The following is a 244,764-nucleotide window of genomic DNA, read 5'->3' as shown; positions in this document are numbered from 1 at the left end:
TGTAAAACCAACAAAAAAATTCAATCCACTGATTTCTAAAAGAGGCTAAATGTACCTCTATATATTACATTCTAAAATTGTATTGCCTACTACGGTTTGTGTTCTGGATTCTACAGTTTTAAGGAAATGCATAAACAAAATTGTGTGCAATCTGCAAAGGGAAAAAATCATTTTCTCAACTTCAGCGCATGGAAAGACAATGAAAAAGCTAGTAAAATGTGTTGTAGCCACACACGAAACTGTCCCTGGAATGAATGCAATCCCTGTTACCTCTGAGATGTTAGTATTCTGCCCACTGCACTGCAAATTGTACACATCATACCTTGGTTCTAGACAAACACGAGCAAGCTTTTCCAAAAAAATATTTTTTCTCACTCCACACACTGAACATGTTTCTCTTGTCCAGTTTAATCTATGTAGAGTTTAACTTACAGGGCTTGGAGGAGGCAACGCCACATGGTACCAGGCTACCACATTTTTAAAGGGAAATTGCTCTTTTTCCTTAAAAGTACCTTTAATTTAAAATATGCAAAAATATGAATGGGAGTGCTAAACTATAATATGTAGTTTAGAATGAGAAGCATGTCTTTTCTTTGTATAAAGTGCCATATAGGGAATGATATAACCCAGAGCCAGTTGTTTAAAATCCAATGCAAAAGGACTGTCACGGAATGAAAAGTTTGCACAACTCCTCGGAGTAGTTAAAGTCCATTACATGCAACTTAGGCTACAAAGCACTCAAGACTGGGTAGCTTTTCTGAAATTTGAGTCCCCATCCCATATTTAATGGAAATTAACATTTACAGGGTGCATTTACATACACTATAATACAGGAATGATGTCCCTTTGCCAGAAGATCAAATTGTACATTTCCTTGCTATTTCTTGGTTCCAACTTGATAATTTCTTAAGATTGTAAATTATATAGTACTCAGCTAAAATACTTCTTCATAAATAGTTACAAAACCTGCCAAAACACAAGGAGGAAAGTATTTTCCGTTCAAAAAAAATTGACATTTGAATGTCACACAACACAAGAAACAATGCTTAGAGACATGTTATTGTTTCCAGAAGTAAAGTGGGTCAGTAACTACTAAGCTGAAGACAAAAGACTGCCCTTCCCCAGGATCACAGTGCACAAAAAAGCAAAATGTCAAACGACAGTACCTCAAAGCAAAATAAAAGGTCTGAGGATGAAGCCAGCTCACTTGTAATCCTGTTAAGAACGAGAGTCCCCCTTTAGGGCCAATGCACTGGACAACATGTGCCAGCTCAGAATGCGTGTGTGCAGAATCTGCTAAGAATTCAACCAAGGGTGCCGAAGGCATTCGCCCGCTGAGGCTCGTTTTTCTGGAACCATTTCTAACATTGGGATCAGGAAATCTGTAAACTGTGCAGCATCTTCATGGGGCCAACCATACTTTTCCACAAGTACATCAAAGAGGCTCCAGGGCTTCAGCTTGGTGATGTGCCGCAGCTCTCCTACAGGGAAAAACAGGCATGTCAAGAAAGCTCCAACTGTGCATTTCCCATTGTTGGTCCAGCTGGGTTCTTTACAACGAAGCAGATACCTACCTGCTCAACACTACATGACAACAGAGGCCAGCTTTCCCACAGACGAAAGTGTCACATTTCAAGTAAGCTTGGTGAATATAAACAAGGGTTCATTTAAAAAGGAAGAATTCATTTGTATCAGCTCCAAGTTTCTTTAAATAAGCAGAGCATGCTGAGGATGCCCAGAATATTTTCATTTGCAAAAGACTGACCGAGGCACTCTCCCCAACTTGGGATTCTTTGCAATTTGCTTAGAAAAAGCTTTAAGATACATGCTATTTAAACTCCTTGGACCATTTTTTCTGCAGCTTACCATGTTCCTCTGTAAGAGCGCTATTCAAGAGAACTTGACAGTAGTGACGGTAGAGGTGTACTTCATAGGTATAGGTGCTGTCCATGTGGTCGCTGCCAGCTCAACGTGGCAGCTAGCGCTCAGACGGGGTGAGCGCAACTAAGGAACAGAAGTTTAACTTTTAAGTTTAAATATAGCCACAAATAGCTAGTGGCGACTGTACTGGACAGCACAGCCCTAGAGCCAGCCCAAATCAAACAGCATTCATCTCCACACATTTGTTGTAAAATCTAAGCTATCAGGACATCAATTTATAAAGCCTGAAGTTATACTTTTCAAAATGTGCTAACTGCAGTATGAAAAGTGTGGGTTATGAGCAGCCCTGACAGAGTGGCTGACAAGCTCATAAACGGTCCACGAACTATCACAGCCTTGTTCGCAACAGGAAAAAAAGTTACTTTTAAAGTCAAACTGCCAAAAGGACAGGAGGACGGTCAGGGAGAATGACTCGTCTCCTCTGTCTGTTCACAGGAGCCGCGCACCGCGAGGCCTCCTCCGTCTGCCCTGCGGCTCCCCTTGTCCTGGGGCCCAAGCCGCCGACAACGGGCACCCTCACACAGAGGCCAGTTCCTCTCTCCGCTGGCACCTGCTGTAACCTCACCAACGAGGGGGTCTGTACACGCGGCGCACCGACAGAGGGTCAGTCCAGGGCTCACAAAGGTCTTCTCAGGAGGCCAGGTCTGCTCCACCCAGCTATTCAACCCAGTGTAGATACACACCCCTCCTGCTTCTTTAGTCATAAAGAAGATAAAAGGATATCACAGACAATTACAAAAACAAAGGAAAAAACGACTGGTAATCCACCCCACGATGACTTCTCCTTTGGGCCTACACTCTTTCAACCTGGGTCCTTATGAACTGGTCTGTCTACAGAGTAGTCATGACGATGTGCACACAATTCTGAATACAGAAGTCACTAGAAGGTATTTCTCGTGAAAGGGACCGGGTGTTAAGTAAGTTCCTGGCTCCCAGGTAAAGACGGGGGACAGAGTTAAGTGTGGAGGCTGCAGGCCAGGTCTATTGTCCCGAGGCAGGTGGACCCGCCACCTTAGAGGAGACAGTGTTCCCTCTGCCAGCAGGAAACACAGTCCCCGTGAGAACGAGTGGGAGCGACCACTGACCGCTCACCCCTGTAACCCAGAAATCCCCGCCGTAGGGACCCTCACCTAAGGAGATAAACCCTGGCACCCACCCACCCGCCGTGCCCCCAAACTATGCTCACTGCAAAATCACATACACTCACAAAATTACAAGTGCTCAGTCATCGGAGAACGGTGGTCAAAAACACAGCCAGCCACGGTACGCCCACTTGACGAGGAGTAGGTAACAGCACTCAGGAACGTGTGGGAAAGTGTATGGTAACGTGCTTAGTAGTAACGTTAGTCAAAACTGTGTTCCACATACAACCCCAGGAGTAATTTTCAAAGTGCCCATAAAGATGGAAAGCAGGTGCTTTGAGACACCAGCTTTGTTTAAAAGTTGTTTCTTTCTCGTTCTGCATTGTCTCTAGTGAAGCTCTATTGATTTTATAGTAACCGCTCGTCTCACCAGGGTGAGGTTAGAGCAAACAAAGAGAGCACACACGCAACATGGTGAAACCAGCTCCGTGGCTGGAGGATGTTATTCTGACCTGGAATAAACGCTCGCCAGGTTTGCAAATGAGAGCAACGGCTGAGCTCGGTCTGCTCAGACCCACTCAGAACGTGGGCATATGCTCCTGAGGATGCAGTGCTCAGATACACTGAACTCCGTACACAGGCAACAGAGTACAAACCTTCCGTGAGAAGACAGACGCTTTACCATGACAGGTGCCTTAAAAGAATACAAAGGCTGGAAAGCTATACCGAACTAGCCGCCCCGATAAACTGATACAAGCGATTCCAAAGGAAATCCTAAAACATGTGACGCACTTTTGACCAGGTAATCCCACACAAAAAAATGTACGTGAAAAGATACTGTCTGTAATAGGAAAATATGCAGTATGCAGAACAGTCCTGAATACCAAGATACTGAATACATAATAACACTGCAATATAACAGAATAGTGCATTGTCTTTAAAAAGAACCAATACGTGGATCATGGAGATAGGTGGGAAAACTCTGTAATGCCAAGAAAGACGAAATAAACTCGCCTCGGCCCTATGATCATATGCACAACTTCTTATGTTCAATTCCATGATAAGAAGAAACGCTGTCTTAGAAAAGTTGATAAAGGTTACTTAAAAACAAACCCTAAGCTCCCAAACTTGTGCGTCTATTGCCAGAAACGCCAAGAACAGGTTCCTCTGACGAGTAAGGGCTTCAAGTCCATTTACCAACTCCAGACTGGCCCATAACACAAGAAACACAGCCACCTCCACTCCCACCACGTATAAAACAAAAATAAAATAACCAGATAGCACAACATTTTAAAAACAATTTTTTCCTATTTGTCCTATTGTACAAGTAGCTTTTACCTTGACATTTTTTTCCCTTGGGAAAATATACCAAGATGTGTTTTGTTGAAACAAATTGTGCCAATAACGAACCACTTGGCTGTGACAGTCTTTACTTTTTAAACCATTTCCAGCCTTTCTTTCCTAAAGAATACTGAGTGATACTTAACCTTCCCTCGGCATCAGCTCTCACCCACACGCAGGCCACCCAGACACCAGCAAGGCCAGATGGACAGCTGCCTCTCAGGCTTCCTGACCCACTCTGGGGGCGGGGGGGGGGCAGAATCACCCTGACGGATCAGGAAAGGCTGACAGGGAGGGGGCCTGAGGGAGGGCCCCTCCCTCGGAGTAAAGGCTAAGGAAGGCCACTCTACAGGCCAGCCTCAGGTCATCAGGGTGCTCTGTAAGGAAAAAAGTTAAGTACTTCCATTATACTCCTCTTGAATAGTAAGTGATTGGTGAAGGAAAATGTATTATATTGACTATGAAATTACAGCATTCCAGAATTACACACACAAGCATATGAGGTTTTACACCACACATGGGGGACGATAAAGGGAAATCCTGGTACTGTAACTCCTGGTAACTAGAAAAGAAACCATGAAATGAAATAAATTAGGACATATTTCAATAGCATACACATAGAAAGGAAACCTATCAATAAATACAGGTACAAAGCAAGACAAAAAAACACAAGACATTTGAACAAATTCCTATAAAGTACATGTAGGTAAATATTTGAAGTGAAGATCTGTATTAAACCGTACCGCCCACACATGAAATAGATCCTAGACCTAAGAGCTAGAACTATAAATTTTTGGAAGAATAAACTTTCATGACCTTGAAGTAGGCAATGGTTTCTTAGATGCGATATCAAAAGCACAAGTAACAAAAACAAGAAACAGAAAATTGGACTTCATCAAAATTAAAAACCTTTGTAATTCAAGTATCACAACATGCGCATTCAAGAGAAATGAAAACATTCTGTCCACACAAAAACGTGTACACTGATGTTCACAGCAGCGTTATTCATGATAGGCAAAACCCGGGAACAACCCAAATGTCCATCAACTGATGGAGAAACCTGACGCGGTCTATCCATACATAAAAAGAATGGAGTACTGATTCATGCTACCACATGGACAAACTTGGAAAGCACTGGAGTAAATGAAACAGGCCATCACAAAAATCGACATACTGCACGATTCCATTTATATGAACAATCCAGAAGAGGCAAATTCACAGAGACAGAAAGTAGATCAGGGCTGCCAGGGGCTGAGGGTAGGGGGATGGAGAGTGAGTGCTAATGGGCCCAGAGTTTCTTTGTGAGGTAACAAAAATGTTCTAAAATCAGAGACTGGTAATGGTTGCACAGCTGTGTGAATATACTGAAGACTACTGAATGGCACGCTTTGAAAGGGTAAACTGTGTGCTGTGTAGGTCACACCTCAGGGAAACTGTTACTGAGAAACTGGCACAAAGCATACAACAAAATAACTTTAAAAGAATTCCAGGGCTTCCCTGGTGGTGCAGTGGTTGAGAGTCCGCCTGCCGATGCAGGGGACACAGGTTTGTGCCCCGGTCCGGGAAGATCCCACATGCCGTGGAGCGGCTGGGCCCGTGAGCCATGGCCACTGAGCCTGCGCGTCCGGAGCCTGTGCTCCGCAACGGGAGAGGCCACAACAGTGAGAGGTCCGCGTACCGCAAAAAAAAAAAAAAAAAAAAAAAAAAAAGAATTCCAATGCTGTGTTAAAGGATGCAGTAAAAACAAACACCTCACTACTGAGGAGCTCATACTAAATGCTAGGAGTAAATGGGATGGGCTGTAATGGGAGCTCCCTGAACCTGTTACAGCAATTTCACTGTTGGTTTTTCTGCACCACATGCTCAAATTTGAATGAGTAAAACAGTAAATTCAAAGCTACTCTCGGCTGCGGCTCGTGGTCTGTTATTCCCCACACACCTTTCCTGTGTGCTGTCACTACAGCCAGCCTCCGAGCTGCAGCACTGCCACTATCACACACTATCTCCACCACAACTCTCGCGGGGAGGCCGCTCACGCAGCCTCCAAGCAGGGACCCGGGGCAGAGTGAGCCTGCCGTCAGTGATGCCAGGACGACGGGCGTTACTAGCACTGTCCCAGCACCGAGGGTCAGCCACCGCCCCGCTTCTAGCGCACAAAGACTTCCATCTGAAACAAAGACTGGGGGCTTCCCCGGAGGCGCAGTGGTTAAGAATCTGCCCGCCAATGCAGGGGACACGGGTTCAAGCCCTGGTCCGGGAAGATCCCAAATGCCGCAGAGCAACTAAGCCCGTGCGCCACAACTACCGAGCCTGCACTCTAGAGCCCGAGAGCCACAACTACTGAGCCTGCACTCTAGTGCCCGAGAGCCACAACTACTGAGCCCACGTGGCACAACTACTTAAGTCCGTGCACCTAGAGCCCGTGCTCCACAACAAGAGAAGCCACCGCAATGAGAAGCCCATGCACCGCAACGAAGAGTAGTCCCCACTCACCGCAACTAGAGAAAAGCCCGTGCACAGCAATGAAGACCCAAGGCAGCCAAAATTAATAATAATAAATTATTAAAAAAATAAATAAAACACAAACTGGACTCAGGTGAAGGCTTTCAAATGTACTAAGTCGGCAAGGAGCCACCTTCACCAGGCACCACCCCCCAACCTGGGCTCCAGGCAGCAGGCAGGAAAGGAAGCAGACGGAGCCCCTGCTCGCACGGAGCTCAGCTTCTGAGAGAGAGTTTATCACAGAGAGGGAAAACCAGACCTCTTATAGCACGGAATTAGTGCTTCAGATAAAATGAGAGTTAAGGCAGTTTATGTTTTAAAAGTTTTGAGACTCACTAGTATGAAGAAACTTTACTAGTTCTCTCCAGAATCCAGCTCCCGTGGAGATCGGCCCAGCTCACACTTCCCCGCAGGCCCATCTCGGCGTACAGCTCCTACAGGACAGAGTGAGGCCTCGCTGAGGCCTGCGTCCTTCCTCCCCAGCATTTCCAGGCCAGACACCCCTCAAGTTCACACACTGCTCTAAGCCCACGTGTGCAATCTGCCTGTCTTCATTGCCTACGCTGCGTGGAAATGCTATGACCGAGAAGGTTTTAAACTTGAAGCCATGAAAATCAAGTGGGGCAGTGACCATCCTACCCTGTATGGGCCGAACGCCACAGAGGGGCTTTTCTCTTCACAGAAATAAGAGAATCGGTTGCTTTTCAGGTAATTCTGGAGCTAAGTTAAAATCATTCTAACAAGCTTCATCTCAACATTAAAAATGAAGAATAGTGCCTCTTTTAAAGCCCAGCCCCTAGGATTTCCCTGGCGGTCCAGCGGCTGGGACTCCACACTCTCACGGTTGAGGGCACAGGTTTGACCCCCGGTCAGGGGACTAAGATCCCACAAGCAGCGTGGCGTGGCCAAAACAAAACAAAACGAAACGAAACGAGAAATCCAGCTCCTGAGTTTCACCCTCCGTTCTCACCCCCTCCTACACTTTTCCTCATCTTCTACTGGACACCACTTATCCTGATGCCGTCCCCTGCAAATGTCCTCCTTTGGCTACACAGAAGTTTCTTGCATGCTCTGAAATTCTCCACTGTATTCAAGAGGTCTTTGGTCTGACACATACTACCGCTCACATATATTACAATACACGCAACGCCTTCATCTAGAATCAAGTAGTTTTTCCTTTGTAAAGTTAACTGTCTCCTCTCTTACTTCCATTCTCAATACAGCAGCTTCTACTAAAACGATGGCTACCGATGGCTCAACAGAGTACGTGCTCGGCGGCACAGTAAGGCGTGCTCCTGGCTGTACTGTTTTTCTCGCCATCAGCTGAGGGCTGGGACACTTTCCTGGGTTCGTGTCTTAGTCCGTTCAGGCTGCTATCACAAAATATGACTGACTAGGGAGCTTACAAGCAACAGATTCACTTCTCACAGTCCTGGAGGCAGGGCGCCAGCACAGGCAGGTGAGGGCCCTCTTCCACCTCAGAGATCTCCTGTGTCCTCAGGTGGCGGAGGGGCTAGCGAGCTCTCTGTGTCTCTCCGTAAGGCACTACCGCCACCCATGCGTGTCTCTCCGTAAGGCACTACCGCCACCCATGCCTTCACACGCCACCCATGCCTTTACACGCCTTCCAACAGCCCCGCTCCTAACACTGTCACCTTTACGGGGTCAGGAAAGGGTTTGGAGGGACCCACTCAGGCCACAGCAGGACAGCATAGGGACAAAATCCACAGAGGTGCCTACTGCTGTTGGGCCACATCTTGACACCCTGACCAAGATGGCTTTCCTTAAAGATCTTTGGTGGCTAATGCCCACACCCAAAAGAATGAGCAGCAGATTAAGCCCCAACAGGGTGAGAACAGTAATTATATCCCCAGCCGCAAAAATCCAGCTCAATTTTAATAAAACGCCTGGCCAAGAAATAATTTAAACTAGTAGCAGTCATTTCACCCTGAGCTGTAAGCAAGAAGACTCCACTCAGCTACACTTGATGTTTAGCTTTAATGCACAGACCCCGCTCCCCTTCCCTGGCCTCAGAGTGGGGATGAAGCCTGCTTCCCACCCAGGAGAGCGAGGAGCAGGAAAGCCTGCCGCTCAGCCCTCGGTTCCCGCCGCTCGCCAGCGTGGTGTAAGCAACATAAAAGCCGTTTTCAACGCCACCTTTCTCTATCGGTTCTGGCACAGAGGTATTTTAGGAAAAATTTTAAATGGATACACTTAAGAGCCCATTATTTCCAAAACGTGTATTCACCCCCTTTATGGGGGAGGCATGCCAAAACACATTTTTAATGCAACCATCACTCCCCTCATCCCAAGGGACATGGTGAAATCGACTTCAGGACAGGCCCTCATTCGTCTTCGTACTATTCCCGAGACTTCTGTGAAAACCCTAAATCCCTTTCGAGTCCCACAGCTACCATAAACAAACAATCATCAGCCCCAATTCCCAGTCATCTTAGGGGATTTCTTGCCTAATCATCCAAAGGAAGGAAAAAAGGACTCCAGTCACCACAGTAACGCAAGTCCACGTGTTGTCGGCCTTTCTCTACCAAGGATGCCAGATGCACTTCAGTTCCACAGGCCACCTTCCAACAAGCTCCTCAAAAAAGAGCCCACGCACACAACCCCTACAGCACACATACGTTAACAACATGGTGGTGGAACAGCAGGGGCCCGTGCAAGCACTTTATACTCCCATCTGGGCAAAGGCAGTGGTCCACTTGCCCGAGGAGCAGGGCGCTTATGGAAAGGCCAGTGTGAAAGCCGCCCTCCAGCATGAGGGACCCAGGACAGAGAGCTGTGAGCTGGAACCAACCACCCGCCGACATCAGTCCCCCCCCAGGCATCGCTCATCAAGTCCGCGGAAGGAGCCCCACAGGTGGGATGAGGAGAGGGCCCCAGGCGCACCGCCGGCTCTGGGCTGGGACTCGGCAGGCGTTGCCCCAGTCCCTGCAGCTCAGACCAGGGGCAAAGCCTGACAGGAGCCAGAGTCGCAGAGCAGCCATCTCCACGAGCAACGCTGACCACAGGCTGCCGGCAGGGGTACCTTCAAATCATTTGCCTGACTCCACCTTCTCACCACTCAGGGCCCGCCCCACCCTGGTTCCTCTTCAACTTCTTCGCCACCGTGCACAGTACTGGTTCCTCACCCACAGACAACGGACAGAGACAGCAGAGCCCAGCCACCCTACACGGCCTCCTCGCTACAGAGGAAAGGGCAGCAGCAGCACGAGTAAAGGAACAGTCCCCTTGTGTGCCTCTGCTGGCTGCTGGCCCTCACCACGCCTGATGCCTGGGGCGAGGAGTGAGGCCCCCACAGCCCACTGTGCTGGAGGATCAGGGGCTGTGGTCCAGAGCCCTCCTGGGCCCGCCCCCCTTCCCCTCCAGGGCACCCGCAGGCCAACACTGCTACTTGCCTGACAGATCAGGCTGCTAGCTCCTGGCCGCCCTCCCCACCTGACAATGGTGAAAGCTATGGCTGGGGGCAGGTCACCTACCAGCCAAGTCCTCCTGAGGCCCAGGCCATCTCCCATGGGCTCTGAAAACATTCTGAAATGTGGAAGAAGCAGTCTGCTTTGATTAAAATAAACACGACTCCCCAAGCCACACCATCCCAGGCCAAAATAATCCAGAGCTTTCCCTTGCTTCAACTACGTTCAAATAACATTTTCTGGAAATTTCCTAGGAAACAGCCCGCTCTCTCAGTCATACTGCTGACCAGTTCACAATGTGCACAGCGTTATCCTGTTTACAATTCTGCTTTACCAATAACGGAAACAGTTCCTAATGCACCGTGTGGTGCAGACATCCTCTCACGCCTCCTTGTATCAAGGATGCACTCACTGGAAGTCACCCCCGCTGACAGCCTCGGAGACGACGTGACACGCCGTGCCCAGCCCCAGCCCCCCAGCACGCTCCAGCCCCAGCCGTGCCACTGAACACACTGCCCTGAGCACGACTTGAGACTGCGTGAGAGTCTGGGTGTGGCGGGGGACCCCTGTACCTGCTTAAGTGACCCAGACTCGAAGACCAGAATCTCAGAACGAAAATTAATACATGTCTGAAGAACATTTTTCGTTGACAATTTTTTTTTTCCTCTGATGAGCTTTAAAAAGGAAATAACAAGATACTGCATCCAGTTATATATTTCAGAGGTTACCCACTGGGTACTCCCAAAAAACCTAAGAGTTGTGGTCAACACTCTCAAGAGTACGTGAGCAAGAAACCACTGTCTTGGCATGGTTCGCTCTCAGGCCTCATGCATTCACGGGGAGATGGACTTTAAGGGGTAAGACAGCACTGGTTAGCTGAACATCACCAAAGTATATCATAAAAGGTTATTACTCTACAAGAATTCCTTATCTCACAGGAAAGTAAAAAGTCAAATTGGTTTTCCAAATTTGGCTAAAGCAGGGGAGATAGAGTATCTAGTACTTGCAGAAATTTCTAGAAACTCCATGTCCCACTCACATCAACTTTAAACAGTTCTTTTTTAATGGGAATTGCAGCACCCACCCCCTCCAAATCAAAGCTGGAAAAACATGAGTTCAGAGGACTATCTATGCTCACATCAAAGGCTATGGCATTGGGGAAGGGCGCTGTGAAAATAAATTCCCCGGGGCTTTTTAAAAAATTGATCTCTCACTAGGGACTACACAGGGCAAAGAGAGTTGTTCTACGTCACGCCAAGGAAGATCAACGACAACTGCAATATTAAAATAAATCACCTACAGTACAGTGTGAGGTAATGCAGTGGGAGATAGCATATGATTGATAAGAATGTGAGGCACACAGGACTTCACAGGCCCACATCCCCTACAGAAACAGCTCCGACACATGCAACAGGATGCAGATGGACAGTCGTTAAGTCCAGTCTCTAGGCCACCTCTGCTCCACTGCAAAAACACTCTGGTTCCAGGAGCAATGTGGAAAATGGAAAGGTAAGCCTAGCTGCTTTCTAAAAATCATTTAAACTCTTTGAAAAATACTTGAATACATGAACTGGTGCTTAGCGTAAAGGAGAGGTGTGGAGGAGGTCAAAGGATTTTCGGAAGATTGTTCTCTTACAAAATTCTTATTCCACAGATATCAGATGATTCTTTATTTCTTGAGAGCCTTCTTCAGCAGACTCCCCCAGCGGTTAAGTCCAGATCTTTCTCCACTGCCCAAACGCGAACGCACAATTTCTCCTCTGGGAGAGGATTACGCTGAAAATTTAGTGTTGCATAAATACCGTTACCTTTTCTGGTGAAAAACTCCTTGGAATATTTCCCCAACATAGCGTATTTTCGAGGGACTTTCCCCAGCAGTTCAATGATCAATGCTATGTGATCTGCATTGGGAAACATTGCCAGCAAAACAGAAACACACGACAATTTAATCAGTACACTGCATGCAGACACTGCCATCGCCCGCGCAGACAGAAACAGAGCGCAGCGTCGACAGCCAGAGCACAGGCTCTGCCCGAGTGGCCAGATTCAAGGCACCGCAGAGGAGCTGATGCACAGGGTGACTGCAGGACGGGGCCAGGCAGGGGCTCTTTCTCAAGTCCGAAGTCAGCACAGGAATTCTGCTGGGTTGCTTTTGGAATTTAGGAGAAAGGCCTTTGTCACCATTAATGCTACAACCAGCAGCTGCTATTCCATTTCTGTCTGCATCGTGGCGCTTTTCAAAAAAAAGAGGTACTACCTCTGCGATTGAAGAATTCCCGAGAATATTTTCCAGACAGAGCAAAGTGCCTTGGGATACTGCCTAGCAGCTCTATGATGTGGGCTATGTGGTCTATGGAGGAGAGAAAAAAAAGGATACGGGAATGGGAGGGGCAAAGGGAAGGATGGGATAAAAGAAGAGGGGGAAAAAATTGAAATTAGTAAAAAATCAGAGATAGAATCAAATCAACAATGTATGCAGCACGTCCACGCAGAGGCTTCTGGGACTGGCAGGCCGCAGGCCCCATCTGGAGCATGAACAGTGACCGATGCCAGCTCACCCCAGGCCACCCCAGCATCGCAAGCAAATAAGCATGGAGATGGTCAGGTCTGCAGACGGGAATTCAAGCCAGAGTTCCCTGGTTTTAAATTCAGCCCCCAACAGGACAGAGAAGTGGGCAGCAGATCAGTGGACAAAACGTCCACGGAGAGGCTCCGGGTTCGTCCGGCCTGTCCTCTCCCGGCCAGCTGGGCTCAGGCCCACGGGGGCGGGCTCAGGCCCGAGGGCTCTCCAAAGCATCGCCGGTGCCAGGAGGCTCTGCCCAGTCACTGCAGCTGAGGGGGCTTCAAGCTCAAAGGGAGAGCATCTGAATTTGGTGCTTGAAAACCAAAACACAGCTCTATTTCGGTGCAAAAAGACAATATTCTCCAGAAGTTCAGGACTCTCAGGAAACCCGGACTGAGGTACTCAGCAGGCAGCAATACTCACCTTCGTCTCTGGAATAGTCTTCCCCAGAATGCGGTTCAAACAAATAATCTCCCGTTGCCAGCTCAAATGCCTAGGATACAACAGATGACACGCTAAGCGCTTCACGGAGACGGGCCCCAAGCCAGCAACTTTTTCTGATACAAGAGACCTACATTTTATGAGGATATGAATCAAACCAAAGAGCCTCCTGAAAGGGCTCAACACCAGGCTTTCTCTTCTTCCCAAAAGTTCAAAGAAGCTTCAGAAATATTCTTGCACCTCTGCTTCACTCTGCAGGCGTGGCCGTGTGCAGCACCGCACTCTAATCTGAACGGCAGAACGAGGGCTCAGTCTAAGGCCCAGGTCTGTGTGGCCCCAGAGCCCAGCTGCAACCCGCAGGCTAACCTGGCCCCGGACCACGGCTGCAGCTGCTCTCCTGAAGCAAAGACCTTCATGTCTTAGCAACAGGGGGCTACTTTCAGCAACTCATCATCGCTTCATTCACTTCTGATTCAACCAAAGGACATTCCAGAACCAAAGAAGCCCCTCTTGCTCTGTCCCCCGGGGCCAGGAGGAACCAGACCCTCGTGCAGCCCGCCCGAGGGCAGCCAGGAGAGCGGCTTCCTGGCTACAGGGCTGTCCCCACCAGGGTGCTGGCGTCGGGAGGGAACGGGAGGGGCACTGCTTTCCCATCGCTGCCACTGAGCCCACTTCCGTTGTTCATAAAATTATCTCAGGACTATGAGCTTTAACTTGCTAACAATACATAAAAATGACAACTGCTATCGCTCTGTTAATCAAATACCATGTTTTTTTGAAAACATGTTTTAAATGAGAATTTACAAGAAGTTTTAAAAAGAACAAGCTAAATCCCGTGTTTGGTTTTTCCCATACTTACTTCTCCCGTGCGTTAGATCTCGATCTCGCTGTTCTGGAGGCCCTCAGGGGCCGTCCTGTCAGGTCTGCAGATGCCTGTGGGTCGGTGGCCCGGGGCACCACCCGCTCCTCTCAAGGTACCGCCCTCCCCACGGGCGCCTCGATGAGCCCGCCCCACACCAGCCCACCCTCTCCACTTCTGTCCAGGATCACAGGGTGGGCGGGCACCCGCAGGGGAAGTCTCATCTGCCTGAGGCGGGGCCCCTCTCACAAACCCAGGTGGGCGTGCTTAGCCCAGGACCACATCTCTTCACCTTGTATTTTCCTTTTTTAAGAAAGGAGGGAGGTGGGATGCCAAGCCCGTTGCCAGCTACCCTGTGACGAACACTAGTTCACAACTCGGGATCCCTGCCCTGAGCCAGACCTGGGTCTGATGTGCCCAGTCTCAGCACAGAGTACGTCAGGCGGTCGTCTGGGTGCCGCAGGGCCTCCCCGCTCCACCCAACAAACAATAAAGATACTAGGGTCAATCCCAGATCAGGGTAAAACACCTCACATTTGGCCACAGGTCCATGGGGAACAAGTGGATGACACACTGAATGGCCAGGAGCATCTTTCTCATCCGGGACACAAGCCAAGAGAAAAGGGTGAAACCCTAATGGAGAAAGAAGACCCCAGAAGTCGCATGATCTAGCCAAAGGAGAGCACCAGCTGCTCTTCACCGTCCTTGGGGCCTCCCTCACTCTTCTAATCAATGTTCAAAAACATTTCAATCTGGTTGTATGTACTTCTGACAGCCTAGCACTAAGATATGTCCACTGAGTGTTCTTTGAAAGATGACCATTTTGATTAGCACCCATGTATTTCCAAGGAAACACAGGTTGAAGAAGCCTATCAATGAAATGGTTTAGAAGAAAAAAGGAAGAGGCAAGATGAAGGCTCCCCCTGTCATGTTCTCGGGTCCCGATTCTCTGAAGCATGATGAGATTTTTCTTAACAACTAGGACGCAGACAGCAGGCAGGGCGAACACACCACAATGAAAACATCAGTCTCTGTACTTTACAGCTTGCTTTTATGCTGGCAACTATGAAACCACGAAAAATTATTGCCTTCAACTCAATAAGTTACTCTCAATATAACCTCTATTATTATCGCTTATTTTTAATACTTGGGAACTCTGTACTCGGCCCAATCCCCTCAGAGGGCCCTCTTTCCCTTGGACCAGCCTCTGTCCTCAGGCTCTGGGGAGACCAGATACACCCCTTCCTGAAATGCCATCATCCCACGTCAAGTATCCCATTCTGAATAAAATAAGGTCACGTATGCCTTCTGTGATGTGACCACTGCCGAGAAGTTTGGTGAAATGGGTCAGACTGGCTTTTCTTGTCTCTACAGCGCTGACTGAGGCTCACCATGGAGCCCACGGGAAGACGCCTATTCAGGGACTCCGAAACACAAGGGCAGAGCGACCAATGCCGGGGTCCACACGTAATTTTTAATCACACACACTTACATCTGGAGGGCTCCAAAGCTCAAGAAAAGAGAAAAGAGATTCAACACCTGACAAAGCCCAGCTGCCCTGCCTCACGGCGCTGCCCCTGCCCAGCGTGAAAGCTCTCCTCCCTGCCCGCAGCACAGGCACTGACCAGTGAACACGGCTACCAGCCACCACTCTCAGCTCCACTAGCGTCTCTGTAAGATCTGATGCCCTTTACAACAAAGAACCCTGGGCTTTACCACCAAGAACAATCTGGAGCTTTACTACAGCTTGGTATTATGAATTTAATGTACTGTTACATACTTAAACTTCAACAGCAGGGTGGGCTGGGCAAAGACGGCTCCTCTGCACCAGGTTCTCTACGAAGAACAAGAGGCGACCTCTCAGCCGCGGCCTCCGGGGACGGGGGAGGGTGGGGATGCAGGCTTGCCCCGCTCCCAGAAAATCACCCTTAAACTGATTAACAAGAACTTCCTAAGCAGCCCTAGAAGTACTGAGGGACCTTAGGCTCCACTTCTTGGGAGGCAAAGGAGATGGAGTGAGTGCTTTCCCCAGGAGTCTGCTCTTGACGCTGACGCCACCGTTCACAGCAACTGCAGGGCTCAGCAGGACAGGAGACTGTGTGGAGGGACAGACCCTCACCTCACAGAAGGCCAGACAGAGAGCCCGGTATAAAACAGTACTGACAGCTCCGCCATTATCCGACTACATCTGTGATCTTGTCCTATTTTTCTGGTTATATCACCAAAATTCAACACCCCAAGTTAGAAGCACAGGATTTCAGAGCTGAAAGAGCCTGCAGAGTGTAAATGAGGGCAGCCCCGACACGGCCCCTTCTGTGCTGCTGGGGAGGAGGGCCTGACCTCACCACACCCTGAGATCCAACAGCCCCGCAGCTCCCACTGCTGACGGCGCCCCCTTCTGCTGACCTGGCCGCTGCCTCCCACTGCTTCTAGCCCCCAGCCCCCCTCCCCGCTGCCCCCCGACTTGCCCACAGGGAGCCTCACCCCTGTCCACACAGCAGGCCCTGCGTTCTAAGGAACCATGACACGCCCACCAATTCTCTCTCTCTCTCTCTTTTTTTTTAATTTAAAAAGAGTTATTAGGGCTTCCCTGGTGGCGCAGTGGTTGACAGTCTGCCTGCCGATGCAGGGGACACGGGTTCGTGCCCCAGTCCGGGAAGATCCCACATGCCGTGGAGCGGCTGGGCCCGTGAGCCATGGCCACTGAGCCTGCACGTCCGGAGCCTGTGCTCCGCAATGGGAGAGGCCACAGCAGCGAGAGGCCCGAGTACCGCAAAAAAAAAAAAAAAAGGAATTATTAAAAAGAAAAAAGACTAGAGTGGCTACCACCCCCCACACGCCCTGGCCTCTGGCCCATGATCTCCGACCCCTGCCCTCCTCCCACTCTGATAACCTCCCTCATTCAGAAGTCAGCCCCACCCACCAGGGCCAGCCCAGCCATCTGGTCCACCAATTCTTTTAACTCTCCTTGTCCATACCTAGCAAGGCAAGGGCTCAGTTTTTGATACTTACTGAGAAACTTAATTTTAAACTTATTCTCTGGCATTACCCGTCAGAGCAACATGGGAACAGAAGGGCACACTGTTCTAGATCTGTTGGGCCATACTGGCTGCAAACTTGAAAAACACAGAACATCCACTATTTTCATGTTGTTTTAGCACAACTTGCTAACAGTGCTATACTTTAGCATCAGAGGACACACCCAAAAGAAGTGCTACATTAATCCTTGAATAACAGACAATACACTTATTCTGCATTGTTTTTTTAGTGAGAAGACAAGTACCAAGCTTTACACACATGCCATGTCCTTTCATTTAAATATCATAGGAGAATTTGGAGAAAAAATGAGGAAAGCATGAAACACCACGTGAAGCAAGAGACACATGCATCCCCTCTTCCAACAAAGGACTACAAAGCTCAGCCCACTAAGAGGAAGGTGACAAACCGACCAGGAAACAGGACCAAGAGAGAAACTGAAACTGGCTTATGGACGAGGAACCATTCATGCTTATCGGCTCACAGGGAAGGAGTAGGTGAGAAGAGGCACTGGTGGGGCTGAGGACAGTTTAGACACAACCAGACTTTTGATGCACACAAGTGGCAGTGGAAATGGCTACATCGTACTGGAGAAACAAGAGGCATCCCGAGGCCCTGAGGAAAACCATCGCTGAGCCGCCTAAGGGAACAGACTCCGTCAAACGGTCCAGGCGGCTGCTGGTGCCTCAGACGTGGCTGGACACAGCCCAGAGCAGTAAGCCAGAACAGTCTCTAGACTCTGCTTAACAGCAGAGAGGTTGGACCCTGGTATGTGGGGAAATCCTCTCTCTCCAGCAAGGAGACAAGGTCTGTCAGAGCCGCTCAGACAACCTTCCCCTAAATCGCAGCTGTCTCATCTTCCTCCACGGCCTGAGTGAGGGGACCGCGCGCAATCTGCAAGCTTCCAGGAGCCACAGGAGCTCCCTGAAGTCACTGTCACCACAGCGGGGCTCTCATTCTCGGGGCCGCGGGCTGCAGAGGGCCTCGCGAGGTCGTCTCTCACAAGACCAAACCAAAACACACACCAGGACATGGCAGAGAAGGTCTCTTAAGATACCCAAGGTAGCCACCTTCCCCTCACCCACCCCTCAGTGGACAACCCTCACCATCAGAAAGCTTCGACCAAAGGCCCTGGTGGAGCTGCCCCATCATGGGAACTAAAAGGATGAGCCTTTACACAGAGGAAAATGGCAAAGGCCGTTCTTACCATACACGCCGTACTCCAAATGTCAGCAGGGGTACTGTAACCTGCTCCTATTAAAACCTCTATGGATCTATACTGACGCGTCTGGATGTCTTCTGTGAAGTGTTTATGCTGGAAGGGAACAGACTGCATTACCGTGGAGGAACACAGACATTAAACGAGAGAAAAAGCATCTTCTAATAAATACATCATCACAACCGAAATGTTTTAGAAAGAAAACTGTACTTACCACCCAACAAGCGTTTCCCAGGTCAGCAATTTTAACTCTAATTTTATCTGCATTCCGTGGGTCCAGGGGATTCACCAACAGGTCGGCTGCCCGGGTTTTTGCTGGCATGAGCAAACAGCAGGACAGTTAGTGCCTAGGATAAGTGGTTTGCACGTGTGCACACAATACTTGCTGGGCACAGTGTCCTTTTCTAGAAAAGCGGTGGGTGATCATTTAGGCCTGGAATCCTGTAAGTTGAACTCAACAGAATTTAAATTCTTGGTCTCCACCTCTGGAAAATACTTCACAAGAGAGCAAACTGCCCAGAGACCCCATGGACACTGCCTTGCCCCTCCTCCTTTCTCCCCATCCTTCACCGAGCAGGTCAGCCCTGCTTGGTTCCTGTATCTTTTAGCTGCTCCTCATTGGGCCACGCCAGTTCCCTAACGGACCCTGTCTAGCTCAGAGGTGCGTTATTACTTAACGTGAGGGTAGAGAGAACGCTCCCCAGGGGGGTGCCCATCCCTTCCTAAGTGGCCCACAGCCCTCACCTCTCCCTCTGCCTGGGCCGAGCACAGAGACCTCAAGAGTTAGATGATGGCCGATTAACAAATACAGATTAAGGGCAGGGACCAATCAATTCTGGTTTAGCTGTGGACAAGTAACACTGCAGAACAGAGGTCTCTTGAGACGGCCCGGGCCCTCTGAGGTCCCTCACAGACTTGTCAAATACTCAAGCCACTCTCAACCCCCAGGAACCCTGAGGAATTCTCAACAGTAGGCACGGGGCCGGGATTCTCAGGGCTGCGGGGCCAGAGAAACTTTTCAGATAAGCACAGACCAGGCCTGCAAGAAAGCACAGTTAACCAGGGGGCAGTGACAAAGAAGAATAATGTGGTGAGGCCCAGACAGAAAATGCTGAAGTGACTCAGCATCTCCATCAAACCTCAAACTGACCGGCAAGCTGGGATTTCTGGTAAAGATGAGATGTAACCATGGCTTTTCATTCATTTCAGAAGTAATTCTGAAATGGTACTCACAGACAAAACAGAAAAGCCCGCTCAATGCAGAATATTAAACACCCTTTAGCTCACTCGAAGGTGGGGACTGCTGGAATGACTGTCCCTCCTTCGGGTAGACCCGTGCTGTGGGGCTCGGCACCCCAGGTGGGCGGCAAGGCCAGGCTGCATGCACCGTGAGCAGGGCAGGGAGTAGGCGACGCACCCAGGACCTGGGGCACCCACAGAGCTCCCCAGGAGGGGCCAGAAAATGCAAGAGAACTCTGGCAACGTTTTAACCCTCAAGACCTGTTCCTCAGACTTACGGACCAACCCAAGCCAGCCAGGCCCACACGTTCCCTCCTTGCTATCTGCCCCACACCATGTCCCTCTTTTTTTTTTTTTTTTTCTTTTTTTTTTTTTTCATGTCCCTCTTTAAGAGGGCACTGACCAAAGTGAGGCCTCACCAAAGGCCAGGTACGAGCCGAGGAGAAGAAACACAGGAAATGAGAAATGATGAGAAGGACAGCAGCACAAAGACACACACGAAGAGGCAAGGTGTTCACACCAAACAGGGAATGGCTGCGAAACCGAGTTCTAGAAGAAACATAAAAATGCCGACCCAACAGACGGATGGCCAGCACTGGAAATGGCTTAGATGAATCCCTCATGTCATTTAATAAAGAAGACTCGGCGGGCAAGAAAATGGAATGTGAGGTTTGCAGAACTGGATTCAAATCTGTTTCTACGTCTGTAAGTTACAAGACTCTGGCAAATGACTTAAACTCTGAGGCTCAGTTCCCAGTAAAGGAGGAAGAGGAAGGGACCACCCCTCCTCCGCCAAAAAATACAAATGAAAAAAAGACCAAACACAGGAGAGCTACGACAGCGCCTGGCTGGCCAGATCCAGAGGCTCCCTCCTGCCTGCCACCAGCCAGACCACCCTCTGAGGCCAGGGCTTCTAAATGGCCAGTGAGGGACCAGCCAAAGTCCCCGCGGCACAGAGAGGATGGGAGGCCAAGCCGTGGCTTCCAGCACTGCAAACCACTGAGGTCAAAGGCCTGGCAGGAGAAGAGGATGAAGCGGCAGGTTCTGACTGAGTGAGCTGCCGTCAAGGGTGCTCGAGTGGAAAGAGGGGATCTGAAACCGCCACCGTCCTCCAGTCGTTGTTCTAAAGACATCACACACGAGTCACTTCAGCTAGAGAAAAAACACCTTCAAAACACAACATCACACACCTCCAGTACAGATCCTCCTCGACTTACGATGGGGTTATGTCCCAAAAAACCCATCTCAAGTTGAAAATACCGTAAATTCAAAATGCATTTAATTACACATCACCTACCACACGTCATAGCTGAGCCTAGTAACTTCAACAGCACTCAGGACACTTACGTTAGCCCACAGTTGGGCAAAAAAACAACTAACACAAAGCCTACTTCATAATAAACTGTGTTGAATATCTCATGTAATTCACTGCATCCTGTACTGAAAGTGAAAGACAGAAGGGCTGTCTGGGCACAGAGTGGTTGCACCTGTGCCAGCTGTCCACTCGTGTGATCGCGTGGCTGCCTGGGGGCTGCCCAGCATCACAAGGTGGGATGGTGCAGTGTATCGCTAGCCCGGGAGAAGATCACAATTCAAGATGTGAAGCACAGCTTCTACAGAGTGCGTTTCGCTTTCGCCATCGTACAATCGAACCATGGTTAATTCAGGGGCCACCTGTACAGTTTCTTTGTATTTAATATCCCTCACTTATGAGCACTAGACCAAGTCTCTTTGGTGACATGCTGTTATTCTCATCTCTGTGCGTGGTTACCAGGCGCACGAGGCATTCCAGATGATACTAGGGAATTTACCTCAAAATTTTAACTGTATTAAGAACGCAAAGGACGTAAAAGAGAATCCGCTTGCACTTCTTTTCCCAGCGTGCTAGTTTCCTGCTCTAGGTAATCTGTAAAAGGTTACCTGAGTACAACACTCAAAAAGGCCCGTTTAAACACAGGGACAGCCACACTTCTTGTGCAGTCGTACGAGTTTTGCTTTGCCCAGAAATCAGATCACCCCCCGTGATTCAGGCACTATCATGCAACTACCAGAGCTCTTCCCTGCTCTCTGCTTCTACCAAGGAGGGAATGAAGAGTGGGAAGAGAGAGGCAGGAAGACTTCTCTTCAGGAAGGGCTGGAGTCCTGAAGTCATTCTGATAACCTGGTCTCTGGGTGACACGGTATTCACTCCATCTGAGGTGACCCTAGGAACCAGGAAAACGGCAGCCGGTGGGGCCTCAGTGATGAAGCAGCCCCACACTGACACTTTTATGTTTAAAACATCCTTACAAGGAAGGCATGGGTACCCTCTTTATATGCAGGAGACTTAGTACCAGCCCAAAGAAAGAGCAGAACTAGGAGACTTAATGCCCAAACCTGACCTATTTGTTCACAAATAGGTACTGTGAGTATTTACTGAGTCCCCTCTATGTGCCAGACGTTGCCCTGGCACTGGGAAGAGAATCAACAAGACATACAAGGTTCCGCCACCACATCCCAAATTAGGAAACTCACGCACTTGCTGGGAATATGGGTGATAAATAAAATGAATGATTCACACATCATGTCAAGTAGCTCTACCTGCTAAGAAGAAAAGCACAGCGGAGAAAGGAGATGGCTACTGATGAGGGTGTTTGGCCACGGGCGGGTGTGCAGACGGCGTCTTTTCTGAGAAAGTGACCTTTGAGGAGAGGCCTGAACAAAGGGAGGCACAGAGGAGAGACGCTCTGGGCAGAGAGGACAGCAGGTGGAAAGTGCCAAGCTTGCAACCTTCAGAAAGCTCAGAAAGAAGACAGTGTGGGAGGGGCAGAATGAGCAGGGGACATAGAGGCAGGTGGAGAACGATACCAGAAAGAGCGCGGCCGGGACGGACAGTACAGGGCTGTAAGCTTTAGAGAATGACGCCTCTGCGGGTTATGCTACACGGTGCGGGGTGGAATGTGCTTTCAAAAGCTCTCTCGGGGGGCTTCCCTGGTGGCGCAGTGGCTGAGAGTCCGCCTGCCAATGCAGGGGACACGGGTTCGTGCCCCGGTCTGGGAGGATCCCACATGCCGCGGAGCGGCTGGGCCCATGAGCCATGGCCACTGAGCCTGCGCGTCCGGAGCCTGTGCTCCGCAACGGGAGAGGCCGCAACAGTGAGAGGCCTGCGTACCGCTTAAAAAAAAAAAAAAAAGGCTCTCTTGGGACTGTTCCTTGGGGAACAGACTAGGAGCAACAGTGGAGTGAGAAGAGTGTGGAGTCATGTTCCAGCAGCCTAGCCAAGCACTGCCACTGACATGGGTCACTACTAGGTGAGGGGGAAAGGATTCAACATACACCTTGCACGTACCACCCTGCTCCCAGGCCTTTGTACTTCAGATGTGCTGAGCCCAGATACGTGCTACGGCTCCAGCAGTAATAACCCAAGAGGAACCCTCCTCTTCTCAACCTTCAATGGCTACAAAACTACTCCAGGGAGAAGTTCACATCCTTAGCCTGGCATGTAAGTTCTTTCTCAATCTTCTCATTGTGGCCCCAGCTTTTCTTCTACTATTTCCTAATGTATCCATTCTGCTCTAACGACAAGGATCTACACAAACTCAGGGAAGGATGTTTCTCTCGCCTCATGTTCTCGTAGTACCTGGTGGCCAACTTCCAGTCTCTAGACCATACTCCTTCCATGTAGGAAACAAAACACCTCCCCTGCGGGAGGCTGTCCACGGTTATCCAAAGACCAGGCTGCAAACCCAAGCCGAGTGCCTCCAAATAAATGACTGGATCAATGAAAAGGTCAGCTTGGTAAGAGACTAGGCTCAATGAAAAAAAACAGACCTCCTATTTCTCCCGGATGCAATATTCACGCAACAGCCAGGGTGCTGGGGACAGAATGTGTTTTGGACAAAGTAAAATTCTGACTGTGAATGGGCAAAGGTGGGAGAACGGGAAGGATGGAAGAATATAGTCAGGTATCACTGATTGGTTGGTTCATTATTCAATAAATGCTTATCTTAGCACTGAGTTAGATGCTGAGGATACAAAGACGGAAATACACAGCACTCTCAAAGCGTTTCCATCCTAGTGAAGAGGAAGACAGTGGAAACGAACAACGAACACACAGTGAAGTAAAGTGTGACCAGCAGGAAAAGAGGGGAACAAGAACTGGGACCTGCCAGGGAACACAGTGAGGACCCAACAGAAGAAAAGAGGTGTGCCCAAACACACAGGAGGAAGCACTCCAGGCAGGAGGGAGGAGGGAGGCGTCAGCAAAGGCACAGAAGCATGAGCCATGAGCCACGTTCACACAGACACCTGTTATTATGTCTCAAGGATAAACGGGGAAGAGACCCCGCTACACTTGAGATTACTAAACCTTTGCACTGTTTACTCCATCAGTAAGAGATGTTTGAACACTCGTTTCAATATGTGCATGTTTATGAACTTTACATATTACTGTCCCTATACATTATGTACATTATAAAAAACATGTAAAAAATATCAATAGCAAAAATTACTTGGAGACATGGCCAACTCCAGCCTGGGGCAGGGCAAGTATGAACCTGGGCACATGGTTCTAGAAGAGCAAGGGGGCACCTGAGGAATAACGGGGTTCTGTCAAAAGGACTTAAGAGCCAACCTGAGGGGGCTCACACAGACCAAATGTGGGATAATCCTGGCATTCAAAAAAAAAGCTGTAAACGATAACACACAATTCGACATGTTAATTAAAGAGAAAAAAAAATTCATGAGTCCACGATATGAAGGAATGCGTGAGAGACTGCAGGAAGGGTGGTGTCTCTAGCAAGAGTGTGAAAGCCTCCCTCCTTTCCCATCCACCATGCCCTACACACCCCTTCCATCTGGATGTTCCTGACTTACATCCTTGTTTGATAAACTGATTGTCTAGCAAGTACACTGTTTTCCTGAGTTCCGTGCGCTGCTCTAACAAATTAATCCAGCCCCAGGGCAGCGTCACAGGAACCTCTGACTTACAGCCGATTGTTCAGAAGCACCGGTGACAACATGGACTTGGGATGGATGTGGGGGGAGTGCAGGGGGAGACCGACACAGTCTTGTGAGACTGAGCCCTTAACCCTGGGATCTGACACTCTCTCCAAGTAGTGTCAGACCTCACTTCAATTGCAAGACACCGAGCTGTTGCCGAAGAACTGTTTAGGTGGGGAGACACCCCTACACACATGTGCTTGGTAACCAAAAGTGTCAGCAGTAATATGGGAGCAGAATGAGAGTAAAGGAGACACAGAGGTGGCTTTTTCCTCAGATGAGGCTACATTCCTCGTGAAGGCATTTCATTACGCACCTTCAAACCCTCTGGTCAGGGTAAAGGTAAACAGGAGCAGAATGTGTCTGTCCAATTAAAAATTATATATATCTCCTTAGGATGACTAGCTGTGGCCATTGAGTAACAGAGAAGGCTTTGCAGGTCTCTCAGCTACTGGAATCAAAGGGGCTGCAGAACATCTTGAGCTATTTGCAGGGCCGGCTCATCAACTGACTCACCATGTGTTAACATTCTTGCCAGCAGAGGGAGCAGAGGAGGTTTCGGAGCTCTTCCACTGTGGGCCAGAATGGAGACCAACTGTGTGTGACACCAAGGGTTTGCCTACTGAAGTCCCCTAGCATGCCAAAGGCAGAGATCTGTCATGTGGCACTCACCCTCAAAATCAGGTTTTGATATATATGCATCACCATCACATTTAAACCCACACCGCTTCCTTTAAAATGTCAAAAGAAGAATCTTATAATCAAGAACAGCTATCAAAATAAAGTAAGACACTTCCTCCTCACCACAAATAAAGAGCAAGCACATTGTTCCTTGAATAGAAACGAAACAAAACAAAAAACCAAAAACTAAATATAACACTGTCAGGTGGAAGTACAAATTCTGAATTAAACTACACACGCTAAAAAGCTACAGGGATGAGATGCTAGGCTTGGAAGGTTTCTGCAAATGTATGCTCACTAGCGAAAGACAGGAAGAAGGAAAAAACTCAGAAATGGGACCTGATATGCAAAGAGAAAGAGAGAGCCTAGTGGCACAGAATATATTTAAAATTACATTAACTTATTCATGAGTACAGAAGTAATAAAATGAAAATGGTTAATGCATACATACCCGGCTTTACCATCTCCAGCCAATTCCCTTCACAGCATGTGTCAAGGGTATGACACTTGGACCACTGAAAGCAGACACCTGATGGGAAGGGACACTTACTTTTTGGCAAATCCCCAGTGCTGGAGGCTGAAACCGTCCTGCTTCTGTCATGGGATGGACTGCTTTCCTCATGCTCGGTAAGCGGGGATCCCTCAGAAAGTGCAGAGCCACAAGCCACAGGTTCTAAGGGCCCAGAGAACAACGATGTGGAAAACTCTGGAAACTGGGACTCAGGAATTTTATGTCGTCCATTTGGCAATTCACCATTGAATTGTTCGTAGGAGCTGCTATATGTGTAATCGCTTTCTGCATTTGGCTCATCGAGGTTATATTCCTCGGGATTTGGGCAATCTTCCTCATCATCGTCTTCCTCGTCCAGCTGCTGTTCCAGTAAGAATGGGCCATTCTCAATATGGCCATTGGTTTTGGGTGATTCCATCCAAGTAGGGTCTACATTCGCGAGTTCCTGCTCAACATCGTCTTCGTCTTTCTCGGTGTTTTCTTTCTCAGTGTCTTCTTTCTCCTCCTGGTCCTCAGCTTCGCCTTAAAAAGTTGAAGGGTAAGAATGAGAACTTGTCTCTCTCCGTAACAGAGTGCAGTAGGCACTTATCTCCTCCAACAAGAGACAAATTCGAATGTGCTAATTTCATGTGCTACAGAGCAGACACCTCTTGGCTCTCAGGGTAAAATCTTTAGGTACTCTAAATCTTATCTTTCATTTATTAAATAACTGGCCTACTCTTATTAGAAAAAGTTAGCTCTTTGGGAAAATGGGCATAAATGGAGCTGTACTTCCATTTCTACCCTCTCCTCTATAATCTTCAGAAAAAGTCTGAGTGTACACTACCGTTAAGTAAAAGCTTAATTACAAAATGAAGGACAATCATTAGCATGATAAAGACATGGTGTTTCTCAGACGTTTGACATTAAAAAAAAAAAAAAACTATTTTGAAATATTAACCTATTTCTGGCACACATTTTACAAAGCAAGTACCAAACAACTCCCCACGCTCTCCAATAAGGCCTCGGAGAGAACCACCCTCCTGTCTGAAGCATCAGCGCAGCACCAAGTCACCCTGCCTGGTGACCGGGCGGGTCCCTACTGTGGGAGCTCCTGGGCTCCTATGCAGCCCTGTCTCCAGATTCCACTGACCATTGTTATTCGCAGTCTCACCCTCGGCTGCCTCCTCTAATCCTGCTGTTTTTAGTTTCACCTCTGGGTGGTATTCATCATCTTGCTCATTGGAAGGTACAGCTGATGTGACGTTTTCTTCTATTATTTTCCTTTCAGCTTCTCGCTCCAATTCTTCTATTTCCTGCAGGCGCTTTTCCAATAACTCAGCCTGCCTTTTCTGCTTCTTTTTCAGTTTTTTCTTTTTGTTTTTAGATATTTTTCCTATCTACAACATGTTAAGAAAATACCACGGTCAGTTTGCTTCTTTTTAAAGCACCATGCAGCAGCGTAAATGCTGGCAGCATGGCAAATACCAACACAGGCTGTTTTTCTCAGGTCGCGTTCAATTAAAATCACATGCCCAGACACGAGATCCACATCACGGTTAGGGTTACAGCAAAACCAGAAAAAAAAGAAACCAGTGCTAATATCACGTAACGGGACTACTACCAGGTCTTGGCCTTAGAGGGATATAGCTTAAATGCAGCAAGTCTTTCCCCTTTAAACTCTAAGAAGAACTAAATATGCTGAGATAGATACTCTTGCCTTTAAACAAGAAGCACCTCTTGCAAGTTTTATTTGCTGCTGCCTGTCTATAAAGTAACAATGTCCCCTTCTCCTTAACTGTCTTACTCAACTGCCTGCCAAATCAGGTGTGTTTCATTCACTGTTGGTCAACAGCACTGTCTGCGTTTGGGTCTCACACCCTGAGCTGTTATCAACAGCCAAGACTGCAGGAACTGTAAAAAATGAGCACATGAAGTAAAAGGAAAAAAGAAAAAGCCATGGTTTCAGTCTGCCTCCAATCATGGCGAGCTGACTTGGAAAGTACTGGCAACGAGAGCCTCCAGTCTTTCACAGAGTCAATAATCAAAACAAGCTGCTCAAGCCACAGCAGAACTCAGCAGGCCAGGTGGAATAATTCTTACATCTCCCTCTCCTACTCAGACTTCCATTCCAAACTGAGGGCTGCTGGCAGCACTCTGAAGCTCTACACATTTCCTTCCAAAAGTTTCTGGTTCATAAAGATCTTTTAAAACTTGTAGATGACCCATCAACTCAAGACATACATATATATACATATATATATTCTATGCTCGACTGGAACCAAGCCAGGTTTAGCTCCGCTGGGGTAGGATTTAATTCCAAACAGCTTGTTTCATTTGCTCACACTCAGCATTCTGACAGGACCACAAAGATAATACTCTTTCATATTTAACTACTACCTGGAAGTAAAAAAATCACAACAGCAGCTTCAGAAAAACAGGTAACTTAGAGGCAGATCAGAAATAATATAAAGTGTTTTTGGAACAATCACTCTTAAAACCCTTATCTCTATAACCTCACATTTTACCAGACTCAGCCAAGAGCACTCCAGAAAGTGCATGAGGAAAACAAAGACAGAATTTGGGACAGCTCTAAATTATCCCCCAACTCCAAAAATCACTTCACCTTATCAAAACATTGTCTTACATAATCAAGGATACCCAGCATTTATAAACATGACTGTCTTTTATATTAAAATACATTACAACATCTGTGATTGAGAATGGAACAAAAAAATGCACAACCAATTCCCCCGAACAATCCTTAATGAAAAATTGTTGCAGAAAGAAACAAAAACTAATGTTACAATTCGAAAAGTTCAATAATGAATAGTCACTTTTGACATGGAGGTGAATATAAGTATATGTGTAGGTACTTACAGGTTTTTGCTGTGGAGCAGTACTCACTAGAACAAAACAAAATAAAATGAACATTTAGAGCGAAATAGATACTTATCTTTATGTAGGTAATCTGAACTGTAAAATGAAATAACTACTGTCTTTTAATGGCTATGCAACTTCAACAACTGTTAAATATTAAAACTTCTGAATCAGAGAGACCTAAAGTTTATCCAACTCAAACAAATGACTGGCTCTTAAAAGGCAAAGCCACAGTGGTTCATATGGAGTCATTTCTCTTACTTATCTAAAATTAAATACGCATTCATTTCAAAAACAGACAATCCCAAAGCACTGACTGATAAGAAAACGGAGAAGAGTCATCCAACCAAATTTGTTTAAAGACAATGAAATGAACAATTCACTTACACAACTATGTTTGAAAACTATTTCACAAGTTTATACAACTAAAGTTAAGTCCAATACTGCGGCAAATATTCTAGAAATCACACGAACAGACTTGGCCAGTGTCAGAAGCTTGATAGACTATGGTTCCGTGATCTAAAAAACACCCTGATGTTAGAAAACAAGATTCAGAAGTGGTGCATGTCCCAAGAGCCCCAGGCAGACAGAGGGCTTTTGCCCTGCAGTCCTCGTGCCTGCCTGACAACACACTAGGGCAGACAGCACGTGAAGAGAGGGTGAAAGCACCGTCCACACTTCACTGCCACCACGACACTGCGAAAACCAGAAATTAAACTACATACACCAATACTCAAGTCAGCTGGTCTTCTCCCACCCTGAAGTCTTTTGAAACTAATTCTAAATCCACCAGCTAGACTCAGATTGATGTAGCTGTGCTCACTGGAGTCAAGGAAGCACTCTGACGACTGAACGTCGGCTACAATGAGACCTCTTGCTATAAGAGACAGTCCTCTGCAGAGAAGTGGGCAACACAGGACAGTGTTCCAAGGAGATGAAGCAGCAGGTAAGAGGTCAATGACCTTTTAAGGGAGGACAAAGTAATTCAAACATTAAAGTATAACTTAACTGGGGCATCTTCCTGCTTAAGAAAAAGGTCTAGCTGCTTCTAGTCATCAGGCTCTTACAAAAGCCCCTAATACATACACATCTGACTCAACTGCCCCCAGTGTACAACCTGGCAGGCTCTCAATGCCCCGCACAGACTGAAACAAAGCTGGCTCAGCCCTCACCTGCAGACCCCGAAGGAGGAGGAGCGCCCGCTTTCTGCCACTCGGTGGCCTCGGCTGCCATCCTTCTCACATATGCATCGTCCACGCACATCAAGATGTTTTCCGGCTTTATGTCAGTATGAATGATCTTGCACTTACTGTGTAGATAATCTAACCCCTGAAGGACCTGATCACGTGAAATCAAGAGAGGAGATGACTTATTAATACCTTTATTATTTAACATTTGTTTGTAAAATAGTTAAAATCATTACAAGGCACAAAATACAATGGATACAAAGGGTTTTAGTAAAAATCTTCCTCCCACCCCGGCCCCCAGAGGAACCCAGCTCTTTCCCAGAAGCAAGCAATGTGTATCATCCTGGAGATAATTTATGCTCATGGAAGCAAATGCATCCATACATATACTCTTTTAAATAACAACTTCAGTGAGGTATAATTTACATGTCACACAATTCACCCTTTTAAAGGTACCATTCAATGGTTTCTAGATGTATAGCCCTCACCACTATCTAATTTAGAACATTTTCATCACACAAAGAAGAAAACACTGTACACCCATTAGCTGTCACTCCCCCTCTCCTCCCAACTCCTCCAGCCCTAGGCAACCGCTAATCTACTTTGCTGGGTCTGGACATTTTATGTAAGTGGAATGATACAGAGTGGTCTTTTGTAACTGGCACAGTACTTTCAAGGTCCATCCAAGGGTAGCATGTATCAATACCGCATTTCTTTAAATGCCAACTAATATTCCATTGAAAATACCACATTTCATTCACTTGATGAATATCTGAGTTGTTTCCATTTTATGGCTATTATCAATAATATTGCTATGAACATTCATGTACAAGTTTTTGTGTGGACATATGTTTTTTATTTTTCTTGGGTATATGCCTAGGAGTGCAGTCGTTGGGTCATACGGTAGCTCTATATTTAGCCTTTCAATGAGCTGCCAAACTGTTTTATACTATGGCTGCACCATTTTACACTCCAATCAGCAACGTGAGAGGATTCCAATTTTTTCATCATGGCCAATACTTGTCTTTTTATTTTAGTCACCCTACTGGGTGTGAAGTGTGTATCTCATTGATCTGCATTCCAATAATGACTAATGATGTGTGTACATTTTTAATACTGCAGGAAAGGAGGATTAAATAGCCCTGGTATCCAGGCAACACTATAGCACTGAACTAAAAGAAAATGCTAAGCCAAGATACTCATGTACTTATTATATATATCATTTACATATCATATATATCACAAAAATTACAGAGTATGGTGACCTAAATGCAAGGCCAAAGTTTTTCTGGAATTATTTCCATTAGAGGGGAATTGTTGCAATTCTTTCCATAAGGAAAAAAATATTTAAAAAGTACAGTTCATGTTCCCATACATCAGAAACTCTACAAGCTCAATAAACATTAACATTTGATAAACATCCTCATTCAAACATTTTAAGTCATTTAGGGGCCTTGACGACACTAGACAAGGAAGTGACAAAAAGACAAGCCGAAGATATATAATATCAATCAGCTCTGACAAGTTCTCAGCAAAAAACCCAATGCTCCTGTCTACCTTGAGTTCCTGGCTAAACAATCTTAACAGACGACAAAACATTAGTAACTCAAGGGAAAGAGGTTTCAGAAGAAAATGAAAGGGAAACCTATCTCTTAAACAAGATGAAAATCCCCACACATATCTAAAAAAACTTTTCCTTGGAAATACTTTTACATGACTTCACTGACTGAACAACAGTTGAGCTCCTGTAACAGACCATACACCCTTCTAGATGTCTGACACATAGCAGTAGAAGTTCCCTGTCTCCACTGGGCCTTGACTTTTTACCTTAGGATTAATATCGAATGTTTTAGATAATACTTCGATTAGAATATATTTAAATTATGTTTAAAATGTCAAAGAACCAATAGGAAGAAAGAGATCATTATATATTTCCATAGAGAATAAGGTTATAATCCTGAAGGGAACACGATCCAACGAGCCTGTATGTTATTCACTGGCATTCACGTATCTTCTCTCAACAAACTGAAATATCATGTAGAGTTTTTATATCTGAATAACAAGAGAAATTATGAGAAGTACAAGAAATTAATGGACAGGTACACTGATGACTTCCAGCCTGTGGGAGTAAAAGGAATTAAAGAGTTTTTAGAAACTTTAAACTGTTTTAAATTATTCCAACTGAAACTTCATTTCAATCATCAAATATTAACTCAAAGTTAAAATGTCAGCATCTTTCCAAAAATATCTTTTCACCACCACCCATGCACAAGTTGCTCCTAACTTTCCACCTTAGTTCTTTCATAGTTCTTAGGTTGTTTTACTGTGTGAGAAGCTACTCAGATAAGAGTTAACGTGATCCAGTATCCAAAGGTGTTAAATGAATTCCAATGACAATGAGGCACTTGAGAGGAGCAAAGTGTCTTCAGTAAGAATTTAAGGTTCCAGATTTTTAATACTGGCTGTTGCACTCAACTGGGTTAACCTTCCTCAAGAAGCACAGCTTGTTTCTGACAATGAACATAAGGAACAGACTATCACCGGGATAAATTAAGTCAATTAAGATAACACAAATCTTAAAGGAAACAGTTAAGAGACAGCATGGCGCATTGTGTAAATCACGACCTTGGGACTCAGACCACTCCTGTATTACTGCTCAATCACTCATTCCCTAGGCAAGGTACTTAAGCTGCCTGAGCTTCCATTTTCATATCTATAAAAGGGGGAACATATCCATTAGACAGAAATATGGTAAGAATTAGAAATAATGTATGGAAAACTCACAAATACATGGTCTAGCTCACAGGAAATTCAAACTAAATGGTAGAAATGAACTAAGTCAGAAGACTTGTATTGATACTGACTTAATAACCATAACTTATTAAATTTCTAAGTCACTTATTAAATTTCTCTGGGTCTCATTTCTCCCATCTATAATATGAATGGGCTCTACCTAATAAAACTCTGATCCTTTTAATTCTAGACTAATATATTTTAAAAAAAATCTTTAGCTATAAGAAGAATGGTTTATTTTCAAAAACAGTATTTCTGTTCACAGCCAGTGAACTTAAAGCAATTAAGCACCCCAGAATCCAGAATCCGACAATAATGATGGGCAACCTTACAACCATTTACACTGAATAATTATGATCGTGAAAAAAAAAACAATCAATGAATCAAGCAAGCTTCATGCCCCAGGACAGACCTCTGTTGCCTCACTTGTCTCATCACAGTGTGTCTCTCTTGCCTACAAACCATACTTAGCCTCACCAGCAGGAGGCAGCACAGGCTGCAGAGGCCCCGGGCTGCCATCCGCTTGACCAGGAGTCGGCGATCAGCATAGCCACAGAGGGGTCCCTGACGGGGCTGCATCCCACGTGGGGGACGGAGATCACACCCCAGGGCGGGGCCAGTTTTCTGCATGTGAGTCAGCAGCAGTGCAGACCTGGAGGCAGAGTCCGTGCTCTGGTTCAGGAACTGACTAGCTATGGCTCCCCTTCCCTGACCTCAAATTCAGCCAGAAAACAAGGGCTTGGTCAGCACAGTCTCTAACGTTTCTTCTAGGTACCTATGAACCGTGTCAGAGACTGTCTGATGTTATGGTGTTAACAACATAAACTGGCTCTTCTCCACCTCGGCGTGCTAGAAATAGGTCCTGTCGCAGACATAAAAGGAGGGAGTTGGGAATAATTAATGTGGAGGTTTCACGTGAAGGTGTCTCCCTGGCCTGCTGGCCACCCAGAGTGAGCTTCCTCCCAAATTCTAACATGCACAGAGGAACACAAGGACAGCAACTGTCCACAGTGTCTCCTGACTCTGGTCACAACATGGGCACCTTAACAAAGGACACAGGGCGAGCAGACGGGGCAAGGCCTTGTGACGCAGCGCCGGGGGGTGGGGGTGGGGAACCAGACAGGCAGCACTGCTCCGAGACACTGATGCTTGCAGGGGTGGAGCGAGACAGCAGAGGGCTCTCCTCAAGCCAGAAGCTTTGCTACTGGAAAGTGAAGGCACCCACCGGATCTCTCTTCCTCGCTAGGACAGACAGGAGGTAAATGCTACAAGCTGCTCAGACGAGCACATGCCAGACTGAATGGAGAAGTGTGGCGAATACCTGCCTCACTCACAGAGGACTAGAGCCAGGGGACACTGTCCTCATCCGCTCTGTCCCGAAATCGCCCTCTGCTCCTTCTTCTTTCTAACTCTGACTAGTGAGAACCAATGAGAAAATTCAGCAGCTGTACTTCACTCGTGAACATCGTCAGGATGAAAGATAAAACACTGCGCCCAGCGCTGAGGAAGCACAGAGGAATGAGTTGGGAAAGGGGCTCAACTCCCTTGAAGGAGCGACTTCCCCAAATTTCTGAGCTGCATACCCAACATTTTGAGGAGGAGAATTCCAAGTTAGTACAGAATCACATGTACTACCACACTGATCAAATCCAAGAACATAAAAATGTTTACCAACTTAAAATTAATACTCTATTCTAAAATTGAACAATACTGCCTTGATCATAATGCATTCATTGACAAAAGGACCTGTGAGATCATTTAAATGATAAATAAATACTAAACGCAGACAAACGTAGAAGTAAACCATTTCCACAAACAGAGACATGAATGCATCCTCTTCACAAGACATGCTGTCATTTAAAATGCTCCCCAGTCTTTCTATGCAGACATTTCACACTACCCGGCAGTCAAGAGCATGGATTCCGGATTGCACCACCTGTATTCCAGTCTTGATTCCCCACAGTAACTGGGGGCCTGTGGAAAACTTTTAACACCTTCCTCAGAGTGAAGGTAAGAACACCTCTGGCCTCACAAAGCTGTGGTGAGGAATAGACAGCATAATACAAAGCAAGCACTGAAAACTGTGAATGCCTGAAAGAGCATAATAAATGTTAGTGACAAGCATGATAACAGAAAGAGTTAATGATAACTCAAAAATCCAGAGCTACACGCTGTACCTACGTATCGTAGCAAAGTCACCAAATTCAGAGCCTTGCCCTTACCAAGCTTCATTTAACGGCAAGCAGTCACTTCTTCACAAGGTTTCTGGACAGGGCAATGAATTAAACCATAAGGTTTTAAAAAGTAAAATATCGGCTACCCTTTCGAGTACAGAAGAAAATAAAAGCCACGTTTAAAGAACAGCAACAGGGACTTCCCTGGTGGCGCAGTGGTTAAGAATCCGCCTGCCAATGCAGGGGACACGGGTTTGAGCCCTGGTCTGGGAAGATCCCACATGTTGCAGAGCAACTAAGCCCATGCGCCACAACTACTGAGCCCGCGCTCTAGAGCCCATGAGCCACAACTACTGAGCCCTCGCACCACAACTACTGAAGTCTGCATGCCTAGAGCCCGTGCTCCACAACAAGAGAAGCCACCGCAATGAGAAGCCCGTGCACTACAACGAAGAGTAGCCCCCGCTCGCCCAACTAGAGAAAGCCTGTGCGCAGCAACGAAGACCCAACGCAGCCAAAAATAAATAAGTTAATTAATTAAAAAAATATAAAGAACAGCAACAGCATTTTAAAACCCCATCACCTGTGGTACACCTTGAATGCACCACAAATAACAAACACTGACAACACAGCACCCTTTTTCCTCTTTCGGCTTTAGAAATAAAAGCTAAACATAAAATACACTTCAATAAAGCTGATTTTAAAAGAAAAAGAAATGAAAGCTAGGGGGCAAATACACCCCACGCCTGAGGCCACAGAAGCAGCCTGGAGGAGGCAAGGGGGTGTCCTCACCACGATCACCAGAAACCAGAGGATGGCCCTTCCTGACCCTGCACAAGGTCACCAGGGCGAAACAAGGAGAGTTAAGAACTGATCAAAAGATTGATAATAGCGTATAGGAAACCCTGGAAAAGCAAGTGATTCAACTGTGCTGCGACTTTTCAAAAATAAGTGGGAACCTTTATCTACAAACCCTTCAGATCACAGAAAGGTCAGCCACTTTCTACAGTAAGAATAAGAGGAACATACATTTCTTCTTTCATTTAGGGAAAGCTAACCTCTCAGAAACGTTTCTTTTTTTTTTTTTTTTTTTTTGCGGTAAGTGGGCCTCTCACTGTTGTGGCCTCTCCCGTTGTGGAGCACAGGCTCCGGACGCACAGGCTCAGTGGCCATGGCTCACGGGCCTAGCCGCTCCATGGCTCATGGGCCTAGCTGCTCCATGGCATGTGGGATCTTCCCGGACCGGGGCACGAACCTGTGTCCCCTGCATTTGCAGGCGGGCTCTTAACCACTGCGCCACCAGGGAAGCCCCAGAAACGTTTCTTGACTTCCTACGACGTGAAGGAAGCTACAAAGAGATGTGAAACCTACAATACGTGATCTGGGACTCCCGGTGCTCAGAGTATGCAGCTGGGGAGACAGGATGGCTACTCTGTGCTGGTCACCATGCTGAAAGCTTTATCAGCAGTCCCTCCAAACTCATCTGCACAATAAAGCCACAAATTATGCATTATCGTCCTGATGCGACAAATGCGGACACAGGCTTACAGAAGTTAAGTAATTTGATCAGGGTCACAAAGTAGTAAGTGCCAAAGTTAGAATGTGAAATTAAGTCTATTGCCAAGATTTAAGTGTACTCATTACACTTTCCTCTATTCCAGTGGTTCAACTAAGAGTTCGCATGCCACAACTAGAGAAGCCTGCTCACCGCAACAAAAGATCCTGCGTGCCGCAGATAAGACCCAATGCAGCCAAATAAATACATAAATATTAAAAAAAAAAAAAAAGGAATTATGGATCAAGGTCTGTATTTCAGGTCTAGAACCCCCAGGCAGGTCTACCTCAAGCTCTGGGCCTGGGGACAAGGAATGGGCTCCAAACCAACAAGTCCTCTTCTCAAGCAAACCAAGCAACCTCCCTGATATTACTTACTCTGCAGAAATATGCATGGTAATTATCCATTATATCAGAATAGGTAATCCAGAATAAAGCGTATCTGCAACTTCCCTAATTTAGGCTCTAAGGGCAATGAGTCAAAGACTGGTATGTTCCATGCAGAAAACTGAATCTGGTAAACATTTCTAATTAGAAGGAAATCTTCCATATGTGTATACTTCCATTCTATAAATATCTGCTGCAGCATCAACACCGAACCACACACTAACGGAAGGTTTTCTATTGTCAAGGCAATTGAACGAAGTACAAACACAGTACTCCATATATAACTTAAACATGCCTTAAATTACCTTCCATTTATCCTTCATCCAAATACTTAGAAATAGCAAATAAACACAATACATTATATGTTTTTTTCTGTATTATTTTCTAAGGAACTAAGTGGGACATTTCGTAGTAATGATACTGGATAAAACAATTTCTCATTTTACTGTATCACTTACCTGAAAAAAGATCCATATGCCAAAAGAAATATATGCTTGACAGTTACATATTACTCCCTTTACAAGACAGAATGGCTTATCATTAACTAAATACAAAATTGATTTAATAAGTTCAAAATGTTATGCACTGTGATATATGTATTTATTTCTAAAACTGGAGAGAGAGATATATATGTGTTTGCGCATGCTTTTTTTGTTTTGTTTTTTTTGCGGTACGCGGGCCTCTCACTGTTGTGGCCTCTCCCGTTGCGGAGCACAGGCTCCGCAGGTTGCGGAGCACAGACGCGCAGGTTCAGCAGCCATGGCTCACGGGCCAGTCGCTCCGCGGCATGTGGGATCTTCCCGGACCAGGGCACGAACCCGTGTCCCCTGCATCGGCAGGCGGACTCTCAACCACTGCGCCACCAGGGAAGCCCGTGCATGCTTTTTTTTGTTTGTTTTTTTTTTTAAGACAGGAATTCGTGTTGAAAGGCTAGTCAGTTAGGTATTGGGAGCTGCCGTCATAAGCCTCACCTGTCGAATAATGCTCTTCACACAACGTACTGGGAGGCCTTGGTAGTTGGATTTTATGATCCACTTGAGGAGATGGTGGCCAAGCACTTCAAAGACCATGCAGACATCTGGGACAGGGTTAAGGATCATTTCTGGATACATTTCCTGCAGTGACGGAATTACTAAAAGCAGCATCATTGTGGCACTTGGCAAAACAATTATTTCTTTATAAAATACAACTTCAGTACTATCAATAATACCAAAAGTGGTCATTTGCTGTTCCTCACCTAAATAGAAAGACCTAACACATACTAAGTACCTACCATGTGCCATACATGATTTAATGTGTACTCATAACAACATAAGGAATGAGGAGAGTAAACCTCGGGGAGTTTAAAGAACCCTCCTGCCTGACACCACCCAAAGGTGGCAGAGTCATGACTCAACCCCACACTTACCCACGCTCTCAAGCACACTTCTTCTGACAATCAGCCTTAACGAAAATGAGCAGGACTGAAACCTCACAGAAACTGATGAGGAGAAGAATAGAGAACTCTCCCGCCTTAAGTGTCCTGCCTGCCTACGTAAATTTCTATCCTATACGTCACATAAAACACTTTATAAAACAGAAGTTTACCAAACACAGTGAAGACATTTAATCTTTTCCTTCAACAGTATCTTTCACTGGGTCACTAGATCAATTTTTTAAGTTTTTAAGTTTTTAAGGATGTATGATCACAAGACATGACATGGCCATTAAGACCAACCTATAATAATGAAATCTCAGGAATCTGGGTTTTGTTTTGTTTTGTTTTTTAATAGAAATTCTAGTCAACCACTGACCCTCCAGAACTGTGAGCCACCAAATTCCCTCATATAAATATATTCATGTCATTCATACACAAAGATTTTAAATGGCTCTGAAACCCTTTGAGAATATTTTGTTCAGCCCTGGAGACCTATATGCGGCCTATAAGAAGGTCAGATGAGTTAATGTTTTTTACAATATCTGGATCTACCACATCATCATAGTAACTATTGCTTTAAATATCTTTAATAAAAATAAGAAAAATATTTCTATGACACTGGACAGCGTATGTGGTACAGACTTAGGCATAGATGATCTAAAGCTAGAAGTTCCTTACTATTTCCCAAGCTCATTAAAAAAATGGCAACTAAGGTCTAAAGTTAGTAGCAGGCATAGAGCCGAAGCCCAAGGCTTCTAAATTATGACCTGAGTGTTCTCAAAGCATTGACAAATCTGGACTACTTAACAGTAGAAAGAGCCACTGGAACGTATTCAATATATATCCAAAAAAAATCCCTCCATTTACCTACAAATCAGGTGTTTTCTCCAAAGAAACCCTCTATCAGCTGTCTTAAGAACTGCCTCCCAGATCTGATGCAAGAGGATGGGCTACCCTGCCTGCACATAAACAAACAGGCTCACTTGGAGACCAGGCGCAGAGAAGGACCAGCTCTATCTTTCTATCGATCAAGAGGGGAAAATGTACTTTGCAGCTAGCAGAAAGGATCTTGAGGCAAAGGGTGAGGTAACATCAGCAGTCACCAGAACTTGTTAGTATCCTCAAATCTGATCTCTAGAAGAAATATAAAAACCTCCTCAAATACATAGGGTGTGAAGAAAGTGCTTCCCTATGGGATTAAGTCTTAGTAGATGCAGAAACAAGCTGTCATTCTGGGGTGTAAGCTGGGAGAAGGCTTTGTCCTCAGGTTCTGGAGCTTGAACAGGTCAAATATCAAAATGTTGGATCTGTTCCAAACATGATAAAGGAAAGAATAAAAGATCAGGAAGGAGGAGAAGAGCCTGGCTCTTGACACACACCCGGCACTCACCAGTCACAAGATAATGAATACACGGCTCGGTATTCCTGAACCTTGGGGAATGAAGGTATTGCTTAGATCAGGCCCATACAGGGCTATCTCAGAGGATCGAATACCAAAATATGGAAACAGCATTCTGGAAACTAAAGGCATTCTCTCTTCTCTCCGCTTGTGCCAAAAGCTCTGAGCTACACGTTATTCTGCTGTCACTGCGAGCCCTGGGGCTGTCCTTAACCAATGCCCTGGGCAGAAGGAGGGTAAAGATAAGAGCTCCTTCCACACTACCCCCATTCACTTCCTCCTGAGCCCTCCCTCCCCCAAAACTACTAAGCATGCAAACAATATTAACAGCAGCCCAAGTAAAACTGACATCCTCAAAAGAGAAAGGGAGGTCATGAGATGCACTTGCTCCACTTGTAAGACACACTTCTTTTCCAGAATCAGAACTAAGGCCTCCCTATTCAAAAAGCAAAAGGAACAATTCACCTTATAACTAAGAAACTTTCATCTTTCAAGAATCATATAACACGAAGACGCTAGAGGCTGCACGTGGAGAGTGAAACAGCAAACACAAGTGTATAGGGCTTAAAATATTTCCACTTTTTAAAAGTAAAAAGAAAAACTAGAGCATAATTCAGCCATTAGGAAGCAACACAATCATCAGAAAGGATACGTATTCCATTCATGCCTGAAATTTTGAAGTCATCGATTAGCTGTACCACCATGTCTTTATTTGGGTCAGTGGGATCACTTTCTCGAACCTATAGAGAGAAAAATGAATTCAAGAACAGGAGTGTTTAAGACTGAAAGTCATTTCCATTGTACCAACCAAAACTGTTTAATAAATGTTGTAAAAAATAAAAGATTCAGTATTTGAACTTACAAATAATTTCAATTAATTTAGTAAAACCCAGAAAAATCCCTCCGTGAAATTTCATCATTAACCTTTCTGGTATCATTCACATTTTTGTAGTACTTACACATTTGAGCAATTTTATTTCATCCAAGGCTGTCTCTGTATAATGCTGGGCACTTTTTACAACTTTCATTGCAACAAATCTTTTTCCCCTTAAAAAAAAATGCATTTAAAAAAATTTTAACAGAAATGATCATTTATAGTAACTCTAATAAACTAGACTAATAAACTAGACATCATAATGAACTCTAATAAACTCCAAGAAATAGCGACTTTCAATAAGCTTTCCTTTAAAATAGTACTTTTCAAATTGTGGGGTTACAGTAAAGCAGTGGGTTCATGTATCAATCTCTTCTTTGCTTTGTGTTTCTGTTTTGTCCTCATAAAAATCAAGTAGACTAGATAGATGTCAGAGTTCATCACATATGGTTAAGATCAAGTATTATAACACGTTTGTTTCAATTCACACACACATTACACATGTGTACGTGTACTCTAAGGATGCAGTTTCATATTATGGGTCATGGCTTTCAAAAAGAGTCGAAAACCACTGACTGGAAAGGCCTAAACATTATTAATTTATATTTGAATGTTTTTCTGGTATGGATGAATTACTAGAAAAACAATATGACCCGAGTGTAGCGCAATTACAAGGAATAAGCCTCAGGTATAAAAGCAGAAGAAAATTAATATTTAAAGATGACAGGCAAATGAACTTCAAAGTGAGAGGGGCAAGTCTGGGGTGGGGCAGGCCTGTGCCACAGTGCGCTTTACATGCCACAACAGAAGCAGGTGTGCTCCTCAGCCTTAGCTTGTTGTAAAATAAAGATGTTGAACCAGACCAGGAATCAAAAGCACGAATGACAAGGAACACTTACTGCATATCCCAGCACAGCCAGACAGTAGAGAAGTGTCCCCATCCTAGCTTCCTAATAACATGATACCGGCCATTGAAGAGGTCTCCAATTTTCACTGGATGATAGCCACCTTTTATTATTTAAAAGAAAGAAAGAAGAAAATTAAATTTCAGAAAACTAGTAATGGAAACTCGTTCTTCCTTGTCAGTTCCTGATACCATTAAATAAAACCTAAATAATAAAATCAGATTTAAAAACATTTAATAATACAACATTTTTTCAAGACTACCTTTCATCAAGAGAAAAATGCCCCCTATGTCTTTCTTTTAGGCTTTTTTTTTTTTTTAATTTAACTTAGAAAAGCAATGAACCACCCAGCACGCTGTAACAATAACTGGAGGTTTTATCTGTAAGTCTAGCTGTACATAATATGTATATTCTAGCTCTTGACATTTCTAAACAATCTTTTTTCTTCTAAGCAACAAGTTAAATGCAAATCTTTCGGGGCCAGTATAACACAACTCACCGAAACAAAGGATGTGGACTCTGCAGAGCTGCGCATACACCAAGAGTTTATGCACAGCCAACAAGGAATTATATAATATATGACACTTTACCCACCAAAAGAACTTGCTGCTCTCACCACTCTTCCTCAGCCTAAAGCTCCTGCCAGGAAACAGGTTGGAGAGCAAGAGAGAGCACCCAGTGTTAAGGTTGACTCTTAGGGAGGTAAGGACGCTTCACAGGCATCTAAAAGACCTTCACTTGACATCATCAACAAAATAAGCAGGGTACAAAGTAGCATGCGTAATATGATACCATTTTTTGTGAAACACACAAGAAAAAGTCTGGGAAGATAAGATGTTAGCAGCAAACATCTCTGGATATAAAATTACTCTTTTATTCTTTTTATCTCTATTTTACTTTATTCATTCTATATCTCTTCCAATTATTTCCTTAAAAAATACTTTTCTACATTTCATTCTTTAACATCTACTGCTCTACTTATTGCAAAAATGTTCTCACTTTTTACATCTGCAGAATTCTTACAAATCACTCAAGAAAGACATGGATGTTTCGTGCCTAGTGTTGAGAGGCTCAAAGCAGGAAGCATCTAAATCACATCCTCCACTATATCTAACAGAGGGCCAGGAGTAGCAGTTCAAGAAGTATTATGAATGCTGATGAATATTTAAACTGCGTTCAATTAGTAAAGCAGGAATTTGACCAGATACTAACTTTCTATGATTCTTACTCTCATACCACACTTGCTTTTCCTGGATTTTAATATCAAAGTCTATAACAACAATTTGGGCAAAAGACATGAACTGAAATAGTAAATTAGGAATAAAATATAGCAAATTATTAAATGAATGAATGGGTGTTAACTAAACTTATTGTGGTAATCATTTCTCAATACATAGATGTCAAGTCGTTAGGCTGTACTGCTTAAACTCACACAGTGCTTAAGTCAATTCCATCTCAATAAAACTGGAAGAGAAAATGGCTTATTACTTACATACAAGGCTAAACCAAAACTAAAGTGGGCTCTGAGTTCACAACAGTGTTTAAATCATTCAAATTAACAATGAAAAGGACGAAAAGAAATCGATCATTATTCAAGTAAAATTCGGGATACTGCGCTAGGCACTTTCTTTTCAAAACCAGGATCCATGAAACAAAAGTAAACTGAAACATGCTGCAGGCTTCCCACAAGGGGAGGGAGCAGGGGCGGGGAAGGAAGAAGGGAGAAGTTCTGCCTGGGAAATGCTTAGCTGAACAAAGCAAGCAGATTTCTTGACCAAAGTGGTTCTCAGAGCCCAGTGTCTTAACACACAGTGGGAACCTCCAAGAAAACAGGATGCTACAAATTCCAGACAGGTCTGCTCACAAAACCATTTCTTCAAGGAACTAGCCATATTTCACAGCACAAAGTATTTAGGAAACACTCACGTCTACTGTTTCTTACAACATGTGTTATTATTTCTACACTGCTGAAGTGGGCAAAAGTCTCAGAGATAGTAAGTAGTCAGTTCAGGGCTGCAAACTGGGTCTGACTCCAAAGACCACCACACTCTGTGCACCAGTAAGAAACGCACTCCATTTTTAATACCCAGAAGACCATTTCCTGGTCTTACTAAACAGGAACACTTGAGAGTTTAATTGAAAGCTACTTACCACTTAATTGCATATTATTGCTAACATGAAGGTTTCTAAATTTAAAACTAATTTAATTATGCATAAAGAGAAGAAACCTGTACCGCTATTTTATGTTTCAGATTTGAATTCTTGAACAGCCAGAGTGTGTACATGTGACCTAAGATAGACAAGCACTATTTCCAGTGTAATCACAGCGTAAGAACAGCCGTTCCTTTTCTCAACGGGACTGAAAGTTGAACAAAAGAAATTACTTAGTCCAGTTATTTCAAGAGCCCTCACACTGAGAATATTGTGCCAGAAAATAGGCCAACTAACAAGAGGTGCATAAAAGTAAAACTTAAACACAAATATAAAAACAACTGAAAGCACTAAACATATCCTAAGTTGGTTTTTTTTTTTGGCCTTGCCACGCAGCATGCAGGATCTTATTTCCCAGACCAGGGATTGAACCCACGCCCCCTGCATTGGACGTGTGGAGTCTTAACCACTGGACTGCCAGGGAAGTCCCAAACATAATCCTAATTTTTATTTTGAAAATCTGACATACACAATTTCAAATCTGCAGTCCATATATTGTCACATCCTAACCCCCAGATTTCTACAGGAAATGACAATCTTTCCAAACATTTTTCAATCTCTTCTCAAAGAACAGTAACTAACACTCAGGCTGCCAGAGGGCGGAGCACATCTCCCCAGGGCAGACCACACCAACTGCTTCAACATCCAGGGAATTAAGAGAAAACGGATACTCTTCTCCAATTCCCTCAAATTAGCAAACAACACATGCCATGATGGCTATTAGCAGAGCATACCCTGTGGCCCACAACACTGTCCACACAAAAGGAATCCTAAGACCAGCCAAAGACTAGACAAGGCCCCCCTCCTTCCGCTTCTTCACCATCAGTCAGTACAGAAGCACAGGACAACAGCAGTGCCACAGAAGGACTCTGCTGATGGCATCAAGCAGAGAACGAGTTAGGGTCCAGCAGTTGAGGACTACCTTGACTTAGGACTTTGGTTGATACAACTGTACCTCACTACTTATACTATTTAATATAAAAATCATGCATTTATCACTTAAAAGTTTTCTTCTTTTTCTTTTTTTTAATTTGGCTGTGCCACAACTCTTACAAGATCTTAGCTCCCCGACCAGGGACTGAACCCACGCTCTCGGCAGTGAAAGTGCAGAATCCCAACCACTGGACTGCTAGGGAAGTCCCCAAAGTTTTCCTTTTATTCTTAAAAAGTAAATGCTAGACTGGATTACAAATACATGAGAGCAAGAATGGATTGTTAATCAGTTTTTAAGTTCACTCTGACTCGCATCTCCCAAGCACACCCAAAAAACCTATAACTAAAGCTCTACCTGTACCACTTATAAGGCTTCAAAGAAGACAATTCTGAAACTATCCTTCTTAGCTGTTTTGGGGGACTTGTTGGCCAAGATAAAGATGACTGCCTTTTCCTTGCTGAGCAAAAAACAGGTTCAATTTGAACAGTTCAGAACTCTCTCTCAGACAACAGTCTGGAAGAATTTTCAGCAAAGTCTCTATTTTCTAGCAAAAAATATTAGGTAACATTTTCTTTCACTGACCCTAGTTTCTTAGCCCTCTGATGGTGATGTTTCAAATTAAACAACATATAAAAAGGATAATACATCATGACCAAGTGGGGTCTATTCCAAGAATGAAAACTTGTTTAACATTAAAAAATCAACAGATGTAATTCACCATAATTAACACTAAAAAAAAGAAAAACTTTATAGCAGATGAACAAACATACAAAAAACATTTCACGATATCCAACATGCATTCCCAATGAAAATTCTCAACAAAGCAGGACTAGAAGAACACCTATGAAAAATCTACAGGTAACATCAGTCCTAATGGTGAAAGGCTGAATGCTTTCCCCACCTAAGATCAGGAACAAGGTAAGTATGCCTGCTCTCCCTACTTCTATTCAACACTGGCCTGGAAGCTCTAGTCAGCACAATCAGACAAAATAAATAAATAAAAAGGTATCCAGGCTGGAAAGTAAGAAGAACTATCCATAGCCGAGCAAGAGCCTATGGGGCCTTCCCAAGACAGACCCCTCCCCCATATCCTCTGCAGCAGCTCCTCTCTGAAGTACCAGATAATAGTATCTCATGCATACTTCCTGAGTTTTTCAGATGCTAAAACCACCAACAAATGTTAGAAATTAACCACCTGATGATCATGAGCAGGTAGCCTCCAGACCTTCTGCCGCCCAAGGAGTGATCATCATCAACCCATCAGAGAACTGTGCATGAGCTGACCACATACCCTGGGATGCCCCTTCCTTACCTTTCCTTAAAAAAATGCATTGCTGAAATTTCTCAGGGAGTTTGGGGGTTTTCTGAGCTTGAACCACCCGTTCTCCTTGCTCAGCCCTGCAATAAACCTTTCTCTACTTGAAAGGTTTATCAAACTCGACGTTTCTGCTTGACTGGCCTCACTGTGTGTCGGGGACATGAACCTGCACTCAGTAATATACCTCTATTCATAGACAACCTGATCGTCTACATGAAAAAGCTTAAGGAAGCTGCAAAAAAGCTACTAAAACTAACGAGTGAAGAGAGTAGCAGGATATAAGCTCAAGATATAATAATCAATTGTATTTCTACATACCAGCAATAAACAATGTGAAACTGAAATCTTAAAAACAGACTTAGGGATTTCCCTGGTGGCTCAGTGGTTAAGAATCTGCCTGCCAATGCAGGGAACACAGTTCGAGCCCTGGTCTGGGAAGATCCCACGTGCCACGGAGCAACTAAGCCCGTGGGCCACAACTACTGAGCCCGCGTGCCACAATTACTGAAGCCTGCGCACCTAGAGCCCATGCTCCACAACAGAAACCACGGCACTGAGCCCATGCACCACAATAAAGCGCAGCCCCTGCTCGCTGCAACTAGAGAAAGCCCGCACACAGCAACAAAGACCCAGCACAGCCAAAATATTATATATATATATATATATATATATATATATCATGTATATAAAATATATATATATATAAAATATATATACATAAAATACACACACACACCCTTAGGGAACTTCCCTGGTGGTCCAGTGGCTAAGACTCCACGCGCTCCCAATGCAGGAGGCCCGGGTTCGATCCTTGGTCAGGGAACTAGATCCCACATGCTGCAACTAAGAAATTGAATGCCACAACTAAAGATCCTGTGTGCCACAATTAAGACTTGGTGCAGCCAAAATAAATTAATTAAAGTTAAAAAAAAAATCTGTGTGTACACACACACACACACACACACACACAGAGGAATAAATCTAACCAAAGATGGGAATGGGACTTCCCTGGTGGTCCAATGGTTAGGACTCGGCGTTTTTCCCAGCAGTGGTCTGGGTTCAACCCCTGGTCAGGGAACTAAGATCCTGCAAGCTGTGTAGTGAGGCCAAAAAAAAAAAAAGTAAAAGGATTAAAGAAACATAATAATCAATGTAATGGGTAAATGCTAATTGTCCTAAATTTAAAAAGGAAAAAAACGTGTAAAAGTCATTTCTTAAGACAATTAGGGAAATTTAAATAAGAAAGGAATTTTAGATGACGGTACAGATTAATGCAGTTTCTTCAGTGTAACACAATGATATCGTGGTTACACAATAGGAGAATGCACTTTTTCTTAGATGTTTGCTGAGAATTTGGGAAGTAAAATGTCATGATGTTTTAACTTCTTTTTAGGTAATGCAGCAAAAGAAAAATGCATATACATCACACATGTATATAATAAAGCAAATTAAGAGAAAATGTAAGTCATTCCTCAACAATGCTAAAATAGATGAAATGCAGTAATTCCCTATATTATCCCTTCAAAACTACTTTACGTTTGAGAATTTCCACAATAAAGAAGAACGTTATTTTTAACCTGCCTCTTTCTTACTCGTTCCAAAGGTGTGGTGGTGAGAGCAGCTGTCTGAACGACACAATCACAGAGCAGGCGGAGACCAGCTCCAACCGCTGGGGGGCAGGAGAGAGAGGCCCTGCAGCCCGACTGGAAAATGCATGTGGGCGGGACCCCAAGCGCTCCGAAACAAACTCTGAAAAGGAGGTTGAAGGGGAAGCTGAAATGAGAAGCCTGCTCAGGGCCCACTCTAGGCTCGTGGCACTCAGGGTGTCATTTAAGGCAGCAACACGGGAAGCTGTGCTATCGCTTCTATCGAACGCAGGTCGGAGGCGGGGCGGGGCTGCTCACCGCCGGCCAGCGTCCTGGGGGACAGAAGCCTTAGCGCCGGGATTAGAACCGGGCTCTGCTGGATTCTCAACACTGCGCTCTTTCTACTCTACCACGACTGAGTATTCACCCCGACGCTAAAATGTGTGCGCCTTTTCTTTATGACTAGGATTAAAGTATGGATTAATTGTATGGCGTTGTGAATGAATAGAGAAAAACTCTGAAATAAAAATTAAAACCGCCATTAAGTAGTATCTATTTTCCCAGTACAAGATAAGCAGTTGGAAATGGTTTGTCTGTCAACGATACCTAAGAATCTATTGTAACTGACCTTCATGAACAAAATTTTACAACCGTTCTTTAGTAACCATAATTTAGGTTACAAAACATGTGAAAATAAATTACTGCTTTAAAATTTTATCACGCATAAACTTGCTAATGTTTGACAGCCACATCACACTTAACAGTTGTGAAAAATATGTTGGTAAAGGACATCAACTAAAAATGTTGAAATTAAGAAAACACTATTCTCCTGATTAGTAATTTAAAGTAAAATTTAGATCATGGGCGCCTCATTAGAAACATTAATAATAATGCTAAATATAAAAAGCCAGGGGCTTCCCTGGTGGGCCAGTGGTTAAGACTCCAGGCTTCCACTGCAGGGGACGCGGGTTCGATCCCTGGTCGGGGAGCTAAGACCACGCGGTCCTGCATGCCATGTGGTGGTATAGCACACACGCGCGCACACACACACACACACACACACACACACACACACACACAAAAGCAGCAGGAATAAGGTATAAAAAATAGCCCTAGTATCTACCAGAAAACTAAGCAATAATGAAGCCTATAACACAACTGTTAAACTCCTTTCAAACTGGGGGAGATTCAATCAGAAAAACTTAATTTAAAAACTCTTGAATGTAAATTAATCTCTGTTATTACATCAAGTATTTCCTATAACACTAAGGAATGGGAGAGAGCTGTAGAGGCAAAATCAGAGCAAAGACAGATGCTCCAAAGACAGAGGATCCCTATTTATCTATGACCTTAAAGAGGTAACAACAAAAATTACTTGAATGTAAGATAAATACGATGGATGGAGAAACAATTTTTGCAGTTGGGCTACAGAGATTGGAGTAAACAGACTGAGACACCTTGAACATTTGAAATGTTAATACAAAGGCCAACTAATAATTTCAAGCCCTTGCCTCCTGCCAATTACTTATACAGATTTGTGCTTAAATTCAGGGATGCTGACTTGAACCACAGCAGTGGCACTTACTAGTTATGTTACTAGTGACATTGAGCAAACTACTTTACTTCTCTCGGTACCTGCCCCTACATCTCACTCCCTCAGAATATCTGGGCACATATTAAGTGCCATGCTAAGTGTTTACTCTGTTTGGCCACTACCCAAATCCACTGTGACTAATAACACATAATGAATGGGTCAGCAGGCCAGGGTTATGGGTATTACCTACAGCTATTTAGGAGGGTACAACTAAGTGGCCCAAAGTGTAATCTAAATCATTATCACAGCCCAATCAGCAAAGGTGTTTGATACTCCAGATATGATGATGATCTATAGCTGTCAAACGTCAAAAAAAGAAAGTAAAAGAAACAAATTAATTAACTCATCTTTTTTCTTTTCTTTTTTTGTTAGTTTGTCGTATAACTAACCTACAACACTATGTTATGTTAGTTCCAGGTACACAACATAATGATTCGATATTTCTATTTACTACAAAATGACCACCGCAATTAATTCATCTTTTTATGATTTATTCAAACATTGAAATATTCTTATAAGAGAATTAAGACTTTCAGCATTCAAGTATAAGGTCACCTCACAAGAGATAAGGCTGTGGCTTACCACAATCTTACACAGACTGTGGCTTCTCTCCTGGGTGCTCTCTCTACCTCTCCTTCTGCCAAGCTGGCTACTTTGCTATGAGCAGCCCTGTGAAGAGGCCCATGTGGCAAGGAAGCCTGTGAAGAGGCCCATGTGGCAAGGAACTGGGGCCTCCCAACAACCTCCTGAGTGAGCAAAAGCAGGGAAATGAAGCAGATCCTTCAGGCTGGTCAAACCTTCTGCTGACAGCAGCCCCAGCTCACAGCTTGAGAGAACCAGATCCAGATCAACCATATTTCCGCACATGTTTTGAACACAGACGTCGATGGCCTTTGTGAAAAGCCTTAAGAGTTGTGCAAGATGTACAAGTTTAGACTTTCATCCTTATTTGTGAAAAGAAATTTAACAAGACAGTATATCCTGAGTAGATTTCCCTTTCTCTTATGACCAGATGGGGAAAAGTGAACTAATAATCTAAACATAACATCATATCACATAAAGACACTGCCAAGAGAATTGTATAGTTGAAAAATTATACTTTTATTACACTGCAAAACTAAAATGTGTAGCTTAAGGCAAGGTGGTAAGAAGGATATCGAGCTGTGAAAATATCTGTAAGATGCTGAACTCAGCAATCACGGGATCCACAAACATTTAAGAGGTTAAAGTACACTAACAGCTCCATACGTTTACAAAGTTGGAATCTGATTCTAGACGGTATCAAATAAAATTAAGGATTTCTTCTGCCTTTATGATCAGTAATCTAGATTTCTTCTCATTTTAGTGCTGCAATTTTAGAGCTATAAGTAAAATTTGTCTAAAATACATTGATACTGACAGAAAAGACCTTCAAGGATGATAGCCCACAGTGGAAATGCAACTCGCATTCTGGGGGGCAAGCCAGAATCTAAAAGCCTAATCTCTACATTCTACGGTCTAGAAGATTCCTGAATCATTTCTTAATCCAGTGAAAAGGCTTTAGAACACAGTGTTAAATGAGCTTTGGGGGTTGGTAGGAGTCCTTAAAATGCACAAGGAGTTACCATCAAATCATAAATGGCTAGTGGCTGTCTTCAAGAGGCCAAATCTACAGATGTAGTTGACGCTGTACTTTGGGTCACGAACTTTCTTCATCAAACATACACATATAACTAAGTGTTCAGTTTCACTGAAAGTATTTTGAGCATATAAATATTCTACAAGTCTTAGAATTCACAATGAAAGACAGTTAATGGACACACTTTGTATCCACTGACAACACTTTCTATCGTCTTAAGTACACAGTGCCAGTCACTGCCATTTGTCTCTTCAGTATATCCTTGACAGAAAACTCTTAACCACTGCTCCATTAAAGGTATTATAAAATTTACCTTTAAATTAAAAAATACAGTCTATGGAAACTAAGTACAGATTCTTTAAAGTCCAATTGGGTGTCTGGTTAATGCACTTCCTTAACAGCAGGCTGTAAGGTAAGTACTCCAGAGGACCGATACAGGCTTAATTTTTCAAGGGTAATCTTGTCTTTTTTTGAACTCTGTCTTTATGTCTATACCGCTCCATTGATTTTGGCTGTTTAAAGACTTTTTTTTAAAATAGATTCCTCAGAGGGCTCATGAGAAAAATATTCCCCCAGGGCTAACATATATACTGTGTATAACATTTTATATGGGACCTTTATAAATGAAGGGCAGTTTGACAGGTACAAAATCTTCGGCTCTTTCTTTCCTTGAGTGTATCGAATGTATTGCTCTATTGTCTTCTTGCCCAAAGTACTGCTGTACAAAAGCTTGGTAACAATCTGATTTTCCCCCGATAAGACATGTGGTCTGTTTGCCTAAAAATGTTTACCACCACATCAAGCAGGATAAGGCTGCTGGGATGTTTACTGGGATTTTACAATGATTTTCATAGTTTTAATGTCTTCCTTCTTGCTCTTAGCCTTCTCCTTACTTGCTTTGTAGGCAGAGGAAGAGTAAACAAATATTATTTGAGATCTTAAAAGGGGGCTAGTACATGAACTTGGATACTCGAAGATTTTGGGCTTGTTTCTTAGCTCTTAATTATGTTCTGGATAAGCAAAAATACAATATATCGAATTATGAACTGGGGAAACAACCGATCTTGCAATGAGAAAGTCTTGTTAGGTGAAAGTAGAGTTCAGAAATCAGAAGACACCTGAGAAACACTGAATTTCTTTCACAGCTAAACAAAAAGAATTCTTTTAGTACCGCAAAAAAACGTTTCAAATAAAAGAACTCTGACAACAATTCAGTCACTGGCCATTTAAAACCAAAGGCCATAATTATACACACTCAGACATCAAAATATAGCTGAAAGACTAAGTTCCCTCAGTAAGTCGAGACCTATTGTTATTTCACACTTCCATTGTTCATGAATGTGTAAGGGTGCATCACAGCACATAGCAATGTCTGACTCAACCACACAACTACAGGCATGTTCCCAGGTGTACATTACACCTCTTGTAAAAAATAATTCATTGTGAATAATCCAAATTCTCATTATTTCTAAAGGAATTCAAAAAATGGGAAAAGGACATAGGTCTTGGAGATCAATGACTACAAATGCAGTAAGTAAAAAGCTCTTTGACACATATATAGAAAACAGAACTGACTTTTGGGCCTCATTCTAGCCCCACCTGGTTTTACAACTCAAGAGTAATTAACGTTTTCTAGTTCAGTCATCATCAGAAAGTCTAACTCATGTACCAACTTGAGCATACCCCTATGGTACGCACCCAACATAGCAAGTTAGATAACAGTCAGGGGACTTTAGACTTAGGTCTTATAGCCTGTGCCAGACAAAAAGAAGATTAGATAAATTTATGTCTTTGGAAAAATGGTTAAATGATTATACCACAATATAACTATACATACTTCAAAGTTCACAACATCCTTTTATTAACTTCTTGTGGCATTCTTCTGGCAGACTATGTTCTCCAAAGGCCACAACAGCATCTCCCAAACCACTTGCTCTTCTAGAACCCTGAAGTTCTACTACAAGAAATGGACTCTAATTCTCCTCCTTGTAGATCTGGATGAGCTTCTGATGTGCATCTAACCAACGTAAGGTAGTGGAAGTGGCTGTGTGATTTTTTCGAGGCTAAGTCGTAAAGCAACACAGCCTCCACTCTGTAAGGTGCACGCTTGCTTTTGGAACTCCGGGTTCCAGGTAACGACTGGCCACCCCCGCCACCACCCCGGAAGCCGCAATGCTGTAAGGAAGCCAAGCCACACAGAAAGCATGCAGACAGGCACACCTGTCTGCAGTCCCAGTCTTCCAATACTTGTAGCCTAGGGGGCCAGACATGTGAAAAATGCGCTTTCAGATGATTCCTGTGTCTCCACCCTTTGAGATGTCTCAACAGACACCCTCAACAGACATCCCAGATATCATGAAGCAGAGGTGAACCCCCTCATCTTTTCCCTTTTTAAATTCCTGATCCATAAAACCATACGCAACATTAAAAGTTGGCTCAATGTGCTAAGTTTCGGAGTAATTCATTACACAACAATAACCAGAGCAGTCCTTATTCTACTCACTGTAACAGTTATACAAAACCTCCTCCCCACTGTTCTACAAGAAAGATGTGCCCTCAATCTTTCCAAGATTAACCCACTACCTCCAAAAATTACTCATCTAATTCCTTCCTTGTTGGCTCTCCAACCTTTCCTCAGATTTCTTCTCTTCTGCCTAGAAACAGGCTCAGGTATCCTGTCTTAATATCAACTTTCTCCTGTGCATATCTGACCTCAGCCCCTACAAGCTACAGTGTTCTCTTCACTTCATTGCTAAATTTCACCAAAGTATCTGTTATGCTCTCTCCAGTGCATCCTCACCTTGACATGTGCATGATCCATCACTGGCCCCAACCAACGGGGACCCTCCCCACAAGTAGCTCACTGACCTTTTCTCAGCCTTCATCTTCAAACTGTGGCTTAACCGAATACTGCTATTATTAAATCCTCCCTTCTTGAAAACACTCTTCCTTTTATGTCTCAGACTTAACAGTCTTGGAAAGAACACCACCATCTTATTGGTGTGTTACCAAAAAAGGAAAAATTACTATTGTCCTAGGGAAGAATTTTGGTAGCCTGATGAGATATTCAGTTTAAAGGTCACAGTGAATTTGGGTGGTATAGTAAATAAAGCCTAGTAGGCTGCTCACAGGATCAATAAAAGGAAAAGAGGTAAAATTATTTTAATTAGCATAAAAGTACAAAGAAGAGTAAAGTACAATCAAGACATGGAGAAATTATAATCAAAGATCTAAAACCTCTTTTAAAAAGCCAAATACAAGATCACATGACACAAAAAGAATAAAGGCAAGTTTTAAAAACCCAATGGTCAAAAATAATATGGACACAAGTTTTCAAAAATACTAAATACAAATGGCCAGTCTTACTAATAATCAAATGAGTAAAATAAAAACAAGAGATTATTGGTGATATCGTGTAAAGACAGTGGTGCTGCGTGGAGCCACAATGACGTACTTCTGGTAAGTGTGTAAATCAGTATAGTCTTTTTGGAGGGCAACTGGTGACATGTTTTAAAATGAAAATGCACTATGCTTCAAACTAGCTAATCTCACCTACAAATTTATGCTTAGGGCAAACCCATAACTGAATATACAAGGAGTTCCCAGTGGCATTATTTACAATAATGAAAGGTGAGAACACATAAATGTCTAATCACTACAAAGCTACTTAATCAAAGTAAACAAAAAGAACAGAGTATTATGCAGAAAACAATGATGCAGAACTATATGTAGGTTCATGAAAATACATCCACAAATATTACTGAAAGGAAATAGCATAGCATAGTACGGGAAAGCACACGCAGATCAATCTCTTTTATGGAAGTTATACATATATGGATATGCATATACACACATTAATTTCTGGGAGGATACCTCTGAAACTTGAAACCCCTTTAATTCACCTTGGAGATGCTGACTGTGGAACAGAGTGTCAAATACAAAAACTGAGAATTTTAATTTTTTGCTTCCTATTTTGTTTGAATTTTTTTTAACACTACCATATAACACTTTCATAATAATTTTTTGAACTAGCAAATAAGAGTTTAAATAAATAGCTATAGTAGTATATACTTAAGATCACTCAGAACTGAAGGTATAAACCTCAATTCACACAGTACTTCATAACACTGAAAGCCAACAAGGAAACAGGGGCAGCACAACAGTCATGGTATTAAAAACATCAACAACATATTGTGACACGGTAATGGTACAGCTTTTCCAGGTACTGAGAGTAAAGGAAAACGCTCATGCATCCTCATATATAGAACAACATGTGTACTCATGGGCCACAACCTTAAAAATAACACGTGCGTGAACGCTTGCACATGTGCATGCACACACACATACTTAACGCAGCAACTCCAAAGAAGATATATAAATGGCCAATAGGGACATGAAAAGATGCTCAACATCAACAGTCATTTGGTAAATCAACATCAAAATGACAGTGAGAGACCACCTAAAACCCACTAGGATGGACAAAATAAAAAAGAGTAACAAATGCTGGTGAGGATGTGGGGAAACTATAACCCTCGTATAACATGCTGGCAGGAATACACAGTGATGTAGCTGCTTTGGAAAAACAATCTGGCAGTTCCTCAAGAAGTTAAACATGGAGTTATAATATTACCGAACAATTCTACTCCTAGGTATATATCTGAGAGAAATGGAAAACATATGTCCACTCAAAAACTCATACATACAAATGTTCAAAGTAGCATATTCAAAATAGCTCCAAAGTGAAACAACCCAAATGCACATCAAATGATGAATGGATAAACAAAATGTGATATACCCAGACTACAGAATATATTATTCAGAATAAAAAGGTATAAAGTACTAATATATGCTACAACATGAATAAAACTTGAAAACATGCTTTAAAAAAAAAAAAAAGGCCGGCCACAAGAAGGCCACAGGCTATATGATTCTGTTTATATGAAATGTCCAGAATAAGAAAATCCACAGAGACAGGAAGTAGATGAGTAGCTGCCATGGACTCTGGGACGAGGGAGGAACGGGGACTGACTGCTCCTGAACCGTGTCTCTTTTTGGCGTGATAAAAATGTTGTGGAATTAGTGGTAGTAGTTGCACAGTTCTGTGAATATATTAAAAACCACTGAAGTGTACCCTTTAGAGGGGTGTACCTTATGTAATCAATAAAAAAAAATTGTATGTGGGAAAAAATAGCAAATTTTCAATTACTCCTTCCTAGTCAATATAAAATAGACCAAAAAACTCCAACAAAATCTGAAACTTCTTTATTTCATTATAATCTTTTAAATTCCAGGTTGAAACAAGATTCAATACAGAGAGATAGAAAAATCAGAGATAGAAAAATGATCATGAAAAACCTGGATAAGGTACCTAAGAATACAGTCCTTTTTTATACTAGCCTCAGATGAGAAACTAAGGAGAAAATATAGACAACAATGATGTATTATAAACTTCAATGCTGCTAAGAGACAAGATCTTAACTGTTCCCACCACAAAAAAGAAATAATAATTATGTGATATGACAGAGGTGTGTGTATGGGTGGCAGTCATCTTGCAATGTGTAACGTATCAAATAAAAACCTTGACCTGCACAATGTACACCTTAAAACTTAAATACATCAATTATATCTCAGTAAAAATAAATTTTAAGAAAGAGACCAAATAAATTACTCCAAAACTTGCCCCATTACCAGGTTCTGTTCGTAATACTTAGAATTGTACCTAAGATGCCAAATAAGGATCAAACGTGCCTGGGCCTGCCCAGGGAATTAGTGAACAGCCTCAAGGAGGCAAAGTGCAAGAATGTTTCTGTTTGGAGCTAGGAAAAGGAAGGGATTTTATGCTCCAGTGAGCCCACAAGGGGGTGAGGGACGACGGGACAGAGAAAGACGAGAAGCGAAGCCGTCACGTTGACTGTGCACTCTTTCTGAAACCAGACTCCAGGGACCAGCGGTGCAGGCCAGCGGAGAGAAGGGCCGTGGGACAGCTGGAGGACCCACAAAGGGCAGGGTGCAGGGGCACAGGCACGGGGGCATCTGGGCTGGGCCCTCTCACTACCTATGCCACACAATCCTGCTCTGGTTCTGAATACAGTGGGGAGAGCCCCCGTGGTACGGACGGGAGCACCTCACGGCGGGTGCCGGCAGCACCACAGGAACAAGGTGCGGGAAAGATCACGACAAACATCACATGGTGACTCTGGCCCAGATCCTGCGGCGCCTCTTCTGGGATGTCCAGATCCAAAGGGGCAGACTACGCAGGGGGCTGACAGGTGGGGACAAGAACCACTGACATTTAGAATGAGCGCAAGCAGGACTCCATCTACACTCAAAAAATGAAAACTTCAGTTTACCCAACGGAATGTGTCGAGGAATTTTTCATTGAGAGTAACGGAGCTGTACCTTTGCAGCTCCACCATCTGCGCCGTCAAGGTGAACACACCCCTTTGGTTGCTCTCCTGCCTGCCTGACTGCTCTGTTCTTCCACTTGTTCTTTCTCCTCTTGTGCCCCACGGAATTTCTCAAAGGCTTCTCACTGAACCGTCTCCCTGCATCTTTTTTATTCACTTAACACTCCTTACACAATTTGTTTTCCTATCAAATCTATATACTTGTGTAAGGTCTGGAACAGTCCACAAGACCACGCTCATTTCTGACAGAACTGTAGGGTCTAGGGGTCCCAAAGGCCACCCTCACTATTGACACCAGCTGCAGGTTTGGAGCGTCCAAACACCGTGCTCAGTTCCAGGAATTAATATGTGACAAGAACTCACGGAAGACACTGAAGGCAGTTAAGCTCATGGTTACAGTTTATTATAGCATAAGGGCTATCACTTAATGTCAGTCAAAGGAAGAGATGCCTGGGGCAGAATCAAGGAGGGCCCCAAATTCAGAGCTTCCAGGTGTCCCTCTCCCAAAGGACACTGTCGATTCCTCCAGTTAATGACACATGACAATGCACACATAGTACTGCCAACCAGAGCAGTTCACCCAAGCCTTGGGGCCCAGAGTGTTTATTAGGGCTCCGTTATGTAGACATGGTGGACTGGCAACATGGCAAACCTCAGGGCCCACAAGTGCCAAAAGCCCCCACCAGCACCAAGCACTATAATATTACTCTGTGTGGCCCAAGGCCCAGGTAAAGAAGACACTAACCAGGCAGACACTCCAAGGGCTTAGAGACTATCACCTAGGAGTTTAGGGCAAAAACCAGACTTCTCTTTCAGCAATGTTAAATTCTTTACTACACCGTCTGCTCGCCCTCTCTTCTGAGCCCCAGGTTCGTATCTCCAGCTGCCTTCTTGATTTCTCCACCAGTTTCGTTAAATTCAAATGAATAAAGTCAAACTCATCCATATCTCCCCAGCCCAACTGTGATTTCACTGTTCCTGTTAATAGTACCAAATCCACTTCTTTTCAATAAAGAATTGAGGCAGTTTATAAAACCACAATACAAGATATAAAATTAGAAGGAAACTGGGGTGAAGAAAAAATAGCCCAGAAAAAATAAAATAGAATAATGCTGCAGTGAAGTTAGGACACAGAACGCATGCTGTAAATCCCTGTTCAGCTGTTAAGAGATGGACTGCACATTTGGCTCTGGGCTTTTGAACAGCCAAATGATATCTGAAACTAAGAAGAAAAGACAAGCAGTTTCAAAATTCAGAGTCCTTTTTTTTTTTCCCCATGATGCCCAGGAAGTACTATTCTTCTTCCACTCACCCCAGAATTGAAGACTTGGAATTTTTCTCATTGTTGTCCTCTATGTGCCATAGTTTATCAAATGATAAAGATGCTATCTCTGTGATGTTGTTTGCTTTTGTCTTCTCCTTATATACAAATTCTCTCTCTCCAACTCCAGTCATTTAAGATTTCAAATTATTCTTCCTTAAGAACGGCACTTCCCTGTTCAAAACCTCAAATAGTTCCTCACTGCTAAGTTCTTCTTCAAACATTTTTTTTCTATCTACAAAGAAATATATGCTTAATGCAGAAAACAAATAAAAGACAAAGTTTAAAAAAAGAGAGATAGAGAAATCCAATCCTGCAGTCTAGATATACAATTCCCTAGTATTTGACAAATGTATATGCCCTAATTAATACAAAGAACATTTCTCCAAAATCTCAGTTTCCTGATGTAGTCTCCGATTCATGGTCTTTGTCAACTATATATATTACGATTATTTTCTCCTACTCTGAAGCTGGTCATTTCATTTTTCAAAATGTTTCTTAATCAGCAAAAGACTTTTTATTTGGATGAAATCCAATTTTTAATTTTTTTAACCTTAATACCTCTTGTATTCGCTCTACAAAATCTTCCCCTACTCCAAGGCCGTGAAGACTTCTACTTTTATTCTTTTTGTAAGCCTTATGCTTTTCATTTTACTTTTAAGTCTATGGGATCTATCACAACCTAAGAAACAGATCTTTTTGAAAATCTACATATTTGCTGTAAGATCAGAAACAAGACACGGATGTCCTCTCCTACCACTTTTATTCAATCTTGTGCATGGATGGAGCAATGAAGCAAGAAAGAAACATAAAGAATGCTAAGGAAAAGAAAACTATTTGCAGTGAAATGATAAATGCTTGCGCAGAAAATCCAAAAACTCTACACAGAACACACACAAATAAAATTAGCAAACAAATTTAGCATAGTTACAGGACACATGGTCAATGAATTAATTATATTTCTACATATCATCAAAAAACAAAAGAGAGGAAAAAATTTAAATATGCGCAAGACCTCCACACTAAAAAAACATAAAACATTGCTGAGAGAAATTAAAGACCTAAATAAATGTGTTACCAAGGCTGTGGCCCCAGAATCATACCCCAAGCCCCTCCCTCAAATAGAAACCAATTACTCTAAGTTTCAGGGGGATGCTGCCAACAGAAAAAAAAAAAAAAAAAAAAAGAACTGGTTAGAACCAACAAGGCCCAAGATGGCCCTGACAGTTATGACTGCCACGACAACAACCAGAAAAGCCCAAACAAGGACTAAAGAGGAGAGCTGCATCAGTTCCAGGTCCAAACTACAATCCTGAATCTGGATCTCAGTTCTCTGATAACTCATGAATATTCCTCTCACTCTATCCAAATCCCTCCATTTTACCTCGACCCTGACAGTTATGACTGCCACGACAACAACCAGAAAAGCCCAAACAAGGACTAAAGAGGAGAGCTGCATCAGTTCCAGGTCCAAACTACAATCCTGAATCTGGATCTCAGTTCTCTGATAACTCATGAATATTCCTCTCACTCTATCCAAATCCCTCCATTTTACCTCGACCCGCCTATAGATTTGGCGTCTCCATCCGGATTGGCTTGAGAAGTTAATTTGTGAACTAAGTTCCTGCTTCTCCTTTTCTTTGGCCATTGAATAAAGTGTGTGCTGTTCTAGTCTCAGCAAGGGTTTCATTACGGCTGCATGAATCTGATGGAAAAAGAACCTCTCTGGGCGAGACCAGGGGTCTCGGTCTGGGCTAGAACCCTGGTGTGAGTCCAGTTGATCAATTTGGTAATAAATGGACACAGAGATCTTAGTGGTGTCTGGGAGGAAGAAATTTCCTCTACCTTTCTAGGTTATTCTAGCTGGTCTAAGAATTAAGCTTGACAGGTTAAAAGGAGAAAATCAAACAACAGTTTAATGACCTGTATACACGGGAGAGGCCCAGGAAAACTGAGTAACTCTCCAAAAACCACCAAAGCCCTCACCTTAAATACCATCTTCAGGATGTTGGGGGTAGTGATTTGGGACTTCAAAGGGAACGAAGGCCATTCACATGGAGATGGAAAAGCAAATACTTGGTAAATGGCTGTGACACAGACAGAGTGGACTCCCCCATCACACCTGGCCCACATTCTTTGCAGACACCTCCGATGACAGCTCTATTCCTGTCAGGGAACATGCCCTCTATCTAAGTTCTTTTAGGCATTTGGGGGAAAGTCAAAAGTTTCTTCCTGAGTCTTTTGGGCCTTTTCAGCTGGAAATAATCCACATGCCAAAGAGACTTCAGGGATGGCAAAGTTTGCTCCTCTACAATGGATTAGAAGATCAATACTACTAACGACATGTCTAAAATATTTGTATTTATAAGCTGAGGCTGACATTATACATAAATACAAAGGAACTAGACAAGTCAAAACCCATTCTGGAAGAGAAGCACAAAGTCGGAGGGCATCCACTACCCAGTTCAAGACTTACTACATAAAGCTACACAAATCAAGGCGGAGTGGAATAAGCACACAGACAGACCAAAAGTGGAATGGAAGAGAGAAGAGTCCATAAATAGACCCTAATACATACGGTGAAGTTATTTACAAAGGCACCAGGCAATTCCATAGGGAAAGAAGTGTCTTTCCAACAACAACCAGACATAAAAGTATATAGAGAAGAAGAAACCTCCACACCAACTTCACACCTTTCTGCTGACATTTTGGTATAGCTCTTTCACTCTAAATACATTTTTAAAAAGAGAGCTGATCACACCAGAAAGGTTCTTTTGCCTTTTTTTTGGCCACACGGCTTGTGGGATCTCAGTTCCCTGACCAGGGATTGAACCCGCACCCTGGGCAGTGAAAGCGCCAAATCGTACCCACTAGCCAGGGGACTCCCAAGGGTTCTTTTTCCATTCTGCCTTCCTTCGGGTTTTTAAAAAAAGTCTTTCTAGATGATGTTTTAATTTACTTCATGTATAAATTTCTCATCCTCGTATTTATCCTCTACATGATGCCCCCACATTACTCTTCAACCTAATCTATATGTTGCCCATTTGGCAGGAAAACAAAAGGTTCTCAGAGACACCTCTCCCAGGCTCCAGGATTTGGCCAGAGAAACGCCCACCCCCATCAACAAAGTCCAATTCTTCTTACCTGGCAAGGCCCCCTTTACATTTTCTATAAAGTCTTTTCTTTTACCTCTAACCAAATACAAATTCATTCCTTTCGCATCCTCACAAATTTTCCTTTTTCTCCTCTTATAATTAGTCAACCACACAAAAAAGGTGAAGAAAGGCACTTAAGTAGCTTCTTAATCTAGTCCATTCATTCATTCATCCCACAGTCAACAGGCCACAGGTTGTTCCATTTTGGTTCTAAGCAGAGTCTCTTCTCAAGGCTTCAAGTAAGCCAATTTAAGCCTACTAATTTTTAAAAACGCATACAACCGTGGTGAATTAAGTATTCATGCAGCATTAGTGGTTTTAAGGAAAAGAACTGTGAATGAATAAAGATTATCTTTTACTTATCTCAAGAAGAACAGGGCTTCCCTGGTGGCGCAGTGGTTGAGAGTCCGCCTGCCGATGCAGGGGACACGGGTTCGTGCCCCGGTCCGGGAAGATCCCACATGCCACGGAGCGGCTGGGCCCGTGGGCCATGGCCGCTGGGCCTGCGTGTCCGGAGCCTATGCCCCGCAACGGGAGAGGCCACAACAGTGAGAGGCCCGCGTACCGCAAAAAAAAAAAAAGAGAAGAACAGAAACTAAAGACTACATTTGTGGATGGACCTGGAGATTATCATACTAAGTGATGTAAGTCAGACGGAGAAAGACAAATAAATGATGTCGCTTATATGTGGAATCTAACAAAAAAAGATGCAAATGAACTTATTTTCAAAACAGAAACAGACCCACAGACTTAGAAAATGAATTTATGGTTACCAGGGGAGAAAGGGGGCGGTAGGGATAGATTGGGAGTTTGGGATTGTCACGTACACACTGCTATATTTAAAATAGACAACCAAGGACTTCCCGGGCGGTCCAGTGGTTAACACTTCGCCTTCCAATGCAGGGGATGCAGGTTCAATTGCTGGTCAGGGAACTAAGATCCCACATGCCTCGGGGCCAAAAAACCAAAACATAAAGCAGAAGCAATACTGTAACAAATTCAATAAAGACTTTAAAAATGGTCCACATAAAATAAAATAAAAAAACCATAAATAAATAAATAAAACAGACAACCAACAGGGACCTACTGTAAAAAAAAAAAATTAAAAAGGCTACATTGTCATAAAATACTTGAGCTACATGACACCATTTCTAAGGCAACTTCGTGTAATGTATATTGCTTTTTTTTCTTAAAAAAACAAAAAACAAAAAACCTGAAGCTATAAAATAGTCATTAGGTCATAGATTCTGGGGAGAGAAACAAGACCAATAAGAAATTATAACCACCAACATTAAATTTTGAGACGTAGTGAAATTCAACCTGTGTAAACTTTTCACAAATGGAAAGTGAACACACATGGGCAAAGGCAATTTGCGTATAAGGAAGCCATCTGACATTTTTCTAGTGTGCAAGTATTCATATTGTTTATCCTATGTTTTGAAGGAGATATTCCCAAATTCCCACAGAAGAGCTCGGGGGCACTGTGGATGATTTTAAGAAAATTTAAAGCAGAAATGAAGCGTCTGTACTCTGATTTGTGTGTCCTTCATGGCCTGTCAACCTCCTCACCCTGACACGCCTTTTCAGATACGCAGGTAACAACAGTGCTGTCCTGCCCTTAGTTGAAGCTTAACACCAGAGACAATTTCTTCACCCAAACAGAAATACTTACTGCACAGTAGATGGTTCAAATGCAGTGGGATTAACAAAACATACAGCCCTTGACCACAAGAAATCTTTCAGACTGAGGAGAAGGAGCTCAGAAACAAACGCAAAAATAAATATATAATCACACATCATAATGAGTGCTACGGGGGTGGGGAGTGGAGACTACTGTGGGTGATAAAGGAAGAGGCCTAAATAAGATGTGACAGGGATTCAAAGAAGCCACAAGGAAATGACACGCTTCACTACCAAGTCAGAGCACAACTATGTCTCCAGAAACGATGCAAGTGATAAACTGTATACAAGGTGCCAACTTATCTAAAAGTGATTTAGCAGAGCCACAAGACAGGACCTCTGAGGAGTCAGTCAGTGCAGGCAAGCATGATACACCAAAGCGATGTTCCTACTTCCACCATTTACTCGTCCTTGGAGTAAATATGTGCTGAGAGTTCTGGGGAAATTTTACAACACAGGTAGTTCAAAGCAGTAATTCCCCTTACACAGCAAATCAGTCACACAGCGTGAAGTGACGGGAAGGGTCACTTCTCTTAGTCACAAATTTGGAGTTTTAGAGGAATGGTACATGCCTCAGGTGAGCCATCCTTACTTTCAATGTGCAGAAAAATCACTGGATGAACCTGTTAAATACTTGGGAGTCCGGGTTCTACTCCCAAGGATTCAAATTCAAGACTTAGAGTCTAGCCTAGAAACGTTCTGATGCAGGTGGTACAGGTCACACTCTGAAAACCCACATTAGACTAAAATCTCCCCAGAGGAGGAGGTTTTGCCCTGATGAAGAGGCTTTCAGCTTAAAAAAGCAAGCAAGTACAGTATTACACAAGGGCCTCCTAGAACTGTTTGCTTACAGGCTGACCCTGTGCCTGACCCTTGTTATACTCTGGGCTTGGAAGAAAATGTCGGAATAAACCACACAGCCTGCTGCTACAGTTCCTGTCCCAGACAACTGACCAGAGGTAACATAAAAAAACAAGGAGAGAGAGAAGCAGTGCTGACCACTCTGTCTGCAGAGGCCAGAGAAACAAGCATACTACAAGCGAGGCAGCTAAGACCGCTAAGGGGGTCAGCACAAAAGTACAGACGGGGACACACCCGAGAAGAGAATGATGGAACAAAAACAGAACTAAGGAAAATAACATTCGTATTTCTTAAGAATCTTCTATGTATCAGGTAGTATGCCCTACTTCACATATTTATCTCATTTTATTCCTCAAAAAGTCATCAGTGATAGGTGCTGTTACATATTCTATTACGTGGAGAGATGATACTACAGATGAAGAAACTAATAAAGCCTACAGCAAAGGTAACTTGTCCGAGGATACAGAAATGGAAAGCAACAGGGTCAGATTTTGAACCCAGCTCTTTCAGACTCCAAAGTCTATACTTCCCCCCTGGACTCGTGGGTAGGAACATGCTAGCTATGAAGAAAGGAAAAGAAGACTCCCAGGCCACAGAGACTGCCAGGTACAATAGAAAGGAGCAAAGAATAATGCATTAGCAATATCAGAACTTTAAATAGTGGCCTTTTTGTTAAAAAGGCGTTACGTTTCACAAGCTTTGAATAAGGAAAGACTTGAAAAGGTAAAGAGGTAAAAAGAAGGTAAAAAGTTAAGATACAGTTTGGTTCGTCATGAATGATTCAGAATTGCAGGAACCCAAATGGTTATTGCAGCTAAAGGTAGGTGATGGGATTCCAGGTGACACTCCGACCCCCAAAATATCTATAACTCCTATGATGAACAAAAATGTCTTTTGTAAAGAGAGAGAAAAGATGTGGTATATTTTGTGTCTGTTAATGTTTTATTTTATTTCAGGACTATTAAGAACTGTCTGGTGGCGCAGAGGTTCTCCAAGAATGAAGTCAGAGGAAACAAGAAGAGATGTGAAGTGACAGAAGAGAGACAAGCCACCTCCAGAGACTAAGCAAAACATACCCTTAGACTGCGAAAGGCATCCCTCCTCTTCCTTCTTCCTGAGCTCTCACTCCACAGCCCTTAGGTAGTGCCAAGCGACAAAGGACGTCTAAGGACAGGCTAGGTGTTGAGGAGAGGGGAGACATGTCCAAAACGGCAGTGACATACAAGGAAATTAATCTAGTCAGTAAACAAAATGAGGATAATGACAGCCTAGTCTCTTACTGCCAAAGAAAGAAACTATAGACATGGTAAGGATAAAACTGAGCTGAATCCTCCAGCATTACAATGGAAATGAGATATATTAAACTCATGGATTGTAATATATGCATAAATAAAAACAGAAATAAACATTTAGAAATATATACATAAAGGAAGTATGTACTTAGCTCTGTGCTAAGAGACCTAGAAGCAGTGACACCTCAATAGTAATGATCTCATCTAATGCCCAGATCTTGTTTTCTAAATACTGTTCTTCATTAAAAGAAACCAGGGGTCCTTGTGGAGAGAGCTGATTCCAGGGCTGGCGTACAGATAGTACAAGATGAACCAGGAACATCTTTCTTTTTTTTTCTTTTTTGATTAATTTTTATTGGAGTATAGTTGCTATGCAATGTTGTGTTAGTTTCTACTATACAGCAAAATGAATCAGCTATACATATATCCCCTCTTTTTTGGATTTCCTTTCCATTTAGGTCACCACAGTGCATTAAGTAGAGTTCCCTGTGCTATACAGCAGGGGTCCCCAACCCCTAAGCCTCCGACTGGTACCGGTCCACAGCCTGTTAGGAACCGGGCCACACAGCAGGAGGTGAATGGTGGGCGGGCGAGCTAAGCTTCACCTGCTGCTGACCTTCGCTCGCATTACTGACGAACCATCCCTCCACCCCACCCCCGGTCCGCGGAAAAATTATCTTCAATGAAACTGGTCCCTGGTGCCAAAAGGTTGGGGACCGCTGCTATATAGTACGTTCTCGTTAGTAATCTATTTTATACATAGTATCAATAGTGTATATGAGGAACATCTTATTTGAAAGTAAGAAAGGATTTAAAGAATGATAGGGACTTTTCCCATCAACAGAAGAATGGATAAAGAAGACAAGGTATAAACACACACACACACACACACACACACACACACACACACACACACAGTGGAATACTAGTCAGCCATTAAAAAGAATAAAATTTTGCCATTTGCAACAACATGGATGGACTTGTAGGGCACCGTGCTAAGTGAAATAAGTCAGAGAAAGAGAAATACTGTATGATATCACTTATATGAGGAATCTAAAAAATACAACAAACTAAACAAACTAGTGAATAAAACAAAAAAGAAGCAGACTCACAGATACAGAGAACAAACTAATGGTTACAACCAGTGGGGAGGGGGGTAAGGGCAATACAGGGGTGGAGGAGTGGGAGGTATAAACTACTGGGTGTAAGACAGGCTCGAGGATGTACTGTACACAACACGGGGGATAGAGCCAATATTTTGTAATAACTGTAAACGGAGAGTAACCTTTAAAATTGTAAAAAAAATTTTAATTAAGTTAAAAAATAAAGGTTTACATTTATGCTAAACTAAAAAAATAATAAATAAAACAAATGACACAGCTTTATACGTACTGATACAGAGTGACTTCTAATATACACTAAGTGAAAAAATAATGTGTAGAACAAAAAAGAATGATATGAACTTTTCAAAAGGACAGAGAATCAACCTGATGGGGCTCCTAATGGCCAGTTTGGGAAAATCTAAGCATTTATACATATAAGGAGACTAAATGATTACAACCCACTGAGTAAAAAGGAAATCTATGAATGAGTACATCTGAGATACACAGACAGATGGATGGGAGGGAGGGATAGGTAGAATACAGGGAGAGAAAGAAAGAAGAGGAAGAAGGAAGTAAATTTCTTGAAAAAAGAATATTTACAAAGGTTCAAAGTAACTCTCAACAAAATGTTTATTAATTACGAGGAGGTAAAGAGTAACTTTGCAGTAGAGCTATCTGGCAGACACCAACCTGAACAAGTGATTGACATCAACTGTATTGGTATAAATCAAAACCATGTAGTATCTGATAGGATTCAATGAGAAGAACACGTCTCACAGAACAACACTTTTTTGGTATTCCAAAATGAGAAAACATTATACAAAACAATTGGCCTACATCTTCAAAAGCCATGAAAGCCCAGAAAAGACTAAGGAACTGTTCCAGACTAAGGGAAGAAGAAAACAAAATGCAATGTGATTCTTCAATGGATCGGTTTCACAAAAGTAACAATACTGGGCAACTGGCAAAACCTGAATGGAGTCCGAGGACTGAATGGTAGAAGTATATCAACATTAACTTCCTGATCTTGATAGTCGTATTGTGGTTAACATAGGAGAATGTACTTGATTGTAGGCAAAACATACTAAAGTACTCAGGGATGATAAAGCATCGTGTTGGTAACTTAAATTCAACCGTTTCCAGAATAGATAGAAAGTTATCTATTCTATTGTGGGGTGGGGGCAGTTATTTTCCCGGACATTCCCAATCAACTCCATGGGCCCCTTGAAAGCATTTGTCAGTTATCTTAAACACCTGTTACGGTCTATACCACAAAAGAGCCACGTGTGAGGCAAATATTCTCATTCCAGCAGTGGGGAACCTATGACCTGAAGAGAACAGTTCCTTCACACCAACCTAATGTTTTGGCCTAAGCAGCAAAGTCAAGACAGTTGTCCGCATTTCCTCTTCAAATAACTTCATTTTCAAACGAAGAAATGCAGATTAAGAGGGAGGATGGAAAACATCTTCTTTTCCATATTAAAAGGCATAGATCTTTACCTTTGGGGTCATAATCACTACTCGTACAAATGCTAAAGATCAACATTCCATTTTCTAAGGAAAACATGATTTTATGTGTAGAAATCTACACCTATGGAAAAATCACGTTAGAGCGGAAGATTCCTTCTTAAACTTTTCAGAGCAGAATATTAACTTTTGCTTTCTCGTATCTAACGTTAACCAACACACAAAGGGCCTGCAATCACTAGATAAACTGACGCTAAGATACAATAGAGCCGAAGAGTCATTAATGCTTTATGGCCTGAACACGTGTGCATCTCCTGCCATCTATTCTTAAGCCATATAGAATCTGATTTACGTTTTCCTTAATTTGTAGCAGATAAATGGCTCATCAACTGTTCAGAAGCTAAGAATTCAGATTGTGATAATTTTCCATTAGAGGGAATTAAAGTCCAAGTGAGTAAGAAGAGGCAGCAAATGGACTGCCTTTCTTTTCGCCTTGATTCCTGGGATCCAGTCTACACAGAGTATGGGGTCTGGATCAAACTGTTTTCAATACTCATCACACAACATGCTTGCCTTCTAGGAGTTTAGCTATATGCTCTTGGGCTTCACGAAATGTCAATGCAAGAATACTCCACTTGAATAACTTCTATGTATCTGTGAAATTATAGCTGAAAACAGAATCCACTACGTCACAATGGCAGAACCCACAAACTGTCTTTCTCGTTGAGTACAACGCCAGGAAACAAATGGACCGACTTTCATTCCACACACAATGAATACTATGTAACTCAGTGCTGCGCAGAGAAAGGAACAGTTCCTTATTAGTCTTAGCAGCCCAGAAGCTCAAATCCAATGCAGAGAACAGCAGTTTAACTGGCTCCTCCTGTAGGGGCTTCGTACCCTCTACTTTCTATGCTCTTTTCTTTGCAGATGGTTTACTCTGTGTTTATCTTTAGTAGTCCTGCTTTATACCATCTTTTTAACCCTACCAGCGGATTTAAATCCTCTTGAACGTACTCAGCATATGTACGCACACATGTATTTATTTTCTTTCCCTCACAAATTTTCCTCCTGATATCTCTTATATTTTCAGGTAGCATTCTACTCTTAATGATCTACAAGTTTTCAACGATACGGACAGCAAGAGGCTAACTTTACAACGACCAGGGAGCTGGCATCACCAAGCCCCCGTGCTCTGCCGGCAGGCGCACGGGCTCGTCACCTTTGCAGTAGTCTGCGGGGTCCTCCTGCTCCTCATCGTCTGACCCCAGGATCTCCTCCTCTGGCTCCGGGGGCGCAGGGTCTGCCAGAGGCGGCGGTGGTGGAGGGGGCGGGGGTGGAGGAATCAAGGGAGCTTTCTGCTGAGGCTCCGGCCTGAAACAGAGGAAGGACAATTCTTGTTTACTCAGAAGTAAATCCTGCATTATGAATACACTTGAGAGTTTCTTATTATGGGAAAAAATAAAACTTGTCACACACTAAGAAGAGATGCTGATTAACGTCACTTCAGCCACTTTAGCTGAATTCAAGTACTGCTTCAAAACACAAGTGGGGGGCGGGGGGGTGACTACCCTTATTAAACCAAGGAATATTTCTGCAGGCCCGTTTTCACTCCAAGTGTCATTATGTCTTAAGTCTTGATAATATTATGAATTGTAAGTGAAAAAGAGTTATCCTCTCATGATACACAGCCTTAGTAGTCAGAACACATCCCCCAGAGATTAGAAAAAGACAGAGGAAAGCAACCCTAGACTTTAAAAAAAAGGGCTTATTTTCATCATTTTAAAATCAGAATTCCTTTCCCCATAGAAACAGTTGGAATGTGGTTAGGTTTCCTGGATAACTCATAAAAGCCAACTAATGTATACTGTAATGTACACCTTGCTTAGCAAGACAAGAACACTGTCCCAAACTGGAAATTAAACAAAGAAAACATCCACTGCAGTCAAATACAAATACAACCCATACATCAATGCAAGACTTCCAATGGTTATTTCTAATTGTTACGAAAAGGCTAAATGTTTAGTATACTCTTTTACAAAAGATAGGAAAGCCTATAATACTAAAAACAAATAAACAACTTGAGAGGTTACAGATGTAAACCTTTCAGATATCTAGAATAACTCAGGATATATTAAATACATTTGCTTAGAAGTAAAACATTCATAATGCAATTCTGTAAAATCAAGCTTTCACTTATAAAATGTAACTGCTCCTTCTAGCCATATCCCAATGGGGAATCTTGAACCAATAGTCTCAACTGGATGCAGAACCTCTCTTGAGCTGCAAGCTGCCCTAACAACAGGACCATCACTGCTCTCCCTGAGCTGGCCACAGCTCTACAGATAAAAAGTGGGGAGGGAAAAGATACTGAGTGGTAGGGGCAAGGGGGTTCGGCTGATGGACTGTTCCCCAGAGGCAGTTTCAGTGGGATGAACAGAGGGCCTCTAGTCTGGGGAGCAAGGGGAACCTCACAGACACTGATGTGGTAGATAACGGCCATTTTTTTGGCCTGCCCAGTACTGATGCTCCCTTTCTAAAAGCATGTTTTGGAACACTGCTACTCCCTGCACAATGAATGGCTGGCTCCAGTCCTCTCTTCTCATTGCGGTACAGCCTAGGGCACAGAGCCGTGGAACCTTGCTTGAGAAGGTCAGCCATCACAGGGTGCAAACTCATCCTAGCTGCTAGTAAAAGGCAGGGTCAGAGGACTTGCCCCTTTCTAAGCTGAACCTCTAAATTCTTGCCAAATCTAGGAGCCCCCAAATAGCCTTTAGCACACTTCCTTCAGCCTAAGGTAGTTACAGCTCATTTATGTGGGTTGCCACCAAAAACTCAAAGTGCCACAGCAAACGAAGGAAGGCAGCAGAAACACCAGCAGTCATGAGGATGGGGTGGGGATCACACCTCACAGGTAACCTTAAAGGTCAACCCTGGCAAGTATGATTACCTTTGGCAGGACAACTAAAGAATGTTTATAATCTGAAAATGACTTGTACTGATTTCTACTTGCTACAATTTATGGAGACTCAAAGTTACAGCTCCTTAGGTAACAGACATTAGGACAATGGTGGCGATAACATTCTCAATTAACCATGCCTCATGATGGAGCACTGAAAGGGAGTCATCACAACCAAACACCAACACCACTGCCAGGACCGCCAAAGAAATCCCAAGGGACCTTATGGAAGTGCAGTCATCTTTCTGGCAGCCTTGCAAATGCTCATTTTCTTTTTAACAGACATGGCTTTACTGAAAATAAAATGATCCTAGGGAAAAGAGGCCTGAGGAAGGGGAGGTAGGAGAGGAACTGCACCAGTTTTAATGCTTCCCCAAAGGGAAGAGGTTAGAGAAAAGATTTACATGACCCATTCTTGGGGGTGGAATCTATCTATTTGACAAATTTGCTCAACCAAAAATACTTTCAATGTTGACTATTTCTTCCTAAGAAATTTTATATGAAAAAATAAAGAGATTCTCTAAATTAAAAAAAAAAAAAACCCAAAAAACAACGACACATATTCCCTGTGGAGACTATGTAACAACTAATGAAAAGGGAAGGACTAGAAGATCTTGTTCCACTGCTGCAGGGCGCTGCTACGCTCGACACCACTGATACTTGAGCCAGGAAACTCACAGCTGTGGGTGCTGTTTTGTACATTGTAGAACGCTGTCAGCCTGGCCTCCAGCCACTACATGTCAGTTGTGATCATCACAGACATGTCCAGAGACAAAGCAACCTAAATGTCCATCAACAGAGGAATGGATAAAGAAGATGTGGTACATATATACAATGGAATATTACTCGGCCATAAAAAAGAATGAAGTAATGCCATTTGCAGCAACATGGGTGGACCTAGAGATTCTCATACTAAGTGAAGTAAGTCAGACAGAGAAAGACAAATACATGATATCGTTTATATGTGGAATCTAAAAAAAAAAGGGTACAAATGAACTTATTTATAAAATAGAAGTAGACTCACAAATGTAGAAAACAAACTTATGGTTACCAGGGGACTAGCGGGGTGGGGGATAAATCGGGAGATTGGGATTGACAATATACATACTACTATATATAAAATAGATAACTGATAAGGACCTGCTGTATAGCACAGGGAACTCTACTCAATACTCTGTAATGGCCTACATGGGACAAGAATCTTAAAAAAACCAACACTGGATATACGTATATGTATAACTGATTCACTCTGCTGTACACCTGAAACTAACACAACATTGTAAATCAACTATACTCCAATAAAAAATTTTTTAATCATCACCAAAAAAAACCTAAGTCCAGACACTGACAAATGGGTGGGGAGGAGGGGGTGGAGGGAGGGAGGGGAGGGGAGTGGTGGCAAAATGATGCCCATGTAAGCACCACTTCATCAGTGGCATTTGCTACATATACCTTTACCTCAATGGAATAGACTGTATCTATGATAAAGCAGAACAGATTCTAATTTTCACACGCCCATTTTCTCTAGTTTGACAGGCTTGGGTATCTTTATCATAATGTATGTCTCTTGGTGAGCTGCCACATCACTTGCTTAACAAAATTCTCAGACCCTCTGGGGTCAGGGAGGGCCATGCTGAACAGGCAGGCAGATAGTTCCCCCAAAGCCAGTTCTATCAAGTTAAAGCGATGAGTCAGCATACCTTGAAATACAGAGGAAGTTGAGTAATGTTGAAATACAGAGGAAGTTGAGTAATGTTGATGTAATATCTTGACTGGCTATCATATCAAAACACCTAGAACTCTGCTATCCTCTGGCCCCATGTGAGTGCTGAGCACTGAAAATGTACCTTGTCCTTATTGAGATGTGTTCTAAGTATAAAATACGTACTGAATTGCCAAGATTTGGTACAAAAAAATGTAAAATATTTTATTAATAATTTTATATTGGGGCTTCCCTGGTGGCACAGTGATTGGTAGTCCGCCTGCCGATGCAGGGGACACGGGTTCGTGCCTAGGTCTGGGAAGATCCCACATGCTGTGGAGCGGCTGGGCCCGTGAGCCATGGCCGCTAAGCCTGCGCGTCCGCAGCCTGTGCTCCGCGTCCGCAGCCTGTGCTCCGCAACGGGAGAGGCCACAACAGTGAGAGGCCCACGTACTGGAAAAACAACAACAACAACAACACACACACACACACACACACACACACACACACACACACACATATATATATATATATATAAAATAATTTTATATTTATTACATGTTAAAATAATGTTTTGGATATAATAAATTATTAAAATTAAATTCATCTTTTTTTTTAATGTGGCTACTAGAACACTTTAAATTACAAATGAGGCTCACATTACATTTCTATTAGATGGCACCACTCTAGACCCTCAGGTTCAACAATAGCAGAGGACTGTCTTGGCAGAGATTCCTGGTCACATCAGTGAATATTTTTTTCTGAGGCTTCTCCCAGTAACCTGCTTCACACCAATTATCACCAACTCTCAAATTACCCAGTTCATCATAGTAAGATAAGTACACTGTAACTACCAAATGTTACAGTCCAATCACTGACTCCTTTTCATCCCATCCAGCCTTGTTACTGCCTACTGCACAGGAAAAACACAGTAGATTTGTCTTAGGGCAGACGGACGTAAGAGAGAATGATGCCACACTGTCTTTAAAGGCTGGCTTCTTCAAACTGGTCTCTGGTGGCTTCTACAGCACCTCAAAGCCTGGTTAAATCCCAACTGTTTAAAAGATCAAGAGGTGATCTCACCAAGTGTATACTCATGAAATACATCAAGCGATTAAAAAAAATAAAAGACAACTTTCACTAATCCTATTGAAAACCATCAAGAAGTTATTTCAAAAGACAAACCAAGAAAGTTATTACATATAAGAATTAATAGGGAGTTCCCTGGTGGTCCAGTGGTTAGGACTTGGCGCTGTCACTGCTGTGGCCTGGGTTCAATCCCTGGTCAGGGAACTAAGATCCAGCAAGCCATGCGGCATGGCCAGAAAAAAAAAAAAAAAAAAAAAAGAATTACTACAAGCACATAAGCCGTGGGGGGGAAAACTCATAAATATTTTCAACAACAATGCCAACACTACTAAATGGTGAAAGAATAGTCTTTCAACAAATGTAACTGGGACAAATGGCTATCTGCATACAAAAAAATGTTGTAACCCTACCTCACATAAATATTAACTCAAAATTAATAACTTGGGACTTCCCTTGGTGGTCCAGTGGTTAAGACTTCACACTCCCAAGGCAGGGGCCCAGGTTCGATCCCTGGTCAGGGAACTAGATCCCACATGCATGTCGCAACTAAAAGATCCCGCATGCCGCAACTAAAAGATCCCGCATGCCACAACTAAAAGATCCCGCATGACGCAACTAAGACCCGGTGCAGCCAAATAAATACATAAAAATACTTTTTAAAACAATAATAGGGCTTCCTTGGTGGCGCAGTGGTTGAGAGTCCGCCTGCCGATGCAGGGGACGTGGGTTCGTGCCCCGGTCTGGGAGGATCCCGCGTGCCGCGGAGCGGCTGGGCCCGTGAGCCATGGACGCTGAGTCTGCGCGTCTGGAGCCTGTGCTCCGCAACGGGAAAGGCCACAACAGTGAGAGGCCCGCGTACCGCAAAAAAAAAAAAAAACAATAATAACTTGCAGGAGGGCTTCCCTGGTGGCACAGCGGTTGAGAATCCGCCTGCTGATGCAGGGGACACGGGTTCGTGCCCCAGTCCGGGAGGATCCCACATGCCGTGGAGCGGCTGGGCCCGTGAGCCATAGCCGCTGAGCCTGCGCGTCCAGAGCCTGTGCTCCGTAATGGAAGAGGCCACAACAGTGAGAGGCCCACACGCCACAAAAAAAAAAATTAATAACTTGCAGGAAAAACTATGAGTAAATCTTGATTACCTTAGGCTTGGCAATGTTTCTTAGATATGATACTAAAAGCATACGCAATAGAAGAAAAAAAGATAAAACTGGACTTGAACAAAATTAAGAACGTTTGCGTTTCAAAGGGCACCATTAAGAAAGTAAAGACAACCCAGAGAATGGAGGAATATATTTATAAATCATACAGCTTTAAACAAACTTGTATCTAGAATATAAAAAGAAATTTGTAACACGACGATAAAGAGACAAATTTTAAAAATTAAAAAAGTAGAAGAGACATTTCTCCAAAGGAGATATACAAATGACCAATAAGCACATGAAAAGATGTTCAGCATCATTAGTCAATTGGAAGAGGGAAGTCAAAACCACAATGAGATACTACTTCACGTCCAATAGGATGGTTATATTAAAAAAAACACCAGGCAACAACAAGTATTGTCAAGAATGAAGACACTGGAACCATCGTACTACTGTAGCAGGAGTATAATATAGCACAGCTGTTCTGGAATATCTGGTAGTTCCGAAAAAGGTTGAATTTAGAGTTACCATAAAACCCAGCAATTCCAATCCTAGGTATATACCCAAGAGAAATGAAAACATCTGACCCCACAAAATCTTGTGTAAAAATGTTCATAGCAGTGCTATTCAGAATAGATAAAACGCAGCAACAACCCAAACGTGCATCAACTGATAGACGGATAAGTAAAATGTGGTATATCCTTACAATGTAATATTATTCAGCAATAGAAATAAATGAAGTACTGATAATACATGTTACAGCAAGGATGACCCTTGAAAACATTACGCTAAATGAAAAACACGAGTCAGAAAAGAACACATGTTGAATGATGCCATTTTACATCAAAACGTCCAGAATAGGGAAATTTGTAGAGTGTATTAATGGTTGCTTGGAGTTGGGAGCAGGGGAAGAGAGAAGTGGAAACTGACTATTAATAGATACGGGGGATTCTTCAGGAGGCATGAAAACGTTCTCATGTGGTGATGGTTATACAACCATGTGAATATACTTAAAAAATACTGAACTGCATACTTTAAATGTCTAATTTGTATGGTATTTGAATTATACCTCAAAAAGCTGTTTTTTAAAAAGCAAAAGCCTATACGACTATATAATACCTTTTAATATCCACCTTATACCTTAATAAAGTATATGCTTCCAAGAAAAATCATAAATATCTACATTTAGATTTAAGCAATCTATATGCATGGTCTCTTTTACAAATGCCTAGTACATTCACAGTGAAAAATAACATGTAGTTCTGTAAAAAGTAGAGACAGTCTATCTAATCAGCTGAAGTTTCTATAAGGCACTAGTAATTTCAGAACGTGTATGTATACATAAGAAAATGTACCAACTCAGTGACTGGAATAAAAAATCCAGAAAGCAAAATTCCAACTAGTCATTCATATTTTTCACAAAGAACTACATTTATTTTGCCCTACATAAAACATAACTAAATATTCTAATCATTCCTCCAAATAGGGCTATCAGGCCCTTGTGACATATTAAAGGTAGTCTCGGGCTTCCCTGGTGGCGCAGTGGTTGAGAATCTGCCTGCTAATGCAGGGGACACGGGTTCGAGCCCTGGTCCGGGAGGATCCCACATGCCGTGGAGCAACTAGGCCCGTGAGCCACAACTACTGAGCCTGTGCGTCTGGAGCCTGTGCTCCGCAACAGGAGAGGCCATGACAGTGAGAGGCCCGCGCACCGCGATGAAGAGTGGCCCCCGCTTGCCACAACTAGAGAAAGCCCTCGCACAGAAACAAAGACCCAACACAGCAAAAATAAATAAAATAAAATAATAAACTCCTACCCCCAACATCTTCTTAAAAACAAAAAACAAAATACTTTTCTTCAAATATTACATTAGAATACTAAGATTATTTTATCATGCTTATCGACTTCATATTATATTTTTCATGTACATTTGCTCTATTAGTAAAGAGAAAAAACTGAACGACCCTTGCAAAATGCATACATCATCTGCTCTAAATTGCCACGGCAACCAGATGGGAGTTCTCTGATTTCCTTCCAGCTGCTATTTCTTTTCCATTCCAGCAGAGAAAAAGAAGTAAACCTCACATTTGGCAGAAAAAGAAGTACTTTCCTTTGTTATCAGCTTAAATGGCAACTGACACCATTTAAGAAATTAATTCAGTTAATCTTTAACCAAAACATAAAGAAAAGGAATCCCAAACCAATTTCTTCAGGTAGTATTCTAGGGACATTCACATAAAGTCAAATTTCTTTTTCTTTCCTTGTATGTCGACAGCCTAAATCTAAAACTCACTCTCTTCCTCCCACCCTTCTTCTCACTCTTCCTCTCTTGGTGGTAATTGTCAGCCTGAGAAACATGCAATCTGGCATTTCTACTTAAGGACAGAATCAATCAGTATACACTTTCTCTCAAAATAGCTTATCTAAAAAGGCTAGCTGCTGTAGCACTGGGTAACGTCACACAGCTAGGGAGGGAAAAGCCACAATGATTTCATGTATTCCTCTCCAATGAAAAGAGAATTTCTAAACTTTGTATAAATCAAACCTAAATGTGAAGTGTCTGCTGTGGTAGGCAGAATTCTAAAATGAGCCCCAATGACCCTTGCCCTGTGTAATTCCCTGTTCCTCTGAGTGTGGGTAGCCCTGTGAATATGATATCACTCTTGTAATTACGTTAAGTTATGTGGCAAAAGGGCAGATACACTGGGTGGGCCTAACCTAACCACATGAGCCTTTTTACAGGTGAGGGTTTTTCTCTGACTGGTCACAGAAAAAGTCAGGGGCGTGCTTGAGCTAGCCTGCAAAAAAGCAAACATTCATGTCAGGAACTGCCCATTAGGGCCACAGAGCAAGGAATTACGGGTGGCCTCTAGGAGTGAGAGTGGTCCCCAGCCAACAGCTAGAAGGATAACAACAACTTCAGTGCAAGGAAGAGTTCTGCCAATAACTAGTCATCTTAAAAGAGGACTCCAATCCCCAGATGAGAACTGCAGCCTTGGCCAGCAGTTTGGTTTCAGTCCAGTGAGAAATCAGCCACCTGTGCAGCCCTAACTTCTGACCTACAGAACTGTGAGCTAATAAACAGGTATTGTTTTCACCTGCTAAGTGTGGTAATTTGTGCAGCAATAGAAAATGAATAGAGCTGCCAAGTTCTCAATAAGTAATAGAGTAGTTCACTTTAAATTATCAGATTTTGGCCTCAACCAAATCTGGCATTTTTTAAATAATTGAAATGATCAGAGGAATTAAGAAGCTGGGTAATAAGAATGTGACAGCCAATTCTCTTTGGGGCACAGGCAAGTTAAAAAAAAAAAAAAAAGAAAGAAAGGAAAACAAAACCTTATTCCCCAAATTCTAACAGAAACAATCATAATTCCAAGCCAGACACTTTACATGGTCTTACTAAGACTGTGTTGTCTTCTAGAACACTGAACATAGTTAGTGAAGATGTAAGTAAATCACACCTGCTTCCCAACTAAACTACACCTTAGATAGCAAACGAGTTGACTACTTGACCACCTAACAACATATGTATGACGGAGCTATAGACTTCTCATCCACCTGTATTATTAATACTTCATAAAACAGTGTGGGGCCTGGCAGTACACGTTATTACTACTGAAGAAGAGAAAGGCAGACAGAAAAGTTTAATCCAGAGCCCAAAAGCGTGTAAAAATGGCGTCCATTGATTCCACAAATACTCAGAATAGCATATAACAGCAGTCCCCAGCCTTTCTGACACCAGGGACCAGTTTCGTGGAAGACAGTTTTTCCATGGGATGGGGTGGGGGATGGTTTCGGGATGATTCAAGCACATTACGTTTATTGTGCGCTTTCCTTCTTATTATTGTTACACTGTACTACATAATGAAATGATTATACAGCTCACCATAATGCAGAATCCGTGGGAGCCCTGAGCTTGTTTTCCTGCAACTAGATGGTCCCACCTGGGGGTGACAGGAGACAGTGACACCTGAAGTGTGTGCCTTAGGTCCAGTCTACTCCATAAGATGCAGCTTAATTGTCACTTTCCACTCACTGAGTTTTGATATGAGTCTGCAAGCAATTGATTTATCATGGTCTCTAGGCAGTCAAAGCTCTCTGCCAATGATAATCTGTGTTTGCAGCCGCTCCCCAGCGCTAGCAGCGCCTCAGCTCCACCTCAGATCATCAGGCACTAGATTCCCATAAGGAGCGCACAGCCTAGATCCCTCGCACGCACAGTTCACAGTAGGGTTTGCACTCCTATGAGAATCTGATGCTGCCACTGATCTGACAAGAGGTGGAGCTCGGGTGGCAATGCGAGTGACGGGGAGTGGCTGCAAATACAGATGAGGCTTCACTCGCCCGCCACTCACCTCCTGCTGTGCGGCCCGGTTCCTAACAAGTCACCAACCGATATTGGTCCGTGGCCCGGGGGTTGGGGATCCCTGGCGTATAGCATGCACCATGACGTGTACCGGGGTACAAAGGAGCCCAGCACTGAGGGATGCATGGTCTAGCAAGAGGGCTCTAGAGAAATGCCTGTAAACGCATGAATATAGGAACATAACTGCTCCAAGTGTTGTTATAGAGGAGGAGGTGGCAGAGGGCTGAGCCAGAAACATCTACATGCTGGGAGTGATCTTAGAGACAGAACAGAATGAGGCACAGGGGGTGGAGGAGGGTGGCCAAGGCCCAGGAACAGGGTGATGAGAGGCACAAAGGCCTAAACTAGTCCAGTGTGGCTGGAGACAGGGAAGAGGTTCAGCAGCAGCCAGCTGACAGAGGAACGACCCACAGTTCTAAGGGATTTGCGCTCTATCCTTAAGGCAAGTAGGAGCCACTGAAATACAATTTTAGGACCAGAGAGTTGCTCTCTGCAAAAAACATATGAAATTGGTATACAGAATGGGTAGAAAGGATAAAAGACAGAAGCAGGGAAACTAGTGAGGTGTCGCAGGAGGAAATGATGAAAACCTGAACTCAGAACTCAGTAATTCATTTGCTGGAGGTGAGTGTCTGTCTCCTAGGTTTCTGATAGTAAGATAGTGTTACCATTAATTTGGAGAGAGAACACAGCAGCAGGAGGAGGAATGGTTTGCAGTGAAAGCTTACTTCTGTTTCAGCTCATCAGAGTTTGAGGGGCATGTGGGATGTCCAGCATTGTAGAAATACAGTGGACTGCTTGGTATATAGGATCTATAGTTAAAAAATAAAGGTTTAGGCTGCCAATAGAAACAGAGGTCATGAGTGAACAGCTGGTAAACAATGCCTCTCCAAGCATGTGAGAGTGCCAAAGAGAACTGAGGGGTTCAAGAGCAAGGCCTAGTTAAGAGCTAACATACAAGGTTAGTCAAACCACCAACAGATTCTAGCCTTCCTGGTTCATGATCTGCAAGCAGTGACCCATAGCATAATCACCAAGATAAATTCATAAATTTCAAAGACAGATTTTGGAGAATATATAAGTTTTACCTCATATAAGCCTACCTTTTTACATTAGGACGAGATATACATATAAAATCTAGCAAACTAAGAACCCGTGTGTTTCTATCTAAAAGGCTCTGTTTGTAGGCAATCTGAAGCCAGCTGGGTACAGGGTAAACTGCCACTACAAAAACAAAAGGGCGGGGGGTGGGGGGAGAATTGTTTACTAAGACCTGTATGTTGATGAAACTTAACTAGAACAACTGCCTCCTGCTACTCAGGAAATAACGCAAAATGTACCACTTTGAACATGGCTTCTGCACACCTCCGCAAGATTTAAATCAAAAAGCAACTATAATTATATGACACAATAGCCACTAGCCAAATTAAACAGAATAAAATTTAAGATTCAGTTCTTCCGTCACTCTAGCCTCATTTTAAGGGCTCAAGCAGCCAGAACCACATACAGCTGGTGACTTATGGTACTGAACAGTGCAGATAATAGAACACTTCCATCATCACAGAAAGTTCTACTGGACAGTGCTGCTCTAGGCAACATTTTAGCAACGTGAACCTCCTCTAGCATATCATTACTTTTAATAAGTAAACAAAATTAACTGAAAAGAGTTTGGAACATTTTTTTATACAGCCCACCATTGGAAATTTTAGCTGTAAAATTATAAACAGGAAGAGTATATTCATTTTTAATTTGACAGATGATTCCAATATCTGAATATCCTTTAGCTCAGCACACCTCCTTACTGGAATTCACCCGATACTCACAGTGACAATATCTGTAAATAGCAATATATTGGGGCCTAAATGTCCATCAATGGGAGACTTGTTAATAACATGATGATAGATTATGGCACATGCATACAACAAAACTCTTCTATAAAAAATGAGGCAAATGAAATTAAGAAAATTCCATCCAGGGCTTCCCTGGTGGCTCAGTGGTTGAGAGTCCGCCTTCCGATGCAGGGGACGCGGGTTCGTGCCCTGGTCCGGGAGGATCCCACGTGCCGCGGAGCGGCTGGGCCCGTGAGCCATGGTCGCCGAGCCTGCGCGTCCGGAGCCTGTGCTCCGCAACGGGAGAGGCCACAACAGTGAGAGGCCCACGTACCGCAAAAAAAAAAAAAAGAAAGAAAGAAAATTCCATCCACAATAGCATCAAAAAGAATAAAACACAGAGCTCCGGTGGCAACCATGGCATATACCAGCCTCACGGTGCCTCTCATTATGATGAGCATGTTCTGTGGCTTCATCAGCTTCCTGGTGCCCTGGTTCATCTGAAAGGGTCCCAACCAGGGAGTTATCATCACCATATTGGTGACCTGTTCGGTTTGCCGCTATCTCTTTTGGCTGATCGCAATTCTGGCCCAACTCAACCCTCTCTTTGGACCACAGTTGAAAAATGAAACCATCTGGTACCTCAAGCATCACTGGCCTTGAGGAAGAAGACCTGCTCGCCAGTGCTCAGTCACTGAGGCCACAAAGAGAACTCCTCTGGATGCAAAATCACCTCCACACCCAGACCACCTTCCTTTCCTTAACTCAACCGTTTTAGCCATCAACTGCCTTAAATGTTCCCACCACATTTGAATGCCTTATTCTACAATGCAGTATTTTTTCTGGTCACCTTTCTTATTACACTTTGGTGAATGATGTACCTATTTAACCTAAAGTATGCTGCCTCCATAAAATGTTTATGTACTCTTCTGAGATAGAAAGTGCTGTTCTTCTGAGAAATAATGTTATTCTCTCCTTGGAACCTGTGGATTTGAAGATGGCTCCTTCCTGCTCTCAACAGGGGAATCAGCGAAATGTTTAAGAACTCTTACAAGGCAATAAGACTCCAGTGGGGCAGTCAGTAGGAGAACATGTTCAGAGGGAAAAATCTGTCTCACCAGAATTATACCAAAGTATATTTTCAGGATGAATTTCTTATTTCTGCTATCTTTTAGAATAAATTATTTTTCTGCTTTCCATGGAAAAAGAAGGAATAAGATACAGTTGAACATTGAACAATTAGAGGGTTGGGGCACGGCTGAAAATCGAAGTACAACTTAATAGTTGGCGTTCTGTGTATGTGGTTCCTCCATATACACAGAGTCAACTATCTGTGGACTGTGTAGTACTGTAGTACATACTATTAAAAAAAATCCACGTATAAGTGGACCCAAGTAGTTCAAACCCGTGTTAAGGGTCAACTGTACATAGGAATAAATTTAACAAAAGAAGTTCAAAATATATACTATCAAAGCTAGAAAAGATTACTGAAAGAAATTAAAGAAGATCTAAATAAAAAGAAACACATCCCACGTTAATGGACTGAAGACTTAATTCTGTTAAGATGACAGTATGCCCCAAATTCAACGCCTATCAAAATACCAGTTGGCTTCTTTGCAGAAACTGATAAGCCATTCCTAAAATTCATATGGAAATGCAATGACCCAGAATAGCCAAACCAATATTGAGAAAGAACAATACTGGAAGACTCATGCTTCTTGATTTCAAAACTTACTACAAAGGTACAGTAATCAACAGAGTGTGGCACTGAGAGTCCAGAAATAAACCATCACATTACCATCAAATGATTTTTCAACAAAGGTGCCAAGACCATTCAATAAGAACAGTGTCTTTAAACAAAAGGTGATGAGATAAATGAACACCCACATGCAAAAGAATAAAGTAGGACTCCTAACTCACACTACACGCAAAAATTAACTCACAGTAGATCAAAGACCCAGATGTTAAGACCTAAAACTATTTAAAACTCCTAGAAAAGATGTTCATCTTTAGCCATCAGAAAAACAAAAATCAAAACCACAATGAACCACGAATCCACACGTACTAGGATGGCAATAATCAAAAAGACAGATACTAACAAGTGATGGCAAAAATATGCAAATATTAGAACCCTCACAGACTGTTTATAAGAAAGGAAAATGATGTACGCATTTTGAAAAACATTTGAAAAACTAGAAGCAGTTTCTCAAAAGATTAAACAGTTACCATATGACCCAGCAGTTCCACTCCTAGGTATATACACAAGAGAAGCTAAAACATACATCAAAAATAAAAACTTGCGCATAAATGTTCTTAGCCTCATTATTCGTACTACCCCAAAGCAGAAACAATTTAATGTCCATTAATTGATGAATGGATAAATAAAACAAAATAGTAATAGAATAGAATAATACTCAACAATAAAAAGTAATGGAAGTACTGATAGATGCTACGACATGGATGATCCTTGAAAATGTTATGGTAACTCAAAGAAGCTAGCCACTAAAGATATTATATGATTCCATTTACATGTAATTCCCAGAATAGAGAGAAAGTAGGTTAGTGGCCGCTTATGGCTGAGGAGGTGGGAAGAAATGGAGGTAACTACTCAAGTGTACAGAATTTATTGTGGGGATGATGGAAATGTTCTAAAATTAGGTGGTTGGTGATGGTTACAAAATTCTGTGAGTAGACTGAAACATCTTTGAATTGCACATTTTAAATTTTATGGTACATGAATTATCTTTCAATAAAGTTGTTACACGAAAATAAAGAGGCTGTCCTCTATGTACTAATGGAAGATAGGTCGATGATAAATACAAAGGTGCAGCGCAATTGTGTGTGGCATGTACCATTTGTTTTACAGATATAATACAATGCATGCACCTCATGTTAACAGACTGTTTCTGGTGGGAGCAACAAGAAACTGACAATAATGGCTCTCCTCCAGGAAAAGGAGCTCAATGACTGATGGTCAGGGAGAGGAATTAACTTTTCAAAAATTCCTTATACTCCTTTCATACTTTTTCAGTTGGGCACCATGCGCACAGCTACTGAAATTAATTATTAATTTATAAAGACAAGGAAGAAAAATAAGGAAAGGCAAAGTGGATGCTGGGAAAGTGGTTCCTATCTCTGACCCCACCACCACTCCACCCCTCCCCCACCCTTGGCGCCTCGGGAGAATTTACTAAAGAACAACAAAATGCACTGTCTAGGGCTGGAAAGCTAGGATAAAAGTGCAGCTCCAAACAATATGCAGTTTTCTGGTAGAAAGCCTGTGGGTTAGGTGTGAATACCGGTTCCATCACTTAAAAATCCACAAGAATTCAAGTCAGTGACAACTTCCCTGAGCCTCTCAAGAAAGTCAGAGGTTTATGGTAATTTAAAAGGGATGATACATAAATTCCTTGGTATGGTAACTGCGCACATGGTAGGCAGTCAATAAAGGTTAATCCTCACATCCTATTCTCACCTTTCTGGTGTGTGGTTACCATGAACTTGTTGCTTCCTCAGGGCTCCAGCTGTGAATAATAAGGAGGTACACCCTGATATATTATGCATGACAGCGCTATCAGACCTCTGGCCCTTTCTGCTCATCTGTAACTGTGCTAATGCAAAGGTCAGCATCAATCTACCTCTTAACCTCTCTACTTCTAAACTCATGTATTTTATAACCATGATTGGTTATGAGATTTAAGAAAGTTTCAGAAGCATCTCTATTGTTAATTATCACATATTTCTACAAGGCAATATGACAAAATGGGTTGTACTGCTGCTATAACCATCTTTGGGGGAAAAAAAAAGATGTCCAACATAGATTTAAAAAATTTAACACGTAAGCAAACTGCTTAATAAACATTCTCCAGTAACACATGACTTGTTCTAACTAGGTCTTTTTTGACAAGTACAAAGTTAAGCCTAATCCTCAAAGACTTTCTTGTGAACTAGGGTTTCAATGGACTTTACACAACAGCAGTGTTCCCATCTTAAAAACTGTTTCCCCTAGATGGAAGACAAAATTTACAATTGCTGGCAGAGAGTTTTGGTCATCTGAAGAGTTATTAGTCCACTGCAATACGTTCTGCCTCTTTCAAACTTTATAAATTTCAGCCATACACATTCTTCAATATTAGATAAATGGCTTTATTTAAGACTTGCTTCAATTAGCACTAATACCAACCTTACTATAGGAATTGTGTTTATAGTTCTTCAAAAATGCTGAAACACATTAATATTATTCCTGTAGGAATGGCCGTTTTCAGAGATTGGTGGATACCTAAAGAAGCTATCAGAAAAACATTTTCCAGAGAAACAGGAGATTCTGCAAGCACCAAATCCAACCCCAATGGGAGAGGCTCAAGAATAAGGTTAGGATTCCAGCTACAATTGCTATCCAAAGACAGGTCCTAGGAAGAGATAGGACTAGAGAAACAAGAACTAGGATCAACCAGTGAGACGAATTTCGGATACCAAACTTCTCTCGACTAGAGGTAGGGGAAATCTCTCCTATTAATCTGCAATCTCAAGCTTCTCCTTGGGCAGAGTTAGCATTTGAATTTATTATTATACCTTGCTAGTTCTGAAACCCCCAAGCCAAGAATTAACTTGGAGTGCTTCCGGGTCACTGCCGTCCCTGGGTGCCTGGAAGAAGTTAAAAACAAATCCTCTTGGGAGAAATGCATCTTCAATCAGGGCTAACTGGGATTCCAAGCAGTTAAGATTGGGTTGGGCAGGTGTGATTTAATAATTTTTTTCAAATCACCAAATAAATAAGGAAACAATACCCAATGAGCAAGCCAAAAGAAATAATAAACAGCAAAAGTAGCTTCAGATACTAGTACTATGAAATACAGAATATACAATAAATATAATCCTGATAGAAATAAACGAAGGAAACGAAAGCACAAGCAGGAAATTAAAGCATGAGACTTAAAATTCATTGATTGATTAGACAACAAACAAGAGACTGGAATATGGATCTGGAGAAATCATCTAGGATGTACTGGGTTGGCCAGAAAGTTTGCTCGGGTTCTTCTGTAAAACAGGAAAAACCTGAGTGAACTTTTTGGCGAACCCAGTATCACAGAAAGACAAAGAGACTGAAAACATGACGAAAGGTTGAGAAGTGGAGTAGAGAATGAGAAGATCTAACCAATCTACTCTTTGGGCTTCTTGAAGAAGGGAGAAGAAGGAAGAGCTAAGAACTGTCCAGAATTGATAAGGAACATACATCTCAAATTCAGAAAGCACAAAGTGTTCCAGACAAGGAGAAATCTCCAGAACAATAAAACTGAAGAACTCCAAAGGCAAGAGAAAAAAACAGGGAGAAAAACAGCCAGATTTTCTACATAGAAATGACAATTACACTGTCACTAGAGGTCACAAAAGAAAGAAGTCAAACAACAGTGGTGTAAGGTCATCAAAGTGCTAAGAGTCATAATGACTGTCATTTTCAGTTATATAACTGGCTAAAGAAAACACGTAGGGACTTCCCTCGTGGCGCAGCGGTTAATAATCTGTCTGCCAATGCAGGGGACACGGGTTCGATCCCTGGTCTGGGAAGATCTCACATGCCTCAGAGCAATGAAGCCCGCGCGCCTACAGCCCGTGGTCCGCAACAAAGAGAAGCCACCGCAATGAGAAGCCCACCCACCGCAACTAGAGAAAGCCCCCGCGCAGCAACGAAGACCCAACACAGCCAAGGGAGGAAGGGAGGGAGGAAGGAAGGAAAACATGTATACATAAAACAAATAAAGGTATTTTCAAATCAACAAAAACTGAGTTTATCATTTACAGACTTCTTCTAAAGAAACTTCTAAAGAATAGATTTCAGGAAGACATGAAACGATGAGGAAGGAAGGTCTAAATTACAAGAAAAAATGGTGATTGATAAACTCGTAAACATGAGTTAAAACAAATAATGAATGTATATTTCCAGGGTGGCGATAAAAATACTACTCAAAATAACAATATTTTAAAAATCGAACTCTTAAATAATAGAACTATTCTGAGTACTTTACTCATATAATTAACTCAATGCTCAAACAACTCTGAAGTACTATTATTCACCCCATCTTCACAGATGAGGATCATAAGGCACAGGGGGTAAGTTCAAGGTCATACAACTAGTGACTGGAGAGCCAGGAAGGAAGCTTGCCCTACTAGGCAGCAGCTGGAAGCAGTGAAATATTTCCAGACCCAACTTTCTAGTAGAACTAGATCTGCTGCTGTGCCAGTGGACTGTAGAAGGAAGGGTAGGTGGTAAATAACTGACACCGGTGAGAGGCTTGAAAAGGAAACATTGAAGGACACTCACTGGGATGAGATGAATCCTCTGTAGTACGGATATCCACTTACAGCACTCAGACTTCTCCACTCACAGACTGACTCACTAAGACTGAGAGAAGGCCCAGGAATTGGCATGCTTGGTAAGCACCCCAGGAAACTGATGCAGGTGGTTTAAGGGCCACACTTGAAGAAACATTACCAGATTCATATGTCACCACTATAACCACTACATTCAAGTCCTTCAGTCTAAGATTCTATTTGACTTTAATGAGCTTCTAAACAAGAAAAATCATACTCATGTGTAGTTTGGATACCAGATGTCAACTAAACCCTTAAACAAATAATGTGCAGTTTCAAGCTCACCAAAAGATGACACTAGAAAGGATAAACTGTGGTTAAACAATGGAATAACTACTCAGCAATACAAGACAATGAACAAATACAAGAACATGAATGAACTCAAAAGAACTGTGCTAAGTGAAGGAAGTCAAACTACAGAGTATATGATTCCATTTTTAAAAGGCGAAACTTCAGTGATGGAAAGCAGATCAATGGTTGCCAGAGACTAAGGAGTGGGGGAAGGGTACTAACTGTAAAAGGGCTCAAGGGAACTTCTGGTGCTGACGAAATGTTACCTCACAACTGCGGTTGTGGTTATACCATGTATACGTACATGTATACCATGTATACGTACATGGAGTCACAACTCCATGAATTGTACACCTAAAACTGGTGACTCTTTATTTAATGTCAATCATATCTTAATAAAGCTGACTCAAAAAAACAACCGATCATCATAGCCACCAGTGAGTTCTCCCCTGTACACTGCTCTTAACACATGCTCTCATCACCCTCCAGTTGGTTCAGATCAAATACTCTTCACCACCAAATATGAAATTCTGCAAACCCCCCAGTCATGTATGTTAACACATGGGAAACTCACTGCCTAGTTTTAAAACACTCACTAACCTGCAAGGGCAGTACTGAACAGGTAAGAAAATAAAAGCTTTAGTGTTCAACATAAGAGCCTTACCTAAGGTGGAACAGAAATTCAAAACATAACGTGTTGCTGAGACTAGCACCCATGAAACCAAATGCTACAAATACTCCCCCTTGTATTCACACATGACACAGTACCGTCTCAGTTCAAATTTATCTCACAACTGAGGACTGTCTTGAAAAACATCAAACTGGTATCTCTGATGAGGCAGGAGCTATAAAGTACTCCACCAGTCTGATCATCCCACCGACTCAGATCAGAGAGAACTCACGGACTGTGATATTCTCTCCTACAGTTGTGCTCATAAATTTTGTGATTCTACCCTATAGTTCCAAATTCTGCTTGACTACCCACGTACAGAGAAGATACCTCACATTTGTTCAAGAAATATTTATCAAACTTTTTTATTGTTAAAAATGAGTAAAAGCTGTCTTCGTGCATGGAACCAGGTGTCTGACAGACTAGAGCAGACAAGTATACAAATAACAATATAAAACAAGGTGGACCATGGTTCAGAAAGATTATTACCTTAATCACCTCAATATAGTCAAGGTTCCAAGGTCCAGGGAATACAATGAGAACAAAACAAAATACCCAGAAAGGCAGAAATGTTTTCTCTGGCTCGTTTAGTCCCCACGGAATCCATAGAGAAAGTAGTGACAACTGAGGCTGAACTGTGAGGAAGAGCTTTTGAGGCAAGGGGAACCTCAGGAATAAGCACAGGCATGGCAACAGGAAAGTCCAGTTTTGCTGATATTCAAGGTACCCACAGGAGAATATTGGCAGAAATGCTAGAAAGAAAGACTGAAACCAGATTGTGACATCCTTGAATGAAGAATATGGAGTTTACTTCTGGTAAGATATAAAACGTCATGCAAAATTTAATCTATATTTATTTTAGGATCTGTAACACAACAGTTCTTATAAGACTATACACCATGATCATGTAGAAGCTTTTTCAAAAGACAAAAGCCTACAAGCAGGAGATTCTGACTCAGTAGGTCTGGAATGTGGCCTGGGCACATGTCACTAGGAGTCTGACACACACCCAGTTAAGAATCTCCGCTGTAAGGAGCCATTACCGTGTCTTACAGATGTCTTCCGGTAATACACTCAAGTGTGCTTATGACTGAAACACAAGCAAGGAAAGCAAATACTACTAGGCACAGGCAAAGAAAGGCAGATTTCAAATAAGAACTTCTGATGCTCCAGAAGATTTCAGGAATAGGACATTCCACTCTAATAAATGTATGTCTCTTAAAAAGTTACTACACTAATCAGTCTGTTTTAATCACCTACTTCATTCAAGTAAATCCAAATTTTAGTTAATTCCATCAAAATATACATAATTATACCATTAAGTATTCAGAGTTTAAACTCAGAAAAACCATAGCTAAAGGACTTCTCTAATTTAAACATGACTGATTAACACCATACATTTTTCTTCTCTCCTTCCCGTAGTAAAAAACAAAAAAAACCAAGAAAATCCAAAATAACAAAGACAATGGAATAGTAAAAATCAAGGAACAAGAAATTCAACAATGTTTTTAGAAAACAAAGTCAATGCAGGAGGTAACAAATAGGAAGAACGAAGCACTACAACCGACAGTGCCAGACACGGACCAGAGACTAGTCCAACCCAGAACCACAGAGCCTCGACATAAAAACCAAGGACTGGGGAGATGGCAGATTGTTGGGGGGATGCTACTGAATACACAGAGCTTAGCTGGACAGAGCCATGGCTCCTTCCCCACTCACCCCTACCCCCAGGTAGGCAGATTACAACCTTTCCTGAAGCAAGGACTGGTTATTTTGGAGAAAGTCTTTGCTTCAGGAAAGACTGTGATCTGGCTACAATCTTTTGGAGAAGGTATGGTAAGGTACTGTGATGAGAAACCATTTTGATAATTAATAGAATCTCAGATTCCTTGCTCCACTCTGCCCCGCTGAACAGGAGTAAAGAGAATTCCTTACTGGAGAAACGGAATAGCCACACCCAGGCCAGGCCCATATACAGTTACAACAGAATTCATTTTTAAAACATCCTTCTCTTAAAAACTAATAAGCAGGCTTCCCTGGTGGCGCAGTGGTTGACAGTCTGCCTGCCGATGAAGGGGACACGGGTTCGTGCCCCGGTCTGGGAGGATTCCACATGCTGCGGAGCGGCTGGGCCCGTGAGCCATGGCCGCTGAGCCTGCACATGTCTGGAGCCTGTGCTCCGCAACAGGAGAGGCCACAGCAGTGAGAGGCCCGCATACCGCAAAAAAACAAAACAAAACAAAACAAAACAAAAAAACTAATGAGCGTTTAACATATCACACACTGGGTTCTCTCTACACCTTGATAAGGGTCAACCAGCTCCTATAACCCAGGTTCGTTTCAGGCTTTCCAGTGCTGGCGGTTGATGACTCTTTACTAGGTATGATGCTGAGTAGCTGACTGAGGACAAGAGCTAAGCTTTAGTGCCTATGTTCTTATTAGCACGGGTGCTTACTCAGGCAGACATTAAACAATACAAGCTGAATAAAAAACCAAAATAGAAAAGGTGTATGCCTGCTACTTTCTAAATCATTAAGCCTATAATCTAAAACTTTGATTTCACTATCTTACATTGATTCTGAACTCCAGTGAAGTCACAAAAATTTTCTATATTAAAGAATACATTTCCTAGTGCTTTCTTCCTCCCAAATATGCAGTAAATAATAAGGTGTCATTTGAAAGTATAAGAAATTCTGTTGACTAGAGATGCTATTTCTACGTGTTAGGAATTCATGAATAAAGAATCTTACTAAGGACTTAGTTACAAACCGGTGGCAAGAACAGGCAAAAATTCCCAACTGGTGTACACGTGACCTAGAGGCATACAAGTTAGACAGTCTATTCATCACTACTTATTCGGGAGAATTTTAGGAACTCAAATAATATATGACTTAAATCCTGAAAAAGTGAAATAACGTTTCATTTAAATGGTTGTTTTAAAATCAGCAGACAGGGACTTCCCTGGTGGTGCAGTGGTTAAGAATCTGCCTGCCAATGTAGGGGACACAGGTTCAAGCCCTGGTCCGGGAAGATCCCACATGCCGCAGAGCAACTAAGCCCATGCACCGCAACTACTGAGCCTGTGCTCTAGAGCCCGTGAGCCACAACTACTGAGCCTGAGTGCCACAACTACTGAAGCCTGTGCGCCGAGAGCCCATGCTCTGCAACAAGAGAAGCCACCGCAATGAGAAGCCCATGCACCGCAAAAAAGAGTAGCCCCTGCTCGCCGCCAACTAGAGAAAACCCGCGCGCACCAACGAGGACCCAACGCAACCAAAAACAAACAAATAATAAAAATAAATAAATTAATTAAAAGATTTGTTTAAAAAAACAGCAGACAGGGCTTCCCTGGTGGTGCAGTGGTTGAGAGTCCGCCTGCCGTTGCAGGGGACACGGGTTCGTGCCCTGGTCCGGGAAGATCCCACATGCCGCGGAGCAGCTGGGCCCGTGAGCCATGGCCACTGAGCCTGCACGTCTTGAGCCTGTGCTCTGCAACGGGAGAGGCCACAACAGTGAGAGGCCTGCGTACCGCAAGAAAAAAAAAAACAGCCAACAAAAACTACATACAGCCCCCCCAAAAAAAGGTGGAGCTTAAATGTGGCAGTAAAATTAATGTTTTATATACTGAATGCTTTAAGGTCAACTTGTTTCTCCTCATTCTTGGATCCATTATAGTACAGTCTGACTTGTGATACCAAGCTAAAATAAAAACTCTTTCAATAGTTCGCTATTTTCTTGGAACACAGTCTCAGGAGTAACTTACCAGTTCAAAGACTTTCCACATTTAAAAATCAAACAGGGGCTTCCCTGGTGGCGCAGTGGTTGAGAGTCCACCTGCCGATGCAGGGGATGCGGGTTCGTGCCCCGGTCCGGGAAGATCCCGCATGCCGCGGAGCGGCTGGGCCCGTGGGCCATGGCCAATGAGCCTGCACGTCCGGAGCCTGTGCTCCGCGGTGGGAGAGGCCACGACAGTGAGAGGCCCGCGTACCGCAAAAAAAAAAAAAAAAAATCAAACATACTGAGAAACTGCTATACAAAAATCTGTACAAGTGACACCCTCATCATCAGAGAACATCTTTATTGGTAGTTTAACTGCTTAAGATGAGCTCCTGCACATATTCCACTATAGACATCCCAACAAAGAAAGAACTGTTTCCTTACAATGGCTCATTAACTTTTCTAATAAGTAATAATCCATGCTATAAAAACAAAAAATGCACTATACTCAATAAAGTTTGAAACTTAAAATCTGAAGTAAAATTTGATCAAACAGTAACTGAAAACAATATTCCTAACAATTCAATAAGCATTTTAAGCAGAAAATAGTTTTTAACAGCAAAATTACTGTTAAGTTTTAAGACTTCTATTTTCTCACCTACTTCAGTATCTATTCTGAGTACTGCTAACTCTTTAAACACTATTATTCCACAGTATTCCTTATGTGTTTTCCATCATAAATTACATTCTTGAGAAAGACCATTCTGGTGTAAATACAGCAGCTGAATGGATAATAACATGAATTTTAAAACACACTTCCAATAGACTTGCACTTACATGCAACTGTAACCTTACTGACCATTTACTACATCATTCTCTGTTTGCTTCATCATGAACAAGAGTGATATGGCTGCAGACCTCACAGAGTATTTTGTTGGAACTACACTGGAATCGGAAAAGGGAAGTTTATAATTTTTTTGATGGAAAAAGCCATCTAAACTCTAGTTCCTGCTATGAGCCAGGCATTATCCAAATGCTTTCACATTTATTCAAATAATCTTTAAAAAGACACAAAGGGCACAGAATAAAATTTCACTACTGATGCAATTACTCTTTGTGCAAAATGACTCAGGTATAAGAGAGGCCAGACCCACCTTGACCCCAGGGCCTCTCAGTCCAGAAAAAAGCATGTTGAGACCACATGATTTCAAAACCTTAGCTCTATCTGCCCAGAATGGGCCCAATGGCAATAATTCCACGAATGATCTCTTCAGCTTAAAAAAAAAAATCAACTGTAACAACTATTTTTTGCCTAATGTCAGCAAAAATGAAAAAGCCTCTTCTGAAGAGATTCCTAAAGTGCTGACCAGCCACAGGCTTTCTTTCCACATTTTAATAATCCAGGCAGAATGCAGAATTGAAGGCCACTCCTTCCCCATCTGTCCCTGCCATCCTGCTATACCTCCCTACCCAAGTTGATCTCCTATCTGGATCCAACCCTGTCTCTTCTGCCTTATAAAAGCCATGCTTCCCTACTCCATCTCAGCAGTTACACTCTTCCTTCAACAGTCAGGTCTGTGGACCATCGGTCCTCCACAGAACTCGGCCCTCTTGTAGTTTGGTGACCTGCACACGCATTTTCCTCTCCCAAGCCCAGGTTTCACCACCTTCTCCAAACCACCCAATTTCTGGTTTGGTGTCTTGCACATCACAAAATTTCAAAACTCTGTATTTTTTCTCTCACCTGTATTTTAGATAGTTGCGATGGAGAAGAAAAGAACCCTGGATAACTGAGTTCTTGCTATACAGATATTTAATCTGTTAGGTCAAGAAGACAGCTAATGTTCAAACATTTAACTTCTTTCTTTAATTTAAAAACATGAAACTACTTCCAAATCCTAAAATTATCTAATCCTTTTCTAAAATAAATTCAATGTCCAAACACAATAAAATTATTTACTTTATAATTCTGAATAATATATGTGTGAATTTAAACAAACAAAAAAGCCTTATCTGGAATTCCCACAGGTACTTTATAAAACAGCCTGACCAGGGAAGGGGTCAGCACAAACAAGGCTCGTGCTACCATGAATTACATTACAGGAACACCTCAAACCAATAATTTAATCCTGCTCACTGTGAACCACTGTCTGTGTTCTTATTCTAAGTAAAAATATGCTTCCAGAAGTGATGTTTTATCTTCACAAAGTAGTAACTGAACTTCAAAGGCACACTGTAAAAGACTCAAATATTCAATATGTTGGTCATGTACTTTTGTTCAACAAGTAATTTATTAAAGACCAACTACGTGCCATGCACTGTGCTAGGCAATACACTGATTTACAAACAAAGGGACACAATCTTTGATGAGGAAACACACAACAGACTATCATCTCTGAAGATTTTTAATAACAGCTCCAACATATAAAGATGGATGTAGGGCTTCCCTGGTGGCGCAGTGGTTGAGAGTCCGCCTGCCAATGCAGGGGACGCGGGTTCGTGCCCTGGTCCGGGAAGATCCCACATGCCACGGAGCGGCTGGGCCCGTGAGCCATGGCCGCTGAACCTGCACGTCCGGAGCCTGTGCTCTGCAATGGGAGAGGCCACAACAGTGAGAGGCCCACGTAACCACAAAAAAAAAAAAAAAAAAAAGATGGATGTAGAGAAGCAAAGTAAGTTTCCATTCCACCAGCACGTGCATTCCATCATGCTCCCAACAGAAAAACGGTTTCTATTTATGGGGTCAGTTGGAATTGCCAACTCTGGGTTTTATCAAATTTCTTTCACGTGAAAAGGAAGACAATAGAGTAATAAAAGAATAAGCACAAAGCTGGTTTCCTGAACCAGCTGCAACTGAAACAGAAGTTAAAATTATACACCTAGGAAACAGTGGTATTACTTTAAAAATTCTTCTAATGTTTAAGAATGCTAAAGCATAAAAAAAAGAACAGATTAACCCAATACCCACTGGTACGTGTGAAAGTTCTATAAACATATATAAATTGTATCATGATGCAAACCCAATTCTCTGTTATCATTTCAAGTATCTCCATTAGTATTCAAACAGCTACTTTGTCAAACAATCTTAGCACCTTTTTCTTCCAATTTTTTTTTGGCCTCTCTGCGTGGCTTGCGGGATCTTAGTTCCCCAACCAGGGATTGAACCCGGGCCACTGGACTGCCAGGAAACCCCCCTCTTCCAGCTTTAAAGAGAAAATTACCTGCTTGGGCTTCCTTGCTGGTGCAGTGGTTAAGAATCCACCTGTCAACACAGAGGACACGGGTTCGAGCCCTGGTCCGGGAAGATCCCACATGTTGCAGAGCAACTAAGCCCGTGCGCCACAACTACTGAACCTGCACTCTAGAGCCCGTGTGCCACAACCACTGAGCCTGCGTGCCACAACTACTGAAGCCTGCACGTCTAGAGCCCATGCTCTGCAACAAGAGAAGCCACCGCAATGAGAAGCCCCACACCACAACGAAGAGCAGCCCCCACTCGCCGCAACTCGAGAAAGCCCGTGCACAGCAATGAAGACCCAACGCAGCCAAATAAATAAATTAATTAATTAAATCTATTTAAAAAAAGAGAAAATTACCTTCTTAATCAAAACAAACAAAAAAACAAACAAAAAAAACCCTCAAAAAACTCTTAAGTGAACATAAAAACAGTAATTATAAAATTTAAGTTCTAGTTCTTTCAAAAATCAAGCTGAAAATGATTAGCATAATCATCTTCCTATGGATAACTTTGACTTACCATTTAGTTCTCTCTGTATGTGCACCTATAATCTAATCCAGCTCTTCTGTTTCTCCTTCCAGGAACCACCACCACCATTTATACACCTCAGTAGCGAACAGAGAGCCTGGGAGTTATCCTCAACTTCAGTCCCGGCCCCTAAATATGACCAGCCACCAATGAATTGGCCTCCTTGATGTCTACAGACCATCCCCGCTTCCCACCACCCTGTTGTGCTCAGACCACAAATGCCCCTCAACTGAATTATTACCACATGTTACCCTTAGCCTCCACCCACCCAATTTATGTCCCACACTGTAGTGAAAGTAACCATTCAAAAACACAAATCTGATCTCATTTCTTTCTTAAATCCTTTTGCCCTTGAGATAAAGCAAAATATTCTTAACATGATAAATACAACTCTGATGATCTGGGCCCTGCTTAAGGGTCCAGCCTCATCTAACCCCTTTGCTCTTTTTTTCTCTCCCTCTTGTTTATTATATTATATTCCATTATTTCAAACATACAAAACCGGCATGCCCACTTGCAATATTAACAAACCTTGATATTTCATCATAACTGCTTCGCATCTTTTAAAAGAAGGACTCAGTTATTACAGGCAGAGCTGAAGCCCCTGGATTCATTCCCCTCCTTCGACAGTTAAAAGCTATCCTGAAATTAAAGACTCATCATTCCTGTGCATGAGTCTATGCATGCATGTTTATACATGGTTTATACTTTAACCATACGGCTTGTACCAATAAACATGTACAGTCTGTGCATGGTTTATACTTTAACCATACAGCTTGTACCAATAAACAATATGTGGTATTATACTGTATGTCATTTTACAATTTTTTTTTCCACTCAGTTTGTTTTCTGAGATTTACCCATGTTGACAAAGGTAACTCCAGTTCTTGCTGTAACTGTCATATAGTATTACATCATCTGAATATTCACCAGTATATTGAGCCCTTTTCTCAATGAACGTCTGGGATGTATCACCTTATATTATCACAAACACGCTGACATTTTCACACACATCTCCTTGTGCAGGCATACAAGGGTTTCTCAAAGGCAGACTCTGTCAAGCTACACTCAGCAACTCATGAAACCAATACACTTGGTTACAGACCGTGTTTTATTAAAAATGAAAGTAGAAAATGTGTTTCATATATAAGAGTACTGCTTCTTTAAACATATTTCCGTTATACACAGACAGGTCAATGTACGCACTGGGTCACAAAAGAATAAAATATGGAACCCCCTTGCTTGAAAGTGTGTATCTAGAAGTAAAACTCTAATGAGCAGGCTATGCACACCTTCAACTCTGATGCAGTGATGATTCACAGAATTACCCACCTGGAGTTTTTCTTTAATGTGTGAGGTAGGGCTCTAGTACTGGCTTATTCCATATGGATGACCAATTGTCCCAGCAATTATTTATTTTAGATCAGATTACAAGTTACACATGTCCAGTGAATTTACAGACTACTTCAGAAGAAATGGCTTCTGCACAATATTAAATCATTCCATCCTATGTTCACCTTATGTTCAAGAGGGCTTTTACGCCCTCAGTAATATTTTGTCATTTTCTCCATAAGGGCCATGCATAGCTTTGTAAAGAGTTACTTCTAGGAATTCAGAATCTCTGTCCTTTGTTCAAAAAAGATCTTAACACATTGTAACTACCCAGTAAATACTGGGTTGGCCAAAAAGTTCGTTTGGGTTTTTCTGAACAAACTTATCATTTGGTTAATGTCGCCTCAAGTTTCAGTTTGCCACCATCTTACATTTGGGAACACTTAGAATTCCAAGTCAAACTGCAAACTGTCTGAAAATTTACCTTGCCATTATACCTGATTTTATTTCATGAATTTTGTATGTTGAGCTACTATTTAAAGTGAACTTAAACATCCTCCGTGGCCAAAAAAGTTTCAAATGTTTACCTGCTATATCAAAGTTAATTTTTTTCATGAGCAAAAAGCCCTAATCTCAAGACACACATGAGCTTAAATATAAATATAAAAAAGCTTAAATATAAAATATTTGATATGTTAAAATATCAAATCAACAGATCTCCTTTCCTAGAATGTTGCCACCATCCAAAAACTGTCAGTAAACTTTGGCTTTTGCTTTTTTGCCTATCAAGGCCGTGGACAATGGATTTTATTTAACACTAGCAACTGGCCTCTCCCCATTTGCACTGGAGAATGACTGCTGCTACTACCCCTGGAGCAGGCTACAGACAGCTGCCAACCAGCACTTAAGCTCATCTGCCCTGGTAACTTTCTCTTTAAGACTCACACTTGAAGCCGTGAGTTGTTGCTATCTGTGTTACGTCCTGGATGAAGTGCGGCAGGGCTTCCAAATCATCTACCGGCCCCCCTCTCACAGATGATGGCCACCTTACTCCCAAAGCCACTCAAAGTATGACCCCATAGCCTATATTTTCACTCAGAACATCTCAAATCTTCTAAATTTGGTGAAAAACTACCCAGCCATTTTTTACACTGTTAATTAGACACAAAAAAAGAAATCTTATGTATAAAGTTTAACAGGCTGCATCTAGAAAACAAGCACTCTTAAGACTGTGGAGGGTACTTCCCTGATGGTCCAGTGGCTAAGACTCCAAGCTCCCCATGCAGGAGGCCTGGGTTCGATCCCCGGTCAGGGAACTAGATCCCACATGCCGCAACTGAGAGTTTGAATGCTACAACTAAAGATCCTGCATGTGGCAACAAAGATCCTGCGTGCCGCAACTAAGACCCAGCACAGCCAAATAAATATTAAAAGAGAGAGAGAGAGAGATGTACAGTCCTTTTTTCTTATTTTTCCTCATCTGGGTTCCAAGTTCATACTGTGACTTTAGAGATTAAAAAGGTTTTCAGAAACACCTGTTTATGAATTTGGAAGAATGCAGAATCACTCTCAGATACCTCAATACCCCCACCAAAAATCCTATGGCTCCCTCCCAGTGTTTAAAAATGCTCATCTCTTTCAACGATGCAACTATTCCTATTCTTGCAACTACAAAAGCCAAATTAACTGTGCCTCAAAATCCAGATTTCTTTTCACGACTCAGTACCCATCACATCACACATCACAGATGTTCTTCACCTTTCATTCAGACTCACTTTACTGCAACCTCAGAGGTCCTCAAGAAATTTACCTATTTGCCTACCACTAAATTCATAAACATCGACAAGAAAAAAACCAGGCTCACCTATTTCTCCACTTCCTATTCCAGGCAGGTAAGAGAAAGAATATGAACCTCTGTGGCCAAACTACCAGTATAAAAAAATAGCAAAAGTTATTTTGTTATAGGATAAAATACAGTCTTGTTAAAGGATAGTCTCTTCAACAAATGGTCTTGAGAAAACTGGATATCCACATGCAAAAGAATGAAATTGAACCCTTATATTACACCATACACAAATATCAATTCAAAATGGTTTAAAGATTTAAATGTAAGGCATAAAACCATAAAACTCCTAGAAGAAAACACAGGGGAAAAGTTTCATAACACTGGTCCTGGCAATGACACTAGAAGCGCAGGCAATGAAAGCAAAAATAGGCAAGTGGGACTACATCAAACTAAAAGGCTTCCATAGGGCTTCCCTGGTGGCGCAGTGGTTGCGAGTCCGCCTGCCGATGCAGGGGACACGGGTTCGTGCCCTGGTCCGGGAAGATCCCACATGCCGCGGAGCGGCTAGGCCCGTGAGCCATGGCCACTGACCCGCGCGTCCGGAGCCTGTGCTCCGCAACGGGAGAGGCCACAGCAGTGAGAGGCCCGCATACCACCAAAAAAAAATAAATAAATAAAAGGCTTCCATATAGGAAACAATCAATTAAAAAAAGTATTAAATGTAATAATAACAAGGGAGATTTAAATGAGTGCTAGGCACTGTCTTAAGCACTTTACCTATGTTCACTTATTCAATCCTCCTTACAACTCTATGATGGATATTATTACTATCCTCCATTTTACGGAATAGAAAACTGAGGCCTATTTGATTTATCCCTGGTAACTCGGGAAGTCAGAATTATATCAAGGAAAAGAATGAAAAAAGAAAATCCAACAAGACCATTTAACAAGCTTAAATTATAGCTAATTCTCCCTACCCCACCCTCCTACTTCTGAATTCATTTTTATACCCTTACCTCATTTGCTGCCAAACAAACTAACACCATATGCCACAGACCACAGGAAATCCATTTACCAGTTAAAGGAAAATCTGTATCTAGAACAAATGCCATTTATTGAACCAGTAACTCTAAAGAGAACTTTTTAAAGTACAGAATGTATTGTTAAGGAAGAACATTTTAGATTTTAATGTATTTATTTTGTCGTATTTCTTCTGTCAATGAGGTAGATGTATTAAAGGCACTAAAAATATAGTAATTCAATTCCCTCTACCATGTTTTGTATTCAGTGGGAGAGATGATGTAAAAACTGAGTTGTGGGCTTCGCTGGTGACGCAGTGGTTAGGAATCCGCCCGCCAATGCTGGGGGCATGGGTTCAAGCCCTGGTCCGGGAAGATCCCACATGCCGCAGAGCAACTAAGCCCGTGCACCACAACTGCTGAGCCTGTGCTCTAGAGCTTGCGAGCCACAACTACTGAGCCCGTGCGCCACAACTACCAAAGCCCGCACACCTAGAGCCAGTGCTCCGCAACAAGAGAAGCCACCGCAGTGAGAAGCCTGTGCACCACAACAAAGAGTAGCCCTGGGTCACTGCAACTAGAGAAAGCCCGCACACAGCAACAAAGACCCAACACAGCCATAAATAAATAAATAAATAACTGAGTTACTATAGAATACTTTACTGTACTCAATTATACAGAAAATGTAATGTTCTACTAATACAAAGCAGTTCTGAGCAGCCAAAGAAATATTTTTTCCTTTCTCTTTCATTAATAACTATTATTAACAAAATAGGAGAAAAAGCACAGCAAACATCTCACAACCTACCCTGACCCTCAGAGAAATGAGGGAGGGGGAAATAAGTGACACGGGTAAACATCCATATCCACAAGCTATTTTTAATCTACTATTTTTTTTTTTAAATCTTTATTGGGGTATAATTGCTTTACAATGGTGTGTTAGTTTCTGCTTCATAACAAAGTGAATCAGCTATACATATACATATGTTCCCATATGTCTTCCCTCTTGCGTCTCCCTCCCTCTAATCTACTATTCTTAAAATAGGAAGATTTTAGTAACAAAAATATGAATGGTTGCCAAAACCAATATCCTAAGTTGATATGGGAGAAATAATAAAAAGAAATGGATAAAGTTCACTATTAAGTGTGAACTGACTAGATGTTACTAGAAAAGTACAGTGTCTGGATTTAGATCTTTTGAATAACATTTTTAAATTTTCCATCTGAAGCTGCAAAAGCAAATCAACTCTCTGACAATATCTCTCTTCAAAAACGTTTCAAACAAAAATTTTTGACAATATCTGGATACTAAAGGGAATTATGAAAGATGCAATAAAAGTTCTTTAGATGTATAATGGGCACAAAGTAAAAATGTAGAAATAACAACATCACTTTTATTCTTTTACTTTGGAGTGAAACTAATACGTGCTGTATGACAGCACTTTCTTATATATAACATTGTAGTTTACAAAGAAACACTTTAGTTTCTGCTATATTAACTTTAACTACTGCTCACAGAAATAACAGTCTCTTTGCTGCCATATCACTGTGGAAATGAAGCTGGAATGTCGCTAGCCCACCAACAGTTATTTAAAAAGCAGATACCCAAGAGAGCAAGAAAGCTGCCACAAGCTCAGCTCAACAAAGCAAGCATATATAAACACCTCAAAATTTTAAGAGACATTGTTGCTTTAAAGAGCCATTCTTTTTGTGCTAACATACAAAAATCCAGATATCTAAATATCTCATCATTATTATATCAAACATACAGCCTTAATCTCTGTGACAGAGATATTTCTCTCCCTCCCTCTCATTCAGGGATAAAATTCTAGAGTCAGGTTCCATGATCACAGAATAGGAATACGGCCTGGTAAGATGACTGAGGTTAAGTACCAAGGCCAAGAGCTGAGAAATATCAGGCAAGCACATACAGGGCAAAACACTGAATACACTGTCAAGTAAGAGTGGTAACAAAAAAGAAAAATCAAAGCAGAGTCAGTGTCCCAGGGACCTAGCCCAGGAGCCAAGACAAAAATTGCACAACAGCTTTTAATTTAAGAACAAAGTGGTTCCGATGAAAATGATGAGGACTTAGTGATCCAGGAAGGTTTCAAGGGGATGTAGGATTGAACTGGTCCTGACCTGAAGGTAGAATACAGGCACGCTTGGGGAGGACATTTTGCAACAAGAGACTCAGTCCCTCTACCAGCCTTAATAAATTAGAGCAGGGGGCTCCCCTGCTGGCGCAGTGGTTGAGAGTCAGCCTGCCGATGCAGGGGACACAGGTTGGTGCCCTGGTTTGGGAAGATCCCACATGCCGCGGAGCGGCTGGGCCCGTGAGCCAGGGCCACTGAGCCTGCGCGTCCGGAGCCTGTGCTCCACAACGGGAGAGGCCACAACAGCGAGAGGCCCGCGTACCGCAAAAAAAAAAAGGTCACCTATCCTGTGACTCTGCCTTAGGAATTTATTCATAGAAAACAATCCAACCGCTTTTCAGTTAAAAAGAGTGCATAACAATTATAAAGAATCACTGTTTATAGTAGCAAACAATATTACAGGACCTTATGAATCCAATATTCTTGAATTCATTAAGAAATAAGATTTATTTTTTACATGAAATTTACAGTCAGTAGTACATTAAAGCAAAAATGGCCATATTAAAAACTGTATTTAGTAAATTGTCATTAATCACAAACTTGCAATGAGTTTGCAAAAGAAAGTAAACACAAAAATATTCACAAATGAAGTGACCAGTCATAAAATTAAAGTATCTCTCCCTACTTAAACAAAAAAGAGACACAGATCTATTTAATGGAGGCACAGATTAGTCAGTTTTTCTCTGAAACTCAGCATTTGATAACAGAATGCAGATATCAATACAATTCAATGAAACTAAAAATCCTGAAAATATACAAGACTTCAAGGGGACAATAAAATAGATAAAATAGTAGCAAAGTTCCTGACAAATGAGAACCTAGCCAACCAACTAACAACTGCAGATGACAAGATCAACAAAGATAATGCGTTAAGAGGCTCTTCAAATGAGGACAATATATACATATAAGAATTAGGGGAGGGCTTCTCTGGTGGCACAGTGCTTGGGAGTCCACCTGCCAATGCAGGAGACACGGGTTCGAGCCCTGGTCTGGGAGGATCCCACATGCCGTGGAGCAGCTCAGCCTGCGAGCCACAACTATTGAGCCCGTATGCCCCAACTACGGAAGCTTGCGTGCCTAGAGCCCGTGCTCCGCAACAAGAGAAGCCACCGCAATGAGAAGCCCGCGCACCACAACGAAGAGTAGACCCGCTTGCCGCAACTAGAGAAAGCCCGGGCGCAGCAACAAAGACCCAACACAGCCCCAAATAAAAAAAATAAATAAATTTATTTTAAAAAAAAAAAGAATTAGGGGAGATCACTGTTAAAAGAGATGAAGCTCTCAACTATTTGACAAAATAAGACCCTCTTAGTAATTCCTGTAAAATTCAAACAGGAAGTGAAAAATATATTGGAGGGAGGGGAATGGGGATATTACAACAGAAGTAATATTTGAGTCATTGTTTATTCTATGAACCGGCCTACAGATGCAACAATGATATTATATTTTGTTAAGTATAAGGTAAAATTAATTTAATTTTAATAGTTTATAGTTATTCTTATACCAAGATAAGGCCCAGATAAACCCTTTTCACCATTTTTGTGAAATTTATGTCCCTAATTAAAATAGATTCACATTAAGAAGACTTTTCCTATTCCAGTTATAATCAGGTAAATGAGACTGTATTTTAGTAAATTCATTTATGTAAAAATAAACAAGAAACGGACTGCAAACATATATACCAATAGTTGCCACTGGAAGGTAAGGTTGTGGGTGACTTTTTTCCTAAGGGATAGAATTAAACAAATATTGTCTGAAACGATGCAAATAATATTAGTTAATAAATAAAATTTTGAAACATATGCTAATATTACATCTATGGATTACTACTGCTTTTGATCTATCCATAGAGAGTGAGGTCTAAATTAGAAAAAAATCCCTCTTTCTCATTTAAGAAATATATCCTGAGCCATGGGCATTCAATCCTTACTATAATTCAACAAACTAATTATTATCTTCAATATCTGGAGACTAAAATTAAATAAATTTCTCCAGGTTATAAAACTAAACAGCGGATAAGCCATCCTTCAAACCAAGACTGTCTACACAGCCCATGCTCATTACACTTAGTTATGCATTACTCTATGGAGACAGCCTTAAAATAACTTACAAATTAATAGAAGATATAATGAAGCTACAGAAAGCACCAAGCAATGAAGCTAGGTGCACTGATGCTACAGTATGTGCCACATGCTACAGGAAGCAGGAGAAGGGTACTCTTAACCTCGGGGTGGGAAAGAAAAAAGGCACAGCAGACATGGGCAGAGGAGGGCAAGAGAGCTTCAAAGAACACAAGAACCGCAAAATGAGGAGAAAGATGTGACAGACCATTCCAGGCAGTGAGAGCGATGTAGTTTTTGGAAACTACAATTACTAGTATCTGGCAATTGCTCCCTGAAATTTTTTTAGCTAGAGAGATGGAACAGTCAAATATTCACTTACAATATCTAATATTTAATTTAAATATATTTAACTATTTACTAGTTTTTAATTCACATGAATATTACTCAAAAAGATTGTTTTTCTCACTCTCATGAAGCAAGTTTATTCAAATGCTTCACATGCATCTTTGTCATGACTGTATTCCATTAATAAAGCCACTTCATAAACTCAGTTTTCCAAAAGATAGCATCTCCTTTTCTATTTTGCGGTACGTGGGCCTCTCACTGTTGTGGCCTCTCCCGTTGCGGAGCACAGGCTCTGGACGCGTACGCTTAGCGGCCGTGGCTCACGGGCCCAGCCGCTCCGCGGCATGTGGGATCTTCCTGGACCGGGGCACAAACCCGTGTCCCCTGCATTAGCAGGCGGACTCTCAACCACTGCGTCACCAGGGAAGCCCCAGCATCTCCATTTTTAAGATTCTTGAGATAAACTGTTGTTGCTTTTTTTAACTTAAGTATATAAGATATGGCCACTGAACTGTTATCCCCAGTCAGATATAACTATTTCATTCAGGTCAGTTAATTTCCCCATTTTATACACATACCATCTCCACATTACAGTCAATTATTATTTTATTTTTTATGTGATCTTTAAAAGGCCTTAGAAAGACAGTCAATATTGGCAACTGTGAGAAATAATTATAAAATTGGTGTTAAATGCCTTTGTCTTTTTTTTTTTAACTACTTCCACTACTGAAATCTAAAAATATCTGAAACGAAGCACTGATTAAAATAATTTTGATTCATAATGTCGTTACAAAGAATTCTATTCAACATAGTCGTTGAGATAGTTCCCCCTCATATAAGAGATGCGATGCAGTGCTCTTTTCTGGGAGATAACTTCTTGAGCAGAGTACTCACCTGATACTCTAGCAGTCACAGTACTTGTATATTAACTTCTACATGCACATTAGAGGAAGGAGAAAAATGAAATTTTAAATGTTTGACCTAGATCAGTGGTTCTCAAAGTGTGGCACATATTAGAAGCTCCTGAAGAGCTTGTTAAAGCACAGATTTCTGGGGTCTGTCTTGGAGTTTCTGATTCCGCAGGAATGGAGTACAGTCTAAGAGCTTGCATTTCTTAAAAGTTCCCGGGTGGTGCCAATGCTGCTGTTCTGGACACCACGCTTTGATCCAGATTTTGCCAGACCTTGTTCGTCATGTTAAGGGTCTGGATTTTATCCTGAGGCTATAGCTGTCACTGAGGAATTTCAAGCAGGGAAATGACAGCATAAGATCTGTGGTTTTAAGAATATCACTCTTGCAGCAATATGGAGAATGGAGCTTTCCCATAGAACATATTTCATTGATTCTAATGCACTTTATTGTTTACATTTATAATTTCTGCAAGTAGGATGCATTTTTGTAATCAATGGTGTATCATAGTTTAATAGGCAGTGAATTTTCTTTCTTAGTAACACATAAAATAATGGTGTATTATAATTTGTAAGTTCCTGATTCTCTGAAAAACAATGTCGTTTCTTCTCATACGGGGGTGCTATAAAAGAGAAAGCAGGTTTTATTCCCATTCTACAGATGAGGAAACAGATTTTAGGACACTGTAAGTGACCCATTCCAGAACACACAGCTAGTAAACAACAGGTGCAAGATTAGGAAATCCAAAATTTTTGACATATTAAACCAAGCACCTTTCCCCTAATATGATACTGCTTACAATAATGGCCTGTAGTTTGCCTGCCAGAGAGAGGGAAAGGAGGTAAGGGCAAACCAGTGCACCATAACATATCACCAGGAGCCAAGTAAGATTTTATGGGCACCAGGTGTGAAATACCAAATTAAAGCAACCAAGATAAATTGCTTCAAGACTTTTATTAAGAAACTATAAATAAATGAAAACAGCCAAATGAAGCACCTCCAAAAATATACAGATAGAATCAAACAGCAGTTTGGGAACACTGTTTCTTTCACACAGTGGTGCAAGATGCAGAATATGACATAACGTCTCTGAAGAGACAGACACTGGTTTGAGCATTCACTTTAAAATATAGTAGGTGATACCACGAAGTCAGGTTTCTGACAAAACGGGTCCTGCGCCTGAAGAGCCGCCAGAACACTGTGCATCATCAGCTTTCTAAGAGATGCCAGAAAGCTATTTCAGCAGCAAATAAAAATGACTCCCCAAAAAACCACAGACTGTATGTTTTTGATCAAATTTGGTTTGAAAAGATGTGACTTTCAGAAATACTGTTCTAGAGGCTGCCAAATGATTTTTCAATTCTAAGACTTAAAGAAAGGAGAAAATTAGAATAGAAAATCTAACAAATACTATTTGTCATAACATCCTATGTATTCCCACTCCCTACTGCAGGTCTACTAATAAAAAGATTCACTCAATTCTACAATCTCAGGACACTTGAATACCATGACTCTGATAAGTGATGAACTGTCACACAGATGGTGCCTACCACTTTGGTGCTCTATTAAAACTGTAAGCCAAATTTTAAGAACCCAAAGAAAGGACTTCCCTGGTGGTGCAGTGGTTAAGAATCTGCCTGCCAATGCAGGGGACACGGGTTCGAGCCCTGGTCTGGGAAGATCCCACATGCCACAGAGCAACTATGCCCCTGCGCCACAACTACTGAGCCTGTGCTGTAGAGCCCGCACGCCACAACTACTGAGCCTGTGAGCCACAACTACTGAAGCCTGTGCACCTAGAGCCCGTGCTCTGCAACGAGAAGCCACCTCAATGAGAAGCCTGTGCACTGCAACGAAGAATAGCCCCTGCTCACCGCAACTAGAGAGCCCGCGCTCAGCAACGAAGACCCAACGCAGCCAAAAATAAAAATAAATAAATAAATTTATTACCACCAAAAAAAAAAAAAAAGAACCCAAGGAAACAGGTCCAGAGCAATTAACAGAAGATAGTTCTATTTTTCATGCTTGGTTTTAGGTTCATTATAAACATTTAACTCTTGGACTGATTTACAGAAAATCATTTAAATGTTTATAAACAGCCAATAACAGGGGTGGTACATTCTGAAAATTAAAGCTCTAAAAAAGCTACAGTATTATTAGGCTTCACACAACTCATGAGCAAAATAACCCAGAGTTAAAGGCAAAGCATATATCTAAGTCAACCCCTCTGTCAAAATAACTTGTATTCCATACTCTGCCAGCCAGCCAAAGAAATGACAAGAGGTTCTAAGTAAGGGCTGAATCATGCAGGGTAAACAACAGCAAAGCAACATTACTTGAGACTCCAACTAGTGGCAATTAACAATCATTTTCAAGTCAAAGCAGATTTCCTTTAAAGGCACTGCGTGCCTCATTCAAATTCCTAATAAATGAATATCAAGATAACTAGATCATCATTATTATTTTTATCATCATCATCATCATCCCTTGGGTGTAAACTGATGGTAAAAAAAATGCTCAAATGGAAGTCACCAAAAAGCATTGCCTCCCCGTTCTGGAGTGGGAGATGTGGTCTGTTCCTGCTCTCTGGAGGCCCAGGCTCAGCTTGGAACACTCTCACTCTGAAAGAGTCACTCAAGGGCACAGGTAGCAAAATCAAAGTCGGACCGGTCCAGCTACAGTGGTGGTGTGTCCAGTAGCCATGCGATCCCAAGACTGAGCCAGTGGCATGAGGGTATCTGCTGCCTCTCTTAGCTGTCCCTTAGCTTTTCTGTTGTTCCATCACCTTCAACCATTCCCATATCTTCTATTTGTATTTAAAACAGCCAGTCAGTTTGTACTGCTTGGCATGCAGAAGCTTGACTGATAGGCTTTACCATTACACAGCCTCCCTTTTATTGTTGTCAAAATTAAACGATATTTGAAAACATGTTTAGTTGTTCTGCTTTGGTTTTAATAACAGAATCATTTCATGTTAGTAGAAAGTTAGAAATGAGAGATCAAGACAGTGAAGAAAGTAACATTATTTATAATTCCACCACCTAGACAGAAAAAACCACAACCATTCTGGAGCACACCTTTCCAAGCTTTCAGTGGAAGTGGACATCTTGACCCCAGAGAAGAAAGCGTAGACACTGTGACCACACTGGAGATCTATGAAGTCATTAAGCCAGGGCACGGCGACCACATAACTCATCACCCAATACACTCTGAGAGTGAAAGGGCTTCTTTCCCTCCTTCCCCTATTAATAAGTCAGCCAAGAAAACAAACATAAGTTGGGGTAATCCCTGGCAAATCCAATTGTACAATTCCCCTACATATCAGAATAGCTGAGCCTACTATTTAGGAACCCCTACTTAAGAAATAGTCCCATTTGTCCAAAGAGGATATGAATTACAAATTCTTCTTACTTATTTATTATTTAGCACAACTTATTTTTACCACTTGGCAAAAAGAGAAACCTTTAAAAAAGGAGGGGGGGGAAGGGGGAGGAGAAGAAGAAAAACCGAAGTCCTAGCAAATTGACAAAAATTGTTTTCGTATGCACTGGGGAACCAAAATATTCAAGTAACTCCGTTTATTTTGATATTTGCTTTACCGCAATGGTCTGGAACCAAACCCACAACATCTCCAAAGTATGCCTGTACAGGTAAAATTATTCCATGGTGTTTGAAGTCAGAATAAGGGTTTTGTTTGGTGCCTAGGGGCCCGGATTGGCTAGGAAAAGGCACTAAGGAACTTTCCTGGGTAAATCTGGACCCATATGTACATATTTAAATGTGCATATGTAAAGATTCATTGAGCTGTATACTGAAATTAATACATTTTACTCAGTTTATTACATGCTTGTTATATATCACAGAATGTTTTAAAAAGAAAACATCACAAGAACATCATGTTCATTAAATTACATTGTATGTGTTAAAAAAAAAAATTTTAACAAAAAGCTTCTTAAACAAAAACCTACAATATAATTAGCATCAGAAAGTACAAAATATAAATAACACACCTTCCTTAAGTTAGAAAAAAGGTTGATACAATTTATCTTTGCACAGGAAGTCACTCAATAAAAAATACATACAGAACAAAAGACTTTTTCCCTGAACTATCAGGGCACCACTGAAGCAATACATCCAATTTTTCACACCCAAAATAAAGAAACACATCTTTTTGGTTTTCCCGCCTGTAAGTGGGTCAGCGCCCTTAAGAAGGCTAGAGGGGGAAAATAGCCTGAACATCAAAACATACTGTTTCAAACATACTCCTAGAAGCTGATAAGATGTAATGGGATGAGAGCAGAAAATAAAACATAATTAACAAAATCTAGTTAGAACCAGATATAGGAATAGTGCTACTCTATAATATATAGCATGAGAAAAATATGAAAGTATGAAAACTTTGAAGACAGATTTAAATACAGTGATAAATGGTTGATAAGAATAAGAAAGCCAGAGCCCCTGAGCTTTTAATCCCTCCCACCCACCCCTTGTAAGCCCGGATCTTGCTTTGTAGCAGCTTCACTGCTTCTTCACTTTTGGCTTCCTGCCCTAGTCAGCAATAGCTCCTTACCTACAGGCTACTTCCTTACCTCTTTTCTCAAAGTATTCTCTTTTGAAGATGAACCCTGTTCACATTCCGTAACACCACTGATCATATTTTACCTACAGTAAATTCAACCTCTAGATCAAATACATTGGGCACAAACTAAAAGGTCAAAAGTAAATTTTCTATAAACTTATTTTTAGCCTTTTATGGAGCAATAGTGAAATAATCATTTTATCTGGAAGCAGTATGGAATGAACTACTTTAAAACATTTTTTCAAACCGAGTCCCAAGAATATAGAAGAGGTACAAAAAACACGCAAGGCAGCCTACATTATGCCTGGTTTACAGAGTTCCCTCCATATAAATCCTGGCCAGAAATTACAGTCAGGGACAAATGGAGGGAGAAGAAAAAAAAAAAAATTTAACTTTAAAAGCCTAAACATAGATTGTAGTTTCAGAAAGTACAGGGTGAGCTAACAGCTGACCTTTGAACCTCACTAGTCTCCAAAAATGGAAAGATTTCTGGGCGATGAGAAAGAATATTGCTTTGAAACAGCAATGTCTAAAATACATTGTCTCCATGTTTTATTTTAAATATGCTCTTGATTTTCTGTAGGACTTTACCTACTACAAATGAAAATATTTGCTTGATATTTACCAAAATGTTTATTTATCAAATATTTCTATCTGATATATTTATTTACTGAATATTTACCTAAGTGTTTAAGGTACTTAAATAAAAGTAACCTTTGGCAGCACTACTCCAGTTCACAGTCTGTAATCTTTATTTTTATTATCATTTTGTTTCAGTTTTTAAAAATGTTCAATAATCATTTTGTCAAATTGGAGTGAAGAGCTGAAGGGCAAGAAGATGGAAGAACTCTAAGTGAAAACAGAGAAATGATGTTAGAATACAAAATAAATTAACTTTTTTAAAGAAGATTGTGTTGTAAGAATGGGGTGTATATTTCTTTTTGTAATTTTGCTTCTGAAGAATTCTAATCCTGATACCAAAATTAGATGGTGGCAAACTGAGGTATATAACAGGGCTGATGGGCTAAATTTAGATGTTCCTTCTCTGCAGCATCTACCAGCTCCTAGACCATTTACTGAATTGTTACCTTGTCCTGAAAACTTCATATACATTACCTTCATGTACATTATCTCAGTTAAATTTCATGAGTACCCAACTGCTATGCATTCTTATATTTGCTTTATACAGATACAGAAACTGGGGCCCAAAGAAGGTTAACTACTTGCCCAAGGTAAACAAAGTCAGTCAGTGATCCGAGCTCAATCAAAAATCTGGCCTAATTCCAAAACATCACTATTTTTCTATGCCACATTCTCTCTCCTAAAACAATACCACCCACTGCCTCTTAAGCCTCTATTTCATATATATGATCTCCTTAAATCCTTACAATTCCATGTGAGGTGGGCATTATCATCTTTATTTTAAAAATCAGGAAAACTAAGACAAAGAAGTTAGGTAGCTAGCTAGGATTTAGTTTCTGGTTCATAGCTCCAAAGGCCATATAAGATACTCTTTCCAATGCATCATGATATTTCACAGTCACTTCCATCTTGTGCCATTATCAACCTGGTTAATGACAGACATTTCTAAGTATGCTACTTCATTTGTAAAATGAACAACATGATATCAAGTGACCCTTCCATTTTAGGGCTCTAAGTTATATGATATACATCCCCTCTTCCTTTGCCTGCCTGTGAAGAAGAGACTGGAAATTTGGGGGGGGGGGGGGGATGTAGATAAAACCCCACAGCAGTAAGTAAAGCAAAGTAACCATTATTAGGTTCTAATGTATACACAAAGATCTACTCATAGGCACACAAAGTCCCATCTGAAACAAGCAACAAAAAACAATCCAGAGCTTGTGCTTTGCCAACCCAAAATGAATCATCTATTTTTAGCTTAAACCCACTCAAGAGATGGCCTAGGCTGGTCTGCAGCAGCCAACTGAACAGCTGAACAGTCAACTGGGCTCACCAATGAATCTTTAAGGCAAGTCGGATCTCCAATCCTTAAGAGTAACCTTTGGCTTGACTGCAGCTATAAAGCAAATAAAAGAACAGAAAGCTAGAAAGATTTTCAGTTTGCCAAGAAAGTAGCATTTCAAATATACAAATCTATTGCATTATGTTATTTACTCTGCTAGAAGGTGTGGCAAAGATTCAAAAAGCCTGGACATTTTTACATTCCAATCAATCCTCCAAGTCTAGATGAGTCACTTTACAGTTGGGGGATGTGAGAAGGAGCAAAGGTGGCAAGATTAAAATTAAAACCCTAAAATCACTTGCAAAACACCTTTAAATAATAAATGGTGAATTTAGGGCTGTGAACAAAGGTGAGAATTTTAATAAACTCTGAACTTGAGAAACGGTATAAAACTTTGTATTTCAGTTATATAGATTATTTTATCTATAAATTAGAGCATATTATATTAATACATATATGCAGTTCAGCAGATCACCTAAATTTAAATGTGAGAACTGGCATAAATAAAATTTTCTCAATCCAATCTAGGGAGCTTTGCCTAGTATTCTGGATGCTGCCTTCAGTCTGACATTAATTGCCGAATATGCTGCCAAGGCTCATGGATCACAGGCAATTCTACAACAGGCAGGTGTTTCCAGAAGTAAAGGGTATACCCGAGAGAAGGCGCTGGAGACCCCACTGACAGCACGGCAGTCCTTTAAGGCCTCTGAGCCCAGGGAGGTGGGGTAAAACAGCTACAAAAAGAAACACTTAGCAAGGCTTTTCAGAAGAGAGTAAAACAAGAAGATACTGCCCAGCATTTTCTCATAAAAAAGACAAAAATAACTTTTTCTTAGCGAAAACTTGCTTACTAATTGGGAAAGAAATTTTAAAACCTTTATTCAAATAAACATTTATGTTGACTATATGGGCCAAAAGATGCTCTCGGTAACAGGAACATAAAGATAGGTAAATCTCCTTGTCTCTCGCATCTAGTACAGCAGTGTAAATGGCATACTAGGAGACAGAAACAGCAAGAAGCACCCTCAGGGTGTGAGAGGAGCAGCTCAAAGCAGTGGCACCTGAGCAGTCGAGAGGTCAAGACAAGTCTGTTAGGAAGATAAAAGGGTGAAAGCACCAACGATGGCAGATCAGTAAGAACTCCAGATGAGGGGCACCAGATTGTGAAAGACCTACTTAAGCTACACTGAAGAGTCTCTTAAGGAACGTGATCCTGGAGGTGGGGCAAAGGGCAAAGGGGAGAGGCCAGCAGCGGTCAGAAAGAGACAGAGCAGTATCTGAGGCCAGAGCCAAGGAATGGCTGAGTAAAAGCAGTAAGAAAAGTCACAGGGGAGCAGACGAATTTGGCAAGAACTTCTGCAAAGGAATCGACAGGACCTAGTGACCAACGAGATGTAAACTGTAAGGAAAATGAGATACATTAACGCTGAGGCTTTTGAGTCTATAGACAGTTATAAATATTCATTTTTTAATTAAAATAAGCAGAGTGACAAAATTTTAGAGTCAGAAGGGCCGTTCCCAGTCAGTGGGCCCCAAAGCTGTAGAGCCTGGCAGTTAAGAAGTAACATGAGCAAGAAGCCTGGCAGAGAGGTGACAGTGGCTCCAGCAGCTGCTACAAAGAACAGCTTGAAAATTACAGATACATCTCAGCAAACTGCTCACTATCTGCTGGGATAAGATTAGGGGGCTTCCTTTTATCCTCGTATAGACCTCACAAAGTTTCCTGTTGCCTTCTGCTTTCTTTCAAAGATACTTATGATGTACTTTTAAACGCGCAGAGGCGGGTTACGCACAGGGTAATTTCTGTCATTGACCCAAGAGCACATAAGGTCAGCCATAAACCAAAAGGATTATTTATTCTCTTTCCCTCCCCCTACAAATACATTTTACAAGGCAGAAAAGTGAAGCACAGACTGGCCATATAACCTATCTACCCGCACAGTGAGGAAGGATTAACAAGATAATGAGTTTGGTTTAGGGCGCGTTGAATTTTGACGTTCCAGCAGACATTTAGGTAATGGTGTAAAGTAGGCAGCTGGATATGTATGTCTGTAGCTCAGAACGGAGAGCTGGAGGTATAAATTCAGCAGTCAGCTCACAGATGGTACTCAACACCATGGCAACGTGAGAAATGAAACATGAAAGGTGAGACCATCTTCGGAGAGAATGCATGAGAAGAGAAACAGACCTCAGGCTGAAACCCTGAGGAAGGGCCAACGTATGCAATAAAGAAGAAATCAAAAGAGAAACTGAGAAGGATCACTTTTACCTCATCTTCTGTTCCAATTTCTACGCTAACAAAGAAACCTTCTGTATTTAGCATATCTATCTATTTTAGTGCCAGATATTTTGGATACTGAAGACAATCAACTATAAATTTTACCAATTTTGAAAGGTGGCCAGTTAGTGACAACAATCTTTCATTTGCCCAGAACTGTCAGGAGAAAAGGGATTGCCTAAGAGTGAAATCTTCTGATCAGTGGCATTTACAGAAAAGGGAAGCTTTCCCTTTATGTGAATGGTTCGCAGAATCAGGTAGCTGAGTGTGAAGCACTGAGATACACAACGGTTAACCAGGATGAGCAATAGGGTAGAAGACAGCAAAAGTGTGAATTCTGTCCATGTGTGCTAGTTATACCTGCTCTGTTTCACGGCAAAGGTTGGCACTCCTAATCTCTTTCCTTTTTGGTACTTACATGTTGAAGTTACTGGAGAAAGAAATGAAGAGTATGAACTCTTATTAAATGCATGCAACCTGACTCAAGACACCTGCTACATAAAAATACTCAAAATCTCTGTTTTCAGACAATGTGCCCTGAGCACAGGGGTTGGAGCTGCAAAACATGGCTCTGAGGGTACTTTTACCACTAACTGAGGTGTGACATTGTTAAGTCGTAAACATACTGGTTTTCTTACCTACAAAGTGGGAATAGAACCATCTACAGTATGCTTCTACAAGCATTTCTTAAAGAATGAAGAGTGAATAGGAAAATGTGCTGTAAAACGAAAGGCATTTAACATTATTTCTTCCATGCTCTGGTTAGAGCAGATATAAAAAAACAGTACTAGTATAATTTAAAATAATCATTCTTGGTTTTCTTAAAGAAGAGAAAGGGAACTGGGCAAACCAACTGCATTATGCAATGTTCCAGGACTCCAAATTTAAATACTGCAAGTTACTGGTTTACAAGAATCCTCTGGAATCTTAGATGCATCACTTCACTATTTCAGGCATCACTTTTTCTTATGCAAAAAACAAGGGTGGTGGATACAGTGGATCTCCAATTTCCCTTCTTGCTATGATAATTTTCATCATTACATTCATCTATATATGCCTGGCCAAAAGAACGAGTTAAATGCTTTTGATTAATGAAAATGAATCGTTATAACTGAGCCGCATCATTCATAAACGCACTTTTACCTGCACCATCTCAACTATATTAAAGTTAGAGGGAAAATAATAATGTTGATAATGTGGCGATTGCTCCAAACATTTCTTTCAATAAGCCTATGACTTGGAACGACACGAGACATGACGATAAATCTTCGATTCCTTCACATGAGTTCTTGTTGCCCATGTGCTTCTCAAAGCATGATTCTATCATGGAGCTGAATGTTATTCTAATGTTTAAATTTAAATACATTATTTTGCACCACATGCCCTCAAATGCAAACAGTGCAAGAAAAGAAAAACTTATGTGTTGTATCACTGGAGAAAAGGCTGCTGTCATGATGTCAGTCATTACATAATTTCACATTTGCAGACATACAGCTTTTAACTTACATACATGCAAGGAGTGATGCCACTGAACGCTTAATGGGAATTTTAAAGTTCAGAGTTACATAAAGTACCAAGTCACATCAGGTAACTAGAGAATGCCTCAACTTTAGAAAAATTAACGTCTGTGGATCCACTTTTAAAATATTAAATTTGAAGAAATTTCTTGGAAAATGCTTGATTTGCATTTATCTAAAAGTATTTCTACAAACAGATACTTCATAACATCTAGTCCTAAGAAACAGAAGGCCTTTAATGTTCTCCATAAAAATCTGTGATTCCATTAAACAATCAGATGGGTGATTAGCGGTAAGTTTTACTACTATGAAAATCAGTTCCATCTTTATCACAAACCATTAAATATTTTATAGTAACACTGAGAGAAGCGGGGGATAATAACTATTTTTCCTCAGGGGACCACAAAATAGGGCCTAAGCTGCTGCTGGGAACATGGCTGACTTCAGGGCAGCAACAGCAGCAGAAACTTCTAAGGGGGATGTGACCATGGAGGAACAAAGCGAGGGTGAACTGGACACTGCACAGCTCATAACACACAAGTTCTTGATTTGTTCACTGTGAAACAGATATTTGCATCTACAGTGAAAGAGAAGTATACAAAGATACCACAACAGCAATAAATCCATCAATACACTCGCCCTTCACCTACAAAAGCTCAGAAAAAAATGACAGTCCTAAACTGAAAAGAAAACCACATATAACAAACCAAGGTGTTTACGTATTGTATCACAGGCAGCCAAGCATTCCTCTAGAGAAGTCCTTCCTTTATTCAAACAGACTGTCAAATTAAAACTAATAAAATATGCAAAAAGCAAGCAAGCATTGAATCTCTGTTTCTTAAAAAGACTGAGCTGAGCAACAAAATAAAAATCTTTCTTCCACAATTCTATGTTTAATCCCATCACACTTGCTTTTCCATAAATGAATATAACTTTGTAGTCAACGTAACTGTAAACCTTCTTCAGCCCAGCATTAAACAGAGGCTACTCCTGCAAGCTAAGGATTATCCTGACCCTCAAAACAGGATGTCCCTTTTCATCCGGAGTCCAAAGAATACTATCATAAATCACTACTAAACTGTTAAGGGGGGTTGGGGGGAGGCTAGTGAGGGGAAAAGGCTAGTGAGGGAGACAAGAACTGATTTTCAAAATCAAATTTTGTTTTCTCTTTTTGGCCGTGCCGTGGGTCATGCAGGACCACCAGGGAAGTCCTTGGGTTTTTTTTTTAAGCTCTGGCTAAAACAATATCAGGAAGAACAAACTGAGAATAATCTGTGTATGTGTATATGTGTTGAATAGCTTAAACCACGAATTCATCAGATAACATAGACTTGGAAATTTGTCTATCTCATTTTATCTTTCTCTTTAAAACCGAACATTTAGGAAACTAACTTATTGCTTTTCCTATTAATAAGACACGGTTAAGTTAGTAGAACATTAAAAAGAAGACTTAAAATTTAGTTAAGTGGTGGCTTCCCTGGTGGCACAGTGGTTGAGAGTCCACCTGCTGATGCAGGGGACATGGGTTCACGCCCCGGTCCGGGAAGATCCCACATGCCGCGGAGCGGCTGGGCCCGTGAGCCATGGCCGCTGAGTCTGCGCGTCCAGAGCCTGTGCTCTGCAATGGGAGAGGCCACAACGGTGAGAGGCCCGCGTACCACAAAAAAAAAAAAAAAAAAGAGGAAGGGGGACTAAGCAAAAACTAAAAATATGTTTATCAAAGGACAAATAGTGAATGCAATTTCCTTTATATGACCAATCTGAGTTAAAATAAAGGAAATAAACTCTTTTACCCATACACTATAATACTGTCAGCATAAAAAGAGCAAAATAACAAGAAAATGGAATAGGATAGGGTGAAGATCAGGAAAGAAAAACAATAAGGAGGGCTTCCCTGGTGGTGCAGTGGTTAAGGATCCACCTACTAATTCAGGAGACACAGGTTCAATCCCTGGTCCTGGAATATCCCACATGCCACGAAGCAACTAAACCCATGCGCCACAACTACGGAGCCTGTGCTCTAGAGCCCACGAGCCACAACTACTGAAGTCCACGCACCTAGAGCCGGTGCTCCACAACTAGAGAAGCCACTGCAGTGAGAAGACCGCGAACCGCAACCAAGAGTCACCCGCGCTCCCCGCAACTAGAGAAAGCCCGTGTGCAATGAAGCAATGAAGCAATGAAGACCCAAAACAGCCAAAACTAAAACAAATAAATAAATTTATAAAAAATATATATAATTATTTTCTAAATGAAAAAAGAAAGATTAAAACAACAGAGGTCACGGGCATTCTTATCTGAAAATATTATTCAGTGCTTTAAATTTTAAATTAAAGTCAAATAAAATTTAAAATTTATTCTTTGGTCATGAGAGCCACTCATCTGATGCTCTGTAAGGCATGCCTATATTATAGAACCTTCCATCACTACAGAAAGTCTATTGTACAGCACTGGCCTGGAATGTTTTAAATAATTTACAGAAGTGATGCTTTATATATCCACCAGGAAAAGACTTCTGTCACAAATTGTTGATAGAACATTTTGAGACGAACATTTCGTATTTTTAATATTTCATATTCATGATTATCAGGAATCTTGCAATCATGATTAACCATATACAACATAGAAAAAATACTTAAGGTTCAGCAGGCCAACTATCTGTCTTTAGAGTATCTCTACCCATCCAAACAAATAAGGAACCACCCTCTTTTTAAAGCCTTGAAGAAAAACATATTTCATAGCCTCTCTTGGTAATCCTCCCAGAATCAAGGAATTCATCTGCCCTCTCTCACTCAAATGGTAAATACTGCTATAATTTTTCTACCCATTTCCAGAACAGAAGAACATTTGGCCACCAGCTCTACAGGATATACTGCAACCTTCAATCTTAGAAGAAAAAAAATGCATTTCTTTGAACTTCCTTAAAAGACCTTACTTTATACCCTAAGGAGCATGTACCTGTTCTCAACATAGGCAGAACACCTCCCTTACTGAAACCTTTCAATGATCCTTGTAAACGACAGCACAGAATTCAAAAACCTTACCACTGCATAGAAGAGTCCTCGCCACCAGAGTACATCATCTCTCTCTCACCTATCTTCCAATCTTTTCCTCCACCTCCTTCCCAGCCTTATGGAATTATTTAGAGCTCCCAGACGGTACCTCGACATTTCATTTCACTATGACTTCTGCCGTGCTGCTTCCTCCGCCTGCAATGCTAACCTGACGACTTGGACTTTAGATTCTGGTCCTCCTTCTCTACACTCCCTAGCCCTACTCTCCCCAAAAGATTCAAACTCCAGCATTTTGTCAAAAGGAAGATCTTGACGAAAAAGGTGATTAAATTTTGCAATAGTCAGTGAATACTTACTGAACATCCACAAGGCTCTGGTTTAACAAGGAAGGTTTGAGAATCTTAATTCCTGTATCTTAAAAAAAATAATAAAACCAAAAGGGAAAACCAACCATCTGTGTTGAATGTTATGTCATCTGTCTGGAGTGAGAAGCTTAGATCATTTAACTTCTTGAAATCTCTTAAAAATTAAGATTCATCAGCATGAACACTAACTACACCCAAGGCATTTATCAATAATAAATGCCTAAGTGAATACAACAGTTGAATGTGTCTTATATCTTGTTAAAGTGGATCGTACTGACCTCACTTTCACTTATGAACAACCCGATGGAAACACCAAAGGGACCACAACAACATTTGGCTTTACTAGAGGGAAGAGGCAAGGAGCAGAGGGACTGATAAGTCGACGCCGCCTGGCATATTGCTCAGAGTCATCTATACAACACTCAAAAAGAGACTAATGTAAGAATCCCAAATCAGCGTGTAAACAAAAAGGTTCATTATACACTGCCAGTGAGAGTGTAAAGCTGCACTTTCTGGAGGCAATTTAACACTCTCTATCGAGAACCTCACAAGTTGGTTTTGTAAGTGATTCCATTTCTAAGATCAAGACTCAATAAATAAAATTATGGTACATCCATCCATATCATGGAATCAGTCCTGTGCAGCCTTTTTAAATTACAGCATTTTAAAAAAATGATGCTATTGAAGATTACTTAATAACATCAGGAAAACTGCATAAGTGTAAAAAGCTAATTCCAAAATAATTTGTCAGTATGATACTGGGTTTCTTGTTGGTGATGGTGTTATTAATGTTTAAGTAAATCTGCTTAAATTTTATAGGTATACGTTACACTAAGACAAAAATTAAACTTAAATTAATAACCGTGACTTACCTTTAATGATAAAAGCATGGTGCTTTTTGTTTACTTTTTAATCTGAATTTTCTAAAATGAATAAATGTTATCTTCTGAGATATGTGGGAAAGATTATGTTAAATAATAATAATCGTAATTATGGAAAGTTTGCTTCACCTGAATAACTAAACTAGTATATTTTCTCCTTACAGATAATAAGAGCAATGTAACGTTTTTTTTCTTTTGTTTGGCTGTCGGAAAACATAAAGCCAGATTTGTCAGTCACCTTCAGGAGCTGCACAGGAAACACCACATATTGGGGTGTGCATCTGACTGTCCTCCCTCGAAACCTTCTACCCTGACCTGAATTTTCTCTGACCCTTTCTCTACTGCATTGTAGATATTATTCTAGCTAGCCTCAAAATCTTTTTTGTGGAGAGTGATGGAGGCAAAGAGGAAAAAGAAGGAAAGGGGGAAAGGAGAAAAAGGATGAGGTGGCAGTTGTACAAGCAGAACACTGTTCTACCTCTGTAATTTTCAGATTATTTACTAAAGTTTAAGTTCCACCATAATGGGTACGTAATAAATATTTGTAGAATGAAGATAACAACTCCCCAATTTGAGAAATGCATCTCTTTTGGGGGTTCTTCCTACTCTAAACAGTTGATATCTTACTGAATTTTTGGTATCTTAGTATGTGGTTATTAGAGGAGTAGTCACCAGTGCTTTTGCACGTTTGAAATGTCAGAGAAACCCGTAAACACATCGCTTAACAAGACAATTGTTTGACTTGTATTCTATAGATAATGCTTAGTACTCACAGGATTTGAAACTCAGCAAATCTGCGCAGGTCTGTGGTTCACAAATTGTAAATCAATGTGCTACAGTACAGTAGAAGAATGTTTATCATGAACAGAATTTAGATAAGATGCTTTTTTTTTAAATGACTGGTACAAGTTTGTTTTGTTTTTTAATCTGCACCATCATTTAAAATAAGAGATGTTACAAGAAAAGCAAATTTTCAACTTTTCCTAAAAATCACAAGAACTGGCACAACTTGGTCTGTATTTCAACATGGCAGTTATCAGCAGAAGCTGTCACCTCTTTAGATGCGGTTGTGGTCTCCAGGTTGCCAGAGTCCCCAAGAGGCCCTCATCGCTCATTTATACTGGCCGTCGGGAGACAACTGTGTTTGTAACTCTGCACACCACAGCACTAGTCTTAATATAAGTTCCCCCAAAATGCAATTACTGGTTATTTGTAATTCTTTCAAAGAGTGCCAACGGCCTCCCACCATAGAGTCCTCCATGATACAGTAACTCAGCACTGCACACCCAAGAAAACGACCAAGGTATGTCAGGGTTAAAGCCACCCACCAAAGCCTCTTCTGCTTTTGTGCTGCCGTTGCTGCTCCCTGATTTCCCAATAACTGAGTGGCTAGTACACAGCAGCTGCTGATAAACGTTGGATGGATGAATGGAGGATGGATAGATGACAAATGTAATCTATACTAAAATTAGTCTTAATTTCTTCCAACTACTGGCACATAAAGAATTCTGCCTCAAAGGGAATCTGCAATATGATTATTTAGAGCTATTTTTTATTGGTGCCATTGTTATTCTTTTTTTTTTTTTTCATTGTTATTCTTATGATAGCTGCTCACATTTGTTCAAAACTTCCCTGAACAACCATTTTGGGGGAAGGGGGTTCCCAAAGTGAAGAAGTGCCACTGCTGGTATATAAAATAATCTTAGGTGATACTCTGGATTAGGTATTGAATCACATACTGAGAAAACTACTCCTTTCCCAAGTTTCTTTAAATCTTTCTAAGTATATCAAAGAGCAAGTCTCACTTTGGAGCTAACACATAACTTAAGTGCTTTTATGACACTGGCCAATTTAATTTCCCTCGTAAACAGAGGGAGCATATGGCTCAGGCCTGAAGCCTTTATCAGACAACAGAATCTAGACAGGATTTAACCATAACTGTTTTTAAAGGCAAATGATACTGTTTCTCCCGTTCTGGTAGTGATAGAAAGATTCCCTTTTAAAGAAAATTAACATTTAAAGAGCATTATAAAATTTTATGTCGTATGTATTTTATCACAGTAAAAAATTAAACAAAAAAAGATATTAAGTAAATAACAGTAGAGGGTGGAGTGCAACCATGACAAAACACCAAGATGATATTCAAAATACTGACATTTGGGAAATAAAAGGCTATATGGCTTGATGTTACCAGTATGGCGCAAAGATGGAAAGTGTTCAGATTTACTTTAATTTCTATTTTATATTAAAACAAATGTAAAAAAAAAAAGAAACAATATATATATATAAAATAAACTGTGCATTTTTATGGTGATAGAAAAACCTAAGATTTGTAATCTTGACAGTTCGTAAGAGTTAAATTAGCTTATGACTATACTTGACCATATGATTATATACATATATAATTGACTATAACAATATATGGCTATAATTTATTAATCTATGCCAATACCATAGAAATAGATATCTCCCTATAACGTAAAAAGTCTTCCCACAAAGTTCATAATTTATAAGCTGCAAATGATGACATAAAATAAAAATATTTTGTGCTGAGAGCACTTCTATATTTAAGATCATAAGTTGGGGCGAATAGTAAGTAAACCAGTAAGAAGACCAAATGTCACCAATACTCCCCACTGTCAAACAGCAGCTGTGACAAATGCTGCAAAGGAGAGATGCATGATTCTGTAACGGTTATAACAGGCGTAATTTGACCTAAGCAGGGCTTCCTTGAAATGAGAGGGCTGGGAGCAGCAAAACAGCAAGGCAGGGGGAACATGACCAAAGTCAAGGAGTCTGAGTCTAGGCTGGAGAGTACAGGTGCTCAATGGCCCAGGTATGGAGTTTACCTTTATGCCAAGAACAATGGGAAGACAGCAAAAGAGTTTGTAAAGTGGAGTTACCTACCTGAGCAGATCTGCATTCTGAAAGGCTTGCTCTGGCTGTAACGTGGCAAGCCTCCCAAGAGGCATCAGGAAACAGAATCAAAGTTTAAACAGGTTACAAACTAACAAAATAATTTAGGAACTGCATCTAGACCAAAACATACCAAAATGTCATAATTTCTTCGTCAGATCTGTGTGGCCTACCTGCATCAAGAGTTTTAAAGGAGAGAGGACTGAAGCTCCAGGGAGGGGTTCTCAGGGTGGGGTGGCTGAGTACCAACAACTGCTGGGTTCTGGTCACTTCCCTGCTTCCCAGTCCAAGCTTGTCTTTTGTATGTTTTACCCGAGAGGTTTCTAATAAGGGTCAACTGAAGAAATGGTTTTGTTACTGAAACTAAATCTGAAAACTGATGTTAACACCCGTGGCCTCTAAGACCCAGGTAAAAGACTAGACTAGAAGCAGTCTGTGGGAGAGCAGTACCTCAGATGACTACACCCTATGGTTCCTGTTTGGTCTAAACTTCTCATTGTGATCTTCTTCATAAGAGATGGTACTCGGAAATAGTCCCCTATTTGCTTCTAATCCTCCTCCAAAAGGTTGAAACTCTGGGTCACCCTGGCACACCAACCAGAATGCTACAAGAGAAAGGAGGAAAGGAGGGAAGGGAAAAGGAAAGGGGAGGGAAGAGAGAAAGAATACACAGTACCAGGTGGCAAGGCCTTAGAGCACAGCTGGTGAGGGTGCAGACTGGCACGTTCACTTTGTAAAGCTGGCAATACCCACCGAAGCTCAGCAATGGCGCTCCCAGGAACGACATGCAACAGAAATGGTATGCAAAGGTTCATTCGCCAAAAGACATGTATACAAAGGCTCGCAGAAGCACTATTCCTAACAGCCACCACCTGCAAACATCCCACATGCTCATCAACAGAATGGATTATCTACTGTGAGGTATATTCCTATGGTGAATACTGTACAGCAATGAGACTGAGTCAATTACAGCGACACATGAAAACACGGATGAATCTCACATAGGTAACATCAGGAGAAGATGGACCAAAAGACTACACAGAGGGTTTCTGTTTATATATAAAATACTCAAAAACAGATAAAACAACTGACTAGGGGCTTCCCAGGTGGCGCAGTGGTTGAGAGTCTGCCTGCCGATGCAGGGGACGTGGGTTCGTGCCCCGGTCCGGGAGGATCCTTCATGCCGCGGAGCGGCTGGGCCCGTGAGCCGTGGTCGCTGGGCCTTCACGTCCAGAGCCTGTGCTCCACGGCGGGAGAGACCACAGCAGTGAGAGGCCCGCGTACCGGAAAAAAAAAAAAAAAAAAAAAAAAAATGACTAGTCATGTGCAGAAATAATCTCAATTTCTACCTTAATACTAAAGCCCAAAATTAATTACAGGCTTAAATATGAAGAGCTGAAAACTTCTAGAAGTAAGCATAGCAAAAACCTTAGTGACCTTGGGCTTGGCAACGATTTCTTAGATACAACACATAAACCACAAACTACACAAGAAAAAAATCAATAAACTGAATTTTATAATGATCTGTGATCTATGCACTTTCCCATCTACAATTTAAATACTACAAAATATTAAATAAAAGCAGAAGAAAGCATAAAGACTGAATAGATGGAAGACAACCCAGTCAGCCACTGTCAACTCAGCTCACCACTCAAGAAAAACTACATCTCAAATACTTCTATCCTGCAAATACAGAAACAAAGCCAAGAGTGGCAGAGTTGAGGGGTGGAAAAGGAAAAAATAGTTATCATTAGCTGCCCATCCTAGCCTTTGAGTTGGAATGGGAAGGGGACAGGTCCAATGAAGAAAGCATCTGTTATAAAATTTGGCTCTCCTCCCACGACTACTCTTAATTCACCACAGAGACATGGAGGAAAACATACTCAACATAAGAGCAAATAAAAGACACCTTGATCCTGGATCGTTTTCCACTGAACATCCTTTACTTTCTTCTCTCTTCATCTAGTCCCATCCTTATTTATTTATTCTCTCCCTTCTGTTCTCCTGATTCTTCCAGACTTCTCTTTTTGCTTTCTGCAACCATGCATTACTATCATATGTCCTTTTCTCTTCACTGAAGAGGCTCCAAATTAAGAAAAGGAATTAAAATATATACACAAAAATAGCACAGGTTCTTTATGTTATTTCAAATGCCCTTATACTGGGGGAGGGGCAACATACCAATCTCATCACTTCTCACCAATTCTGTTTATATAGCATTGGTAGAATATAAGCCACAGCATAATTATTTTTATGATACTTTCTCCCTCTCCCTTTTTCTCTTCTTTAAAAGGTAGCTAGCAACTTCTCAAGTCAACTATGTGCTAGCTATGTGGGATGCTAAAGATATAGGATACTACTTCATATCTATTCCAGTATAAGGACCCCTTTTAACACCAAAAAATGTCAAAACCACATACACAACAAGAGATGATCCTTTTAGTATCCGTTCCCTGAGAAAATGCAATCCTACAAAGGCACCAATATTTCATTAACTTTTGACTAATTGTGAACCTTATTAATCACAACATCCATTCACATTTTACAATAGCAGATGTGAGCAATGCTTAGTGTGAGTGCAGATTCTCAGCTTCTCAAGCCCCTTATCTCAGGACCTCCTCAACCCTCCATGGACTCAGCCTAGATGGACTGGGAAGCATAGCTCTCAGCACTCTGGGCTCAACTCTTCTGTATTAAGTATTGTCTGATTTTGTTCATGATTCACTGAAGAAGTAGTAATAGAGTTTGAAAAAAATTTGAGGCAGAGTGAAGTGTTTTCTGTTCACTCAGGACCTTTCTGGGAATGATTTAATCAGAGTCTCCCTACAGCACACCCTGCTTTCTCCTCTCTTAGAACTAGTATCTGAAAATGTTTAATAAATGATTACTACCTTTCTTCCAGCTCTTACCATTATTACTATATGCCTCTTCCCCACCTACTCTAACCCCATGAATTTCCACATCCCTGGAGTGTTCTAGCTAGGAAAAGGTAAGAAGAAACAAAAACTTGAAAAACCTAATTTTTGCATCAAATAAATTTTTACAGCTTTTTTTTTTTTACATTAAGTAGCAGCAGATGAAGAACTAAAATTATGCTCGACCCTTGTCTCTACCATGGTTAAGCTGAATATAATCCATCTATCCAACAGCAGCTCAATTAAAAGGAAAATATTCACTGTAGGGTTTATTCCTAAAATCTGCAGAAGGGCACTCTCTTGCAACAGATATGTCTTCCTCTTAACTGGCAATAACATACAAATCAGGCTCATTTGTTTTTTTATTCATTCAATAATGTTCTCTGTCCTTAATTTTAAAAATGGGTAAGCTGACATTTTTCTCTCTCTCCAAAATATAAAACCAAAAACTAAATTACAACTTTTGTCACCCCACTGTTTTTTGTCTTATGAGTCAGCCATTCGGAAAAGAAGTGCTCCACACCTCCCCTGCTAAATGATATTCAATGGACACCCCTCCATTCTGTTAAAGGTTAAAAAAAAAAAAAAAAAAGAATTTATATTTCAAGGTGGTATTGCGATTTGTTAAGATAACATATTTTCGGGGCTTCCCTGGTGGTGCAGTGGTTGGGAGTCCACCTGCCAATGCAGGGGACGCGGGTTCGTGTCCCGGTCCGGGAAGATCCCACATGCCGCGGAGCGGCTGGGCCCGTGAGCCGTGGCCTCTGAGCCTGCGCGTCCGGAGCCTGTGCTCCGCAACGGGAGAGGCCACAACAGTGAGAGGCCCGCGTACCGGGAGAAAAAAAAAAAAAAGATAACATATTTTCTAATTCAGGTCACAGAAAAACTTCAAATCTCCATTACAATATAACTTAAATCATATTTGTATGTATTCTCAATGAATGATCCTTAAGAGTCTACAAAAATAAAGTCTGTTTTGCTTTTCCCATTTTACAATATTGTCTGGAAAAAAAAATAATTCAACCACTACCAGCTGTCACAGGACTAGCAATTCTCATTAAGCGGGTGGAAAATATGAGATGGAAAGACTATTATGAACATCTGTTTATATATCTATCACATTTTGTACTTAAAAACATCGTTCCTCCACTCGGTTGTCTGAGATATCATATCAAACTATCACTCTAGGGGACTTCCCTGGTGGTGCAGCGGTTAAGAATTCGCCTGCCAATGCAGGGGGAGACGGGTTCGAGCCCTGGTCCGGGAAGATCCCACATGCCACGGAGCTGCTGCGCCCGTGCGCCACAACTGTTGAGCCTGCGCTCTAGAGCCTGCGAGCCACAACTACTGAAGCCGGTGCGCCTGGAGCCCGTGCTCTGCAACAAGAGAAGCCACCGCAATGAGAAGACCGCGCACCGCAATGAAGAGTAGCCCCCGCTCACCGCAACTAGAGAAAGCCCGCGCACAGCAATGAAGACCCGACACAGCCGTACATACATACAAACATAAGATCATGCTATACTGCAGACAGTGAACAAAAATCAATCGTGACAAATGATAACTTGGTTTCTCACAAGTAGCTTCTCCCCTCTTTAAAGAAAAACAGGGTCTCTTCATCCTTTTTACCAAAGAATACGTGGGAATACTGACTATGGGTAAATGCCAAATATCATTAAGACTCATGCCATGCTTCAAATAACTATTTAAAATAAAACAAAGACTTAAGAAATTTAGGTGATTAGAGAACAAGGAATTGCAGAATGTGGTGGTAATGCTACATGATACTATAAACTATTAAATTGCTGGGGCAAATATAGTCTTCCTAAGCCATGAATGTTTTTTTTAAAATTCAGATTCTTGTTTTTCAAGTTCTTCCAAATAAAATAAAAAGACAAATGATGACCATGATTGTATAATTTATTTAAAGGAGGGGGAGAAAAGAGTAATTTCTATTTTTAATATTTCTACATTAATAAAACAACTTCTATGTTGGCAAAGTGTTGGCTTAGCCATAAGCTACATTTATACCCATTAAGTCAGCATATCACAATTGCCAAATATATGTGTAAGCACCCCCCAAAAGAGTAACAAACAAAGCAAGCAAGCTCTGGTAAAATGTGTATAGAGTTGTCATAAGCACAGTGGCAGATTTCTAAACTTTAAAATCATGTCTGCATTCATCCTCCCTTTTCATCAAATTTAACCACAGGAGCTTAGGTGAAACAATAATAATAATTTTTAAATAAATATATGTAATCACCAATTATTTTAGAATCTTTCCTTATAAGAGTGTATTTTAACTACAAAAACCTCACCCATTCCTAACTTGTTTCTCAATAATATTCACCCATTCTGTTTAACCTTCAATTTCTCAATAGAGAACACATGCTACTCAAAAAGCCAACGTAATTATTGTTGTAATGCCATGAAGAATGCTCTTCCTAGTAACAAAACTCTAATATTACAGTTGGTACCCGGTACGTTCACTATTTACACCACCATCCTCTCCCCTTCCCATCACCACCATTTTACTGGCAGAATATTCACAAGGCTGAAGGTTGTTTTTCATCTCAGCAAAGAGAATGCTTAAAATTGGATGGCTAGCCACAAACCAGAAGTTAGAAGCTACATAAAAATAAACACAAATGTGTCTAAATTTTTCTATGTTCAACCTCTAAAGAAAGCAGTAACATCCTTCCTTATTCATAATTCCCTAAATTAAAGCCAGGAGCCTTTCACCCAAATATACTAATAAATTGATTTAATGTCATCATTTTGCCATCACATCATGTTCTCCATACACTAGTGTACTATAATTAAATTCATTTTACCATGCTGGGTTCTTCACCGCCTATTTTCTTTCCAGGGTTTTTCCTATATCATTCTTTAACTACCAAAGTATTTCTCCATAATATTTTCCTAAATATTAAATCTATGAACAAAAAGACAACCCTGAAGACTAACCAGGGAAAAGATAAATCAACACACCTTAATACAAAATACCAACATTACGTATAAACTATTAGGCAACCAACAGAAAGGTAAGCATCAGCTGTATGCCCAAGAACCTCAATTTAAAATATTATGTAGTAGAAACAATTTTGGTAAACAGAAGTGAACACACATTTACATATCAGAATAGGCAACTATAGACCCATTTCTGACTTGAGAGAAACATATCTTAATTCTGTTTATTAAGTAAAATAGGTATTTTATGAAAATATCTCCTTAGAGGTATAATCATTCGATTGACAGATAAAATAATTGCTTTAAAAATACTTCTGAGTCATTTTGTCCTTACCTGCAGGCATGAACCATTACTGCATGCAGTGACTGTTCCATTTCCTAGCACAGACTTGAAGAAGCATCATATCTCTCTTTCAGAATGTGACTAATATGTGGGTTTGCAATTCCTAAGCTATTTACAAATGGCACTCCCTTTCCACATAAGAAAATATTTAATACAACCGAAAGCTAAGTATTTTTAACCTAGATCTTACAAACAATATTGGTAATTTTGTGTAGCAACAACCTCAAAATACAGGAAACAAACCTAGTACTAGTATTTCCTTAAAGAATGCAAGATTTCTGTTTATTTTTTAGCTAAGGATATTATTTTTTAAAGCCTTCAACAGCTGTCACACACGAACCACCAGTCTGCTGTGTTATGGTGTGCATGCTGCAGCTGATTAGGCTTCACTATTTTTTTTTTAAATCAATTAGCCTTTGTAAAAGCAGAACAGCTTACCGAAATACACGTCTTCAAAACAGCACAATGACCAGCATGCAATACGATACGTTATATAGCAAACTTGACAAGAAAAAAATACACCCTGATTTGTTTCTTAGCAATGCTACACCATTAATTGTTCATGCAAGAGATGTAGCTGTACCTTTCTGAAGAGGACGACTTCTCAGAGTTAACTGACATCAGCAGCTCAATCTTCTGCTTGATTTCTGGAAAAATCAGAAAATATTCACAACCAAGATTGCCTGCCCTTGCTTTCAAGCCTTATATCAAGAGATTTTTCTTCCCTAATCCCTTTTGTTCAAAATGAGGCCACAAGATTCGCAGTACTTCTGTTAGGACTGGGATTCAATGGTGCTCTAAAGGGAAAAAGCTCCAGAGGCATCAGGCCTTGCTAAACTATGCACATGACTGTTTATGAAAGCAGGAAGTACCATTTCTTTCAAGCAGAGGGGTGTTTTCTTTTTTTAAGGTAGAACTAGCATGGCTCTACAGGAAGATTTTTAAATGCAGCGAATTAAAATACAAACCAAAAATGCTAACAACTAGATTGAACATACCAGATAATTTAAGAAGCCTTGGTAATAAAGTTACAGACTGTAATAAACAGATAGGCAACCCTTGGCTACTTCTATTTCATCAGCCCTGAAAAATATGGCTCAGTGAATCATTTTTATCACTTAAGAATGAAATATTAAACCAGAATCCCAATTTTTAGACTAAAAATATTTTAATCTGCTATAATTTACTGATGGTCTTTAAAGATACATTTATATCTACTCCCTAACTCCTTTAGAAAAACACTTCTGTTTTACACCTTAATTTTCCCCTCCTCCTTCACAGTACAGCACAAGTGAACAGCAACACCCAGTTACAAGCAGATAATATACTTGTCCTTTTAGGAGAGGACTGACAACGCTATCTACAACAGAAATGTAAGTGCCAATTCAATTTAATTAAAAGATCATTGCCGATACTGATTCGGAAAAAAAAGATTATAGACAAAAAGGGAAGGTGAGGTAAAAATAAAAGAGGAAAAAGAGAAGGAAAAAAAACCTAACACATTTCCTTTAAAATATTAACCATTAATATAAAGCACATAATTTTACATGAGTAAAGCTGATGTGGTCCTATTATCTAGACTATTTCACATATAAAGCTGTTTTCCTATTTGTAAATGTGTTTTCCTATTCAAAATCTTAAAAATGCACATACCAAATATAAAACACAATCCCACTAAATCTATAGGCAGTTTCAGGATTTCAAAGTAGACCTCAATAGTTTGGGGTTTTTTTTCAAAGGGTAAAACAAATTTTAAGTTTTAAGAATCTTGATTCTAGAAATCCAAGGAATATGAAATGTAAAGGAAAAAAGGAAAATAATTAGTTGCATAAAATACAATGGGCCTGTACAGAAATATCCTCTCAGCGTTGTTAAAATAAGAGTTTTTCCAAATTTTTTAAGCTAACAACTTCATCCAATGGGCATTATAAAGCTGGCATGAATATCTAATGAGAGCATGGACTCTACCACAGGCTACAGCCAAACTACCAATGGGGAGAGCATATAGCACAGTGGTGAAATTGAGATGATAATAATGAAACTTACCTTGAGGAGTCTTACGTGGATTACAGAGCCTGGCACCTGGTGCCATAGTGAATGCTCAGTAACGCCCCGTTTAAAAAGAGCATGGCATTTAAGAACTCAGGCTCCAGGATCTGCCACCAAGCAGCCTAGGATTTGAAAGCAGGCTTCTCCATCATTTTTAACAGCCATATGACCTTGGGGAAATAAACTATCTCCTCTCCTATAAAATGGGGATAATAATTCTACATGAAGGGCTGTTGTAAGGATTTAATGACATAACCCATGAAAGGCACGTAGTGTTGTACTTGGAACGTAGTAATAAGCCCTCACTGCCTAGCAAAGGATGGGATCCTAAATAAATATTTGTTGAATGACCTAATGAGGTACACTAGGTCTGTTCCATTTTAAAGAGCTTTTCTATAGTTTTAATCCACCTTCTCCTTCTTACTACCAACCTTAACATTCACCTTTTTATCACCGTAGTATTGATATTATTATATGTGGAAATTAAACTTTAACCTGTGTCTCAGCCTTCCTTTCTAGAGGAATTATTCTCGGTTTATCAACTAGCCACTTCAGGAATGAGGTGACACTTGAATTCTTCTTCACCGTGGCAATTTTTCATTCCAAAAAGACAGAAAGTTCACACTTCAGGGTATGTCTATAATATCTATGCACTTAAGCTGAAAGTCCCCAAGATTAAACTGCATAGCTCTAATGAAGTATATGCCCATCTTACATATATTAGAAAGAAAAGTTAAAGCTCTAAACCATTTTCTGGCTGGTGACTTTGGAAGCTACAAACCAAAAAGGTTTCAAATAATTCAAGGAAAGGTTTCCAACATGACTGTCACATTTTTTTTCAAACCTTCAGATCTGTTTATAGCTCCAGAAGGACTGAAAGTTTCAGGAATGTTCACAAATACCACATTAACATTGTATCCACTGAGGGCCATGCATTCCCTCTACACTCCTATCTAATCCTTATCAATACCAGCCAAGGGTCTGATTACTCCCCATGTTCATTCTACCACAATAAACGCCACAGTCCTGGGGGGCTTTGATGTTCATGTCAATATGATTCCAAACACCCTTGGTTAAGGGCCTTGGGCTCCTCAATAGTGTCCTGAACCTCTGATCACCTGAGTCATCTACTACCATGACCACACGTAGGATGCTCTCCTACACAAACTGCAAATACGTCCCCCAAATTAGTTGTTTTTCTATATCTATACTGGATATTTCACAGTATCCAGGGCCCTATACTTTATTTTTCTGCAATTAATCCCACCAGTCTTTTCCTTTACGAATTACGGTTTTCCTGTTAAACTCACATTTCCTTATTTCACAAATAAATAAGCAAGTAGTACCTGTATCTCTAATACTTCATTTTCTACTCAATAACCTGAGTTTGAAGACTCCTGGAACACTTAGGGTCCACAGCTGAACCAATCCCTAAGAACCCTGACAAGGAATAGCAGTGAACAATAACTACTACCAAAACATAGTCCAGTAAAGGAGGTGCTTCAAAGATTCAGACCCTAGAAGAGAAACTGGGCAGTCCTGAATCCACCTAGAATCCTAAGAGCAATAGCAAAATAAGCGTAACACAGGGCTCCCATGGAGAGGATCCACTACCGTGTCCTTTAAGATCACTAAACACCGAGCATGAGCTCACAAAGGACGCTTATTTTTATGACATGGAAATTAAATAAGACATCATAATTGGGCAAACAGTTCTACCTAAACTCGTAGACCTACATCCTTTTAACATCGGTGTTATTCTAACAGATTTACTAAATTTCCTCTCACTTGGCAAATTTGGAGCCATTTCAGGCTACAAGAAACAGGTATGTGCTCAGGTTACTTCAGGTGACAGGATAATACAGCAAGAATACATCTAGAAGTTAAGAGGAGAAAAAAAATGCCTCAGTAGGCCTCAGAACCAGAATCCTGTTCAGAAGACGGGGCAGCTCTTGAAACCCAGTTACAATACCAAGTGCTCTGAGGGACTGTTCTCCACCTTAACCTTTCCCCATCCTGGCGGTCAAAACCTCTGACCCTAATTCCATTTCTCCCTTCGCTACCAACTCGTAACCACTTCTCTTTACTTCACATGTTCACAGATTCTCCTGCCTTGGAATGCATACTTACGGCCTTCTCTCACCTTAAGCGAGTATCTTTAAGGGGCTCCTGTTTAAGCTTGCAAGAAGGCCTGCAGACACTTTTCCTGCTCAGGTGTCAATCCATGATACTACCATCTGGGACCAAGTATTGAGGTCCTGACTCAAAATTCAAGAGACTGACACAAAAGAGACTCTTCATAAAGGGACAGGAGTAAAGCAAGCTCTCTGAGACATCTAGGAAGATCAATGATTAAATGCTCCCAACATCCTGAAGATCAGTCTAGCCTAAAAAGGAGTCCCTGTTATCCCAGCATTCATTATTCAAGTTTTCTTTGTGATGAGAATGCACAGAAAAGCAAAAATTGTGCAAAAAATGACCACTGATAAACTGACCATTCAAACAACTGTCCCTGATATTCACCAGCCTCTACCCCCATCCATCAAATGCCTTCTCTGTTCAGTCTCTCACTGGTGGTCATACAGCCCAACAATTCAAACAAAATGCAAGTCCAGAGCAAAGTGAACACTGAAAATCTGAAACAAAGGATGGAACTTTAGACAAAGATGACGGACAATACTAAAGAAATGTTAGAATCCCAGGCAAACCCACTGACAAATGACAATATAGAAAGGAGTTAAGAAGGTTAGTAATTGTTAAGAGTAATCAGCAAGGACAATAATATGCTAAGTGTCTCAGGAATGATAATTATTTGATTATGAGAGACTACTGGGGGAAAATAATAATACTCTTAAATAGTCTGCAAAAATATCCAACATTACAATTGCATTACTACTTAAAAGATATCCAGTCACATTATTACAGTCACCCCCTGGTATTCATGGGGTGGGGGGGGGCTGATTGGTTCCAGGACTCCCACCCCCACCCCCTACCCACTGCTGATAACAAAATCCACGAATGCTCAAGTCCCTTATATAAATGAGGTAGTACAGGCAGCCCTCAGTATCCATGGATTCAGAACCCACAGGGATCAACTGTATATAAAACTTAATACGAATATGTATGTCAGAAACAATCAGCACTTGATACCACTCTTCCTTCTAAAACTCAGTAAACTCAGTACATATTTTTCAACTACAGCTTGAACTTTTGTTAAATAAAATAAGCTTACTTCTAAAATCTGATTTTATTTTTCAAAATAAAGTCTCAATTTCACCCGCCTTCCTTAAAAGCAGTCTTTTTCTGGTATCAAATTTCCTCCTGCTATAGTTCCAAAACAGTATTACTTTATGTTCCTGAATATAGTACAATGCCAACCAACAACAATATGTATGCTCCAAACTCTACAATGGGGCGGGCTGGGGTGGGCGGGGGGTAATTGGCGGGGGATTGGAGGAGGAGGAGAAGAAGGTTGTCTCAGGCTGGTTAGGTTTCCGGCTTAAAACTTTCAAGGTAGCTAATGCTGCCACTTACAAGAAACTTCACTTCCTAAAGAAAATGTTTTCCTCTGTCAGTTTTAAAATTATTATTCTGAGTGCAACTTATAACCCAAAAGAAATGCTAGTTTAAAAGGAAAGACTTGTTATTGATTTCCAAATCCTAGTAAGGAAAGTGGGTCAATCCCCTAAAATTGGGATTCTCCTTCTCACCCACCCCCCTGGAAGCCACCAAGCAAGAAGGCAGACAAAAGAGACCAATGCTAGGGTTGTGTCTGCACCAGGCCAAGACCCCAGATCATCCATCCTAACACTGTATGCAGCACCATAAAACTTTAAGTTCATCACACAGTACTTGTTACCGATGCTTGGTTATTTTCATGTTGAGGAATTTCAGAAACAAATACAAAACTGCATTAAAGTGTGAAAATATGAATGTTTAAATAAATTCCTATTTCTATTAGCCTCACCATCAATGACTTCTATTAGCAATGAAATGTAATGAAATTAATCCCTGAAAACTGTCTACAGGTTTCTCACCACAGCAGAGTATCATTAATAGTTAATCTAGCCACTAAACAGAACAAAGGCACTCTTAACCCTCGCTCTGTTGGGGAGACAGAAGAAGTAACACAAGTTCTTAGATAACTGAGCTGTTACACTCAGGGTGAGATCCAATGCTCTATTCACCATGAAAACAAGTTTTAAAACATTCTCTATTTTATACTTACAAAATAATTATCACTTGTACATTTTACTAGTATAATATATGAATTTTAGAAATTATATCAGAGAATAGTAATCAGAAAAAGGAAGTATTTTTATAATGCTAACCTAAAGATAGTTTTTCTTACTAGATATTAATATACAACTGAAACTACTCGGTTCTCCAAAATTATGACTTACAATGTCCTAAATTAAGACTGTTTAATTTCATTTACCATTTTGGCACATAAAGAACTCTGGGTTCACCAAAGAAGTCAAGGCCCACTCAACCATCTTAAAAAGAAAATTCACTATCTTAAGAGGTGACAAAATTATTGTGCAAGGTTTATTTATATGTGTAAGAAAACAAGCCATATCAAAATGTGTGCGTATAAGGAGGAATTAGTGTCCCCAACTCCTAACCAACATTAACTTTCAAACTTAGGAACTGAAATTTATGTGATATAGTCCAATTTTTCCACCTTTCTATACTCCTTCAGTAAGAACAGGTACTGAGCTAGGTGTTACCTGAGCAGGGGGAAGAAAAAATATGTCACAAAAATATGTAAGGCAAAATTCCTTCCCTTAGAGAGTTCACAGCCTAATATTTAACATTTAGCTTGAACCAAATAGCTTATTTAAGCCCCTTATATGAATTAACTCATTTAATCCCCACAACAACTGGAGAAGGTACGTACTCAATATTTCCATTTTACATGCATAGAAACTGAAGCTTTGAAAGTTTAAGAAATTTTCTCAAGATTCCAGGGCTAAACAACTCCACTTAGAATAGCATCAAAAATAAAACATTTAGGAATAAATTCAACCAAGGTGAGAGACTTGTACAATGAAAACTACAAAACACTGTTGAAAAAAGTTAAAGACCCAAATAATTGGAAAGACATCCTGTGTTCATGGATTGGAAGATTTACTATTGTTAAGATGGCAATATTCCTCAAATTGATCTACAGAGTCATACAATCCCTATCAAAATTCCAACTGCCTTTTTTTGCAGAAATCAACAAGCTGACCCTAAAATTCATATGGAAATGTCAAGGGACCCTGAATAGGCAAAACAATCCTTAAAAAAGTAGAACAAAGTTGCAAGGCTCACACATAAATTTCAAAACTTACTACAAAGCTACAGTAATCAAAACAGTGGGGAACTGGCATAAAGATAGACATATAGATCAATGCAATGGAATTAGAGTGCAGAAATAAACCCTCACATTACAGTCAACTGATTTTTGACAAGCGTGCCAAGGTCATTCAATGGGGAAAGACAGTCTCTTCAAAAGATGGTGCTCAAAACTGGATGTCCACATGCAAAAGAATAAAGCTGGACTCCTGTCGCACACCATATACAAAATATTAATTCAAACTGGACCAAAGACCTAAATATAAAGGCTGAAAGTATAAAATTTTTTAAAGGAAACATAGGTGTAAACCTTTATTTTCGATTAGGTTAAAGTTTCTTAAATATGACACCAAAAGCACAAAGAACAGAAGAATAAATAGATGCATTGAACGTAAGAATTAAAAACTTTTGTGCTCGCTTCAGCAGCACATATACTAAAATTGGAATGATACAGAGAAGATTAGCATGGCCCCTGCGCAAGGATGACACGCAAATTCGTGACGCATTCTATATTTTTTCACAGCAAAGGAAACCATAAACAAGACGAAAAGACAGCCCTCAGAATGGGAGAAAAGATTTGCAAACGGAGCAACTGACAAAGGATTAATCTCCAAAATATACAAACAGCTCATGCAGCTCAATATCAAAAAACCAAACAACCCAATCCCAAAATGGGCAGAAGACCTAAACAGACATTTCTCCAAAGAAGATATACAGATTGCCAACAAACACATGAAAGGATGCTCAACATCACTAATCATTAGAGAAATGCAAATCAAAACTACAATGAGGGGGCTTCCCTGGTGGCACAGCGGTTGAGAGTCCGCCTGCCGATGCGGGGAACACGGGTTCGTGCCCAGGTCTGGGAAGATCCTACCTGCGGTGCAGCGGCTGGGCCCGTGAGCCATGGCCGCTGAGCCTGCACGTCCCCGGACCCTGTGCTCCGCAACGGGAGAGGCCACAACAGTGAGACACCCGCGTACCGCAAAAAAAAAAAAAAAAAAAAAAAAAAAAAAAAAAGTACAGCAAGGTATCACCTCACGCTGGTCAGAATGGCCATCATCAAAAAATCTACAAACAACAAATGCTGGAGAGGGTGTGGAGAAAAGGGAACCCTCCTGCACTGTTGGTGGGAATGTAAATTGATACAGCTACTATGGAGAACAGTACGGAGGTTCCTTATAAAAACAGAATTACCATATGATCCAGCAATCCCACTACTGGGCATATACCCAGAGAAAACCATAATTCAAAAAGACACGTGCACCCCAGGGTTCATTGCAGTACTATTTACAATAGCCAGGTCATGGAAGCAACCTAAATGCCCATCGACAGATAAATGGATAAAGATGTGGTACATATATACAATGGAATTATTACTCAGCCATAAAAAGGAACGAAATTGGGTCATTTGTTGAGACGTGGATGGATCTAGAGACTGTCATATAGAGTGAAGTAAATCAGAAAGAGAAAAACAAATATAGTATATTAACGCATATATGTGGAAGCTAGAAAAATGGTACAGATGAACCGGTTTGCAGGGCACAAATTGAGACACAGATGTAGAGAACAAACGTATGGACAGCAAGGGGAGAAAGCGGCAGGGGGCGGGGGAATGAACTGGGCAATTGGGATTGAAATGTATACACTAATATGTATAACATGGATAAACTAATAAGAACCTGCTGTATAAAAAATAAAATAAAATTCAAATTTTTTAAAAAAAAATAAATTCTAAAAAAATGCTGGAGAGGGTGTAGAGAAAAGGAACCCTCTTGCACTGTTGGTGGGGATGTAAACTGATACAGCCACTATGGAGAACAGTATGGAGGTTCCTTAAAAAACTAAAAATAGAACTACCATACGACCCAGCAATCCCACTACTGGGCATATACCCTGAGAAAACCATATTTCAAAAAGAGTCATATACCACAATGTTCACTGCAGCTCTACTTACAATAGCCAGGATGTGGAAGCAACCTAAGTGTCCATCGATGGATGAATGGATAAAGAAGATGTGGCACATATATACAATGGAATATTACTCAGCCATAAAAAGAAACGAAATTGGGTTATTTGCAGTGAGGTGGATGGACCTAGAGTCTGTCATACAGAGTGAAGTAAGTCAGAAAGAGAAAAACTAATACCATATGCTAACACATATATATGGAATCTAAAAAAAAAAATGGTTCTGAAGAACCTAGGGGCAGGACAGGAATAAAGACACAGATGTAGAGAATGGACTTGAGGACACAGGGAGGGGGAAGGGTAAGCTGGGACGAAGTGAGAGAGTGGCATGGACATATATACACTACCAAATGTAAAATAGCTAGTGGGAAGCAGCTGCATAGCACAGGGAGATCGGCTCGGTGCTTTGTGACCACCTAGAGGGGTGGGATAGGGAGGGTGGAAGGGAGACGCAAGAGGGAGGAGATAGGAGGATATATGTATGCATACAGCTGATTCACTTTGTTATACAGCAGAAACTAACAAAACATTGTAAAGCAATTATTCTCCAATAAAGATGTTTAAAAAAAAGAAAAACATTTCATAAGACTATAGCTGCCATAGACGGTGATTCCTCCAATGGATCTCGACAAAGTAAACTGTAAACCTCTGGAAAGGACTCACCATTCTAAATGCCATTAAGAACATTCATGATTTTCCAGGGAAGAGGTCAAAATATTAACATTAACAGGAGTTTAGAAGAAATGGACTCCAACCCTTATGAATGACTTTGAGGGGTTCAAGATTTCAATGAAGAATCAACTGCAGGTGTGGTAGAAACAGCAGGAGAACGAGAGTTAGAAGTGGAGCCTGAAGATGTGACTGAATGGCTGCCATCTCATGAGAAGATTTCACGGATAAGGAGTTGCTTTTTATGAATGAGGAGAGAAAGTGGTTCCTTGAGATGGAATCTACTCCTGGTGAAGATGCTGTATAAGATTGTTGAAATGACAACAAAGGATTTAGAATATGGCATAAACTTAGTTGATAAAGGAGCACCAGGATTTGAAAGGATTGACTCCAATTTTGAAAACAGTTCCACTATGGGTAAAATGCATGCTACAGAGAAATCATTCGTGAATGGAAGAGTCAATCATTGTGGCAAACTTCACTGTTGTCTTATTTTAAGAAACTGCCGTAGCCTTCCCAAACTTCAGTAGCCACCACCCTGAACAGTCAGCAGCCATCAACCCTGATGCAGAGTCTTCTACTAGAAAAAAGATTGGGGCTTCCCTGGTGGCGCAGTGGTTAAGAATCCGCCTGCCAATGCAGGGGACACGGGTTCAAGCCCTAGTCCGGGAAGATCCCACATGTCACAGAGCAACTAAGCCCACGTGCCACAACTACTGAGCCTGCACTGTAGAGCCCATGTGCCACAACTACTGAGCCCACATGCCACACCTACTGAAGTCCGCACGCCTAGAGCCCGTGCTCCGCAACAAGAGAAGCCACCGCAATGAGAAGCCTGTGCACCACAGCAGAGAGTAGCCCCCGCTAGAGGCAACTAATGAAAGCCCGCGTGCAGCAACAAAGACCTAATGCAGCCAAAAATAAATAAATAAATAAATTTATTAAAAAGAAAAAAGATTATGACTTGCTGAAGGCTCAGATGATGGTTGGTAGTTTTAGCAATAAAGCATTTTTTAATTAAGGTATACACATTTGTTTAGACATAATGCTGTTGCATACTTAATAGACTACAGTATAGTATAAATATAACTTTTATATGCACTGGGAACCCCCCCCCAAAAAAAAGAATTAAAAACTTTTGTGCATCAAAGAATACTGTCAAGAAAACAAAAGGACAATCCACAGAATGGGAGTAAATATTTGCAAGTCATGTAACTGATAAGGGACTAGCATCCAGAATATATAAACAACTCTTACAACTTGGCAATTAAAAAAAAACAACAACCCAATTTAAAACTGGGCCAAGGATTTAAATAGACATTTTTTGAAAGAAGAAATACAAATGGCCAAATAAGCACATGAAAAGATGCTCACCATTATTTGTCATTAGGGAAATGCAAATAGAAACAACAATGAAATACCACTTTATAGCCACCAGGATGGCTATAATCAAAAGAACAAGCGTTAGCGAGGATACTGAGAATTTGGCACCTTCGTGCATGGCTGGTAAGAATGTAAAATGGTACCTTTGCTTTGGAAAACAATCTGGCAGTCCTTCAGAAAGTTAAACCAAGAGTTACCATATGACCCAACAATTCCACTCCTCGTTATAAACCCAAGAGAAAACATGTTAATACTGTTCACATAAAACCTGTACACAAATGTTGGTAATGGCGTTATTCATAATATCCAAGAAGTGGAAACAACCCATATGTCCATTAATTGATGAATGGATAAACAAAATGTGGTATATCCATACATAAAGAAAATGAAGTACTGATACATGCTACCTCATGGATGAATCTTTAAAACATTACAAAGGGGCTTCCCCGGTGGCACAGTGCTTAAGAATCTGCCTGCCAATGCAGGGGACACGCGTTCGAGCCCCGGTCCGGGAAGATCCCACATGCCGCGGAGCAACTAAGCCCATGTGCCACAACTACTGAGCCTTGCGCTCTAGAGCCCGCGAGCCACAACTACTGAAGCCTGTGCGCCTAGAGCCCGTGCTCCTCAACAAGAAAAACCAACTCAAGGAGAAGCCCGCACACCTCGACAAAGAGTAGCCCCCGCTCACCGCAACTAGAGAAAGCCCACGCGCAGCAATGAAGACCCAATGCAGCAAAAAAAAAAAGTTCTTCCTCACTTCTGGAGATGGGACGTGGAATGAGGAATGGCAGTCAGGGGGATTTTACCATTACCTGCACTTGGATTTTTTATAGGTATTACCTGCATAATTAAAAATAATTTTCTTAAATAATGTTAACTGTTACCAAAGGATATCCATTTAAAATAAATCCCTTTCGGTACTTTCCTGGTGGTCCACTGGGTAAGACCCCGCGCCCCCAATGCAGGGAGCCGGGTTCAATCCCTGGTTGGGGAAATAGATCCTGCATGCATGCCACAACTAAGAGTCTGCATGCCACAACTAAGACCCAGCGCAGCCAATAATTACTTAATTAATTAATATTTTAAAAATAATTTCAGGTGGATTTCAGATCTAAATTTAAAGGCAAAACAGTAAAACTTTAAAATAATACAAAGGAGAACATTTTAAAAATTAAATAAAATAAAATAGACCCCTTTTGTACTTACATGGCTTTCAAATGGAGAGTCTACAAAAAGCCTGCCATCACACCATTATAAATAGTCTCCAAAATGCCGATTTTCACTTTCAAATAAAATTCACAGTTTAATCAAGGTCAAAGCAATGTTCTGTTGGAATTGTGAGAGTGTTATACTGAAGGGGAAAAAACACAACAGCTGAATATTCTGACACTGTTCTATCATAAGAAAGGGAATCTCATGGAGGTTGTACAAAATTGGTCATTTAAAACTAGCTTTAAAAACTAAATTCAGTCTGCTCCTTCTAATTTTATCATGAACAGGCTCTTAAAACAAAATAAAAGTGCTGAAATAAACTGGTAAACTAAAAAAACAACCTATCTAGGGCTTCCCTGGTGGCACAGTGGTTGAGAGTCCGCCTGCTGATGCAGGGGACACGGGTTTGTGCCCCGGTCCGGGAAAATCCCACATGCCGTGGAGCAGCTGGGCCCGTGAGCCATGGCCACTGAGCCTGTGTGTCCAGAGCCTGTGCTCCGCAACGGGAGAGGCCACAACAGTGAGAGGCCCGCCTACCGCAAAAAACAAACAAACAAACAAACAAAAACAGCCTATCTAAAAATATAGGTAATTAATTTAGCAAGCCCCAAATGAGCAAGTCTCAACAAACGGAGAAGGCATGCTTATGAAAGATACACTACTGCTGTAGAAAAACAGAATCCCATACATGACAGTTTAAGATAAAAACAAAAAATTTTAAGTAGAGCCATCTGAATCATTAGGTGCTTTTGTTAGACCATGCAAAGGAGGAAGGCATGTGGTCAAAGTGCCAGTGCAATTACAAAGCAAGAAGCACTCTCCACAAAAGAACCACAGCAATACAGAGGTCAGTGTAAAATGGCTCAAGAACAGAGTTAAGAAATTCTACTCCTGCTTTTTTCTTTGAAAAATAACTTCCTTCCAGTCACGCAATTATCCATTTTAATAACAAAATAGTTCCTCAGTTTCCACTGAAATATACCTACCAAAGTTCTTTTTTTTTTTTACCCTACTGAAGTATTTTAACTTGTCTGTTTACCCACCTTTTTCTAAAGTCTAACTCAGTCTGAAATTTGGACTGAGACTACAAGGTGTGGCAGCAGGGGGTACTACTTGGACTGACAGTATTCTATTTCTTGAGTTAAGGTGTGGGTATACAGGTGCCTATTTTACTGTTCCCTAAACTTACATTCATAATTCATGTAACACATGCATGAAAGATATCACAACTTTAAAAAATGTTTTTAACCAGAATAATTAATGAAAGATGTGCCAGGGCAAAAGTGGAACACTGTGCATCTTAAAATTACTACCTAGTCACCTCTTAGTTTTTTCCATTGCTCTCATCACGTATTCTCTTATTTACTCCCCTGAAATACAGGTAAACCTCAGCTACCAGGGCTTCGAGGAATAAGTGATTTTTTAAAGATTTATTATTTTTTTTTTATTTATTTTTTTTGCTGTACGTGGGCCGCTCACTGTTGTGGCCTCTCCCGTTGCGGAGCATAGGCTCCGGATGTGCAGGCTCAGCGGCCATGGCTCACGGGCCCAGCCGCTCCGCGGCATGTGGGATCTTCCCGGACCGGGGCACGAACTCGTGTCCCCTGCACCGGCAGGTGGACTCTCAACCACTGCGCCACCAGGGAAGCCCTATTTATTTATTTTATTTATTTTTGGCTGTGCTGGGTCTTAGATGCGGCATGAGGGCTCTTCACTGTGGTGCGTGAGCTTCTCTCCAGTTGTGGCATGCGCGTTTTCTCTTCTCCGGTTGTGGCACACAGGCTCCAGGGCATGTGGGCTCTGTAATTGTGGTGCAGGGGTTCCAGAGCGCGTGGGCTCCGTAGTTTGCGGCACGCCTGCTCTACTTGAGGCACACAAGCTCAGCAGTTGTGGCACTCGGGCTTAGTCGCCCCCCCCGCATGTGGGACCTTAGTTCCCTGACCAGGGATCGAACCCACGTCCCCTGCATTGCAAGGTGGATTCTTTACCACTGAACCACCAGGGAAGTCCCGGAATGAGTGATTCTTGACAGCCATGTGTTCACAGTTGAAAGATTCCTTACCTCATTTAAACCATTCTGGACTGAAACATTCACATTGAGGATAATACAAAGTTTCTTGGCTACCTTAAAGCCTTTCATTTTAGGCACTACACCCATATTCTCAGGGCCTCTGAAAGGTAGCTGAAGGTCTGCTTCTGCACTGAGGGCTCCAGATTAAGACAGTGCTTTTTACTTATTGCTTTTCTGTGTTGTCCCATACAGTCCGCCATGTCACTATATATGCACCCTTATAACTGGCTCATTCTAAACTGCTGAGAAAACTATTGGTAGGTAGTTTCTCACAATGTACATAAAGTTTCCCCTGAACTATCTGTAACAACTGAATGTCTGAATCCTACATCAATGCTCATGAAGAGTGCCGGTCCTGCTCTCTTCCAAGGGTCCCACTGCCACAGTACATCTGCTTCTCTTTGAACATATGTTTTGTACTTTCCCAAGTGGTAAGTTCTATAACTGTGGCTTGCACACGGAATATAAAAGTATGACAGGTGGGCTTCCCTGGTGGTGCAGTAGTTGAGAGTCAGCCTGCCGATGCAGGGGACACGGGTTCGTGCCCCGGTCCGGGAAGATCCCACATGCCACGGAGCGGCTGGGCCCGTGAGCCATGGCCGCTGAGCCTGCGTGTCTGGAGCCCGTGCTCCGCAGTGGGAGAGGCCACAACAGTGAGAGGCCCGCGTACCGCAAAAAAAAAAAAAAAAAAAAAAGTATGCCAGGCTCCTCTGTATTACAATGGAAACATTAACCCTTGCTTTGTATTATGATGGCAATTTGACAGGGATTACGTATGTATCTTCATAAAAACACTATGAGGTAGATACAAACATCAGCTCGATTTTATAGATGAGTAAAGGAGGGTAAAAGCCTAAAATATAAGGTAACATGTTTAAAGTCACCCAGCTATTAAGTGGCTGACACAGAACTTGGCCCTAGGTCTATAAAACTCTGAACTGAATGCTATTATTATCTACAGTAATATACTGACACTCCCAAACTGACCTAATCTCTCAGTTTCAGAAATCCAAATTCCTGAGGTAGCGATTACACTCTTCCAATTCATCTTTTTCTAGCCAGGCTACCCCAACCACAAGATGCTAGACCACCTGCACTGGGGTCACGATGCACACCTAATCCAATCCCTTCAGGGGACATAGCACACAACAGAGCCACATCCAACAGGGCTGCCGGGGGGCACCTCCAGTCTTCACATGTGCTCCGACTTCCTGACAGCCCAAGAAGTTGGAAGAGTGTGTGACTGACATGCATCAGGCCCAAACCCCAGAGTTCAAAGAATGGGAATGCAAAGGAAAAATTCCAGTTTGGGTAAGAGTTTTCATCAAGCCCTACAGCACCCACTGCAAATTTCTGTTCCAGTTCACCTCATTATTCAAATTTTTCTACTCAAAATGTTAATTACCTAATGTTTACCAGCACTGTATTTAGGACGGTGCGAATCAAATAAAAAATCCTGTCAAGAGTTCCTTAGGTTTTCTCATCAGAGGTTCTGGTGAAAAAAAAATTCACAGTGAAATATTTCTTCCTCTAAAGGTTCCTATGTTGTGTGAGATCTGAAACAAAGGAAGAGCTATGCCTGGACCTCCATCATTTTTGTAAAACCCTTTTTTTCTACAGCTGATGACTAAAATCTCTAATACTGTGTTTCAGCAAATATTCTTCTTTAAGAAAAAGTTTGTGCTGCTTAACCATCTTAAGCAACCCTTCCCTTATCTAGACTTACGCTGCCCCGGGCAGCAGTCACTAGCGACCGTTAGCTACCAAGCACTTGAAATGTGGCAAACCTGAACAGATGCTCAGCACAAAACAGAATGAAAAGTATTTCATTAATACTTTTACACAGATGACATGTTGATATGATACTATTTTGGATATGCTGGGTTAAACATATTATTAAATTATATTATTGGATTCATGGAATACTATTCAGCTATAAAAAAGAATGAAATTTGGACACATGCTACACATGCATGAACCTTCAAAACATGCTAAATGAAGCAAGCCAGACACATTAGGACAAATACTGTATAATTCCACTTACATGAAATACCTAGAATAAGCAAATTAAGAGACACAGAAAATAGAGCAGAGATTACCAGGCGCTGGGAAGGGGAAATGGAGAGTTACGGTTCAGAGTCCACGGGGAAAGCGCCTCACTCAAGGTAGTTAAGAGGGACTGCAAGAGTTACCTCAAATTCTCAGTACAGAGGACATAAACGCTGCTAGCAAATCAGTTCAAGGTTTTTTAAAGTGCCTCTAATGAACCCTACTGAATTTAACCCCACAAATAGAAAAGTCTAGTAAACTGGTTTACTACCATCAAGCTTAAAAGACAAGTCTTATTTTTTCCTACTGAAGAATGAATTTGAAGAGCACGAGAACACTCTGAAACCTCATAGCCATTTCCACAAACCATTCCACAACTGCTTCCTAACAAACGTCTTCAAAATACTCTGACAAACAGAGCTTTGTGCGGAGAGCACTTCTCTATATAAAAGACACAATTTTACAGAGGTGACACTGTACACACAGAAGCAAACAAGTTGATGTTCTTCTGATTTACAGTATTCAGTCCTCTAAATTTAACAAGGTTTCCAAATCTCAATTTAAAACCACATTCCCTGGCTTCTAACTTCTTACTTTTGTCTCATACTTCTTAAGGCAATGAACTAGTGTTGTACCTCTAAACACAGAAGAGGGTATGTTGTAAGAAATTATTTCCAATTAGTTTATATAAGAGTACTTAGGAGGCAGATCCCAAATGTATAAAGCATGTTTCCTAAAAATCCAATATGCAGTGAAATATAAGATAGAGGAATTTCAGGGAAATAAAAACAAAAAGTAGGATTTAAGTCAGCTGACTTTACCAGAACTAAATCTACTCTCAGGAAGCCAAAGGAGAAACAGCATCATAGTCACCCTCGTATTTCAACATTTAAGGAATGCTTATGCAGCTACTCACTGACACAGAATAAAAATAATAACAACTACAACAATAATAACAGCAGCTAACACTGATATCAAGCTCCCTGCCTGCTACCTGTTGTGAGGACTTTCCCTTTATTAGCTCATTTCATCCACACAAACCTTCCATGGAGTCAGTATTGTAATTATCACCCTTGTTTACTGATGAGGAAACAGAGGCCTAAGAGAAGGTAGATAACTTTGCCCGAGGTCACACAGCTAGTAAACAAATGGCAGAGACAAACCCAGGCAACCTGGCTCCAGAAGCCACTACTACATACTGCTTCTCATAATAGTTACAGGGGGGTCACAATAACATTTATGGTGGGTTGGGGCTCAAGTGTCATAAACTAACTTAAAAAGTGTACAGACTAAGAATACTTATTGAGCCCCTCCCTCATCCACTGGGCAAACTCTAGGGAAACTTCAGGAACCATAACTCACTAGTGTGACAAAACTATCAAAATGAAATAAACCAATTTTATTTTAGAAATAAAAAAAACAAATGGACTGTTAGAAATAGCAAATCAACTGCCAATCACAGATCTTTAGTTTTACAGAGTTCAGTAACATACTGGCAGAAACCACACACCGTGGTAACAACTGCTGGAAACACAAGGTAGGGTGCAGAGCAACACATTTATGTCTTGCTGCACTTTCCTCAATAAACTTCACTAAATGTCGTCCTATTCAACATTTGTGGATTTTTCAAAAGACCCTGGCTTCCCTTGACAGAGGGACCATCTCATTCCACAAGCTGTGCCAACACCCTCTGGCCTGCGGCTCCAGCTGTAGAAGATTTGGTACACAGAGGACCTCGCCAGCAGTCACCTGAAGGGCCTTCAGAGATTGTCACATTCTGGCCAACTGTTGTTACCTCCAAGCCAGCAAAGTTTTATCAAGCTTCAATACAGTCAACAAAACCTTTACTAAATCATCTGTACAATTCCTTTTCGTTTTTAATTAAGTTAAAATTTACATACAGTAAAATCCACCCTTTAGTGTTCAGTGCTGCAGGCTGTGAGAAACAGACAGCTGTTGGAGCCAGCCCCACAACAAGATACAGCAGAGTTCCATGGCCCAGAGCAATTCCCCCAGGCCGCTCTAAGTCCAGCCTCCGCCCCCCCCCCAGCTCCCAGCATCTTGCCCTCTCCAATACACACACACAGACTGTACAGTCTTGGTGCTTCTGTATCTGGCTTCTTTCACTAAGCATAATACATGTTAGATCCATCCATTTGTTGCAACAGTTTTATTTATTTTTAGTAGCTCATTTATTTTTATTGCTCAGCAATATTCCACTGCATGGAATGTGTCACAGTTGGTTTATCCATTTACCAGTTGAGAGAAATCTGAACAGTTCCCGTCTTTGGCACTTGTAAACAAAACCAAAAACAAACTAACAAAAAAGCTGCTATAAAACTCGAGCGCATGTTTCTGTATGAACATGTAAGTTTTTACTTCGTTTGGGTAAAACGCAGGAGTGGGTCACACAGTCTGGCACGTGAGGGGTGGAACGTCTCCTCGTCCTCTCCAGCACTTGGCACAGTTTCTCTTTATGTTAAGAACCACTACGAACCTGGGGAGAAGTATCTCCTGGTAATTTACATTTCCCTAATGACTGATAAAATGGACCATCTTTTATGTGCTTGTCTAAATACCTTCTTTAGTAAAATGTCAGATCTTTCATCCACCTTTTCATTGGGGTCTTTTTCTTTTGCCCATTCTTTAACTGAGTTTGCAAAGTTCTATATATATTCTGGATAAAAGCCCTTTATCAGATATGTGATTTGCAAGTATTTTCTGTCAGTTTGTGACTTCTCTTTTTGTTATCTTAAGAGCATCTTTTAAAAAGCAGAAGACTTTGATGGAAGTCCAATTTTTTAAAAATAAATCTTGCTTTTCGTATCCTATATAAGAAATTTTTGCCTAATTCAAGTCACAAAGATTTTTTTCCTGTTTTCTTCTGGTAGTCTGTAGTTTTACATTTAAGCCTATAATCCATTTTGAGTTAATTTTGTGTATTGTGTACCAAAGTATCAATTACTTTTTTATTTTTTTTTTTTTTATTTTTTTTTTTTGCAGTACGTGGGCCTCTCACTGTTGTGGCCTCTCCCGTTACGGAGCACAGGCTCCGGACGCGCAGGCCCAGCGGCCATGGCTCACGGGCCCAGCCACTCCACGGCACGTGGGAATCCTCCCGGACCGGGGCACGAACCCGCGTCCCCTGCATCGGCAGGCGGACTCGCAACCACTGCGCCACCAGGGAAGCCCTACTTTTTTATTTTTATAGCTTAATCCAAAGTTCTGGCCCTTATCACAGTATTTATTTGACAAGTGTTTTCTAAGCACCTATATTTGGCCTAGGGATGTAAGAGTAAATAAGAGAACACAACATAATCAACTCACTAAAATACATAGTTAGCAGTATGAAAACAGAGTAAGTCCACGCACAATGGCAGGAGAAAGGACTCAGCACCTAACAGCTAGGAGGGGTGGTATTTATACTGAGCAGCAGTTCACCAGGCAGAGAACAACATTCTAGGAAGAAGAAATAACACAAGCAATATCCAAAGATGTTAAAGAATAAGGGCTGTTCAGGGGGACGGAATTCTTCTTGACCATTTTTTATTCATAGCAGACACTACCGCATGCTAGCGTTTTGGGCAGGATGTTTTAAGGGACTAAAAAGCTAAAAACCCCATTAAACACGAAAGCAACAAAACTCAACCCAATCACTACTACAGTATAATAATCTTTCTGCACCTATAAAAGCAAACAAAATTACCAAATAAATAGGCCTTCAGAATAAGCTGACAACCCCCAGCCTAGGAGTCGCCCTAGCCCCTTCCCCAGCTGACTCTCCACCAGCCCTGCTGAAGAGAGAGGAGACAAAGGCACCCAACAGAGCCTGCCTCCCTCAAGGGGTCTTCACTTGGCCCTCCATCACACCCTTCATCACCACCAAGGAACCAGCAACAGCACCTGTTCAGCTTAGAACTGCCACCTTCACAGACCCTGTTCAGCCCACTGAGATCGGGTTATTCACATCACCAGCACCACTAATCTGCCCTATTTTCCCAGCCCCTGGCCCAACCCTCGGGGACCCCTCCTCAATGCCCACTGGAACTTAAGAATCCTCAGCAATTCTCTACATCCTCTGCCAACTCTCTAAAAGAATTGTTTCTTGCCCTAACAGGACTGGCTGCCGCTGAGGACTTTTCCTGCAGGCCCCGGGAATGGAGGCCCTTGTTCCTCCAACGTCCCTCTTCTGCAGGGACAGGTGGAGGTCGGGCTACTATTCTCACTGTCCCCAGAGGTTGACTTTCCCATTCTTAAGAGTGACTACTCGGTTCAGATGGGAGAGCACCATACTACCAAGTAAAGTGCAAATTTCGCATAAGCCCCTTCAACTAAAGGCTTCCTCCCATCTCAACATTTTGAACAGCATTACCTAATTTTTTTGGTAACATCTTTATTGGAGTATAATTGCTTTACAATGGTGTGTTAGTTTCTGCTGTATAACAAAGTGAATCAGCTATACATATATCCCCATATCTCCTCCCTCTTGCATCTCCCTCCCACCTTCCCTATCCCACCCCTCTAGGTGGTCACAAAGCACCGAGCTGATCTCCCTGTGCTACGTGGCTGCTTCCTGCTAGCTATTTCACATTTGGTAGTGTATGTATGTCCATGCCACTCTCTCATAAATTTTTTACAAAAGCAAAAGAAATATGGGAACATATGTATATGTATAACTGATTCACTTTGTTATAAAGCAGAAACTAACACACCATTGTAAAGCAATTATACCCCAATAAAGATGTTTAAAAAAAAAGCAAAATAAATATATGTGTGTGATAAAAATACACTTAAAAATCAAGCAAACGTTAAACAAATTAAAGACACGTTTCCACTTCACCTACATAATTTTTTGAATGAAATCTTTTCCATATACCCCATAAGTAGGATGATGGATAAAACTCCTGTTTTAAGAATTTCACATTTTATTAACCATTTTGAAAAAGATATTGGGGGATTTCCCTGATGGCGCACTGGTTAAGAATCTGCCTGCCAATGCAGGAGACACGGGTTCGAGCCCTGATCCAGGAAGATCCCACATGCCGCGGAGCAATTAAGCCCGTGTGCCACAACTACTGAGTCCACACACCTCAACTACTGAAGCCTGCGCACCTAAGCCCGTGCTCTGCAACAAGAGAAGCCACCGCAATGAGAAGCCCGCGCACCGCAATGACGTGCAGGCTCTGCTTGCCACAGCTAGAGAAAACCCACGCGCAGCAACGAAGACCCAACGCAGCCCGCAAGAAACAAAAAAAAGATTTTGGTAAAATAACTTTTCAGAAATTAAGAATAAAGAAAAGTAATAAACCTTGTAAATATAAAGTCAACTGCTGACTGGATAAAACTGCATCTGTATTCATTACTGTGAAGCTTTACATTTATTATTTGCAGGACAAATAAAACTTTCTTTAACTGAAACCCTAGCACTTTCTTCTATCATACCTCACACTTTGAAGAAAACCTCACCTATCCCACATGCCAAAACACAGTCCCACAGTTTCTACCCTGAGAGAGTAGTCCAGAGACTGGCATCTTGCAAAACAATCACAGATTCTTAGGAAATTCCCTGGTGGTCCAGTGGTTATGACTCCACGTTTTCACTGCCAGGGCCCAGGTTCAATCCCTGGTTGGGGAACTAAGATCTCGCAAACTGCGTGGTGAGGCCAAAAAAAAAGAAAAGAAAAAAATAATAATAATCACAGATTCTTAGAGGTGAAGGAGACCTGAGAGGTCATTTGATCATGCCTATCACTTCTAATTTTTGCAAAGGTTGATCTTCCCTTCTCTCTCCCATTGGCCACAAGTCCTTGATGGCAAGGTCTTCCTCTCTCTACTCCTAAGAACTGAAACACAAGGCCCCTGACACAGGAGGCATGCAATAAAAGCTGCTGATAACAATACCAGATTAAGAGGTAGCTCTCAATCATCATTCTTCCCAACTCCTGTACCATCTGACAAAGGGTACACCCTTCTCTTCTAGCTTACTCCTCCTTAAACAACCTAAGTATCAAGCATCTTCTCTCCATAATTTCAGTAATAATCTCAGGACTGAACCTGGAGCCATAAAACCTGGGTTGAATCCCAAGCCCTTGTTAGTTTTGGGGAAAGATGCTGAAACTTGTTAGGTCTCAGTTTTCTGATCTTTAAAATATGAGATTCAGTGCTCTGATGTTCTATAATTTTTTCTATTTAACTAAATCTTAATGATTTCTTTGTGATATTACCCTTTACCCTGTCATTTTTTAAGGCCTACCAAAAAAATCAGAACCTAAAAGAACACTACAGCTAACCTATCTATTTCTAGTTAAGGAAAATCAGTACACTATAATTACCTTAAAGAGGAACTTTTAAAAATTAGAAATATTAACCTTTTCTTATGTTGTACCATGGACCAGGAGAGATGTAATGCCCCCTTCATCCCACAAGAAGCATAACCCATTTTGATACAATGCCTTTCAGGAATGCGGGTCACCAAAATGGCTTAGTTTAATACAATCATAAAATTTAGAATATGACAGAATGGATGGGCAGCCAACACACAACCCTTCATATAAATATTCCCACTGAGCTTTTGAGCATTTGTGTGTGGCAGAGAGTTTAATGGGACACTTGCTTATAAGAACTTGGAGCATAGCTATTAAACTCTTTCTTATCAGCAGGCAGTGACAGGTCACAGGAAACTCCTGGTAAAAACCAGCCCCCTTTCCCACAAGTATTCTAATTTTTATATGGGGACCTACTGCTCTCCAACACTCACTCTTTCCAATGAAACTGCCACCAACAGAGGCGTCGAGGTGACCGTCCATATCACATTCCCCTGGGAACAAATTCAGTGGCAGGTGACCTAAGCACCTCCAATCCAAACTTAGAATACAACACAAACATTTATACAGGTCTAAAACATTTCCAAAATAAAAATGATCACTTCTTCAACTCACAAGCACATGACGATACCATCATACATGAAATATAATATTTAACAAACTCTTTATGCTTCAACCTAATTTTAATGTACAAATTAATTTAAAAGACAAACTATTAGAACACTAAATACTTTTACGTAGTAAACTTTTTTTCTTAATTTATTTATTTTTGGCTGTGTTGGGTCTTTGTTGCTGAGCGCAGGCTTTCTCTAGTTGCAGTGAGCAGGGGCTACTCTTCATTGCGGTGCATGGACTTCTCACTGCGGTGGCTTCTCTTGTTGTGGAGCACAGGCTACAGGCACGCAGGCTGCAGTAGTTGTGGTGCACGGGCTTAGTTGCTCCGCGGCACGTGGGATCTTCCCAGACCAGGGTTCGAACCCGTGTTCCCTGCACTGGCAGGCAGATTCTTAACCACTGCGCCACCAGGAAAGCCCCTTACATAGTAAACTTTTAAGTGTGACTTTTACAGCTACATTATGATCATCATGACTAACATTGTTAACAAACTAATGTTTCAATACAAACACAAAATATGACTATAAAATGTAATTAATTTTCTGGCAAACAACAGAGGCACAGGCACAGGAGGAATGTATTGTTACTTTTTCATATGCAACAATTATTTTCAAGGCCAAAACACCAATCGGTTGAGATGAATATATGTATAAGCTCCATGTCAATATAAAATTTAAAACTACCTCATTGAGAAAAAAACTAACATTTAATTTTGTGTGGCATTAAATCCAAAAGTAAAATATATGGAAATAAAGGGGAGAAATAATTTTCACATTACTATAAGAAAATTAAAGAAAGTAGAACCGATTCCATCATGACAGCGTTATGTACTGAAGAAATCCTCAGTCAGAAAATTCAGATTTGAATTTTGACTCCTTAGTATCTGCGATTCCTCAAATTTAAGTAAGTCTCATCTTTCATTAAGTCTGTTTCCTCATCTATAAAATGCTGTCAAAGTAATAATCTGATTCATCCAACTGAATGATTACACAGGAAAATCAGAAGACAGGAAAAGCTGGCATGGGGGGAGGCGTGGTGGTGGTGAGCAGACAGTGGCAAATAAATAAATATAAAGTTGGTGAAGACTGTTCCAAACATTTTCACTAAGTGACAAAGCTACAAGCTGTTCTCTACTTTGGATCTTTCACGAATAGCTTTTAAAAATGACGTTTTAAGAAAATTACTAGAGCTAACAATAAAAGTTTTCATTATAACCTGAAAACATGAAATTTGCAATTGAAAACTTTGTTACAGTCCAAACCCAAGAAAACATTCATATCAAAATCACAAGTGAGGACAATGTTAACTTGTTTATTTGATCTCAATGGCACTGCTAACGTAGGAGCATCCCACAAAGACCAAGAGTCAATCGGACCCATTGTTCAAGGCTGCTGGATATAACCAGGAGTTAACTGTGGCTCAGAAGCCGTGCTGGCTCACAGTTCATGAGTCAAAAACAATAAACCAAAAGCTCTAACAACCCAGAATGCCTATCCAGGTTATTCACCAGGCTTGGCACTCAATGACTTTTAGCCAAGGCCAAAAATTGATTCTAACATCAAAGGATAAAGATTTATGACCAGTGAGCATATTCAAACCCTAAAGGTGTAACAAGACCTTGTGGTACAGTGGCAGGATTGCTGGAGTAAGTACATACCATTTGGAAGCCAGATTCATTTCAACTTGAGACTGCTAAGTGTATGTTTAAGTAAGTCTTACTCAGACCATAAAAAATACAGAAAATTTAATTCTTTTTGGAACAAGGCAGGCTATGCATGTATGCATACTAAAGTAAATAGAAATGTGTTACTCAAAGACTTGAAGCTGACTTTTGTCTTTACCCTTCATTTTCCATTAGGTAATATCCTAATATGACTAATGGTAAGAAAAACTGATAAACCGAAAAACCAAAATATTTGGTCTACCTTTTCTTTTTACTATTGTGACTCTAGGAATCTAGAGAAGAGTGATACATAGAGCAATCTATTCTGGGCACCTCAGGACTGCCCTAGCCTCAACTTGCTATTAGCAATTGCTATGTGAGTCCTACAGATGTCCGCAGACTAGGAACACAAACCTTGCTAAAAGAAAAACTAAAAGCCTTCCTAGAATGATTTTTTTTTTTTTTTTTTTGCGGTACGCGGGCCTCTCACTGTTGTGGCCTCTCCCGTTACGGAGCACAGGCTTCAGACGCGCAGGCTCAGCGGCCATGGCTCACGGGCCCAGCCGCTCCACGGCATATGGGATCTTCCCGGACCAGGGCACGTACCCGTGTCCCCTGCATCGGCAGGCGGACTCTCAACCACTGTGCCACCAGGGAAGTCCCCTAGAATGATTTTAAAACCAAACTACCACACAGCTAAAAAAGATCCCTGACCTAAATGAAAAATATAAACTATCACTCCAGTCTATTTCCCAGAAGCATCTACACTGTGGCAATAAATAACTATTGTTCAAAATGCTTTAGCTCAAGTACCTATTTTAATGAATTTCTATGTTCTCTGGGATTTTAAAGCCTTGGAGAGGATATGGACATTTACTTAACAAAAATCCTGTTGCCTGTTACTTCATCACAGTAGTATACAAAAGACCATGAAAAGGAATTAATATTTAGCTCATTTTAGAAAAGTAACATTTAAAAACAAAAACTTTCTTCCAGATAAAATATGCTCTCTTGCTCATTCTTGTGTTATTCTAGCTGTCTTTTGTACAATTTATGGGAGAGTGAGTGCTGAATTACCCAAAAGGAAGAAGATGAAGCACATGTTAAAGAGAAAAAAAAAAAAAAAAACCTTCCGCTACCCTCAGTGAATTCAGTGAATGGGATTCAGTGAATGGGATCTGCAACTCAAACTGATAAAAGACAGATTAATAGGAGAAAAAAGTTTATTTACCCACAGAATGAGAATACATGCTGAAAAACTCACTGATGAGTAACTCAGAAAGATGGATAGAATTTGGGGCTTATATATCATCTTAACAAAAGGTGATAAAGTGTGAAAAGGCTAAACAAAGGAAAGGGGGTTTGGGGCTTCTGGGTGGGGAGGAAGGAGTTGTGAGAGGGTGACTAGGAGATATAGTAAATAAGGATTGTTCAGTAAGGTTTGTTATGCAGATAAGAGTCATTCTCCTCTTCCAGGTAGGAGAAAAGGAAATGCTTTTACAAATGGAAATTTATGTACTACTGCTTTTAGACAGAAAGTAGGAACGCAGAGAGCTGACCGCCTTTAGCTCAAAACAATCTTTCTGCCAAAGTGGCATATTTTGGGGTGACTTATACTCTCCCCTATGCTCCCCTTCAACAATAAAAGAGGGGTACCAAAAAATAAGAATACTTCTCTCTTTAAGATTGATATTTTATTTCCTTTTTAAAGCCACAGGTAACAGTGAGAATTGTGCTGGACTTCTCTTTAGTTTGCATTTCAGTATTGTCATATTTCATTTTTCAGGGAGAGAACAGAGGCAGCGCTTTCGGCTTTTAAAAGACTTAGGCCCTGGAGGGTCATCTATCTCTGTACTCTCACTCTGTGTCTTTACATATATTTACCAAAAATACCATATATAGTTTCAAAATATTAATGCAAGTCATAACAACTATGAATTATTACTGCAAAGGACATACAGCTAGAACCAAACTGTTTGAGTAGAAATTTTTAAGCTCAAAGTACCACACCACAGTCATCTTCTGGTCAACTCTTTAAAACCAAGCAAACAACATTCTTTTAAAAACTCATCTACCCTTAAAGTAGAAGGATATTACTCTGCCTAAACAAAGGAAAAAAGTCATGTGGAAAGACATGCTGGCTAACTGCCGCCCTCTGGCTGGCAAGATGCCACCTTCAGTTGGAAAAGCATTTAACCAAAACACTCATTTACAAATGTCTCTATCTGCAATCCATTTTAATGCTATATACATCTATAACTTAAGTAGAAAATAACTTTTAGGAAGAAAATGAGGAACAAAGTCATAAATTTCTCAGAATTAGAACTAAAACACTATCACAGGAACATTTATGTAAAAGAAAATAATACCAAGAAGGGGAAGATGTAGTTACAATACTGAAAAAAGAAATGTTTGGACACAAACGCCGTGATTATGGAAATGCAGATGTACATTTATGGTCAGGTATCAAATCATCGCACCATCCTAGTTCTGAAAAAGGAATACAATCCTTCCCTCTCTGCTTACCGGAGAGAAAGATCTGAATACCAGGCAGGTGCAACTCAACAAGGCCTGGAAACACAAAGGCCTCAGCTCAAAAGGAGGTTTTAGTGTAAGGGCTGGAATGTATAATGTAAAAGGGATCACTGAACTATTTTGGAGGAAGACTTAACCGCGACGTCCCCAGTAGAGAAAAGGGGGGATCAACTAAAGCAATTAATTTTAGTGCTACTTTAGTAGTCTTACTACTGAAAAATTTAGAAGTAGAAATGCCATTCCATCTGCCATGGTGGATACAAAGAGGCTTTTCTCTTCATGCAAGAAAGCCTTATTGTTATATATAAAAAAAAATTCCATGATCTTTTAAAAAGGATAAACAAATGATAAACCAAAACCAAGCATATAGAATCAAACAATTTCCGATGTGTAATAAGTAAATAGTTTATTTATTTTTTGGTTGTGTTGGGTTTTTGTTGCTGCACACGGGCTTTCTCTAGTTGCAGCGAGCGAAGGCTACTCTTCGTTGTGGTTCGCGGGCTTCTCACTGTGGTGGCTTCTCTTGTTGTGGAGCACGGGCTCTAGGCACGCAGGCTCAGTGGTTGTGGCTTGCAGGCTTTAGAGCTCAGGCTCAGTAATTGTGGCGCACGGGCTTAGTTGCTCCGCGGCATGTGGGATCTTTCCAGACCAGGGATCGAACCTGTGTCCGCTGCACTGGGAGGCGGATTCTTACCACCGTGCCACTAGGGAAGTCCCAGTAAATAGTTTACTTTAGAACTTAGTCTGTTAAGTTGGTGACCTAGGACTCCTACAAATACGAACAAGGATAGACAGGTGAGAAAAGCCTCCTAACACCTTGCAGCACTCACAGGCAGTGCCATCCACGTGGCAACAGACTGTGATTTTTTTATTCTCTCCTGTTGTTTCAAAGTATTATTTAAATTTTACTTTTTACTTTTACACTTAAAAAGACTCCTTGAAGGGGCTTCCCTGGTGGCGCAGTGGTTGAGAGTCTGCCTGCCGATGCAGGGGACACAGGTTTGTGCCCCGGTTCGGGAAGATCCCACATGCCACGGAGCAGCTGGGCCCGTGAGCCATGGCCGCTGAGCCTGCGCGTCCGGAGCCTGTGCTCCGCAACGGGAGAGGCCACAACAGTGATAGGCCCGCGTACCGCAAAAAAAAAAGACTCCTTGAGGAAAAAGTATCAAAGATATACCTGTATGATGCCACAACACAGTGTCTTGCAGAAGTCTTTAATATCAGTAAACATGAGGCAATACAGAATCCAGATGAATTTATATTCAAAGTGATTGTATAAGTGGTAAGACTATGAGATTTTTTCTACATTTCTAAATTTCCTACATTAACTATAAATATATATTAAGTATAAATTTATTTAAGCATAAATAGATACTTCATTTTTTATAATCATGATAATAATTTAACAATGAAGTGGTATATACCATGGTGATTAAGAAAGAGTATGAGCCAACTGCCTGGACTTAAATGACCACTCCTAAAATTTAAATTACTTACTATCCCTAACCATCATCTACAAAAACAGAATATAGTAAGAATATGCACCTCAGGACTTCCTGGAGGTCCAGTGGTTAAGACTCTGTGCTCCCAATGCAGGGGGTCAGGGGGTTCCTCTGGTCAGGGAATTACATTCCACATGCTGCAACTAAGAGCCCGCATGCTGCACCTAAAGATCCTACGTGCTGCAACTAAAGATCCCGAGTGCTGCAACTGTAAGATCCCGCATGCCGCAACTAAGACCTGGTGCAGCCAAATTAATAAATATTAAAAGAAAAAACCAAAGAAAGAATACCCATCTCAAAATTGTTGTGAGGATGACACAAGATAATACAAGCAAAAGTGCATGACAAAGTAGAAGGCCTTAATACCTATTAGCCAACAGCTTCACTACTAAAGTCGTGGGCTTACCACCTGAACATGTCCCAATGTTACAAGTTTGGGGTTAGAGTTTTTGCTACGCAACCTGTAGGTCATAACACTTTATATACTGTTTTCATAAAAAATTAATTCTGCATCAAGGGGAATTAAAAAATACACAGGAAAGAAGCCCTGTCCTTTCACCATCAACCAACCAGCTGTGAAAAAGACTGCGACGGCACTTCAACACTCCTTCTGCTCCCCTCCTGAGCACGCACAGAGCTATGTTCTCACACGGCTCTGGAAAACCCATTCTGGGGCATGCTGGCTGCTTCCACATGTAAAACGTTCATACAGTTTGTATGGAAAGTACTGTATTACTAGAACTTCTATTCAAGAGCAATCAACAGGGGTGGTTACATGTACAGACTTCTAATTGTATGGACTTTAATCTTCATTCTGATGGCCAACAAAAAGGCTACAATGCAAGCCAGAGTATTCTTTTTTTTTTTTTTTTGCGGTACGCGGGCCTCTCACTGTTGTGGCCTCTCCCGTTGCTGAGCACAGCCTCCGGACGCGCAGGCTCAGCGGCCATGGCTCATGGGCCCAGCCGCTCCCTGGCATGCGGGATCTTCCTGGACCGGGGCATGAACCCATGTCCTCCACATCCGCAGGTGGACTCCCAACCACTGCGCCACCAGGGAAGCCCTATTCTATTTTTGAACAGCATTTCTATGACAATATTTCTACTTACAATAACCACACATAATGTAATAGAAGGTTCACTCCAAAGAACTCTTATTTGGGAATCTCTCCATTAATAAAAACAGTAACAGCAATAGTAGAAGCAATGTATACTAAGTACTTACTGAATACCAGACACTGTTGTAAACATTTTACATGCAGTACTTTAGTTTTTGCAACAACGCTTTGAGGTAGATACTTTTAGGGTTCCCAGGTACAACTGAGGGAACAGAAGCACAGAGAGGGAAAGTGGTGAATCTCATGACTGAAACCCAGACAGTATCTCTTCTCTTAAACTGTCAGACTAATCTGTTTGGTGGCTGGTACCACTGACTACGTCCTACTGGCAGGACCACATTTGTGGTGCCTAAAGCACCTGACACCTACACCTTGAATGCATCACAGGGCAGAAAGGTGTAATCATGAGCATCTGCCTATTCAACTAACAGATTCTTTTCCTACAGAGCGCTATGAGATGATCTTAGCCCTTCCTTTATTCAATCTGCACAGGAGCTTACTAAGAGGATACTGTCAGGCACAGTACTCCCAATATTCACTCATCTTTATCTGAAAAGGAGTTTCAAATTTAACCTAAGTACTTATAACTTCATCAAAAATAAACAGGTGGAATTTCTCCCTCCCTAACCGTTCGTCCTAGTTGAAGCCCTCACCATTTCTTCCCCCGCCAGAATCCCTGCCCCTGATGTCTCACACCTCTCTAACCCCCGACCCACACTGCTGCAGTCAAGTTTCAAAAACAGCAAACTGATCCCACTACTGCCCTGCTTAAAGCCCTTCAGCACTGCCCCATTTCCTACGGCCACAGTACTTTGCTTTGGGGTTTGTGACCAGTCTCTTATAAAAATATAATGGGAATTATGGGCCACATGTCTCCCTAAAAGGCGCACACAAATTTTGCATACAGTCACACCAAGAAAACAATTTATTTAATGCCTTAAAATTCCAAACATAAGTAACAAAATTCCATCTCTAATTTCATAGAGAAGTTAAAGGTTTCTCCAGGCAGGTCCACAACTATTTCCTGAAGGTAAACAAAGTTTATTTTAACCAAAAAGCCATACATCAACATACAGATTATATATCCAAAAAAATTTTAAGGAATTTAGGAACTTCAGAATGATAAACTTTCCCAGTAACTAAACATTTCATTTTATTCAAGTTTGTGCCATTAGCACAGTCATTCTGCTAATGTTCTTGGAAATTCAATTCATCAGCACTTTGTATATGTTTTAGTTGTATATGTATGTATCAAAGTTTTAGGCTGTATCCTTAACCAGTCTCATAGAAATATAAAATTGCAGAAACATGCCAGAAGCCAAAACCTCAAACTGTCTGCTGTCCACCTTCTACCAAAAGGCCAATCAGAGACAGATGTAGAGAGAACCGGGCGAGGCAGCACGCAGTCCATCCTTCCACTAAATCGGGGTTCTAATCCCAGGTGTCTCAAGGGGATAGCAGGCCTCCTCTAAGATGAGTGCGGTGGGAACAGCCATCACAAAAGAATGCTGACACACGGTGGCCAGAGAGTCTCATTTTTTCAGAATACAGAAATAAGGAATTTTGGGCTTCCCTGGTGGCGCAGTGGTTGAGAGTCCGCCTGCCGATGCAGGGGACACGGGTTCGTGCCCCGGTCCGGGAAGATCCCACATGCCGTGGAGCGGCTGGGCCCATGAGCCATGGTCGCTGAGCCTGCGCGTCTGGAGCCTGTGCTCCGCAACAGGAGAGGCCAAAGCAGGGAGAGGCCCGCGTACCGCAAAAAAAAAAGAAAGAAGGAATTTTATGTGAAACGTCCCAAGTTTCCAGGCACCATGAGGCACACACACACATCCACAGGTGTGATCCGACTCACACGCACCATTTCGCACCTCATGATAGTGGAGGTCTTATTTATTCACTTGACAGAAAGGTATGGCACCATGGTGCCAACCCTGCACCACCCTTTGCTAGGCATGGGGACAAACAATGAAGAAGTCTCAGTCTACGTCCTCATCCAGTGGAGGAGAAAAGCACACAGACATACATAATGCCATAAACACTGTGGTCAGCGTAATTACAGAACAGGTAGAGGCCAGGAAGCAGTGAGAAAAGAATCCTGAATCAGCAGAGAAAGAGTGAAGGAGGTCAGGGCAGTCTTCTCCCGAGGGGACATTTGGCTAGTAGGACTGAGCCAAACAGCAAAAAAGTAGAGAGGCCAGGCTGCAGCTTTACATTTCTGATATAAAGAAATGTAAAGTGTGAGGCTAGGGAGGTGAGGCTGGAAGGTGCCCTGCTGGGTCCATGACCCGGATAGGACTGTGTGTGTGTGTGGGGGGGGGGGGGGGGGGGAATGCCAGCTGAATCACCTGAAGTTCAGGGCAGAGGGATGGACTGAACACAAACACAGAAAGCAGATCAAACCCTGAGGACGGATCATGTATCAATGTAGAGAAAGTGTATCAGCAAGTCTGAAAAATGCACTCAGAATTTTAATAATGTAGTAAAATTTTCTCCTTACTAAAGTAATTCATGTTAAATGGAAAAAATAGAAACCATCACATAAAAGAAGAAAATTTTATATCACCCATAATCCTACACCAACTGCTATGCCATCTAGAAATATCCAATGACATTCTTCTGCCCAATCTTTAATCTACTTATTTTTCCCTTGATTCTCATTTTTATCTGCTTAGACTTCTGTTTTGTCACATCCATTATAAGCTTCCTCAAACCTTTTGAGGAATGAAATGGAGCATAAAAAAACTAAGTTTAGAAAGCCAAACCCACCTTGCCACAAATAAGCAATATTTATGTCAACTGCTTCAGCCTTTTCACATAGCACAGGCCAAAAAGAGAGATATCTTTTATTCTTTTCCATCAGAGAACCCATGCACTAGGAGAGGCTTGGCTCTGCACATAGTATGACCCTGCTTAACTGCCTTAGTTGACAAAAAAAACTTCAACAGAAGTGAAGAGCTTTTTTGTGCATCAAAGAACATTATCAAGAGAGTGAAAAGACAATCTATAGAATGGGAAAAAATATTTGCAAATCATATATCTGATAAGGGTCTACTACCCCAAATATATAAAGAACTCCTACAACTCAACAAAAAGACAACCCAATTAAAAGACGAGCAACAGACATTTCTGAAAAAAAGATAGAAATACGGCCAATGAGCATATGAAAAGAAGTTTAACATCACTAGTCATTAGGATAATGCAAATAAAAACTACAAATACTCCTTCACACCTATTAAGCTATCATCAAAAATATGGAAAATACGTGTTATAAAACAGCGGTCCCCAACCTTTTTGGCACCAGGGACCGGTTTCGTGGAAGACAGTTTCTCCACGACCGGGGCCAGGGGAGCGGGGATGGTTCCAGTGGTAATGCCAGCGATGGGGGAGCAGCAGATGCAGCTTCCACCTGCTGCTCACCTCCTGCTGTGTGGTCCAGTTCCTCGCCCACGGCCCAGTACCGGTCCCCGGCCGGCGGGTTGGGGACCCCTGTTATAAAAGATGTGGAGACACTGGAACTCTTGTATATGGCTGGTGGAAATGTAAAATGGTTTAGTCACTGTGAAAAGCGGTGTGGCCATTCCTCAAAAAGTTAAACACAGAACTCTCCCATGACCCAGAAATTCCATTCCATTCCTATATTCCATTCCATATACCCTCAAAGACCTGACAACAGCTACTCAAACAAATCTTTGTACACACACGAATGTTCACAGTAGCACTATTCTCAACAGCCAACAAGTGGAAACAACCCAAGCGTGCATCAACAGATGAATAAACAAACTGCGGTGTGTATATATGCAGTGGAGTATTATTCAGCCGTAAAAAGGAATGAAGTCTGACACATGCTACAAATGGAACCTTGAGGACATTCTGCTAAGTGAAATAAGCCAGTCACAAAAAGTCAAATACTGTATGATTCTACCTACGTCAGGTAATTTGATTTGTTTCAAATTCATAGAAACAAAAAGTAGAAGGGTGGCTGCCAGAGACTGTGGGAAGAGGGGAATGAGGAATTGTTGTTTAATGGGTACAGAATTTGTTTTGCGACATGAAGAGTTCTGGAGACTGGTGACACAAGAAAGTGAACGTATTTAACTGCACACTTCAAAATGGCTAAGATGACAAATCTTATGTGTATTTTGCCAATCTTTCAAAAAAAATTTTAAAGGAATGAAGTACTGACACATGCTACAAAGTGGGTAAACCTTAAAAACATTATCCTAAGTCAAAGAAGCCAGACACAAAGGTCACATATTGCATGCAATGTCCAAAACAGGCAAATCCACAGAGACAGACCGCAGACTGGTGGCTGCCAGAAGCTGAGGGGAGCAACCGCTAATGGGTGTGGGTTTCTTTACGGGGTGATGAAAATGTGCTGGGATTAGATCACAGCGATGCCGGCCCAACTGTGTGAGATCCTAAAAGCCACGAAATTATGCACTTTCAATGGATGAATTTTACAGTATGTGAATTATACCTAAATAAAAAAGTGGGTTGGTTGGTTTGTTTTTTTAATGTAAGAAGCTGTTCTTTTGAATCTCGATGCCATATAAGACAATGAAATCAAAACTCTACTGGTCAAATGATATTACCCCACATTTCCACCTCTGTGAGTAACTGGCAGGTATCAGTTTTCTTAACACATAGTCTTTACCTTTTACTAGAGGAAACAGCAAAATGAAGTGGTGTGGAAGCAGCTTTGCTGCATGTGCACCCTGGCGCTCCCCGACACTCCCGGGGACCACGTGTGTGTGCGTGTGTCCACACACCGGGGATCCACCCTCACTGCCCACACAGCTGCTCTACTTTGCCTCATCCAACGCCACAGACCTACCTCACCGCTGCGCCTCATCTCTGCTATGTTCTTCCGCCCTGCTGTCAACTTTCCTTTTATATCTCTGCAGCCAGGGCCCTATATATCAGGGCCCAGATACAATCTCTGCCTTTTTATTTCCAATGGTGCTTGTTCTCAGGAGTTGCTCTAGTTACTGACAAGTTTTATGACCTGTGATACTAGAAGAAGGGGTTAAAAAAGAAAGAAAAAACAAAGGAGGCAGTGAAAGAAAGACAAGGAAGGGATAGGAAGAAGAAGCTGTTTCAAGTTACCACAAAAATAGAATCAAAGTCCAAAGATTAGGGGACACTCTGTTCAGCCACCCAAAACAAAGCAAGAGTACTCTAAGTGACTAAGGAATATAAAAGGCCAGCTACTGGGTGTCAGAGTCAGGCAGCTCAAAGAGAAGCAACAAGAAACAGAAAAAAGGGAGAAGCAAAAAAAGGCCTGGGGAAAGGCAACCCTCAAGGAAGCAAGCTCTCACGGTCAGAACAAATTCTACCCTGTGCCTACACCAGGGGACTTAGTCACAATGACAACTCAGCAGAGGCAGAGTATCACCCAAGACAAGCGGGAGTCAGGAAGAAAAATCTCAAGTGGTAGAGAAGCACACAGGGTAGTTCAGAGAGCTTCGAATCACTGAAAATGTAACATTCTGATGTTCCAAGGAGGACTACTTGTGTTACTCTAGACAAGTCGAAGCCTTGCTGCAGCTATGCCACTGGGACTATCAAAGCACCTTATATTTGTATGGTCCTTTCCAGTTTGCAAAGTATGTCTAATGTGCTCCTCACAATTACTCCAGGCAAAAGAGAATATCACCACCTTCAACTTCTAGATGGAAGGTCTTCTGACTGTACTAACCTCTCCATTACGTAATACTGTGTGACTCATCCTCTGACTGATGTCAGAGGAAGTATGCAGAGTAGGTCCACAAACTATGAATAAATAGAAAAAAGAAAAAAACTGGAGTGGAAGGCAGGAGAAACCAATGAGGAATGAACGTGGAGAGTATAAACAAAGAGCTTACACTCTAAAAGATATGTAATATCTGCTATATACAAAAGAATATGTGTGTGTATATATATACACACATACACACACACACACACATACATATGCAAGTTAAACAGCACAATCGTAAAGCTAAAAATACTGGACCCCCAATATAAGAACTAAAACATTATTAATACTGTAAAAGGTATCCATCAGATTATCCTTGCCAAGACAATGAAGGGAGGGAGAGTAATAACTGTGGGACCAGACAGGAAGGAAAGAAGGTCTTGAGTTTTGTTTTTCTCTTAAATGGGGAAAGTATGAACAGAAAAAAAAGACAGTGAAAAGGGAAAGACTAAAGGTGTGAACTTCATCATCTACTGTAGCATGGTTAAAGTAATTTCCTTAAAATAGTTATTGAGCTCTTGACCATCCATTCAGGTATATCCATGATACTGATGATGATCTTACTATGTCTCTCTATCCTGGAGAGTGAAATCCTCATTAGAAGTAGCGTGGACCCAGGTTCCAGACCATGAATTATGGTATGGATTTTTAAAAGCTCAATGAGCAATGCTTCCACCAAAATGATAACTTGTCCAAATTTGTAATAGAGGTATTTTTCTTTCCCAAAAGAAGGTAGTACCTTGCCCCTCTCCATGCCCCTAGTAAAATTCTAACAACCATCACCTCAGGGAAGAATGCCAGAGAAGGTGCTTCTTCAAAGACCACAAAGCTTAGATTGAAAATTTGGGGCCTTTTACTTCAGAGCCAAGAGATTTCTTTCCTGCAGGTTTCACTGTAGGATAGGTTGAGATTTTAAGCACGGAATTACTTTTATCATATGTAATTAGAGGAATTAGAAGTACACAGTCTCCCAAATCTTCATAAACTTAATTCCACCTTAAAGCTTTAAACACACAATCCTGAGCTCCATTTTCAACTGCTCTTTTAGGAGATGGTTCCTTCTCTACGCACAAAGTCATGTAACACAGCTCTACTCAGTAACTTCATGCTTTGTTTGGGGGCCATAAAAGGCAAGATTTTTATCTTACAGACTCCAGGTACACAACAGCTAAAAACTATTCTGTTCACTGATGTCTAAACTAGTACATTCACTCACTATCATATCACCCTGTTTCATATTCTCAGAGCATTTACCTGAAATTAATTATTCATGGTCACTACTATATTCCTGGCATGTATTTGTTGTGCTGATCAATAACAAGTTAACTCTATTCCCCAGGAGTCTTCAGTGAGCCTCCCCTCTCTTCTAGACATCTCAGAATACGTGGCTCAATTCTACAGAGTGCATGTGGGTTCTGAAAGCAAGAGCTGAGGTCAGAACAGATGAACTCAGCCCTGTCACTTAAGAGCTGTGCTGAAGGAGCTCCTGCTGGCCATAGATGGAACAATTTATGCATCAATAAATATAATAATACACAAACATGTTTAAATCCGTAATTAATTCTTTTAGTCCTTTTGGAAGAAGCTAGTAAAATCAACTATTTCAAAAACGTTAAATAAAATCAGAGAATCAAGCATGTATACTGACTTGTCTATATGAACTGCACGTGATGTATCCAAACAGTTGAAATGGGGACCCTTGTCTATAAAATATTCCAGGAAAATAAAGAAAGAATGACAAAATTACAACATCAGCATTTTGGAACACCTAATGAATTAATGGATGTGGTAATGGTCATCAGTGGCTGGTAACATCACAAAAGAAGAGATAATCAGATATTACACGCTTTGAAAATTTTTCAAGTTAAAACTTCTTTTTGCCAAAAATTAATAATTTTTTCTAAACCTGAGTAAAAAAATGGCAACAGACATGACAGGGATTGTGGGCATGGGGAGGCGCGGAGTAGTGAGTCATAAGAATATGTGTTTCTTGAACTCTTATTTTTTTATATAAATTTATTTATTTGTTTATTTTTGGCTGTGTTGGGTCTTCGTGGCTGCGCCCAGTCTTTCTCTAGTTGCGGCGAGCGGGGGCTACTCTTTGTTGCGGTGCGCGGGCTTTTCATTGCGGCGGCTTCTCTTGTTGTGGAGCACAGGCTCTAGGTGTGCAGGCTCAGCAGTTGTGGCACGCGGGCTCAGTAGTTGCAGCACGTGGGCTCAGTAGTTGTGGCTTGTGGGCTCTAGAGCGCAGGCTCAGTAGTTGTGGCCCACCGGCGTAGTTGCACTGCGGCATGTGGGATCTTCCTGGACCAGGGTTTGAACCCGTGTCTCCTGCATTGGCAGGCGGATTCTTAACCACTGTGCCACCAGGGAAGTCTGAACTCTTATTTTTTAAAAGAGAAAAAACATCCAAATAGAAAGACAAAGTAAAAATACAGGGATTTATAAATAAAAAAAGAGAAACCGCTAATAAATATAAAGAAGGAAAGTTTGACCTCATTTATAATCAAAGAAATGCAGATTTAAATAATGGCTTATTTGTTTCAATGGCATTGTCCAGAACTCAAGAATTTAATTGTATGACTTGTGAAAGTATAAGCTAGCAAGATGTTCCAAAGATCAATATGGAAATATGTTTCAAGATATATTTTTTAAATGATCCACTAACTTGAAATCTAGAAGTTTATGTTCCAGAAATGTTATGCTCATTACAGCATTAAATAAAATAGCGGGGGGTGGGGGGGGACGACACACATCATAAATGTCCAACAATAGGAACAATAAACTGTTCAACTTTAGTAAAATTTCATTAAATAATCATTCTCACAAAGAGTATTTAGAAAAAATACGCTTTAGAATATATTGTAAGACTCATAACAAAATGGTGTGACGGGTATATTAATTTCCTAATAAAGAAACAATTTATAAAGGAGACTAGAAAGATCAATACCAAAATATAATTAATCCCTAAATACTGAAGTTAAGTATTTTTTTTCCCTTTTACACTCCTTTGTAAGTCCATTTTTTTTTTTTTTTTTTTTTTTTTTGCAATGGACACATATTACTTTCACATCTGGGAAAATAACACACCACACACACATACCATTAGCTGAAATGACTAAAAGGATTTTAATGACACTAACTCTACTATAAACTAGTTTCAGACCCTGGGCAATTCATTTAAGTTCTAGGGGCCTGCTTCTTTAGAGATAAAATTCAGAAACTTAACTAGGTGAATGGTTTTTCAACTGTGAAATCATGCATGTCAAGTGTTTCAGTACTTGGCCCAGAATGAACACTCAGTACATGTAATGCTGTCTATTACTATTAACCAAGGGCTCTCAGCAGTGGCAAACAGAACTTGCCAAGCAAGTCTGAGAATTCCAGACCCACGACTCTCATTTCAATCATTTGCCTTTTATGCTTTAAAAATTAGACTCCTGGATATGATTTCAATTCAAGAAAAGGTTTTACTGTTCTAAAACCTGACCAGATAGATGATCCTTACAGTTTCTTGCAGTATTATGTCATTCTAAATATTACACAACTGTATTCTCATCCCTACAGCAAGCCTAGAAATATTCTTGATGAACACACAAATAAAAATCCAGTTTAACTGTGTTTGGCATGATTTTAATATACTGTACCGTACTGTAATTCTGAGATTCTTTGATCATTTTCCTCCAACCTGTGTTCAAATTACAGACATTAGTTACTAAAACGTTTCTGAAATTACTTCCTAGTTGATATCCTGTTACTCCCAGCCTTTTTACACAGAGCAAACTGGTGTACGCTAAATAAAAAGGTATCTTTTAGGTAATCTTTAAAAGTGTGTCTCTTAACTTGACAGGAAAGCATTCTTTAATCAGTGGAAACTACCTCTCAAATAACTATTCAGAAAGGACTGGAAAGCAGCATTAACTTGAGTAGTCTATCTGCTACTCAATCGAGACACTCTCAAGGACTAGGTAAAACACAATTATTTATTCACTTGTACAACGTTCCCTCCGTGTTAAGTCAGTCCTTCAGTACAAACTAGTACAAATAACTCTAAAAACCAGACAGCCCACCAGATAAGCTATGTTTCTGACTTCTAGTTTTGACAATATTTTATTCCTTGACCTTATTCCAATTTTACAAATGAGATCAAAGATCAAGCAAATATCAGTTGTTTCCATGGGCATCTTTCTAATTAAGATCCCTATTATTCTTAATATCAAAATGTTAATGACGAGATAAGAAGCTGATACAAGGATAGGGCAACAGTTAACCTGACCTTTGGATTAGACTTCCTCATTCCAGGATCCATTACATCCATTTGGAGACATGTTTGGCTTACGGAAGAGCATATGGACTTTGATTTCACCCAGAGTTTAGTTCCAGCCCACTGGCCACTATTTACTAGTTCTATGACATTAGGCAAGCTATTTAACCTCTCAGGATCTGGTTACCCAATATTCAAATAAGGGAAAACAATATCTAGAATTACAGGGCAGTCAAGAGTCTTAAATGATAATAAATAATAGTAAAGTCGTAAGTATTTGTTCCCTCCCCTTCTCCATTATAGTTGAAAATTCGACTCGGATTTGACTCTCTCTTTTTTCTGGGGGGAGGAAGAGCTACCACAGCAATTCAATAGTGGGGGTGTCCATCCCTCCCAGCAATTCTCAAAGTACGGTTCACAAATCCGAAGAAATCCACGAGATCAAACCACTTTCATAATGATACCAAGATACTGCCTTTTTCACTGCTGACATGTGCACTGACAATGTAAAAGCAACAGCAGGTAAAAGCGGTGATACCGTAGCACCAGTCAAGGCAGTGGCCCTGAACTGCACTAGGAGTCACTGTATTCTTCACTGACAAGGACTTGCAGCTAAGGCAATGCCAGTTTCACTTAGGAGTGTTCTTAAAGAAGGAGTAAAACATATTAATTTTTATTAAATCTCAACCCTGTATACATATTCTCTTATAAAATAGGAAGCACTTGCACTGCATCAATGGATGTTTTAAGGAAAAACACTTGGCAGTTGTTTTAGATTTGAGTAGAACTAGTCCCTTTTTCCAGGGAACACCTTTCTTACTTGACTGACAGACAAGCAATGGTTATTCAAACTTGGGTACCTGGCAGACACATCCTCAAAAATGAATGAAATGAAGCTGTCGCTTTAAAGAACACAACTGACACAAGGACACAGCATGGGTTTAAGAATTTTTGCATATATTTTAGCCAAAGTAACATATTCCAACAGACTAAAGGCAGAAGTGTAAGAATCTAGCTTTTAGTAAGCCAAACATTAAAGAAATTTTTAAAATGTAAAACAATGTCATTCTAATTTTTGTTTTGAAAAACTTCTATTTCTTCATTTAAAAGTACGCTATTTGGGGCTTCCCTGGTGGCACAGTGGTTAAGAATCCACCTGCCAATGCAGGAGACATGGGGGTTCGAGCCCTTGTCCAGGAAGATCCCACATGCCATGGAGCAACTAAGCCTGTGTGCCCACTACTGAGCATGCGCTCTAGAACTCCCGAGCCACAATTAATGAAGCCGGCGTGCCTAGAGCCCGTGCTCCGCTACAAGAGAAGCCACCACAGTGAGAAGCCCGCGCACCACAATGAAGAGTAGCCCCCGCTCGCTGAAACTAGAGAAAACCCGTGCACAGCAACAAAGATCCAATGCAGCCAAAAATAAAAAATAAATTTAAATAAATAAATTTATTTTTTTTAAGTATGCTATTTATGTTAACATGGAATGGGTTTACTATTTATTCTTTTAAATGAATTAATTTTTCTCAATTTTAATTTCTAATACAGTAACTATAATAGATATAAACCAAATCAAAAGCTCTCTGATATCAATCTTTAAGAGTCTAAAAGAGTCCTGAGAGCAAAATGTTTAAGAATAACTGTAAAAAAAAAAAAAAAGAATAACTGTAAAGTTCCTTAATTAAAGCTATTTAAATAATCAAAAATGTCACTTAGCACTTTAGCCTTTTATATTCTTTCTGTCACATCCTTAATAAAAAGAACTTTACTAACTTTATGTTTAGTTTACCCTTCAGCTGTCAATATGCTCTAGCTTAATGAACCTTTTTATTGGAGATATGCTTCCCCATCTCTTTTGAGAACGTTAAGTAAAGCTCTGACTCTAGAAAACAGAACTCGAGCACTACAGAATGCATGCAATTTCTGGGCTCAAGGATAATGTCCTTCAGGCTCTGCCACTAGACCCTGGTATAAAATCCTGGCACTGGACAGCTGTGAGGTATCAGTATTTCACATGTCCAGTTTTTAACTACTGTACTCCAAAGAGAGTCACAAATCAAACGATTGCTAGCCAATTTATAAAAGATTAATTTACATGCATGAGTCAAATTCATGTTTTAAAACAAAACCCAGGCAATATTTTCAAGTAGACCAGGAGTCAAATCTCAACTAAAATAAAACACAAATCCAAAAGAGTGAAAATGAAATGTGTCATATATAAAAGACTAATTCACAGTATTTCAAAACTGACTGAATGCCACAGTCAAGAAAAATGTTCACAGTATCACCTTTACATATCTCTAATTTCTGGGAAAATGCAACTAATATATTATTTAAAAATTCTACACATGTGAATCTAAGACAAAAGTTTTCATCACTGCAAACGGCCTTTTCAATATAGCAAAGAGTTACAATCAAAATAGAATTACCTACTATTAAACACTAGGCACTCAGAATACAGGGATTTAAGTACAACAGCCTCCAGGTATTTGTGGCTTTATGAAAATTTTTTAATATTCATTAGCAATATTATTAAGGTTTAAAATTACCTTCTGTCTTTTCTACATTCTTAAAATCTTTTTAAGAAACATATTAATGATTAATTTTAACAAGCTTTGGTTTTGACTTTCAACATGCACTCCCCCCCCCCCGCCACCCCCCACCCCCCATGCCATGAGGCATGTAGGATCTTAGTTCCCTGACCAGGGATGGAACCCGTGCGCTCTGGAGTGGAAGCATGGAGTCTTAACCACTGGACCACCAGGAAAGTCCCTCAATATGCACTCAAATTTAATCCAAGAAGGGGACAAACATAAGCTGCTTTTTACAGTTTTTCCAGTTTTTTTCCCCAAAATAATCAATGTCTTTTTCTAGTAATCCAGTTCATCAAATCTTTACATAGTTATATGTTTTTTTATTTGCAATGTTGTCTGCTGCTTGGTTTTGCTGTTTAAGACAAATTATTTTTCAAAAGAGTAAAGCAACATCTATGCTTTAAAACACACACACACACACACACACACACACATATTCACTCTCTCTCACAATCACACAAACACCCACACACGTCCCTAACAAGGTACAAGAATAAACCTTTTAAGCCAATATTCGTATTTTGCTCAGCACCTCTCTCCTTAATTCCTTAAATTCCACCAACACAAAAATTTTGCGAACTTAATTATTTGGAAGACAAAAAGGGAGGAGCTACATATGCAAAATGTTTGTTAAACAAAACATAAAGCAAATGTATCAGTATAATTTCTTTACTGTTTCTCACTTTAAAAAGCACATTAATTACCCTGAGAATAAATTACAGAATAAACTATAAGTTTTCAGAAAAGGGAGCCAGTAAGCTCACTTCCACATTACTCATCTACAAAAGGCATACTAAATAGAGCTTATAAGAGGACTCAATGGCCAAAATAAAGTCAGAACTAATTTAACTATCTAATTTAAAACAGTTACAGTTAAAACTAATTTTTTAATTAATTTATTTATTTATTTATATTCTTGGCTGCGTTGGGTCTTCGTTGCTGCACACAGGCTTTCTCTCATTGCAGCGAGCGGGGGCTACTCTTCGTTGCGGTGTGCGGGCTTCTCATTGTGGTGGCTTCTCTTGTTGCATGGGCTCTAGAGCGCAGGCTCAGTAGTTGTGGCACACGGGCTTAGTTGCTCCATGTCATGTGGGATCTTCCCAGACCAGGGATCGAACACGTGTCCCCTGCATTGGCAGTCGGATTCTTTTTTTTTTTTTTTTTTTTTGCGGTACGAGGGCCTCTCACTGTTGTGGCCTTTCCCGTTGCTGAGCGCAGGCTCAGCGGCCATGGCTCACGGGCCTAGCTGCTCCGTGACATGTGGGATCCTCCCGGACTGGGGCACGAACCCGTGTCCCCTGCATCGGCAGGCGGACTCTCAACCACTGTGCCACCAGGGAAACCCCGGCAGGCGGAATCTTAAGCACTGCGCCACCAGGGAAGTAGGGAAGTCCCTAAAGCTAATTTTACTTTCAAGTGAGAAATCCCCATTTATCACCCAAAATGAAACTGTGTCCCTCCCCAAAACCTTCTCATATACAGCTCCTAGTTGGAAGTAAATTCTAGATAAGCCTATACACATACACACAGAAGTAAAAGTTTGCACCCAAGCCCATTCAATGGAGAGAGAAGTCTCTTCAATAAATGGTACCTGGGCAACTGGATATACACATTCCAAAAAAACTTAAGCTGGACTCCAACCTTACACCATAAACATAAACTAACGCAAAATGGATCAACAACCTAAATTTAAGAATTAAAACCATAAAACTCATAGAAGAAAACGTGGTGGGGGGGGCAGGGCAGACACTCAGGACCTTGATTCTGGCAACAGATTCTGAGATTATAAAAACAAAAGCATGTTCCAGAAAGGAAAAATAGATCAACTGGACTTTATCAAAATTTAAAACTTTTCTGCATCAAAGGAAATTATCAAAAAAGTGGAAGACAACATACAGAAGAGAAAATATTAACAAACCTCATATGTGATAAGGGTCTGATACCTAGAATATATAACAAACACAACCACCAAAAGACAATCCAGTTAAAAACTGGGTAAAGGACTTGAAGAGACATTTCTCACAAGAGGTACAAGTGATCAACAAGCACATGAAAAGATGCTCAACATCATTAATCATTAAGAGACTGCAAATAAAAACCACAATGAGGTGTCACTTCACACCCACAAAGATGGCTATAAATTAAAAAAAAAAAAGGAAAAGGAAACCAACAAGTGTTGGTAAATGTGTAGAGAAAACCCTCACACATTGCTGGGAGGAATACCAAATGGCACAGCCTCTGGGGAAAAGTTTGTGATTCCTCAAAAAATTAAACACAGAATCACAACATGACCCCAGCAGTTCCACTCTTAGGTATATAACCCAAAGAAGTGAAAACTGGTACTCAAATACATATACACATGTTCATAGCAGCACTATTCATAACAGCCAAAAGGTGGAAACAACCCAAATATACATCAATGGATGAACGGATAAACTCTGGCATATACAAATAATGGAATATTATTCAGTAATAAAAAGGAATAAAGTACTGATTCATGCTACAATGGGATGACTCTCGGAAACATTAAGCAACGTGAAAGCAGCCAGACACAGATGGTCGCATATTTTATGATTCTACCATATAAAACATCCAGAATAGACAGACCCAGAGAGACAAAATGCAGACGAGCAGCAGCCATGGGTTGGGCGGCGACGGGTAGGAGCACCTGCTTAAAGCATACAGGATTTCTCTTGAGGTTAATGAGACGTTTGGGAACGAGAAAGAACTGGTGGCTGCACAACACTGTGAATGTACCAACTGCCACGGTTCACCTTAAAATGGTTACTTTAATGTTTTGTGATGTTCACCTCAATTTTTTTAAAGTTTGCACAGATATCTCACTTGTTAGTCACATATCTCCACCTCAGCCAGGAATGCTTTCCCCAGCTCCGTGGTCTCCTCTCAACGCCTTCGGAGACCCTGGCGCATAGCATGGATGCAGCTGAAGAAAAAAACTCAGTCAAAAAGACCTATGAAAAGAAATAGTAAGAATGTACATTTACACAAAGATTGAAATTTTATGCCAGGGAAAACACTAGAGAAACACTAGAGAAAAGTATACACTAAAACTTCCTTAATAAAATTCAAAAACAAACGAAGGTGAAGCCTCTGTGAGCGCAGGCAGTGACAACTGTTCAAGTCTGCATTACCAGCAAAACATTAGAAACTGCAGGCAGCAAAGGACTTCCTCCTAACTTTTCAACGTCAAACCACAAGACAGAACTGCCCATATCTCATATTTGAGACATTGCAGGCAGTCTATTACTTTTTGTAAGGGCTGATCTTTGAGGCAAACAAAACATTACTGGCACTGTTCAGAATGTTAAGAACAATGAAGTCCTTCTTCTCATTTACTTACTATGTAACTTACTGAGCACCAAAGTGTACAAGATGCTACATACTAATACAACGGAGGGCAACAGTGTTTCTTGCCTTTAGAGTGAATATTTTAAGAAGAACAAAATAGAATAATAGTACATTAATTTCCAAGTGGTGAAAATACCTCTATATTATGCGTAGTATTATATATCTATATACCACAGTAGTGATTTGAGGACACATCACTTCACTCACACCTTTCCATAGTGGAGCCAAGCTAACTGGCTGAAAATTTCACCTAAGAAAGCTTTTCTCAAGAAAGCCAACTCAAGTATGCACAATAGAAACAAATTTTTGAAAGGATTCAAACTGTCTTTCCTTAAAAGCACTCTGACTAAATGATTCATAACCGAAAAACTAATGAATGTACAGTATGAAAAGCAAGGCTGTTACACCCCCTTTGACTGGGGAGGAATGTTACTAACGTTTAACAGGTGTGTGGATCAGGCATCATGCCTTGAGTTTTCCCATCTATTACCATTTAATATCCTGTAATCCTATTATGCCTATTGTAAAGTCTACCATGTACACTGAAGTAGGTACCTCAGGAAGTTAACTGAAGGTATTCATCAGTAATAATTACTCGGTGGTGGTTTCATTCAAGCAAGACTTTTATGAATCCCAACTGTATCCTCTCCAAAAGGGCAGCTCTCAAGATCCCTACGTATACTAATTTAATAATCAGGTAATCTAGGTCTTCATCCAAGTCAATGATAAAAATATTTAACAAAATAGTTCCAAAGTATTTCACCTCACCACTAACAAGCTCTTTGGAAGTTAGTACTTAATTCATTAATCACTAATTTTGGAGAATAGGTGTTCTATTATATAAACCACATCTAGCTCTTCAGCAAAGTATCATGAGAGAAGATCATATGCCTTGTTGAAATCAAGACCTCCCATGGCTAAAGTAGCCTACTGGGCCCACGGTAAACATTCTATACCATGCTACCCACATGAAGCAACCAAGAACCAGAAATGTCAAGGCAGAAGTTAAGTTCACACACCATCTCAATGGGTGAGCTAAGACAAGAAACCAGTTCTTTTCACAAACCCTATTATTTTTTAAATGAATTCATGCATTATTTAATGGCATCATCTTTCCCTACTTCCTCAAGCCTTAAAAAAACTAAGAAACTATCTTGACTCTTATCTCATACCTCATCAGCAAATCCAGTCAGCTCCACCTTCAGAATAAACCTGCAATCTGACAATTCTCAACTCCTCCACTAAGACCACCTGCCCACTCCACCATCACAACCTGCCCAGACCAGACTGCAGTAGCCTCCTCCCTGGTCTTCATACTTTCACTCCTGCCACTCTACAGTCCATTCCCCATACAGTGGCCAGAGGGACATTGTTGGGTTTTCTTTTTTTCAGTTTTGAAACAACAGAATTACAGTAAAGTGCAGTACAAAGAAATGTTTGTTTTCCCCAAACCACCTGAGAGTTAGCTGCCAACATGATGGTCCATCATCTTCAAATGCTAAAAACAAGGATGGTCTAGATAACTACAAGAAAATGATCAAGATCAGAAAATTGAGCCTGACAGATTACTATGGCTCAATCCTCACACTCCACCCGCGCCACCCCCTACACATGGTGGAGACAACGGGCAACTCCCCATGCAGTCTGCTCCCCGCTTGGCACACTCGCCTAACTGACTGAGCTGCAGCATCCCGCACCAGGCCACCAGGTCAAAGAGATCCCCTCTTCACCCTGCTTGGGCTCTGACTCTTCCAGGCCCTCACAACATGGACACTCTGTCCCAGGCCACCCTTCTCATCCCACCTGGGTCCAAATAAGCTGCTCGGGGCCAACAGCTCCTCACACCCCCTCCTCACACTGTGAGTACCCACATTGTTATGCATCACATAATGGCTTTAGGTCATAACTGTCGAGGAGGAAGGGGAAAAGATTTATCACTTTTAAATGGACTTAGGTTATTTCAATCCTTTGCTCAAAATCTTCCAAGAGCCTTTTAATCTTCCTCAGAATAAAATCCAAACTCAACTCCATGGTCTACTAGGTCCTATAAATCTGTCCCCTACCTCCTTACATCACTTGGTCTCATATATGCGTGCTGGCCTTTATTCTGTTTTCAAATACACTAAACCCTTTCTTACCTCAGGATCTTTGCACTGTATGTTCTCCTTGAAAGCTCCTCCACTCCCCAAATCTTCAAGGTCTTGGTTCACACCTCATTTCTAGAGGTTTTCTCCCAGTTCCCTCCTCATCCACCGTCCCCACACTCCCTACCTATCCCCTTGCCTTTATATTCTCTAAAGCACTTATGACTGGTATGATATATCTATTTATTTATAACCCACAAGAACAGAACAATTTCTGTTTATTGTGTATCCCCATACCTAGAACAATACCTGAACAACTGCATGATGCCTGAATTCTTCAAGAACACATCTTGGTGACACAAAGTAATCAATCATAATGCCATCTTACATCTAAACGTTATATGTGAAGATGCCAGAAATGGCTGTGTAATTTTAAGATATTAATGTTGACACTGCATGGTGCTTTGAAGTATACTATTATTTGCAGTAATACTGAGCAGTATCTATGTTGTTTATTTTCTCTTTCACAAACGAGGCACAGAAAAGTGCAATGATCTGCCCAACACTGAAGAGTCAATGACTGACAAGATCACGACTAGAATTTGAGCCCTCCAAGCTTACTATTAATTGCACCAGGCAAGCCCCTCTGCGTGTACACCCTCATAATCCCCAACATCCTTTACTTTCACCTTCCAGAATTACGGGAATATTTCAAAAGAACAGCTAGAGGTGAAGAAATACTATAATTTTCAACCCTACCTACAAATGTGTGTCTTACTAAAAGCATAATACATGCATTGACTACAGGTCTATTACACAACAGCTTCATTTTTATGAAGAGTTGATAATGGGATTTTTAGCACCATATCCTAGGACTCAGGAAACTACAGCCCACCACCTGCTTTTCTTATATGTAAGCTAAAAATGGTTTTTATATTTTTAAATGGTTGCAGGAGGAAAAAAAATCAAAAGAATAATATTTCGTGACACCTGAAAATTATATGTAATTCAAAGTTCAGTGTCCATAAATAAAGTCTGATTCCAACACCACCACACTCATTCATTTATTTACTGTCCATGGCTGTTTTTGCACTACAATCACAGAGTTAAGTAGCTGCAACAGAGATGTGGCCAGAAAAACCAAAAGTACTATCTGGTACTTCACAGAAAAAGTTTGTCAACCACTGCCACAGTCTCCTGATTTTTCATCTCTCCCCAGCATCCTGACCTTCAAGAAATGTTCCTTTTCCCTGCCAAATCCGGGTAAAGTTTTTCCCATAGCACCTGATGCTTCTCCCATCACTCTGCATTCATTCTGACATGTATAATTGTCTGTTATATATCTGACTCCCCAACTAGATTACAAAATGCTAGAGGAAGAGGCCCACATCTGCTTGTTCATTATTGTATCCCTAGTGCTTAGCAATGCCCATTTATACTAGGTGCCCAATACTTGCTGAATGAATGGAAGACAGAGGCACTAAATTTGAATGAGCGAATTTAAGGAACTCTCAAACATACAAGTTTCTTCTAAAAGATACCAGAAATACAGATTGCCTGACTTTCCAAAGGAGCCACACAAATGACTCTATCCTGGCTCATTCCAGTCATAAACCACAACATCATACAAAATGGACTGGGATCATATAGGGGATTGGGTGTGAGGAGTGGGGAGCTTTAAATTAGCCTGCAGTCCAGCAGTAAAAGGTATTCACAGCAACAACAACATAGGATGACACAGGGCCCCAAGCTCAGATATGAGCTTACATGATACTGATCACAGAACGGGCTGCTTCCCAGTTTCAACCACCCCCTCCAAAGTTTTCTTTACTCCCACACTGCCTGAATCTTTATATATTTCACCATGTCATACCGCCTGTTAGTCATCTAATTTATTCACTCACCTTACAAGAAATCTCTTCTTAAAATACAAATAGATTTGAAAAGCTAAAAAAATAGCAAAACTTCATGTATTAACAAAAAACCCCAAAACTAGATTTTTCTGGTTTCAACAGAAAAGACGTTAATCAATGGACTAAAACAGTATCTCTACAGATTTACACTTTAAATCTTTAGTAACCACAAATAACAATAAGAAATGCACAATAAATGTGGTTTAAGGCAAATGGATATTACACAATTACTTTGGATTATACTTCACATGACATTACACAATAAATTTCAGATGTGTCAAAAAGTTAAATATAAAGAATAATCCATAAAAACAAAACCTTTTTTTTGCACTTAATTTTGTTTTGTTTTGTTTTGTTTGCGGTACACGGGCCTCTCACTGTTGTGGCCTCTCCCCTTGCGGAGCACAGGCTCCAGACGCGCAGGCTCAATGGCCATGGCTCACGGGCCTAGGCGCCCCGCGGCATGTGGGATCTTCCCAGACCGGGGCACGAATCCGTGTCCCCTGCATCAGCAGGCGGACTCTCAACCACTGCGCCACCAGGGAAGACCCAAAACCTTTTTTTTAAATACATCTTCACTGGAGTATAATTGCTTCACAATACTTTGTTAGTTTCTGTTGCACAACAAAGAGAATCAGCCATGTGCATACACATGGTCCCATATCCCCTCCCTCTTGAACCTCCCTCCCATCCTCCCTAGCCCACCCTTCCAGGTCATCACAAAGCACCCAGCCCTGTGCTATGCTGCTGCTTCCCACCAGCCAACTATTTTACATTCAGTAGTATATATATGTCAATGCTACTCTTACTTTGCCCCAGCTTCGCCCTCCCACCCCATGTCCTCAAGTCCATTTTCTATGTGTACTTCTTTATTCCTCCCTGCCACTAAGTACATCATGACAATTTTTTTTTTAGGTTCCATATATACGCATTAGCATACAGTATTTGTTTTTCTCTTTCTGACTTCACTCTGTATGACAGACTCTAGGTCCATCCACCTCACTACAAGTTAACTCAATTTCATTTCTTTTTATGGCTGAGTAATGTTCCATCATATATATGGGCCACATCTTCTTTATCCATTTGTCTGTCGATGGACACTTAGGTTGCTTCCATGTCCTGGCTATTGTAAATAGAGCTGCAGTGAACATTGTGGTACATGACTCTTTCTGAATTATGGTTTTCTCAGGGTATATGCCCAGTAGTGGGATTGCTGAGTCTTACGGTAGTTCTATTTTTCATTTTTTAAGGAACCTCCATACTGTTTCTCCATAGTTGTTCAATTTACATTCCCACCAACAGTGCAGGAGGGTTCCCTTTTCACCACACCCTTTCCAGTATTTATTGTTTCTAGATTTTTTGATGATGGCCATTCTGAACAGCATGAGGTGATACCTCATTGTAGTTTTGATTTGCATTTCTCTAATAATTAGTGATGTTGAGCATCTTTTCATGTGCCTCTTGGCCATCTGTATGTCTTGGTGAAATGTCTAGGTCTTCTGCCCATTTTTTTTTTTTTTTTTTACGGTATGCGGGCCTCTCACTGTTGTGGCCTCTCCCGTTGCGGAGCACAGGCTCCAGACGCGCAGGCTCAGCGGCCACGGCTCACGGGCCCAGCCGCTCCGCGGCATGTGGGATCTTCCCGGACCGGGGCACGAACCCGTGTCCCCTGCATCGGCAGGTGGACTCTCAACCACTGCGCCACCAGGGAAGCCCTTCTGCCCATTTTTTAACTGGATTGTTTGTTTTGATATTGAGCTCCATATATTTTCGTATATTTTGGAGATGAATCCTTTGTCTGTTGTTTTATTTGCAAATATTTTCTCCCATTCTGAGGGTTGTCTTTTTGTCTTGTTTATGGTTTCCTTTGCTGTGCAAAAGCTTTTAAGTTTAATTAAGTCCCATTTGTTTATTTTTGTTTTTATTTCCATTACTCTAGGAGGTGGGTCACAAAAGATCTTGCTGTGGTTTATGTCAAAGAGTGTTCTTCCTATGTTTTCCTCTAAGAGTTTTATAGTATCTGGTCTTACATTTAAGTCTTTAATCCATTTGGAGTTTATTTTTGTGTATGGTGTTGGGTAGTGTTCCAATTTCATTCTTTTACATGTAGCTGTCCAGTTTTCCCAGCACCACTTACTAAAGAGGCTGCCTTTTCTCCATTGTATGTTCTTGCCTCCTTTGTCATAAATTAGGTGCCCATATGTGTGTGGGTTTATCTCTGGGCATTCTATCCTGTACCATTGATCTACCTTTCTGTTTCTGTGCCAGTACCATACTGTCTTGATTACTGTAGCTTTATGGTATAGTTTGAAGTCAGGGAGCTTGATTCCTCCAACTCCATTTTTCTTTCTCAAGATTGCTTTGGCTATTCGGGGTCTTTTGTGTTTCCATACGAACTGTAAAATTTTTTGTTCTAATTCTGTGAAGAATGCCATTGGTAGTTTGATAGGGATTGCACTGAATCTATAGATTGCTTTGGGTAGTATAGTCATTTTCACAATATTGATTCTTCCAATCCAAGAAAACAAAATCTTGATCCAGAAGGCATACTCTAGCTTTGTAGTATCATTACTACAGAACGAACAGAAGAAAGTTAAATGAGTTCTGACATGTAAAACTTAAGTCTTTAAATTTAGAGTTCATTCATTCAACAACTATTTAAAATGCACATAACATTCTAAGCACTGATGTAGGCCCTGAATTTTCAGAATGTTTGAATAGAGCACACAAGGCCCCTGATCTCACAGAGCTAAAGTCTAGTAGGGAGATGAGCAAAAAGCACAAAAGGCAATGGAAACTTCCTGTAAGCACTAAAGAGGAAAAGACACACTGCTCCAAGAGAACACAACTGAGGAGGCACTGTAGATGGTATGGTCATGAAAAAATTCTCTGAGGTACAACATCAAAGCCGATGGCTTAAGGAAGAACAAGAAACCAGCCAAATGAAGAGTAGGGAAAACAGCAGCACAAGGCCACAGGCAGCCAAGAGTCCAGGGCCACCGTGAATGAGAAAATGAAACAAGGGCAAGTGATGAAAGATGGTATTTTAAAGTACTAAGAAGCACACGTATTCCTACACAATACATCATTACATGGGAAAAGTACATTCTTCACAGCCACCTACGTTTATCCACCTAACAGAACTAAATCAAACATGAAGCCAAAAGTTGCCAGGGAGGAGGAAGGGGAAGTACATACATACTATCAACAGAACTGTACATTAGTTTGCTCTTTTTAAAGACAATCTAAATGTAAGCTTTTATGTACAGAATGGATAAACAAGGACCTACTTAGACAGAACTACATTCAACATCCTATGATCAACTGTAAAGAATATTTTTAAAAGGATGTATAGGGCTTCCCTGGTGGTGCAGTGGTTAAGAATCCGCCTGCCAATGCAGGGAACACGCGTTCAAGCCCTGGTTTGGGAAGATCCCACATGCCACAGAGCAACTAAGCCCATGCACCACGACTACTGAGCCTGTGCTCCAGAGCCTGTGAGCCACAACTACTGTGCCTGCAAGCCACGACTCCTGAAGCCTGGGTGCCTAGAGCCCATGCTCTGCAACAAGAGATGCTACCACAATGAGAAGCCCACACACAGCAACAAAGACTCAACACAGCCAAAAATAAATAAATAAATAAATAAAAATAAATTTTAAATAAACAAATAAAAAGGATGTATACATATATAACTGAATAACTTTGCTGGACAGCAGAAATTAACAGAACATTGTACATCAACTAAACTGCAATTTTATTTTTGTAAAGATTAAAAAAAGTCTTCTATTGAATTTTTGAAGACTTCTTAAAGTCTTTTATTGAATTTTTGTTACAATATTGCTGCTTCTTTTTTTTTATGTTTTTTGGGGTTTTTTTTGGCCATGACGCAGGTAGGATCCCAGCTACCCGACCAGGGATTGAACTCACAACCCCCTGCCCTGACCGCCCCCCCCCACACACACATTGGAAGGCAAAGTCTTAACCACTGGACCGCCAGGGAACTCTCAAAGTTCAATTAAAAAAGAAAAACCCAATAAAAATAAAGACAATCTAAAAATAAATAAGAGAAACTATAGCATTGCTCTTACCTGTAGACTCAATAGACTCTTATTTACCAAAAATTAACTCTTCCTCCTCTCAGAACTAACTGCACAAAAGATATCTGCCGAAGGGACGTTTATAAAATAAGAAACCACCAAAAGGCCTACAAATATGTAACTATATAAATTGTGATGCATTAAGTTTACATCAGAAAGATGAGTATAGATTAAATAATACCTAAAATGTTTACTTTATCAAGTAATAAATAATGACATTTAGTTTGTATATATGGACAAAATGCAAAATGTATATATTGTTAAATTTTTTAACTTGAAGTCACAAATAATTAACATTTTGTAATCACTAGCTGCTCTGCTCAAGATTATTTATGTTCAGTTGTGTCTATTTTAATTCAAAAGATACAGAAAAGAAAAAGTATTGTTAACAAAGATTCATTCCAGCTTTTCAGAATTAACAACTGCTAATATTACAAAAAATAGCTAAATTAACCCTTTAAAACAAACTCAAGTCCCAATTTCCTCTCCTACTTCCAAACAGCAGTAACTTTCTGGTGTAACCCTGCCAGTCCATTTTCATAAAGTTTTATAAGAGACAGAGAAACAGAGAGAGAATATACACATATCCATCAACAATATATAGTCCTGAGTTGTTGGAAAACTTCACAAAGGTGCTACACTTTTGTGTCAGGTATCAAACTTTCTGATGCAATGCTGTGTGTATAGTTGATAAAAATACCAACAGATCTACAGCATTTACACAGCATTACAATAATCATGGAAATATAACCCATACTGATAAACACAGATTTTTCCCAATTTTTTCTATCACACAGTTCTACAGTTTGTTTTCTGAAAAAGTATAAACTTATTTTTATTAAGTTAAATAACATTGCTTACTAACTACATGATTATTAAACTTCTAATAAAGCAAGGCAAATAAAAATAATTCCCACTCTTCCGCCTCCTCGCTTCCAAGATGACCAAGAAAATAAGGAACAATGGTCGTGCCAGCAAGGGCCGCGGCCATATGCAGCCTATTCGCTGTACCAACTGCACCCGTTGCATGCCCAAGGATAAGGCCATTAAGAAGTTCGTCATTCGGAACATCGTAGAGGCCGCAGCCGTCAGGGACATTTCCGAAGCGAGTGTTTTCGACGCCTATGTGCTTCGCAAGCTGTACGTGAAAGTGCATTACTGCGTGAGTTGTGCTATTCACAGCAAGGTAGTCAAGCATCGTTCTCGGGAAGCCCGGAAGGACAGAACACCTCCACCCCGATTTAGACCTGCTGGTGCTGCCCCACGACCTCCACCAAAGCCCATGTAAGGAGCTAAGTTCTTAAAGACTAAAGAAATACCGTCCCCTGGAAAGACAATAAAATGGAAATTATACTTTAAAAAATAAATAAATAAATAATTCCCCAAATCACCACTGATTACTAGCTTCTACCAACTAACAAACCAAATAACTGCAGTAATGCTCAGTTTTTAAATACAACTATAAACTAATCATCCAACTATCAAAAATCAATCACGGCTTTAAAATGAACAATGCATATCACATAAAAAGAAAATCTATATTAATTTTTCTAATTAAAAAGCAAATATTGGGGGCTTCCCTGGTGGTGCAGTGGTTGAGAGTCCGCCTGCCGATGCAGGGGACACACGTTCGTGCCCAGACCTGGGAAGATCCCACATGCCACGGAGCAACTGGGCCCGTGAGCCATGGCCGCTGAGCCTGCACGCCCGGAGCCTGTGCTCCGCAACAGGAGAGGCCATGGCGGTGAGAGGCCCGCGTACCGCAAAAAAAAAAAGAAAAAGAAAATTCCACCTGTTAATGCAGGGGACACGGTTCGATCCCTGGTCCGGGACGATCCCACATGCCACAGAGCAACGAGACCATGTGCCACAACTACTGAGCCTGCGCTCTAGAGACCATCAGCCACAACTACTGAGACCATGTGCCACAACTATTGAAGCCCGCACATCTAGACCCTGTGCTTTGCAACAAGAAAAGTCACCACAATGAGAAACCTGCTCACCGCAACGAAGAGTAGCCCCCGCTCACCACAGCTAGAGAAAGCCCACACGCAGCAACTAAGACCCAATGCAGCAATAAATAAATAAGCAAGCAAGCAAGCATATATTAAAGACATAAGCACAAAATGTTTATCTGTGGAAAAAAATCTAATGTACCTTGTTGATGACTTATACTATTTCTCCTGCAATTTTCTTAAAACTACATTCAGATATTGATTTGTTGCCATCTACTGGTTAAAATCATATTTCAATAATGTTATTTCACCTCAAATATTCACTACAGTCAAAAATATCTTAGCAGGGACTTCCCTGGTGGCACAGTGGTTGAGAGTCCACCTGCCGATGCAGGGGACATGGGTTCGTGCCCCAGTCTGGGAAGATCCCACACGCTGCGGAGTGGCTAGGCCCCTGAGCCTGCACTCCACAACGGGAGAGGCCACAACAGTGAGAGGGCCGCATACCGCAAAAAAAAAAAAAAAAAAAAAAAAAAGAAAAGAAAGAAAGAATCTGCCTTCCGATGCAGGGGATATAGGTTTGATCCCTGGTAGGGGAACTAAGATTTCACATGCTGCAGGGCAACTAAGCCCAAGCACCACAACTACTGAGCCCACGTGCCACAACTAGAGAAGCCCTCGTGCCACAACGAAAGATACTGCATGCCGCAACGAAAGATCCCACGTGCTGCAACTAAGACCCAATGCAGCCAAATAAATAAATTAAAAAAATTTTTTTAAATCTTAGTAGTGTTCTTTGCAAACTTTTATAAACTACTGTGATGAATTCAGCTTTGGAGAAGTTTTTAAAGCTGTATCATGAGTTAATTGTATCTTGAGTTCTAACAATATCCTCACATAAAATTTTCATTCATGTGTTAAGACTGTTTTAAAACTAAAATACAATGGTAATTTGTGAGAACTATAAAAATCTTTATTTAATTAAAATACTTCCGGAATTTTTTTTTCTTTAAAATTCAAATGTTTACACGCCCCTATTTTCTAGAATATTGGAGCTAAAGAATTCAGGATATTTCCACCTTTTTACAGTTGAGTTGTTAGAATAAGGGTCCAAAAAAAAAATCCATATACTACATTTGTTTATTTTGCACTTTAAGTTACTTTTACTCTACAGCAGTCCCTCCCCTCTCCTTCTTCCCTTTTTTCTTTATTATTTTTTCTCCTTCACTTTTTTTTTTTACACAATTATTTCTGAAAGAAAAAGCCAGTTGTCCCACTGCACTGCTTTTTAAAACCACCCTTTTAGCTACCCAGATTTAAAAAGCATAACAAACAAATGGACTTATTTTTGGATCCCAATTCTAACAAATCAACTGTAAAATGACTAAGTACCTGTGGAAATGTGTATATAGATTGGGTTTTAGATGACAAAGAATTTTATTAATTCTGTTGGATATAATATGGCACTGTGATTATGCACAAGAAAATGTACAAATCTTGTAGACACTGCTATGAACTGAATTGTATCCCCTCTCCCCAGTCCAAAATTCATACACTGAAGTCTTAAACCAACAATGTGATAGTATTTGGAGATGGGGCCTTTGGTAAGTAATTAGGTTTATATGACATTATGAGGGTAGGGCCCTTGTGATGGGATTAGTGCCCTTATAAGAAGATATATCAGAGAATTTAGTCTCTCTCCAAGTGAGAACTCTGCCAGAAAGCTGTCTGCAAACCAGGAGGATGGCCCTCACAAGAACCCAACCTTGCTGGCAACATGATCTCAGACTTCTAGCCTCCAGAACTGTGAGAAAATAAATTTCTGTTGTTCATGCCACCCAGTCTATGGTATTTTCTTATGGCAGTCCATGCTGAAACAGTCATGCATATGGAATTATGTAGAAGTGAAATAATGTATCCTATATATGCTTTAAAACGTATTCACAAAAAGGGAAAAAAATAGAAGAAATGGAGCAAAACTAATAATTTTTTAATTTAGGTGACAGGTGCTGGGGATTTAATATGCTACTGGCTCAACTTCTAAGTTTCAAATTTCTCGTAACTAAAAAAAAAAAAAACTTTAAAAAAGAAATAAGAAAATGCTTTTCAATGTAATTCCTACAGCTGAAACCTGAAAATGCTTTAAGATAAACACAGTACTCATGTGAAATTATTATGAGGCAAAAATAAAAGTTGACTTGAAACTTTATCTTTGAATAAATTTGGGGGAAATTGTTACAGGATTTTTTAAAATAATCTGTCTCACCTAAGAGTCACAAGTTAAAAGCAATGACCTTAACTGTTCATGTTCTAATTATGTAACTTGTCCAAATTATTTACCTGCTTAAATGTCAATTACAAAAGAGAAATCATAATTTTGGTATTCTTTTGTAAACAGAGGTTTTCATTATTGTTGAAATACTTTTAAATTACTGATTTTTTTGTTTAGAAGTTAACTTTAACTCTTATTGATTATAATTTTCAAAATACATATTATTCTCAGATTTCAAGTAGACAACATAGTAATCTGAAAATAATAAGCTTTGCTTCTTTCTAATTTGTATACGTTTTGTTTAGTTTTTATATCTGACTGCACCAACATTTACAGAATTAACACCAAGCAACAATGAGGGAGAACTCTCAACCAATCTAGTTCCTGATTTTAATGGGAATGGTAATATACATAACATTTACCATGATCAAGACTATCATTAAGACTGATTTTTTTTTTTTTGCGGTACGCGGGCCTCTCACTGTTGTGGCCTCTCCCGTTGCGGACGCACAGGCTCAGCGGCCATGGCTCACGGGCCCAGCCACTTCGTGGCATGTGGGATCTTCTCGGACCGGGGCACAAACCCGCATCCCCTGCATCGACAGACGGACTCTCAACCACCGTGCCACCAGGGAAGCCCTGATTTTTTTTTTTTTTTTTTAATGATTTTAAGGAAAGGTCTTTCTATTCCTATTTCCTATTTTACAAAGGGTTTTCAACAAAGACATTCAAACTTGCTCCTTTAATCCATTTTTGCATTAATTAGTCATGGAAATCCTGTTCTCACACAAAGACCAATAAGTATAATTTTATCTTTTATGATAACTCTGGGTCATCATTATAAATGATATTTAATGTTCTGTGCCCAAAAAACATTCCCTCAGGAATTTTAAATACAGGTATACAGGGCCATTTTTTCTTTTAGTAAAGATCCCAGGCTAGGTTTGGCGTTGTTAGATGTCTGTTTCAATCACCTCCTTCATTCCACAAGCATTTACTGGTCATGTACTCTGATCTAGGTACTATGCATCAAGAATAGGAGAATATGATGAGATTAATAGACAGTTCTCATCTTCAAGAAGCTCACACCATCACATTGTGCTAAATACTGTAACAAAATGCTGAAGGAAGAAATACCATCAAACTGAGATTTCCAGAAAAATTCAGTAATAACTAAGTCTTGAATGCTGAGTGACACTGTTCATTCAAAGCAGGGCCCAAATAAAACATACACAAATTAGAAAGAAGCAAAGCTGATTATGTTCAGATGGTATATTTTCAAGGACTTCTGTGGCCCCTGAGAATACTACTCAAATACTGTTTGCTTTCTTCCACTGATGGTGCAATAATAATGGTGGGTAAAAATGCTGGTGCCTTAGCAGGAATCAAAGCAATGATCCCTACCTGTACCAGTCAGTGTATACTTCACCACTATCTTAAAAAAAGGGGGGGGGGGCGCTTTTCACTTAAGAAGGTCCTTAATGAGGAAGTAAAATTTATTTTTACTAATCTTCATGCTTATACTTTAAAAATTCTGTGTAACAAAATGCACATAAAAACTACTGCTGCCCACCAAAATATGATACCTCTCTCAAGAAAAAGCACTCGGACAACTGTCTGAGTTGTGAGCTGAACGAGCCACTTTTTTCATGAAACATCATTTTTACTTGAAAGAACATATATACAAATTATGCTTACTCAGACTTGGGTATATGGCAGACATTTTCTTAAAAATGAGTGAAGAGAACCTATCAATTAAAGAAAAACAGATGAAAGTATTTGTTGCTGATGATAAAATTTAAGGTTGCAAGAGAATATTAGAAATCTATAAAACTTATACCTGCCACCCTAAGTGTGACCGGTCTCAATAATTAAACACTTTCTGATAAGATGTTAACAAGTGTTAATTTTGATTACTGTATGTGTCAACATTTGGAAGATCTGCATAACTCGGTAAGCTAATATTTTCCAAATGATATTACATAATCACGTATGGAGGAAAAAGTCATTTAAATTGCAAGAAAATCAACAGATTTTAAAGCAACAGTTAAAGTCCATCAATATGGGTTCAGATTCCACAATACAACCTTTCTTCTACCAACCTTTCTTCTAACATTTGCCAAGTTTTAATGTAGTAATAAAAAATATCCACAATTATGTGAAAAGGCTATAAAAACACTGTTCTCCTAACAGTAAACCTATCCAAGGCCAGATTTCCGTCATATATACTTCAACGCAGCAGTCCCCAACCTTTTTGGCACCAGAGACAGTGTCTTCATGGAAGACAATTTTTCCACGGACGGGGTGGGGGAAGGGGGATGGTTCGGACGGTAATGTGAGCAATGGTTCAGGAGGTAATGCAAGCAATGGGGAGCGCGATGGGGAACGGCAGATGCAGCTTTGTTCACTCCCCCACCGCTCACCTCCTGCTGTGCCGCCAGGTTCCTAAAAGGCCGAGGACCAGTAGTAGTCCTCAGCCCGGGGGTTGGGGACCCCTGCTTCAATGCAAACAGTACATCACAATAGACAGAACAAAGAAGTAAATATGTGAATCCAACTGTCTTCTGTTAAGTCAGACATTTAAAGAATCTTACAAAAAATGTAAAGCAATGCAATTTTCTCAGTAAATGTTTGTTTTGGAAAAGTTATTTTGCATTTAAAAAATATGTTATTTATGTGACCATGATGTGATCATTTTAAATAACAATAAATTTACTTACAAATAATTTTTAACTTAAGTTAAATTTCTAATAAATATTGATAAATCTAATATAGTAAATATTGATAAGATATAACCCACATAAACAAAAGCTATTTGGTAGTCCTCCATGATTTTTAAGTGCATAAAGCAGTCCTGAGACAAAAATGTTTGAGAACTGCTGATACATAAGTTGAAGAAAACAGTAATAAGAACATTTCAAATACAAGCTACAACATATAGAGAGCAGTTTATTATCTTTCACTATAAATGGCATATGTGTCCCCAGCCATCCCAGCCTACTCTACATTTTCCCACAATCTAATGTATAGCTACTAATCTATTATAAACTATGAAGAAAACAACCATGACAGTGTTTTTCCAGTGGCTTTCCTGTGATTAAAGGATATGAATTTTTATCAACAATTTTTAACAGCACAGGGGGTTTCTACTGAGATCACCTGCTAATCTTCTTTGAAATTCCAGATACTGTGATCCGCAAACAAGCAAAGCACAACCACTGCCCTCCTTTAAAAGGGCATAACAGATATTTTCAGAACTCATGTTATATTTTCAATACTAATTTCCCAACCATAAAACAAATCAAACAAACAAAACACCTTGATGTTAGTTAAAACTTTCTGGGAGTGAATAAAACTTTCATGTGTGAATAAACATTCACACGTGAACAGTACAAAGACAGTTATGTCTAAAAGAACAAAGTTAAAACTGTACTATATAATCTTAATAGACTAAATACTAACACTTTAAATACCAGTTTCCTACCAATGATGGAACTCTTTCCTAAAATGGAAGCTTCAAGTCTATCTTTTAAAACAAGATCCTTTAAGCACAGTAATTTACTTCTAATCTAAGTAAAGTTAAATAGTAAACGAAGCCTAACAAATGCCTTCTGCTTTAATTTCCCAAGAAATGTTAAACTGCCATTGAAAGGGATGCCCTGGAAGCTGGCACTGGCCATCTTTCTATTTTAATTAACAAGCTTACCAACTTCTACCTAACCTCATCCACTTTCCAAGACTGCAATTCCTCAAACTATATCTTGGCCTAAAACTCATCAGGCAATCACAAGATTAGCCATGTCCTAATCAATCTCCTTCTAAATATCCAGAAAGGCCATCTGCATCCAAGACAAGAGCCAGGAAAGACAACAAATGTCAGTTTTCATCATTCCCTCCATAGGATGAACCATGGAGTTCTACAACCTCTGCCTGGTATTCAGTCTGAGACAGAGATGTTCATCCCTACAATTAAACATACTAAAACTATTCCAACCTATGAAGGAATAACGGTCTTTTAAAAATGGGAAATGAGAGGCTTTCTTGAATGTAAAACATTTCCTACTCTCTGGCTTACTAGTGTTAAAATTACTTCACTGTGTCAGTCATAGAAGTCTATAGCACCGAACACAGACCTAAGAAAATTTACTCAAAAGGGTTGGACAGGGCTTCCCTGGTGGCGCAGTGATTGAGAGTCCACCTGCTGATGCAGGGGACATGGGTTCGTGCCCCGGTCCAGGAAGATCCCACATGCCGCGGAGGGGCTGGGCCCGTGAGTCATGGCCACTGAGCTTGCGCGTGCGGAGCATGTCCTCCGAAACGGGAGAGGCCACAACAGCGAGAGGCCCGCATATCGGAGAAAAAAAGGTTGGACATTCTCAGATGACATTTTTTTTTCAGATGACATTTTTTTGTAGATCAGATTTATTCTCACAAAACAGCCCTCCACTGGTAGGAAAATCAAAGAAATGAAGACAAAGAAATATGATGTTATAATCAGATAAGATAATATGTATGAAAAGTACATACTTATATATCAGTTTTCAAAGCAATTCTGGGCCCTTTGCAGATTTTATCTATGCTATTTGAGAGAAGGGGTAAACATCAATTTGTTATAACCAACTCCATTCAGAAAAAAGGGGAAGGAGAGTTGTTAGAAAGTTACAGGGAACCTCACAGGGTCTCCAGTCACTGAGCACAGGATGCAAATTCCAGGGAGGAAACTCCAGGTTTAGACTGCGTCCAGTGCCTATCTCTTGGCTAAGGCAAGATCCCCCCAGCTGCACTTCCACTAACACTCTCAATACTGTACGATTTTGCAAAATGAAATTAGGGTGCTCTTTTCATAGATGATGCAATGAATGATGAACAGCAAAGAAACAACACATGCCCATCAGGCAAGGTGAAGCTAACGGCATTTTGAAACACACTTGATTTTTATAACTGATATTCTGGAGATCCACAACCTTTGACATAATATAATAAAACCACACCAGGAAGATGTGACACAAGAGAAAGTAGACAACAGCTTAACTTCTTAATGATTCTCCATTTCTTCATTTCTTTCTGACTGCCATGCAGACATGTAATTAGATATACCTTCTCAAACTAGTATAAAACACCCACACCAAATTATTTCTTTATCAAATTTTCCCTGGGGACTTCCCTGGTAGTCCAATGGTTAAGAATCCATCTTGCAATGCAGAGGACGCCAGCTGGATCCCTGGTTGGGGAACTAAGATCCCATACACGGGGCAAATGAGCCCACGCACCACAACTACTGAGCCCGCCCACTCCAGAGCCCACACACCCGCTGCAACTAATGAGCCCGCACGCTCTGGAGCCTGTGCACCACAACTAGAGAGAAGCCTCGTTCCGCAACAGAAGATCCCGCATGCCACAACTAAGATCCAAAGCAGCAAATAAATATTTTTCTTAAAAAGGTTCCCTAGGACTTCCCTGGTGGTGCAATGGGTAAGACTCTACGCTCCCAACGCAGGGGGCCCGGGTTCAATCCCTGGTCAGGGAACCAGATCCCACATGAATGCCGCAACTAAGACCCAGTGAAACCAAATAAATAAAATCACTAAAAAAATTTTGGGGCTTCCCTGGTGGCGCGGTGGTTGAGAGTCCGCCTGCCGATGCAGGGGACATGGGTTCGTGCCCCGGTCCGCGAGGATTCCACATGCCGGGGAGTGGCTAGGCCCTTGGCCGCTGAGCCTGCGCGTCTGGAGCGGGAGAGGCCACAACAGTGAGAGGCCCGCATACCGCAAAAAAAAAAAGTTCCCTGGACTCTAAGACATAATTAAATAATTTCTTTCCAGAGACTTTCTGAACTTATTTAGAGTAAACAAAATACCTTAAGTTGCCAAAACAACTTGAAGAATGTGTGATATAGTATCACTCAATCACCACCTGCCATGGGTAAGTCCTCTAAACTTTCCATACATATCAAGTTAACCCTCACAGTAATCTCATGAAGTTAGAACAACCAATGGTTCTCAATCAGGGGTGATTTTTATATCCTGTCCGTCTCACCCCTACCCAGGGACATCTGGCAATGTCTGAAGACATTTTTCATTTGTCAGTCTGAGCAGCTGTGACTGGAATCTACACTGTCGAGGTTAAGAAACCCCATCTAAAAAAAAAAAAAGAAAGAAACCCCATCTATAAGCATTCTCCGTTTTACTGATGAAAACAAGTTCAGAGAGACTGAATGACTTTTGCTTAATTCATGTCACACAAGAAGTGGCAGGGACTTCCCTGGTGGTCCAACAGTTAAGACTTCGCGCTCCCAATGCAGGGGGCCCTGGTTCGATCCCTGATCGGAGAACTAAGATCCCACATACTGCAACTAAACAGGCGCGCCTCAGCTACTGAGCCCACACGCTGTAGAGCCCAAGCACCGCAACTAGAGAGCCCGCGCACCTCACTAGAGAAGCCTGTATGCCACAACAAAGACCCAGCTCAGCTAAAATAAATAAATAAATTAATTAAATAAATAAATAAAATGAAATAAATTAAAAAAATAAAGTTAGTTAAAAAAAAAAGTGGCAGGGACTTCCCTGGTAGTCCAGTGGTAAAGAATCTACCTTACGATGCAGGGAACTCAGATTCGATCCCTGGTCAGGGAACTAAGATCCAACATGCCGTGGGGCAACTAAGCCTGCATGCCACAACATGCTCACTCACCTCAACTAGAGATCCTGGGTGCCGCACACTACAGAGCCCACGGACCCTGGAACCTGTGCGCCATAACTAGAGAAGAGAAAACCTACACGCCACAACTAGAGAGAAGCCTGTGCGCCACAACAAACAGCCCTCATGCCTCAACGAAGATTCCATGTGCCGCAACTAAGACCCAATGCAGCCAAAATAAATTAAATAAATAATAAATAAATCTCTAAAAAAAAACGTGGCAAAGCTGCATTTTAAATCCAAGTCTAATTCCAGAATCCATAATCATAAACATGATTTATGTAAGTGCTAACTATAATAAAGTAAAATTCTGAAATTTAAAAATATATACCACTAGTGATAGCATCAAAACTATTAAATTCTTAGGGATAAATCTGACAAAGGATGTGCAAGACCAACACACTGAAAACTATAAAATGTTGCTGAAAGAAATTAAAGACAACCAGAATTATCAGGCTCATGGAGTAAACACTCAATATCATTAAGATGTCATTTATCACAAATTTATTTATAGATTCAATGCAATCCCAATCAAAATAGGCATTTTTTGGTAGAAACTGACAAGGTGATCCTACAATTCATATAAAAATACAAAGGACTGGGCTTCCCTGGTGGCGCCGTGGTTGAGAGTCCGCCTGCCGATGCAGGGGACATGGGTTCATGCTCTGGGCCGGGAAGATCCCACATGCCGCAGAGCGGCTAGGCCCGTCAGCCATGGCCAAAGGACTTAGAATAACCAAAAGAACTTAGAAAAACAACAAATTTTGAGGACTTACACCACCTGACTTCAAGTCATTATTAAATCTACAGTAATCAAGACAGTGTGACAAGACAGACAAATCAATAGTCCAAAAATAGAAACAGTCCACATATATGGTCAACTAATTTTCGACAAAGGTGCAAAAGCAATTCAGTGGAGAAAGAATAATCTTTTCTACAAAAAGTGCTGGAAAAACTGGATAGTCATTTGTTTAAAAAAAAAAAAAAGAACGTTGATCCACAAAATTTATGTATTTGATGCACAAAAATTAGCTCAAAATGGAAAAAGTAAAAACTATAAAACATCTAGAAAAAAACATAAAAAGGCGATCTTTGTGAAATAGCATGTATATTAAAAGGAAATTTTGGGGCTTCCCTGGTGGCGCAGTGGTTGAGAGTCTGCCTGCCGATGCAGGGGACACAGGTTCGTGCCCTGGTCCAGGAAGATCCCACATGCCGCGGAGCGGCTGGGCCTGTGAGCCATGGCCGCTGAGCCTGCGTGTCCAGAGCCTGTGCTCCGCAATGGGAGAGACCACAGCAGTGAGAGGCCCGCGTACCACAAAAAAAAAAAAAAAAAAAAAAAGGAAATTTTGGTAAACTGGACTTGATCAAAATTAAGAACTTCTGTTCTTCAAAACATGTCAGAAAATGGGGACTTCCCTGGTGGTACCATGGTTAAGAATCTGCCTGCCAATGCAGGGGACACAGGTTCAATCCCTAGTCCAGGGAGATCTCACATGCCGTGGAGCAACTAACCCCATGCACCACAACTACTGAGCCTGCGCTCTAGAGCCCGCAAGCCACAACTCCTGAAGCCCGCGCACCTAGAGCCCGTGCTCCGCAACAAGAGAAGGCACCGCAAGGAGAAGCCTGCACACCGCAATGAAAAGTAGCCCCCACTCGCTGCAACTAGAGAAAGCCCGTGCGCAGCAACTAAGACCCAACGCAGCCAAAAATAAATTAAAAAAAAAAAATTACATAAAAAAAAATGTCAGGGCTTCCCTGGTGGTGCAGTGGTTGAGAGTCCGCCTGCCAATGCAGGGGACGCAGGTTCGTGCCCTGGTCCGGGACGATCCCACATGCCGCGGAGCGGCTGGGCCCGTGAGCCATGGCCGCTGAGCCTGCGCTTCCGGAGCCTGTGCTCCGCAACGGGAGAGGCTACAACAGTAAGAGGCCTGCGTACCGCAACAAAAAAAAGCCAGATAATGAAAAGACAAGCCACAGAATGGGAGAAAATATTTGTAAATCACATAACTGATTAAGGACTTATACCCAGAATATATAAAAGAAGTCTCAAAGCTCAATAATAAGCAAACAACCCAATATATTTTTTTAATTGTTAAAAGATTTAACCAGACACTTCACCAAACAGGGAATTCCCTGGCGGTCCAGTGATTAGGACTCTGCGCTTTCACTGATGAGGGCCCAGGTTCAATCCCTGGTGGGGGAACTAAGATCCTGCAAACTGCACATCGCGCCCCCTCACACTCCCAAAAGACAGACACTTCACCAAAGACAATCTAGGGATGACAAATAAGAACATGAAAAGATGCTCAACAGCATTAGTCACCAGAAAATGAAAATTAACACCATGAGATGTCACCACATACCTGTTAGAATGCCAAAATATTAAAAGAGACTGGCCATTCCAAGTATTGACAGGGATATGGAGGAACTGGATGTCTTAAATAAGCTGGTGGGAAAAAATGGTGGAGGCTCTTGGGGAAATACTTGGCACTTTCTTAAAAACCTAAAGATACACCTATTATATGATCCAGTCATCACACATTTACCCAAGAGAAATGAAAGCATATGCCCACAGAAAGACCTATACACAAATGTTCACCACAGGTTCTTTATAAAAGCAAAAACTGAAAATAAATATCCATCAACAAATAACAAATATAAACAAACTGTGGTATATCCATACAATGGGATCCTACTCAGCAATAAAAAGGAATGAAATACAGATACGCTCAACAAGATGGACAAATCTCAAAATAGGTATGCTGACTGAAAGAAACAAGACACAGCAGGATACATGCTGTATGGCTCCATTTATATAAATTTAGAAAATGCAAACTAATCTACATGATAGAAGATCAACAGGGACAGAAGGGAAGGATTACAACTTGGCAGAAAGAAACTTCTGCGGGTTATGGATATGTTTATAATTAAGACTGTAATGATGGTTTCACAGGTGTATACATACATCAAAAACCTAACAAATGGGGACTTCCCTGGTGGTCCAGCAGATTAGGCTCTGAACTCCCAAAGCACGGGGCCCGGGTTCAATCCCTGGTTGGGGAAGCAGATCCCACATGCATGCTGCAACTCAGAGTCGGCATGCCGCGACTAGGAAGTCCCCATACTGCAACTAAAAAGATCCTGCATGCCACAATGAAGATTCCATGTGCTGCAACTAAGACCTGGCACAGTCAAAATAAAATAAATAAATAACTTTAAAAAACTGTTTTAAAACCTATCAAATGTGTGCAGTTTATCGTATGTCCATTATACCTCAATAAAGTTGGCAAAAATCCTAAACAAAAAAAGAATGCAAATGGAAATACATACAGAAATCAAGATAGTAATGGGAGTGAGGGTTCATTTTCAATATCTTCATTTTTGAAATATGCCAACTAAAGAAAACATGTATCATTTTTTATCTCATGTCATTCCAAAAGGGTCTGCAGTAGTATACAATAAAAGTAGAATAATAAAACCATCAAGCAAGACAGTAAAACTGTAACCAATAAGATTTTAAGAGGTAACTGCAAAAGGAAAGCGAAGTCTTCTGTGAAACTTACTCCTTTCCTGAAGTAAAGCTAATCTTAATTTCGTTCATCAAAACATCAGGTAATATCACTCTGTAATCTCCAAAATTTAAGACAACTTATTTTATATTCTCTCATTTTTCATCCTCTGTATCCCATGTATCAGATTTGTTTCCAATTTCAAATTCTCTTTCAAATTCTTTGTTTTTCTGCTGCTGTTGCCTTAAGTCTGAAGTCTCACCAATTCAAATCATTTCTGGAATGAGAATGAATGTATATTAATTGCTATAACAGTCCCCTAGCTTACCTCACTGCCTCGAATTCCTCCTCATTCCAATGCATTCTGAATAATTATTTTGGAAACTGCTTTCCCAGGGTCACTTTCCTGATGAAGAATCTCAAAATATTAGCTACCTTACTAACAAAAGTCGAAGCTCAAACAAGACCTCAAGACCTTCCACAACCTGCTCTCACCCCAGCCATGCTTGTATCCCACCTGTCATCACCTACCCTGGATTCCATGCAGTTGAGACTCAGGATCTCCGGGGGTAGGGTCAGGGAAGTGGTAGCCTGGATGAATCTCACACTAAGATTTGAAAACCTACTGGTGTAAGAGAGGGTCGTTCCATAATAAATTCTCCCTCCCTCCCTGGCTGCACCTCCCAACACTTTCCCAGAAAGATGTTAAATCCTAGACATACCAAATTATCTGTGGAACCCATCTTGTTCCCTTCCCGCCTCCCTGCCTCCTCTCTAAGGGGAGTATCATTCTCCTCTCACACAGTTCCCACAAACCCTAACTATGGATCTGACCCGGATGGGTAAAAGCAGGTAAGCTTCAAGTAAACAAAGGGGAAAGGAGGGATAATGAGATGAAATACAGAAAAGTAGACCATGGGGAAAGTGCAGACAGAGCCAAAAAGCAGCAAGGGAACAAACTGCGGGGCTGGGGCCCAAATACAAATGACCTTAAAAAAAAAAAAAGTGTAACCAGTCAGCCTTTGCTAAGGAGCTGAAAAATAATTTCTCTAAGCTCAAACTTACTCTCAGGGAGTCTCGAGGGCAGGATGTGTTCACAAGTTCATAAACAAAATACTGTAGGAAAAAGTAAGAGGGACGCTTACAGTAGGTGGGTAGAAGCCTGTGAGGAGGCCTTGGACGCCAGATATGCCTCCAAGGAGCTACTGCAAAATAGCAAACATGCATAAAATTTGTTATTATTAGGAAGAACACAATATTTTAGCAGTACCAGAGTCCAGAAAAACTGCAGAAATTTGCCTTCAGCTGTCAAGTTCACTACCAGAGCTTAGGCTCTCTGAAGGAAAAAACCCGTATTTATCTCTCATTTCATACACATTTCTTGACTCACCATAATGAGCGTATTTCCATTTTAGCCCTTAAGCACTGGTTATGAGTTTCCTACTTTTCAAAAAACTATACTTCTTAGCTTACAATGTCATATTCCTCCATCTTTCAGTAACATTCTCACCAGAGGCTGGCTAACTTTTTCTGCCAAAAGCCAGATAAATATTTCAGACTTTGTAAGCAAATGGTCTCTGTTGTAGCACAAAAGCACATAGATATGTAAACAAATGAATGTGACTGCTTCAATAAAACTTTACTTGTGGACACTGAAATGTGAATTTCATATAATTTCCATATGTCACAAAATTTTCTTTTCAATTTTTTTCAATCATTTAAATACATAAAAACCATCTTACATGACAGGCCATGCAAACTACAGGTGGCAGGGCTGTATTTGGCCAGCCTGCTACAGTTTGCAGACTCCTGCTTACACCCTCTTAAAGGTTCAACAGTACAACCATTCCATTATTCCTTATTTCTACAGCACTACAATTAACTTTATTTGCAAGTCTTTTTGCTAAGTCCCAACTGTGTGATGGCCTCTAGGTAATGAACAATTAAGAATTCTTCTGACCTGAACACATTCCGTTTCACCCAAATTCGCACTTTGGAAGAAATAAAAACAACTTGCTTATCTAGTTTCTGATTTAAAACACTGAAGGAAGGAAAAGAGGATTTTAAGTAATTGTGTAAATGGAACAAAGAACAATGACAACACTTATATTGATGTCAAGTGTTAAAAAGAGAGTCCATTATGATGAATCTCAATTGTCAGTCTTAATTTCTCTCCCACAGTTTCAAAGCTAAAATCTAAAATGTAGCTTTTGAGTTTGCTAATGAAATATTCTAAACTCATCTCACATTTTAAAGAAATGCACAAGACCAGACTAAAGAAATGAATAATATGACCAAGTATATTGCAACAAATGAGAAAATACTATATATAAGGAAAAGACATTCTATTGTTTAACAATTAGAAGTTACAATGGAAATAAGTTAGAAAATATCTGAAACAACGTATCTTTTGAAGGATGAAAACTTTTCTCACATTCATTCATACATATTTATTTTATGCATGAAGAAACTAATGTGTTTGGAACACAAAGTCAGGTAAGAAACAGGTGTCCAAAACAGAAATGGCCTGTGACCACATGGGCCTAAGTTCTCTATCTGCTCTGGCCAATAACACAGCCACTAGCTGCATGTGACTATTGACATTTTAATTAACTAATATTAAACAAAATTAAAACTTCAGTTCCTCAATCGAACTAGCCACACTTCAAGTGCTCAAGAGATTTCTTGTGGCTACCATATTGGACAAGACAGATAAAGAACATCTCCACCATCACCCACCACACAAAGTTTTGTTGGACAGAGTTGGTTTACAATACGTTACATACTTCCCTTTCTCCACTGACTGAAACATAAAAATGAAACTTAACTTCGCCCTTTCATCAAAAGGAAAGTGTAAAATGTTTACCACCTGCCACCTACCACATGGGAAGTACCATGTAAGTCTTTCTGTACAAGTATTTACTATATTAAGAGCTGAAAAAAACTTCTTCCTAGGATAACTCATACAGCAAAGTCATCATCTTGAATGCTTCTACCAGGGTTCTAAAACTTTTACAGCATTCTGGAAATGAGTATTTCATCAGTAACTATTTCAACCTCCTTATTAGCTTTAAACCACCCTCAACTGTAACTTTAATATCCTCAACTACAGTATTCTCATTGTCCCGTAAGGTGAAGAATTCTCAATATCACTCTGATTATCAAACGATTCTCTTTCAAGTGGAAAACAGCTCCTCCTTGTCACCTCTGACCTATGCCTAGAATACAGAAATCACTCCAATAATTGTTGCATGAAAGGTCAAAGAACTCTAAGTCTTTCTGGTATTGACAAAAACAACACAAAAGCCAGATTCCATTTCATAACTACTGGTATTCAAGAAGCTTTAAGTCTTTTTAAAAAAATTTTATTGGAGTATGGTTTATTTACAATGTTGTATTAGTTTCTGCTGTACAGCAAAGTGAATCATGCATACGTGTGTGTATCCACTTTTTAAGATTCTTTTCCAATAAAGGTCATTACAGAGTATTGAGCAGCGTTCCCCGTGCTAAACAGTAGGTCCTTATTAGTTATCTATTATATATATAGTAGTGTGTATATGTCAATCCCAATCTCCCAATTTATCTCTCCCTCCTCTTTCCCCCCCGGTAACATTATGTTTGTTTTCTACATCTGTGAGTCTATTTCTGTTTGTAAGTAAGTTCATTTGTACCATTTTTTTAGATTCCACATATAAGCAATTTCATATGCTATCTGTCTTTCTCTGACTTTCTTCACTCAGTATGATAATCTCTAGGTCCATCCATGTTGCTGCAAATGGCATTATTTCATTCTTTTGTATGGCTGAGTAATACTCCATTGTATATATGTACTACACCTTCTTTATCCATTCCTTTGTCAATGGACATTTAGGGTGTTTCCATGTCTTGGCTATTGTAAACAGTGCTGCAATGAACATCAGGGTGCATGTATCCTTTCAGATTATGGTTTTCTCTGGATATATTCCCTGGAGTGGGACTGCTGGATCATATGGCAGTTCTATTTTTAGCTCTTTAAGGAACCTCCATACTGTTCTCCATAGTGGTTATACCAATCAAGCAGCTTTAAGTCTTTGCTGCTCCTTATTTTTTATGGCACTTAGTTGACTGTAGGATTTAAATGGCACCACACATTGGTGGACACAAATTTTCTGGTTCCTAAAAATCAAGGACTTAGGGGCTTCCCTGGTGGTGCAGTGGTTAAGAATCTGCCTGCCAATGCAGGGGACACGGGTTCAGGCCCTGGTCCAGGAAGATCCCACATGCCGTGGAGCAACTAAGCCCATGCGCCACAACTACTGAAGCCCGTGCACCTAGAGCCCATGCTCCACAACAGAGCACAAGAGAAGTCACTGCAATGAGAAGCCCATGCACCGCAACGAATAAGTAGCCCCTGCTCGCCGCAACTAGAGAAAGCCCGCGCACAGCAACAAAGACCCAACACAGCTAAAAATAAATAAATAAAACTAATTAATTTAAAAAAATCAAGGACTTACTAAAAAGTGAAGTCTACAAGGGGAAAGAAAGTATTACACACCACCCCAGAACTATAAAATTAATCTAAAATTTTCAGTTACTTAGCTATGAAATAGAGTAGATTTAAAATAAATATATGTAAATACAATGGAATATTATTCAAACTTAATAAAGAAGGAAATCTTGTCACATGCTACAACATGGATGAACCTTGAGGACATTATGCTAAGTGAAATAAGCCAGTCACAAAAAGACAAATATTGCATGATCCATTTATATAAAGTAGCTAAAGTTGTCAAACTCTTAGAAACAGAAAGTCAATGGTGATTGGTAAGGGTAGGGTGAGGAGGAGCTGCTGTTTAATGAGTAGAGAATTTCAGTTTTCTAAAATGAAAAAACAAGTTCTAGAGTTGTATTACACGTGCTATAGTTATTAACACTACTGGACTATACACATAAAAAGGTTAAGATAGGGCTTCCCTGGTGGTGCAGTTGTTGAGAGTCCACCTGCCGATGCTGGGGACACGGGTTCGTGCCCCGGTCCGGGAAGATCCCACATGCCGCGGAGCGGCTGGGCCCGTGACCCATGGCTGCTGAGCCTGCGCAGCTGGAGCCTGTGCTCCGCAACGTGAGAGGCCACAACAGTGAGAGGCCCGCGTACCGGGGGAAAAAAAAAAAAAAAGGTTAAGACAATAAATTTTTTATGCTGTGGTTTTTTTTTACCACAATAAAAAAGTGAACATGTATGAACCACAGTTAACCCTTGAACAACGCAGGGGTTAGGGGCGCAGAGCCCTCCAAGTCTCGGCTACTGTAAATATGTAGTGCTGCTATAAACACTAGAGCACATGTATCTTTTTGAATTAATAGTTTTCATCTTTTCCAGATATATACCCAGGAGAGGGACTGCTGGATCATGTGGTAGCTCTGTTTTTAGTTTTTTAAGGAATCTCCATACTGTTTTCCTTAGCAGCTACACCAACTTACATTCCCACCAACAGCACAGGAGGGTTCTCTTTCCTCCACACCCTCTCCAGCATTTGTTATTTGTAGACTTTTTGATGATGGCCATTCTGACTAGTGTGAGGTGATAACTCATTGTGGTTTTGAGTTTCATTTCTCTAATAATTAGCAATGTTGAGCATCCTTTCATGTGCCTACTGGCCATCTGTATGTCTTCTTGGGAGAAATGTCTATTTAAGTCTTTTGCCTATTTATTTATTTTTTTATTTGGATATTGAGTTGTATGAGCTGTCTGTATATTTCGGTCACACCAGTTGCAAATATTTTCCCCCTTTCTGTAGGTTATCTTTTTGTTTTGTTGATGGTTTCCTTTGCTGTTTTTAAGTTTGATATGGTCCCATTTATTATTGCTTTTATTTCTTTTGCTTGGGAGATTGACCTAAGAAAACATTGCTATGATTTATGTCAGAGAATGCTTTGCCTATATTCTCTTCTTCGAGTTTTATTGTGTCATGTCCTATACTTAGGCCTTTAAACCATTTTGAGTTTATTTTTGTGTATGGAGTGAGGGAGTGTTCTAATTTCACTGATTTGCATGTAGCTGTCCAGCTTTCCCAACACCACTGGTCGAAGAGACCGTCTTTTCTCCGTTGTATATTCTTGCCTCCTCTTCCAAGATTAACTGGACCACAGCAGTGAGGCTGGGTTTATTTCTGGGCTCTCTATTCTGTTCCATTGATCTATATTGTCTGTTTTTGTGCCAATACCACATTGTTTTGATTACTGTAGCTTTGGAGTGTAGTCTGAAGTCTGGAAGGATTATGCCTCCAGGTTTGATCCTTTCCCTCAGAATTCCTTTGGCAATTCTGGGTCTTTTGTGGTTCCATATAAATCTTAGGATTTTCCTTGTTCTGTAAAAAATGTTATGGGTAATCTGATAGGGATTGCGTTAAACCTGTAGATTGCTTTGGGTGATATGGCCATTTTTAACAATATTAATTCCTCCAATCCAAGAACACGGGATATCTTCCCATTTCTTTGAATCATCTTCAATTTCCTTTATCAATGATTTATAGCTTTCAACATATAGGTCTTTCACCTCCTTGGTTAAGTTTATTCTTAGGTTTTGGGTTTTTTTTTTTTTTTTTTTTTTTCTTTCTGGCATTATTTTAAACAAGTTTGTTTGTTTTACTTTCTCTTTCTGGTATTTCATTGTTAGTGTACAAAAACACCACAGATTTCTGTACATTAATCTTATATCCTGCTATCTTGCTGAATTCATTTATTAGTTCTAATTTTTGTGTGGAGATTTTAGGGTTCTCTATATAGAGTAACTGTCACTTGCAAATAGTGACAGTCTGACCCATTCCTTTCCAATTTGAATACCTTTTGTTTCTTTTTCTTGTCTGACTGCTGTCGATAGGACTTCCAATACGACATTAAATAGAAGTAGTGAGAGGGACTTCCCTGGTGGCACAGTGGTTAAGAGTCCGCCTGCCAATGCAGGGGACGCGGGTTTGTGCCCCGGTCCGGGAAGATCCCACATGCCGCGGAGCGGCTGGGCCCATGAGCCATGGTCGCTGAGCCTGCGCGTCCGGAGCCTGTGCTCCGCAACGGGAGAGGCCACAACAGCGAGAGGCCCGTGTACCGCAAAAAATAATAATAATAAAATAAAGAATCCGCCTGCCAAGGCAGGAGACATGGGTTCGAGCCCTGGTCCAGGAAGATCCCACATGCCGCGGAGCAACTAAGCCCGTGTGCCACAACTACTGAGCCTGCGCTCTAGAGCCCGTGAGCCACAACTGCTGAAGCCCGTGGCACCCTAGAGCCTGCACTCCGCAACAAGAGAAGCCACCACAATGAGAAGCCCGCCACACAACGAAGAGTAGCCCCCACTCACCGCAACTAAAGGAAGCCCGTGCACAGCAACGAAGACCCAACCCAGCCAATAAATAAATATTTAAAAAAAAAAAAAAAGTGGTGAGAGTGGGGATCCTTGTCTTGTTCCTGAATTTCGCAGCAAGGCTTTCAGCTTTTCATCTCAACCATATTTCTTACACATGACAGAAAACTGGCTCTAGAGCAAACGTGATATAAATTTTTCTAAAGAAAACATAAAACAAAACTGTTATGTATTAAATTATTTACAATCATCTCCAAAGAGATAACCATAATATTTTGCTACTATTGAAACTTTCTTTTAACTCTTATATAAAATAAGCTATCTAAGACCTTCACAAAGACATTTTACTACAAATATACTTTAACAATACTGTATGTAGGTAGTGTCCATTTGTATTTTTCTACTGAAGCAAACAGCAGTGCAATAAATCTTGTCTCAGTCATTTTATCTTATTCATTTATTTATTTTTCAAAGTCAGTTTTGGGTTTTTTTTTAAAATATTTATTTATTTTTGGCTGTGTTACACGCTCAGGGCATGTGGGATCTTCCTTGCAGCGCGGGCTTAGTTGCTCCGCAGGATGTGGGATCCTAGTTCCTCGACCAGGGATTGAACCCGCGTCCCCTGCACTGGAAGGCGGATTCTTAACCACTGGACCACCAGGTAAACCCCTCTCAGTCATTTTAAAAATTAAAAAATCAAATGGTTTTCATAATAGCAGCTAGTAAAAAAAAAATGAAAATCCTAGTTTCTAATGAGTAACAATGTTTCAATTTGGGATAATGAAAAAGTTCTGGAGATGGATGGTGGTGATGATTGCACAACAATGCGAATGTACTTAATGCCACTGAACTGTATGTACAATTAAAAATGGTTACAATGGTTTATGATATATATATTTTACCATAATAAAATCTCAGGTTTCAATAAGAGGAGGTTATATGTATGTCATCTGCAACAGTTTATGAACCACTATTAAGAAAAGTCGTATGTGATGATTTGCACAATTAATCCTAACCCACCACTAACAAAGATATCTCAGAGGTCTCAATTATTCACTAAAGATAGAATTACATCACAACTGGAAATTTCCCTTGAAAAAAAAAGCTGAGAAAACCAAAACAGTTTCAAATTGGTCCATACAAATGACATATATTAATGAGACTATAATCACTTGGCAAACTTACTGATTAGTAAGTCACACTACGTGGTACAGAATAGTTTGAAATATTTTCTAACCAAACTAGTTCCTTACAATCAGGTGATCTATTTTTCAAGAGTTTTATTTAAAGAAATATACTTGAGCTTGCCAAAAACACATGATGTAACATGTGAAACAGGGAGTAATAATAGCAGTATTAAACTATAATCATACTTTAATACCTTATATAATCAGGGATTCTTCATAAATATCCATGTGAAAGTCCTAGGGCCAAGTACTGGGTAAAGGCCAAGAAAGAGATAACAGAATGGACACAAGCAGAAAGAGAAGAGTATTAAAGTCACTATTTATGGGCTTCCCTGGTGGCGCAGTGGTTGAGAGTCTGCCTGTCGATGCAGGGGACACGGGTTCGTGCCCCGGTCCGGGAAGATCCCACATGCTGCGGAGCGGCTGGGCCCGTGAGCCACGGCCGCTGAGCCTGCGCGTCCGGAGCCTGTGCTCCGCAGCGGGAGAGGCCACAGCAGTGAGAGGCCCGCCTACCGCAAAAAAAAAAAAAAAAAAAAAAAAAAGTCACTATTTATTAAGTTAACACCTGGCTTAATATGTGCAAGCATCACGCTAAATATGTCACATGAATTCTCAATTAATGCTCACAGTAACCTTGTGGGATACTTTCATTAATCCTGTTCCACAAATGAGGAAACTGAGGCACCAATGGGTTAAATCAGGGGTCCCCTACCCCCGGGCCAACAGACTGGTACCAGTCCGCGGCCTGTTAGGAACCAGGCTGCACAGCTGGAGGTGAGCGGCGGGCGAGGGAGCGAAGCTTCATCTGCATTTACAACCGCTCCCTAATGCTTGCATTACTGCCTTAGCTCAGCCTCCTGTCAGATCAGCGGTGGCAGAGCACGAACTCTACTGTGAACTGCGCATGCGAGGGATCTAGGTCGCTCGCTCCTTATGAGAATCTATCTAATGCCTGATGATCTGAGGTGGAGCTGAGGTGATGCTAGCTCTGCGGAGCGGCGGCAAACACAGATTATCATTAGCAGAGAGGTTTGACTGCACAGAGACCATAATAAATCAACTGCTTGCAGACTCATAATCAAAGCCCTATCAGTGAGTAGCAAGTGAAAACAAGCTCAGGGCTCCCAATGATTCTTCATTATGGTGAGTTGTATAATTATTTCATTACATATTACAATGCAATAATAACAGAAAATAAAGTGCACAATAAACGTAACGCACTTGAATCATCACAAAACCACCACCCCCACACAGTTTCGCGGAAAAGCTGCCTTCCATGAAACCAGTCCCTGGTGCCAAAAAGGTGGGGGACCACTGGGTTCAACAACATGCTCAAGATCACACAGTCACTAAGCAGCAGGACTGGGACACGAAGCCCACGCCACTCTGAAGTGCACAGAGCCCATCTCAGGTGCTGTCTTACTTGCTATCACCTTTAAGAGACACTGTGCAGTAGACCGCAGTGTTATGACCCCTGGTTCCCTAGAGAGAACAAACATTCAGGAAAGATAAACCACGTTCGCAGCGGACACGGCAGCAAGCTGGCTGGAACCCAAGTCTTCTGACTTCTCAGCCAGGGCCTTTCCTCTTCAGTGTACCTGACACGTGTGATAGTTTTAAAAATATGTTCATCACAAATTATTTAATACAACTCCCTTCAAAGGGCAGAACCTAACACTCCCCTCAATAACTCACTTTTTTTTTCGATACATTTTATTTATTTTTAACTGTGTTCCAGTTTCAAGTACCTCACTTCTAACAAATACAATGTGGCAGAAGTGACAGGTGTGAGACTTGCCAGAGTAGGTCATAAAAAGCACTGCAGCGTCCTCCTTGTTCTCTTGGCTCCTCACTCTGGATGAAGCCAGCTGACATGTTGTGAGGACACCTAAGGAGAGGTGCACACGGCGAGGAAGCAAGGCCTCCTGCCGCCAGCCACATAAGCAAGGCCGCGTGGAAGCGGCTCCTGCAGCCCCAGCCCAGCCTTCGAGTGACTGAAACCTGAGCCAGAGCCGCCCAGCTACGCTGCTTCTGAATGCCCAACCCTCAGCACAACTACGTGGCAATAAATGTTCGTTTTATTAAGGCACCTTGGTTTGTGGGGGTTTCTTTTTCAGCTTTAAGTATAACTGACAAAACTGTAAGATATTTAATGTGTACATCCCGGTAATTAAGCCACTATATTTTAAGGCAATTTGTTACACAGTAATAATACAACCAGGAAGGAAAACAAGTATCTCACACGTGACCCACACCTTGCCATCAAAATAACAGTGAAACTCAACTATACTTCAATTTAAAAAAAAACCTAACAGAAAAAAGTGTAGGTTCAGCAGGTCGCCTGTCAAAAGAAGTTGTGGACTAAGGGGCAATTTCTCAGATTCAGTTTTGCCCTGTGTAATATGGTACATGATAATTTTTTTCTTATTTTAAAAATCCTCCCCATTTTACAATAATCTTTCCATTACCTTACCTCTTAGAGTCACTATGAGGATTACATGGAAGATGTGTCCAGCACTTGGCATGATGCCCAATATGCAGTGAAAGTTCAGTAAATACTCACTGTAACTAATCTTATTTCTTTAATCTGCCCTTCACTAGCAGCTTCCCTTAGACTTCTTAAAAATTCCCAATTCTCAGTAGGGAGCACCTCCATTACAAACCTAAGTTGTCCAAGAGCCTTTTTCACTGGTCTTCATTTACTTCACTTACTCCCCTGCTTTATCTAAAACTCATCCACAACTGTCCCCTCCTTTGGCTCCCAGAGAATGAACTAATAATAACAGGGTCTCTTCTGGCCTCTACTGCTGCTGCTGCTCTCCCTGCCCCTTCGAAATGCAGGTCATCCTCAAAGGTCTCTCCTTGGTCCTCTCCTCTTCATTCTCATACCCTCAATGATGACTTTTGCAGATGCTCTCTGACTCCGAAACATATCACAGCCTCTACTTCTCATCTGAGTCACAGATCCCAATTTCCCCAGCTCAAGAGCCCCATGTGAATGTCTCACAAAAACCTCAAACTCAACAAAATCTGATTTTTTTGCATCTCCCCTTACTCCTCACTTTTTCCCCTTTCTTCCCATGCCCAGCCCTGCTTCTCCTCCTGTGTTAACAGACCAAAATCTGTGAAGTCAGAGGATGAGATGTCCAAAGTGTTATTAAAATCTTCCCCCTTCTGCTTTCAATAAATGTATGAGGCACTGTGTTAGGTGCCAGGGATACATGGCAAGCTGGACACACCACCCACCAGGAGCTCACAGGCTAGCATGCTTCCAGTCAGCTGCTAAGCCCTAACGATTCCTCTGTGCAGACTTTTGTGTCCATCCCCGCCTTTCCATTCCTACCGCAGCCACTCCTCCTCTGGCACCTGGACCACCGTGATAATGTGGCCATGTTTCTCCCTTCAGTCTCTGCCCCCACCTCAACCCATCCTTCACAGAGCTGCCCATTCTCTTTCTCAAGCATGTGATCCTGCTATTCAGCCCCTCAAAAGTCTAGAGTGGTTCCCACTGCTTACAGCGAAAGTCAGAATTCCCTCACATTACCTCGACGGCACTCCATGATTATTCCACTCAAATCACCTGCACCCTGCTATACACTCCATGGGTACACTGACATTTAGGACATCTCATTCTCTCCCTAACACTCGCGCCTGTTTACTAGCTATTCCCTCAGAATGTCATGGCCTCTATGAAAATTCCCTTGTGTAGCCATCCGAATTAACTGATCCTTCCCTTATTTTACACAGCACAATGCCTGTACCTCTATTTGCTATCAACCTCTTCCACTTTCTATCACTGTTAGTTGTTTACTTGCCTGTCTCTTTGAGTACGTCATAAATCCCTGACTGCCACTAATTAACTTGGCAATCCTGATAAATCATTGCATTATCTAAGGTTTAACTTTCTCATCAGTAAAATGAAGGGTTAGATTAACTAATTGCTAAGTAACCCCCAACTCCAAAGTTCCATAAGGATGAGTCTTATTTATCTTTGCAAAAGGCAGAATAGCACAGCTCTAAGCTTAGTCTTGGTAGTCAGACAGGTGGTTCCGAATCCCAGCTCAACAACCTACCAGCTCTCAACAATGGGCCTGCTACTTAACATTTCTGGGCCTGTTTCTCATCTGTAAAATAGAGAATAATTAGAATTCTTACAGTTAAAAATTTTTTTTTACTAACTGCTTTAGTCAGATATTCACAGATCACACAATTCACCCATTTAAAATACACGACACAATGACTTTTCGTACATTCACATAGTTGTACAACCATCACCACAATCAATTTTAGAATATTTTCACTACCCCAAAAAGAAACTCATATCCATCAACAATCACTCCCCGTTCCCCCCAGCCCTAGGCAATCATTATTTTACTTTCCATCTCTATAGATTTGCCTCTTCTAGGTATTTCATATCAATGGAATAATATAACGTGGTCGTTTATCACTGGTTTCCTTCATTTAGCAAAATGTTTTCAAGGTAAACGTATGTTGTAGTAAGAGAACTTCATTTTATTGCTAAATAACATTCCATTGTGTGGATATACTACATTTTTTAAAAATTTATTTATTTATCTATTTATGGCTGTGTTGGGTCTTGGTTGCTGTGCGAGGGCTTTCTCCAGCTGTGGTAAGCGGGGGCCACTCTTCATCGCGGTGCGCGGGCCTCTCACTATCGCGGCCTCTCTTGTTGCGGAACACAGGCTCCAGACGCGCAGACTCAGTAATTGTGGCTCACGGGCCTAGTTGCTCTGCGGCATGTGGGATCTTCCCGGACCAGGGCTCGAACCTGTGTCCCCTGCATTGGCGGGCAGACTCTCAACCACTGCGCCACCAGGGAAGCCCAGGATATACTACATTTTGTTTATCCCTTCAGATGGACATTGAGTTGTTTCCACCTGGCCATTAAGAATAATGCTGCTCTTTCAGTTTTAAGTAATAAGAAAATGCAACTCCACCTGGCTGAAGCAAAAAACGAAAAGTCCAGCAGGCAGCCCTTGCTTCAGCACAGGTTTAAACATCATCATTAGGACCGACATTTTCTCCATTTCTGGGCTAGGCTCTGTCCTCCGCTCAGTTTTGGTGACAAAATGGCTTCCATAACTCCATTTCACATCCTCTCACAGTCATGCCAACAGGAGAAAGCAAAAGCCCTGGGGTTAGCTCTGTGTGGGCTGTCTCGCTGTGGCCCGAGAATATAAAACACTAAGTGAAATAGGCTGTGATCTATCCTTGGGAAATGGGGAAGGGACACAAAGGATGTGAACCAAAAACAGATAAGAGATAAACACCACACAAAATTGAGGCCTCTTTCTGGGAGGATAAATGGATTCTGAACAGCTGAAAACTTTTAAAGCCCAATTTTTAAAAACAAAAAAATAAATTTTAAATAATAAAAACCCAACTTAAGGTTGTGGTGAAAATGAAAAATAAATGCATATTAAGCATTAAGGAGAATGCTTAACACACAGTAAGTACTTAATAAATGTTAGCTGTCATATTAGCTATTATCTGTATTAGATGAACCACATGAAATTTGATGGAATTTGACATTTAAGAAAAAAAGCCAATTTCATATAGCCCCATGTCATATATACTCAGCTTAAAATTAAGTCATGTTCAGCCTGCTTTTCCATAATGAAATGTAAAACTGCATCTCAACAGAAGGAATGAGGCTTATTTTCAAAATTTTTTAAACTTCAGTTTATAGAGTCAGAGGAATTTCTCTGCTCTTGTGGAAAATATGAGAGGCAAAGTATGGGAAAGGGAAGTCTCTGAGACCAGTAGTCTGTAAAGCATTTCCTACACTAACAACAATACATACTATGGTTCAGGCCTGACAGCCACCTTAATCCTTTATTAGCCAAAGCTCTCAACTCAGTCTATTAAGAATTCTTTTCATAGGAAAACATCACTTTGATTTCTTAATATAAGCTAACAGGTAACTAGCACTCCTTTAATAAAATGTAATTTTTCAATCTTGCCCAAAATACATTTATCTCATAAAACAAGGGTTACCAAATGGTTACTTCCCTCTTGGACAGTCTAAACATGATTAAAAATAATTTTTAAAACTACTACCAGGATCACCTATTCCTTTTATCACGTCTTAGTCTCCTCCCTGTCCCCTTGGTCTAGTTTAAAATTATAGACCTAGATAGAGATCACCTGTTATGAACAATGAATACTTTCTTCATGATTTCTATATCTGATGGTAATTTTGTTGCTCTAATTCACTGTGAGGGCCTATGCTTACACAACATTATTTCCTATCAATATTAGAGCATAAGCCCTTCCTTCCTTATTCCTGATCAACAGTAAAGTCTCTGCTCTGCTTTGTCCCAAAGAATAAATAAATAAGTAACTACAGCAGTTATTACTGAGAAAAATAAAGATTTAAGCTGGCTAAAATAACTGAAAACATATTCATGTTTAGATGCTTAAGAAAATTTTATAATAATTCCAGTTTTCCTTTTTGCCTATTATAAAAATTCCTAAAATACAACTGAAGCACCATAAAATAACTAATAGCTGCCTCTTACCAGTTACTACGCGCCACACACATATTACTTTATTTAATCCTTACATTTATTCTCTGAGAGGTATGATTAGCTCTATTTTAAGGAAAAAAAATTGAGACTTAGAAAAATTAAATAATTTATCCAACCCCACTGAGAAAAGTGATGCCTTCAAAACTTGAACCCTGGTCAGCTGCCTCTGACAACAATATCAGCCTCAGCAAAGAATATTCAAAGACTGATCAAACTTTAGGAAAAGGGGAAACTATTACTTCTGCTCAGCTAAGTTGGGGAAGTGAGATAGCCTTTGCCTACACCAAGTAAGAGGATTCAAACGTTAAGAGTAAAATTATACAGCTCAGGATCCTCTGAAAGGTAAATGTATCCTCGAGTGTCCCTCAACTTGATCGCAATGACACTGCAGGTAGTGAGCATCAGTGGAGCCAAGGGGAAGAGAAGAACAGTTCTACTATTACGGTTATACCTACAGGGTGCTGATGACTACAAAAGGATATGGAAAGCCTCAGCCTTGTAGCTACTGAAAAACAAAAACGAGTTTTTAAAGCTAAGATAGAAAACACAGTTAAACCTTTTTTTAAAAAACTGTCTTACTGTATACTAAAAGTGCCTACATAAAGCAACTTCTATCTCACTCCTACCATACATGCACATGATAAAACAGTCCAGGCCCTTGTGACATATTAAAAGTAGTCTCGAGCTTCCCTGGTGGCGCAGTGGTTGAGAATCTGCCTGCTAATGCAGGGGACATGGGTTTGAGCCCTGGTCTGGGAAGATCCCACATGCCGTGGAGCAACTAGGCCTGTGAGCCACAACTACTGAGCCTGCGCGTCTGGAGCCTGTGCTCCGCAACAAGAGAGGCCGCGACAGTGAGAGGCCTGCGCACCGCAATGAAGAGTGGCCCCTGCTTGTCACAACTAGAGAAAGCCCTCGCACAGAAACGAAGACCCAACACAGCCAAAAATTAATTAATTAATTAAAGAAAAAAAGTAACAAATGTTCAAGTACAATTGGTGTCTTAAAAAAAAAAGTAGTCTCCATTCAGAGAAAGAGAATATATTTTCTTTCTTTTCTTTTTTTTAAATTTATTTTTATTTTTGGCTGCATTGGGTCTTCGTTGCTGTGTGGGCTTTCACTAGTTGCAGTGAGCGGGGGCTCCTCACTGCGGTGGCTTCTCTTGTTGCAGAGCATGGGCTCCAGGTATGCGGGCTTCAGTAGTTGTGGCACGCAGGCTCAGCAGTTATGGCTCACAGGCTTAGCTGCTCTGAGGCATGTGGGATCTTCCCAGACCAGGGATCGAACCCACGTCCCCTGCACTGGCAGGCAGATTCTTAACCACTGCGCCACCAGGGAAGTCCCAAGAGAATATATTTTTGCCTTTTTCTGACAGTAAAGGGAGGAATTTAAAAATAAAAATTTAAAAGTAAGGTTCTTGGCTTCCCTGGTGGCACAGTGGTTAAGAATCTGCCTGCCAATGCAGAGGACACAGGTTCGAGCCCTGGTCCAGGAAGATCCCACATGCCGCGGAGCAACTAAGCCCGTGCGCCGCAACTACTGAGCCCGCAAGCCACAACTAGTGAAGCCCACGTGCCTAGGGCCCGTGCTCCGCAACAAGAGAAGTCACTGCAATGAGAAGCCCATGCACCACAATGAGTAGTCGTCCCCGCTCGCAACGACTAGAGAAAGCTCATGTGCAGCAACAAAGACCCAACGCAGCCAAAAATAAAATAAATGAAATAAATAAAATTATTTTTAAAATTAAATAAATAAAATAAAAATAAGGTTCTTGGGAATTTCCTGGCGGTCCAGTGATTAGGATTCCGTGCTTCCACTGCAGGGGGCCGAGTGGCAAGGTCAAAAAATTAAAATTAAAAATTAAAAACAAATGAACAAAAAAACCCCACAACTCAAGAATGACCTTTGGCTCCCACTGAATTGCCTTCTTCCCACTTTCTGGACAAATCCTGAGTTTCCCTACTGACTTCTCTCAACCAATCCCAGTCAGGCAGTCCCCCAACCTAAGAGACGGCTGATACAACAAAAAGTGCCTCAAGTGCTTTGAAACCCCACAAATGCGTAATCTGCTTTAACAAATCTGTAAAGTCATGTAGTTTCTGCCTCTAGGAAGGTATGAAACAAAGGAACTTTGGATCACAAAATGTTCATCACCTTCTGTGGTGATAAAACTTCCAGATGACCCCACAGTTGAAACACTGCCATAGCATTTAACAAACTAATAAACAAACAAAAACAAAACAAAAAAAGGTTCTTGCAATAATCTCTTTAGGGGCTAAAAACTTTACCTTCTGTTTAGTCCCAGAATGGCTTGCTTTCTGCAGACTAAATGGTAGTTTCAAAAGCCAGTGAATCAGAAGCCAGGACTCTAAACCAGCACTGTAAACTGGCTCAGGAACTAAAAGATAACTGACTGTAATCAAGTAACTGCTTCTTCAGTCACCCTCACTGCTCCTTCACTGAAACTTCTCTACTGAGAAAGAAAAAGAGAAATAAAGGCCCGAAGAATTTTAAGCTCTGTTCCAAGAAGCTGCCTTGGGAAGCACTACGGTGGATGAGGGAAAGACCAGGTGGTTAGGACCAAGCCCTCACCTGCCAATTCTCCCAGAATAGAGCCACTTTTTCCTCTTTACATATAATGGAGTTCTATGTAAATTTTTATTTAAAAAGCATTCTGCAGGAATTCCCTGGTGGTCCAGTGATTAGGCCTCTGTGCTTTCACTGCCAAGGGCCCAGGTTCAATCCCTGGTGGGGGGGCGGGGGGAAAGCATTTTGCTACTACAAAGCAAGAGTGAAAAACACTTGTTCAGGTGCTCTCTAAAGTCCTGGCTACTTCACTGCATTCTCAGATTCACAGCCTTATGCAATAAATTTCAGGTGTGAAAGACACAGTCAATTTTATATCAGTGCTGCAATTAATGTTCAGTTACATCCCATTTTAGGATAAAACACATCACGCACGCACCCCCCACCAAAAAAAACTTTCAACGGGATATTCTAAAAATAAAAATAATCAATAGGATAAGATTCCCTGTGTAAGTGGTGGCAACAGCTGACTGACAGCAGAAACAATAGCAGCAAGCTGTGTTCCCTGGACGTCAGAAGCAACAACAGCACCTGCCGACCAAAGCAAGCAGCCAGGCACAGGAGTCCCAAGAGCCAGGCAGCGCTTTTCAGTGCATTGTCTGTCTTATCTCTTCCACATCTCAAACTTCTGTTTCCTGGGGTTACAGAGGTATCCCTGGGCTGCAGTCTGTCTTTACTCCTTCTCCCACCCTGCCTAGTTCACACAATCATCTCGGGGCACATCTACTACACTGAGGTACCACAGGGGACGTGACACCCACACACCACGCTCAGCTAAGGTGAGTAACAGTCTTATGTGTCACAACCAAATTTAAAGCCATCAATAATCTCATCCACATGTTCCCTTCTGTCCCTATCCTTTTAGGCTCCACATTCTAAGACCCTAACTAGAGAATTCTAATGCCTAAAAATACTTACATTAAGAATATGTCCAAGAATTAGCTGAAATAAATGCACTCTGGAATTGATAGGCCAATTATTAATTTTAAACTTATCAGCAAAGCAGTTTGACTATAAAGATATTCAATGTGGAAGTGAATTCAAACACCAGGGACAAAACATTACACTTTGTAGGATTTATCCAGTAAGGCTAAGAACTCAGCATAAAGTATCATATATGCCCAAGTATAAACCATGGTCTTTTCCCAAAAATTATCCAGCAAAAAAGAAGTAGTTCCCTTAGATTCTAGTCCTTATAAAGCCTTTATAATGATAGACTGTTTTCTCAAGTACCTTATTTTTAACATAATAAGGCAAAAAAAAAAATCTTCAAAAGGAAATGAACAATCAGGATTACAGTAATGCTGGGCTTGATGGCAGAGGGTAATAGAATGACCATTCCTAGAGGACCCTGACTCGGAGGAGTCTTGGTGAGACCTAGAAGAGAGGGGAGGAGGGGATGAAACACTCTTCACTGACTGACGATTGATTAGGGAACTGTCCGAAATCACTTTAAACAATACTAATTTGGGAGACATCAACCCAATAAAATTAATTTTAAAAGAGGCAAATAGGGCTTCCCTGGTGGTGCAGTGGTTGAGAGTCTGCCTGCCGATGCAGGGGACAAGGGTTCGTGCCCTGGTCTGGGAAGATCCCACATGCTGCGGAGTGGCTGGGCCCGTGAGCCATGGCTGCTGAGCCTGCGCGTCCGGAGCCGGTGCTCCGCAACGGGGGAGGCCACAACAGTAAGAGGCCCACGTACCGCAAAAAAAAAAAAAAGAGGCCAATAATTTCAACACATTTTTGGAATTATTCCTCCTCATTAATGCTGTACACAGCCTTTTAAAAAGCAAGTCAAGGGTCTTCCCTGGTGGCGCAGTGGTTGAGAATCCGCCTGTCAATGCAGGGGACATGGATTCGAGCCCTGGTCCGGGAAGATCCCACATGCCGCGGAGCAACTAAGCCCCTGTGCCACAACTACTGAAGCCTGCGCTCTAGAGCCCGTGAGCCACAACTACTGAAGCGGGCGTGCCTGGAGCCCGTGCTCCACAACAAAAGAAGCCACCGCAATGAGAAGCCCGCGCACCACAACGAAGAGTAGCCCCCCCTCGCCGCAACTAGAGAAAGCCCGCGTGCAGCAACGAAGACCCCATGCAGCCAAAAATAAATAAATAAATTTATAAAAAAAAGAAACTAAATATCATAACTAAACATTTGACTACTATATCTCTAAAATTTATACTTTCAAGTTGTATAGAATTTTAAACTTTTCATTGGGGAGTTAGGAGACTTACAACCAAGGCTATCTTATATTTGGGTACATAAAGTATCTGATAATACAAACTCAATGTGAAATGTTCCCCTGGAGACATACACAACGGAATAGAGCACGCCCGCCAAAACAAAGGAAAGAAAGAAAAAAGACCTGCTAATAGCCAGCCACACAAATCACTCTAAGGCCACCAGCCTAGATTAGACCGTACTACCTTTAACCTTGGCTGACAGCGCTCCTGGAATCAAGGCAGGGTACAAGCTTAAAAACCTGACAACTGCAGGTAATAACTTTTTTTTGTTTCTTTGAAAACAGAACACAAGATTTGGTGGTAAAAATCTGGGGACCTGTTAGACCTTTGATACAAACACAGAGCAAGACAAAAATCTCTTTAATTCTTAGTCATCAACACAAAAAATACTTTATCTACCTGGACCAGATGATGAGACAAAGGTAAGTAATTTCTTTACAAACTGTCAAGTTTAAAAAAAGAAAGAGGGAGGGAGGGAAGAAATACTAACCCCTGAAATATAAAGGCCATCAATGATGAACTAAATTTAAAAATCTAATGAACTCTTCTCAAATCTTATTCTCCTTAAAATTCCCTATCCCATATATTGCTATTTACCCTCTTTAAGCTGATCTTTAGCTTCCCTTCTCTTATTCTGTCCAATGGCACTCTCCAAGTTTCAGGCTCCAGCCCTTTTCTCTCCTCCCCCTTCTCTTCAGTAAGCTGATCTTGCCGTCCTAATTGTCCTCAAAGGTGTATTCTAATCCCAGCCTCCCACCTCCAAACCAACTCTCCTTATCCTCCTTTAGGATATCTGTCACTTCAAATACAGTGTGCCTAAAACAAAATCTCTATCCCATCTCCAACCAACTTCTCCCAACTTTCTTAGTCTTCATTAAGTGTAACATTTTCAGTAAAACTGCCATTGTTTTTATTGCTTTCCTGTTCATGTCCCATAATTAGTTAGTTCTAGCCCTGCTGACTCTTCTTTAAAAGAACTTTTCAAAATTGGAAGTCTTAAACAGGTTCACTGTCTTTGACTCAATATTTCCATTTCTAAGATTCCACATAATCTGAGAAAATCTGAAATGCAGACAAAGATATTCACTGAAGTATTATAATGCCTGAAACAGTAAACATGTTTCCAGCAATAAAGAAATATTTAAACAAATTAAGCAGTTAAGTAAATTAGAACATTACTCAGTCACTAATAATTGGTTATGAGAAAAAAATTTTTAACTTCTTTTTAAAAAATATTTATTTATTTGCCACACCACACGGCATGTGGGATCTTAGCTCCCGGACCAGGGATCGAACCCAAGACCCCTGCACTGGAAGCCCAAAATCTTAACCACTGGACCACTAGGGAAGTCCCAGTTATGAGAAAATTTTAAGGACATTAAAAATGTTAATGACAAAATGTTAAATAAGGAAAGCAGCATACAAAATCATACATGAGATGATTAAGTAACAAAAAACACAGGGATGAAAAAAAGACTAGAAGGAAAAATAACAAAATATTAATAATGTCCCATTTGTATCGTGCTGGATGGTGACAATGTGAGTCATTTTTGTTTTCTTCTTCTTTTTTTTTTTTTGGCCTGGCCACAAGGGATCTTAGTTCCCCAACCAGGGATTGAACCCAGGGCCCAGGCACTGAAAACACCAAGTCATACCCAATGGACCACCAGGAAATCCCTTTGTTTTCTTTTTTACATATTTCTATAGTTTCCAGATATGGTACATAATATTTTAAAAATCAGGAAAAAAGGTGACTTCCCTGGTGGTGCAGTGGTTGAGACTCTGCGCTTCCAATGCGGGGGGCCTGGGTTTGATCCCTAGTCAGGAAACTAGATCCCACATGCTGCAACTAAGAGTTCACATGCCACAAGTGAGGAGCACGCTGGCTGCAACTAAGGAGCTGGCGACCCATAAGTAAGAAGCTGGCCTGCTGCAACTAAGACCCAGAGCAAATAAATCTACATTAAAAAAATAAATAAAATCAGAAAAAAGGTAATTTTTTAAATGTGTTTCCAATTCAAGACTTGTCAGGTCTCCCTAAATTAATCCTCAAAGTCAATATTATTTTAAACTAAATAGCAAAAATAAACTGGAGAAGGAACTCAGAAATATAATCTTAATAATATGTAAGAAATGCCCAAAAAATTCTGAAAACAAGAGTGACAAGGTGGGGGAAAAAAAAAAAAGAGTGACAAGGTGTATATAGGAGATGTGGGAGAGCCCTTGCCCTACCAAAACCTACAACGTACTCAGAACTACAGTAAATTAAAAAATAGGGAACTAAAGCGGAAACAGAGTAATCAACACCTCAATACTCATACATGGAGAGATGCAATAGCGTTGCGGTGACCAGCCAAATCATTTAGAAAAAAATAAGACAGCAATAACCAAAGCCTAATAACCACAGCCAACCTTTACTGCACACTTACCACGGGTCCAAAACCTTGGGGCCAGATGTCACTGCATTTCAGTTTCTTGGGTTTTCCAAAGACACTATGATATTGGTGCCTATTTCATGTACTATGTAAGACTGCAGCAAGGTCTACGAGCATGTTTTTAAAACATGCAGCCTACAGCCTTCCTGTTCTCAAAGGAAGAAGAGATCCCCCTTCTGTACAATACAAACCTGTGCTCTGATCACATCCCCTCCTGTCAACTCAGGGCGTTTGCTCCAAATTCCCCTTCTTGTCAGTATTTTCAACCTCTCCCTTTCTACTAGCTCCTTGCCATTCGCTTACATTTGAGAGGGAAAAAAACACTCCTCAGGAACCACTCCCTTGCTACCCTTTCTCCTTCACACAAAGAAAGCTTATTCAATTAGTAACCTTTTAAAAAGAAAAAAAAAAAAAGACTACAGTGTCATCCCATTCACTCATAGGGCTGCAGGCTCCGTGTGGCCAAAAGCACGGTGCTGAGACTACTCCAGGTGTGGGCTCTAATGATTTCCTAACTGCCAAAGTCAAAGGCCACCATCAGGGTTCATCTCACTTGAATTATTTTGCAGACTGTGCTCTTCCCTTCTCGAAATGCCCTTGGTTTCTGTGAATCAACTTTCTCCTGATTCTCCTATCCCTCTGGCTCCTCCTTTACCCTACCTATGGCTTTCTTCTCTTCACATTCAACATCTTCAGCCAGCTGCCACCAACACTATACCCAACAACTCCCATTTGCATTTCTAACCAGAGCTCTTGCCAGCGCTCTAGCGGTTAACACTCACCAATGTCTCTAACTGGAAGTGAACCACACACCTGTAACTGCCTAACAAAAGCCATCATTAGCTTTTCCCAAAGCTGCTGTGCATTCTCTACCTTGAGGAATGGCAACACCATCCACAAATTTAGCTAATTCAGAAACCTGGGATTCATCTTAGACCCCTCCCACTCTCCTCCCACATTAAATTGGACACTAAATGCAGTGAATTCTACCCCCTTAATACCCATCAGTCACCTGAAGCTGGATCTCTTTCCTCTAAGCCATTCTCTACACAGCAGATAGAGTAACCTTTCTAAACATCTCAATCTGTACCCACAGCAATGAGCCCCACTCAATGCTCACCACATCCTGCACCCCAGCCGCACTTCCCTGCTTGACATTCCGAGAACACAATCATGCCACTTACACCTCCACATGTTTACGCCAACTGCAGCACTGCTTTTGCTTGGAAGGCCCTCACCCTGCCACCTATTTACTTGGGAAATTATTATTGGCTCTTCCAGATCCAGTTTAACACAACTCCGTGAATCTACTAAAACCTATTGAACTGTACACTTTAAGTAGATGAACTGTATGGTATGTAAATTATACCTCAACAAAACTCACACTTTTCTGTGAGAAAAAAGACTTACCATCCGATTTTTAAAAAATGGGCAAAAGACAAAACAGGCACTTCACAAAATAAAAAATTTCAAATGACCAAGACATACGAAAAGATCTTCGAAACCATCACTCAGGCAAATGCAAATTAAAACCACAGTAAGGTATCAGTACATATCCAGAAGAGCTAAAATTAAAAAGAATGACATGATCAAGTATTACAAAGATGCGGAACAATCGAAACTTCATACACTGCAGGTGGGAGTGTAAGGCAGTTCAATCAAAACTATTTCATAATATAACTGGGAAAAAAATCTCTGCAATTACTATTAAGACTAAGCATACACCTCTTCTATAACCTAGCAATCCCACTGCTAGAGTATATCCCCAAGAGAAATAAGTGCTAATGTCCACAAAAGGACATGTACAAGAATGCTAACAGGGGGCTTCCCTGGTGGCGCAGTGGTTGAGAGTCCGCCTGCTGATGCAGGGGACACAGGTTCGTGCCCCGGTCCGGGAAGATCTCACATGCCACGGAGTGGCTGCGCCCGTGAGCCATGGCCGCTGAGCCTGCGTGTCCGGAGCCTGTGCTCCGCAACGGGAGAGGCCACAGCAGTGAGAGGCCCGCATACCGCAAAAGCAAAACAAACAAACAAACAAACAAAAACAAAAAAAAAAGAATGCTAACAGGGACTTCCCTGGTGGTGCAGTGGTTAAGAATCCGCCTGCCAAGGCAGGGGACACAGGTTAGAGCCCTGGTCCCAGAAGATCCCACACGCCGCAGAGAAGCTAAGCCTGTGCGCCACAACTACTGAAGCCCACGCGCCTAGAGCCCGCGAGCCACAACCACTGAAGCCCGCGTACCTAGAGCTCGTGCTTCGCAACAGAAGCCACCGCAATGCGAAGCCAGCGCACCACAACGAAGTGCAGCCTCCGCTAGCCGCAACTAGAAAAAGCCCGTGCACAGCAACGAAGACCCAATGCAGCCAAAAATAAAAATAAATTTTAAAAAAGATTTTTTAAAAAAAGGTGTTAAAAAAGTAATTTATAACCAAAAAGTGTAAAGAACCCAAATGTCCATCAATGAATGGATAACTACAACACAGTAATATCAACACAATGAAATGTTACTTGGCAATATAAAGGAATGAATTACCAATACATACTACAACATGGATGAACCTTGAAAGCATTATGCTAAGAGAAAGAAACCAGACAGAAGATCATATGCTGTATGATTCCATTTATATGAAACATCCAGAACAGATAAGTTTATAGAAAGAGAAAATAAATTAATGAATGCTGGGGTCAAGGGAGAAATGGGGAATGACAAACAAGTACAGGGTTATTTTGGGGGGGTGATGAAAATATTCTGGAATTAGATAACAGTTGCACAACCTTGTGAATATACTAAAAAAAACAGCAAGTTATACACTTTAAAAACTAAATTCTTAAAAGACCAATTTTACAGTATGTGAATTATGTTTCAAGAAAAAAGTTACATGTGAGGAAAAAAATCAATAAAAACCAAAAAAATTCTTTAAAACATTTTATACATATGCACAGGCCCCAAAGCAAAAATCTATCCCAAGCCATGTGATTTAGCTAATTCTTAAGAATTAGGTCTTCCCTGCTGCCTGTTACAAAGCAGCACAATTAATAATTAGCAAACTAAACTCACTGGAACAATCTGACAAGCTAACAATCTCAGTTCAGAAATCTTATTTCTAACAACTACAAATTCTAGTGTTCTAAAAAAGCTGCCTATAGGAACTGGCGCAATTCACAAAAGCTCACAGAATTGAACTGAATTAAAATGAATGAAGTGCCACTTGCACATACAAGCATATGACAAAAGTAGATCGTATTACATCAAGCCAGGCCCATGTAGTCACATAATGCAAGTCTGCCAGTCATTATATTAATATAGTTTAAAATTAGATCTATTACTCTCTTTCCTCCTCTGGAGAATTAATCAAAAAGCAAAAACACTGGGCATCAGGAGACCTGAATTCTGGTCCAAACTAAGCTAGTTGTGTGACCTTACCCTCTATTAGAGCTGTCTGTAAAATGAGGAATACCTCCGAGGCTACGAGTCTCCTGAAGTCCCTCTACCATCACCTCTCCCCCGTGCCACTCTGTGCACCCAGAGTCAAGTCATCATGGTTTCCCCACGTACTATGGAAGGCCAGCTCTCGGTTTCTACTTCTCCCCACCCCCTATAATCCATTCTCTACATTGACAGCCAGTACTCTTCAAAACAGGAATCAGATCCTGCCACTCCCATCCATATGCCTCCCAGCGGCCTACAAGGCCAGGCCCTACCCGTTCTGACTCCTCCCCCCTCACCATCCTCTTGGGTAGCACTCTAGCCACTCTGACCTTTGGGTTCCTCCAACATTCCTAGCCCATTCCTCCCCAGGGCCTTTGCCACACTCCCATCTCCTCCGCCTTATTCTAACTTCTGTTCAAATGTCACCTCCTCAGAGAACTGAATGTGGATTCTGGTCCCAGCCTGCTTAGATTCAACTTAATAGCTGGACATGTTACTTACTCATGCTGTACCCCCGTTTCATCTGTAAAGTCGTAACAACAGTGCCTACCTCACAGAATTATCACAAGGGATAAACGCATGTAAAGCAAGCAGCAAATAGACTGGCACGGTTTTCAAATGTCATCTATCACTATATTTAAGGCACCCCATCTTCATTTTCTCCCTCTCCCTGAGCACTGTCTGGAACTGCCTTCTTTGTCATTCGCTGTAGGGTTCCAAAACCCCCATAGAATGTAAGCTTCGTGAGGAGCTTGCCTTGCCTTGTTCAAAGCTCTACCACCATTTCCTAGGAAAGGCATGCACACACTTGTTGAATATATGAATAAATCAATCACATCAAGGATTCCTTTAAAATAATACTGGCTTGATTCAAAGAATTAAGTGAAAAACTGCCTCAAACAGTTATGTAATGGGGCTGGTCTCCTCCTGGTCCTTGCAGACTGACCAGTTCATTTAGTCACTGACTGAGGGGTTTCTGTCAAATCTAGTCACATAAGTACAACAGACAACGAAAAAAGCTAATAGATTAACCTGTGAGAGTAGAAGTTGAATACTGTGGATATATGCTAATTCTCTGTAAACATACCACATAAATCCAAACTGCAGCACACCAAAAAAGGCTCTGGCCATTAGGAAAGTCATACCCTGAAATATGAAAATATGAAACAGTGACTTTAACTGTTTTTCTACATGTACATATATATATATAAAAAACATACACAGTTACATATATCCACCTACACACACACACAGAGCCATCCCCAAAACTAGGGGAATGCTTTTTTCAACTCCTTTTAACTTTTCTTAACAAAATGGGCTATGTGGGAATAAATGTTTTGAACTGAAAGTTGTGACCCAACTCAGGAGCCTAAACATTACAGTTCTCCTTACTTATGGACTAAATTTCCGTCATTCACCAAAGGAAATCCCAAATATAAGGTTCTGATTACTAGTATTAATTTTTAAAGCATCTAAAACTAACAAATATCCATTGAGATTTAACATCTTAAGACTCCAACATCTAATTTTTACCCACCAGGTCAAGCCCTTAATAAATATTTTTCCCTCGCTCTAGTGGTTTTTTTTTAATTGTTTTTTTAAGAAAGGCTTTATTATGTCGGTATCTACATTTTGTGAAATCCTTAACATAGTTTCAAGTTATATTCCGGTTTGAATGAACACAAATCCTGTCATGATACATCACATTAGTAATGACTTAGGCAGTTTTCATAGACGCCACCAACGGTTATGAAATTCGCCAGGCTGAGACCAAAGCGAAGAAGGGAAAAAGCCTAGGAATGCTGCAGGCTAGTCCCCCAAAGAAAACAAACCAACCAAAAATGCTTCGTGATTTTACTTAAAGATGATCACGGACGATCCCCATAATACCAAATATATACCACAGAGTTATTTCTTTCTCAAATGGAAGAGTGAAGCCACAAATCTAGGAGGAGGAGTAATCTACGCTGGTAGATTCTTCAAAATTAGGAAAGAAAGGGAAAGGAGACGCGGCGGCGCTCTGCGGTCTTGGAGCCGCTCTCCAGGAAAGGCTTCCCGGGCGCCGGCCGCTCCCACTCCGGTCCGCGGCCAGGCTGGAGGGGGCTGGCGGCTGGCATGTTTGAAATATCACCACCCTATTCATCGCCTCCCGGCACAATGAGGCGCTGGGCAGCCGCGCCGAGGACCGCCCGCGCACACGCCCACCCGCCCCGCGCAGCCCGAGACCCGGGCGCAGCCGCGTCGCAGCGAAGTCACGCTCGGCCCGGGCAGAAAGTTTCGGAAAAAAAACCAAGCGCCGAAACGCACAGGTTTCAGAGCTGAACTCGTGCCAGGAACACGCCCGAGGCAAACCACTTGACAACCAGCTCCGGTTTTCAGCAGAAAGGCCGAGAGGCGGGGGCCGGAGAGGAAGAGGAGGCAACACACACACACATACACACTCTCTCTCTCACACTCGGCTCCTCTTCCTCTAGGGCCTCGGCGCCCAGGTGGGAGCGATACCGCAGCCTCACGCCCGCACGCGGCGCCGGGGCCCGGGCAGCGGGCGCCAGCTTCTCTCCCAGGAAGGCCCGGGACCCCCGGGTCACCTCGGAGCGCAGGGGAGGGTGCGCACGCCCGGCGCTTCCTTCCCCGTCCGCCCCCAACGGCCGCGGAGACTGGGGGCCCCAGGGGCTCGGGGTCAGGGGATGCTCGGCGGGCCGGCCGCGGGTTCGCGCGCGCCCCTCCCCCCGCCCCTCCCCCCGGGCCGCCCGCGGGGCGCGCAGGAGGCGAGAGCCGGCGTCCCGGGGGATCAGCTCGCCCGCCCGCCCGCCCCGGGAATCCGGGCAACTTTCCCCTGCGCAGTCTCGGGCTAACCCCGACCGGGCGGAGGCGGGGGTCCGGGGGCTAGCGCGGCGTGGACTCACTTTTTCGGATGTTTCTCTCTTTTCGGCCTCCGCTTTCGGGCCTGAATGGCCAGCACTGAGGAAAGAAGACACACATTAACGGTCGGGCAGGCCGGCGCGGGGCCGCGTGGCGGGGAGAAGGGGACGCCGCGGGCCACTCACCTTTCCGGGAGCTCATCCCGACGCGGGGGAAGTGGGGCGGGGGGCTTCGCGGCGGCGGCGGCGGCGGCGGCAGCAGCTGCACCGGCAGCAGCGTCGCGGGAGCCGAGCCGAGCTGCAGCCTCCACTCACTCCGCCGGCCGGGAGGAGGCGGGAACCGCGCCTGCGCCGCCGCCGCAGCCGCCGCTCCCGCTGGGGGCCCGGCAAAACACGCCCCCGGCCGGCCCCGCCCCCGCCCCGCCCCGCCCGCCCTCCCGCAACCCCCCCGCCCGGTGGGGTCGAGACCCCCGTGCCGGCCCCGCCCGCGCGCTCGCACCCACCCGCCTAGCCCACCTGTGCGGAAGTGACCCCCCCCCACGACCACCGCCATTCCCTCCCATGCCTCCTCCACCCCAGCCTGCAGACCGGGCCTCCGCCTCCTGCGCCCCTGCGGCTGGCCCAGGCCTCCCGTCCCTCCTGGGCACGCGGCCTGCGCGACCCTCCCTCTCCAGCTTCTCTCCTACCCACCCCGGCGGGTCGCGCCGCCCGCTTCTCCATGCGCCCTTCCTTGGCCGGCGCCTCCGCGGGTCTCACACCACCTCTCCTCACGCGGCCTCTTCTCCCCCTTTGCTCCTCTACATCCTTGCATCCCCATGAGCGCCGCTTCCTCTCTGTCGGGTGTGGAAAGGGCACAGGACCAAGAGCTGGGAAACCTGGGTCTTTCACTAGCCGTGTGACCTTGGAAAAGTCATCTTATCTCTCACCTTTATCTACCCCACAGGATTGCTTGAGTGTAATGAAGGAAAAGATGCAAATGGCACAGATAGTAGGATTAAGCTTTTGCACATGAATTAAGGTCCAGTTCAATAAATTCCATGTGTCTAGCAATCTAGCACAACAACCCACCAAGGAGTTTCTTACAAAGAGGAAACTGAGTCCTGAAGAGGTTAAACAGTTTACCCAGCAATGATTCAAATTTAGGCCTACCTGACTCTAATCAAGTTGATTGGGGGATAAAATAACTGCAGTGATCCATTGTTTATTTAAATAATTATAATATTTTTGAAAAATATTCACCCTGACCATTTACCCTCTCAACTATATTCTTAACTGATCAGAGTAGCTAACCTTACTATAAAGATCCTAAACCCACTAGAACAGCGTTGCTTGAACTTGAAGAGCTTTTTACTTTCTCCATTTTTTTATTTTCAAACATATCAAACGTACAGAAAAGTTATGAGAAAAATACAGTGGACACCCATATTACCCCATATTCACCAATTTTGAATATTTCACCACATTTGCCTTCCCCGTGTGTATGGGTTTTTGGTTTTGTTTCGTTTATGATCAATCATTTGAGTTTTTTGCAGGCTTTTACCCTTTACCCCTAAGTACTTCTTTAAGTATCTACTAAGAACAAAGATACTCTCCTATATAATCAGAATTCCATTATCCAAGAAAATTTCATATCATTTTACTATTATCTGTAACATACAGCGGCCATATTCAAATTTTCAAAATGTCCTTTTTAGCTGACTTTTTTCTCAATCCGGAATACAATCAAGGATCATGCATTGCATTTAATTGTCATGTCTTTTTAAGCTCCTTTACTCTAGAATAACCCGGTTTTTTTCTTGTTTATTTTTCTTTTGTAACATTCATTTTTTTGAAGAATTCAATTCTGTTTGCAGAATGTTCCTCAGTTTGTATTCATCTGTTCCCTATTAGATTCAAGTTAAATAATTTTGTCATGTACACTGTATAGATGAGGTTGTGTTCATCATAGTATGCTGCATCAAGAGGGATACGATGTCAGTTTGTACTATTATTGGTGATATTATATGTAATCATTTCTCCATGGTAAAGGTACCTTTTTTCCTTTGTATTTAAAAAGTAGTCTGTGTAAAAAATGGGCAAAAGACTTGAACAGACATTTCTCCAAAGAAGATATACAAATGGCCAACAGGTACATGAAAAGATGCCCAGTATCATTAGAGAAATGCAAAGCAAAACCAAAATGAGATATCACTTCACACCTACTAGGATGGCTATAATTTTTTTTTTAATGAAAAATAAGAGTTAGTGAGGATTTAGAGACATTGGAATACTCATACATTACTGCTGGGAATGTAAAATGGTGCAATCACTGTGGAAAACAGTTCCACAATTCCTCCAAACCCTGAACATGGAATTATCAGCAGTTCCACTCCTAGGTGTATATCCAAAAGAATTGAAAACAGGTACTCAAATCCTTGTACCCAAATGTTCATAGCATCACTAATCATACTAGCCAAAAGTTTAGAAACAAATATCCACCAATGTATAAACAAACTGTGGTATAGACATACAAAGAAATATTTTTCAGCCATAAAAAGGAATGAAAGGGGCTTCCCTGGTGGCGCAGTGGTTGAGAGTCCGCCTGCCGAGGCAGGGGACATGGGTTCGTGTCCCGGTCCGGGAAGATCCCACATGCCGCGGAGCGGTTAGGCTCGTGAGCTATGGCCGCTGAGCCTGCGCGTCCGGAGCCTGTGCTCTGCAGCGGGTGAGGCCACAACAGTGAGAGGCCCGCGTACCGCAAAAAAAAAAAAAAAAAAAAAAAAAAGGAATGAAGTACTGGTAGGTGCTACAATATGGATGAACCTCAAAAACCTTATGCAAAGTGAAAGAAGCCAGACACAAAAGGTCATCTATTGTTCTATTCCATTTATATGAAACATCCAGAATAAGCCAATCCATAGAAAGCAGGTTAGTGGTGGCCCATGGCTGGGGGGAGGAGAGATAAGGAGCAACTGCTTAATGGATAAGGGGTTCTATTTTGTACCAATGAAAATGTTTTGGAGCTCGGTAGAGCTGGTGGTGGCACAACACTGGAAATGTACTAAATGCTACTGAATTCTTCTCTCTAAAATGTTTAACATGTTAGATGAATTTCACCTTAATTTTTTTAAAAAGTAACCTGTGGGGTAATACTTTGAGATTGTGTGAGTATCCTCCCCCAAGAATCCTTCACTCCATGGGCTAGCATCCATCCATGTTTGCTTGAATCAAGTATTACTATAGTGGTTGGAGAATAATGACAATATAATCCTATCCTTCCATCTCTTCCAACTATGTTAAGTAGGTGAGCTTTCATTTCTCCTGCCACTCCTTTGTTTTCTGTTTATTTGGGGCTTGATTTTTGTGGGGTTTTTTGTCTTTAGTATCAATATTGACAGTAAACACTGTCACTTTGAGTTTTGATTCTTGAATTGTCCCACATTTGACCAGGGAAGATGCTTTCAACTTGCAGTGTCTTTGGACATGTCCCAATCCATTTTTGAGCACCTCTTTACTTCCTGGTACAAGATATTCCAGGAAACCTTGTGCTTTCCCTAACTGAGTCTTAGAACAAGCCATTTCTCCTGTTTTTGCTCCTTCTAAAAGTTGATCAGAAGCTTTGAAGCCAAAGAAATCTGAGTTTGAAACCATTTTCCTTTACTATTTTTAACAGCTTAAGATGTAACTCACACACCACACAATTCACCCATTTGAAGTACAAAATTCAATGGTTTTTAATATATTCACATGGCTATGAAACCACCACCACAATCTAATTTCAAAACATTTTTGTCACCCCTAAAAGAATCTCCATACCCATTAGTTGTCACCCCCCATTTCCCCCAACCTCCCTTTGCCTAAGCCCTGGCCAACCATCTCCCTTCTGTCTCTATAGACTTGCCTATTCTGGACAGATCATAAAAATGCAATCCTACCATTGTGGCCTTGTGACTGGCTTCTTTCTCAGCTTAATGTTGAAACCAATTTCTGCTGCTTAGTGGCTTTTTTTTTGGTCGCGCTTGGTCTTACTTGCGGCAGGCAGGCTCCTTAGTTGCGGCTTGCCAGCTCCTTAGTTGTGGCATGCAAACTCTTAGTTGCGGCATGCATGTGGGATCTAGTTCCCTGACCAGGGATTGAACCCCGGCCCCCTGCATTGAGAGCGTGTAGTCTTAACCACTGTGGCACCGGGGAAGTCCCTCTGCTGCTTAATTTTTGCATAACCTTGAGTGTTACTTAATTACAACATCTGGAAAACAGTAATAATATCAATACCAATCATCCCAGATCAATATGATAATCTACTAAGATAATATTCAATAAATAGTAATTATCATGAACATTAGTTGGGAGACACATACCCAATCTGCTGGATCTTTTGCATTCATTTATTCTCAACAAATACTTATCAAACACCTGTTGTATAGCAGGCATTAGTCTAGATATTGAGTCTACAGCATGGAAAACATATAAAAATCCTGCCCTCATGAAGCTGACATTCTACTGCCAGAAGACAGAAAATAAACAAAATAAATAAGCAAAAATATATACTCTGTTTACTAGATGGTGATAGCGTCTAGGAAAAGAAAAACAAAACAAAACAAAACAGCAATCTGTTGGGAAGGTGTTTTGGAAAGGCCTCACTGAGGAGGTAACACTTATTTAAAGACCTTAAGGTGATCTTTTTTTTTTTGGCCATGATGTGTGGCATGAGGGATCTTAGTTCCCTGACCAGGGATCCAACCCAGGCCCAAGGCAGTGAGAGCAAGGAGTCCTGACCACTGGACCACCAGCGAATTCCCCACCTTAAGGTGATCTTGCCAGGCTTTTTACTTCTATAAATTAGGAGAGAACTATATTTGCCACCTAGAATATTTGTGAATTTATTGAATTAAAATACACCAACCTAATTATTAATGAACAACTTTACACATACTATATTAGATGCTTAAAGAATAAATTATAAACCCAGTCCCTGCTGATTTGGAAATTAAAAATTTCTTTGAGATGCATCAAAACGTAAAATGACATTTTGAAGGAAATACAAAAAAGAAGAAACACAGTAACAGGAGTTTAATTTTTCCTACCATCATTTATTTATACATATATTAATTATGTGAATATTATAATTAAGAAGGGAAAGTATTAAAACTAGATGTAGGTTTCTGTAGCAGTCCAAAAAAAATGAAAAGGGCAGTACGTATGCATTTTTCCCCAACCTCGCACAATGGAATTCAAGATGAACACATCATATTAATTTTTATCAAATATAAAATAAAATTAAAGAATGCTATAAATCCAACTGCACTCCAATATTTCCAAGTAGAGTTACTAAATCATGTTGTATCTTAGAAGGTATATTTATTATGTCATAGAATTGGAATCAGACTTGAGAGGTCATATAATGCATCTTGGGGCCTTTGGCCTCCTTCTAATGGTCCCCCAACACTTTTAAATTTTTAGAAAAGTTTCTTTATATCTTATGTACACCTTCTATTATGAAAATTAAGCCTGTTGCTTGTTATTTCATTATAGTGTGTTTCTCAGTGGCACTGGCACCATTGTAACAGTGTAACACAGAAGTCAGCACACAGAATAGTAGAGCCAAACGGTCAGAGTTCAAACCCTAGTTCTGTCATTAGCTGGCTAACCTTGGACAAGTTTCTCAGTTTCTTTGTGCCTCGGTTTCCTGATCTGCAAAATGCAGAGTAATATTACCTACCTTATATGTTTGTTGTGAGGATTAAATGAGTTATTTCACATAGAACGCTTAGAGAAGGATCTAAGTGTTCCCCCCAAAATTAGGTATTCATATTTATATGCATATTAAGACAGGTATTACTTATCTATTGCTGCATACCAAACCTCTCCCAAATTTAGCAACTTAAAACGACAAGAATTTATCATCTCACAATTTCTGTGGTCCAGGAACTTGGGAGCAGTCTAGCTGGAAAATGATGCTATCTGGGGCTGCAGTCATCTGAAGGCTTGCAGAAGGCTGAGAGATCTGTCACCAAGATGGTTCACTCAACATGGCTGTCAGCAGGGGTCCTCAGGTCCTTGCTGGCTGTTTCAGAGAGGCCTTACTCGCCCTCCTGGATCTTTCCATAGGGCTACTGGAGTGTCTGGCTCCCCTAGAGTGAGTGGCCCCAGAGAAAGCAAGGAAGAAACTGCAATGCCTTCTATGACCTACTCTCAGAAGTCACAATCCACCATTTCCACCACATTCTATCCATTAGAAACAAGTAGGGCACATGCTCAAAGGAGGGGAATGAAGCCACTTCTTATAGGGAGAATTATCAGTGAGTGTGTGGACACATTTTTAAACCACCACAAGGGCTCATTCCTTCTTTCCTTTGGTGCCTCCGATTTGCAAGTGAGAAACCTTTGAGACCTCTCATTCATACTGTCTAAATACTAGACATGAAAGGGAATTTTCAGTCTAACATTCAGACTGAAGAAAAAGGAATGTAGATTAGAATGATTATCTAGAGAAAATCATCAATAGTAATAAATTTATTATAAATAAAATGCCTTCTCTATGTGACTCTTACATAAACCAGCTAAAAAATGACTCCTGGGACTTCCCTGGTGGCGCAGTGGTTAAGAATCCACCTGCCAATGCAGGGGACATGGGTTTGAGCCCTGGTCTGGGAAGATCCCACACGCCGCGGAGAAACTAAGCCCATGCACCACAGCTACTGAGCCTGTGCTCTAGAGCCCACGAGCCACAACTACTGAGCCCGTGTGCCTAGAGCCCGTGCTCCACAACAAGAAGCCACCGCCATGAGAAGCCTGTGCACCCCAACAAAGAGTAGCACCCGCTCGCCGCAACTAGAGAAAGCCTGCCGCCCACAGCAACGAAGAACCAACGCAGCCAAAAATTAATAAATAAAATTTTTTAAAAAAATGACTCCTGAAGATGTGCCCAGGGCTGGATTAGGATGGATTTAGAATACTGACTAATATGTCCACACATATCTAAATAGATGAAATGGTCTGTCCATAATGACTATGTTGAACTTCCCCACCCTGGGCTCCATTTCTTTCAAGCTTTTAGACATGGATAAAGCCATGACAGAATACTCATTTCTCAAATATCTGAACTCTCTGAGTATAAGAATTTGGTTTTCCATTTTACTGTAACTGGTTTAAAAATCCAATATAAAATCTAATATAAAAAATATCTAATAGAAACTGAAGATGATCTTTTTCACAGTTAAACACATATTCTGTTCAAGCATAATTCACAATCAGTTCTTCAACATGTGTATTTGTCACCTTCAGGTAGGTTTAGGCATTGTATCTGGAAATAAGATATACTTTTACCATTAAAAAGCAGCTTTTAAAAAAAAAAAAAGCAGCTTTAAAAAAGAAAGCAGCTTTATAATCCTCATTATTATAGTGTTTAATTGAACTTGCTTTTAAAACTTTTTTATTGTTACATAATATACATACAGAAACATGCATAAATCACAAGGGTACAATAGAGCAAAGACACCTATGTTTAAAAATATTGAAGGTTACCAGTACCTTGAAAGCCCCCTTTGTCTCTCCTTAGTAACTGCTCCCAACAAGGTTATCTCTATTCTAACACTGCTGATTAACGCTAACTGGTTTTTAGTTTTATGGGAAATGGAATCATACACCAGGTACTCTTTTGCATCTGGTCTCTTTTGCTCAATATTATATTGTGAGACTGAGCCATGTGTTGTGTTTAATCATCTTTTTACTGTTGTATAGTATTCCATTTTATGCATACACCACTTTTTTAATTCACTGGTGCTATTTATTAAACTACTGCCTCAACCCCAAACTCACCCTTCTACTCTCAGCTTTGTAATGAGGGAGCTGTAACTCAGCTAACATTTCTCCGTTGCCAGCGGATGCCCATTAATTCTGCCAGATGGGGGAGCTAGAGGGAAACTGGAAGGCTGGAAAAGAGAGAAGGGACTTACTCCCTCCTGTTCGCTGGCTGTTCCTGTCACTATCATCTTGGCACAGGCCCTTCAGAGAAGCAGTTGGCTGCAGTCTCAAGTTTCAGTGGTGCTCCTCAAACCAGCTTCATTGTCTCTCCTTAGAAGGACAATCAAGGCCAGGCCATACCCCCTCCTGACATCTGGGTCCCAGCTCCCTCCTCTAAGCTTCTGAGGTCTACTAACCTACCTCTGCACTTTGTTCCCCAGCCCTAGGAGTGGACGCTGATTCCTGCATTATCACTGTATTATTTGTGTCCCCTTTACTCTTTTTCAGTTCTCCAACACCTCTTCAACCAATCAATACCTTATATTTTTTGTGGTTATTAAAACAATCTAACTGCCATACAAAAGTAAATAGTCCCTGCTTTCTCTCTAATGGGTACAATAGATGATTGGGTTGTCTCCAGTTTGGACTACTATGAATACTGCTGCTATGAATATTCTCCTACCTGTCTTTTGGTGAAATGTGTATATACCTGAAATGGAATTGCTAGGTCATAGGGGAGGTGTGTGTTCACTTTCAGCAGGCACTGCCTGAAAGTTTTCCAAAGTGGTTGTACCAATAATTGCATTGATTCTAAGACACTCCCAGGATCTCATACCTGATCCTCAGAACTTTTAAAAGTTAGAGAGCTGAGCTTCCCTGGTGGCGCAGTGGTTGAGAGTCCGCCTGCCGATGCAGGGGACGGGCGTTCGTGCCCCGGACCGGGAGGATCCCACGTGCCGCGGAGCTGTTGGGCCCGTGAGCCATGGCCGCTGAGCCTGCATGTCCAGAGCCTGTGCTCTGCAACGGGAGAGGCCACAACAGTGAGAGGCCTGCATACCGCAAAAAAAAAAAAAAAAAAAGTTACAGAGAGCCAATAAACTCCACACTATTGTAATTTAATCTCAGCTTCAGAATTTTTATGTTGCAGTGCTAAAGAAAACGAGACTCTGTTGCTTGAGGACAGACTTTGTGTCCTTAATTCCTCTATCAGTGCCTGGTACATAGTAGGTGATGTTGAATAGATAATAAGGGGAAGTTTATATCTGTTCTTCTGTACAGTTGAACTAATGTGAAACAGCAATGTAAATTGAGGTCAGTCCCATCTAGGGCATACTGTCACCCCAGCACATATTCCACCGGGCAGCTGTGTCCCATCTAGGGGATACTCAGTCACCCCAGCACGTATTCCTCCAGGCAGCTGGAGATAAACAGGCCTCTGTTTCCCCAGGTTGCTTCTATTGCCCTGCAAGACCCATTTCTCTCCTCAACATAGGTTTAAATGACTTGATTCAGGAACAGACGCAACACAACACTGGCTGCTTATGGACTAGGGCAGCCTCATATCCGGCACATCGACCTCATCATTCCAACCCTCTCCCAAGAATCTTTGGTGGAGATCCCAAACTGAATTAAATCCCTTTGAGATTTATTCTTAGAGTGACTCAAACTTCACGGTGCTCCTGTCCAACCCCTGGGATGTCTTAAGAATCACCTACACAAAACGCAAGGCAAACAACCCGCTTCTTCACACCCTACCTGAAACCATCACAAGCCGAACTCTCAAGAATGAATGGGTTACTAGCACCTGCTGGGAACTCAGGGTTCCTGACATGAGCACACCATGGAGAAAAAGTAGCAGCTTGCTAGATGTTAATATAGGAAGCTGACTGCCATCGAGTGCTCTGAAATCCACTCAACAAAAATTAAGGTGGGGGAAGGAGGAGAAGGAGTGAAGGCAACACATACACTTGTTAATAAAATATATTCATGCTTTCTACAACAACACAGTTTCCAATTGCATAAGTCTGCTTTTCTTTTTTTTTTTTTTGTGGTACGCGGGCCTCTCACTGTTGCGGCCTCTCCCTTAGCGGAGCATAGGCTCCGGACGCGCAGGCTCAGCGGCCGTGGCTCACGGGCCCAGCCGCTCCGCGGCACGTGGGATCCTCCCGGTCCGGGGCACGAAACCCCGCCCCCTGCATCGGCAGGCGGACTCTCAACCACTGCGCCACCAGGGAAGCCCCATAAGTCTGCTTTTATACGATACAGATTGTTAACGTGACATCATTCTGATTTTACAAGTAATATAACCGGAATGACAAAATGGTGAGGAAGCAGATATACCTAATTATGAATTATAGACAATTCTATTTTTTAATCTCTGGGTATGTAAGGCATGTTTTTCTGACTCATCACAGGCAGTGACATAACAAATTGATGTCTCTTCTCATGCACTGTTTGTCACCAAAGAGGAAGCCAGCATGTTCTGATGTCATCACACAAGGTGATATAAGTACCTCCTGTCTCTGACTCCTCAGACATTTCTTTAGTTCTCATCCTTTCCCTCTCCAATCCCCCTCCTAATGCTACATTCATCATCACCTAACATCTAAAGAATCTGGTCATCACAAGCTGGGTGTTGCCTCAGTTGCCTATGCTGTAAAACCACCCAAAATTAGTAGCTTAAAACAATGGTTTATTATTTCTCACACTTCTGTGGGTTCTTCTGATCTCACCTGGGTCATTCATGCTGCTGCATTCACCCGCTGGGTCAGCTAGAGCTGGAGGCCCAAGGTGACCATATCTGTATATCTGGGGCCTTGAAGGGACTAGAGGGCTAGGACTTCTCTCTCCCCATGTTATCTTTCATCATTAACTAATTTATCCAAGCTTCTTTACACAGCAAGTCCCAGGAGAGCGAAGGCACAAGCTGTGTAGACTCCAGAACTCACACAATGTCATTTCAACAATATTCTATTGGTTTAGGCAAATCCTAAGGCCAGATTCATTGTGAAAGGCAACCACACAAGGGCATGAATTCAGGGAGACAGTATTCATCAGGGTCATTTTACAACAATCTACCATATGTGTATAGCTATATAATCCCATCAGACTTCATTTTAGGCATGCTTCCCAATGCACCTAAGCCTCTGCAAGGTCAGTCAGTCAACAATTTTTTTTTGAGCAACCACAAGGAATAAAGTAATAGGCTAGGAATATATATTTATCATACAATTTCTGGCTGAAAGAGTGCTTTCAAGACCATTAAAAAAATTTTTCTCGGGGCTCCTCTGGTGGCGCAGTGGTTGAGAGTCTGCCTGCTGATGCAGGGGACACGGGTTCGTGCCCTGGTCCGGGAAGATCCCACATGCCACAGAGCAGCTGGGCCCATGAGCCATGGCTGCTGAGCCTGCACGTCCGAAGCCTGTGCTCTGCAATGGGAGAGGCCACGACAGTGAGAGGCCCGTGTACTGCAAAAAAAAAAATTTTTTTTCTCATTTCCACCCTGTGAAATAGATAAGGGTGTATGTGCTGGTGATATAGTAAATATATTTGGTCTTTGATCCCCATCCCTGGCACAGAACTTCTAAAACCTTTGGGATTTCCTGAGTAATAGGAACGTCTTTTGTTGTTCATAATAAGCGCCCCCCACCCCTTGGGCTTCCCTGGTGGTGCAGTGGTTGAGAGTCCACCTGCCGATGCAAGGGACACGGGTTCGTGCCCCAGTCTGGGAAGATCCCACATGCCGCAGAGCAGCTAGGCCCGTGAGTCATGGCCGCTGAGCCTGCGCATCCAGAGCCTGTGCTCCGCAACGGGAGAGGCCACAACAGTGATAGGCCCACGTACCGCAAAAAAAAAAAAAAAAATAATAAGCGCCCCCCTCTTAAATTTTATGTATGTATGTATGTATGTACGTATGTACGTGTGCACTGAGTCTTCGTTGCTGCGCACAGGCTTTCTCTAGTTGAGGCGAACGGGGGCTACTACTCTTCTTTGCTGTGCGTGGGCTTCTCATTGCAGTGGCTTCTCTTGTTGCGGAGCACGGGCTCTAGGTGGGTGGGCTTCAGTAGTTGTGGCTCGCGGGCTCTAGAGTGCAGGCTCAGTAGTTGTGGCGCATGGGCTTAGTTGCCCTGCGACATGTGGGATCTTCCCGGACCGGGGCTCCAACCCGTGTCCCCTGCATTGGCAGGCGGATTCTTAACCACTGCACCACTAGGGAAGTCCCAGTAAGCCCCTTTAGATGACACCTGGCCAACTTAGGTAGGGCCCCTAGGGCCCCTCAAGATGAGGCTGGTCACCAGAACGACCAAATGATGAGAAAGTTGGAACTTTCAACCCCACGCCTGACCTTCCAGGAGGGGAGGAGAGCTGGAAACTGAACTGTTCTATAAAAACGCTCAAAGGAGATTTGAGCTCCCAGGCAATGAAACCTCAAGGTGCTGGGAGGTGGGGAGCCCAGAGAGGGCATAGAAACTGCACCCCACCACCCGGTACCATGTCCTACACATGTCTTCTATTTGGCTGTTCTTGAGTTGTATCCTTTATAATAAATCAGTAAAATGCCTTCCTGAGTTCTGTGAGCTGTTCTGAGGAGGGGTTGTGGGAAGCCCTCGTTTAGAGCCAATCAGTCAGAAGCATGGGTGGCCTCTCCAGGACATGCAACTGGTGTCTGAAGCTGGGAGAGGGGCAGTCTTGTGGGACTGAGCCCTAAACTTTGGGGTGTGCACTAACTCTGGATAACTGGTATCAAAACTGAATTGAACCGTTGAATATTCAGTTGGTGTCCTAAGAATCAGAGAATTGGTTGTTGGCTTTGGAAAACACTCCAGAGTCCCCACTGTGCAGTAGATAGGAGAGCTAGGACACACACTCATTTCTACCAACATATACTTCTTTCTCCACATTGGTTGCTCCTCTCCAAAAAAAATTGTTTTTCATGAATCATAAGACATTGTGCCTGCCCTCTTTGTATGTGTGAAAGAACTAGAGAACATGAAACCTAAAGCCAAAGAGAGAAATTGGAGAGTAAGAGTTCCTGTGATAGCTACACCAGTAGGCAGACTCTCCAGCTGCAGCAAAACTTTCTGGAGGGAATCAAAGCTCTTATAACCCAATCCAAAGTTCCAAGGGGAAAATTGAGTTGACAGTCACATATTTCTGTATATGCACATACAGCACCACTAGAAATGAGGCATCTAAGCTGTCTGAAAACAAATAAACTGAGTATCACAACAGCAAACTTATCTGCCAAGAGTTCCTGGCAAGCATTAAAATCAATTTAGAGGAGATAGTGATGCTGGAAGTGTCCAGGAAATGAGTTATGCTGAGATATTTAAAACAAACAAAAAAATGCTTACTATGAATATTATCAGCGGGATAAGGTCTGCAAATAGACCAACGTCTTCTAAAAGTACAAAAAAATTCTATGATGGCAAGCTGCGATTACAGAGTATCATCCTGCACGTTAACGTCTAAGGCAGTTTGGGAGCCCCTCTTCCCTGTCCCTTGCAGCACCTTGGACAGGGGATAAGGTGGTTTTTGTTAGCCTCAGCAGTTTTCCGAGGCTCTTGTTTAGGATTCCATCTTAGAGCCTCCAAGGTCTACGAACACACTCCCCCACTTCTTCTTGGAGTGCAAATGTCTTCTAAACAGTTTTCCCCATGGATTGTTCTGTTTGACTATATAAAATTGTGGTTTTAAAAAATGTAAATGTGGTACTTCCCTGGTGGTGCAGTGGTTAAGAATCCGCCTGCCAATGCAGGGGACACGGGTTCGAGCCCTGGTCCTGAAAGATCCCACATGCCGCGGAGCAACTAAGCCTGTGCACCACAACTACTGAGCCTGCACTCTAGAGCCCGTGAGCCACAGCTACTGAAACCCACGTGCCTAAAGCCTGCGTTCCGCAACAAGAGAAGCCACCGCAACGAGAAGCCTGTGACCACAACAAAGAGTAGCCCCCGTTTGCCTCAACTAGAGAAAGCCCGCGCGCAGCAACGGAGACCCAACGTAGCCAAAAATAAAAATAAAATAAATAAATTTATTAAATAAAAATAAACTTTATAAAGACTTTAGCACATATTTAGTGCTCAACAAATATTTACTAAGTGATTTAAATAACAATAATGTTTTGATACCTTGCAAATTTAGTGATTTTTTAAAAATAGGTCTAGTTAAACTTACACTTAGAACTTTACTGGAATTGAATTATTGTGGAAGAGTAGCCCCCGCTCTCTACAACTAGAGAAAGCCCACGCACAGCAACAAAGACCCAATGCAGCCAAAAATAAATAAATAAATTAGAAAAAAAAAGTTCTCTTTCATGCTGGAGAGGATGTGGAGAAAAGGGAACCCTCCTATACTGTTGGTGAAAATGTAAATTGGTACAGTCACTATGGAGAACAGTATGGAGGTTCCTCAAAAAATTAAAAATAGAACTACCATATGATCCAGCAATCCTACTCCTGGGCATATACCTGGAAAAAACAAAAACTAACTTAAGAAGGTACACGCACCCCAATGTTCACAGTAGCACTATTTACAATAGCTAAGACATGGAAACAACCTAAATGTCCATCGACAGATGAATGGATAAAGAAAATGTGGTATATACATACAATGGAATATTACTCGGGCATAAAAAGAATGAAATATTGCTATTTGCAGCAACATGGATGGGCCTAGAAAATGTTATACTTAATGAAGTAAATCAGAGAAAGACAAACACAATATGCTATCACTTATATGCAGAATCTAAAAAATAATACAAATGAATGTATATACAAAACAGAAACAGACTCATGAACACAGAAAACAAACTTAAGGTAACCAAAGGGGAGAAAGAGGGAGGAGGGAACGAATCAGGAGTATGGGATTTAACAGATACAAACTACTATACATAAAATAGATAAGGAACAAGGATTTACTATATGACACAGGGAATCGTATTCAATACCTTACAAAAACCTATAATGTAATATAATCTAAAAAGAAACTGAATCACTGCTTTATACCTGAAACTAACACAATATTACAAATCAATTATACTTCAATTAAAAAGTTCTTTTATGCTGAATATGTGTTAATTTAATATTTCTCATCAATAAATTTGAGTAGAAGCACTTTGCAACTGATAAGAATCTTTACCTATTACTTTTTTTGCTTACGGTATTTCAAAATGGCTTAAATGGTATAAATCACTTCATTGTTTATATCATATCTGGCATTTTCTGAATGAAATGAAGTGTTTAAACAAGTTTCATTACTATTACAGCCCAAAACACAAAGACTTGTTCTTTTCTCCTACTTTTATATATGTAATCTGAAGACATTAAATTAATTGTTCAAAAGAGGTTTTTAAGAACAAAGTGGCAAATCTCTGATGATTTTTGCATGTGTGTGAGTTAAACCTAAACTTTTTACCAGAAAGGGCAAATAAATTCAGACAAGTTCCTGTAAATAGTTGTGGTTGTATTCATTTTAAAGTCTGTGCTACAATAAATATTTATTTAATAAGTTCATAGCCTAAGTATATTTATAATAAAATGGTAGTGGGAATTAAAACTAGGAAGAGGGCTTCCCTGGTGGCGCAGTGGTTGAGAGTCCGCCTGCCGATGAAGGGAACACGGGTTCGTGCCCCAGTGCGGGAAGATCCCACATGCCGCGGAGCGGCTGGGCCCGTGAGCCATGGCTGCTGAGCCTGCGCGTCCGGAGCCTGTGCTCCGCAATGGGAGAGGCCACAACAGTGAGAGGCCCGCGTACCGCAAAAAAAAAAAACTAGGAAGAAAGTGTCATTTAAATAATCATACTGAATTCAACACTGTGTCCGAATCCTGGCCAGTAGAAAGCAACCTGATTTCCCATCCCAGCTCTGCCACTCCCTAGCAGTGACTGTGAACAAGTAATTCAATCTTTCTAGGTCTTAGAGTCTCCTCTGTAACATGAGATTGACAATACTTGCCTCATGGGGTTTTTGTGGTTTTGTAAAGAATGGAGTCAACATGCGACAGGCACCTAGCGCAGTGCCTAACACATAGCAAGTGTCCATGATAGGACGTTACTAATAACAATATTAATTTAACTAGAAGTAACGTTCCAAGACAAGATAAGATGTGAAATTCTTAAAGTGCCACACGACTTGAGAACAATGACTGATTTGGCTAGTGACGATATTTCTCCTAACACTGCAACAAGGACATTACATACAACACTTGCCAGGCCTTTCCCTCAAAAGGTTAATCACATTTACAGTTTTGGGATCTCTTATAATTAACTTTCTTGAGTTTTTCATCCATTTATATGGACTCCTGATCATAATACGATCCCTAGTAGTAATATGCTCCATAAATGTACCTGCTTTGTAAAGTAGCACTGTTTTTTTATCCCTAAACAAATCCTTTCAAGTTTTGAAATTTTTCTTTCTTATTCTGCCACTGAAATAATTATAAAATGATGTACTGAAGCAAAAAGAAAAGCAAGCTCAAAAGAAGAAATAAAGTAAGCTCAGATTAATAATATATGAACTGTCTTCCATTAAAATTATTATTATACATAAGAATAACAAAATGACCTCTTGAATTTTTACTTGAATAGTGGTCTTTGGTTTGAAATAGAAGTGTTTGTAATTCTTAGAGGAATATACATTTTATAGTATACAATGCATATATATACATAGGTACATGTAGGCATATATAATAATACACATATAATATGTAATTCTTAGAGGCAGAAAACATTTTAACCAGAAAGAGGTGGTAGTCTTTACTACTTAAACTTACGACAAAAACAACCTGTAAATGGAGAATATTTGAATGAATGATGTTAAAAGATAAACTGTGGTATACTAACACTTGGAAGAGTTCATCCGAGCAAACATGAGTTTGACTTAGTACCAGAACAAGAATGGTTAAGAGCTCTCTGTTGACCGTAGCTAGGGGAAAGACTATGACAGAGCAGGCCTGGAAGCAAAGCAAGGAACTTACCTGAATGGCTAAGCAGTTGCCTTATTTAGGAAAGCCTACTTGGCTTTGTAATTGCTTGTTCTTAGGTTTAGATTTCTTATGCTTGAGACATTTAAGGAATTTACTCTGGCTTAGATTTGCCTAAGAAGGCCACCAAGACATTAGAGCCACCTCAGTCTAATGGCGGACTTGTTTGATTACATAAAATATCTAAAAATCTGTTCTTCTTTAACCAAAGGAACATTTATAATGACAAGTAATTTGGATGGAACAAAATTACATTTTCTTCTGACACCTGAAATTGAAGTTCCTCATAATCCTTGAGAATGAATAAAACAGTGAAAATGGATTTAGTAGGCCTTTATTAGCTGGTAGCTTGGCGTAAAGTTTGTGAACATTTTAAAAGTACAATGACTATAAAAAATGGCAGCTTCAAAAGTATTATATCATCAAAGGTGGGTTACCCCTTAATTTGGGGCAAGCTATGATAGGACCATATTCTACACTGAGTACTGAATTGAGAAGCTGCTTAAAGACCAGTATTATTCAGATGAGGAATTACTTAAACAAAATAGCATGAGAGTTTTTTGAAAATATGGTGGTTAGGGCAGAAGGAATGCAAATTAGTTCATTATAGTTTTAGTTCTAATTGTTAAAAAATATTGTCCAAAACACAGAAATAAGGCAGAGAGAGAGCAGCATGTCTTGCCAATGTCACATCCAAGCATTGTTTAACAGGCCCATCAAAGCATTATTTAATTATCTACAATCTAAGGGTCAGCTAACTTTTTCTGTAAAGATACAGATAGTAAGTTTTCAGGTTTTGTTTTTTTCCGTTTTTTTTTTTAAATCAAAGACTGGTTTTATTTCAGTAATGGAGAGAATTTTAGAGGTTCTCTACAGATGGAGAGAACTTTTTAAAAATTTTTATTTATTTATTTATTTATGCCTGCGTTGGTCTTTGTTGCTGCACACGGGCTTTCTCTAGTTGCAGTGAGCAGGGGCTACTCTTATTTGTGGTGTGAGGGCTTCTCATTGCAGTGGCTTCTCTTGTCGCGGAGCATGGGCTCTAGGTGCATAGGCTGAGTAGTTGTGGCTCACAGGCTCTAGAGCGCAGGCTCAGTAGTTGTGGTGCACAGGCTTACTTGCTCCTTGACATGTGGGATCTTCCCAGACCAGGGGTTGAACCCGTGTTCCCTGCATTGGCAGGCGGATTCTTAACCACTGCGCCACCAGGGAAGTCCTTCTGTTTCTGTTTTTTTTACA

At 41.3% G+C, this 244,764-nt stretch overlaps 1 protein-coding gene, 2 non-coding genes and 2 pseudogenes across 6 annotated transcripts; 4 read left to right on the top strand and 1 right to left on the bottom strand.

Moving 5' to 3' along the window:
- Positions 1-1,296: 1,296 nt before the first annotated feature.
- Positions 1,297-227,639, bottom strand: SRPK2 (SRSF protein kinase 2). 4 transcript variants are annotated; one of them, XM_065884407.1, is made up of 18 exons: positions 227,513-227,542; positions 226,868-226,922; positions 129,773-129,836; positions 69,142-69,293; positions 41,367-41,475; positions 40,553-40,640; positions 40,246-40,333; positions 37,749-37,855; positions 29,855-30,020; positions 28,683-28,708; positions 26,956-27,202; positions 25,863-26,345; positions 18,627-18,727; positions 18,401-18,508; positions 13,281-13,350; positions 12,552-12,644; positions 12,103-12,195; positions 1,297-1,481 (listed from the first exon to the last, which is right to left on the bottom strand). In XM_065884407.1, exons 1-18 carry the CDS (start codon positions 227,540-227,542, stop codon positions 1,297-1,299), a joined length of 2,265 nt encoding a protein of 754 aa, XP_065740479.1. The 4 variants fall into 4 exon arrangements, with proteins under 4 accessions (XP_065740479.1, XP_065740482.1, XP_065740480.1 ...); XM_065884410.1 differs by lacking the exon at positions 12,103-12,195; XM_065884408.1 differs by lacking the exons at positions 12,103-12,195; positions 129,773-129,836 and having other exon boundaries at positions 227,513-227,639.
- Positions 73,802-73,873, top strand: TRNAD-GUC (transfer RNA aspartic acid (anticodon GUC)). The gene has a single exon. It is a non-coding gene; the product is annotated as a tRNA-Asp (tRNA).
- Positions 81,425-81,670, top strand: LOC136128373 (V-type proton ATPase subunit e 1 pseudogene; annotated as a pseudogene).
- On the top strand, positions 136,989-137,095 carry LOC136128645 (U6 spliceosomal RNA). Its single transcript, XR_010656232.1, has one exon. It is a non-coding gene; the product is annotated as a U6 spliceosomal RNA (small nuclear RNA).
- Positions 184,692-185,039, top strand: LOC136128288 (small ribosomal subunit protein eS26 pseudogene; annotated as a pseudogene).
- Positions 227,640-244,764: the final 17,125 nt, after the last annotated feature.

The sequence above is a fragment of the Phocoena phocoena genome, chromosome 9, assembly GCF_963924675.1.
Source record: "Phocoena phocoena chromosome 9, mPhoPho1.1, whole genome shotgun sequence".
Lineage (NCBI taxonomy): Eukaryota > Metazoa > Chordata > Mammalia > Artiodactyla > Phocoenidae > Phocoena > Phocoena phocoena.
The sequence above is the reverse complement of the archived record's forward strand: the minus strand, read 5'-3'. Positions and strand labels throughout refer to the sequence as shown.

Coding starts and splice junctions, on each gene's coding strand:
- SRPK2 (XM_065884407.1), bottom strand. CDS start 227,542: ATGGAGAAGCGGGCGGCGCGACCCGCCGGG. Junction 40,334..40,552: donor AAATAAAATTGCTCAAATGT/GTAAGTACTACA, acceptor TTCTCTCTATAG/GTTCGAGAAAGTGATCCCAC. Junction 12,196..12,551: donor GGAATTCTTCAATCGCAGAG/GTAGTACCTCTT, acceptor TTCCCAATGCAG/ATCACATAGCATTGATCATT.